Below are 275,966 nucleotides of genomic sequence, written 5' to 3'. Positions count from 1 at the left end.
CTGAGCCCGTGGCTACCGACTAGCACCCACAGGTCCAGCAGGCTCTGGGGCCACCTCCCCTGTCCTGGCATTGGGCTCAGTGAACAGTCTGATTTTTAATGTATTTTTTTTGTCAGGCGTGGGGCTTGAACTGTGGGCCTGGGTGCTGTCCCTGCGCTCTTCATCTCAAAGTCCTACCATGTTGAGCCACGACACCACTTTCAGTTTTCTAATTTTCCGGACTGGCTTTGAACCACAATCCTCAGATCTCAGGCCCCTGGGTAGCTAAATTACAGGTGGGAGCCATCGGGATAACGTATAGAGGGGTTACAGTTAAATTCATGAGGCAATGGGTACATTCTCAAACATTGATGCCCCTTCTCATGTTTCCCTTTCCCTCCCCCCACTCCTTCTCAATCATCTTGTTCTCCCCCTTCCCTTCCCTGTTTCAAATCCAGCTGATTTTTATTTTAAAAATTATTGTAGGGTGGGGAGTCTGGCCCAATGGTAGAGTGTTTGCCTGGCACGCATCAAGACCTCGGTTCGATTCCTTGGTACCATATATATAGAAAAGGCCAGAAGCGGTGCTATGGTTCAAGTGGCAGAGCTCTAGCTTTGAGAAAGCCCAAAGAGAGTGCTCAGGCCCTGAGTTCAGTCTCCAAGACACACAAAACAAAACGACAAAAAAACATTCTTCTTATTGTAAGGTACAGCACAGTTAGTTATAGAAGCCAGATAATGGTTGCGCTTCTGTTTGGACACCTTGATCCTGTCTTCTCCTGTCTCCACCCATACCTGCACCCTTGACGCTGGGGGCTGAGAAGCCTGTCCTGGCCAAGGGCCCTGGCTCCTCCCGGAGGGGATGAGGGAGAGAGCCACCATCTCCCTCGGTCCTGCTGCTTGGATCAGGGTGGCTCTGCTCTGTGACCACCATCCTTGGAGAGGCCTAGGATCTTGGAAGGGAAGAAGTGGCCCCATGAAAATGGAGGATGGACTCAAGTGACAGAGCACCGTGACTAGATACCCCAGGGAGCCCAGGACCACCAGAGGCTGCAGGAGGCAGAGTGGAGGCCTCTTGACAGAGGCTCCAGCAGGCGCCTGGCCTGCCGCACTGGGCGTCACGGTTGTGAAGCCTAGCGTGGGGCGTAGGCAGTGCTCGGCATGCGTGCAGGAGGGGACCCATGACCCTGGTGGCGCCAAACTTCACGTGCCCGGCATCACATCACACACAGCCATCGCCCGGGGACCCCACGCTCCGGAGCCCCGCAGCACAGAGGACAGGTGCCTGGCGCCACCCTGTGCAGGGGAGAGCAGCAAGAATACCACCGCACATGTCCACGAGGGGTGGGAGGTTTTTTCCATGCGCGGCTGAATTGTGGATGAGAAATCCAGGATGGTGCAGGCGCCCTGAGCGTTTAGTTCACCCCAGGGAGAGCACCCGAAGCCTCTCCACAACCCACGCCGTAGGCCCTAATAATCCTGCCACCTTCTGCGCTTCAGGACCAGTAACTGACCACAGGGCCCTGGGGGGGGGGTCTCTGGGAGGGATCGAGGGGCCCCATCTCCACTGGCCACTCCGGCCCTGATACCCATGCTCACGGCAGATCCTTCCCTCTCTAGCAACCCCTGAAGTGGCACAGGACACCCTGAGCTGGGGTCTGCAAGGGGCGGCTCTGGCCCTCCATTGAAGCCAGCAGGCTGCACGCTCTGGGCCAGAACCCAGGGCTGGCACACGGGGCAGCTTGGTGCCCCAGTGGTGACTTCTGGAACTCCAGGGGCCCCCGGGGAGTCCTCCCAGTCCGTGAGGAGCAGGGAATGACTTGGGACTTTAAAGTGGTGAGTGGATGTCTGAGCTCAGGGCGCCTCTAGCCCACTAACCCCGCGGCCAGCGGGCATGACACGCCCAGCCACCTGCCACGGCCATGGCCACCTCCTCCCCTTCAGGTCAGCACTGCCATGCTAACAACGTAGCCTCTCCTCAGCGCCCCCAAGCCACCTCTTGCCTCCATCCTGGCCACTGAGTAACCACACCCACATCACGTGGGGTCAATGTCAGACACATGAGCTGGCCCAACGCCGCACATGGGGTGGGGCGCAGGATTGTGGGACCCCACACAGAGGGGCTGTGAGGCCATCTCCTGCGAGGAGGGACAGTGGTCTATGCTGACCCCACCACAGCCTGCTGCAGGGTCTGAATCACTCCACTTGGGAGAAGCCAATATGGTGCTGTTGTATGAGCAGCCCGGCTCTGCAAGCTTTGCACACCGCAGGCTCTGCACGCTATGGGCTGTATACAGCACAGGCTCTGTATACTGCCAGCTCTGTATACTGCCAGCTCTGTATACTGCCAGGCTCTGTAGGCCGAGAGCTTTGCACACCACAACACAGTGGGAGACAACTGGAGCCCTGGAAGTTAGGGTTTTCTGCAGAGCCTGCTCAGGGTAGGGTCCCTCTGCAGGGGACGGGCCAAGCCTGGGGACTGAAGCTCTCGAAGGTTTCAAAGGCTCCCTGGAGAGTGGCTATGTGACTACAGGCTGAGGACAGAGCCAACTGCCTGTACACTGAGCCGCTGGGCCCCGGGCTGAGGCTCTCAGGTGCCTCAAGGATGTGTGTGCGGAGGTTGGGGACACAAAGGAGGCCATTTCCCTGCTCCAGAGCCTGCAGGGCCTGGAGAGGGACCTACATCCCACCATCCTGCCTGGAATCCCTTGCTCTTAGGCCTTAGGTCAGACGTTCCTGCACCTCTGACCTCGGTTTCCTTATGAAATCTGGTGAAGGACGGCCTTTGGGCATTGGGGAGACATCCCCCACTGTGAGGATCACAGCCCACCCCTCCGCCTGCACGGGCTCAGGCTGGGCACCTGCCAGGCCCTCCTCGGGCCACCTGTCCCAGCTGTGTGGGACACAGCCCTGAGGGTGAGGAGGGGCATGTTGATATTTGAGGTGAGTCAACACGCCACGCTGTCAACAAAGCTGCCCAGGCAGCAGCTTAGAGATGGCATCCCCCCTCCTGCCACCTGCTCCGGCCACCCCCACCCCGGCCTCTTACCTGTGCCACTCTTCCTGGGACCCCGAGGTCCTGACATAGGGGCCTGGCTCTGCAGCAAAGAGGGTGCCTGGGACAGGGCTGGAGGCCGATCTGACGCCTTCTTTGATCCTGGGGTGGGAGCAGGAGGTGGCTGCCCGCGGGGCAGGCTGTGGCCAGCCTTTCCCAGGGAGCCTTTCCTGACCCCTTGGGGCCTACAAGGAAGAGGAGGTGCGGGCCAGCTGGGGTGTCTCAGAGCCCAGAAAGCGCCGGGCCTTTCTCACTTGCTCCTGCAAGCCTGTGCTGTGGCCCGGGGTGAGGGGGGGGGTGGGGGCCTCATGTGACGCGGGCTGCGGTGGGGCGATGCGGCCAGCTGTGTCGCCGTGATAGTGTGGTGGGGCCGGGGGCCTGCAGCTGTGCCCACTGCTTCCTCAGCAGGAACCATCTGCCTGGCCCTCTCTCGGGCCATTCCGGTTTGACTTTCCAATAACTTCCTCTGCCCAGCCTGCAGCCTGTGGCCTCCCACAGGCCTCTTGGCTGGGTTTCCTCAACATGGGAGAGGAACCATTCCGTCCAGGACAGGATCCCTGGCCTCCCTGCCCTCCGGCCTGCCCACTGCAAGTGGCCCTTCCTTCAGCCTGGGTGGTCAGGGGCTCTCTTGCTCAGCAACCCGGGTCCCATCCCCCGCCAGCCACGGCTGATGTCCCACCATTCTGCTTCTCTCCCAACCTGCAGCCAGCAAACCAGGGGCAGGCCTCAGGGTGAGGCCTGCAGGCCTCTTGTCAGCCCCCCGGCCCCCTGGCTCAGCTGGAGCCTCGCCACCATGCAGGATCCCTGCCCCCCCCTCTGTCCCCAGAGAACTCCCCACCAGGCTGGCCAAGAAAGCTGTTCCTCCTACCTCACGCCAGGGCCTCAGGAGACTCCCATGCCGGCTCCCCCACGGCAGCTGCAGTGGAATGAGCCACACACAGGTGGGCGGCTGCACACCACCGCCCAGGCCCTGGCATGGGGGGGGGCTGGAGATCCCACCTTCTCCTCAGCCCACTGTTACCACTCAGACAGGGGACAGGAGGAAGGGGGTCTGCCCCCCCCCCGGTGGGTGTCCAGGGCAGGGGTCGTGTCGAGGGTGCGGTAGGGATAGGTGGTCTCATGGGAGGAGCAGCTCACCCCAGCTTGGCCGGGGGCTTCCTGGGTACTCCCTGAGGATGTGACCATGGCCACCGGCCAAGGGGTCTGGGAGGGACAGTCTGCAGGGCAAGGCTGGGTCCTGGCTGTGTCTGCTGCCTGGATCTGGTTGGAGTTGTTGATGGTGCATGTGCTTGGTTGATCCCTCATCCCCTCAATCCCTTCTTCTCAGTCTGCTTCTGTCATGGAGTCTGGGTTCCCTACCATGGGTGGTGAGTGAGTTTCCTGCCCAGGAGAGTGGCTTGGCCTTGAGCTGGTTGTGTCTCTCCTGGGAGGGGACGTCACCCGGCCAGCACCTGCTCTGCCCAGGCGTGGCTGTCCCCTCGAGTTAGAGCTATCACCAGCTCTTGCCTCTCCCTCGTCTGGCCTTCGTGGGGTATGGGGTTGGGCCTGGGGTCCTGGGCTCATTCTTCTCCCAGCCTGAGGCTGTTCCTGATGGTCTTCAACCCTGAGCTTCCCAGTAGCAGAGGCTGGGAGGTGTGAGCCATTGCCACTGCCCACACCATGGGCCACGCAGCTGCCCACATAGCCAGCCACGCAGCCGGCCCCACAGCAGGCCGGGCTGCCCCTGGGCCTGTCGCCTGGGTGACTGGGGAGGGGGTGCCTGCCGCGGCGTCAGGGAAGGAGTGCAGGCAGAACAGCCCTTCCTTGGGAGACAGGAGGGCAGTGCGGTGCTGCCCTGGTTGTGGAGCAGGCGGATCTTGGGTCCCAGGCAGGACCGTCCCTTCCGAGCAGGGGCTGGGGTGCCTGCCCACTTTGTTCTGTCTAGTTTTCTAATGGACAGAGCCGGAGAGAGCGGAGCTCTACCCACATGGGGCGGCCTGAGTGCCAGCCACCCCCTCCTCCACGAGCCCCAGGATGGGCAGTTGGTGCTTGTGAGGAAGCAGACGTTGGCTGTGGCTTTTTGAGCTGGGCGGCCCAGCAGATAAGAAGCTGGAGAGGAAGCGGCTATGGGGGTGGGGCCAGCGGGGGCCAGAGCGCCCTCAGAGACCACTTCTGTGTGCACCTAGCACCCGCTTTATGGTGGGGGAGTGAGGTCTTCCCGCCCCTCCCGGGCCCTCCTCCTCCCTCCCCTCCCCCCTCCTCCCCTTCTCTACTTCCTAGCTGCCCTCTGCCCTTCTTACAAAGACCTCCTGGTGCCCAGGTGGGGTGGGGTGCAGGGGCCCAGGACAGCCTCTGCCACTGTCCTCTGGCGACTAGGAAGACAAGTCTCCAGGAGAGGTGGCTGTGGAGGGATTGAGCCGAGCTCTGGGGTCATGGGGGGATTTCAGGCCTGGCTTGGAGGCCACTGGCCTCCAGGATGGACAGAAAACAGGGGCAGGAGCACGGAGGGCAGCGGGAAAGAGGCTGCTGGGGATCAAGGAAGCACCAGGCGGGGAAGACCCCCCCCCGACTCCTGGGTGGGTGGGTGGACAGCTGGGTGCTGGAGGCTGGCTGCATGAAAGGGGTTCTGTGAGTCTCACAGGGGAGGAAGGAAGGCGGGGATGTGCAGGCCTTCCCTTCACAAGACCCCCAGACAGTCGCAGCGGGCGGGGGGGGGGCTGGGGCGGCTGGACGGGAGGTGTGCAGCTGCTCGGGGGCCAAGCCGCTGCTGCCCGGGGCTTCCTGGTCCCAGGGACGCACAGGACGCACCTGAGCAGGTGGGGACAGGGTGGGCCGCCCGGCTGTGCAAACACGACTCTCCCTAGCTGGGCCAGGGCGGAGCAAAGTAGGAAGGGCAGCAGGTGCTCGGCGGGGTCCCCTTCCGAAGGCTCCCGGGGGAGGCCAGCAGGCCTCACCCGCCCCAGGGCAAGCTGAGCTGCCTTCGGCCTGCGGTTCACCACGCTTCTCCAAGGGCTGCCTTTTGAGAGCACAGATGAATGGATACAATTCTGTCGAAGCCCACTGAGGAAAATTCAGTTATCATGGGGCCTCACGTGCAGGAAGCCCTGGGTTCCATTCCTCGGTACCACACACACAGACAAAGCCAGAAGTGGTGCTGTGACTCAAGTGGTAGAGTGCTAGCCTTGAGAAAGCCCAAGGACAGCGCCAGGCCCCGAGTTCAAAAAAGCATGAGAACTGGGGTGGGGTGGGAGGTGTTGTCCAGCATGCTGTGTCCACAGGCAGGGGGTTGGCAGGAGAACTGGGTGGGGGGGGGCGGAATCCAGCATTGCTGTGTCCTCAGGCAGGGAGGAGTGGTGAGGACAGGCAGGAGAACTGGGTGGAGGGAGAGCCAGCATTGCTGTGTCCTCAGGCAGGGAGTTGGCAGGAGAACTGGGTGGGGGGGGGGGGAAATCCAGCATTGCTGTGTCCTCAGGCAGGGAGGTCCAGCCCTGGGCAGGCACAGCTGGGGGAGCTGGGAGCTGTGTGTTCTCCACCCCAGGTGGTGAGCAGACAGAGGTGCTGAGGATCAGGGCCACGGGGTGGAGTCGGTCAGGACCGGGGTGGGTGAGCCGGCTCCCACCTGCTCAGCACCTGTGTCTGTGCGGGACACCCATGGCCCTGTGACCTCAGGAACCTGCTTAGCCCCTGATGAGACAGCAGCCACCACGCCATCAGGGGCGTGGAGCGTGAGCACTGGCCACTCGGCCTGTGGCAGGGTGCTGGGGTTTGGGTCCTGAGCTGGACCTGGATGCAGCCTGCGGCCATGGCCCCTGACCCCCCCCCCCAGGTCTGCTTCCGCAGAACAGGAAACCGAGGCTCCCAGAGGGAGGGTCTGGCCCCCGGGCCTGTGCTGCCTCCCCCCTGTGCTGCCCCTCCCGTGCTGCTCTCCCCCCGCCCCGTGCTGCCCCTCCCGTGCTGCTCCCCCCCCACCGTGCTGCCCCTCCCGTGCTGCCCCCCCCCCGTGCTGCCCCTCCCCTGCTGCCCCTCCCCTGCTGCTCCCCCCCCATGCTGCCCCCCCTGTGCTGCCCCTCCCGTGCTGCCCCCCGCCGTGCTGCTCCCCCCCCCCCGTGCTGCCCCTCCCGTGCTGCCCCTCCCGTGCTGCCCCCCCCCGTGCTGCCCCCCCCCCGTGCTGCCCCTCCCGTGCTGCCCCTCCCGTGCTGCCCCCCCCCGTGCTGCTCCCCCCCCATGCTGCCCCCCCCTGTGCTGCCCCTCCCGTGCTGCCCCCCCCCCCGTGCTGCTCCCCCCCCTCGTGCTGCCCCTCCTGTGCGGCCCCTCAACTGGCCTCGCCTTTCAGAGCACACTCTCCCTCTGAGGAGAGCAGAGGCCGTAGCAGCTGGTTTCTCTCTGACTCAGGCAGGATGCTGGCAGCTCACTAGCCAGCCAGCTGCCTTATTTATCTTTTTACTTTTTTCTCTCTACTCATCTTGCCTAGCACAAGCTCTGATCCATGCATTTACATTCTAGAACATTCTGGAAAGTTCTGTTCGCCCAGTCTAAAGCCTGGTCACTGAACCCAGGCCATCCTGCATCATCCACGTGGGGAGATGCTGAGCATGTGGGGCTCCTGGAGTCAGATGCCCCCCCCACCCCGGGCATCCGGCCTCTCACCGCCACACTCAAGTGTGCCTTCTCAGTCGTGGGCTCTCTCTGGGTGGGGTCCAGGGCTGTGGAGAGGCCAAGCAGGCTTGGCTGTGGTAGACAGAGGATCCGGGTCCAAGAAAGAATGCCGGGGTCTCTCAGAATTAAATCTGTACTGCCACAAGTGCCACCATTGCCAGCCAGCTTTTCACCCTGGAGGGACTGCCCCTTGCAGACCACCCGGTGCCCATGGCTCCAGCTCTGTCATCCACCACACGCAGCTGTCCCAGAGCCAAATCAGAATTGGACTGAAGGGAAAGGGACTTGTCTCCAACATGAAATTAGTTTTGGGGTTTTGTTTGCACTGCTTTTTTGTGTGTGTAGTCATGGGTCTTGACCTCGGCCTGGGCGCTGTCCCTGAGCTCTTCAGCTCAAGGCTACCACCCTATCCTTGAGCCCAGCCCCACTTCCCATTTTCTAGAGATTAATTAGAGATAAAATCTCACGTCCTTTTGTGCCCAGGCTGGCTTTGAACCTTGATCCTCAGATCTCAGCCTCCTGAGAAGCCAGGAGTACAGGCCTGAGCCACAGTGCCTGGCTTGCACTGCTTTGTAATGATTGTTAGTACTTGTTCAGGCACGTGCACAGGTTTAGAGAATGTAATGGCTTGTGTCATCTGTCTCAGTCGAACACCAGATATTGATTTTTTCTTAACTGGGGGAAAGGTTGGGAGGTGGACCCCTCAGGGCGCCTCCTGGGCTGCAGGCTGCATCCAGGCTCGGTGTGCTGCGAGCCAGCCTGCGGCGTGTTGGCATCACCGGTCCAGGGTTTCCTGCTTGGTCTCAACTTTGTGGCTCATCCATGTGGCCCTCCTTGCAGTTCAAGCTTTCCTCGATAAACCCCACCTCTCCTGGCAGAGTCCCCTTCCTCCTCAGTGGTTCTTAGCCCAGCGGGACCCCTAGGCAGGCCAGCTCTGGACCTGGTCTGGGCCACCACCTGTCACTCTGCTGTTTTAAGCCCCCATCCTGTGGCCCTGTGACAATGTGGACAGGCGGCAGAGGCTGGCAATTTGGATAATGCTCCTTCCACATGGCTGGCAGGAGCACAGGCTTCTGAGTCTTCCTGGCATACAGCCCTCAGTGCCTCTCTGTCTCTGTCTCTCTGTCTCTCTCTCTAACATACACACACACACACACACACACACACACACACAAACACGAGTCATCCCAATCCCCTCCCAGGGCCGGGAGTCCCACCTCAGGGTGTATGAAGACAACAGAGCAAGTAGGAAAGAGATGGCATCCCTCCTGTCATGTAGAGGAGGGTTCTGAGGAGCGCGTGGGACACAGGTTGGGAGCGCATCAGGAGACTGGCCTGGAGCAGAGGCGACGGCGGCTGCCCAGGTCCCAGGCCAGGAGGCCTGCACGGTGCAGGCTGGCTAGCCAGGGATGGGCCTCTGGGAGCTGCTGCCACTTGCGTTCCAAGATGGCAGTTGGCTCCCAGAAGGCAGAGCCTTCCAGCACCGCATGCCGTGTCTCCCAGGTGGCGAGGACAGAAATATGGCACACTGGGACATATTTGGATGTAAATGTTTTCAGCCATGAGAGCAGCTGGGAGAGGAGGCCTCCTCCCTGAGTCCCTCTGTGACGCCGGGCGTCTGGGCCAGATGGCTCCGTGCGGCCGGCCGTGCTAGCGTCCCCGGGAGCCTGGAGGAGGCTGTCGGGGGCCAGGCCTCAGGCCGCAGAGGGGCCTGGCCTGCCCTTCCACTGCTGCCTTCCCCGCTGCCCTGGCCGCAAGGACTGGTGAGGAAATGGAGCTGGCAGGGGCCAGACTCGTGGCCCTCCATGGTGGCCTGGTTAGTTTTCTCTTCCTCATCCTTAGCTCCAACCTGGCAGGGCTGGGGCTGAGGGAGAGGAGGAGGCGGCACCTGTGGCGCCAGGGTAAGTGGATGGCTGCGGCTCCTCCGCCCCCGGGCAGGGCCTGCCTGGCCAGCTGAGGCCCTGGCTCCACATCCAGCAAGGCGGGAAAACAAAACGACACAAGCCGCTTCCCACCTCCCACCTAAGCAAGCTAGCTGAAGACCCACGCAAGATCTGCGCCCCTGTTTACCCCCCGCCCCACACGCACACTCCAGCCTCCCTCAGCCACGCCTCTGCTCTCCTGCAGTCCTGGGGTCGGAAGACTCCCCGAGGGGACGTGCACCTGTGTGTGGGGGGGGTGAACTCGGGGTCTGAGCACTGTCCTTCACTTTCTCAAGGCGAGAGCTCTCCCACTTGAGCCACAGAACCACGTCTGGCTTTTTTCTACATAGGTGGTGTGGAGGAATCGAACCCGGGTCTTTGTGCACGCCAGGCAAGCACTCTACCCCTAGGCCAAACTCAAGGCCCACACGTGTGTTTGATGCTCATACGCTGGTTAAGCTGGGCCTCACCTCCACCCTGAGATGAGGTGGGTGTTAGAAGGGGAAGCAAGCTGTCTTTGGCAGACCTGGGTCAGGCAGCTGCGGGCCAGGTTGGAGCAGCCAGGGCTGGTGATGTGACATCGCCACCGAGGCTGGCTGCCTTCCTGCTCTGGCTCCATGGCCAGGGGTCCTCTGGGGCTTGTCCCCCCCCAAACTCGGGCAGGCCATTGTCTGCAGGATCTGGTTGGAGCTCTGGTGTGCACACACCCATATCCGCGTGTTATCTCACTTCCTGGGAACTTCTCAGGCTGGCCCCCAGGTGGCTGGAGAGATAGCGGGCGTGGGACCGGCCAGGCACAGCCTGTGCCATTTGGTCCAGCGCTGCCGTTCTCTGAGTTTATCTCCCGGGGCCCAGTCTAGGGGCCGACCAGCTGGGGTCACGGCATGGAAGCCCTTCTGAGAGGGCCCAACACAGTCCCCAGCCAGCTTCAGCGAGGCCCTCCACGGGGTGTGTGGCAGCATCTTCTAGGGCACAGCGCTGTCCCAGGAGAGCAGCGTCCCACCCTGGCCCCACCACCTGCGCGCACCCCCGCCCGCCTCCACCTGCGCTGTGTATCGGTTCACGTCAGCCCCCATGCCTAACCGATTCCAAAAATACTCAGCCAGGGCCCATCTGTCGGCCAACTGATGAGCACAGATGTGCAGTGGCTTTCAGAGGCGACTGGCACACACTCAAGGCTGTTAGAAGCAGCACCTGCTGCCTGGGCTCCCGCTCCCCCATCCCTGGCTCCTCTGTCCCCAATAGAATCCAGAAGGGGCGAGGAAGCACCCTGAGGCCACCTCACAAACAGCCTCATCCACCAGCTGGGAGGTGAAAAACAAGGACACCTCCCACTCCCACCAGTCCAGCTGGACTTTGAGCCTGGCCTGTGGAGGCAGCTTTGAATGATGACAACGGCCTGGAATCTTGTGAACAATCACCCCAGGACCTTTGCACTTACCACCCTCTGACTACAACATTCTCCCCAGGGCCTGTGTGGCTGGATCTCCACTCTCCTTGAGTGCTTTGCTTAGATGAGTTGCTAGAACGAAAGCACAACTGCCCGTATCTTGCTTTGCTTGGTTTTCACATAGAAGGCAGTCTATTTCCTGTGAGAAGGGCCTCACCAACAGATGAAGGGAAAGGAAAGGAGGCAGATCTCCCCACCCCAGTGCCCAGCCAGGAATCTGGGCAGGCTTGGAAGATGTGGATGGCTCTTGGAGTGAGCTGAGGCCAGGGGAGCTGGATGCTGGCCATGGCAGGAGACAGCAGGACAGCGCTGTCCAGGAGAGGACCCAGAAGCCCGGGAGGGTGGGCTTCCCCAGGGCTTTCCAGCCCCTGTCCTTGGCCAGGCTTCTCACGTGGCTTCTCTCTTGTCCCTGCAGTCTGTCCCGGGGACAAGTGAGGCCTCTGAGGTGGACTCAGGAGACGGGGCCCTGTGCAGAGCAGGGCAGGCCCCAGAGGCTGCACCATCCCCTCCCTCCCCTGCCTGGGCAAGCCTATGACTGTGACTCTTCTCTCTTGCCTCCTTTCCCTGAACAGTGAGGACCTGGGGCCCAGATGCCTGCGTCCGTACGTCCATCAGGGCCCAGACCTGGAGCTGGCCAGCCTGCAGCAGCTGCTCTCCACTGCAGCCTCCCAGCCAGAGCCAGGCTTCCACACGGGTGCCAGCGGGCCTGCACTGGGGGCTCAGGGGTGGGCTCTCACCCCATTCCCAGCTGTGGGACCCCCGCTCTTTACAGCCTGTGGACACCTCACTCGGCCTATCTGTCCAGGGGGTATCAGGAGAAACAGATGGGATTAGGGATCAATACCCTTTTGTGTGCAGTCCATGGTAAGAATCAACCTCTAGTGCAGCCAGCACCCCCGTGTTGTATAACTAGAGCATGGTAAGAATCAACCTCTAGTCTAGCCAGCACCCCCGTGTTGTATAACTAGAGCATGGTTGCTGTCTACCCGGCATCCACACAGCCCGCTGGCTTACGTGATGCCAGAACTCGCTTACTCTGGCGCTCTTCCTCTTCTCATCTCCCATTTCTTTGACCTTGATGCTCTTGGGGAGGCTGTTGAGTCCTCCGCCCGCTGCCCACGCCCACCCCCTGTGCTGACCACTTCTGCACCTCCGCTCTGGTCTCCCGCCTCCTCTGAGCGTATCCTGACAGCACTGCATCCATGCGCATCTCCCTTCCACCTCCTGCCCTGCTCTACCTGATGATGAAATCTGTCCACAGAGAAACCGCCTTGCTGGGCGTCACTGGCCTCCAGGTCATCCAAGCCACTCAGGGAGCTGAGATCCAGAGAATCGACGTTCAAAGCCAGCCCAGGTAGAGACGTCCTCGAGACTATCCCTACAATAAACCACAAAATGCCTGGCTGGAAGCATGGCTCCAGCCAGGCTGTGCAAACAAGCAGCCTGAGCACAACACCACAAATGCAAACTCCAGTACCAGCAAAACAAAACAAAACAGAAGAAAAAACACGCTGCCCTATTTCTCGGTTCCACTCGGGCGGTCTGGGCTCTTTGCGTGTAGAAACAGCGTGTAACAGGAATCCGGTATGGCCTGACGTCCTTTGGGAATTCGGGAACGGAGCCTCTCTGTTCAGATGGGGCCACTCTGGGGTGCCAGGGTTGGTCCCTGGAAGAAGGGGTGCGCCAAGGGCTAGGAGCTCCGAACCTATTCCATCACAAGGGAACCAGGGAGGCTCTGGGACCGGTGAGAGGCCACTAGATCTCAGCATGGCTCACCCAGCTTCTCCCAGACCCCTGCAGGCCACCACAGCGTCTCCACACGATGCCCACATACCGGGTGGCTGGGATGTATCTTAGTACCTCCAGGATGAGGAGCAGGTGCCCCTGTTCACAGGCAAGGGCCCGAAGGGAGTTGGGGCTGGCCCTGGGGTTCCGGTCCTCGTAAGCTTAGCCTCTGCTCAGTGGCCTCCAGTGCTCTGGTGGAGGCCTTCCTGCGGGCTGTTCTTTCAGCAAAGGCCCTGGGCGGGGTGCCATGCTGCTGTCTGCACTGAGCGGGGCTCACAGCCAGTTCATGAAGCCATGGGAGCATCTGGACACTGGGACAGACCACCGCACTCTGGGGGCTTAGGGTAGCAGGTGTCTCTCTCCCAGCGCGGCCAAGGCCTGGGGCCGGGCTCCCCCCAGAGCTCTCCCTGCCTCCCCTAGCCCAGAGGCCGTGGCCAGTCATGCGGCCTGGAGCTTGCATGGCTGTCGCCTAGTGGTGCACCTGACTCTCTCTGCCCTGCTCTTCTATAGATGTGGCCGTGGCCCACCGACCTGACTGACCTCGTCTCTCAAGATGCTTCCCACCAATTCACCTGCAGAGAGGCGCACACTGATGGCCGGTGGGAATGGGCTCCTATCTTTCGGGCTCTGCTGGGGTCTGGAGGAGGCGGAGCCACCTGGTGTGGGGTGACCGTGCAGGTCCTCTGTTCGTCTTACAAGTGCTCCCTGAAGGCTGGCAGTCGGGGTACCCCAGCCCCTGACAGGGGAGGAAAGGGGCAGAGGGGTGGGCAGCGGGGGCTAGGGTGCCTGCTTAGCTCCTCCAGATGCAAGAAGCCACGCACACCCCTCGGGCCGGCCGCCCGCTCTCCCTCCCCTCTCTCTGTCACAAGCGGCCAGCCAGGAGCAAGTGCATGCTGAGAACCTCGTGGAAGGCCGGGAACGAGCGGCCATGCTGAAAACCTCCCGGAACCTCGGCTCGCTGGCTGTGAAAGGGCGATAACTGAAATCAGAAACCCTCCGAGGAGACGGGGCAGAGGCTAGAGCTGCCCCTTGCACAGTGGACCGTGGGGGGGTAGAGGCGAGCGCCGCCTCGCACGCAGCCCACCCTGCTGGAGTCAGGCGGGCTACTGTGGGGCCGGAGGTCAGGAGAGTCCTGAGCGGCGTGGGTCCTGCAGAGGGAGGTGGCCCCGAACAGCCGCTCCCCGAGTGAGAGGTGAGGAGAGGCCAGTGGGAGGCGAAGAGCTAGGTCAGGAGTCTGCGGGTCAGCGGCTGAAGGAGGGGGTGTCCACCCACGACCCCCTTCCCTCCAGGAGGCGGGAATGGCAGAAAGGAGTAAGCCACCATCAGCTCTGCCTTGTGGCAAAGAAAATATCCCTGAAAGACATGAAATGAAGTAAATACAAGAGATAAAAATGGAACTATCAAGGCAGCAGCTTCTGATTACAAAGCAGGCAGTGGGGGCGGGGTGGGGCAGGCGGTGGCCTGGAAGCCGCAGCTGCAGCTGCCGCAGCCGGCAAGGCTGATAAGGCTCGGCAGCCGGCCTGGGTGAGATAAAGCCAGGGACGCTGGCCTGGATCCTGGCTGCCATCAACATTCAGATGGCCTGACCAACTGGCATCGCAGATAGAATAAATATGGATTGCCGCTGCTATTACCAAGACCCTATTAATCCGTTCACAGGCGTTTAAATGCCACGGAAAACCCGGGGTTTCTGAGCAGAGCCATCACTAGCATGACACTTCCTCAAATTCCTCCCTCAGCCCCTCTCCTCCTGCATTGTCTTCAGGTCTCCAGTTTCACTCAGAAGAGAAGTTTTTGGATCTGGGGAAGGGACCAGGGGGAGATGTGCTGCGGAGGGATGCCAGGGGGGACCGAGGGCTGGCGACCGTGCCCAGAGATGGGGTGCCGGGGTGCAGAGGTGGGCCCATGCCCTCAGCCTGCCAGCCGCAGGGGCAGGCCTTCCCCTCGCCAAGCCTCGGGGTCCCCCTGGGCCGACCGCAGTCTGCAGACGGACTGGTCCGGTGCACCAGCACGCACCCCATTAGCACCGGGCTGTGGGGAGCAGGAGGACCAGCGCCGAGGCCTGGCCAGAAGCCGGCGCCTCCTGCCTTCGTCTTGGCTTCCCAGTGGGCCTGGGCCAGCTCTGTACGGGGCCTCACGGGAGCCCGGGCAGCATTAGGTGGCCCACGCTCATCTCCTCCCAGTCCAGCTCCAGGCCGGCACCCGGCCCGCCTGTGCTCGGGAAGCCTGCAGAAGGAACCCACATTTGTATCCAGCTAGCTGGTGGCCCCAGCCGCAGAGCCTGGTGAATGGCCAGGCAGAGGAGGAGCTGCGAGGCCCTCGGGGGGGACGCACCCTGTCCACGACTACAGCGCCAGCGCAGCCCAGCGCCTGGCTCCTCCACCGAGCACAGCACCCACAACGAGGGCCCCGGGACGGTCATGTTGGCCTCCGGCTGCCACCCACGCCACCTCCCTGCTGGGGCGGGAGTCCCGCTGGCTGTCTGGCTGCGGGGCCTGCAAGCCACCAGGGGATGAGAGAAGACGCCACATGCTCTGGCCTGGCGCAGTGCCAGCAGAGTGGTGTTCAGATGCGGCCTTCCTCCACCCCCGGCACCCCTGCCGCATCCACAGGCCCAGGGCTGTGGACCTGTCCGTGGTGCTGACCCTCCGGTCCTGGGAGGCACAGCACTAGCCCAGGGATAGAGCGGTGGAAGGAAGGGCAGAGATCTCAGTGTCTGATAGGGGGGTGGAGAGCTCCTGAGAAGACGGGAAGGGGGGAGGGCAGAGAGGGAGGGAGGACAGAGAGAGGGAGGAAGGGCAGAGAGAGGGAGGAAGGGCAGAGAGGGAGGGAGGGCAGGGGAAGGAGGGCAGAGTGGGAGGGAGGGTAGAGAGGTGGGGACAAAGGAGTGACAGAAAGGGAAGGAACGAGATGGGAGAGGGATAAAGAAACAAAGAAGTAGAGGAAAACAGAGGAAGAGGGAGAGAGAGACAGAGAGAAGCACACACACGCGCACACACACAGAGAACAAGGGGGGACAGAGGGGGAGCCTGGTTTTGGCACCCCTTTGCGGCAGCTTTGCTGTAAAGGATGTATTTTCTGTGATTCAGTTCTACTCTTCTCCTGGGTGCTCCTCTGGGTCCCTGGACATGTCTGTGTGAGGGTCTCCAGTACTGGGGCACACGCGTACACGTGCGTGACGCATGCCATGCACACGAGGAGACTCGGGGTCTATGATCGGGAGTGTGTGCACTCACACAACGGGGATATGGAGGCACAAAACAGGACATTGGCTCTGTGACTGAGATACGTCTCGAGAGGCAGCATTCCCCTGGGCTGAGGGCTGGAGGTGGAGCGTGAGAAGAGCTGGCTCTGCGGCCTGGAGTGGGCAGACATCATGGCAGCCGCATGTGGGAGGGAAGCAAGTCACCGATGATGGACAGGAAGCAAGGGGACAGCCAGGAGGAGGGGCAGGGACAGTGGCATCCGTCCCAGGTGGGCACCAGTGTGCCTTTCCTCCAACCAGAGGGCATCTCCTCATGTTCTGAACAACCACTCACCTCCACCACCACCACCACCCTCCATCACCACCACCCTCTATCATCACCACCCTCCATCACTACCACCCTCCATCACCACCACCCTCCATCATCACCACCCTCCATCATCACCACCACCCTCCATCATCACCACCCTCCATCACCACCACCCTCCATCATCACCACCCTCCATCATCATCACCACCACCCTCCATCATCACCACCCTCCATCATCACCACTACCCTCCATCATCATCACCACCCTCCATCATCATCACCACCCTCCATCACCACCACCCTCCATCATCACCACCCTCCATCATCATCACCACCCTCCATCATCATCACCACCCTCCATCATCATCATCACCCTCCATCATCATCACCACCCTCCATCACCACCACCCTCCATCATCACCACCACCCTCCATCACCACCACCCTCCATCATCATCACCCTCCATCATCATCACCACCCTCCATCATCATCACCACCCTCCATCACCACCACCCTCCATCATCACCACCCTCCATCATCATCACCACCCTCCATCATGATCACCACCCTCCATCATCATCATCACCCTCCATCACCACCACCCTCCATCATCACCACCCTCCATCATCATCACCACCCTCCATCATCACCACCCTCCATCATCACCACCCTCCATCACCACCACTCTCCATCATCACCACCCTCCATCATCATCACCACCCTCCATCATCACCACCCTCCATCATCACCACCACCCTCCATCACCACCACCCTCCATCATCACCACCACCCTCCATCACCACCACCCTCCATCATCATCACCCTCCATCATCATCACCACCCTCCATCATCATCACCACCCTCCATCACCACCACCCTCCATCATCACCACCCTCCATCATCATCACCACCCTCCATCATGATCACCACCCTCCATCATCATCATCACCCTCCATCACCACCACCCTCCATCATCACCACCCTCCATCATCATCACCACCCTCCATCATCACCACCCTCCATCATCACCACCCTCCATCACCACCACTCTCCATCATCACCACCCTCCATCATCATCACCACCCTCCATCATCACCACCCTCCATCATCACCACCACCCTCCATCACCACCACCCTCCATCATCATCACCCTCCATCATCATCACCACCCTCCATCATCATCACCACCCTCCATCATCATCACCACCCTCCATCACCACCACCCTCCATCATCATCACCACCCTCCATTACCACCACCCTCCATCATCATCACCACCCTCCATCATCACCACCCTCCATCATCACCACCCTCCATCATCACCACCACCCTCCATCATCATCACCACCCTCCATCATCACCACCCTCCATCATCACCACCCTCCATCATCACCACCACCCTCCATCACCACCACCCTCCATCATCATCACCCTCCATCATCATCACCACCACCCTCCATCATCATCATCACCCTCCATCACCACCACCCTCCATCATCACCACCCTCCATCATCATCACCACCCTCCATCATCATCACCACCCTCCATCACCACCACCCTCCATCATCACCACCCTCCATCATCACCACCCTCCATCATCATCACCACCCTCCATCATCATCACCACCCTCCATCACCACCACCCTCCATCATCATCACCACCCTCCATTACCACCACCCTCCATCATCATCACCACCCTCCATCATCATCATCACCCTCCATCACCACCACCCTCCATCATCATCATCACCCTCCATCACCACCACCCTCCATCATCACCACCCTCCATCATCATCACCACCCTCCATCATCATCACCACCCTCCATCACCACCACCCTCCATCATCACCACCCTCCATCATCACCACCCTCCATCATCATCACCACCCTCCATCATCATCACCACCCTCCATCACCACCACCCTCCATCATCATCACCCTCGATCATCATCACCACCCTCCATCATCACCACCCTCCATCATCACCACCACCCTCCATCACCACCACCCTCCATCATCATCACCCTCCATCATCATCACCACCACCCTCCATCATCATCATCACCCTCCATCACCACCACCCTCCATCATCACCACCCTCCATCATCATCACCACCCTCCATCACCACCACCCTCCATCATCACCAACCTCCATCATCATCACCACCACCCTCCATCATCACCACCCTCCATCATCATCACCACCCTCCATCATCATCACCACCCTCCATCATCATCACCACCCTCCATCACCACCACCCTCCATCATCATCACCACCCTCCATCATCATCACCACCCTCCATCATCATCATCACCCTCCATCATCACCACCACCCTCCATCATCATCACCACCCTCCATCATCATCACCACTCTCCATCATCATCACCACCCTCCATCATCATCACCACCCTCCATCATCACCACCCTCCATTACCACCACCCTCCATCATCACCACCCTCCATCACCACCACCCTCCATCATCATCACCACCCTCCATCATCACCACCCTCCATCATCATCACCACCCTCCATCATCACCACCCTCCATCATCACCACCACCCTCCATCACCACCACCCTCCATCATCATCACCCTCCATCATCATCACCACCCTCCATCATCATCACCACCCTCCATCATCATCACCACCCTCCATCACCACCACCCTCCATCATCATCACCACCCTCCATCATCATCACCACCCTCCATCACCACCACCCTCCATCATCATCACCACCCTCCATTACCACCACCCTCCATCATCATCACCACCCTCCATCATCACCACCCTCCATCATCACCACCACCCTCCATCATCATCACCACCCTCCATCATCATCATCACCCTCCATCATCACCACCACCCTCCATCATCATCACCACCCTCCATCATCATCACCACCCTCCATCATCATCACCACCCTCCATCATCACCACCATCCTCCATCACCACCACCCTCCATCATCATCACCACCCTCCATCATCATCACCACCCTCTATCATCATCACCCTCCATCATCACCACCCTCCATCATCACCACCCTCCATCATCATCACCACCCTCCATCATCACCACCACCCTCCATCATCACCACCCTCCATCATCACCACCCTCCATCATCATCACCACCCTCCATCATCATCACCACCCTCCATCACCACCACCCTCCATCATCATCATCACCCTCCATCATCACCACCCTCCATCATCACCACCCTCCATCATCATCATCACCCTCCATCATCACCACCCTCCATCATCACCACCACCCTCCATCATCACCACCCTCCATCACCACCACCCTCCATCATCACCACCACCCTCCATCATCATCATCACCCTCCATCATCACCACCCTCCATCATCACCACCCTCCATCATCACCACCACCCTCCATCATCATCACCACCCTCCATCATCACCACCCTCCATCATCACCACCCTCCATCATCACCACCCTCCATCATCATCATCACCCTCCATCATCACCACCCTCCATCATCACCACCCTCCATCATCATCATCACCCTCCATCATCACCACCCTCCATCATCACCACCCTCCATCATCATCACCACCCTCCATCATCATCATCACCCTCCATCATCACCACCCTCCATCACCACCACCCTCCATCATCACCACCACCCTCCATCATCATCACCACCCTCCATCATCACCACCCTCCATCATCATCACCACCCTCCATCATCACCACCCTCCATCATCATCACCACCCTCCATCATCACCACCCTCCATCACCACCACCCTCCATCATCATCATCACCCTCCATCATCACCACCCTCCATCATCACCACCCTCCATCATCATCATCACCCTCTATCATCACCACCCTCCATCATCACCACCCTCCATCATCATCACCACCCTCCATCATCATCATCACCCTCCATCATCACCACCCTCCATCACCACCACCCTCCATCATCACCACCACCCTCCATCATCATCACCACCCTCCATCATCACCACCCTCCATCATCATCACCACCCTCCATCATCACCACCCTCCATCATCATCACCACCCTCCATCATCACCACCCTCCATCACCACCACCCTCCATCATCATCATCACCCTCCATCATCACCACCCTCCATCATCACCACCCTCCATCATCATCATCACCCTCTATCATCACCACCCTCCATCATCACCACCCTCCATCATCATCACCACCCTCCATCATCATCATCACCCTCCATCATCACCACCCTCCATCACCACCACCCTCCATCATCACCACCACCCTCCATCATCATCACCACCCTCCATCATCACCACCCTCCATCATCACCACCAGCCTTCATCATCACCACCCTCCATCATCACCACCCTCCATCATCATCACCCTCCATCATCACCACCCTCCATCATCACCACCCTCCATCATCACCACCCTCCATCATCATCACCCTCCATCATCACCACCCTCCATCATCATCATCACCCTCCATCATCACCACCCTCCATCATCACCACCCTCCATCATCATCACCACCCTCCATCATCATCATCACCCTCCATCATCACCACCCTCCATCACCACCACCCTCCATCATCACCACCACCCTCCATCATCATCACCACCCTCCATCATCACCACCAGCCTTCATCATCACCACCCTCCATCATCACCACCCTCCATCATCATCACCCTCCATCATCACCACCCTCCATCATCACCACCCTCCATCATCATCACCACCCTCCATCATCACCACCCTCCATCATCATCACACCCTCCATCATCACCACCCTCCATCATCACCACCCTCCATCATCACCACCCTCCATCATCATCACCACCCTCCATCATCACCACCCTCCATCATCATCATCACCCTCCATCATCACCACCCTCCATCATCACCACCCTCCATCATCATCATCACCCTCCATCATCACCACCCTCCATCACCACCACCCTCCATCATCACCACCACCCTCCATCATCATCACCACCCTCCATCATCACCACCCTCCATCATCACCACCAGCCTTCATCATCACCACCCTCCATCATCACCACCCTCCATCATCATCACCCTCCATCATCACCACCCTCCATCATCACCACCCTCCATCATCATCACCACCCTCCATCATCACCACCCTCCATCATCATCATCACCCTCCATCACCACCACCCTCCATCATCACCACCACCCTCCATCATCATCACCACCCTCCATCATCATCACCACCCTCCATCATCATCATCACCCTCCATCACCACCACCCTCCATCATCATCACCACCCTCCATCATCACCACCACCCTCCATCATCACCACCCTCCATCATCACCACCCTCCATCATCACCACCCTCCATCATCATCACCACCCTCCATCATCACCACCCTCCATCATCACCACCACCCTCCATCATCATCACCACCCTCCATCATCATCATCACCCTCCATCACCACCACCCTCCATCATCACCACCCTCCATCATCACCACCACCCTCCATCATCATCACCACCCTCCATCATCATCACCACCCTCCATCATCATCATCACCCTCCATCACCACCACCCTCCATCATCACCACCCTCCATCATCATCACCACCCTCCATCATCACCACCACCCTCCATCACCACCACCCTCCATCATCATCACCACCCTCCATCATCACCACCACCCTCCATCATCACCACCCTCCATCATCACCACCCTCCATCATCATCACCACCCTCCATCACCACCACCCTCCATCATCACCACCACCCTCCATCATCATCACCACCCTCCATCATCACCACCCTCCATCATCACCACCAGCCTTCATCATCACCACCCTCCATCATCACCACCCTCCATCATCATCACCCTCCATCATCACCACCCTCCATCATCACCACCCTCCATCATCATCACCACCCTCCATCATCACCACCCTCCATCATCATCATCACCCTCCATCACCACCACCCTCCATCATCACCACCACCCTCCATCATCATCACCACCCTCCATCATCATCACCACCCTCCATCATCATCATCACCCTCCATCACCACCACCCTCCATCATCACCACCCTCCATCATCATCACCACCCTCCATCATCACCACCACCCTCCATCACCACCACCCTCCATCATCATCACCACCCTCCATCATCACCACCACCCTCCATCACCACCACCCTCCATCACCACCACCCTCCATCATCATCACCACCCTCCATCATCACCACCACCCTCCATCATCACCACCCTCCATCATCACCACCACCCTCCATCATCACCACCCTCCATCATCACCACCCTCCATCATCACCACCCTCCATCATCATCACCACCCTCCATCATCACCACCCTCCATCATCATCACCACCCTCCATCATCATCACCACCCTCCATCATCATCATCACCCTCCATCACCACCACCCTCCATCATCACCACCCTCCATCATCACCACCCTCCATCATCACCACCCTCCATCATCATCACCACCCTCCATCATCACCACCCTCCATCATCACCACCACCCTCCATCATCACCACCCTCCATCATCATCACCACCCTCCATCATCATCATCACCCTCCATCATCACCACCCTCCATCATCATCACCACCCTCCATCATCACCACCACCCTCCATCACCACCACCCTCCATCATCATCATCACCCTCCATCATCACCACCCTCCATCATCATCACCAGCCTTCATCATCACCACCCTCCATCATCACCCTTCATCATCACCCCCGGCCAGGCCTCTCCCCCAGGCTCCACCAGGACAAAGGCAGAGACCAAGCAGCCTCCTGGGCCCTGCATGCTCAATTTCTGCCATGTTCTCCTGGGCAGAGCCAGTCAGGGCAGCGGGAGCCGGCTCGGCCGGGGTGTGTGCCGTGTGCCAGGACAGGGCTCAGGGAGGCCAGGGCAGAGGGCAGGAGTCGGGTCGGGCTGGTCCTCCTCCTCTGCCAGGTGAGGGCCAACGGGTCTGTGAGGGTTCTGGGCAGCACGACAGAACGGGTGTGGGGTTTCAGGAAAGGGGGGAGGCAGGGGTGATGGGGGCACCTGAGACGCCAGTGGAAAGGTGAAAGAGCGGTGTCAGCTGCAGGAAGTTCTGTTGCAGATTCAGCCTGGGGCTGGTGAGTGAGCAGGGCCTGCGTGTCCTCTCCCCTGTGTGTGTCCAGGGAGGGACGGGGCAGCGAAGCCCCACTCACCACCCGGGCTCCCACAGGGCGTGGTGTAGTCCTGTCGTGGCTACAGCCAAGCCTCCCGCTGAAAGAGGAGAGATCCCAGATCAAGAAACCCACTGGGAGAGCTTAGAAATGCAATTAAATGGAAAATAATTAAATCCAATTAAAAATGAGCCGTGGGGGAGTTCTGGAGACACCCCGCCATGCGTCTGAGGGAAAGCTGCCGCTGGCCCCGTCTTGACAGCCCTCCCGAAGCTCCGGCAGGCAGCAAGCTCAAGGTGGGGCTGATAGGGCCAGGCGGGGCCCAGGCCAGAGCAGGGTCCTCCCAGGAGCTGCCCTGAGGAAGAGAATGGAGAGGCCGACCCATTGATCCGTCCTCCTCCCCACTCTCCTGAGCCCCAGGAAGTTCTCATTTTCCCTTGGAAATCCGACCCCTGTGTGTCCTGCTTTCCCCAGTGGAGAGTCCCCTGGAGGGCATGCGGGGACTCCAGGCCCTGCAGCTGGGCTGCTCCCTGGGAGCCCTGGGTGGGGCTGAGTGAATCTGGATGGCGGGTGGGGAATCGGGCTGAGGGAATGAGTGCAGGCAGGGAAGGCGCAGCACAGCCTCAGATGGAGTTGCTCAGGGACACCCCGGGGCTGGCTTTGCGGGTGAGGCTCACATAGGTTGTCCTGCCACCGTCTGTCCGTCCCACCCTGGGGACACGTCTCACCCTGTTCAGGGTGGACTCCTGGTCTCCTGCAAAGCCCCATGGCACTGTCATCCAGAAAGCCCACCCTTGGGGTATGGTACAGAAGTCCTAGAGAAGACTTTCTTTTTATTAAAATACTTTAAGATATTCAGAGGGGTGACAAATGCCTCTAACGTCAACCACAAGACCAAAATGAGCTGACTGTCCATCAGAGGCCTTCTGGAATCCTCCAAAGATGGCCGCACACCTGTGCTGTGTGCATACGTGTGTGCAGGCAGGCGTGTGCATTCTTGTTGTCAGTCACGGGGCTTGAACTCTGGACCTGGGTGTTGTCCCTGAGCCCTTTAGCTCTAGGCTAGCGCTCTACCCCTTGAGCCACAGCACCACTTCTGGTTTTCTGGTGAATTGGCGATCAGATCCTCAGTTTTTAGTGCCCGGGCTGGCTTTGAACTGCGATCCTCAGACCTCAGGCTCCTGAGTAGCTAGGATGACAGGCGTGAGCCACTGGCGTCTGGCAACTTGCAACTTTTATACCCGGCTTCTCGCAAGCTGGCCTGTCTTCTGAGGATGGGGTGCCTGCGTTAGGCTAAGCCAGCTTCCCCCTCTGCTCTGCGGGGGCATCTCTTCACCAAGGCTGTTACTACAATGAAGACCCTTGAAATGGTAGCAAGGAACAAAACCTGTCAGGGCCCCTGCTGGCAGGATGGGCTGGCATGCAGCCTGGAGAAGAGCCTGGGCCCTGGATGGCACCCAGGGTCCTCCTTCTGGAAAGCTCACATTTCCTCGTGATGCCCTCCAGTCCACTGGCAGCCCGGCGTCTGAGTCCTTGCTCCTGGCTACGTCACGTGGAGTGGGTCTCGTCAGCCCTGAGTGTGATCTGAGGCCAGTCACCTGTGTGTCTCACAGCTGTGGATGCTGGTGATGGAGTATGGCAGAGGCGGTGCCATTTTTATTCTTCCACTTCCTCCCTGGCTGTCAAGACTTGAATTCACCTCCTGGTGCTTTTGTAATACGCAGAGGGGGATGAGAGAAGACGTCAGCGACCTCCCCTCTGGAAAGCTTTTCCCAGGGGGAGACGGGAGCAGGCAGGCAGAGGGAGGGGGCTGTCACGTGTCCCTGACCCCCGGCCTACAAGAGAGCAGGCCAGCCGCTCCACACTCGTACCACCCCTTGTTTCCAGCAGTGCTTTTGATGGTGGATGAGTGCTGATACCGCAACCATGCCCCCAGCCTGATTTTTGCTTTAGCTACTTTTGGATGGGCCTGTGTGGCCCTCCTCCGTGGGTCGCCTGCCTCCCTCTCCAGTAGCCGGGATTACAAGGCCCGCCTGGGGCAGTTTGATCTAGGGACTTGGCAATGAGGTGTGGGTGGGTCCCTGCCCCTCCCCGGAGGGCCACGCACCCCACACCGCCGCTGGCTCCCAGCTGGACTCATGTTCACAGTTCTAGGCTCCTTCTACCTTCCGAGCCCCACGCCTCGCCAAGGCCTGGGGCATGAGTTCACTTACAGACACCGCGGGTAGAAGGCGTCTCTCGTGTCACCAGCGCCTCAGCACACCCCTAACCAGCCACAGATTTCTGGAAAGGCCTTTGGTCCTACAGAAGTCATACACGCACGCGCATAAGTGCACACACACACACACACATTTATATACACCCCCACGGGGCTGGGAAGGTCATCTCTATGGCAATCTGTGGCCCAGACCCCCGTGTGGTGTCCCCCTGGTACTGTAGGGCCCCTCCTCAGAGCTGAGGTCTCAGAATGGATGCAGGCAGCAGCTGGGCCTTCTGGAACTGCCCTGAGAGTAGCCCCACAGACTCGGCTTCCAAGTCCCCCACCTCTGACGCCATCCATGAGGACCTGGGGTTCTGAGTGGCCGGCGCCTCCCTCTCCTCCCCACCCCCACCACCGACTCCACCATGCTTCATGGCGCCGGCGTGTTCGGCAACAGCTGGCTGAGTTTAATTAAGCCCCACAGTGCTGCTTCCACCTGGCGAGGAATTAACAACAATAACAAAATAGCAAACTCGGGAGAGGGGTGTGAAGAGGGGCAGAGGGGAGGGGACCCCGGTCCCCCACCCCCAGGTGGGAGCCAGGAGCTTCTGGCCTCTCCTCCCTCATGTGATGGCCCCACGATGAGGAGCTGTCCCAGCCGCCTGTCCTCCCCTGTGCAGGCTCCCTGCGGCCCCAGCAGCCCCCCGCCCAGCTGTCCAGGGAGCCCAGCGGTGGGGCCCTGCGGCTGCCCGGCGCATAGGCGAGAGCATGGCTGGTCCCCAGGGTCTGGGCAGGTGGCTTGTGTGCCTGAGGCCCACACGCTGGGCTGGTAAGGTGGAGCCCGGTCTGCCTGGCAGGGCGTGAGGACACCCCACAGCCACAGCTCCCCCCGACACAGGTGTGAGCAGAGCTGGTGCTCGGCTAGGACCTGAGCAGGGCTGGCAGGGGCGGCAGAGGTGACCCTGGGGTCCTGTGGCTCCTACAGTCCACTCTGCAGCAGCGGCTCCACGCGGGGTCTCTCGTCTCCACCCAGGGGAAGCCTCGTCCACAGCGGTACCAAGGCAGGGTTCGTTTAGCTGCAGGCAGAGCAAGATGGGGCTTCTGAGCCAGCATGGCGAGGGCAGGGCGAGGGCAGGTGAGGGCAGGGTGAGGGCAGGGCGAGGCTTCTGGGGCAAGACTGGCGGTGAGGAGAGAGGAAGCCAAAGGCGTGGACACGCCAGGCGGGGGCTCTCCAGGGCACCCCGCCTGGAAGGGCCGGGGTGGGTAGACACAGACTGCCTCTGCTGGAGTGTTATTTATAATTGGTACCCATCTGTTTCCGAAAGGGGGCTGGGAAATGCGAGGAAATAATAGAAGTGTGGAACAGGAAACGCAGGCCCACTGCCTCTGCCTGGCGCACACGAGCCGTCCTCCCACTCAGCGCGGCTCTGTGCTGAGCATCCCGGCACCCGGCCGTGGGGGAAGCAACGGCCCGTTCACTCCAGCCCTGCATCCCACCGGCAAGTCTAAGAAACGAAACCAAACACAGCGGGCACTTTGCATGCCATGAAGGCCTGGGAAGCTCCTGAGGAAAACAGCCCCCTGCTGCCTGGGCCAGGAGCCTCGAGGAGGGGTTGTTCTGGAGACAGTCCTACCCCCTCTGCCCCTGCTCCGTCCCCTCCAGCCTCCGCCTCCCAGCCTCTCAAGCTCAGTTCCAGGCCTGCTGAGCCCCCAGCCTGCTCTTGGCTTGGAGAATCCATTCTCCTGTGCACCTCCAGATCTGGTCTTGAGGCGAGAGCGCCGCGCTCTTAGCGGGTCTTAGTTTACCCCCCGATCTTTTGGAAGTCTATTGCTTAACTTTCAGATGTTTACAGGGGTTCCACAGATTCCTTTGTTCCTAACTTGATTGTTAGAAAATGGGGGTTGGATGGCGCCATTGCTCATAAGAGGCACGGTCTTGTGTGACGGTGAATGGTCTGCGTGCCTGGAAGGATCTGCTCTGCTGTGGCACGGCAGCTCCAGCCAGCCACCCCACTGTGGCCTTTCCACCCTCTGGTTCATCCCTATTATTTGTTCAGTTAGGGAGAGGAGGTGGTCAGAGGTGGCATTGGGGGCCATCTTGGATTGGCCGTCGACCTTCGGATCCGCCCGTCTCCGCTGAAGCTCTTACTGGGGTGGGAAGTTCAGCTTGTTGGTCCTGGTGACTCCACATCCTTAGCCTTGAGAAGACTTATTGTCTGAACTGCACTTTGTTCCCTGCCTGCCCATCCGTCCACCCTGGGCTAAACACGAAGGCAGGCCCTGCAGGTGGCAGGTCCTGTCACTCTCAGAGGTGCCCACATACGCGTGCAGGTGCTCCCGCCGTACAGGGACTCTCTTGGGCCATGCCTGCCCATCTTGTCGCCCAGTTCTCAGGCCAGGAGGGAGGCCATCCCTTAGGACTGACCCCTGGCACCTTTGGGTAGGCCCGCCTTAGCGTGGACTGGGAGTTGGACGCTAGGGGCCACATGGGGCAGGGGCACCCTCAGAAAGGAGGGCATCCTCCCCTGCCAATTGTAGGCATCATGCGCTGGCCTGGCCTCCCTTCAGGGAGCCGGGCGGGACAGCACTCTACAAGGTACGGGAGCACCCCCGGCAGGTGGCCTGGTCTGGGAAAATGGGGTGCTATCTGGTGGGGGAGGGAAATGGGACAGGAACACAAGAAGGGGTATCAGTGTGCCAGAGTACCTGACGAGTGTAACTGTGACCCCTCTATGCATTATCCCAGCAACGAAATATTTTAAAAAAGAAAATGGAGTGCTGTGAGATGGGGATGAAGGCCAGGCTGCTTGCAGGAGGCAGAAAACTAGACCTCGCGCATGCGTGCCTCCTCCTCCCGCAGGCCTCAGGAAAGAGCCCTGTTCCTATCAATAAGAGAGGCCAGGAGGCCACGACAAACCTAGCCCCAGCTGCCCTCCCGCCCTCCGCTTGCTTGCACACTGTCCTTTGTTCCACAAAGATGCCCGCCACCCCATCCACGGCCCATCTGCCAGGCATTCCTCCACACCCTCTCCTGGGCTCCCTCCCTCTTCTCTGCCCCGCACCCCTCCCCCATCCTTTCTCCCACTCCTGAAAGGCAAGAGAAATGGAAGTCGAGATCTTCTCTTGTGATAATTATTGAAAAGTTCAGTGCAGAGACAAGCAGCACTGCTGTGGGGCGGAGTGCCGGAGACATTAAAATGCATGTGCACAGCTTGGCTTTGCAGCAGATGTTGGCATAATTAGAGAGGAAAAAATTATGAAATTAATTTGTGGTTCAATGTAAATTTCAGTCATGGGGGAAAGCTGGGCTCCAGTCCCCACGTGGGCACAGACACATGCCACATGTATGCACAGACATGGCATGTCTGCTCACAGGCATACATGCACACACGTACACACCCACGGCTACAGAAGAGTGGTTTAGTCCAGTCTGTCAGGGAGAAAGAGTGAAGAGGGTGGGAGTAAGTCCAGGCTCTGGGGGGTGGGGGTCTGGGGTGGTTAGGGGGGTGGGGGTCTGGGGTGGTTGGGGAGGGCGGGGGTCTGGGGTGGTTGGGGGGGCAGGGGTCTGGGGTGGTAGCGTGTATGCAGGAGCTGGGGGTGGGGACAGGGCAGCCGGGGGGGGGGGCTCTGGGCTCAGGACCTGGGGAGAAGAGAGAGAGGGGCCTTCTTGGACACACAGAGCTGGGGCTGGCACCCCCCGCTAGCACCCCGGGTCTCAGCTCGGCCCTGCTGAAGTCCGCAGGATGAGGCGCGGCAGGCTGGAGGAGAGGAGCCCTGCAGTAAGTGGGCATGCGCTCAGGTGGTTTGAGAGCCGGCAGCTTGTGGGCCTGGCGCCAGCCAGGGGTCAGCGTGGCTGGTCAGGGGAGGCCTAGATGGAGGGGACAGCAGGGAGCCCCCACAAGCACTTACCCAGGAGAGGCATCACCCCAGAACAGTGTCCCCTTCACCCCATGGGAGGTAGGCAAAGGGCTCCCCTCTGGTGGTAGTGGAGGTGGGGGAGGCGGCCCTGGCCGACGCTGCCTCTCTAGCCTCCACACGGCACCTTCCTGGGCAGAGGTGGTGGCAGTCTCCTGCGGATGTAAGCCACGACTGTGCCCTCTCCACCCGGACTGAGGCCTCGGGGTGTCCTCATCCGCTGAGGAACTGACCCTGGACTCCAGCCAGCCTCTGCCCGCCTGTCCCTCCCTCTCTCCTTCCATCTCTTCGGGGTTGACCCTGCCAGGTGTTCCAGCATCTTCCCTAGTCACAGCTGTGAGAACCATGGCTGCACGGCCAAGCCTGAGCTGGGAGCCCTGGGGACTGCAGCCACAGGAGCCCTGGGGCTTCTGTCCCACACTCCCTCAGAGCTCCTCACTTCAATGTCACTTCATGGTCAGGGTCTCACACCCCCTCCTCCATGCAGCCCTCCTGGACCTCTCTGTAACGCAGGGTGCCCACAGCTGCCCCAGTCCATTTCCCAGTCTGTTTCCATGACAGCTCAGCCTGTTTTGAGCCATTGTGGACACAGCAGGCTCCTGTGGGCCTGTTCAGGCCTGAGGAGTTGCTAGGGGCCAGGACAGGGAGGTCAGGGGAGGGGTGGCAGCTGCCTTGGGCCGTGGGGAGTGGTGGTGAGGGAGGTCCTTCTGCTGCCAGTACGTCCGCCTCTGCTGACCGCGGCCCTGCGTCACGGCCAGCTCCGTGATACACAGACCTGGCCATGGCCTCAGCATGTGGGATGGGGCAAAGGTAGCCTCGAGGAGCCCCCAGGACAGGCAGACTCCCCTGCACGGGGGGGGGGAGGGGAGTGCAAGGGGTGGAGACAAGGAGTCCCAACTGGTCCCTGTGATCTCTCTAGGGCCCAGCCCCACCCCCATGGGTGTGTGGCCCCAGTGCCACCTAGGGGAGGCCCCGTGGTGGAGGTCTCGTGGTGGGCTGGTGTGGGGACTCTGCCCCTGGGTTCTGGCTCTGTCACTCTCCAAGGTGCTGATGCGAGTGAGTGGGGAATCTCGCCAAGGGCCCCAGGCAGCGCTGGTGTGGGCGTGGCTCTGGCTCCCCTCACTGTGCCCTGCTCGGTGCTCCAAGGCTGGACACAGCCCTCCCAGCCTCCGAAATGCGCTGACAGAGGCTGAGGACAGAGTGGAGCCGGGTCAGGCAGACCTTGTGCCACCCTCTGTGCCGTGGCCAGTGAACAGTGCCCCCCCAGAGCCTCGGTGTCCCCCTCTGTCCAGTGGGAGAGCTGCGGCCACCACCAGGTGTTAGGGACAGGGCCTATGGTGGGAGGGCGTGGGGCTTCCTTCCTTCTTGCTCCTGGGTTCTGCTTCTTTGTTTCAGTCTCTTGAAACTTGTATCCTGTTTACAGCCTCGCTGCGGGGGAGCAGGAGGGAGGCTGAGGCTGAGCGCGTTGGGGTCCCTCAGGTAGGACCCCGTGCGTGTGTGTCAGACATCTGAGACGCTCACACAGGGGGCTGTCGTTGCACGAGGCCGCCAGCCAGGTTGGGGTGCGCTCCAGAGCTCCAGGCAGGCGTGGCGGGGCCGTGCGTGTGCAGCCTGCCCTGGGCTGTGTGTGCGGCGTCAGGCATGGACACACGTGTTCCCGGGTGGCTCCCAGAAGCCCCCACCAGACCCACTCCCCTCCTCATTAAGGCTCTCCCATTATTCTGACATTTGTGCACATCACGTACCGGCAAGAAGTAATTTACTTAGAAGAAATTAAAAGTTCATTTTAATTGAGCGCACGCTGCAGTATGCAAATGTGGAGCACATTATGTACACTGATGCAGAGACAAAGCTACAATCAGCGCTTAACCCTCGGTGTGCTGGCTCCTCAGCTCCCATGGGGGGTCCAGGCCCTGCGGGGCTCCCGTCCTGGAGCAGGAGACCCGGCCATGCATGCAGCCCCCGGAGCTCTGCAGATGTCAACGCTGCATCTCAGCCTAGGGGAGAGATGGCAACCTCGGCCCCCAGCCCGGCCCCAGGCTCGAGAGGGGCGGCACAGCCCCTCCAGGGAGGCCAGAGCTGTGGCGTGCCCCGGCAGACATTGCCGGGAGGCTGACCAGGGGTGAGGAAGCAGATGTCCTTGATGAAACCCAGCCCTGCCACGTGGGCCCCCCGCTGTCCCCCACCCCACCATGCAGCCACGCTCGGGTCTGGAGTCTGGCACACTCTGCGGCCCTGTGAGGGAAATGGACCCCAGCACTCTGTGCTCACAGTACGGGAGCGCTCGCGGTGATGGGCACGCCGTGAGACGGGCCCTTCTGGAGGTGAGAGCCCCCGGCCTGCGCCCGTGCTACAGCTCTGGAGGCTCAGAGGGTCCTCAGACTAATCCACATCATGGAGGAGTTTTCAGAATGGAACAGAAATCTAGACCAGCTCCTGGTGGCCAGGCTCCAGGAGCTCCCTGGAGGGCCCACGGCCTGGCCACCCCACCAGGAAGGCAGGAGGGGCACGCTGGGCCTTTCCTAGGCCCGCCTGGATGGAGGGAGGGGAAGGGAAGACTCAGCTCCCTCTCCTCCATCTTTCAGCTTCTCTCTCCCTTCCGGCCTTGCTGTGTTGGGTGGCATCAGTTCACCTCTGCCCAGCCTGGCCCAGCGTAGGGGGGAGGGCAGCCCCCTCCAGCCTCCCAGGGCGAGACCTGAGCCAGCAGTGTCCGCCGCTGGAGCCGGAGCTGGAGCTGGAGCTGGAGCTGGAGCCGGAGCTGGAGCTGGCCCCTCCCTGTTGATTTTGCCTTGTATTTTCCCTACCTGTCAGACCTGGAATTTTTAATGACAGTGAAATGAAGCTGGTTCACAGATGTGAGCTGACAGCCAGCTGCAGGAGGCAGACAAATTACCTTCAGACCCAGCCTGAGACACGGCAGACCCAAACCAAGATTCTGCCTGCCTCACTGGGGTGTGCAGGGGCCAGCGGGGCCAGAGAAAGCTAATCCTACCTCCGCCAGCCACTGCCTCCTGGAACCACAGCCACGGCCTCCCAGAGCCACCACCTCGCACCGTCACCACCTCCGACAGCCACCCGCTTTCATGACCACCCCCCCCACGGCCACTGCCTCCCAGAGCCACAGCCCTGCCATTGGAGGAGAGCTTCATTGGCACTGGACGCCATGCACACCAGGGCAGCTTGACCTCAGCCCTCAGCATTGTCCACAGGCCCTTCCCTGCCTGCGGCCCCCTCCCCTGCCCTGCCCTGAGAGCAGCTTCTAATGCATCCCCGCCTCACCCCACAGGCCAGAACGGGGCAGGATCAGGAAGGCACAGGCTGGTCCCACTAGAGACACGGGCTGAGGCCCAGGGAGGGGCAGAGCCCAGACAGGGCCAGGCACATGCAGCAACTCCCAGCAGGGTCTGAAAGGTGGTGCAGTGTGCAGAAGAGGGGCTGACATCTCTTCTGGGGCTCTGGGGTCCTGGATGACAAGAACCTCAGGGAGGGAGGCCCTGGAGGGGGTGCAGGGCCTCTGGTCTGTGCTGGCCCAGAAGCTTACACATAAGAAGGGCTAAGGCTGGGAGTTTGGCCTAGTGGTAGAGTGCTTGCCTAGCATGCACGAAGACCCAGGTTCAATTCCTCAGTACCACATACATAGAAAAAGCTGGAAGTGGTGCTGAGGCTCAAGTGGTAGAGCTCTGGCCTTGAGAAAAGCCTAAATAAGGACAGTGCTCAGGCCCTGAGCTCAAGCCCCAAGACAGGCAAAAAAAAAAAAAAAAAGTGCTAAAGCGAACCGTGCTGTCCTCAGGTCTCTGACGCCCTCCCTTGTAGATAGCCAGAATGGTGGTCTGGGAGGCAGCGGGGCAGGATGGATGCAGGGTAGGGTAGGCCCACCACATGCACGGAGAAGTTACTTCCATCTCTCCAGGCCCCTGGAGGGCCGTCCCCTCGCCATGTGGGAGGGCTGCTGCCTCTGTGCCTTCGGCTCAAAGCCATCCCTAACCTCCTTCACTGGGTGAGGCTTTGGAGAATGCTTGAGCTTCTCTGTGCCTCCCCACTCCTGTGCCACTGCCCACACTGCACTCTCTCCTCTTCATCTTTAGCCATGTCCTTGTTCACCAGACTGACCTTCCATCTTGGTCAGTGGAGGCCCTGGCTCTGCAGGGCCATCTCTGCAGAAGGATTATTCGGTCATCAGCCTCATCCACAGAGCATGTGCCCTGGAGTGGCACTGCCTCCAGCGAGTGGCCCGTGGTGTGGCCTAGCCATCAGGATGACCAGCACAGGTGAACAGACGCCCCTGGCCCTGAATCAGGAGTGCCTGGCACTTAGGTGGTAGTCCCAAAGTGTCTCATTGCAGACACCTCCTCCTGCAGCTACCATTTCCTGGATATGAGTTTCAGGGTGCCCTCCTGTCTTGCCGCCTCTACCCAGTTTCATCTGAACTCCAGCCATGTCCCTCTTATCACCAGACCTTGGGTCCTGGCAGCAGAGGCCTTGGCTCTGAAGCTTCTAGAATAAGAATGCCCTCGGCTATCAGTCTCGTCCCTGAGTCTGTGTACCAGTGCCTGTGGTCATGGCTTGACGGGGCCCTGCACTGAATGGTCATCCTGCCTGTGTTGGTGGGTGCTAGATTGGGATAGAGCAAAGGCATGTCACATAATCTGAGTGGCCCTGGCCCAGCCAGAGCTCCAGAGCTCAAGTCTCTATGAGTTCAGTGACACTGTGCTGCTGAGATGGTAGTAGGGTGGAGGGGGGCGGAGAGGAGAGTTGTGATCCAGCCGATCTCAGGAGCAGACAAGAGTGTGTGTGATCCAGCAGATCTCAGGAGCAGAGGAGAGTGTGTGTGATCCAGCTGATCTCAGGAGCAGACAAGAGTGTGTGTGATCCAGCCGATCTCAGGAGCAGAGGAGAGTGTGTGTGATCCAGCCGATCTCAGGAGCAGACAAGAGTGTGTGTGTGTGTGTGTGTATGTGTGTGTGTGTGATCCAGCCGATCTCAGGAGCAGACAAGAGTGTGTGTGTGATCCAGCAGATCTCAGGAGCAGAGGAGGTGTGTGTGATCCAGCAGATCTCAGGAACAGAGGAGGTGTGTGTGATCCAGCAGATCTCAGGAACAGGAGGTGTGTGTGATCCAGCAGATCTCAGGAGCAGACAAGAGTGTGCGTGTGTGGTCCAGCAGATCTCAGGAACAGAGGAGGTGTGTGTGGTCCAGCAGATCTCAGGAACTGAGGAGGTGTGTGTGATCTAGCAGATCTTAGAAGCAGAGGAGGTGTGTGATCCAGCAGATCTCAGGAGCAGAGGAGGTGTGTGTGATCCAACAGATCTCAGGAACAGAAGAGGTGTGTGTGATCTAGCAGATCTTAGAAGCAGAGGAGGTGTGTGATCCAGCAGATCTCAGGAGCAGAGGAGGTGTGTGTCATCTAGCAGATCTTAGAAGCAGAGGAGGTGTGTGATCCAGCAGATCTCAGGAGCAGAGGAGGTGTGTGATCCAGCAGATCTCAGGAGCAGAGGAGGTGTGTGATCCAGCAGATCTCAGGAACAGAGGAGATGTGTGATCTAGCAGATCTCAGGAGCAGAGAAGGTGTGTGATCTAGCAGATCTCAGGAACAGAAGAGGTGTGTGATCCAGCAGATCTCAGGAGCAGAGAAGGTGTGTGATCTAGCAGATCTCAGGAACAGAGGAGGTGTGTGTGATCCAACAGATCTCAGGAACAGAAGAGGTGTGTGATCCAGCAGATCTCAGGAACAGAGGAGGTGTGTGATCTAGCAGATCTCAGGAGCAGAGGAGGTGTGTGATCCAGCAGATCTCAGGAGCAGAGGAGGTGTGTGTGATCCAACAGATCTCAGGAACTGAGGAGGTATGTGTGATCCAACAGATCTCAGGAGCAGAGGAGGTGTGTGATCCAGCAGGAGCAGAGGAGGTGTGTGATCCAGCAGGAGCAGAGGAGGTGTGTGATCCAGCAGATCTCAGGAACAGAGGAGGTGTGTGTGATCCAGCAGATCTTAGGAGCAGAGGAGGTGTGTGATCCAGCAGGAGCAGAGGAGGTGTGTGCTGTCCAGCAGATCTCAGGAACAGAGGAGGTGTGTGTGATCCAGCAGATCTTAGGAGCAGAGGAGGTGTGTGATCCAGCAGGAGCAGAGGAGGTGTGTGCCGTCCAGCAGATCTCAGGAACAGAGGAGGTGTGTGTGATCCAGCAGATCTCAGGAACAGAGGAGGTGTGTGTGATCCAGCAGATCTCAGGAGCAGAGGAGGTGTGTGTGATCCAGCAGATCTCAGGAGCAGAGGAGGTGTGTGTGATCCAGCAGATCTCAGGAGCAGAGGAGGTGTGTGTGGTCCAGCAGATCTTGAAATGGAAGGGGTCTGTGTGATTCAGCAGATCCCAGCAGAGGTGAGCAGAGGAGGTGTGTGGGATCTGGTAGGTCTCTAGAGTGGAAGAGATCTGTGTGACACACAGGTTGGCTGCAGCCAGACTGACAGACACACACACACTTGTTCACACACACATATATACACTCATACATGCACACACGCATACGTCCACACACTCCTTCACACACACACACCCTTTCAAGACTTGACAGGGAGCAGAAAGAGTTAAGCCCCCTGTGAGAAGAAAGTGGTAAACAATTTTCTCTCCCTTGGCTAAATTAATATGCAAATTCCTAAGCCCCCTCCACTCCCATCCCCTGCCTTGAAATTATCGAGGTAGAATGCTCAGGCTAATTATGCATTCAAACGAGCAGGCAGTGTTCACGCGGCGCTAAGAGGGTGCGGGAAATGATTTGAGAAGATGGGATTGACATTCGAGCGGGTCCTTCTGGGACATCTGGGATTGCTCTCCCGCGCACAGCAGATGTAGCCAGGCTTTGACCGCCAGCCACCCCGGGCTGGGGCCAGGAGGGCCGGGGAGGGCTGACAGGGGGGCTGGCTCTGCTCTGCTCCTTCCTCAGTGCCCCTCTGCCTCTCCCCACCCCACACACCTGCCCTGCAGAAGCCCCCTGGCTGCTGCAGCGGGGACCACACAGAAGCAGGCGGGGCAGAAGGGGAGGGGTGGCTCCCCAGCCCTGTTGGGCACCACCAGGGGCTCCCTGCCCATTGGGATGGCAGGGTCAGGCAGGACCCCCTCCCCAGACTCCCTCTGCCCCATTGTGGTACAATTTCTTTCGTTAGCGTGTGCATGTATGTGCGTGCGTGTATGTGCGCGCATGTATGTACGTGCATGTGTGTGCATGTGTGTGCGTGCATGCATGTGCGCGTGTGTGTGTGCGTGTATGTGCGTGCGTGTATGTGTGCGTATCTGTGCGTGTGTGCATGTGTGTGCATGTATGTGCGTGTGTGTATGTGCGTGCGTGTATGTGTGTGCGTGTATGTGCGTGTGTGTATGTGCGTGTATGTGTGCGTGTGTGTGCGTGCGTGCGTGCATGTGCGTGCGTGCATGTATGTGCATGTGTGTATGTGTGTGCGTGTCTGTGCGTGCGTGTATGTGCGTGCGTGCATGTATGTGCATGCGTGTATGTGTGTGCACGTGCTGGTGCTGGGTTTGAACTCTGGGCCTTGGTTCTTGCTCAGCTTTTCCTCTCGAGGCTGGCATTCTCCCACTTGAACCTCACCTCTACTCCTGGCTTTTTTGCTGGTTAATTGGAGGAATTCGTCTGCCTGGGCTGGCGCTGGTTCTCAGCTCTCTTTTGAGTAGCTGGGATTACAAGTGTGGGCCACGGCTTCCTCCCTCCATGACCCGAAACCCAATGAAAACGTCGTCTTGAAAGAGTTTCAAAGGAGGAGTTTGGGCAGCAGGAAGGAACAGAAAATACCTGGTGGTAATGGAGGATGTGGCCAGCTGGGGGGGCAGCTCAGGCGCCTGGGCCAGAAAGCAGAAGTCCAGCCCCAGCCCCCGCCTCCCAGGGCCCAGCCCCCGCCTCCCGGGGTCCTGTCCCCCTCCTCCCGGGGCCCTGTCCCCCTCCTCCCGGGGCCCTGTCCCCCTCCTGGTGTACACCCAGCCTCCTTCAGCCCGCCCCTCCCCACGCACAGCCTCAGACACACTGTCCTGCTTTGTTTCTCACCCGGGGCCCTCTCCAGGCATGGCTCTCCTCACCTCCATCTCAACTTCCCAACTCCCAGACTCAGTCCACGAGAGCTGCACACATGGCATCCTGGTAGCTGCCTTTCTTGTGGTGGCCGTGGCAGCTGTCAGCAGGTGGAACACAGAGGTGGGATGTTCCCAGAGGTGGGATTGCCTCTGACGCTCCTGCAGGCCAGGGCTGTCCTGGACTTCCAACAGCACCCACGGCCCCCGGCCTTGACCCTTCAAGGTCGGTGAGCCTCGCCTGTCCATCCGTCCACATGGGAGTGAGAGGACCGGTGAGTCCCCGGCTCTGCTGGACGCTGTGGGCAGCCACAGAGCCCCTTCCTGGCTTGCTGCTGTTGGGCGGCACTAGGTCTGAAGCCAGGGCCTCGTGCAGCACCCGAGCCATGGCCCAGCCCCCTTCTTGAGATCTCGAGAGGATTCATACCCAGATCCCACGCCGGCAGGAGCAAGGCTGTGATCCTCCCCACCACCGTCAGCCTCTTCGCCCTCCTTCCACAGCCTCCACACCCACATCAACCGCCACCCTCCCCACCGTCACATCACAGCGCCCGTTTCGGAGCAGACCTGGTGGAAACGGCTTGCACACATGGCCATCTTGGATTCTTGCTGGACCTGGACGTTTGTACTGCTTTCTTGGGTTTGAGGACGAAGGAGCTGGACTCCTTAGTGATGGAGACTAAGCCTGAATCTTTCTGGCACCAACATCCCAAGTTCATCGCCTTACACTTTCCTTCTCTCTATCCCCAGGCCACGTTTTCCACGTTTTCCAACGAGGGGAGAGACGGCAGACGTCCTCGTGAGAGCAGCGAGTGAGCCGTTGCTGTCTGCCTGAGGTCACAGCAGCTGAGGGAACTTGAGGCACAGCTTCAGAGAAAGCCCAAGACTTCCAAATAAAGTGCTTTCAGTCGTCAGGATGGCCAAGGAGCACCGTAGCCACGTCAGAGACTCAAATCTCTCCCACAGTGCTTGAAGAAGACCAGGGGCACATGGGTTCTTTGGCAAGAGCTTGACAGTTGAGCCTGGAATGGTGCTGGGCTAATCCCCCAACTGTGGAGCTGCAGGCCACCAAAGAGCTTAGTTGGAGAGGAATCCAGAGACCCTTCCCCCGTTCTCCCATCTGAAAGCCACGCAGGACTGGAGTGCGAAGGGCAGAGGTGTGGAGAGTGGGCAGAGCCTAGGGCTATTTTGTTGGTCAAATTTCAACCTCTCCAGTGGCCTGCTTTCCATTTATACTGCTGGAGTGTTGGACTGGATTATTCCAGAAGACCCCGAGCTGAAGTGCTGTGATTTGAACCCTGTCAGTTCATCTGCCTAGCTGTCCATCCATCCATCCATCCATCCATTCATCCATCTATCCATCTGTCTGTTGCCCCAGAAATATTCATGAACAGCCGCTGGGGCTTGGCACATGGCACCAGACCCCAGAAGACACATATTGTAGAATGACCCTCCCACCACAGAGGAGACGGGAAAAGGGGCTCAGTCAAACCAAGACACACACTGCGGGGAGCTGGGCGAGCCCAGAGCTGTGCGGGGCATGGGCTCCCCGGGTCCCCGAGACCGCCCCGACCTGTCCAGAGAGAAGAGCTCGTAGTGACTAGGTCAGAGGGATGGAAGCCACAAGTGTAAGTGAGACTGCTCCACCGTGGCCAGCAATGGCACGGATGGATGGGCGGGCGACGTTAAATATTCATCAGAAGCAATGAAGTTACCGGAATTGCCCGTTAAGATGTACCGGGTGATTCGCAGCTTTCCCTAACCCTTGGCACTGACACTCACCAGCGGCTGGGGGCTGGCCCGCTGGGAGGAGGCGGGAAGACGAGTCACCAGGGAGATGGTGTGTCTCACAGCTGATCAATCGACACGGGTGGCTGGAGCAGGCGGATAGCAAAGAGACAGCAGGTGAACTAGGCCCGCAGTGGGGAGGGTTTGGAGAAAAGGCCTGGACGGTGAGTGAGGAAAGAGGAGGAGGTCCTCGAGGTTGCCAGGATGGGGGCAGTGCCAGCTTGGGCTCCAGACCGGGCCGGTGTTGAGGGCCAGCTGAACAAGCACACCGAAGGCCAGCCATGCACTGACCACTCTGGGCAGCTGCCCCAGGAGGGGAGAAGAGACCACAAGACCGCACACACACCACCTCCCCGGGCCTGGAGCCGCTCGAAGCCAGGGTTTGGGGCGCTTTGTGCCTCTGACGGTGATGCATGGCCCTGCTAATTCACTGTGCGAGGCTGTTAATTCTGGCACAGCTGTGCAGCGCCCTCCAGGCGTGCGGTAATGCCGGGCTGCGGAGCTCACCACAAATTAACACCATTTGTTCTGCAGAACATGTTTCATTTCTACACAACACGCATTACTTATTACCGCCCTGGCGGCCTGGGGGGGGCTGGGCCGGGCCCCGCCTGCACCCCTCCTCGTAGGTCCACAAAACCACCGTCTAGGGGGAAGGGCTTCTGCCCATGAACTTGGAAGAGCTGCAAGTCTTTGCCGGAAAAAAATGGTCCTAGATGGCGCTCATGGCCTCGCTGCTGTTTCCCAGGGGGACGCCTAGGCCCAGGGCCACCTCTCACAGCTCTGAGTCCCCAGAGAGGCTGGCCATTCTCCATCACGGACAAGCAGCCAAGTCAGCAGCTGTGAAGAGACAAGGACTCAGCCTGGAGGCCAGAGGGAGGCAGGCGGGCGTCCCTGCGGGCTGGGCCCGGCCCCAGCGGTGGCGCTGGCCCCGGGTGTGCGAGACACCCATTCTCCTTATGGCCGCTGCTCAGGCTAAGACGCAGCCAGGCCCAGGATGCCCTGCGCCACTGAACTCCACGGAGCGGGGAGGGGGAGATGGATGAATGAAAAGGGAGCGAGGGACGCAGCCAGGCCCAGGATGCCCTGCGCCACCGAACTCCACGGAGCGGGGAGGGGGAGATGGATGAATGAAAAGGGAGCGAGGGACGCAGCCAGCTCTGGTACCAAATGTATGGGTGTGAAAGAGGAAGTGCGGAGAAAGGTTAAAGACTAAGAGAGGGAGGGGAGGGGAAAGAAAGGGGGGGAGAGGGGGAGGGGGGAGCAAAGACAGACAGACAGAGAGAGAGAGAGGGAGGGAGGGAGGGAGAGAGAGAGAGAGAGGAGAGAGAGAGAGAGAGCGAGAGAGAGAGAGAGAGAGAGCGAGAGAGAGAGAGAGAGAGAGAGAGAGAGAGAGAGAGAGAGAGAGAGAGAGAGAGAGAGAGAGAGAGAGGATGCATCCAGGCCGTACGTTGAGCTGTCTGGCCAGGGCTTCCACCCCAGCCTGTACACAGGAGCTCATAGGCTGAAGCACGTTAGAGACCTGGTCTGTCGGCTCTGGGCCTCTCTGCTGACCAGAGAGTCCTGGGGGGCAGTGCAGGGGCTTTGAGACTGGTTTCCCTCTCTTTTGACTGGGGAGCCCTGGATTTCCCCCGGGACCTGGTCCTTCCCCTCTCCACCCGGACTGCCCTGGCCTCCTGCTGCCGCCTCTCCTAGGCACGTCTTGCCTTCCTCTTGGCTTCAGCCGCCCTGTCCCCGTACTTACCCATGTGGCAGGCCGAAGTGTGGCTGCGCCCTGAGCACCCCACAGCTGCCCCCTCCAGTGGACTCCACCCCTTAGGGGGGCCACACAGTCCAGCAGGATTGGTGTCCAGGAAAAGACTGAGCAGAGCCCGTTGGGAGGGGTGGGCCATCAAGTGTGGGCCACATTCTTCAGGGAAGGGCCATCGGGCCGGGCCTGAATGCTCCTGCTTTGCATCCTCTTCGCTGCCAATGGCACAGGCCACTCTCCAGGCCCTTCTTCCTGGAGACACCTGCACTGGTTGCTTCAGCCGCTGCAGGCGCCCCTGCTCCTCCACCAGGGTGGCCTAAGGCAGAGGTGGTGGAAGAGCCTGTCTAGGCCCTGGGCATCTAGACAAACTGTCCTTCCTGCTGGTGAGTTTTGGCCAGGGATCAAGGCAAGTGCTGTCACACGGTGTGTGGCTGAAGCCCTCACATGGATGAGAAGACACAGACCAGAGACGAAGTCACCCAGCAAGTAGCAGAGTTAGCTGAGCACAAGCCGCCCCTGTGGTCTGCTCTGCCCCACAGCCTCTTCCTAGACCCAACTCGGCAGCCGGTTTTCACACCAGCGAGGTGGATGGGCACTGTCTCACCTGCATGGGGGGGTGGCTGCGTCTCTTATCCCCAGCCCTCATGGGGAAGCCTGAGACCACCGATCTGGAGCTCCTTCCGCTGCAGACAGCGGCTGGGGTCCTCTGAGGGTGGCCCCCAGTGTGACTTCCAAGAGCAGGGCTGGGCTTTTTCTCCACCCTATCCAGAGCCTGGCGTCAGGGGGTGGACAGATGGAAGGTGGTCAGGCTGGCCCCACATAGCAAGAAGGACCCAGCAGAGTCAGGCTGTGTTGGCATGGGGGCAATGGAGGAGGACTTAGCTCCCCCCGCCCCGCCACATTCCCCAGGCTCACAGAGTAGGATGCAGAACCTCCAGGGCTGACTCAGGCCAGTGGGGCGGCCAGACCACCCTCCCGTGCTTCAGATGGGGGGGAGCACGGCAGCCCTGCGATGGGGAGGCCGGGGGTAAGGCCTCGGCAGATCCTGGTCCTTTGCGGGCCATGGGCAGAACAGGCCTGGTCTGGAGCTGGGGGAGCGAGGGTGGACGCTGTCCACTCCCCGGCCTGTGCCAGGGCTTAGGCTCTTCATGCTGTGGAAGCTGCAGACGGTTTTCGGGTCCAGACGCAGAATGGCTCCGTGATACTTCATCAGCACCTGCCAGGAGCCCGCCTGGAAGCCTGGAAGCTGGCACTGTGCAGTGTGGAGGAGCTGCCAGGGAAGGAAGGAAGGTGGGAGGCCCGCCTCCCTGCCCACCTCCCTGCCCCTCCTGGGCACGCTGGGCACAGGGCCGAGGGACATGGAAGGGCAGCTCTTGGTCCACCTGGCCTCAGAAAAGCCTGCCCCGCCTGGCAGCTGGGAACAAGATGGTGGGGCTCAACGTCCCCTGCTGGGACAGGCAGCCTGGACTGATCTAGCTGCACCTGGAGGCACTGTGGCAGGCAGGGCAGTAGCACCCACAGGGAGCTGGGTGGGGAGGAAAGTGGGTAGGGGGGCTCTGCTCACACGTGGCTGTGGAAGGAGACAGTACTGAGGGCCAGGGTTACCGTAGCCAGGCCGGCACTGCGGCCTCCGGGCCCTCAGACCAGGGCTCCTTGCCACGATGAGCCAGAAGAATCCAGACCCCCAGGGCCCAGCGTGGGAGGCAGGCGTGCTCCACGGGGGTTCACCTGGGTCCTGCCCACACTCCATCCACACACCACCCATCTGGTCCCGGTGCCCACCCTGGCCACCATCAACGAAACAGAGCTCAGACCTGGGTCAGCTTCCGGCCAGCACCGGGCCTAGAGAAGGGTCTGGGGACACTGCTGGCTTCTGGGCCCGAGGGGAGGGAAGGCTGTTCCTATCAGTGTAAAGGCCCTTAGGCCTGGACTTGCTGTGGGCCACCACCACAGGGCCCTGGCCCCTCACCGTTGAGTTAGTGGTATGCAGGCACCCCCAATCCAGAACACCTGGGCTCAGGACCTCCAGGGATTTTGTGTCTGCCACGAGGCTCCAACCAGATCCTGGGGACTAAAGCCAGCATGGCAGACACGAAAGCCTGCCTGGTGAGATGGGCAGTTTGCACACAGGCTCCCAGGCAGTGGCCTGGTCAGCTGGAGGTGGCTCATCCCTGGAGGACCTTCCTGGCCTGGCAAGGTGCCTCTAGCGGGCCCACTACCAGGCATCAGAGGCTCGTGTGGAGGCCTCTTCCCCCTGGACTGGCCCGGCACAAGATCTAGTGTCCCCCACGACTGTCCTGCCTCCCAGACCCTTGACCTCCATCCCAAGACTCCTCTGTGCCTCTCCTGGGGCTCAACACCCTGGGTTTCACCACACAATCCTGAGACCTCTAGCTCTCCTGGACTCCACAGAGGCATCATCACCCCAAATCTGCCTGGCCGCCCCTCCCTGAATGACATCCTCCTTCTGTGACTAAGCAGGGACAGAGGCCAGCCCACCGCAGCACAGCCACAGCGTTCCGCTGTGCCCCAGCCCAAAGCCTGTCCCCGCCCCTGGGCCAGCCCTGCTGGCTGGCATGGGGGAAGAGGAAGGGAGGGAGGCCTCGCTCGCTGGCCCAGCACGGCAGCCACAGCTCTCACCGAGAGAGGGGCAGCCAGGCCCCAGACGGCACCACAGCCCTGCCACTCCGTGCTAGCTCGCACGGGGCCGCCACAGGTGACGGTGTCTCTCTAGGCCCCATGTGCTGCCCAGCCGATGGCCCTGGGGAGTGGACAAGGCCGCATCCTGGGATCCACCAGGAAAGCGCCAGCCAAGGATCTTACCCTTCAGGCACAGCCTGCCGCTGCCCTCGGCAGCTGGCCCCGGAGCTGCCTTTGACAGCCCATTTGGCTCTAGTCCCACCAATCTGCATGCACTTGTGAAGGTGCCAAGCCAGGCTGCTCTGGGAAGACAGCAGGGGGCGGGGGTGTCTTCCGAAGTCCCAGGACCCTCTGGTGTAGCCCAGTCCTTGCCCCACCCAGCCTATAAGAGCATGCAGACCACATCTTGGGGACCTTAAAAAGCAAACAAAGCAGAGGAGACCCGTCCCTGGGAGCCGGCAGGGCGTGTGGCTGAGGCAATGCAGGCGTGAGACCCCCACAGGCCCAGCTGCCGTCCCTACCAATCCCCAGGCCATCCTGCCCCTGCGGTCAGAGGACCACGAAGCACACTTGTGCAGACAGCAGGCCTCCCGTGCCAGAGCCAGCCAGCAACCTTCCACAGAAATGGCCTGGACTGGATCCGAGGGAGCCCAGACCCCGTCCAGACACAGCTCTTCCACGAGCTGCTCTGCCACGCCCCCAGCCCCACCCGGCCCCCACTGGCACCCTAATGTGGACAGCAGGCGTCCACATGCCCGCGTTACCTGCGCCGTGCCCGCCTCTCCTCCGTCCGCCCGCTCTGAGCCAGTCCTCGGACAGCATTGCCAACTGCCTGCCGCCTCCCAACATAAGCTGCCAGCGATTTTCTGCGGGTTTTGTTTGTGAGTTTGGGCCCCACGCAGCCGTTGGCAAATACTGGTGGCAAGCGTCCATCTTTCTCCACACCCGTCCTCACCTCAGCCGCCTTCCCGAGCCTCCAGAGTCCCTGCGGTGCCCGCGCAGAGACTTGGCACGGACGGCGCCCGCCTCTGCAGCTGAGGACAGCCATGCTTCTTTTTTCTGTATCTTAAACATACACACTCACTCTCTCGTGCACACACGCCGAGCCCCCCCACCCCAGCAACACTCTCCCCTTCTGTCGAGAGTAGACCCAGCCAAGAAAGCGCCGCGCGGGTGGGGCAGAGCCAGGGGCTTCGCCAAGCAGGGAAGCTCGGCCGTGGCGCTGTCCCTTCCTGTGCCAGTCGCACTCCCTCTGACGTAAACTCACGAGTGGGGGAGTGAACGCAAATTCATGTCACATTTTGGAGCCTCCTGATTGGATGTACCTTTTCGCTGGCCTGGCTCTCCTGAGTGTGCCCTGGCCAGGGCCCCGCCCAGTGCCTGCCTCCCCACCGTCGGCCCCTCCCCCCGGCCGGCACGTCCAGCTGCTGCAGTGACCACCCTCAGCACCCGGGGCTGGAGGACCGTTGTGTGTGGGGATATGTGACCAGGGCCACCAGGGCCTGCCCGCAGTGCTGTCAGGCTGGGAGCTGCAGGACCCCGCTCATAGGTGGCCTCTGGCACAACCCAGGCCCTCAACTAAGGAGGCCAAGGAGGTCAAGGGTCATGCAGGAGAAGACCAAGCTCATCGCCCAGGACGGCACCGCGCCCGCTGCCTGCTCCGTCGCTTTTGTCTTCTCCCCTTCTGGGTAGAACTCCAATTTGCTCACCCTCCAGAATCTTCCCAACAGAATGGATCTCAGGGACCGGTGGCTTTGACGATGGGAACAGGCCTAGTGGTCACAAGGTGTCCCACCCTGGCTCTGCCCCTCTCCCTTCCCGAGGATCTGGAGTCTGAGCTTGGCCCCCACCACGGCCACATGAGGCCCTAACCATGGTTGCATTCACCCCTCCCCGACCACTCCTTGGCTCCCCCAGAGCTCTAACTATCACCCAAATGGCATAAGCAAGGTTGGGGGAGCCCTGGCTTGGTAAGCGTCTTCCTGGGTAGTGTGTGTGCGTTACATGTGTCTATGTGTGTATGTGTGTGTTTGTGTATGTACATGCTCAAAGTGTAATTCCAGGGCCCGGAGTGCAGCCTAGTGGTGGAGTGCTTGCCTAGCAAGCACAAAGACCCGGGTTCAATTCCTTGGTACCACATACATAGAAAAAAGCCAAAAGTGATGCTGAGACTCAAGTGGTAGAGCTCTAGCCTTGAGAAAGTCCAAGGACAGTGCTCAGGCCCTGAGCTCAAGCCCAGGACTGGCAAAAAAAAAAAAATCAGTGTAATTCCATGCGACCCAGAAGTTCAGTCAAAGTCCCTGGCCACTGTCCACCCCCCCCCCCCCATTTAACATTCCTACCACCGCTCTGCTCTCCACAAAGAGCCTCACTCTGCGCAGGGGTGGGGAGTGTGAAGTCCCATTTACCAGCCCCTCCCCTGCTCAGCAGGGCTGGGTCACCCCACTGAGGACTGGGGCCACTCCCTACACTGCCAGAAATAGGAGTGTCACATGCCGACCACTCCCCCTAGTGGGACCTGGAGCCACTAAAAGTCCCCAAAAGACTCCAGCAATAGTCCTAGTTACTCAGGAGGCTGAGACTTGAGGATCACGGTTCAAAGCCAGCCCAGGCACTAAAGACCATGAGACTCTTATCTCCAGTTAACCACTAGAAAACTGGAAGTGGGGCTATGGCTCAGGGGTAGGGTGGTAGCCTTGAGTTGAAGAGCTCAGGAACAGTGCCCAGGCCCAGAGAGAAAGCCTATGATCAGAGAGAGAGAGAAAGAGAGAGAGAGAGAGAGAGAGACAGAGAGAGAGAGACAGAGAGAGAGAGAGAGAGAGAGAGAGAGAGGGAGGGAGGGAGGGAGGGAGAGGGAGGGAGGGAGAAGGAGAGGGAGAGGGAGAGGGAGAGGGAGAGGGAGAGGGAGAGGGAGAGGGAGAGAGTCTCCAGCAAGAAGACAGTAATGCAGGCCACAGGACCACAGGTCCTGTCTGGGTGTGGTCCAGCCAGGCCAGAGGAAAGAGGAAGGGGGCTGGGCTCGGAGCAGGAATTTCCCAGCCACCCTGGTCCACACCCCAGGGGACCTGAAACATGGGCCGAGTTCCTTCCCCACCCACCCACCCCAGACCACAGGACAGCGGGACAGCTGCCTCCCAGGGGCCTCCTGCTGGAAGTGGGGGTGCCCCAAAGCCCTGACGCTGCCCAGGGGCTCATCGGCCTGGCAGGAGGGTGGTCGGGAGGGGTGGATGGAGGCCTTCTATAGGCCTCAGCTGGGCAGGGCCCAGGCTCTTTCTGTTGTGCTGAGCCAGAGATCTCTAGCTACCATGCCACTGCATCCTGGGCCCAAGCCCTGTAAGCCCCCAGAAGCCCTGGCCCCTGCAGGGCTGGCGCCACCCCCAGCCACCAGGGGCTGAGCTGGCCTCATCATGGGGCACTGAGCTCTGGGCCCAGGGCTGTGGCCAGGGCGCCCAGGCACCCCTCTGAGCCCCAGCCTCCTGCCCCCTCCCCTGCCAGGGTGAGCGCCCACCTTTCTCCTATCACAGGCTCCCCTTGGCGAGGGCCCGTGGTGGCTGCGGGAGAAGGTGCCTTCCACTGTGAACAAGCAGAGCCCCGACTGTCCTCCTCTGTGCCCTCTCCTGGGCCCATCACCCCGCCCAGGCCCAGCCTGGCTGCAGGAGAGGTTGCCTGCCTGACATCCCAGGGAGACACGTGGGCCTCTGCATGGCTGGGGCCACAACCACAGGAGGCCTCGCCGCAGCCAGGCCCTGCTGGTCCTGGGGTGGGCGCATTCTGTCCCATCTGAGAGGGGGTCATGGAGCTCCCCAGGCCCGAGCAGTGGCCACAGGCCTGGGAGTTCTGTGGCTTGTCCTCTGGACCTGGGCTGTGGCCGGGCCCAGGAATGCAGAGGTGTGGGTCCCGGCCAGTCCACGTGCAGGAGGTTGACCCTCTTGTGGCCTGGGACGGGCCCAGCTCCCCAGAGCGGAAGCACACACTGTGTGGGTGTCGGGATGTTCCACGCTAAGGGAAGGCCACCACGTGCCCAGGCAGCCGGGAAGTGAAATCTCTGGTCTCTGCTGGGTGTGGCGGGGCAGAGGCTCGAAAGTGGTGTGCGAGCTGGCTTTTCTGAGGCTGCCTGCAGCTAGGGGTAGAGAATGGACAGGGCTCAAGACCTCCCACCTAGCCACCCTGCTGAGACATGCTGCTGCCACACCGCCATCCGTGGGAGGAAGGGCCGCTTGGGGCACAGCGGCCCTTCAGAGGGGCACCGAGCCTGCTGGGCGGTGCACTGCCCGGGACTGCGGGCTTCCAGCTGGCTCCCAGGGCTGGCTTCCAGGGCCATGTCAGAACGGGGTCCGAGTTTTTCTTATCTCACTGAGGTGGATTCTGCAGTCAGTGTTGACCTGGACTGGAGACCTGCGCCCATGCACCTTGCACCTCCTCCTCCCCTCCCAGCCCCACAGGCCATGGCCCCTGGGCCTCAGCCTGGGGTCTTTGACTGGAAAGGTGCCAGGGTTGGTGGCTTCCTGCTCTCTGCCAAGGGCACACAGGGCCAGCGGTTCTGTCCAAGGCTGATGGGGGCTGGGAGGCAGGTAGGAAGGGTCTTGAGAGGGTCAGGGAGGGATACTGAGGCACAGAGGAACAGGATCTGGGGCAGAACAAGGACAGTGCAGTCCACACTGAAGACAGACTGGGCAATCTGAAGCAGAGACCGCTGGCTCTCGTGCCCATTACACCGAGATGCCACGCTGCGCATGGCGAGGGCATTCTGGGGAGTGTTTAAAAACACAAGGATGAGAGGTGTTCCCAGGAATGAGCTTCCCACATGCAGGAGGGAGGAGCAGGCCCCGTCTCCTCTGCAGTGCAGGAGGGAGGAGCAGGCCCCGTCTCCTCTGCAGTGCAGGAGGGAGGAGCAGGCCCCGTCTCCTCTGCAGTGCAGGAGGGAGGAGCAGGCCCCGTCTCCTCTGCAGTGCAGGAGGGAGGAGCAGGCCCCGTCTCCTCTGCAGTGCAGGAGGGAGGAGCAGGCCCCGTCTCCTCTGCAGTGCAGGAGGGAGGAGCAGGCCCCGTCTCCTCTGCAGTGCAGGAGGGAGGAGCAGGCCCTGTCTCCTCTGCAACTTAGGCGGCTCAAGCAAGCCCGGCAGAGCCCACTCAGGCCAGGGAGTTACAAATGGCTGGGCCTGGGACCCAATAACCCAGGCTCAGAGACAACTGCCATTTGGGGAGTTCTGCTGAGCGCAAACAACTTGGCTGTGAGCCCTGGCGCTGAGCCCCGCCCCCTCGAGGACGGGGGGCAGCAGAGGACGGCACACGGGGCTGGCAGGACAGCAAGGGAGGAGTTGGTGAAGCCCAGAGCCAGGGCGGGGGGAGCATGACCCCTCAGGACTTCATGGAGTCTGTCAGGGGGTCCGCGGGGGGCTGACCCCTGTGAGTCCAGGAGAAGCGGTCCTCTAGGACATGCAGCGACATCAGTCAGCACAGGAACGTTGGTGGGGGCATTGATATGTAGGCTTCATCTCAGCTGTTGGGGGGGAGAAGGATGGAGGGAGGGAAGGAGAGAGAGGGGGGAGGGAGGGAGGGAGGGAGGGAGAGGGAAAGGGAGGGGGAGGAAGGATGGGGGAAGGATGGGTAGAGCCACCTCTGGCAGCTGCCTCGCCGCCAAGGGCTGGCAGCTGTGTTGCTGTGCCATTTGTGAGAGCACAAGCTGGCATCAGCTGCTGAGACCCACACAGTTGGCAATTGGACAGTTTCACCCTGCAAGGCTTCCAAGCTTGGCTCCAAGGAGGGAGCCTCCCTGGGGCTTCGCCTGAGGCTGTGAGCTCCAGGGACTGGCAAGCCTAGCAGTCTCACCCCCTTACCCCAGCTTCAGGCAGTAAAGGGAGAGATGGGGGTGGGGGCAGACTGGAGCAGGGCTAGGGGAGATGCTCCTCAGGCTGCTGTGGGCAGAAGTCTCATGTTCTTGCCACTCAGACCCTCCCTGAGGCCATCCGCATGCCAGCGGGCTCCCCACAGCCTGGGATGGGAGAGCAAGAGGCAGGAAGCTCTCGGGCTCTCCAATGCCGTTCTACTCTGGGCAGAGAGTGGGAGGGAAACCTCAGGCACAACCGGAATCCCAGCTCAGCTGTGCGTCATGGTCTGGCATCCTCTCCCCAAGCCTCAGCAGAGAGCAGACTATCAGGGACTCCCTTGGGGCTGGGCTTCGCCTGGTGGCCTTCCCCACAGAGCAGCCGTTCCAGAGCTGCTGCACAGAAACGTGTGCAATGTTCGCAGCTCGCAATGCAAATGTTCACCTAGGTTGGTGCAGCTCGGTCTGCTCACTGGCAGGTGCTCTGTGCCTTTGGCTCTGCTAATTCTCTTAAATTCTAAGGACTTTTTGTTCCGTCTCCTCTGCTCTCCCTCTCTGAGATGCACATTCTGCCCCTGGAGCCCTCCAACAGGTCTGGTTTTCTTGTTTCCACTCCTGCACCCCGTCTGTCTCTTTTGTTCTGTTTTGGGAGATTTCTAGCCCTCCTACTGAGGACTGCACCTGGCCACCATGCTTTTAATCCCTGAGATCCCTTAGGTTCTCTAAAAACAAAACAAACAAAGCAAGCCCAGCATCTCTTCATGGCTTGTGGGGCAGTGGAGCCGTGGCTTTGCAAGCTTGGGGAGTGTTTTGAGAGTTGTTGTCTCTCAGCTGTCCCTGCTCACCGTTGCTTTCGCTGACTTTACATTTTGCATCTCCCGTGTCAGGGACCGTCCTCAGTGCTCTGGTCATTCCTGGCTGCTGGTGCTTAGGACCAGACACCTCACTGCCAACTGGAATATGGGCACACGAGGGACCTATTCTGTGAGGCTTCCTTGCAGGGTGACTGGCCTGGCCCACCCCCAGCGCCTCCATTTTATCCATATATGCAGGCTCTTGTCACCCCAAGACCCAACTCGCAGGAGCTGACCCTCACCATCTTCAGGTGGCCAAGAAGCTTTTGGGTGAGAACTCTGGGTGGCAAGCTGGAGCTCTTCCAGAACTAGCACAGCCCATCTCTTAGGTCTCTAAGGCTTAGCAGTTGACCTGGCTACTCAGAGGCCTGACAGCTTCAAGGCCTGCCAGTGAGGGCAGGCTTTCAAAGGTAGATTTCTGGCCATGGACCCTCGGTTGACTTAGCCACCAGTAGCCAAGTCCCTTGGCAGTTTTTGTGATCCATGGCTTCCAGAAGCAATGATGACAGAAGATAGCAGCAAGAAGCAACAGGCTGTACCTTCCAGTGCCACTGCTCTTGTGAGACTCCCATGCTGGGGCCCACAGCGGGACATGGTCACAGCTCTGGAGACGAGGGTGTCTGAAATCCCCCAGACTTTCAGTGGCCAGGACCCACAGTCTCCCTCCCATAGGTTCTTACACTTGGGTCTTTCTTCGACCTCAGCTTTTAGTCTCCTCCCACTTTCTCTCTGCTGTGTCATTACCCATCTCAGCTGTCCCATCGTCTCTGCCCTGCCCCTTGCCTGGAACTCTTCAGCTGTTGCTGACAGTACTACCACTGACAGCACTGGCACCAGCTTCATCCCTGACACTGCCAGGCAGCAGCTGCCAAGCACCTCCAGCACGGATGTTCTTCCTATATCACTCTTTCCACTGTCGCCAGCTTTGTCTGTACTCCTAATGTAAGGATCAAATGTAGTTAAGAAAAGCCTATTCAAGGCAAGTCTTATATTGAACCTAATGTACTAGAGGGCAATGTAGGAGGAGGTCTGCCTTGCTAACCCACAAGGTAAACCAAATAACCAGCTTTCGCAGCAGAAATGGGGCATGGAGGGGTGTCTGCACTGGTCACTGCAGTCCCTCATGCAAATGCAGGACTGCATTTGCACAGTCACAGCCTTCTGTTGGACATCTGGAGAGTGCTCCTCCTCTGGCCTGAGTAGAAATGGCAGTGGGATCATCTAGAGTTTATCCAGGCTGTGATGGCAGAAAATCCCACTCAAATGATCCGAAACAGTGGGGCTGTGCTCGTGCCTTCAGGAGCAGGAGCTGTGCTTCCCAGCAAGCAGCTGTAGTTGCCAAATAGCTTCCTCGAGTGCTCAAAGCTGCCGGTGCACCGGGAGTGTGGCCTAGTGGTAGAGCACTTGCCTCGCATGCCCGAAGACCCAGATTCGATTCCTCAGTACCACATACACAGAAAAAAAAGCCAGAAGTGGTGCTGAGGCTCAAGTGGTAGAGCTCTAGCCTTGAGAAAGTCCAAGGACAGTGCTCAGGCCCTGAGCCCAAGCCCAGGACTGCAAAAAAAAAAAAAAAAAAAATGCTGCTGGTGAAGCCTGAGGTCTGCCTGACTGCTTGGCTGGGGCCATTTGCCTGGACTCTAGCCTTTCCTGGATGACACTGATCAAGGGGACAAACGGCCCCAGAGGTTTGGGAGTCGCCTGTGCCAGGGCCACAGCTTCCTGCAGACGACCCAGAGCTGTTTCTCCCGAGGCTCTTGGGCGTCTTCCTGAGCTGCAGCCGCTCCTCACCGCCAGGACATGTGAGCAGCAGCAGAGCATGCTCACTCCAGTGGACACGCGTGTTCTTTATGACCTATTTCAGAAAATCACACGTTTTAACAAACTGGAGGGAGGAGAACGCCCAGCCGTCCAATCTAGGGCCCTGGGCGGACGCCCTCGGTTCGGGTCTGTGCAAAGTCTCCCGGGAGCGGGTGCAAGCTGGGGCGCCTGGTCCGGGGAGGCCGGGGGCCCGCGCTGACCTCCACCCAGGCACCTCCACGTGCCAGTGGCCACGTGGCCACGAAAATGGACACCGGCTTGAAGTCCGCACTGATCAGAGGAGCCCGGAGGGAGCGTCGGAGCCCGCCGTGGGGAGCCCAACGTGGGGAGCCCAACGTGGGGAGCCCAACGTGGGGAGCCCAACGTGGAGAGCCCGCCGTGGAGACCCCGCCGTGGGGACCCCGCCGTGGGGAGCCCAACGTGGAGAGCCCAACGTGGGGAGCCCAACGTGGGGAGCCCGCCGTGGGGAGCCCAACGTGGAGAGCCCAACGTGGGGAGCCCGCCGTGGGGAGCCCGCCGTGGAGACCCCGCCGTGGGGAGCCCGCCGTGGGGAGCCCAACGTGGAGAGCCCAACGTGGGGAGCCCAACGTGGGGAGCCCGCCGTGGGGAGCCCAACGTGGAGAGCCCAACGTGGGGAGCCCGCCGTGGGGAGCCCGCCGTGGAGACCCCGCCGTGGGGAGCCCGCCGTGGGGAGCCCAACGTGGAGAGCCCAACGTGGGGAGCCCAACGTGGGGACCCCGCCGTGGGGAGCCCAACGTGGAGAGCCCGCCGTGGGGACCCCGCCGTGGGGACCCCGCCGTGGAGAGCCCGCCGTGGAGAGCCCGCCGTGGGGAGCCCGCCGTGGAGACCCCGCCGTGGAGAGCCCGCCGTGGAGAGCCCGCCGTGGGGACCCCGCCGTGGAGACCCCGCCGTGGGGACCCCGCCGTGGAGAGCCCGCCGTGGGGACCCCGCCGTGGAGACCCCGCCGAGGGAGGCCAGGCCCGGCCCGGCGGCCCAGCGCCTGCAGGACCGGCCGGAACGTTCGCGCCCGGAACCCGCGGCCACGGCCTCGCCGCGGGGGGACGCGTTGGGGGACGGACGCCCGCGTCGGGGACGCCCGCGTCGGGGACGCTCCGAGCGGCGGACCCGCTTCCGGCCTTTCCTGCCCCTCCGCCCGGCTCGGCCCGCGCCTGACCCCGTGACCCCACCTGACCCCAGCCGACCCGGAGGCCGCAGGTGAGCGCGCGCGGCCGGGCCCGAGGGGCGCCGCGCGACGCGGGGCGGCGGCGGGAGGGAGCTGGGCCGGCGGGGCGGCGCGGGGCGGCGGCGGGAGGGAGCTGGGCCGGGCGGGGCGGGCGGGGCCCTCGGAGCCCCCGGAGCCCCGGAGCCCCCGCGGCCCTCGGAGCCCCGCGCGGGGCAGCGTCCCCGCAGCGCTGCCGCGCGGCCTGGGCCTCCCCGGCGCTCGCCCCGGCTTCGACCTCGGCTCCGCAAACAAGACTTGGAAGTAGGCATGAGCTGATCCAAGCATCTGCGCAAGAGCTGTGAGGCGCGCGTTCTTCTGTTGTGACTGGAGCTAGAGAGGTTTCCCTGCTGAGGTCCTGGCAGCAAGGCACACAGGGAGGCCGGCAAGTACCAGCCAGACCCCTGAGCAAGGGCCTCAGCACAGAGCGTGACCTGGTTCTGGCGGGTTTCACTGCTGAAGTTTGTACTTGGTTAGATGATTTAAAGGGCTGTGTATAATGTGGGATTTTTTTTATTAAGAGAAGAAAAATATCACATGTGGAGCATGTAGTGTTGTCATTTTCCCTTGGCGCGTTCACATAGAGAAATGGGTTAGTGGAGTGTGGCCAGCCTGGAGAAGCAGCCCCTGCCGGGGTCTGAGGTAAAGAGAGCACTGGTGAGGAGTTCTGACTGCTGATGCTTGCTTGTCCTTATCATCCTCCTAGGCCTGCCAGGCAGGGACAAGGCTCGCGGCCTCCACCCTGGGACTGTTATGGGAAGTGTTAGGCCTGGGGCCCGGGGCTATGGCACAAGTGTGCACCCCTCAGCAGGGGCTTTGTCAGCCTCTCTGGAACTCAGTACTAGTTAGGGGCCCAGTACCCTGCCTGGAGCCCCAGGAGGAGAAGCCCACAGAATGAAGTCTGCATTGAGTCCTTTCTCTAGTCTTCGTTATGTTTACTAGAGCAGATGCGGGCCTCTGGCCTCGAGGACTGTGGTCAGAGTCTCCCCTGGTGTTGCTGCATGGAGCTGGCTGATGATCTGGCAGGAAGGGGCCAGGAAGGTCATAAACCACTGGAGGGCCTGTTGTTGGCGCTGGCAGGAGGCGTGGTCAGCTCATAGAAGCCAAGTCCAGGGTAGCGTATGTGGACCAGGCCCTGCGGGATCCCAAGGAGCCCTCTGGTGGAAGCAGGTGCCAAGGGGCGGGGTGTTCTGATCTTAGTAACAATGTATGTGGAGAGGGAGGAAGAGTTCCCTTTCACCATAAAGAAACAAACTAATGCTTACAGACAGGTGAGCACTCACCTTTAGGGGTGACTGGGAGAAGGAGCCTGGTCTGTGCCATCTTCCATACCTGAGTGGCTCCTCCTACCTGGTATTTTTCCAGGCCTAGAGTTCCAAAATCCATTATCAAGATTTACCTTAAGGGGCAGGGAGTTTGGCCTAGTGGTGGAGTGCTTGCCTAGCATGCACAAAGACCTGGGTTCGATTCCTTGGTACCACATACATAGAAAAAAGCCAGAAGTGGTGCTGTGGCTCAAGTGGTGGAGCTCTAGCCTTGAGAAAATCCAGGGACCGTGCTCAGGCCCTGAGCTCAAGCCCAGCACTGGGAAAAAAAAAAAAAAAAAGATTTACCATAAGTGTATTGAGTGTTGCCTCTCTTTGATTTTACCTAATTTATCTCATTGTTTTAGAATCGTGTGTGTGTGTGTGTGTTTAAATCTGTAAGCCAACAAGATTAAAATACTCAGGAGGCAGAGATCTATGGATTGTGGTTCACAGACAGCTGGGACAGGAAAGTCTATGTAACCTGTTTTGTTGTTGTTTTTTATTTTGTTTTTTTTATTTGTTTTTTGCCAGTCCTGGGGCTTGAACTCAGGGCTTGGGCACTATCCTTGAACACTTTTTGTTCAAGACTGGAGCTCTGCCACTTGAGCCACAGCACCACTTCTGGCTTTTTCTGTGTATGTGGTATCAGAGAATGGAACCCAGGGCTTTGTGCATGATGGGTAAGCTCTCTACCACTAGGCTGTGCTCCCAGCCCAAGTCCATGAAACTCCAATTAACCACCAGAAAGACAGAAGTAGGGCTGTGGCTCAAGTGGTAGAGTGCTAGCTTTGAGAGAGAAAGAAATGTTCAGGGACAGTGCCCAGGCCCTGAGTTCAAGCCTCAGGAGAAGTACAAAAAATAAAGGCAGGCAGGCAGGCAGGCTGTGACCCGACGTTGAATGCTGGAGTCATTAGCTTCTCAGGTTAGAGGGAGTTTCTTTAGGACCAGAGGTTCTCAGGGCCTTCTGACCAAGGCTCAGGCAAGGGGTGTTCACTCTGGCTGTACTAACGCGCTGCGTTCTCTCCTCTGCAGAGGAGCCCAGCCACGCCCGGGCAGCTCGGGCAGCTGTGATGCAACCCCATGTGGCCCTGCCCTTCCGACACCTGGTCTGGCGTCTGGTCTCCTGCCGACAGGCCCCGTGGAAACAGAGAGGATGTGGCCTCCTGCACACAGCCCCCGCCACCCCCCTGGATGGGGCTGCCCCAGTGTTTGTGCGGGCCCTGGCGTTTGGGGACAAAATCGCCCTCATTGACCAGCATGGCCGCCACACCTACAGGGACCTCTATGCCCGCAGCCTCCGCCTGTCCCAGGAGATCTGCAAGCTCCGGGGCTGTGTGGATGGCGACCTCCGGGAGGAGAGGGTCTCCTTCCTGTGCTCCAATGACTCCTCCTACGTCGTTGCGCAGTGGGCTGCGTGGATGAGTGGTGGAATTGCCGTCCCCCTGTACCGGAAGCACCCCAAGGCCCAGCTGGAGTACTTCATCCGGGACTCGAGGAGCTCCTTGGTGGTGGCGGGCCAGGAGTATGAGGAGCTGCTAGGCCCAGTCGCGTGGAGCCTGGGGGTGCCGCTTCTGCCCCTCACTCCTGCCGTCTACCACGAGACTGCGGAAGGGACCCTGGAAGCACGGGTGCCGGACCGGGAGTGGCGAGACCGTGGAGCCATGATCTTCTACACCAGTGGGACCACAGGGGCCCCCAAAGGGGCCCTGAGCACCCACCGCAGCCTGGCAGCCGTGGTGAGTGTCGGGGCCTTCCGGGGCCAGCTTGTCCTTCTGTGTCCTTCCCTCACCATCGTCGCCTTGGTGACAGTGTGAACCACAGCCCTGGCACTGTTGGTTCACACCTCCATAGGGCCATCCACGGCTGTTTCTCTCTCTTACACTCTCACATTCTCACACACTCACACTCACACTCCCCCCCATCCCAATGAAGTTCTTGGTAACAAAGGGTGAGAGGGACATGTAACTCCCTGCCAGGGGAGGGCAGCCGTGTTCCCCGGTGTGGAGGGGTCCAGGCTCTCCGGGGTGACCCTCCAGGACTGTGGACACAGAGGACAGAAGAGACCACGGCATGCCGTGCCCTGTGAGCCAGACTGTGACGAGGACCGGAGGGGGAGATTGACCTGGGCAGCCTGGAAGCAGGAACCGCCTGTCTTGTACATTATTCTTACATTCTGTGACAAAACTCTCCAACCACTTTGCTAATCTGGGATAAATACTTCCAGAAAGTATTTGTTTGTATTCACAATGAATGAAGTCTCTTCTATGATAGAAGAAATGAAATTAAAACTCAAAACTGAAGCTTGAAGCACGAGAGGAAGGCAGGAGGTAAACACAGATTCTGAGCCCATAGCGTGGCTGTGAGTGAGTAGTGAGCTCGGCCAGGTGTGTACGAGCCACCCCCCCCCCCAAGGTCACCTGTGGAGTCCTCTCTGGGCCTCTCCATTCCTGTGACGAGGCAGAGAGGTCCTGCAGCGTGCAGGACATGGCCCCCTCGCCAGGGCCTCACGGGGCACTCCGCAGCCTTGTCCCCGAGGCCCCTCACTACCGGCTGAGGACACGCCCTAAACCTCACTATTGGAGGGGTGGCGATAGTGCAGGGATGACAGACTGCTTCGCAGAGATGCTGCAGTTGGACTGATAGAGTTAAGTGCAGAATGCTGCCATGCCCTCATCCTGTGCCTGGGCTGGGAGCCAGCCTGCGGGGGGCAGGGCCACATCCACGCCTCTGCAGCGCCCGTCTGCTGCAGCCAGGGCTGCTGGTTATCTGTGCCCCCTCGCCTGAGCAAGCAGTGATCCTTGCCCATCTTACCCTCATCTCTGTCAGGAATCACCGAAGGAGAGTGGACTTTTCTCTGCTCCCTCTGCCTCGGGTCCCTCTGAAGCCCCAGGGCTCCGGGTCTGACCAGTGCTTTGTCTCCCGCAGGTGACGGGGCTGGTCCGCGCCTGGGCCTGGACGAAAGATGACGTGATCCTCCACGTCCTCCCACTGCATCACGTCCACGGGGCGGTCAACAAGCTGCTCTGCCCACTCTGGGTGGGAGCCACCTGCGTGATGCTGCCGGACTTCAACGCCCAGCAGGTCAGTTGGGACTCCGGTCTCCGCCCCGGCTGTGTGCCAGCTTTGCAGATGTGTGAGTCCCGGGAGCCACTGTGATACAAGGCTGTGGTTGGGGATAAGACTCCACAGGTTTGTTCTCGCCTTTCTGGAGATGAAGAGTGTGAAGTGAAGCCAAGTGTCCGTGGCTCACACTTGTACCCTAGCTGCTCAGGAGGCATAGATCTGAGGATCGCAGTTCAAAGCCCAGCCTGGGCATGACAGTCTGTGAGACTCTTATCTCCAGTGAGCCACCAGAAAAAAATGGAAGTGGTGCTGTGGCTCAAGTGGTAGAGCAGCAGCTTTGAGCTGAAGAGCTCAAGGACAGCACCCAAGCCCAGCGTTCAAGACCCGTGATTGACCAAACAAACAAAGTATGAGGTGAGCTGAATGGAGCTAAAGTCATGTGAGGACAAGCTTTCCACCTGGAGGCCCAGGGGTCAGAGACTGGCCCGTGCTCCTGGCAGGCCTCTGCTCTCTGCTGGAATCTCATAGCTGTCCGCTCTCCCTCTGCCTCCTCTTGTACAGATATCCAAGATGGTCTCCCACCTCTAGACTACAACTGAATCCCACCTGCAGTGTCCCTTCCTCCACTGGGTGTTCAGAGCCCAGGGAGGAGCACGTGGACACCACAAGCCATTGCTGGGGTGAAGGACCCAGCGGAGGACTTCTGGGGACTCCCGTCACTCCTCCTTACAGAGTTCTCTTCTTTACATGCACTACTCTACACAGAAGTACTGGTGTCATTGAGCCACCTGTGAATTGTCACCCGTGCGTGGTGGCAGATCAGAGTCACTGCTGTGGAGGGCAGAGAGCCATGTCTAAACACGGGTGCCAGCCGTGGTGACCTGGCCGATGGTGTCATCTCACGGGTCTTGATTCCCTGACAGCCATTGACTGGGCCTGGTAGTATTTTCCTGCCGGAGGCCAACCTGGTCCTCACCTTTCTCCATTATCACACTCCAGCCCTGGCCTTTGGCCACCCTGCCCTGAGCTTACCCTTGTTGGGCTCATCTTCCCTTCTGGCTGCCTGGGCCTTGTCCTCCCTCGTCTGCAGCCCGACCTCCCCATGGATGCCTGATGTAGACACGTGGTGGGCAGTCCCTAACTGGACTGTAGAGCAGATGTGGTCCTTGGGTGTCACACCCATGCATTCCCAGGCAAGCTCCTCCACAGTACTGTGTAGGCAACTCCACATGCATCTCCCTGGGCCCAGAGGCCACCTGGGGTCTCCTCTGAGGTGCTGTCCTGAGGTACTGTCTTGTCTATCTGTGTGGACAGTCCACTGACTGCTGGCCCCTGTCTGTCTGTCTGTCTGTGTGGACACTCCACTGACTACCGGCCTCTGTCTGTGTGGTCAGTCCATTGACTGCTGGCCCCGTTGGTCTGTGCGGCCAGTCCTCTCTGGACTGCCGCTCACCTTGGGTCTCCTCCTACACGCTGCTCCCAGTCTTTAGAGAAGGATTCTCTTCTAAAGGCAGGGGCTCTGGACAGTGTGGCTTGGTTGCCGTTTATCCCAGTTTCCAGTGCCTAGGGCTGAGACCCACTGTGAGGGCTGTGAGGAGCCTGAAGGCCAGGACCACCATGTCACAGAGCCTGTCCTGCCTACCACCGGCCTCAAGGCCACAATACAAACAACATTCCACCATGCCAGCTTTTCTTTAAGAACTGGGGCAAACATGAAACACTGGTTACCCATTTATATTAAAGCTCATTATAAAATTACTGTGTAGTAAAACACAAAGTTCACGTGCACTTGTTTGAACACAAGGGACCTGCCCTCTGTCTGTGTCACCACGGGGCTAACGTCTGCTGGGGTCCACCTGGGGCTTCTGCCAGCTTCCCCAAGGCACAGGCCACCCTTCCTGAAGTAACTGGAGAGAGCCGACTCCGCTGCAGGCCACAGCTATGAACCCGGGTCCAGCTCCTGTCAAGGTTCCCCCTGCTGGAGGCCAGGCCGAAGTGTCTGCACAGGCTGTGCTCTGTGGAGATGGGTCAGGGCTCGAGGCCCCACCCTGGGAGCTGTGGATAAGGCCCTGCACCCCCTGGCTGGAAGCACCAGCTAGAACTGGAACCCTGTAGGGTGTAGCTGTGAGTGCTCTTTCCTGATGTTTCTACTGGCGGCTTCTTTTTCTCTGTAGGTCTGGGAAAAGTTCTTAAGTTCCGAGACTCCACGGATTAATATGTTTATGGCGGTGCCTACGATATACAGCAAACTGATGGAGTACTACGACACACATTTTACCCAGCCTCATGTCCAGGACTTTGTGCGTGCAGTTTGTGAAGAAAAAATTAGGTAAATGGAAAAAGCTCCCTTTCCCATTCAGGGAGGCTCGGTGATTGTCAGGTAGAAGTCAGCCTGCCTTTTCAGGGGTAGCATTTCCCTTCCCTTGACGTGAAGCATCTGCACACCTCTGGCTTTGCCCATTCATATGCCGTTGCCTCTCTGGCCTCACACAGCCTCCTGCACTGTCTCCTGCCCCTCACTGTGGCAGTGAACAGATCTTCTCACCTGGGCCCAGTGACCACCCAGTCTGTTTCTGCCCAGTCTTGGGTCTCCCAGCCTCCCGCTGCCGCCTCCTCATCTCCCTGGTTCTGCCTGGCTCCCTGGATGAGTGGCTTTCCTTCCAATGAGGAGCTGAGCCCTTTGAGAACTTTGTTCTGTGTTCTCTTGTGAACCTGTAGACACAGTTTATTTACCAACTTTATGTTATGATGTGACACTGCTCAGCATCAGGGGGCGGAGAATGGAAGATCACAGAGCAAGACCAGCTGGAAATTCCATCTCAACACATTAGCCTGTTACCCCAGCTAATTGGAGGCCATGAGAATTGTGGTTCAGGCCAGCCTCAGGCAAAAACACAAGACCCTACCTGAAAACTAAAGTGAAAAAGGCTGGTGTGTGTTCAAGTGACGGTGCACCTGCCAGACAACAAGAGGCCCTAAATCTAAACACCAGTACCACCAGAAAAAGAATTTGACTTATAAACTAGAAGTCAGCACTGCATGGCTTAGTGAATCTGTGGACTGGGCATTTCCCTGTCCCAGCAGGCGTGATGGGAGGTGTTCGTTTCACTGTCCGGGGGAGAGGGGACAGTGCACACAGGAAGTAGACTCAGGCTGGCCCCTGGAGTGGTCCGGTCAGCTGGGTGCCCATCTTGAACCGCTCAGGAAGCAGCGCCTTATCTCCACAAGGGAGCATGAGGGAGTGACTGTTTGACAGCATGCTTGGTCTTACGCTTGCCACACCTCAGCCCCACTACAGTGTTCTGAGGCATGGGATCCCTGTGCCACACCCGCAGTGCTGCAGCACAGGGCCTGCGTCCTGCACCAAGCCGTCACCACCACTCAGTCCTGTAGTGATGACTGCTCATATGGTCACATATGCAGAGTGCCACCCACAGCCCTGGACATACCCTTTCATTCTCATTCCTTTGGAAGAGCTCTGCACACCCTAAATATCCAACAAGTTATTTTCAAGAAACACGCGTTAGCCCAAGCGCATTTTATTGCAAATTTCACCCGGCGATGTGGAGCGAGGGCGTTTTGCTGTCGGGCGTTTTGCCGTCGGTCTGTGCCTGGGTTCAGGTGTGTGTCAGGCGTGAGGCCCCTTCAGAGCTGAGCCTTGTGCTGGTGCCCTAGGCTGATGGTGTCAGGCTCGGCGGCTCTGCCCGTGCCCCTGCTGGAGAGGTGGAAGAGCGCCACGGGCCACCTGCTGCTAGAGCGCTACGGCATGACGGAGATCGGCATGGCCCTGTCCAGCCCGCTGGCCGCGGCTCGCCTGCCAGGTACCTGCAGCCCACCCCTCTGATCTTCACGGGGCGGGGGGGGGGTCCCTGGTCAACCCGCTGTCCAGCCCGCCTCCTCTGATCTTCATGGGGGGGTCCCTGGTCAACCCGTTGTCCAGCCCCCTCTGATCTTCATGGGGGGGGTCCCTAGTCAACCCGCTGTCCAGCACGCCTCCTCTGATCTTCGTGGGGGGGTCCCTGGTCAATCCGCTGTCCAGCCCGCCTCCTCTGATCTTCATGGGGGAGGTTCCTGGTCAACCCGCTGTCCAGCCCGCCTCCTCTGATCTTCATGGGGGGGGGTCCCTGGTCAACCCGCTGTCCAGTCCGCCTCCTCTGATCTTCATGGGGGGGTCCCTGGTCAACCCGCTGTCCAGTCCGCCTCCTCTGATCTTCATGGGGGGGTCCCTGGTCAACCCGCTGTCCAGCCCGCCTCCTCTGATCTTCATGGGGGGGGTCCCTGGTCAACCCGCTGTCCAGCCCGCCTCCTCTGATCTTCATGGGGGAGGTTCCTGGTCAACCCGCTGTCCAGCCCGCCTCCTCTGATCTTCATGGGGGGGGGTCCCTGGTCAACCCGCTGTCCAGTCCGCCTCCTCTGATCTTCATGGGGGGGGTCCCTGGTCAACCCGCTGTCCAGCCCATCCCTCTGATCTTCATGGGGGGGTCCCTGGTCAACCCACTGTCCAGCCCACCCCCTCTGATCTTCATAGGGGGGGGCCCTGGTCAACCTGCTATCCAGCCCGCCCCCTCTGATCTTCATGGGGGGGTCCCTGGTCAACCCGCTGTCCAGCCCACTCCCTCTGATCTTCATGGGGGGGGTCCCTGGTCAACCCGCTGTCCAGCCCGCCCCCTCTGATCTTCATGGGGGGGTCCCTGGTCAACCCGCTGTCCAGCCCGCCCCCTCTGATCTTCATGGGGGGGGGGTCCCTGGTCAACCCGCTGTCCAGCCCGCCCCCTCTGATCTTCATGGGGGGGGGTCCCTGGTCAACCCGCTGTCCAGCCCGCCTCCTCTGATCTTCATGGGGGGGTCCCTGGTCAACCCGCTGTCCAGCTCGCCTCCTCTGATCTTCATGGGGGGGGGTCCCTGGTCAACCCGCTGTCCAGCTCGCCTCCTCTGATCTTCATGGGGGGGGTCCCTGGTCAACCCGCTGTCCAGCCCACCCCCTCTGATCTTCATGTGGGGGGGTCCCTGGTCAACCCGCTGTCCAGCCCGCCTCCTCTGATCTTCACAGGGCGGGGGGGGATGTCCCTGGTCAACCCGCTGTCCAGCCCGCCTCCTCTGATCTTCATGGGGGATGTTCCTGGTCAACCCGCTGTCCAGCCTGCCTCCTCTAATCTTCATGGGGGGGTCCCTGGCCACCAACATGCAGGGAAAGGCGTGGTGTGTGCTCCCCTTGGAGACAGGCCAGGAAGGACCACCTTCTCGGGCTGGCCACCTACCCCTTTCCTCCCGAGTGACCGTGGAACAGGACAGGAAGACCTTCCACTCCTGCTCTGCCCGGCCAGCCGGGGGAGAGCTCCAGTGGGCGGCAGGAACCCCTTGGGTGCCAACTACCTGGGGACCATCCCCTTGCCGTGAAGCCTCCTCCCATGGGGCAGACCCATGGCCCCTTCAGTGCCTCTGCTTTCCACAGTGTGGCACCGGCCACTCATGCCATGTGCCGTCAGTCTGCTGGTGGCTGTCTGGGGTCATAGTTCTCTCCTAGCACCAACCATCTATGGTGTCTCTGTGCCTCTCTTGGCCACTACCCAATGGGCATCCAGCTTCCTCCTGGCCAGCGGGAGTTCTGTGACGGCTCTCTGTCCACTACACCACCTGGCACCAGAGGCCCCACGTCACTCTGCTCCCCTCTCCAGAGGAGACAGCCTCTGTGGTGGCCTTCAGAGCCCTGGATGCTGCCAGCTACCTTCCCTCCTGCTGGGCCGTCATCTCGCCTGATTGATTCTCGTTTCTCTAATAATGACTAGGGACATTAGTTTTATTCCTGGTTGTTCCAGGGGTCTGCACTCCCTTCCTTCCTACAGCTGAGGGAGGGAAGGGTTGGGGTGGACGTGGAGGAATTCAGAGCCTCTCAGTGCCACAGGCTAACAGGTCTGTGTGCAACCAGGCCTGTGTGGGCCTCTACCCAGGGACAGCCCTGAGGACTGCTGTTCATCTCCTGGTCACTCTCAAGAGGGCAGCACTGCCTTCTGAGAAGGCTCAGGGCCAAGGTATCACAGCGCTGCTAGTCCAAGCTCAGATGGTAAAGAGCCAGAACTCGAGCTCACACGGCAAGGGACGAGCAGAGAGCAGAGAACAGGCCCCTTCTGAGAGGAGGCTGAGGCTGGTGGGGTTCTGGGGTGCCGTGAGCTTGTCCTGACTGCTGGCCTCGCCTGTGCAGGGCTGCCTGACCATTTCCGAGGCTCATCAGGTGGGCTTTGGCCGTTGGCCTTCTAGCTTCACACCCACTCCTATTCCAGTGCCCTGTGGATGCAGACGAAGGGGCCCCTGCCCTCCTCGGTGGCCTCCCTTGCTGTGCTGTCTGCTCACTGACTCCCTTGCACCTTCGGTTCTGCAGCTTTACCCACACATGTACACGCATGCATGCATCACACCATCAGCGGGCAGGGAGTGCAGGCTGAGGGAGCTGGAGCTTCCAGGAACCACCTCAGCACTCAAGGACCCCTCGAGTGCTGGCATTGTTTTAGCTAGGGCGGCTTTGAGGCCTGGCTGGGAGCTGAATGGTGCTGTTCTTCAGCCTGCTGAGCTTTGCATTGAGAGCACATGTTCAGAGCTGGCGTCGTCCCGCCCGAGGACATGAGCACATCTGCACAGCAGAGGTCAGTGTCCCTTGCTGCGCTGTGTTGATGCTCGGCGCCAGGGAGAGATGAGGTGACAGATTGCACGGTTCTCTCCCCTGTGAAGCGCAGGATAGAAAGCCCTGCGATGACAGCGGCCAGGCGTCAGGAGCCAGCCGGGCCTGGCATGCTGCCTGAGTTTCCCGGGCATGCAGGCGAGGCCGCGGGCGTGTGGTGGAGTCATGGTGACCGCCAGGCCCCCCACCCAGCTCTTTTTTGTGTGGTTGTTTGGGTTGTTTGGTCCATTGTGGACCTTGAATTCAGGGCCTGGGTGCTGTTCCTGAGCTGCTTTGTGTTCAAGGCCAGCGCTCTACCACTTGAGCCTCAGCACCGCTTCTGGTTGTTGAGTGGCTCATTGGAGTAAGAGTCTCACAGGGACGTGGGCTTCAAACCATGATCCTCAGATCTCAGCCTCCTGAGGAGGTAGGATTACAGGCGTGAGCCGCCAGCGCCCGCGTTCAGCTATACTCGAGAACAATTACTGTGCTGCACGAGTTCAGGAGTTAGCATTGGGAAGCCACAGAGAAGGGGTTGCTGCTCCGCTCCGAATGCCCTTGGGCTGGGGACCCTGGTTTCTGGCTGAGGTGAGGTTCAATGGGGCCTGGACCACGAAAGGTTTGTGCTTCTCCTAAAACAAAGCCACACCTCCCCAACAGCCGGGCCCAGGCCACCGAGTGGCCGTGGAGTTGGATAAGTTGTCTTCCGGAGATGTTTATCCTGCAGCAGGTCTTCTATAAAGGTAGTGGAGGAGGAAATGACAACCATGAAGAGAAACCTTGGAGTTGACTGTGGCCCTGCTCCTGTGACATCCCTCCATTCTGCCCTTGCTGCATCTTGGCACTGAGCCGTGCTGACCTTCCAGGGCCCTGCCAGTGGCAGAGCTGTGATCCAGCACGCGGTGTGTAGAGGTCCCTGTGTGAACCACGGTCGGATGCCACATGACGAAAACCAAAGGTGCCTCGTGTGAACCACGGTCGGATGCCACGTGGTGAAAACCAAAGGTGCCTCATGCGAGAACCATGGTCAGGATGCCACGGGGTGAAAACCAAAGGTGCCTCGTGTGAACCACGGTCGGATGCCACGTGGTGAAAACCAAAGGTGCCTCGTGTGAACCACGGTCGGATGCCACGTGGTGAAAACCAAAGGTGCCTCGTGTGAACCACGGTCGGATGCCACATGACGAAAACCAAAGGTGCCTCATGTGTGAACCACGGTCGGATGCCACATGACGAAAACCAAAGGTGCCTCATGTGTGAACCACGGTCGGATGCCACGTGGTGAAAACCAAAGGTGCCTCATGCGTGAACCACGGTCGGATGCCACATGACGAAAAACAAAGGTGCCTCATGCGTGAACCACGGTCGGATGCCACGTGGTGAAAACCAAAGGTGCCTCATGCGTGAACCACGGTCAGGATGCCTCATGACAAAAACCAAAGGTGCCTCATGCGAGAACCATGGTCAGGATGCCACATGATGAAAACCAAAGGTGCCTCATGCGTGAACCACAGTCGGATGCCACGTGGTGAAAACCAAAGGTGCCTCGTGTGAACCACGGTCAGGATGCCTCATGACAAAAACCAAAGGTGCCTCATGCGAGAACCATGGTCAGGATGCCACATGATGAAAACCAAAGGTGCCTCATGCGTGAACCACGGTCGGATGCCACGGGGTGAAAACCAAAGGTGCCTCATGCGTGAACCACGGTCGGATGCCACGGGGTGAAAACCAAAGGTGCCTCATGTGTGAACCACGGTCGGATGCCACGTGGTGAAAACCAAAGGTGCCTCATGCGTGAACCACGGTCAGGATGCCTCATGACAAAAACCAAAGGTGCCTCATGCGAGAACCATGGTCAGGATGCCACATGATGAAAACCAAAGGTGCCTCATGCGTGAACCACAGTCGGATGCCACATGATGAAAACCAAAGGTGCCTCATGCGTGAACCACGGTCGGATGCCACAGGATGAAAACCAAAGGTGCCTCATGCGTGAACCACAGTCGGATGCCACGTGGTGAAAACCAAAGGTGCCTCGTGTGAACCACGGTCAGGATGCCTCATGACAAAAACCAAAGGTGCCTCATGCGAGAACCATGGTCAGGATGCCACATGATGAAAACCAAAGGTGCCTCATGCGTGAACCACGGTCGGATGCCACGGGGTGAAAACCAAAGGTGCCTCATGCGTGAACCACGGTCGGATGCCACGTGGTGAAAACCAAAGGTGCCTCATGCGTGAACCACGGTCGGATGCCACGGGGTGAAAACCAAAGGTGCCTCGTGTGAACCACGGTCAGGATGCCTCATGACAAAAACCAAAGGTGCCTCATGCGTGAACCACGGTCGGATGCCACGGGGTGAAAACCAAAGGTGCCTCATGCGTGAACCACGGTCGGATGCCACGTGGTGAAAACCAAAGGTGCCTCATGCGTGAACCACGGTCGGATGCCACGGGGTGAAAACCAAAGGTGCCTCATGCGTGAACCACGGTTGGATGCCACGGGGTGAAAACCAAAGCTGCCTCATGCGTGAAGCACGGTCGGATGCCACGGGGTGAAAACCAAAGGTGCCTCATGCGTGAACCACGGTCGGATGCCACATGATGAAAACCAAAGGTGCCTCATGCGTGAACCACGGTCGGATGCCACGGGGTGAAAACCAAAGGTGCCTCATGCGTGAACCACGGTCGGATGCCACGTGGTGAAAACCAAAGGTGCCTCATGCGTGAACCACGGTCGGATGCCACGGGGTGAAAACCAAAGCTACCTCATGCGTGAACCACAGGACGGTGCTCCACACTTGAAGCCCTGGCGGGCACCTGCCAACAGACCCTGCCGTGCCATCACCTCTTGCTCGTGGCTGGTGCACCCGGTGTGGACCCCAGCTCCTGGGTTGTGTTCACGTGTGCGGGCTTACGCACAGGAAAGCCCACGAGCGCTCTCTCTTTCACAGCCTTCCAACTCCTGCCTCTTTTTCTCCTCCAGGCTCTGTGGGGACGCCATTGCCAGGAGTTCAAGTGCGCATCGTCTCAGAGACTCCACAGAAGGAGGGCTGCCCCTACACCATCCACGCAGAGGGAGACGAGAGGGGGACGAAGGTGCGTCCATGGGGTGGCCGTCTGGTCCTCGTGTGATAGGGCTGGCTTTGGACAGACGGGGTGAGGTGTATACTGGAGTCCCCAGGGTGGGGACAGGGGCCCACTGAGGCTGTCTGGGTGCTCTGAGCTCCTCAGGGCTCTGGAAGAAGCCTCTGCTCGACACCTCCCCATTTTCCCTACCAGTAGAGAACCCAGGACAGTACTTTGACTCATCCCTTCTGATCCTCACATGGTCCTGTCAGGTCCTCAAGTGATCCTGTCACAGTCCTCAGATGATCCTGTCAGGTCCTCAGGTGATCCTGTCACAGTCCTCAGATGATCCTCTCAGGTCCTCAGGTGATCCTGTCACAGTCCTCAGGTGATCCTCTCCCAGTCTTCAGGTGGTCCTGTCACAGTCCTCAGGTGGTCCTCTCACAGTCCTCAGGTGATCCTGTCAGGTCCTCAGGTGATCCTCTCACAGTCCTCAGGTGATCCTCTCCCAGTCCTCAGGTGGTCCTGTCACAGTCCTCAGGTGATCCTCTCACAGTCCTCAGGTGATCCTGTCAGGTCCTCAGGTGATCCTCTCACAGTCCTCAGGTGATCCTGTCACAGTCCTCAGATGATCCTGTCAGGTCCTCAGGTGATCCTGTCACGGTCCTCAGATGATCCTGTCAGGTCCTCAGGTGATCCTCTCACAGTCCTCAGGTGATCCTGTCACAGTCCTCAGGTGATCCTCTCACAGTCCTCAGGTGATCCTGTCACAGTCCTCAGGTGATCCTGACACAGTCCTCAGGTGATCCTGTCACAGTCCTCAGGTGATCCTGTCACAGTCCTCAGGTGATCCTCACACAGTCCTCAGGTGATCCTCACACAGTCCTCAGGTGGTCCTCTCACAGTCCTCAGGTGATCCTCTCACAGTCCTCAGGTGGTCCTGTCACAGTCCTCAGGTGATCCTGTCACAGTCCTCAGGTGGTCCTCTCACAGTCCTCAGGTGGTCCTGTCACAGTCCTCAGGTGATCCTCTCACAGTCCTCAGGCGATTCTCTCACAGTCCTCAGGCGATCCTCTCACAGTCCTCAGGTGATCCTGTCACAGTCCTCAGGTGATCCTCACACAGTCCTCAGGTGGTCCTCTCACAGTCCTCAGGTGGTCCTGTCACAGTCCTCAGGTGATCCTGTCACAGTCCTCAGGTGATCCTCTCTCAGTCCTCAGGTGATCCTGTCACAGTCCTCAGATGAACCTCTCACAGTCCTCAGGTGATCCTCTCACAGTCCTCAGGTGATCCTGTCACAGTCCTCAGGTGGTCCTCTCACAGTCCTCAGGTGGTCCTCTCACAGTGCTCAGGCGATCCTCTCACAGTCCTCAGGCGATCCTGTCACAGTCCTCAGGTGATCCTCTCACAGTCCTCAGGTGATCCTCTCACAGTCCTCAGGTGGTCCTCTCACAGTCCTCAGGTGATCCTCTCACAGTCCTCAGGTGGTCCTCTCACAGTCAACAGGTGATCCTGTCACAGTCTTCAGGTGATCCTGTCACAGTCTTCAGGTGATCCTGACACAGTCCTCAGGTGATCCTCACACAGTCCTCAGGTGATCCTCACACAGTCCTCAGGTGATCCTCTCACAGTCCTCAGGTGATCCTGTCACTGACCTCCGGTGATCCTCTCACAGTCCTCAGGTGATCCTCACACAGTCCTCAGGTGATCCTCTCCCAGTCCTCAGGTGATCTTCTCACAGTCCTCAGGTGGTCCTCTCACAGTCCTCAGGTGATCCTCTCACAGTCAACAGGTGATCCTCTCACAGTCCTCAGGTGATCCGCACACAGTCCTCAGGTGATCCGCACACAGTCCTCAGGTGATCCGCACACAGTCCACAGGTGATCCTGTCACAGTCCTCAGGTGATCCTCTCACAGTCCTCAGGTGATCCTCTCACAGTCCTCAGGTGATCCTCTCACAGTCCTCCGGTGATCCTCTCACAGTCCTCCGGTGATCCTCTCACAGTGCTCAGGTGATCCTGTCACAGTCCTCAGGTGATCCTCTCACAGTCCTCCGGTGATCCTCTCACAGTCCTCCGGTGATCCTCACACAGTCCTCAGGTGATCCTCACACAGTCCTCAGGTGATCCTGTCAGTCCTCAGGTGGTCCTCTCACAGTCCTCTGGTGATCCTCTCACAGTCCTCAGGTGGTCCTCTCACAGTCCTCAGGTGGTCCTCTCACAGTCCTCAGGTGATCCTCTCACAGTGCTCAGGTGATCCTCACACAGTGCTCATGTGATCCTCTCACAGTCCTCAGGTGATCCTCTCACAGTCCTCAGGTGGTCCTCTCACAGTCCTCAGGTGATCCTCTCACAGTGCTCAGGTGATCCTCACACAGTCCTCATGTGATCCTCTCACAGTCCTCAGGTGATCCTGTCACAGTCCTCAGGTGATCCTCTCACAGTCCTCACGTGGTCCTCTCACAGTCCTCAGGTGATCCTGTCACAGTCCTCAGGCGATCCTCTCACAGTCCTCAGGCGATCCTCTCACAGTCCTCAGGTGATCCTGTCACAGTCCTCAGGTGATCGTCACACAGTCCTCAGGTGATCGTCACACAGTCCTCAGGTGATCCTCACACAGTCCTCAGGTGATCCTCTCACAGTCCTCAGGTGATCCTGTCACAGTCCTCAGGTGATCCTCACACAGTCCTCAGGTGATCCTCTCACAGTCCTCAGGTGATCCTCTCACAGTCCTCAGGTGATCCTGTCACTGTCCTCCGGTGATCGTCTCACAGTCCTCAGGTGATCCTCTCACAGTCCTCAGGTGATCCTCTCACAGTGCTCAGGTGATCCTCTCACAGTCCTCAGGTGATCCTCTCACAGTCAACAGATGATCCTGTCACAGTCCTCAGGTGATCCTCTCACAGTCCTCAGGTCATCCTCACACAGTCCTCAGGTGATCCTCTCACAGTCCTCAGGTGATCCTCTCACAGTCCTCAGGTGATCCTCTCACAGTCCTCTGGTGATCCTCTCACAATCCTCAGGTGATCCTCTCACAGTCCTCAGGTGATCCTCTCACAGTCCTCAGGTGGTCCTGTCACAGTCCTCAGGTGATCCTCTCACAGTCCTCAGGTGATCCTCTCACAGTCAACAGGTGATCCTGTCACAGTCCTCAGGTGATCCTCTCACAGTCCTCAGGTGATCCTCACACAGTCCTCAGGTGATCCCCACACAGTCCTCAGGTGATCCTCTCACAGTCCTCAGGTGATCCTCTCACAGTCCTCACGTGGCCCTGTCACAGTCCTCTGGTGATCTTCTCACAGTCCTCAGGTGATCCTGTCACAGTCCTCAGGTGATCCTCTCACAGTCCTCACGTGGTCCTCTCACAGTCCTCACGTTGTCCTGTGACAGTCCTCAGGTGGTCCTCTCACAGTTATCCCATGGCCCTGTCACAGTCTTCTGGTGATCTTTTCACAGTCCTCACGTGGTCCTGTCAGAAGTATTCCTACCACAGCCTGTAGTGTTTGTCACTACCGTTCCTCTGGACAGCTCCCTCTGCTTCTGGGTAGGATGTGCTCCTGATGGGCGTCCCACCCTGGTAGTCCTCTCCAGGAAAGGGCTGTGTTTACAACCTCGTGCCCTGTGAGAGGATGCGCTCCTTGGTCTTCTCGAGAGGCAGCGTGGGGTGGATAGAGGCATCACCCTCAGGGTCTTACCCACGAGACCCCTGCCCTCATCCTGAGCTGTGGCCCAGGTGTACCAGCTCTGGCTGCCGTGCATCTGTCACAGCGCCCTCGTGCCCACAGGTCTGTTGCCGGGGACACGACTCCCTCTGAAGCCACTCCCCCTTGTGGTCTGCGCAGGCCAGGCTCCCAGGGTCCCCTCTCCACCACCCGAGGAGTGAATCCCCTGTCTGTGCATGGCGCCAAGCATGGTTCAAGTACATAGCTGTAGCTGTGTCCCCCTGTCATCCGCAAGCACATCGTCCATAGTCTCTTTACTTATGTATTTTTTACTCATTTAGATTGCTTGCTTACATGAGAACTAAACAGCAGCCAGTGACAATAGGGGTCTATCCACAGATAGATGCTGCACCGCCCTGCCACCCTTGCCGAGCCCATGCTGGTGGCCATGGCCACACGGCCTCCTTTCTCTTGTTCCCTCTTTTTTCTAAATACAAGGTGCCTCGTGTTTCTCCATATGTGAATTGTCACTCTGGGCAGTGGACTGCCTGGCCCCACTGCCAGCAATGTCTGCCTGCGGTAGAGGGCCAAGCTTCGTGTCCCTTCCTGACACTGCAGGCCCCATGTCCTCCTGCCATGGCAGGGTCACGTCCCCTTTCAAAAGAGGGCCAGTGCGGAGATGACGTGACCCCGGGTGGGGACCCCCCCAACACCCTGGCTTTGGGAATGACTGCGGGCAGCTTGGCATCTCTAGGCCTGTGCAGTGCACAGGGCCTTTCTCCTCAGACGCCCTTCAGAGGAGGGTACAGAAAGCACGGCTGTGCAGACGGCCACGCCCAGCACTTTCCTGTCGTCCTCACCCTCTGCCTTGGTCCTGAGTAGCTGCTCTCAGCCCTGGCTGTCCCTGCAGATGAGGGTGCTTCCTGCCCAAGAAACTGAACTATGTGGTTCATTACTGGCTCTGGGTCTTTAAGAGCTCTATTAAGATATAATTCCACGTAGCTCACATGTTGAGTATATGATCCAGTGGCTTTTAGTGCATTTGCAAAATTGTGCCTCTGTCATCACAGCCCATTTTAAACTGCATCCTCCTGGCCACCCCCATCTCCCTCCCCAGCTCTCCACCCCGCCCCTCCCTGGCCTTGGGCAGTCATCTACCTACTTCCTGACTTTACATTTTGCTTCATCTTCTAGAACCATTTCAGTGCATGCAGGAGAAGAATTTGACAGATTTCAACAGCCTGTTAATTGATTGTTTTTTTTTCTTTTGCCAGTCCTGGGGCTTGAACTCGGGGCCTGGGCACTGTCCTTGGACAGTTTTTGCTCAAGGCTAGAGCTGCCACTTGAGCGACAACACCACTTCCAGCTTTTTCTGTGTATCTGGCTCTGGGGAATTGAACCCAGTGCTTTGTGCATGCTAGGCGACCACTCTACCACTAGGCCACGGCCCTGGTCCCCTTTTTTGTGATAAAAGCAATCTCATACCAACTTAGGTAGAGAAGGAATAGACCACACAGTAATGAAGACCTTACCTAGAGGTGATCCTGTGGCTTAAGTGGGTAGACCATCAGCCTTGGGAACACAGGCCCTGAGTTCAAGCCCAGCACCAACACACATACACTACACATATACACACACACATATACACACACGCATACACACATATACACATACCACACATATACACACCAACACACACACACAATACACACACCACACACATACACACACTACATATATACACATATATACATGCATATACACACGCATACACACACATACACACACCACACACATACACACATACACTACACATACCACACACATACACATATACACACATATGCACATACATACACACATATATACACGCATACACACATATACACGTGCACACATATATACACATACACACATACACATTACACATGCACACACATATACACACACATACACACGAATTAAAAACACATCTGACAAGCCCATAGTTTCCTGCCATATTGAATGAGGAAAAGGTACAGCAAAACAAGAATGACTACTTTTGTCCCTTGAATTCAGCATAGTAGTGGGAGATCTACCAAGAGCAGTCAGTCAAGAGGAAGAAAAGTTGAAGCTGAGTGCCAGTGGCTCACACCTGTAATCCTAGCTTCTCATGAGACAAAGATCTGAGGATCACAGTTCAGAGCCAGTCTAGCCAGGAAAATACGTGAGACTTGTGGGGCCGGGGAGGGGGGAATCATGGGACTTGAACTCTGGCCTGGGCCATAGCTCCACTTCCCATTTTTTGGTGGTTAATTGGACTTCATGCCTGGGCTGGCTTTGACCCTCAATCCTCACGTCTCAGCCTCCTTAGTAGCTAGGATTAGTAGTAGGTGGTGTGAGCCACCCCCCCAGCTATGTGAGACCCTTATCTCCAATTAACCCGCAAAACACCAGACGTAGAGACGCAACTCAAGTGGTAGAGCACCTGCCTCGCAAGCCTGAGGCCTTGAGTTCAGACCCCCATACAGTGGGAAAAATAAGACCCCAGCACATCTCCACAGCCTCTGAGGGTCAGCGTCCTCTGCCTTCTGCAGTGGTCTCATGGCAGCCACATCCTCTCAGCATTTTCTGAGGTCTGCCTGAGGCTTTGATTTTAAGGGAAGGCCTGTGTTCTAAAGTAATGACTTAAAGGGTGTCTTCCAGGGATTTGGCTCAGGCAGTGGAGTACCTGCTTAGCACATGTAAGGGCCTGGGTTAAAACTTAGTACTGAAAAAAGAAAAACCAAACCAAGGAAGCAGATAAATGGAGGTCTTGGGGTGTTGAGAGGGGCTCCCTTCTGACCTACGTGTCTCTCACCTTCTGCAGGTGACCCCAGGGTTCGAGGAAAAGGAAGGGGAGCTGCTGGTCAGGGGTCCCTCCGTGTTTCGAGAATACTGGGATAAACCGGAAGAAACCAAGAACGCCTTCACCTCTGACGGCTGGTTTAGAACAGGTAGGACGGGGCTTCGGGCCGCTGCGCCGGAGGTCATCCGTTCCGTCCCCAGGCATGCCCACAGGACGGAGCACAGGAGGGGAGGGGGGAGGGGGAGGGGGCTTGTGTGCTCCACCCAGCCCACCCCAGGGTCTGTGTGCCCAGTGGACTTTTGGGATAAAGGCGCAGACAGCGGGTCCCAGAGGGTGGTCAGGATGGTCTGGCGGCTCCATTCTGCTTCCCCTTGCGGCACCAGGGGCTAGGTACGTGTGTCCAGCCGGCCCTCACTGTCCTTCTCCCCACGCTCCTCCCGGCAGTGCTGACCAGGAGTATCCGGCCACCAGGCAGCTCCTGGTGGGCCAGGCTGAGCGGCCTGGCACGTGGGGGGCCTGGGGCACATGGCACAGGGCCAGCCCGCCAGGTCACGGGCTCGGGTCCCCAAGTGTGCAGGTGATGTGCTTCTGTCCCCGTGGCCTGTGAAGGATCCCTCTGCACACACCCTGCATGCCAGTCTGGGAGGCACAAATGCCGGGCTACTGCCCCGCCTGTGCCACACAATAAGCTGCTTTTGCACATTCCATGCTGAGCAGGTCCCCTCAGCCACCTGCACCAGACCCAGCTTGCTCTGGGATCGCCGTCTTCCACTTCTAAGTTCAGAGGCACAGGAGCCTGACCCTGGGCTTTGCCCGTGCCGGCTCACAGAGCCTGCACAGCACGGGCTGGGCAGGGCCGCCCCATGGTTCCCACAGCAGCACCGAGGGCCGCGCATTAATTATCCTAAAGAGATGTCTTCAGGAGAGAATGATTTTGAAATTCAGTTTAATTTCATTGTAATGTGCTGCAAACAGGAAGGGAGTGTGTGTTTAATTGGCTCTCGGGGGTAAGGCCTGGAAGCCGGCGAGCCTTTGTCACAGGCCATTAGTGCTACAGACTGCATAATGAGGGTGTGCAATCAGCTCGCAGCTGCTGCTCCTACGGGGAGAGCATGATATTAAGTAGAAATCAGGATACATTAAACTTAACCCTTCCTTGGCCAGTCCCTCCTGCCACACAGTTTCTGGCATAAGCTGACACATAAGCTCTGTTCTGGTACCTGGGAGAGCCCAGTGGGCCATCCCCTCCTCCCCCGCCCCAGCTCTGGGAGAGGTCACCCTGTCCACCAGCCCCCCCCAGAGCCTGACAAATTTCCCGTGGTTTCATTAGGGTTAGATCTGCAGCGTTCCTTAAAAGGTTATCTGTGTTGTACTGGGAGACCATTGGATTCTTTCATCAATATGATAGAAGTCTGGTTGACATTTCCTTTAAGTTCTGATAGTTTTTCCAGCACCAGAGCCTCAGAACGGGGCGGTATGGGCCTCACCCTGAGTGTTCATTTGTGCTGTGCTTTGCTGTGCCCCCTGCACCTGTGGTGGAGAGTGAGCGTGAGGATGGTAGATGGAGCCTGGACATGCTGACCAGGCCAGCCCCCCTGCCAGTGGCCCCCCAGTCCTTCCTCCTGAGGAAGATGCCCTGAGTGTCACAAGCCTTCGCTTCTTGTCACATCTCCTGTTCCACACGGGGCAACCTTCCTGGCTGTCTGGCTCCCAGCTGCTGGTCATCTGCTTTTCAGTCTCCAGGGTTTTTTGTTTGTTTATGTTGCCAGTCCTGGGCTTGGGCTCAGGGCCTGAGCACTGTCCCTGGATTTTCTCAAGGCTAGAGCTCCACCACTTGAGCCTCAGCACCACTTCTGTACATTTGGTACCAAGGAATCTTCGTGCATGCTAGACAGGCACTCTGCCACTAGGCCCCACTCCCGGCCCCCGTCTCCAGTTTAACATCATCTCCTGTCCTATTCTCCCAGTTTCAAGCACTGGACCTTTATTTAAAGGAGAAAGGAAAGGCTACACATTGATTCTTGTCTCGGTCTGGGCAGGATTCGGTGAAGTTGACTGTTGTTGCCATGTCTCTGTTCTACTTTTTTTTTTCCTCTTTAGTTGTAGGGTATGAACGTAGGCCTGGATGCTGTTTCTGAGCTCTTTTGCTCAGGACTAACACCCTACTACTTGAGCCACAGCGCCACTGACGGTTGTTGAGTGGTTAATTGGAGATGAGTCTTTTCTACTCAGCCCCCTGAGTAGTAGGGTTACAGGTGTGAGCCACCACGCCCAGCTGTCTTACTTCTCTCTTCTGCTCCTGACGGCGTTCCTAACCCCCTCGTCCCACAGGAGGGCCCCTGGGCTCTGGTGTTGTGGTAGCTGGCTGCTCTCTCCTGTTCGCTAGCCCTCCAGGCAGCTTCCAGCAAGGTGGCCATTGGTGGCCCCCCAGGAACCTGAGATTTCTGAGGGGTGGCAGTGCTTCCCCACCCAGCTCCCAGCTCTCCCCTGCAAACCAGGGGGCTCAGGGGCAGTCTTGGAGACCCCGAGCTTCAGAACCTAGTGTGTTGTGGGTGCCTGCAGGCTCCTGGCACTGTGCCAGAGCCTGTCTGCATGGAGCTCTCCCCGGCCGGTGGTGCAGCGCCCATGTGGGCGGCCGTCATCTCCCCACTCACACATCCAGACAGTCAGAATCCCAGCACTGGAGAGATTTGTTTTCAATTATGGCCTAAGACACAGACATGAAGTAGCCCTGTATTTGAAAGCAGTGCGTAAGTCCATGGAATAAGATTTCATTGATCGCTGCCCAGGATCTGCATGCCCTGATGCATGCCATACCTGTGGAGGTATGTTGGCAAGAGACTCTGAAACCAGAATCAATGCGCGTTGAGAAATACGTCGTTATAAAAAGTAAATGTTATTTAACTTGTTTGAAATACATGTCAAAGCAAAGATTTGTCTTTAACTCTGCACTTGACAGCTCAACACCCTGGATGAGCTTCTCTGCAGAGCCTCCCCTCAGTCCTCCCCTGGGCCTCCTCCCCCTCCCCCTCAGTCCTTCCCTGGGCCTCCTCCCCCTCCCCCTCAGTCCTTCCCTGGGCCTCTTCCCCTTCCCCCCCCACCCTGGACTTTCTATTGAGACTTTGTGTAAACCTCATTGCAGCCAAAAGGACCAGACTGTTGCTCTGTCCTGGTACATGGACTGGGGTGGGGGTGGAGAAGGCAACTTTCACAGTGGGGATAGGGGGATAGGGGAGGGGATCCCGGGAGGGGCCCCCTGCCCCTGGATCTGGGTAGGGAGGGAGGAAGCGGGAAGACGTTTGCGTACTGTCCACTGAGAAGTTGAGGGTCACAAGTTAGGTGGCATTGTGTGACTGGCTGGGGGAGGGGTGACCCCCGACGGGAGCCCAGTGTGAAGAACCCAGACCAGGGCTGCGCTGGGGGCGGGAGGTGGCGTCCAGGGCAAGGCCATGGTGAGCAGAGGCCACCAAAGAAGCATCAGAGTCCCCAAGGTCACGCACCCCTTACTCCAGGAAGCAGACCCCCCCTGCGCCGGCAGGAGGGGCTGCACAGCTATGGGTACATTAGCAGGGGTTATGGTTAGGGGTTTAGAAGCCCAGGGGCTCACTGGAGCCAGGGCTGTGTTGAGAATGGCAGGTCTGTCCCATGATTCACACCTGTGCCCTCCCCCCCAGTGCCCTCCCCCCACCAGCACCTGTCCAGCTGAGCCCCACCCCTCTATCCCATAGTTCACACCTGTGCCCTCCCCTCCAGCCAGCGCCTGTCCAGCTGAGCCCCACTCCTCTATCCCATAGTTCACAGCTGTGCCCTCCCCTCCAGCCAGCGCCTGTCCAGCTGAGCCCCACTCCTCTATCCCATAGTTCACAGCTGTGCCCTCCCCTCCAGCCAGCGCCTGTCCAGCTGAGCCCCACTCCTCTATCCCATAGTTCACAGCTGTGCCCTCCCCTCCAGCCAGCGCCTGTCCAGCTGAGCCCCACCCCTCTATCCCATAGTTCACAGCTGTGCCCTCCCCTCCAGCCAGCGCCTGTCCAACTGAGCCCCACCCCTCTATCCCATAGTTCACAGCTGTGCCCTCCCCTCCAGCCAGCGCCTGTCCAGCTGAGCCCCACCCCTCTATCCCATAGTTCACAGCTGTGCCCTCCCCTCCAGCCAGCACCTGTCCAGCTGAGCCCCACCCCTCTATCCCATAGTTCACAGCTGTGCCCTCCCCTCCAGCCAGCGCCTGTCCAGCTGAGCCCCACCCCTCTATCCCATAGTTCACAGCTGTGCCCTCCCCTCCAGCCAGCTCCTGTCCAGCTGAGCCCCACCCCTCTATCCCATAGTTCACAGCTGTGCCCTCCCCTCCAGCCAGCTCCTGTCCAGCTGAGCCCCACCCCTCTATCCCATAGTTCACACCTGTGCCCTCCCCTCCAGCCAGCGCCTGTCCAGCTGAGCCCCACCCCTCTATCCCATAGTTCACAGCTGTGCCCTCCCCTCCAACCAGCGCCTGTCCAGCTGAGCCCCACCCCTCTATCCCATAGTTCACAGCTGTGCCCTCCCCTCCAGCCAGCTCCAGTCCAGCTGAGCCCCACTGCTCTATCCCATAGTTCACGGCTGTGCCCTCCCCTCCAGCCAGCTCCAGTCCAGCTGAGCCCCACTCCTCTATCCCATAGTTCACAGCTGTGCCCTCCCCTCCAGCCAGCGCCTGTCCAGCTGGGGCCCACCCAGCTCCCTTCAGGGCAGAGTTGCTGGGCCAACTGCAGCCATTCTTCCACAGCAGAAGAATCCACTTTGCTTAGTGGGCTAGAGCCTATTAAGGTCCCCAGGAGAAGCAGCCTGAGAGATGGCGCCGTCCCACGTGGGGAGCACAGCGTATGATCCTTGTATTATTGCTTGTTTTGCCAGTCCTGGGGCTTGAACTCTGCACCTACCACTGTCCCTGAGCCGTTTTGTTCAAGGCTAGTGCTCTACCACTTGAGCTACAGCTCCACCTCTGGCTTTCGGTGGCTAATTGAAGAATCTCAGGCTTTCCTGCCCGGGCTGGCTTTGAACCTCGATCCTCAGTTCTCAGCCTCCTGAGCAGCTAGGGTTACAGGCGCAAGCCACGGGCGCCTGGTGGTTCCCGTGTTTTACCCAGTACTGGGTAGGGGCCTTTGGGGGCAGGAAGGGCACCCGGATGTGACTGGCCCTGCCAGCCAGAGGCTCCCTGCAGCCCTTGTCTGGGGGAAGCCGTGCGGTCTTGAGAGCTCATCCTTAGTCCACGTCCGTTGCACCTTGCACTTGCCACCATGTGTTGAGAATGTCACACCGTGCTGACCCTGGTGACCTCGACGGCTTTGACAGAAACAACCCACTTGGTTTGAGTCCAAGATGTTTAAGACCCCAGGGATCCGGCCAACAGCTACCATGCCATGGCCCTGATGGACCTGGCGGGAGAGGTGTGGAGAAGAGACGGGGAATTGGAGTGGGCCCGTGAGAGTGGGGCATGGACGCGAAGGGGTGATGGGTCCTCTGTGTGCACACGCACGCACGTGTGCACACAGCCCTCCCAGACTCCCACAGTTATGCCAAGACCCCAGAGTTTGCCCTCTCGTGGCCAGATGTGCCCAGGGTGTTTCAGAAGCCCATTTTTCAGGGGACACCGCTGTGTTCAAGGACGGCAAGTACTGGATTCGAGGCCGGACATCCGTGGATATCATCAAGACGGGAGGCTATAAAGTCAGTGCCCTGGAGATCGAGCGTCACCTGCTGGCCCATCCCAGCATCACTGGTAAGGGGCAGGGCCGGCCAGCCCTGAGTGCCCAGAGGACCAGCTACCTGCTGCCCCCACACCCTGGAGGCCTCTAGGCCTGGCCAGGTTTCTTGCCTGCCACACAGCTCAGAGCTTCCTGAAGGCTGAGCCCATGAGAGATACTGCGGAACCTGCCCTGTGCCCAGGAGACACTGAGGACTGTGGCTGGACCACGGCCCTCACCTCCTGCATGTGTCCTGGCATGTAGTGGACCCCAGAGACTTCCCAGATACCTCTCGTCTATCCTCAGATGTGGCCGTGATTGGAGTTCCAGATTTGACCTGGGGCCAGCGAGTCACAGCTGTGGTGTCCCTTCAAGAAGGACACTCATTGTCCTACAGAGACCTCAAGGAATGGGCCAGGTAGGGCTGGGGAGGGGGTGGACAGTCCTGGGCCTCGGGCCAGGCAGGGCTGGATACCATGGGGAGGGTCCAGATAATCCAGATCTGGCCACAGGACTGAGCTCCTGCCAGACTCACTCTACCTGCAGCAGAGCCCTGGCTTTTCCACTTCCTGCTTCATCCTTCCCCACAGCCCATGGAGCCTGGCAGATCCCTTGGCCCCTTTCTGTTCCTTAGTGGCCCAGGCTCCTTCCTCGGGCAGGTCCTTTCTTGCCATCCTGTCACCAGTGGCCGCTGTCCTAGCTCTTCCGCCACCTGCCTTCATCTTCCCAGGCTTTCCTCCCGTTTGGAAGGCCCCCGAGTTTCCCGGGTCCAGGTCCTGCGTGGTCCCTGTGGTCCTGTGTAAGGACAAACGGGCCGAAGGGGGCCCCGCTGGGAGGCTTGCGGCAGAGCTGTCTCCAGCTGCCCCTGAGCCAGTGGTAATGCCCCCAGGTTCTCTCTCTTGAGGCTAAGACGTTCTCTCCACTCCCATCTCCCCCTCTTCCCTTCCACCCACTTGCTCCTCTCCCAACGTGGAGATATTTTTGGCTCGTCCAAACAGTTTCACAAACAGTAGGAAGCCTTGTTTCATCAGGGCAGCACAGCTGGGCGATTAAAGATTCCCCTGGATTTGCAAAATCACAGTTGGTGCTCTGTGGTTTAGCCGAGGAACAAAAAGAGTACAATTGGCCAGATGCTGCTTTGATTAAACAATTGCTTTCTTAAAAGGGGAAAAAACTAAAAACAGACTGGAGGCATGGCTCATTGGTAAGAGACCTTAGCAAGCAGAAGGCCTTGAGTTCAAACCACAGACATTCTTCAAGCTGCAGTAGAACTAGGGACAAAGGTGACAGGCCTCAGGCCTTCCCTGCACCCATGGTACCAGGCCCTCTGTTCTTGCTTCTGTCGCCCACTGGCCTCCCATCTGAGGCTGTGCTAAGTGCAGATGGGCAGATGGTACGGGGGGCATGGGGGCGTCTGGGAGCCCCCACAGTGAGGGGGGCTGGGCCTGCAGGGCTAGCCACACCGCATCCTTCCAGAACTGCCAGAGAGGATAAATACCAGCACTACCACTGACTCATGGGATTTCCAGACAGAAGTCACAGTGAAAAGCCTGGGTTTTCAGGTGGGAAGGGAGTCGAGGAAAGAGGAGAGAACTAAGTGTGATTGCCAGACACAAAGCCCACCATAAGGCCCGGGGGCCCGCACATCGCGCCCCCCCACATTGTCACGGCCTGGGACCCCCCTCTCCACACACACACACGCACGCACACACACACATGCCACATCACCTCCATCCTGGGGCTCTCATGCTCCCTGTTCCACCAGCAGTGTGAGGGACAGGAATAAATTGCCACAACCAACTGGAAGGCCAGAGGCAGGAGTTTGGTGTTCTCTTAAGTTGGAGTCAGAGTTTGAAACTTTACCATAAAGCAAACACCAGACCCAGAAGGCTCCATTAAGAGACTGTGTGGCTCATTGAAGGGAAAGGTCAGCAGACACAGCCTGGAGGACTTAGCGTCCTGATGCCAGAACCAGTGCTGGTGACCAGGTTCCATTAATGGACAGAAAAGCCAGCTCATAATCAAGTATATTTATATCAGGATTCCAAGTCAGTCCACTGAACTCACTGAGCGAAAGCCAGGTGGCCATTTCAGCCCCACCCTCAGCACAGTCCTCTGGGCCAGGGCTGGGCGTCTTGTCTGGGGAAGGGTCTCTGTGGGGATGCAAGGCCTCGTCTCAACATCTAGTAGTCCTGCCCGGGGTATTCAAGGGGCGGGGGCGGGGCGGCAGGGGCCCCTGGGTTCTGCCGTCAGCTGTTCTGCAGCCCTGGGCCGTCCCCCACCTCAGGCTGTGCTTGCCCTGCAGAGGCCTGCTGGCCCCCTATGCTGTGCCTTCTGAGCTCCTGCTGGTGGAGGACATCCCGAGGAACCAGATGGGCAAGGTCAACAAGAAGGAGCTGGTCAGGCAATTCTACTCCCCACAGTGACCGGAGGGCTCGGCGGGCCTGGCCTGGCCAGCGCATCCCCCTGCGCGCCCCCCCCCCCCCCCCGCAGGACCCACTCCAGCCGTGCCAGGCGGAGCCTTCGATGGAAACCCAGATCAAGGGACGGTGGAGAACTTCCCTGATGAGAGTCGCCGGGATGGCGATCTGTTCTGGAGAACCAGGCGGAGGCCTCCCTGGCCCAGGCCAGGGCCCAGCCCCGTGCCCCCCACCCCAGCTCCTCCTCTGGCCTCCGCCCTTGCAGCCTTCCAGGCACCGTGTCCAGGCACTGCCCTCACCCAAGGCTGCTGGCTTTTACCAGGTCTGGTCCCAGAGGTGTCACGAGAACAGATGAGTAAAGAGAAGAGAAGGCAGTGTCTGTGCTGCAGTCTCAAGTTCCTGCTGCATGAGTGCACTTCCGGGAAGCACCATGTCCCCCATCCTCGCGGTGACCAGCCCTGGAGTGGGAGCAGGTCCTGGAAGCCCCGACTCTGGGCTCCCTCGTGAGTGGCTGGATGGCCTCCACAGCCATCCGGACAGGAGCAGCTCCCGTCCCCTGGAAACAGAGTGGCTGTGTGTCTGCCACCCCAGGCTGTGCCCAGATCACCCCACAGCTGCTCTTCTTTGACCTTTGACCTCACCTCAGTTTCCCCCGTCCCTCCTCCTTCCATAGCCTGCAGTGCAGACACCTCAGGCGCTGCTGCAGTGTCCATTCCCCCCTCCAGCATGAGGTCAGGACCCCTCCTCTGCTCACGGGCTCTGTGGAAAAGTTGTTCCTGCCCTTAGCAGGATGGTGTGCCACTCACGGTGACCTCTGTGGGGACAGCCATGCCCAGGAGGACAGCTGGGCTCCTCTGTGGTGGGGACAGACAGATGAGGCTCCTCCCCGCCACGGAGGCCTGCAGGCTGCACTCAATCCTACCCTCCAGGTAGGGACCCCAGCCACCCAGCATGCTCCTGCCGGGAGGAGGGCCTTCGTAAAGGAGCACTTCTCCAATGAGTCTGGGTCTCTTCAGTAACTAAGGAAATGCCTTCTCCTGGGAGAAAGCTGAATGCCACACTGCAGCACTGTTGCCTAGGCCCACTGAGTTTAGGCCTGCATCTGTGTGTCAAAGACCGTGAACATAACCCCGGTGCCCTCTGTGGACTGAGAGCTCTGCTGAGCAGGGGCAGCTGGACGCTGCCAGGTGGCCTGGGCCCGTGCTGTCTCCCGTGGCGAGGCTCGGCCTGGGGGGAGGGCGTGGGCAAGTCTGTCGTCAAGGGTAGCCCAGGGGTTGCACACGTCAGCCACCCTGTGGCTTCCAGGAAATTCCCATTGGGTTGGCAGTGCTGGCCTGTCACCTGCTCCCCGGCTTCCCTGGGCCATCAGCAGGTGCATCCTTTGAGCCCTGCGCCTCCTCCCCAGTCTGGCCACCGAGGTAAGGCCAGGAACAGGTGAGCCGAGGATCTGCCACTACTGGACAGAATGTCCCTCAGGCCTGGAGAGTATTTTGTAGAAAAGAAGCTTCTCTGGCTCCAGCCAGAACACTCAGGAGCCCAGCGTGGCCGGGGGGACTGCCCCACGTCCCCCAGCCACAGTGCTCACTTACTCAACATGGAGACTGGCTCAGTAGCCTGACCCCCTGGGGCCAGGGACAGGTGCAAAACTGTCACCTCTCCCCATTGTCCTCTGGGAGCGGCCCTCAAGTGCCACCCACCATGTGCCCAGCTGCAGACAGCCATGCCCCGGGGTAGGGGGCCTTGTAGACTGGGAGCTGCCAGGTGCTCCAGCAGGGAACAGCGAAAGTGGCCCAGAGCCTGGAGGGCAGAGGTGGGCAGAAGCCTGAGAGGAACAGAGCCTGTGCATATGAACCCAGCGATCTGGTCCACACAGATGGGGATGAGAGTTCACACCACACCTGTAACCTCGCCAGGGACGGCGGGAGCCTGATAGAGAGCAGACAGCCAGGCCTCCTGAGCCGGGGGCTGCACAGTCTCTGAGGAAGCTCCCAGCAGCTGGAAGGCTTCCTCAGCCTGGCCCCCCACACCTGCCTGAACCCCAGCCACCTGCAGGAGGCAGCAGCAGCTCTCAAGTTCCGAGCACTCGGCACACCTGTGCCCGCCGCCGCGGCCACGGCCTGGGAGAGCCAGGGTGAGGGTGAGACCCATGCTGCTCGGTCCGCAGTCTTCGGCCTCAGTCAAGTCAGACCATGAGCAGCCAGACACCAGGCTGGACCCGGCTGCCCTGAGAGTAGGGGCACACGGGTCAGAGCTCGTGCTGACTCCACTGAAGAGTGTACTGTCTCGGGGCGCGTGGGGGTGGGCGGTGGCTGCAAGCTGAGCCCTGGCCAGCGGCCTCCAGAGTCGGGCTGCCTTAGCCATGGCTGCCCTGTCCAGGACCCCTTCCCTCCCACGGGCCCCTTCCCTCCCACGGGCCCCTTCCTGTGGGAACTCAGCCCTCCAGGGGACACACCCTGCATCTGCCAGCGCCATCCCTGAGCCAGGCCTCGTCTCTGAAGGTCTAATCCAGGGCCCACCAACTGGCACGTTTGGCAGGCTGGCCCTTTCTTGGCTCTATCTGTAGTGGGTGAGTTGTCCAGAGCTAAGGGCATGGTTTTCTGGACGGTGTGCAAGAAGGCGGAGCCCAGGCCAGAGAGAGTCCATACCCGGGGGGACCGTCTCAACCTCAGCAGAGCGGCGGGGACGGTCACAGGACCTGCAGACCAACCCAGGAGGTCTTACACAAAGGACCGGGGATCCGAAGCTGTGCTTTCAATGCAAGAGTGGAGAGGCAAAAGCAGCCAGCAGTGCCCCGAGGAAGGAAGAAAACGGTCTGGTATCTTGTCCTACCAAGTCCCAGGACGGGCAGGGGAGCCATCTGAGGAAGGGGAGGAGGGGAGGGGATGTGTTGGCAGCGGCCAGAAAGGGACTGCAGAGCTGAGGCAGGCCAGAGGTGGATGGCAGCCTGGAGACCGCCTCAGGCAGGTGTCAGAAAGAGGGAAAGAGGAGGTCCGGTTTCTGCCCTGGCAGCTTGGATAAAGAACCTAGAGGAATCCCAGCAGAATGGGGTGGGGAAGTGGCACAGCCACGTTTGCGCGGCTGGCCGGTGTGGGCAGCTAGTGCTCGGAGCCGAGGGCAGGCTGCCCAGTGGGAGAGGCTGGAGCCAGGCCGGCTGGAGCCAGGCCAGCTGGAGCCGAGGACTCCCCAGCTGAGTCTGCTGGCCTGCGTCTGGCTCACAGCCTTGCCCTGCCCCCCTGCCTGGAACCCTGCACTGCACAAGCGGCTTCAGTGCCATCTGCTGACCCAGGGTTGCCCTGAAGGGTGGCCTCTTGCTGGGCTCTGTCCACAGGGAGAAGGTGGGGACAGGCGGCAGCGTGGTGGATGCTGTGACGGTGGCTGACTTACCAGAGCAGCCACCCATGTGATTTATATGGCTGTCTGGGGTGCTCTGCTCCCATATTTGTCACCAGCCCATTGGATGTTGATAGAAGGACGGTGACGCCAGCCACGGCCTGGCTCTTGTCCGGGAGCCCCACAGGCACCCCAGCCTTTACGGGGGGGCTATGAAGCCTTCCCCTCTCCTGAGTCCCTGGCCTGCACCGCCTTCCCATGGCCCTGTCCCCGTGCTCTTGCCCTGCTCCACCCCTCGCTGTGTACCCACCCCTGTGTAATCCTCCCTGCCCCTCCCGTGCCCCTGCCCTGTACCTCTCTGGCCCTCTGTAGCACTGGAAGAGGCTGCCAAGGGGCCTGGAATATTCAGGCCACAAGATGCCCCTTCCCTCCCTCTCCCCCACCCCTCTTCCCCAGCAGCCATGTGGAGCTGAGAGGATGAATGACAGAGGAGATGGCACAGAGGGAGGGCACTGTGAGAGACCGGAGACCCCTGGGTGGGGATGTGGGCAGACACACTCCCTGGGCCCCACACTGGGCATTCCTGGCTCAGGGAGATGATCTGCTGGACAGGGGAAGACTGGTGTGCACTGTGAGGAGACCACCTGCTGTCATGGGCTTACCCAAGCCCGCCTGGCACCCGTGACTGAGGCGCGGGGGGCTGAGGTCCGCGTGGGCCGGCCTGGCCCAGCTCCAGAAGCTCCAGCTGCCAGGGGTGGCCCCAGCCCATCCCAGTGAGGGGTTTGATTGTTCCTGGGTAGTTTTTGGTTTTTTCTTTTGTCAGTCGTGGGGCTTGAACTCAGGCCTTAAGCCCTGTCCCTGAGCGCTTCACTCAAGGCTAGTACTCTACCACTTGGAGCTGCAGCGTCCAGGTTTCTGGTGGTTAACTGGAGATAAGAGTCTCACAGACTTTCCTGCCCTGCCTTTCCTGGACAAGGGACCTGCAGCCACAGGGAGGAAGAGTGGATGTGGAGGCTCCCTCCCTCCCTGCTGGCCTGGGAGATGAGGCGGCAGGAGGGTGGGGGCACAAGCCTGGGCACAGAGCAGGTGTAGGGTGTCTGTGTACCTAAGGTAGGGAAGGAGTGAGCAGAGCCCACCTTCCTGCCCAGGCTGGTCCCCTCCCCCGCCTGCTGCTCTGCATCCCTGGAGCCACACTGCCCCCTGCCGCTCCTGGCTGGTGTGGCAGGAGCCACTGGGCAAGTGTGCCCCGTCAGATCCAAGGCTGGCTTACTGTGGGTGGCAGGCGGAGGGGTGGGGTGCTACCTCAGCGGCGTGTTCTGGCTGGGCTCACTAGGACACACGTGGGCTGGGCTGGGGTCCAGCAGGAGCCTCCATTCCTACAGGGTCATGTCAGGGCCTCCAGGCAGGACAAACCCACCACCAGCTGCTTGGGACTCTGGGACAGCCTGAGGATCCCTCCCCCAGACCTCGTAGAACCATCCCAGGCTCTGGGCCAGCTGGCTCAGCGTCCCCACACCCCTCGGCCCCCGAGAGGCCGTCAGCACCTCACCAGGACCCTATCTTCCCTGTTCTCGGCACTTACTGCCCCTGTTGTCTGCTTTGTGGCAGGGAGGATTGAGCCCACAGCTTCTGCCACGCTAGGCATGCACTCTCCCACTGCTCTAGTGCTTCCAAGCACACACACACACGCACGCACGCACACACGCACACGCATGCACACACATGCACACACGCACGCACACAGGCACGCACTCTCCCACTGCTCTAATGCTTCCAAGCACACACACACACACACACACACACACGCACACGCACGCACACACACACGCACCTTTATTTTTAAAGGCTAGGCTAGCGCTCTATCATTTTGAGCCGCTGAGCCACCTCCAGTGTTCTGGTGGTAACTGAGCCACCTCCAGTGTTCTGGTGGTAACTGGAGACAAGAGGCACTCATTTTCCTCCCAAGATGGCTGTGACCTGGGATCCTCAGATCCCAGCATCCTGAGTAGCACAAGCCGCTAGGGCCTGGGTTCCAGACCCTTTTTATACTTCCTTTTGGTCTAAGTTGGGCTGGCCAGCCTTGAACTCGTGATTCACCTGCCTTGGCCCCCCCAAGTTGCACATGGAATAGTTACAGGCATTCCAGCCCCAATCCTGGGGCTTGAACTCAGCCTGGGCGCTGTCCCTGAGCTCTTCAGCTCAAGGCTCCCACCCTACCCTTGAAAGGCCCAGCCCCACTTCCCGTTTTCCTGACGTTCGTTGGAGTTAAGAGTCTCAGGTCCTTTTGTGCCTGGGCTGGCTTTGAACCTCAATCCTCAGAACTCAGCCTCCTGAGTAGCCAGGATGACAGGTGTGAGCCACTGCGCCCGGCCAGTGCCAATAATTTTTAAATAGACTTAACAAATGACTTCCTTTGCCTGTGTTTGTGGACTGTCTTGGGTTTCCAGACAACTGGACCCCCCTCCAATTCTGACCAGCTCCACTCAACCTCCTGCACTGCAGCTCCAAGGCCACCAGGGGGCAGGCGGTGTTGGATACCAGACGCTCCATCCACAGCTCCCAGCCCACATTCTCTGTCCCCAGGAAGCCCTTCTGCAGGATCATTGGTCACCATGAGTGCTGAGGCTTCCCTCCGCCCGGGTGTTACGTTCCCACACCTTGCATGGACCTGAGCACGGGGTGTCCCTGGACCTCTCCAGGGCCATGCTGTCCAGCAAGCCTTTGCTTTGTAAGATTGCTTCGTAAGATTGACCAAACGCCGGCCCCCATGACTGCATGCATGCAGTGCATAAGTGGTGTGCATGCAATGGGAACACGAACTCCCAGGGGTCTGTGCCGTCCACGCTCCTCTAAATCAGGTGACCTCAGTACTCTGCCAAAAGCTGTCACCAGCCTTTATCTGATCAAGGAGAAAGTTAAAAACTCCTCAACAGCTATGAACAATGGCTGGACCCAGCACACACACCCCTCTCCCCTCAGCCAAGGTGGCTCACTGCTCTGCCAGGCAACCCAAGGGACCCAGACCCAGGGCTCGGGACCTGCTCCTCCATCCCTCAGACTCCCAGCAGGGCCCTCCCTCCCTGCTCCTCCATCCCCCAGACCCCCAGCAGGGCCCTCCCTCCCTGCCCCTCCATCCCCCAGGCCCCCCGCGGGGCCCTCCCTCCCTGCCCCTCCATCCCCCAGGCCCCCCGCGGGGCTCTCCCTCCCTGCCCCAATGTGACTGACACCCATGTCAGAGGGACCCTGGACACACCTCCTGGCCTCCCCCTCTCGCCTGCCCAGCCCTGAGTGTGGTGATGCTAGTCTGTTCACACTGCCCGGTGTGGGAGTCAGAAGTCAGAGATGGACACTTGCCATGTGGACGGACGGCTGGTGTCCCCATGTCTGTGGAAAAGAAAACTTCTGAAGGTGACCGTGCACTGCCCGGGTGGATCCGCTGCACAGGCCCCATGCCGGCGCCCCACATTCCCTTCCTGCGTCTGCGTCCAGCTGGAGGAAGCGGCCTTGGGAAGAACGCGCTGCCAGGGGCTCACTTCCCTGAGTCCAGCCCCTGGACTGGGAGACCGCTCCAAGGAAGGGCTTGGCCTGCTTCTGTCCCGTGGGTCTAAGGGAAGTCTAAGGGAGGTGGGAGGGGAGAGAGGACCCCAAGCATCTTTGTGGGTAGATCAGGGAGGGCGTTGCTTATCCTGAGTCTGGTTTTTTTGTTGTTGTTTTTCATTTTCTTTGAGGCAGAAACCCTCCGAGAGCCTTACCCTAATTCCCTGGGTCTGTACCTCAGGGGCCGGAGTCTCCCAGGGGCAGGGCTCCCCACCAGCCACGCCTGAGAGCACCTTGTCTCCCTCCTGCCTGTGTGTGGGAGGGAAGATGTCCTGCCGACAAGCAGGCTGGCCTTCCTTCTCGCAGGCCAGGCACAGATGGTGCCTGCGCTTGCCCATCCGGCCATCTGACAGGAGCGCAGAGAGCCCCACACAGGGGAGGGGCCGCGAGGAGCCCTGGCCCACACTCTCCACTCAGAGAGCCCGTCTTTGGGGCCCGAGTACCACAGCACAGTGTTGAGGGGACATACGCCCGCGGATCCGGAGGGCAGCAGACACAGAGCGTAGCTGCCATGCCCAGCAGGGGTCTTCTGAGGGGGGGGGTGGGGGGCTTCCACGTTGGGCAGCACTGGGGTGGGGTTTCAGAGGAGGAGTAGATCTGTGGGTAACAGTGGGATGACAGTACTGCAAATCAAAGGAAAGGCCCCGGGAAGGGTGAACGAGGGGTCATTTGGAGAGACTGATGGGCAGGACAGCTGCATTACTAAGGCTGAAGGATGGCTGAGGGACAGAGCCTGGAGCCAGCATGGCAGGGACACCACCTGAGACCCAGGAGGCCTGGCTGGGCAGGATTTCTGTAGCCAGAGATCTGGGAGCTTTGGACCCCTCTGGCCGGGCAAACCTTCCATTCTTTTGTCCTCCATGGTCGTCTGGTAGCCAGGACCTGGGTCCTCAAGAATGGCACAGTAAGGGAACCAGGCCTGTCCACTGCAGAGAAGAGGGCGCTTGGCCCTCCTCACTCCACCCACCTCTCCCTGGAGCCTCAGATCCCCGCTGAGCACGGTCCCTCCAGGACACAGGGGAGGGGCCTGGCCGAGCCCTGCCCCTCCAGGACACTGAGGGGGGGCCTGGCCGAGCCCTGCCCCTCCAGGACACAGTGGAGGGGGCCTGGCCGAGCCCTGCCCCTCCAGGACACTGAGGGGGGGCCTGGCCGAGCCCTGCCCCTCCAGGACACAGTGGAGGGGGCCTGGCCGAGCCCTGTCCCTCCAGGACACTGAGGGGGGGCCTGGCCGAGCCCTGTCCCTCCAGGACACTGAGGGGGGGCCTGGCCGAGCCCTGTCCCTCCAGGACACGTGCTGTCACTTAGACCCCAGTACGGGCTCGTCCCGCCGCTAGCGTGCTGTCACTCAGCCTCGGCCCCGCCCCTCCGCACACGTGCCGTCACCCGGGCCCCAATCACCGCTCCGCCCGGCCGCTGGCGAGCTGTCACTCATCCTCGGCCCCGCCCTGCTCCGCCCCTCCGCACACGTGCTGTCACTCAGCCCCCAGTACCGGATCTGTCCGGTCGCTAGTGTGCTGTCACTCAGCCTCGGCCCCGCCCCCGCCCCGCCCCGCCCCTCCGCACACGTGCCGTCACCCGGGCCCCAATCCCCGCTCCGCCCGGCCGCTGGCGAGCTGTCACTCAGCCTCGGCCCCGCCCGCCCCGCCCCTCCTCACACGTGCCGTCACTCAGACCCCAGTACGGGCTCTGTCCCGTCGCTAGTGTGCGGTCACTCAGCCTCGGCCCCGCCCCGCCCCGCCCCTCCTCACACGTGCCGTCACTCAGACCCCAGTACGGGCTCTGTCCCGTCGCTAGTGTGCGGTCACTCAGCCTCGGCCCCGCCCCGCCCCGCCCCGCCCCGCCCCTCCGCACACGTGCCGTCACCCGGGCCCCAATCCCCGCTCCGCCCGGTCGCTGGCGAGCTGTCGCTCAGCCGCGGCCCCGCCCCGCCCCGCCCCTCCGCACACGTGCCGTCACCCGGGCCCCAATCCCCGCTCCGCCCGGCCGCTGGCGAGCTGTCACTCAGCCTCGGCCCCGCCCCTGCCCCGCCCGCCCCGCCCCTCCGCACACGTGCAGCCCCGGGCCGGCCGCCCGCGCACTTGCGCTGTCAGTCAGTCAGCTCCGCGGGGCCCGCCGGCCTCCACGCCCGCCGCGCCCGCCGCTCCCGCCGCCCGCCGCCGGGATGGAAGCCCCTCTGCTCCTCGCCCTCGGGCTGCTCACCCAGGTAAGGCGCCCCGACGCCCCGGCCTCGCACACCACCTGCCGGCGGGGCGCCCCGCCCCACGCCGCGTCCACACCGCCGCCCGAGCCCCGCGGCAGCTGTGGGGCCCTGGCACCCAGGCCTCTGCAGGGCCAAGATGGGGAGGCAGGGCTCCCACCGAGTCCCGCCCCGGGGCTCCCAGGAAGGCCCGCCGCTGAGCCCCAGACTGCAGGCGGCTGGGGCTGGGCCGGAGGGCGGAGGGGCCCCCCAGGGACGGAGGGGCCCCCAGGGACGGAGGGGCGGCTGGGCCCAGGCCAGGGTGGTGTGCCATCCCGTCCCTGTGTGCCCTGGGGGGCAGTGGGGTGCCCCTCGGGCGGTCAGGCCGTCCTGGAGCTGTCAGTTCCTTCCCAGCCCTCACCCAGCATTTTCCTGGTCCCCTTGAATTCCCACAGATCTCCTGCAGCTCCGGCTGGTGGACTCAGGTTTCAGTCCTGGCAGCTGACCAGGCATTGGCCAGTCAGACCCTAGAGCAGCTGCCCCTGCTCCACCCCTGGCCTGGGGCCCTCATCCCCTCCCCATGTGGGACAGTGGTGCCACACAGTCAGGATGCCCAGCGCCCCACACCCAGCCGGGATTCGAAGTGACCTCGCCAGGCGAGCGGCACTCCTCCTCAGCACCCTGAGGCCGAGTGCTTGCCGGACATTCCCGGACAGCCCACGCTGGCTGTGGGGTGTCTGCAGGGGGCCCTGCTGTGGAGTGTGTGGACCAGATCGGACTCTTCTTCCCCCTCCGGGCAGGCAGCTGGATGCCTAGGGGTCAGACTGGGGCGGCAACCACCAGAGGTGCCTGGCCGCCAGAGCTAGCAGTGTGGCTCCCATGAGCCTTGGTGTGGAGTGTCTCATGGACCCACCAGAATGCGCATATCAGTACCCTTCCCATCTTCCTTCAGTCATCTCGAGGACTGCCCATTCTTGTCCTGCTCTATAGGTCCTGAGGTGGCCCTCTGGCCATTCCTTCCTGCACCTTCCTGGGCTCTCGAGTGGGCCGTCCGCCCTGGTGGGTGGAGGGGGGCTCTGCATGGACTCTCCCCTTGGCCCTTTGCCCTGCCTGAGGCCCCTTGAATCTCCAAGTAGCATCAGTGAATTAGACAGCCCTATGTCTGCCTGCCCCTGCTTGCTGGTCTTACACCCAGCTCCCAGCCCCACGGGAGGCAGGCTGGGGAATGGGCGAATGGGAATTCCCTGTGTCTGAGAGGCCACATGGCCTCTGAAGGAGAGGGGGGGCCTTGGCAGCACCTCCTGGTGCTCGGTGGGTGAGGTCCATCCAGCCAGGGAGAAGCCTCCCCGCAGCAGGCCTCCATCCTGTGAGCCTGTAACAATGACCAAGACAGAGGCGCCTGTGGCTCTGGGCACAGGAGAGCCGTGCTGTCTGGGGACAGGGCGGGACAGATGGGTGGGAACAGCTGCCTGTCCACCCCCTGATCTCCCCTCCTCTGACGGCGGCAGCAACTGGAAAGGGTGGTGCTGAGGGGAATGTGGGGCCCACCCTGGGCCCAGCCAACAGCTGGACCATTCCAGGCATTCTGGCCATCCAGGAACGAGTGGCTCTGAGTTCCAGCCTGGGGGAGGGGCTCCGGCCTGCAGAACTGGCAGTGAGTCAGGGCAGGGGGCCCTCCCCAAGCAGATCCCACCCCCCGGGGGCTCTCGCTGGGCACAGGCCCAGAACCTAGGATGGCTCTAGGATCTCGGTGGGGATCGCCGAGTCTTCCCCACACCCACACTGTGTGGTTAGGCTCGGCTGTGCCTGGGGAAGGAGTGCTCCTCAGCTCTTTGTCCGGCACGCCTCCCCCACTCTCCAGCACAGCTGTGGCTCTCACCATGTTACCTGTGGCTCCACTGGGTCCCAGCAGCGGACTATAGGACCCCAGCAGGCCTCCTGCTCTGCCCACTGTGCAGAGGGAAGGGCATCTGGCGCCCCCAGATGGGATCCCTGGTCTCTGAGCCCTGCTGGCTGTACCGGCAGGGGCTGTGGATTCCCTGGGGAAGGTCAGGAGTGTTCCCACTCAGCGTGTAGACAAAGGGCCTCCTTGCCCGGTGCTCTTGGTGCAGGACAGGAGCTCTGACTCCTGTAGTTCCTCAGCGTTGGGTGTCATGGTCGGCAGATCTCAGGAGTGAGGGTCTAGAATGGGGGTCCTGAGTGTCTCAGGCTTCCAGACTCTGCTTAGTCAGGGTAGGATCAGGACTCACCGAGCCGGGGCACTGAGGACTGGACAAAACCTTCCGCCCAATGCTCCGTCCTTGTCCTGGGTCCTGGGCATGACGTTTCTAGGAGCCATCTGTGTCCCTGTGGCATTGTCCCAGGCACCAGATGTCCGAGCTGCCTGGTGAGGCTGCAGGCCTTCCCCCCAGCGTGCCACACTTTCTGGGAAGGGTGTGGGGCAGGAGAACGATGGGTCAGCTGGACAAATGCCCCCACAGCCGGAAGCTGGCTGGGGCCTGCCTGCCAGGCACCCACCCACACCCACTGTGGCCTCAAATCCAGGCCAGGGGCCCTGCCGAGGCTCTGAGGTTCCACTGACCCCATGAACCTGGGCTGTGGACAGGCTGTGGACACAAGATTCCCAGGCTCTGCCTTCACCACACCCAGCTGGTGCCAAGGCTGTGGGTGTGCAGCTGCAGCAGCTGGCAGGGGGGTGTGGGCTGTGCTGGCTCGGGGCATCTGGACAGAGTAGAAGCATTGCGCTGGCAGGGCTGTGCCCTGTCTCCTTTAGCCACATTCCACCATACAGCCAGGAAGCTCCGCTCCTCGCCTGCTCCATCAGGTCTGGCCTGAGACGACTAAAATGTGGGGATTCTACAGAGCACCATTTCCCTCCTGTGAGCTGTGGTTAGGATTCAGGCCTGTGTGGTTTTGGGCAGACATTCAGCCTCTGGGTCTCATTCTCAGAACTAACTCTAGCCCCCAGAGCTCTGGGACCCGGTGGTGGAGGAAGAGGAGGGTGTGTACCAGGGACCCGCTCTCTGCTGCCCAGGACTTGAAAAGCAGCTCCTGGGGTCCCTGAGGTTGTGCCCAACGCCCCCGGAGGGCAGGCAGGTTTGTGTTGGCAGGAGACTGCCTGCCCTGGAAGTGTTGGTGCTTGGCAGTGTTGACAGCTGCCATCTGTGAGGACAGGCCTGTCGGGCTAGGCTCTGAGCCCTCTCCTGGGCCACCCCAGGCCTCCCTCTGTGGAAAGGGTCTGCTTCTGTCTGGTCTCCAGGGATGTCACCACTCACGGGGGAGGTAGGCGGGGGTCTTGCCCAGGCCCAGCATCGCAGAGGCAGCTGCTTCAGTTTGACCGCCCACCTGGTCTCAAGCGTCCCCTCCTGGCTCCCGGGAGCTTTTGGAATGGAGGCCTCAGGCCTGGTTGGCAGAGGGGACATTTGGATGCTCAGCTGGTTAAGTGTGGATGGTGAAAGACTGGGTGCAGACGCCTGGGTGCAGAGGATACTGGGGTCTCGTCTCCCAGAGCAGGCATTGCTCTGATCAGCCTTGAACCACCCGTAAAATTGCAAGCTTTGAGGAGGCCGAGAGGCCACACGCCGTCTCCTACCTTCTAGCCCACGGTCTTGCCTTGGACAGCTGGACTTGTGGAGGGGCCTCCAGCCCGGGCCACTGTGCCCTCTGCCCACAGGCTTGCTGTGAGGGCTGCACTTCACTGGGTTGGGTTCCCTGCCCCGCCCCGCCCAGGCAGCCTTCTACTTTCTTGGGGTCCTGAGCATCCCGGGCAGGCGTATCTCTGGCACCTCAGGGATGTCAGGGGGGACCCAGAATCCTCACATCCCCTCCCTCAGCCAGTCAATAAACACTCCCAAGAGCTTGGGGACCCTGTGGCTGTAGTCAGATTCTGGGGCTCCTAGGCAAGGGAGGAGGATGCAGGCGTGGGCTTTGAGGGTACATACCCTAGAGGTGGAGCCACACAACCCCCCCAATCTGTGTGCCTTGTGCATGCGCCCGGGACCTGCCGCCCTGCTGTGGGCCTTCCCAATGTGCGGCCCCCACGCTGTGTACCTGTCTTTGTTGCAGAGCCTCAGTCTGTCCGCAGGGGTCCCCTCGCTGCAGCCCAGCACCCTGTACCCCTGGCGCCATGCATCAGGCCTGGGTCGCGTGCGGAGAGCCTGGGTCATCCCACCCATCAGCGTGTCTGAGAACCACAAGCGCCTTCCCTACCCCTTGGTGCAGGTGAGGACGGAGGGCGGAGGGTGGAGGGCAGAGGGCAGAGGGCAGAGGGCAGGGTGGAGTAGAGGAAGGCCAGGTTGTCCTGGTGGGTTCTGAGCACCCCCTACAAGTTGTGGAGGGAGCAAGGCCTGGGGGCAGAGCTGCCCGCCTGGGGGTCTAGATGTCTCCTCTGGAGGAAGACAGAACCTGCCTACCTCGTGCTGTGTGTGACGTGCAGGAGCTCGGCCACCCCTGCCCAGCAGCAGACACCACAGCCCCAGACTCCAGGCTGGCGCCCCGTGTGGCGTCCGGTCTGTCCCTCACAGGGCCCCATGGGCCTGCGCTGAGGCCCTCAGCTTTCTGCACACTCCGTCCATATCCTGGGCCCAGGTGCAGGGGAGGGGGGGTGCTGGGCTGAGACCTGATGGAGGATGGGGATGGATGGGGTCGCCCTGGGGCTCAGCACCTTACCTCCATTCTGAGGGGTGAGGGTAGGGGGGACAGGGGAAGGGAGGCACCACCCAGCCTCCTTCCCTCCTTGCAGATCAAGTCAGACAAGCAGCAGCCAGGCAGTGTCATCTACAGCATCCAGGGGCCTGGCGTGGACGAGGAGCCCCGCGGCCTCTTCTCCATAGACAAGTTCACGGGAAAGGTGTTCCTCAATGCCATGCTGGACCGGGAGACCACGGATCGCTTCCGGGTGGGCCCCCCTGCCCCCAGAAGTGGGGGGAGAGCCCGCCACCTGCCTAGGGTCCAGCCCCTGCAGGGCTCCAGGCCACAGGAGCTCCGTCTTGTCGGGGCGCTGTCCCTGAGCTCTTCCACCCAAGGTTCGCACGCTGCCACTTGAGCCACAGCACCATTTCCTTTTCCTGGTGATTAATTAGAGATAAGACTCTCACACTTTTCAGCCTGGACTGGTTTGGAACCAGGATCCTCAGACCTCAGCCTCCTGAGTAGGGTTACAGGCAGAGCCGCTACACCAGCTTCAGTGGAGATTTTTTTCTCCCTAGGATAGTAGGGATCAAACCTAGGCCTGAGGCAGGCTAATTACACAGTCAGACTCTTGAACCATACCATCGGCCCTTTGTGGTTTGTTTTTAAGAAAAGGTCTCAGTAACGTTGCCTGTGCTGGCCTCTGACTCAAAATCTTCCTGCTCCTGCCTCCCAGAGTAGTTCTGGGGACTACAGGCATTGCATGATCTCATGCTGCTCATTAAATGCTCTTGTTGTTTTAGGCAGCGCTGGGGTTTGAATTGAGGATTTCGCACTGCTGGGCAGGCCTCACTGCCATTTGGGACATGCCTCCAGCCTGTCATCAGAGCATTCTTGACTTGAAAGAAAAGGAAGTGTGGTGGCACTCTCCGAGAATCTTAGCATTGTGGAGGCCAGGGCAGGGAGAGCTGCTGTTGGAGGCTACACAAAGACCAGATAATATAAATAACTTCATCTGCTGCAATAACATAAAATGTAATGGGTACCAGAAAACTACATTCCCTCAGCGAAGCCACAGCCATCTAGGGTAAGGGAAGGAGAGGCTGAGAGCCCAGGTGCAGCCCCATCCATCCTCCAGGAGAGGCCAGGCTCCCCGGAGAGCCCCCCTCTTGAGGCACCTGTGCTCCTTTGGACTTTGCTGCTCTCAGCTGAAGCCAGTCTGCTTCTTCTGCCCCTTCTGCCTAGCACCAAGTGCTATGGTGAGCCTTGTCCTTCTGTTCCCATAGCTGAGGGCCTTTGCCCTGGACCTGGGTGGGTCCACTCTGGAGGACCCCACAGACCTGGAGATTGTGGTGGTGGATCAGAATGACAACCGGCCGGCTTTCCTGCAGGAGGTGTTCCTAGGCCGAGTGCTGGAGGGGGCGGCCCCAGGTGAGGCCCTGTCCTGAGGAGGGGGCGGCTGAGGGGAGGCCCCACCCAAGGGCAGGGCTTCAGGAGCTCAGCAGTCCGATTCCTTTGTGCAAGAATTTCTGGCTGGGGCGGGGAGTTTGGCCTAGTGGTTAAAGTGCTTGCCTAGCATGCACAAATACCAGGGTTCGATTCCTTGGTACCACATACATAGAAAAAAGCCGGAAGTGGTGCTGAGGCTCAAGTGGTAGAGCTCTAGCCTTGAGAAAGTCCAAGGACAGTGCTCAGGCCCTGAGCTCAAGCCCAGGACTGGCAAAAAAAAAAAAAAAAAAAGAATTTCTGGCTGGGCTATAGCCTAGTGGAGAGGCACTTGTCCAGCATGGGTGATTCAGGCCTGGCCCTGCTGATCCCCCTTCACCAAGGTGTCTATCTAGGCAGGGCAGAAAGCCCAGTCCTTCCTCCCTCTCCACATCCCATGGTGTGTTAAACCCAGATCTCAGAATTCAGAGACTGTCACAGCTTGCCTTGTTTTTTTAACCCCATTCTGGTGTGTCTATTTTTTTATTTCTTTTTTTTTATTGTTGGGCTAATTTATAGAGGGGTTACAGATACATTTGTCAGGTAGTAGGTGCATTATTTCTCACACATTGGTAACACTTCTCATGTTTTTGTCCCCATTTCCCTCCCCTCACCCCTGGAGGGTCTAGTTTCATCCTTTTTTCATTCTTCAAGATTCAAAACAGCAGGGGGGCTCATATCACCAGAGTCTTAGCCTACCTAGCAAGATGCACTAAGGCCCTGAGTTCAGACCCCAATCTAGGAGGGGGAGGGGAGGTAAAGGCAGCGTTCCTTTTGGCTGTGTGTGTGCATGTGGGTACCAGTCCTGGGACTTGAACCACAGGCACCTGGTACCGACAGGAAAATCTAGCCAGCTTCTGTAGGACATGGAAACCTGCAGAATGTGCTGATATCATGCCACAGGTCACCAGGCCATTAGCTCTGTGTACACAGATGCTGAACCTTTCAGGGCTGGACTGGGGATTGATGCTCACGCGCTGTGGGCATTACATGGCATCAGAGATAAGTAAGTCAGACCCTTGAGGTCAAGGACCTTTGCTGTGACACCTCAGTCACACCCACCGCTCCATCACACCCCATTCCTCTGCAGATGGGGCCTTGGTGGGGCCTTGGAGGGCATGCGTGTGCCAAATCTGCTGGACCCTGGTGCACCTGGGCTCCCTTGGCTGGCCGAGCACCTGGTGGAGGGCAGCTGACAGCTCTTCACCTCTTGAAAGCCCATGTGATGTCCCTGTGAGGTTGACCTTGCACAAAGCAGACAGTCAGCAGGACTGGCAAGAGGTGTGCTGAATGGGGCCAGGCTGGAGCAGACAGCAGCAAGTCACCTGTCCCCTCCGTGGTCACCGCCTGTGAGACCCGGGCCTGGGCCTGGATGAGCCCTCCCCCACAGTGCCCCGAGGGCTTCAGCACACCCCACCCTCTACCGCAGGCACCTTTGTGACCCGGGCGGAGGCCACAGACGCCGACGACCCAGAGACGGACAACGCAGCCCTGCGGTTTTCCATCCTACAGCAGGGCAGCGCAGAGCTCTTCAGCATCCACGAGCAGACGGGCGAGATCCGCACTGTGCAAGTGGGGCTGGACCGGGAGGTGAGAACGCCACTGTGCCCCCTACCACCTGCTCGCCCACCCCTCCACCCATTCCCCCGCCTCTGCAGCCCGCCTCCTGTGGCCTCTCCCCCCGACTCCCTCGGCCTCTGCACCTGGGGCCTGGGACTCACCCCCACAGGTCAGAACAACCGCCCTACGTGCTTCCAAACAGCTTCATCCCTGGCCTCAGGTAGATCTGTGGCTGCTGCGCAGGCAGGATGAAGGCCTCGTGTCTGTCCTATTGTCACTGCTGTGCTGTGAGAGACCCCCACCCCCAGCCCATTTCCTCAGGAATACCAGGGCCCACCTCCCCCTTCACCTGCTTCCCTGCTCTTGCTCTCACTCCCGTCCTTCCCCTTGCCGGGGCCACTTCCCGCATGGCCAGAGCTCCGTGCTGGCTGACGATGCCTGGGAAGCCTCCCAGCACGGGCTCCGCCTGCCATCTCTGTCCTTGCTACTAAACAAGTTCTGTAGGGCAGGGCCCAGGCTGACTGCTTGTCCATCCACGGGCTGGGGGAGAGGCTGGGGTACCCAAGTCACCAAACTCCTGTGCTTGGGAAGGACTGGTCTCCTGACTCCATACCACCTCCCTGCCAGGTGGTCGCTGTGTACAACCTGACCCTGCAGGTGGCAGACATGTCTGGAGAAGGCCTCACGGCCACGGCCTCAGCCATCATCTCCCTGGACGACGTCAATGACAATGCCCCGGAGTTCACCAGGGACGAGGTACCCCCTCCTCAGCCTTTCCCCTAAAGGGAAGCATCCTGGGGGTCTCCAGGAGCACGCAGAGTGCACACAGCCCAAGACTCAGGGGACAGACAGACAAACCAGGAGATGCCCAGTAGCAGGCAGCAGAGTCAGGGAGGAAGGAGTGGGAGAGGTGGGAAAGAGCCCGGGCCCCCGGGCCCTGAGAAGCCCCCCCATGGCCCCCACCCCTGGATAACTGCGGTGGGGCTCCCCCAGTTCTTCATGGAGGCCACCGAGGCTGTCAGCGGAATGGATGTGGGACGGCTCCAGGTGGAAGACAGGGACCTGCCTGGCTCTCCCAACTGGAGGGCCAGGTTCACCATCCTGGAAGGTGACCCTGACCGGCAGTTCACAATCCGCACGGACCCCAAGACCAATGAGGGTGTGTTGTCTGTGGCAAAGGTGAGCAGATCCTGGTCCTCATGCTGCTCGGGGCTCCTCCCTGCAGGATGGTGACCTCTGCCCTCCTGTGCCCTTGGGCCTCATTCTGCGCACCCCTGGGTGAGGGGGGGGAAGGTGGGGTGCTGGGCAGAAGCCCAGAGCAGAGGTACATGGGATTTTGTGATCAGCGTCCACCGGGGAAGCACCCAGCCTCTCGGAAGGCTGGGGCAGGAGGAGAACAAATGTGTGACCAGCGTGAGCTACAGAGCCAGGTCCTCCTTCAGAAAGAACAGTAAAGAGCACAGCTGCACCCCTGGCAGTCTCAGCTGCGCTTCAGAACAAGTTCAGAGGAACACACACACACACACACACACGCAAATATACGTGTGGAGATAGAGATGGAGAGACGTGTGGATACTTCTGGCTGGTGGAGTGGCCGTGATACACTTCCAAACACTCAGGAGGCCTAGAATGGGAGCATTATGGTTTGAGGCCAGCCCAGACAAAAAGTCAGGGAGAGCCGGGCAGCGGGGGCTCATGTCTGCAACCCTAACTACTCAGGAGGCTGAGACCTGAGGATCACAGAAACCAGTCTGGGCACGGGATGTTTACCTCCAATTAACCACCAGAAAAATGGAAGCAGCACGATGGCCCCAAGTGTTAGAGCACGAGCCTGAGCAAACAGCACAGGGACAGTGCTCAAGCCCTGAGTTCAAGCCCCAAGACTGGGGGAAGAAAAGTAGGGCAACCTCAGCTCAAATAAGTTGAGTGTGAAAGTTCAGCACTGCTGTCTCCCAGGCACATAGAAGAGGCTCTGGGACATGGCTCACGTGGAGTGACTGCTGGGCAAGCATAAGGCCTTGAGTTTGAATTCCTGTACAGAGAGAGAGGGAGGGAGAGAAAGAGAATGGGGAGAAAGGTTAATTGCAAGAAATGGGCTCATGCAATTTTGGACTAAGCTGGAAGCCCACTCTTGAGGTAGACTCCCCTGCACGCGGCTCTGGAAGCCCACCATCTGAGGTGAGCCTCCGCGCCAAGTGACATCACCGTCACACCAGAGGTGAGCGTGACTGCAGGACACCGTGGCTCTGGAAGCACACCTGACAGACTCATTTTGGAAATGGGTATTTATTTTGTTAACTTCACGTTGTTGGGCCTTTTACTCCAGTGGTTTATTGTATCAAGGTCAAGCAGGCGCTGAAGGAGCCAGGATCTGGGGGTCATGTCTCTACCCTGGCTACTCAGGAGACGTGAGACCCGAGAATCACGATTCAAAGCCAGCTTGGGCAGACAAACCCATGAGCCTCTTGTCTAATTAACCAGTGAAAAGCTGGAACTGGTGTGCATCAGGTGGTAGAGCCTTGAGTGAAAAAGCCCCATGTGTCAGCTTCCTAGAGCTGCCACAAAACAAGGAAAGGCAGGAGGAAAAGTAAGCCCTCGTGACAGAACGGGGGTGGGTGGGGACCTGGGATCTGAGCTCTGAGCCGGTGGCCTGCTCTGCCCTCCTCCCCTCACAGCCCCTGGACTACGAGAGCTGCGAGCGTTACGAGCTCACAGTGTCTGTGCAGAATGAGGCCCCACTGCAGGCCGCTGTCCCCCGGGCCCAGCGGGGCCAGGCCAGGGTCAGTGTGTGGGTTCAGGATGCGAACGAGGCCCCAGTGTTCCTGGAGAACCCACTTCGGACCAGCCTGGCTGAGGGGGCCCCACCAGGAACCTTCGTGACCACCTTTTCTGCCCAAGACCCCGACACACAACAGCTGCAGAGAGTCAGGTGGGGCTCCCTGGATCCTGGGGTGAGGCGGAGGGCAGTCACGACACCTATGTGCCCCTAGCCTCTGAGGGTAAAGGGAAGCCATTTGTCTGCATCCCCAGGACCTCAGAGCCTTCAGTCACAAGAACTGTGAGGTTGAGGCCGAGGGAACAGGAATTTGGCCTATTTAGAGTGCTCGTCGAGCATGCATGAAGACCCGGGTTCGATTCCTTGGTAGCACATACACAGAAAAAGCCGGAAGTGGTGCTGTGGCTCAAGTGGTAGAGCTCTAGCCTAGACAAAGCCCAAGGGCAGTGCCCAGGCCCCACGTTTAAGCCCCAGGACTGGTAAAAAAAAAAAAAAAGTGAGGCTGGGCCCCAGGAGGACACAGTTGGCCAGCATGTGTTCTGGTGACCTCTGAGTGCAGACGTGTGAGTCTGGTGGGCTGCTGCTTCTGCAGGGAGGCCATAGGGCCTCGCCTTCCCCACCAGCCCTGAGCCCAGCCCCGGCACCCATGTCTGGCTCTGTGACGTCCTGCCCAGGCCCAGCGCCGGGCGGAGTGGAATCCAGGCCGTCCTTCTATTGCTGCAAGAGCCGCACCCACGCATGTGCAGTGTGACATGGTGCACACAGAATGGATGGTACACGCATGTAGTGTGTGTACTGGGATGTCTCCGTGTGACCCCATTTCTAAGTCTGGGGGGGGCTCAAGTTCCTCCTCTCCGCTCCCCACCCACAGCTACTCCAAGGACTATGACCCCGAGGACTGGCTGCACGTGGATGGAACCACGGGCCGCATCCAGACCCGGCGTGTGCTCAGCCCGGCCTCGCCCTTCCTCAAGGATGGCTGGTACAGGGCCATTATCCTGGCTGTGGACGATGGTGAGTGAGAAGCTGCGCAGGCTCCTGGGCTCTGATCTTGAGGCGCCCTCGCTGGACTTCTCTGTCCCCGCCCCGGCCCCCCTCTGAGTGTGGGCTGGTGGGCAGGGGGCCAAGGCCAGGTCCTGACTGGGGCCCACAGCGCCTCCTCTGCCTGCAGTTCTGCCCCCCCGCACCGCCACAGGAACGCTGTCCATCGAGATCTTGGAGGTCAACGACCACGCGCCGGCGCTGGCCTTCCTGCTCGCCAGCAGCCTGTGCAGTGAGCCAGACCGGGGCCCCGGCCTGCTGCTGGGGGCCTCGGACGAGGACCTGCCCCCGCACGGAGCCCCCTTCCACTTCCAGCTGAGCCCCGGGGTCCCCGAGCTAGGCCGGAACTGGAGCCTCAGCCAGATCAATGGTGCGCCCACCCTCGGCTCCGGGCCGGGCGGGGGTCATCCCGAGCGGGGGGGGGGGGGGGGGGAGGTAGGGGCGGCCCCTCACCCTGCGGCACCGTCCTCCCCAGCCAGCCACGCGCGCCTGCGGCCCCTGCACCCGGTCCCCGAGGGCCAGTACCGCCTCCGCCTGCTGCTCCGGGACTCGGGGCAGCCGCCGCAGCAGCGGGAGCAGCCGCTGAACGTGACCGCGTGCCGCTGCGGACCCGACGGCACCTGCCTGCCCGGAGCCTCCGCCCTGCGGGTGGGGGGCACGGGCGTCAGCCTGGAAGCCCTGCTGGTGGTGCTGGCCTGCGCCTTCCTGACGCTGAGTGAGTGCCGGCCCCGGCCCCGCCTCCTCCTCCTCCCCCCGGCCCCGCCCCGGCCCCCGCCCACGCCCCGGCCCCCGCCCACGCCCCGGCCCCCGCCCCGGCCCCAGCCCCGCCCCGCCCCGCCCCCGCCTCGACCCCTCCTCCTGAGGCTCCCGCACCCCCATCTGTCTCCAGTGCTGGCTCTGCTGGCTGTGCTCCGCGCCCGGTGCCACCGGCCAGCCCAGAACAAGGGCCTGCTGCCTGCGCCCCAGGACGACCTCCGGGACAACATCCTCCACTACGACGAGCAGGGGGGAGGAGAGGAGGACCAGGTGCGGGGCGGGGCGCGGGTGGGCGCGGAGGGCTGCGCGAAGGGCAGGCCTGGGGCCCCTTGCGGGGCAGGGGCGCTCCAGCCAGACGCGGCTGTCCCCGCAGGACGCCTACGACCTCAGCCAGCTGCGCCACCCAACCGAGCTGGCCACGCGGGGCCTGGCCCCGGGAAGGGCGCCCCTCCGCCGCCGGGACGCCCCGCTCAGCCACGCGCGCCCCGCTCACCGCGCCCTGCCTCACAGCCCTGCGGACATGGCCAGCTTCATCAGTGGGGTGAGCACCCTGGGGAGCGCGCTCTGGGGAGGGCGCTCTGGGGAGTGGGCGCTCTGGGGAGGGCGCTCTGGGGAGTGGGCGCTCTGGGGAGGGTGCTCTGGGGTGTGGGCGCTCTGGGATGAGGGCGCTCTGGGGAGTGGGCGCTCTGGGATGAGGGTGCTCTGGGGAGTGGGCGCTCTGGGGTGTGGGCGCTCTGGGGAGTGGGCGCTCTGGGATGAGGGCGCTCTGGGGTGTGGGCGCTCTGGGATGAGGGCGCTCTGGGATGAGGGCGCTCTGGGGTGTGGGCGCTCTGGGATGAGGGCGCTCTGGGATGAGGGCGCTCTGGGATGAGGGCGCTCTGGGGTGTGGGCGCTCTGGGGAGTGGGCGCTCTGGGGAGTGGGCGCTCTGGGATGAGGGCGCTCTGGGGTGTGGGCGCTCTGGGATGAGGGCGCTCTGGGATGAGGGCGCTCTGGGATGAGGGCGCTCTGGGGTGTGGGCGCTCTGGGGTGTGGGCGCTCTGGGGAGTGGGCGCTCTGGGATGAGGGCGCTCTGGGGTGTGGGCGCTCTGGGATGAGGGCGCTCTGGGATGAGGGCGCTCTGGGGTGTGGGCGCTCTGGGGAGTGGGCGCTCTGGGATGAGGGCGCTCTGGGGTGTGGGCGCTCTGGGATGAGGGCGCTCTGGGATGAGGGCGCTCTGGGGTGTGGGCGCTCTGGGGTGTGGGCGCTCTGGGGAGTGGGCGCTCTGGGATGAGGGCGCTCTGGGGTGTGGGCGCTCTGGGATGAGGGCGCTCTGGGGTGTGGGCGCTCTGGGGTGTGGGCGCTCTGGGGTGTGGGCGCTCTGGGGAGTGGGCGCTCTGGGATGAGGGTGCTCTGGGATGAGGGCGCTCTGGGGTGTGGGCGCTCTGGGGTGTGGGCGCTCTGGGGAGTGGGCGCTCTGGGATGAGGGCGCTCTGGGGAGTGGGCGCTCTGGGATGAGGGCGCTCTGGGATGAGGGTGCTCTGGGATGAGGGCGCTCTGGGGTGTGGGCGCTCTGGGATAGGGCGCTCTGGGGAGTGGGCGCTCTGGGATGAGGGCGCTCTGGGATGAGGGCGCTCTGGGGAGTGGGCGCTCTGGGATGAGGGCGCTCTGGGGAGTGGGCGCTCTGGGATGAGGGTGCTCTGGGATGAGGGCGCTCTGGGGTGTGGGCGCTCTGGGGTGTGGGCGCTCTGGGGAGTGGGCGCTCTGGGATGAGGGCGCTCTGGGGTGTGGGCGCTCTGGGGTGTGGGCGCTCTGGGGAGTGGGCGCTCTGGGATGAGGGCGCTCTGGGGTGTGGGCGCTCTGGGATGAGGGCGCTCTGGGATGAGGGCGCTCTGGGGTGTGGGCGCTCTGGGGAGTGGGCGCTCTGGGATGAGGGCGCTCTGGGGTGTGGGCGCTCTGGGATGAGGGCGCTCTGGGATGAGGGCGCTCTGGGGTGTGGGCGCTCTGGGGTGTGGGCGCTCTGGGGAGTGGGCGCTCTGGGATGAGGGCGCTCTGGGGTGTGGGCGCTCTGGGATGAGGGCGCTCTGGGGTGTGGGCGCTCTGGGGTGTGGGCGCTCTGGGGAGTGGGCGCTCTGGGATGAGGGCGCTCTGGGGTGTGGGCGCTCTGGGATGAGGGCGCTCTGGGGAGTGGGCGCTCTGGGATGAGGGCGCTCTGGGATGAGGGCGCTCTGGGGAGTGGGCGCTCTGGGATGAGGGTGCTCTGGGATGAGGGCGCTCTGGGGTGTGGGCGCTCTGGGGTGTGGGCGCTCTGGGGAGTGGGCGCTCTGGGATGAGGGCGCTCTGGGGTGTGGGCGCTCTGGGATGAGGGCGCTCTGGGATGAGGGCGCTCTGGGGTGTGGGCGCTCTGGGGTGTGGGCGCTCTGGGGAGTGGGCGCTCTGGGATGAGGGCGCTCTGGGGTGTGGGCGCTCTGGGGTGTGGGCGCTCTGGGATGAGGGTGCTCTGGGGTGTGGGCGTTCTGGGATGAGGGCGCTCTGGGGTGTGGGCGCTCTGGGGTGTGGGCGCTCTGGGGAGTGGGCGCTCTGGGATGAGGGCGCTCTGGGGTGTGGGCGCTCTGGGATGAGGGCGCTCTGGGATGAGGGCGCTCTGGGGTGTGGGCGCTCTGGGGTGTGGGCGCTCTGGGGAGTGGGCGCTCTGGGATGAGGGCGCTCTGGGGTGTGGGCGCTCTGGGATGAGGGCGCTCTGGGATGAGGGCGCTCTGGGGTGTGGGCGCTCTGGGGTGTGGGCGCTCTGGGGAGTGGGCGCTCTGGGATGAGGGCGCTCTGGGGTGTGGGCGCTCTGGGGTGTGGGCGCTCTGGGATGAGGGCGCTCTGGGGTGTGGGCGTTCTGGGATGAGGGCGCTCTGGGGTGTGGGCGCTCTGGGATGAGGGCGCTCTGGGGTGTGGGCGCTCTGGGGTGTGGGCGCTCTGGGATGAGGGCGCTCTGGGGTGTGGGCGCTCTGGGATGAGGGTGCTCTGGGATGAGGGCGCTCTGGGGTGTGGGCGCTCTGGGATGAGGGCGCTCTGGGATGAGGGTGCTCTGGGGTGTGGGCGCTCTGGGGTGTGGGCGCTCTGGGATGAGGGCGCTCTGGGATGAGGGCGCTCTGGGGTGTGGGCGTTCTGGGATGAGGGCGCTCTGGGGTGTGGGCGCTCTGGGATGAGGGCGCTCTGGGGTGTGGGCGCTCTGGGGTGTGGGCGCTCTGGGATGAGGGCGCTCTGGGGTGTGGGCGCTCTGGGATGAGGGTGCTCTGGGATGAGGGTGCTCTGGGGTGTGGGCGCTCTGGGGTGTGGGCGCTCTGGGATGAGGGCGCTCTGGGGAGTGGGCGCTCTGGGATGAGGGCGCTCTGGGATGAGGGTGCTCTGGGGTGTGGGCGCTCTGGGATGAGGGCGCTCTGGGATGAGGGCGCTCTGGGGTGTGGGCGCTCTGGGATGAGGGCGCTCTGGGATGAGGGCGCTCTGGGGTGTGGGCGCTCTGGGGTGTGGGCGCTCTGGGATGAGGGCGCTCTGGGATGAGGGCGCTCTGGGGTGTGGGCGTTCTGGGATGAGGGCGCTCTGGGGTGTGGGCGCTCTGGGATGAGGGCGCTCTGGGGTGTGGGCGCTCTGGGGTGTGGGCGTTCTGGGATGAGGGCGCTCTGGGGTGTGGGCGCTCTGGGATGAGGGTGCTCTGGGGTGTGGGCGCTCTGGGGTGTGGGCGTTCTGGGGTGTGGGCGCTCTGGGATGAGGGCGCTCTGGGGTGTGGGCGCTCTGGGATGAGGGTGCTCTGGGATGAGGGTGCTCTGGGGTGTGGGCGCTCTGGGGTGTGGGCGCTCTGGGGAGTGGGCGCTCTGGGGAGTGGGCGCTCTGGGATGAGGGCGCTCTGGGATGAGGGTGCTCTGGGGTGTGGGCGCTCTGGGGTGTGGGCGCTCTGGGATGAGGGCGCTCTGGGGAGTGGGCGCTCTGGGATGAGGGCGCTCTGGGATGAGGGTGCTCTGGGGTGTGGGCGCTCTGGGGTGTGGGCGCTCTGGGGTGTGGGCGCTCTGGGATGAGGGCGCTCTGGGGTGTGGGCGCTCTGGGATGAGGGTGCTCTGGGATGAGGGTGCTCTGGGGTGTGGGCGCTCTGGGGTGTGGGCGCTCTGGGATGAGGGCGCTCTGGGGAGTGGGCGCTCTGGGATGAGGGCGCTCTGGGATGAGGGTGCTCTGGGGTGTGGGCGCTCTGGGGTGTGGGCGCTCTGGGATGAGGGCGCTCTGGGGTGTGGGCGCTCTGGGATGAGGGTGCTCTGGGGTGTGGGCGTTCTGGGATGAGGGCACTCTGGGATGAGGGCGCTCTGGGGAGTGGGCGCTCTGGGATGAGGGCGCTCTGGGATGAGGGCGCTCTGGGATGAGGGCGCTCTGGGATGAGGATGCTCTGCGGAGTGGGCGCTCTGGGGTGTGGGTGCTCTGGGGTGTGGGCGCTCTGAGGAGTGGGTGCAGCCCTAAGCCTTTCTCACATGGCTGCCAGCCACCAAGCAGGCCCTAGGGAACAGAAGCAGTTCTAGCACTGAGTAGCGGGTAGTGGGGAACCCAGTGGGGAGGGCTCCTCCCCTCCTGCCCATTCTACTGGGGAAGAAAATCTGCTGCTGCTGTCGCCTCCCCCCCCTTCCTTTCCTTGTGCTGGAGCCCGGCAGACGGTGGGTGTCCAGACCGTGGTTGGATCCAAGCCCTGCTTTCCCCAGGGCCTGGAGGCTGCAGACAGCGACCCCAGCGTGCCCCCCTATGACACGGCCTTAATCTACGACTATGAGGGTGGTGGCTCCGTGGCCGGAACACTGAGCTCCATCCTGTCCAGCACGGGCGACGAGGATCAGGACTACAACTACCTCCTGGACTGGGGCCCCCGCTTTGCCAGGCTGGCGGACATGTATGGGCACCCGTAAGGCCAGCCTCGGAAGCTAAGTATGCCACCCGGATGTGCCTGCCCAGAGAAAGGGCTCCTGCAAGACAGCTGATACCCCGTCCTGGCCTGGGGACAGAGATGGACCTCGGCGGGTCTACTGCTCGGGCCTCTGGGCCCTAGTCCCCCAGGGAGGACCGAGTGAGTGGACAGCCAGCGAGGTCCCCTCCACGGGCACTAGGCATCATCACCAGTGGCTGCTCCTCTCCTCTGTACGAGTTGGACCCTCAAGGGTGAGAATTAAAAACTCGGTGGTCAATTTTGTGGACTGTACCCCGTGCCTCACCTTCGCCCCGCGGCCAAGCAGAGCTCAGGCGGTGCTGTAAGACAGAAAGACTAAGTGCCCTTTACCTGGCACAGCTCTCCTCCCTGGGAAGGCCCTGAGGCCTCCAGGGCCAGAGCCCCATTGCCCCCGTGACCAGTGCCTTCTGGGGGTGATGGGTCTGCCCTTTCCTGGGCTGTCTTGGTGTGGTTGCTGGGACACCAGGTGAGCGTGGTGGTGTGTGAGAGGGTGAGTGGTGCAGGCAGCGAGCGGGACCTGGAGCAGTGAGGGTGGCTGGGTAGCCTGGGCGACCCTGACGATCCCCCGCTGAGGCTCTCAGGTGGCAGGAGGCGGCGGGCCGGGAGGAAGGCCCACCTGGCTCAAAGGCCCGGCCCCCTGCAGGAGAAAAGGCGGTGATGCAGTCTGAGTGCCAGGGTGGCAGGGGCCTGGGTAAAGCCCAAGGCGTGGCCTGAGGGAAACTGACCTGGAAAGTTTCTGTCCAGCTGTGCTGGGCAGAGTGGAATCCAAGCCCCACCAGGCCACGGTGCTGCGTGGCCTCTCCCAGCCTGGAATCCTAGGACACAAGGGACCAAGTGGTTTCGTAGAAGGCCTGGGACTCTCCACCACGCCACCGCCTGTCCATTCGGAGACACCATCTTCATCCCAGACCTCTGGGAGGCCAGGTGGCTCCAAGTCTAGTGGGCGTCTTCATGACAGGGCCCATAGCAGTGGCATGCATCTGCCCCGTGAGTTTGCTTTGCTGCCCTCTCCTTTTACAATGCTTCTGAGCAAGGGCCCGCGCTCCATCCCTACCAAGTCCACTCAGTGCAGCCAGCACTGTGGAGAGGGAACTCTCATCCTAAACTGAGCTGGCCTACAAGCTGGGTGGGCCCTGACCTCTCAGCCCTGTGCTGTGCCCTGAGCAGGCAGGTGTTCCAGGCCCACACGGGATGCTCCTCTCCTTTCTTCTTTAGCTTTGGTTTCCTGCAGCGCTCGTGGGGGACAATGAGATGAGCAGGCAGATCCAAGTGCCCTGGCCCTTATTTCCTCCCAGGGCACTGGGGCTCAGGGATGGGCCAGTTTTAGGGTGGATTCTGCCCCAACAGCCACTGCTGTGCCTCTTCCCCAGCTTTCCCTGAGCCTTGAGCTCAGCCCTGGCTCCACAGCAGGACGGCTGTCCTACACGACAGTCATTGGCCAGCAAGGCCAGGATAGTGGACTACAGCTACTAACTCCAGGCTGGCCTTGAGGGCGCGGCTGGCACAGGGCAATAGCCAAACCTAGTGAGTGGCAGGGCCAGGTGTGGACCCAGGGCAGCACCGCCAGCCTGGGAGGGGCTGATGGCCTCTTCCACTGGCTTCATAAGGTCCCACCTAAAGGGAGACAAGCTAGCTATCCAGGACACAGAAATGCAGGGAGTCTCAGAAGGCCTCACTGGAGCCAGGGGGCAAACTGAGCCACCCAAGGGCAGGGGACTTGGAAAGGAGGCTTTTGAAGTTTTGTGGTGACACCCCCCCCCCCCCGATTGCATTTACATAGGATCCACGAGCAGACCTAGGTCAGGCCGGGCCAGTCCAGTCTCTCCAGCCCGTTTATACTTTTTCTATAGCCAGGACCTTAACACCTTCCTTGATCACCGCCCTGCCCCCCCCCCAGCCCCATCGCTCATAGCTGGTCATGTCTGGCCACCAGCAGCACTGAGGACCCCAGGGACAGGCAAGGCTTGGGGTGGGGGCTTTGTAAGTAAGCATGGCCACACAGCTTGCCAAGAGGCTTCCTATTTACTGACAAGCACCCACCATTGTCCTCGTCAAGAGCAGAGGAGGGAACCAAGGAGCCCTGCTCAGGACTGCTTTTCTGGAGGCCAAGCAAGCCCCTGCCCGGCGCCCCACACCTCCACTCCCCAGTTTGTGAAATGGAGCTTGGATGATCAGGGTCACATGGGAGGACAGGTGAAAAACTGGGGTAGAGGAAAGAAACCATGGGGGCTCCCAGGCCCTGGACACGGTGCCCACCACCATCAAGGGCCAGCATCCAGAGGACAGGTGGGCAGGGAAGGTCTTGGCCCAAGGGCGGAGAGGGATGGAGGGAGCCTGGTAGGCCGCCATCTCCCATGCAGACCTCAGGCACTCTCTCCAGCACCTCCTCCTCCGGCCCAGGCCCCCCGTCTCACGGGAGGGCTGCTCCTGCACCGGAGCCGATCGCATTACTCCCCGTTCTAAGCCTCCTGTCTTGGGAAGCTGGTCCAGGCACCCACCCGACCCAATCGCAAGGTGAAAGCGGGACTGAGTGAACCCTGGGCCTTGCTTACCTCACACTGCCCTCCTGCCAGGCCCTCACGGGCCTGTGGGGTCAGGACATCCTCCTCCAGGCCCAGCAGCCATGCTTGCTTCCCATTGTCCCTGGGGAGAGGAAGGGGCTCACTCACAGGAGGGGTGGTGACTTTGAGCTCATTTGAAGATCAAATTTGAACTACTGGAGAAGGAAAGCTTAATACACCCGAGTTTTTAGACAGAACAACTGGTCAGATACATTTGCTCCTCCCTAGGAGGGACAGTGCATGTACAAAGAACACTTTAATTAATTTATTTATTTCTTTACACATAACTGAAAGTGATGTTACAGTACATAAGTTATTTACAACTGTGCAGTAATGTGTTGCAAAATAAATTATCTAGAAGGCAGCAAAAGTACATTGTGAATGTATATAAAACTGTACAGCGTTTGCAGATACACTCTTTATAGGACTATTGGCTCTGTAGTGTTTCAAGTTACGTTCTCAGAAAGAGAAACAAAATGCCCAAGATTAAAGGAAAAAAATATACAAACCACGTGGATTTGACTCCATTAAAAACACCATTGGCGAGTCCTGGCTGTGTCCCTCTGCAGCCGGGCCTGGCTGGCACCAGCGCCCTAGTGTCCCAGCCTGCCCTGAGGACCTCCGCGGGTGGTCCCTCCTGCCGGTGCCAGGCGGACACCTCGGGTCAGTTCACGTCCTGTAGTTGATCAGAATGGGACGAGGAATTTAACAACACACGGGTACACAAACTCCTCAAGTGCCCTGCGGTTGGCTGGAAGGAGACGCAGAGGGCGACGAGCTTCGAGAGCGGCCCCGCCCCTCCTCCCACGGCGAGGCTCTGCGGAGAGCTGGCCTTGTGCTCCCATGGCAGTTGGCAGAGACATGCGGTGTCCCTGGCCCCGGGGCCAGTCTGGAAGGGGAGGCATGCGGCCAGTCAGTCTCTGCACTCCTCCTCCCTCCCAGCAGATGCTGCGTGCTCTCTCCTCCTCCTCCTCCTCCACTGGCAGCAGCGGGACTCCACTGCAGCACAGGCGACGTGTGGCCCTTGTCTACACTCTGCAGCCTTCTGGAGGTGTCATGCCGGCAGCAGCACAAAGTCGTCGTTAACGTCCACCATGGGCACGTAGAAGGAGGGCACCTCGTTCACACACAGGGACTTGTGTCCGGCAGGGTCCAGCTCCTGGGCCTTCAACTGCCACTCCATCCTCTGCACAGCGTTGAGGGCCGCAGCCTCATGCTGCTGCCGCATCAGGAGGCATGTCTGCAGGACACACACAGTGAGGGGGCAGACAAGGGCCCCAGGATGCACTACCGTGCCCCTTTACAGCATGCTGCACCCTAGCCCGGGCTGTAACAAGGAGCCTGTGCCTGCTGTGCGGTCAGAGCTGAGGCTTTCCTGCAGCCAGGTGTGGCACTGCGGGGGCAGGGGGAGGGGGGTGGAGAAGAGTGGACAGATGGGGACCTCGAGGGGCGTGGCACCGCTCGTGGCAGGGAGCAGACAGGGAGGGACTTGTCCCAGGGCATGGCATACGGTAGTCCTGACCACGTTCTTGCTCAGTGACTGAGGGCCACGTATAAGTCAGTCCTAATCCCTTTCCTGCTGTTCAGGCCACACCAACTTGCACCCCAGGGGCACTGCCACCAGCTGTGGGCTCCGCCTCTAGCAGCCATAGCCTCTTATTAGACCCTGGCAATAGCATGACTTCATTGTTTTTGTTTCATGGTTATGTGACAGTGTGCTCTGCCTTCACGTAGAAACTATGCCACTGAAGGTGCATGGAACGGTCCCGTCAGGATGAAGTGACAACCCAGGGAAATCAGAGGTGTGCAGAGAGAAATTTAAGCTACTAGGTTGCAAGCGCTGGATTCTATGCACTCCCATGAATGGTTCTGCCTGTGACCTTAGTTAAGTTTTAAACGACTGAAGTAGAATTGCTAGGCTAGTCATAAAATCATTTTGGAATCTCAAAGAGGCTGTCAACTTATCTGATGTCAATCTACAGCTGACACTGCTGCCAAGCCAGGGGAGATGACCAGGTCATCCACGGCCTCGCCCAGCAGCCTTCTACGAACGACCGTGTCTCCACCCCAGCAGCACCGGGGTGGGTGGGTCCTGTGGTTTGCTAGGCATTCTGCTTCTTCACCATCTTCTCCACGGGACCCATTTACCTTTTGGTTGTAGAAGTGGTGATTACAGTGAACAGCTCTTCCTTAAGGTCTGGTTATTTTACCTCCTTTTTCCTGAATTGCTTCTTTCTCTCGTCAATTTGTAGGAGTTTCACGTTAACAAAGCAGACGTGTTCCCTGGCCTCACTTGACTAGAGGGGGAGCTGTGAGTGTAGACCCCCGGGGAGGGCCACTCGGGCTGGTGATTGTCCTTGTGTCCTCCTTACCAACACCTCCTTGAGACAACTGCTGGGGTTCTGTTGGACAAGATCTACAGTGCTGGGGGCGGGGACTAGGCAGCTGGCTAAGCTGCTGCCCTGATGGTTTCCTGGGTCCTGTACCAGGCTTGCCGAGCAGGTGGGCACTCACGCCTCGCTTTCTGATCGACCCCTCATCTTCCTGTGTGCTGCTCTGGCAAGTGCCTGCTGTGACCTCAAAGCGCTCAAGGCCAGGTCTCTCTCACCGCGGTCAGGCCCCGGGCCTGTTCAGCGAGAGTCAGGCGAGGCGGCAGCAGGGGCGGGACCAGCCACGCCGGGAGCACTGTTGCCTCTGACCCCAGGGGGGCGGGGGGCGAGGCGCTCCTCACTCCTTACCTTCATGCGGTCGTACTTGTCGTCCACGTCCTGCAGCCAGGAGATGAACTGCCGCGCGTTGAAGCGGTCCCGCACAGACTTATTCTCATCGCCCTGGGGAGCAGTGCAGACGTCTGTGAGGGAGGGCACGGGAGGCAGCCGGCCCCACCGACAGAGGCAGGGGAAGAAGCACCGCAGGCAGCAGCCAGGCCAGGGCCGCCTGGCCCCTGGGCATGCAGAGGTGGAGCAGTCTGGATAGCTACCGCCATTTCAAGGACGTGAGCGCATATGAAAATGGCATCATAGCTGGAGGCTGCGAGCGGAGCTGGCCTAGGCAGGAAAGTCCTGCCTGTAATCCTAACTATTCAGGAGGCTGTGGACCGAGGTTCAAAGCCAGCCTGGATACTAAGGTCTGTGAGACTCTTATCTCCAGTTAACCACCAGAAAACTGCAAGGGATGCTGTGGTTCAAAGGGTCGGGGGCAGCCCTGAGCTGAAGAGCTCAGGGACAGCGCCCAGGTAGAGGTCAAGTTCCACTGAGATGCGCACGCGCGCACGCACACGAGAGAAAAGTGCCCCCCCCCCCCAAACAAGGCATCATTTCAAGCTCCTCCTTTCTGTTCTTCTGGGCATGAGAAGGTGGGATGGCAGCCTAGGATCAACCCCTCACTGGCTTCCACTCTGCACAGTCTGACTTAACATCCCTCAGCCGTCATTCCATTTTAATTACACACAACCGAGTTCCATCACGATAGATGAATTTGCCAACACAGCCAGGCCAGAGAAGCCCATGGGAAGGGTAGAAAGTCTGCAATGCTCATTTCCAACCAACTGCCAAAAAAACAAAGCTAGAGCTGGGGCTCTAGTGGTAGACAGAATGTGAGCCTTGAGCAACAAAGCTCAGGGACAGTGTGCACAGGCCCTGACTTCAAGCCCCACTATGACGTGGCCCGTGACTTCCTAGAGCCGAGTGCCCAGATGAGCAAGAAACACACACATGAGTAGAGGCTTTAGCTAGAGACCTGTCTTGGCCAGCACTTGTCACTTGAGCCACAGCACCACTTCTGGCTTTTATTATGTACATGGTACCAAGGAATTGAACCCAGGGCTTCATGCATGCTAGGTGAGTACCGTACCACTAGGCTATGCTCCCCGTCCTTGACTTTCTAAAGCAGTCCAGGAGATTGCTTCAAAACGTTTTCTTGGAAGTGGTGCTGTAGCTCAAGTGGTAGAGCGGTAGTCTTGGGCTGAAGAGCTCAGGGATAGCGCCCAGGCCCAAAATTAAAGCCTCCCCCCCCCCCGCCCAGTTTTGTTTTTAATACAAAGTATAATGTCCAAACATTCAATTTCCCATGACTCATCCCCAACTACTCTTTCTGCTTTGGGACTTGTTTTATAGAAAGTCTATTATGCCTGTGAAATGAAGAAAGTGCACATGTTTCCAGAACGTAAGAGCTTGAATGCGTGATCAATGTTTCTTACTTAAACCCAATGAATTACGTGGCAAGTCCTGGAGTCTCTAGAGCATGTGCTTGAGAGACCACATCACCAAGATCTGATTGGCTCCAAAGACACTTTCCAGTGAATAAATGTTGAGCAGGGAGGTGGGCCCTAGGATGGGCCGGGAGAGGCAGGACCAGCCACAGAAGGCAGAGAGGGTGGTGGGGTAGGTAAGGCAACCTCGGCCTGAACAGTGGGCTCAGAGGGGGTGGAGGAGACAGAACCATCTGTTAGACCTGAGCCTTGAATGTGGTACCCTAGACAGCTGAGACAGTAGGTGTCCTCTGGAGGGACCATGACGCTACCACCACTGCACTAGCCCTGGCTACCCTCAGATTCAGAGGGGGCTGTCCATGCAAACAGTGCCATTCCCCTACAGCGTGTGAGAGGAAGACGGGAGGCCTCTTACCCTAAGTGCATGCACAAGTGCCTGAAAGAACTTAACAGAATTCACGAGAGGCCCAGAAAGAGTGGCCGCTCAGACACCTTTATCCCTGCTTGTCCAGGGCACGTTCCCACCCCTTCTCTTTTCTGAGGCATTTGGGGTCCCACAAAGTGAGGGTGGAGGAACAGGGGAGCTCCAGACTCCAGGAAGGACTGGGCCTCGAGGAGGCCCCTCACCTGGCTTTCCAGAGGCATGTTGTACACCTCCGAGTCCAGCAGCATCGTGCATGCGCTGAAGGGCACAGCTTGGTTGGCAATGGTTCTGGCTGCCCTGCAGTGGACCCGCAGGATCTCCTGCTCACAAGACACAATCAGCTTCTCCTGGGGGAGGACAGGAACAGGTGAGCGTAGGCATGCAGGTGTGCCAGGGCCAGCCTCTCCCCGCCCCCGTGTGGGGCTCCACTCACCCGCTCAATGCTGTGCTGCAGTCGCAGCTTTCCGCGCACAGTCTCCTGCTGCTTGAACAGCTCCTTCAGAGGCTCCGCCAGGGAGGGAGGGGGGGCAATCTGCAGAGGGAGGGGTGGGATCAGCAGGGCCATACCCGGAGCTCTTACATGTGGACAGGTCTTGTTCAGCATCTACCTAAGAAGCAAGACTAGAGCTGCCCTTAAACAGTGAAGGGGAAAGGGCCAGAGCCACCAGGACTGTTGGGCACTCGTGCCAGGGAGCAGACACAGATGTGAGTGCACGCCTCTGCCGCGGAAAGTGGCATGTGGAAGATGGACATGCGCACCCGAGCTCTCTGCAGGCATGGGGGGTGGGGGGAGTGAGCACACACACACTCCTCGGTGGGAGCAAGGAAATAATGTGTCATACCTAATAAGAACAGGTCTTCTATGCCTGAAGGCATGACTCAAAGGGGGCGGGGGGGGGGGGCCCTGCTGGGTAGAATTGGGTCATGCTTTCAGAGCAGGCGCAGGTAATGACGGCACAGCATATAGGACTGAGGTAGGCCCACTGCGTGTGTCCACAGAAGGAGCTCGTGGTGGCGGGGGCTTGAGGGGCACGGGTGGGTAGAGGAAGGCTGGAACTCCGCAGCACACGCAGATGCTGGCACTGGCGGGAAGGCAGCAGACTGAAGGCACCGAGGCCCATGGCCTGAGGAGGGGAGCAGTCACACTCGACTTGACTAGGACACGATGAAAGGCAGAAGTAGCTGGCAGCTCTGACTGGTGCTCCAGGCAGTCACCAAGGAGCACGCCTGACCCCCAAGAACCCCAAGTGACATACCACGACTCAACCCCGACACCGGGAATCTCGCCAGGAGTGCGGACCCTCAGACCTGCCCACAACAGTTGGTGTCACAAGGCAGCGGAATACTAAACATTCAGCTGGACTTGGTTCCTCCCACCCTTCCACAGGCAAAGCCCCTGGTGGGGAATACTGAACATGAAGTTTCTAACAGGAGGTGGGTGTCCTAGGGCCATCTCAAATGTGGTGCCAACAGGAAGCTGAGGTGTGTGAGAGCCTCACTGCTCACGGGGTCAAGACCCAGCGTTAGGGCTAGAGGATTGTGTGTGTCTGTGGCCTTTGGCCTGGCAAGGGACTCAGCAGCATCAGAGGGGGGTAGAACCTACAGGACACCTGACAACCTGACAACCCTGCTCGCCTCATGCATGACCTGGGTGGGAGATGCTTAGGTAAGGGGGAGGGGAAGCGTGCCAACACTATCAGCCACCAGCTAGCTGGGTAGCAACGTTACCCTGGCTTTTCTTTATCTTTAAAATGCTCTATAGGAGCCACCTCATTCTATTTTGATCATAAACATTTAAGAGAGGCTGGACCTAGTATGCACAAAGCCCTGGGTTCAATTCCTTAGCACCACATAAACAGAAGACACCAGAGTGATGTTGTGGCACAAGTAGTATAAAGGCTAGCCTTGAGCAAAAAAAAAGCAGCCCAGGCCTCGAGTTCAAATCCCAGGATTGGCATGCAGGCGCGCGCGCGCGCACGCACACACGCACGCACGCACACACACACACAGAAGACAGAGTTCAAAATAGAATAGAGCTGGCTGCCAAAGTGCATATACTCCTAGCTACTTAGGAGGCTGGGATATGAGGCTCATGGTTTGAAGCCAGTTGGTGAAGAAAAGTCTATGGAACTTTCACCTCTACTTGATCACCAGCCTTAAGGGAGAAAGCCAAGCCACTCAAGGTTTCGTCTTCAAGCTCCAGTACCCACACAAAACAAACTACCAGAAGAAGAACAGAATAGCTAGCCTAGGTCAGGTTTCTCAACACTCCCATCTACGTCCATCTGGTTATGACTTGATTCTCTTCAGGAGACATTCTAAACCCTACACTTCCCAAGAGGAGCCAGCAGCGGGGGCCCCACCTTCACCTCAAGGTGGTGCATGCTGCAAGCCCAGGCTTCTCAAGAGCACAGCCAAAGCAGGCAATGCATAGGTCACAGCACTCGGGCCCCCAAAGTGGGTCAATTACACCAAGCCTTGGCTTGGCCTTTCTAGGAAGCCTGGTCTTTTCCAGAGAGGGGAGATGGCTGTGCAGTAAGTCAGGGCAGGGAGGTGGGAAGTGCCCCTCTTACCTCTGGTGTGGAAGAAGGAGGGGAGGGGGAGGGAGATTAGGAGGGGTGGGTTCCCCTCCCCCCACAAGCCTGTATGGCTGCACAGGCTGGTGTGATGCTGGTACACCTGTGGCAAAAAGCCAGGCGAGGAGGAGGAGGAGGAGGAGGAGGAGGAGGAGGAGGAGGAGGAGGAGGAGGAGGAGCTGCCACCGCCACAGGAGGCAGGAGGCAGGCCTGGAGGCCCTGCTGGAGAGATGAGGTGGGAGACTGAGGACTGCAGACTTGGACGAGCCTTGTCCACGGAGCGGGGCTGGGACTCACCACGGGGATGTGCAGCTTGCTGAGAGGCTTGCCGTCCAGGAGGTAGGAGCCAGTGTAGGTGACGTACTCGGCGTAGCACTGGGGCGCCTGTGGGGTGATACAGCACAGGATCTTTCGCTTCTCTTCGATCTTCTTTCTGATCTGAAGGTACTCAAAGTAAGGGTTGGACCTGTCGCTGTGGTAAGGCTCGATGGCGTCGAGCTTAATGGCGTCCACGATGGCGGCCAGCGTCTGCTGGATCACCTCCCTCGTCTGCTGGGTGGACGTGTTCAGCTGCTGCTGGAGCTGCTGGCTGGAGCGCTGGAATCGGCGCTTGCGGGGGTGCTGGGCCTGGGCGTCCTCCTCCTCCGAGGTGCGGCCCTTGGCTCGGGAGGCCGGGGTGGGGGCCGCCTCCTTCTCTGCGGGGGGCGTGCCCTGCTTGCTCTGGCTGGCCAGCATCTGGGCACGGTTCCGGGTCATGCGCTGAGGGACTTCTTCCACCTTGGGGGCCTTCGGGGTTTCGGCCAAGGGCTTGGGCTCTGGGTCTGTGGCTTCTGGTGGGCCGCCGCCGCCGCCTCCGAGGGTCCCTTCCGCAGGGGGAGTCACGGGTGCGACTTCAGCACTCTCATGTGCCTGTGTGGCGTCGTCCAGGGTTGGGCCATCAGGTACACAGTGGGGAGTGGCACCGGGGTCTTCAGCCTTGAGTTCGTTTCCACCCCCGAGGGGACACTGTTCTGGGGGTCCAGACACGGGCACAGCGCTGGGCTCCACGTCCTCAGGGGCCCTCTTACCTGCCAGGATTTCTGCTTCGGGTGTGGCTTCCAGAGCCACATCTGGCTTTGGGCCCTCTGAAGGCTCGGGCTCGGCAGGGGGCTGAGGGGCCGCCTGCTCAGGAGGGGGCGGGGGCTGCTCCTCAGCTGCTAAGGCAGAGACCCCACCACTGAGGACCCCAGGGGCCCCCGGAGGGCTCTCTTCTGGAGGAACAGGACTGCCCTCCACGGCTTCCGCCTCCATGTCTGAAGCGTCTTTGGCTTGGAGAGGGAGCTCTGGCAGTGAGAAGGGCCCCAGGTCCAGCTCGTCCTCAGGGTTGGTGAAAGCATCGGGCCAGGACACGGGCTCCACCTGGCCAAGTGTGGACAGGCTGTGACCACTGTCCAGGAAGGTGCTCTCCAGGGGCCCCAGAGCCTCCACCTGAGCCACGGTGGGGACGCATGTGGACTCCGTGGCCGTGTCGAGGGGCGCATCGGGAGCAGACTTGCAGCTGCTGAAGAAGGAGTCCAGCCTGGCAGGAGCAGCGTAGGGGGCAGTTCCTTCCGAGGCTGACATGGCAGCAGGCACTGCTCCCTCCCCGTCGTCTTTGACTTCCTCCAGGCCAGGCTCAGGGGCAGGTAAAGGGTAGGGGACTGGAGAGACAGGGTACTGGGGCTCTGCAGCACTAAAGGGCCCTGGGGTGGTGGCATGGAGGGACTCTGGGGGGCAGAAATGTTTTGGGGATTCTGGGAACCTCTGTGGAGACTTCAGCAGAAGGTCGGGGCCCACAGGCCAGCTGACAGGGTTTTCGGAGGCACTGGCCACCAGCGTGGAAGAAAGGGCCTGCTCGGTGGCAGGGTGGGTCCACTCGACAGGCTCCTCAGTGATGACGGCGCTGAAGGGGCCCTCGTCCAGAGGCTCCAAGTAGCTGGGCTCAGGGGGGATGATGGCAGCCGTGGCCTGCTGGTCCTCCGTGGCATCCACAGGGAGGCCCAGGTCCGGGGCCAGGGCGCCTTCGATGGCGGGGGCTAGCAGCTCGCCCCTGGGGGAAGCAGAGGGCTTTGCTGGCAGGCTGGGGAAGACGCCCTCGGGAGATGGAGTGGCACTGCCTGCGGCAGCTGGCGGGCAGTGCAGGGTGTCGGTCTTGGGGGAGGGGACGCCGTAGTCTGGTGAGTAGTACCCTGGAGAGAGACAGGCGAACTTCTCCGCAGGAACAGCTGGCAGAGAAGCTTTGTCTTCCAGCAAGTGTTGCACTGGGGAGTCGAAACTGGAGGCGGCAGGGACACTCTGCTGCCTGAACAGCTTGTCCCCCACACTGAACTCCTCCTCAGGGGTTCTACGGATGTCCACAGACACCGAGCGGTACAGATTGGTGGAGACCGGCCTTGTGGGTGTCTGGCCTGGGTTTTCCGAAACCCCACTCGAGGCCACGGAGAATCTGTCAAAAAATGGCGGGGAGCAGGCGCTGGTGGAGGCGGTGGAGACGGGCATCGAGTGCTGGGAGTCGGCACAGTCAAACACCAGGTCGGGGTAGTCGTCCGCACTGCAGGACGGGGTCCTCGGCGTGTGCATCACCTCCTCATAGCTGGGGCAGGACACCACCGAGGTGGGTGTGGGCACCCCGGTGGGCCGGCCCTGCTCGGGCCGGGGGGAGGCCGGGAGGCCCTCCTTCAGGGAGGGCCCCGCCAGCCAGTCCTTGGGCTCTGCTCCTGGCCCCGGGGGCGGCTTGCTTTCGGCGGTGGGTGGCACGGGAGCCGATTCCTTCAACTTTTTGTCCTTCGAGGGAGGGTCCAGCCCCAGAGGTTTTTTGGAAGCGATGTCCAGGCCCTTCTTCCGCCCGTCGTCCGAGGGCCTGGCCTTCTCCCTGAGCTTGGGGTCTCCGGACCGGTGCCTCATCTTCTCCATCTGCTTCATCCGCTCCTTGTGCCGCTTGTGCCGCTCCTCCACCTCCAGGTCCTTCTGAGACAGCATTCGCTCAAAGCTGGTCATCATCAGGTCTCCATCGCCCAGCAGCTTTTCTCGGGGCCGGGGCTCCTTCTTGCCGGGATCTCTGGATGACGGGAGCTTGTCATTCCCATTGCTCATCTTTGCGGGCTCGCCCTTCTCTCGCTCCGCGTTCTCCCTGAGCTTCTCCCTGAGCCTGGGCTCGCTGAGCTTCAGGCCCTCATCCCTGCACTTGTCCTTGAAGGCGCTGAGAGGGCTGTCCTTGTCCTTGGCCGTGGGCTTTGGCTCGTCCCTGTGGTGCCGCAGAAACCCATCCGCATGCTTCTCCCTGTGCTTCTCCTTCTCGTCCCGCCACTTCTCCCGGTGCTTCTCCCTCCTCTTCCTGTCTTTCAGGATGCTGAGAGCACCAGATCCATAAGGCTTCAGCTCCTTCTCTATTTTCTTGGAAGCGTCTCTCTCCGAATCATTTCTTTCTTTCTTTTCAACGGCAAAGAGTTCCGTGGTTTTGTCCAGCTCCTCTTCCGTGTCAGCTTTTGTGGAGTAAGTGATCCCATAGGTGTCTGACTCCACGAAGTCCTTTTCATACTGGCTGGAGTCCTTCCTGCTGCCACCCTCCTTGTAGTCTTCCCCCTTTTCCTTCTTCTCAGCCTTCTCCTTCTTGGCTTTCTCTCGCTCATGGCTCTTCTTGGAGGAGGAGGAGGAGTGTCTGTGCCTTTCTTTCTCCCTGAGCTTCTCCACAAGACAGGAGCTGTCCCTAGCCTTGTCTTCGGGTGGCGGTTCTGAGAAGGACACCTCCAGGAGGGTGCTCAGGCCTGACTCCTGGCTCCGATCTGCAAAGCTGTCGGAGGAGACCTCGCTGATTTTGTCATTTGAGTCTTCTCGGTACTCATGCAGAGCCTCTTCCTCTAGCTTCTCCAGCAGGCTCTTCTCCATCTCGGCACTCCTCGAGGCCTTTCTTTCTCGAGAGTGCTCTTTCTCTGGCTTCTCTCTGTGCCTGTTCTTGGCCTTGTCTTCGGCAGAGTGCTTCTTCTCCCCCTTTTCAGGGAGCTTCGGTTTGCTCTTCTTCTCTTGGGCAGAGTCGGTTGAAGACCTGTCTTTCCTGTCCTTGTATTTTTCCACACACTCTTTGTCTCTCTTCTCCTTGTGCTTCTCAAAAACCTTCTCCTTTTTGTCCTTGCCCACTTCAGCAGCTCCCCTGTCCCTTTTCTTCTCCTTGGGCTCTTTGTCTCGTGGCTTCTCCACATGCTGCCTGTCGGAAGACGACTTCCGGTGCCTATCAGAGGGGTGGGGCTCTCTCCCATCCTCCTTGTCCTGGAGGCTGTCCAGCCTCTGCAGGTCACTGGCCTCTCCAACCTTGAAGGCACCAGCCAGGTAGTCATCTTTGTCATCTTCACTCTCATCTGTGAATATGTCTGCAATATACCAGCTCTTCTCCTTCCCCTTCTTGTCATCCTTTTTTTCAGAGAAGTCTTCTGAGATGCTTCCAGGGAATGCCTTCTCCTTCTTCTCTCGTGCTTGTTCAAGGGACAGTTTTCTGTCTTTGTCTTTGCTGTGTAAGTCCTTATGCTTCTCCTTGCCATCTTTCTTCTCTTTAAAACACCTATCAAATTCCTTGTCCTTTTGACATTTCTCAAGGACAGCTCTCTCGTTTCTCTCTCTCTCACTAGACTTATCTTTGTATTTTTCTGTCCTCATCTTCTCCTTCCTTTCCTTTTCCAAGCCGTCCCTCTTCTCCTTCTCCCGCATTGTGTGGGGACGTTCCCAGGGCTCTAGGTTCTTGGCAAAATCACAGTCCGGCTTGTCTTTGAAGCTCTCACAGCCACACTCCTTCAGGTCTTCCCTGTGCCCCTCCTCGGGCCGGGTGCGCCCGTCCCTGCGCTCCCGAGACCCTTCCAGGGTGTCCCTCCTGTCTCGTCCGCTTTCAGCAGACTCCCTTCTCTTCTTGTCTTTTTCAGAGAGATAGCTGGAGAGGCTTTTATGCTTTTCTGTCTCTCGCCTCTTCTCAGAATTCTTGTCCAAATACTCCCTATCTTTCTTTCGGAAAAATGTCTCTCTGAAGTCTCGCTTTTCCCGGGCTTTGTTATCCCGTTTCTTCTCCTTACTGTCCAGGATAAGTTTGGCTACAGAGTCACTCTTGATGTCCCTGTAGTCTGTCACTGGAGAGTCCCAGCTATCTTCCCCTTTAAAATCAAAGGAAGAGTCAGACAGGTCAGAGAACCACCTTTCCTGCTGATCATCGGAAAGACTGAATTTGGTGTCTTCACTCTCTAGAAACTGACTTTTATTACAATAGTCATCAAAAGCAGAATCTTCCCTGTACACTTTTTCCTTTTTCAGTTTTTCTTTTTCCTCCTTGAAAACTTTCTCCTTGGATGACACCCTGTCCTCTTTCGTGTCATTCTTCTTCTCTAACTTGGAAGGTCGGTCTTTGGACCTTTTCTTCCTCAGTTTTTCCTCCTTGGGAGACTTCTCCTTGGCGCACTTCTCCCTTTCTGCTTTACTGGACCGGTCCTTCTCTTCCCGGAAGGCTCTGCTCATGTCTTTGTTCATGTCTTTGAGCCTCTTCAGCGCTTTCTCGTCCTTAAAGAGCCATTCTTTCTCCTCTGACTTCATCTTGCCAAGTTTCTCCTCTTTCTTAAAATGCTCTCTGTCATGCTTTAGCACTTTCAGCTTATTTTCAGTAGCAATGTCATTGTCTAAAAGGATGGCCTTATCTGACTTTTGCTTCGAGTCTTCGTATTCATAGGTGAAGCTTTTCAGTTTCAGTTCTTGGCTGACTGAGCACGGTCCCTTCTCCTTGCTTTTGTGTTTGTGTTTCGTCTTGTGTTTCTTGACAACCTTGCCCTCCTTGTCCAACTTGGGAACAGCGCCGTCTGTGCTGGGGTGGAAGGTGCTCCTCTTGGACTCCGTCTGTGTGCTCTGCAGACTGCTCCTCTTGCGGTGCTCCTGCTTCCTCCTTGTGGGCTTCAGGGACTCCACGCTGGAGCCCTCAGAGGAGCAGTCAGACTCGCTTGTTAGTCCCGTCCCTGAGGAGTCAGACAAAGAGCTGACCTCAGACCACACTGGGGAAGAGATGGCTTTCCAATTGTCCGTACGCCAGTGTTTGGTGTGCTGGTCTGTGTGGCCTGGGTTATGCTTCTGGGCTGCAGTGCTGCCATGAGATGAGGTGGAGGAGGCGGAGAGTGAGCTGAACAGAGAGGGGTCCTTCAGCACCAGCGGGGACCCCTTGAGGCAGCCCGAGCTCCCCACAGAGTCCCCATCATCCTCATCACTCTCAGAGGACTCGCTCTCAGACCCAGAGGAACAAAACTTGTCAGTTCTCTTTCCAAAACGGACGTCTTTGCCTTTCGCCTCTTTCTTTCGCTTCTTTTTCACTTTGCCCTTCTCCTTCTGCTGCCGGGAACTGGAAGACTCCCGAGCCTTGCTGTTGGGCAGCAGGGTGTGAGCGGACAGCCTCAGTTTCTCTCCGGCCCCCACGGGCATGCGCACGCCCTCCTCGTCCGACGTGTCTGACAAGATGCGATGGGCTGCCTTCTTTGGTGCAAGCGTGTTATTTTTTGTGTAACTTTTCACTTCCATTTTGGGTATGGAAATGAAACTGTTCGCCTTGGCTTCCTTCCTGTAGTCCTTCTTCAGCAGGTGCTTGTCATCCACTGGGGGAATCCTGTCCTGCTCATCGTCCTCGTCAAACTCATACTCGTCCTTCACAGGGGTCACGGTTTTCTGAGGCTCGGGATTCTTAGCTTTGAGCTTCAGGCCTTTCTCAAACTCCGAGTCTGTGTTATTGCCATCAACGGAGCTGGAAGGTGCAAATGAAGGGGCATCCTCCTCTTCTGAGCTCTCTGTTAGGAACAGGAAGGCAGTGTCAGAATCACTCTGCTAGCATGGTCCAGGGATGTTCTGCCTCTCTGGCAAGAGGCCCCAAGGCATGGCTATTGATGAGGGGAGGCACTTTGCTTAACTTTGTGTCACCTCGAGGCCAACCACGGGCAAAAGGGACCCAATGGAGGTTTGTGAAAGGCAGCAGGGCTGGCATCTCACACCCACTGCAGGCATCTTGGCAGCGGCCCTCTGGAGACCTGCATGGCATCATCAGGGAGGTATCATGTGCAAACATGGTAGGGTACCTGCCACCTGAGGAACAGCACTCTATCCCTTGAGCCCGCTGACTCACCAGTGGAACTCTCCTCACTGGAGGTATAGGTGCCTTTGCCCAGCAGGAGATTCACCATGGTTGGGGAGTTGGCAACTTTCAGAGGTGTCTCGCCTTTCCTGTTGCTTTGTTGAGGGTTTCCTCCATAGCGTAGCAACAACTTCACCACCTGTAAGATATAAAAATCACATTAAAAGACCAGCTCAAAAACACTCTCTCATTCCAATGTGACTGAGGATAAAAGGGATAACCCTAAGGCTCCAGGCGGTGTTCTAAGCAGCCACGGCCACGGGGTGTCTAGGTGTCGGGTAAGATGGTACTCTTCTGTGACACCCTCACAAAATGCAGCTACTTCCCCATAATCTTCTTACAAGGGTCGGCCCCCACCAACAGTAAGCTCTGGCCAACAGCGGGGTCTCCTGTGAGTGGTAGGCAGGGCTCTGACAGTTTGCTCAGGTTTGCTTTGAGGGTCAGGGGTATACAGAATAGAGGAAACAAAGACCATTTTTTTTGCAAGTTGATTTATTTATTTTCATTTACATTTTAAAATATGAAAACTTCTCCCTTGATTGATTTTACATGCACAAGGATGGTTACATTGACAGAAACATTCAAGGTGACATTTTGACAGCTTTGTTCAATCATTTATAATTAGCAACCTGTACTTCAAATGCCCAGGATAGCAACTCACTGAACTCAAGTGCAAGCATTAAATTTAGCTCCTATTTCAATCCAGTGTGAGGTCAAGTTTAGTGCACATCTGGGGACTCACAGTCTGTTTCTACTTTGAGCACTGTTTGGCCTCATGTCACCAGTATGGAGCTTTTATGTATTCGTTTTCTACTGCTGTAACAATCACCGCAGATTAGCCTTTCTGGAGCAATCAGCGTCACCTACAGGGCTGACTGGGGCTTAGGCAATGCTGGCTCCTTCCTTGTGAGTTGTGGGCAGAAAACCGTGCCTTGCACTTAGGACCGAGGATCCTGAACACTGGACCTGATTCTTTGCCCCGTGGCCTTCCAAACGCTAGCGACATAGGGCTGAGTCTTGGGCCTTTTTTCTCCTGGACCCAGAGGAAAGCCTACACCAACCTGCCCACCAAACCAATCTAGCTGTCCTCCCAGGAGAGCTGTTGTCTTCTTCACCCCACTTCATTCTCACAATCCACACTGCTCCATAATAAAGCTTTCAGGTGGTCACAAGGTGTGGCAATTCCCTGCCATCCCTGTCATCAAAAGCACGAAGCCAGACGCACTTCACGCTAACTGCACTCCCCGGAGGGTCATCTAGCAAATCTCACGCTTTTTTCAATACCAGGCTTGTAAAACTGCAAGCAAGCCAGGAACTGATGGCTCATGCTATAATCCCAGCTATACTCCAGGAGACTGAGATCTGAGTGAGGCTAGCAGTTCAAAGCCAGACTGGGCAGAAAAGTGTGAGACTCACAAAAGTATGCAAAACAAACCGTAATGCTATTACATCATCCCTATAAAAACAAAAACATAATTCCTTAACATGAAATGTTATTATTCAAGTAAGAGTTGTGTGGCCATCTTTGTGTAGTACTGGGCTTGAATTGAGAGCTGGGGGCTTATTGAGCAGGCATTCTTCTCCAGAGCCTACCTCTAGCCCCTTTTTGCATCAGTTATTTTTTGAGATAAGTTTTTCCCCATTGCCTGGGTATGGTTTCAATCCTATTTTTCAGTTCCTGTCTTAGCTAGAATGACAATGAGCTGGAACTGTGATCATCTTGATCTTAGCCTCATAAGTAGCTACCACAGGAGCCACTCGGTTTCAGAAATCTCAGTTGAGAGTACTGTCCCCCAAATGATTCATGGTGTTCTGTGGATCCAAGACGCTGTACACTCCTGGATCTTCCGAGAACAGCCTGAGAGGGCTGCTGACGGGTGATATGAACGTGGACAGATGTGGTTTGCGTGGTAAGGTACAATCCCGCACTAGGCATACTGTCCAGGTGGCTCTGGCTGTGATGTCACCTCTGAACCTGTATTTCCAGCAGGATGGGGTGCGCCTGATATATCCTACGTGTCTTTTGCTCCAGTTCTGCAAGTAATCCTTCCTTCCTGCAGGAGGTGGAGCTCCTTACCTGTCACAATGGTCTAATCTAGACTATTGCCGGGGACTTCTAGATTTGCAGAACAGAACTGCAGTGATGATAAAATCAATGTGTGCTGCTGTAGTTTCACCATTTAGCTGCCAAGCCCAGCCAGATCCATATGGCTAAGGGGTGACCCTACATGCTCTAGCAGTGTCTGTCAAGGCTATGAGAGGCTGTCCAAGTGCTGGCCCCGGGCAGGAGATTTGGGGACCGGCAGAGGGGATGGTTAGGCCTTCATAGCAAGAGAGACAAAACCTCACTTCACAGTACTACAAAAGTTGAAGGCTAGCTAAGATACACAATGTGAAGCTGCAGAATGGTACACAAGTCGAGCGGACAAAGTAACTATGTAAGGACAGGGGGAGATGCCAACCTTGTAGTGCCCATTGTTGGCGGCATCATGCAGAGGCGTGTCATCGTCCAGGCCCTTGGTGTTCACCTCTGCGCCTGCGGCCAGCAGCTGCTTGGCGATGTCATAGTAGCCCCGGTTACATGCTTCGTGTAGCGCCGTCCAGCCTGGAAACAGACACTTAGGACACTTGTTACGTAATTCTTGTGCAGCCCACTATGCCTCTGAGATGCATTCAATAACCAGGGACAAAGGCCTTGCGGTGCAGGGCAGCACCTAGAGAAGCAGGTCATGGTGTGGACAAGGTCTAACATTTCCATACTGTGGTGCTTTGTTTACACAACGAACACATTATTTCTTAGCCTCACAGACTGTCTGTAGCAATAACATTACAAAGGCAGACAATCTGTGAACACATACAGTAATAACAGTAACCTCATCTTTGTCATCAGTCCACATACAGAACCACTCTGGAGAGCTCTGGGAGACTGCAGGGCTGCTACTGCAGTTGCCCCTTTTTGGATTTTGGGGGAAGTGGCTCTGGCAGGCAGCTCCCCTAGGAAGCTGCAAGGCCACCACTAGACAGTGTGGCCACATATCAATGACAGAAAGTTCAGACTCTGCCTAAGAAAAGTCCCACAGGGAAGACTGCTTTCCTACCGCAAAAAAAATTAAGCAGTGGGAGAAATCTGGAGTTCTGCATGAAGCCTATTTCCCCTGCCTCCTGCTCTCAGTCAACAAGGAGCACACACTGCTGGACGGGATGGCAGTGCATCAAAGTGTGCCTGTGTTTCATGAAAAAATGCAGCCCTGGACTTGTAATTGTAGAGCAATACACTCAACAAGGCCTTGCCCTGCATCTTCTGTTCTGAGGCGGTGCCTTCCCCTTTGTCTTAGTCCAACTTTTGCCCCAAATGGTGTGAGTGAGGACTATCTTCAGGTCTGTAAGTGGGCTAAGGCCTGAGTGTGGGGCTAACATAGCACAGAGTGCCCTCTGCTGGGGTGATGCTGTTACTTCCTAAACAATGCAGTTGGTTAGGAACCTCCTAGGGTTCTAGACTGTCCATGCCTGCACAACCTAGCACAGCAAACACTCAAAACTCAAGTCCCACTCCCCCGACTTCCTCTCACTGATCATGGGACTTGAACTCTGAGCCTGAGCACTGTCCCTTGAGCTTTTCACCTCAAGGCTATCGCTCTATCCCTTGGGCCACAGCATCACTTTTGGTTTTCTGGCGGTTGACTGGAGATGAGAGTCTCATGAACTGTAGTGACCGGGCTGGCTTTGAACCACAGTCCTGTCAGACCTTGCCTCCTGAGTAGCATGAGCCACTGCACCAGCTTCAGTGCTCTTAAACAACTGTGAAATAATTCCCCAGAGATAACGACTTGTTCTTTCTCAGAAACACAAAATGGTGTTATGATGGGTTGGCCATGTCATCACCCAGTCCTCTCCACTGGGCCTGGAAGGAGCGCAAAGCAAACTGCCCAGAAGCAGTGCGCGCTCACCTGCAAAGTCCTTGACGTTGACATCAGCACCCTCACTGATGAGCTCCTTGATGCGCCGAGCATCCCCCCGGATGGCAGCTCGGTGCAGGCGGGTCTCTCCCCGTTCGTTTCTCTTGTTCACTTTATCTTTGGTTTTTGAGGCAGAGTTGGGTGTCCCCTTCTGACACACGGTAGACTGGGAGGGGTGCTTTGGTGTTGTGTCTACTGCAAGCCAAGGAGAAGACAGGCAGGACATAACTGCATGCAGCACTGCTTTAGGTACCCTCAAGAACCTGGGCACTAGCCCACCAGCAGACACAGCTACAACTTCCAGACCCAGCCTCAGGACCCCCCCCCCACACCTGGGATACACCTGGACCCCCCCTCCCACTTGGAGCATACTTGGTCTAACCCTCCCGACCCAGCCTCAGGACCCCCCCTCCCACTTGGAGCATACTTGGTCTAACCCTCCCGACCCAGCCTCAGGACCCCCCCTCCCACTTGGAGCATACTTGGTCTAACCCTCCCGACCCAGCCTCAGGACCCCCCCTCCCACTTGGAGCATACTTGGTCTAACCCTCCCGACCCAGCCTCAGGACCGCCCCCGACCTGGGGCATACCTGGGCTGTTTGCAGACTCCTCAGCTGTCATCTGCATGAGGAGAGCCACCTGCTGTCGCTCAGAGAGGGGGTAACCAGCTCGGATCCCGGACAGCCCCATGCCAAACAGCAGCCCAGACTTGCGGGCAACAGGCTCCTTCTTGATCCTCTTCCGTTCTGGACCCTGCTTCTCTGTGCAGCAGGCGAGGGAGAAAGGGAGGGGAGACTTCATGCCAATTCCTCAAATCCAGGTCCTTACCTAACGTTATGGAGACCCTGCACTCCACCCGATAGCTTAGAGAGCAACAGGAAGGCCTGTGAGAGGGAAAAGGGACAGTGCTGGGAGCATTGACGCCACCCCACCTCTGTGAGCAGTAGCTGTGAGAGACACAGTTTTCAATGCCCTGTTGTCAGCCCATCGGGTCTAAGTATCAGCCTCCACCAACCATCTGCTCCCTGAAGGTGCCTCTCCTGAGCTCCCAGCCTCGTGCCACACACAGAAGGCAGCAGGATGGTTTAGCCCTGCCGACCTGGCCCACACTGGAAAGGTCTCTATTATACACGTGTCTGCAATTAAACTTCTTCCCAGCCCGCCTCCAAACAAACAGTGCAGATATAAAATGGCAGACACAGTTTAAAATACATAAATAAATCAAGGCCAACTTGTCAGTACTGTACCTTTCTTCTTGCTTCTAGGAACCTCCATTTCATGCCATGGTGCTTCGAGGAGCGTACCAGCCTTGCAGTACCACAACATGGACTGAGCTGGAGGCATCTAAAGGCATCAACACAGAGCACTAACAAGATACGATGTAACAGCTCGGCTGTTCCATCTTAGCCGCCTCCTAACAAGCGAGTCCTGGGTGCCTCGGACACAGAACACCCTACCTATCTCCATCAGAAAAGACTAAGCTGCTTCTCCGAGCAGAGGTGGGGTGGGGACGAGACACCCCCAAATCCCTTACTCATAGTCCATGGCTTTCATTCCTCCTTGCCCAGCAGGGGCTCTCCTTTGATGGAGACCAGGGCAAGGCCTCTGGGTACTCAATGTGCCACGGTTTGGGGGAAGACCCTGGGTAGGAGGGCCAAGGCGGTCTCAAAGTGTCCTCTCAGTGTTTCCCCATGTCCTTTGCACTCTGAAAATCCCTCTCTCGAGACTCAACTGGCTCCTTCAGCGAGCGGTCAGCGCCTGGCCCTACAGAGACGGGCAACAGCAGTGAGATGGCCTCAGGACATCAGGTGACGTCTGAAGACATCACCATCACGGAAGACTGGTCTTCAGTTTACTCACTGCTCCCCTGGGTTCAGAACCATCAGGCCCCACAACCATTCTGCCATTCTACTAAGTTTTTGTCTGTTAAGTAACTCCTACCTCTTTAAAAAGTACTTTACAATGCCTCTTCCCACCCCCACCCCCACCCCGCTCTGGCCAGTCCTAAGGCTTGAACTCATGGCCTGGGCACTTTCATTGTTTTGGTTTTGTTTTGTTGGCTCAAGGCTTATACACTTTCACCTGAGCCACAGCACTACTTTGGCTTCTTGATGGTTAATTTGAGATAAGAGTCTCATGAACTTTCCTACCCAGGCTTGGTCCAAACCGCAATCCTCAGATCTCAGCCTCCTTCCTGGGTAGCTGGGATTACAGGTTGAGCCACTGGCTACAACACCTTCTTAAAATCCAAACTTGTGATATGCTGTAATGCATGCTGACTTAGGTGTCTTGTGAGACAAACTTGGAATGGAAATCAGTGATATGCATTCATTTACAACTCAGGCAAAAACGCTCTAACTTCTGCAGGCCACCACCAATTAGTGTTCAGAGCAATGACAGAGCATGGGTGACCTCTGTGCCCATGCCAGTCTCCTTCCCTGTAACCTTGCATAAGGACCTGCCAGCAAAACAAAGCCACATACTCCTGTGGCAATGTCCACAGAGTGAAAAGAACCAGCCAGGTTCTCTTCTACTTCACTCCAGGGAAAGCAAGCTCATTCGGATTGCATCCTTCTGCTCCAAGGCCTCAGATCCTCACCCCTCTCCCCTCCTCCCTCCAGTACCCAACAAGTCTGGTCTCGGACCCAGCACGCTCAGCACACTCACAGCCACAGGACTGCTCAGAATAACCTGGGTGGAAATGTTGACTTCTGCATGACTCGTGCACTTGACCGCAATGAACAAATTTAGAGACCTGGACCACCCCTCCTACTCTTACCCCTAGACCAGTGGAGTGAATATGGGATATGTGAAATCTGCTGAAAGCAAAATTTCACTCTCATAAGATTTCAAGAGTCAAGGGAGCAATCCAGCCTGCTCTCAAGCAGTGTGTGATAGTGCTGTCCAAAGGTATTTTCAGGCCCCAAAGCATACATTATACATATCCAGAGATGTTCTATGTGTGTGGACTATGCTGGCTTGGGTTGGACTCAGGTGATTTCCCAGCTTCAGACTCCTGGGTAACATGTTATATTTAGGATATCAAAGACACAGAATGGAAATGTACCAGGTAGACGGTTTAGGGTAAACGCACTCTCTTAGAAGGCTGCACTTCCTTTTGCTAGACGGCTAAGAACAGCCAATCTGGCCCATTCCTCCAGAGCAGCTGTTGCCAAGTGCGTTGGCCATGTGCCAACAGTGGGACAGCAGGGACAGCAGTGGTTCCTCCCTGCATCTACTCAGTGCCTGTCTTTGCTCAACCAAGAGGGCTCCCAGTTGCTCCCATGGAACCTTTCCCTGCACCTTTTGAGGCACCACCAGAGCTCTGTCCTGTCCCTTGAGGAGACACACCTGTGGCCAGTCCTTCACATCCAAGAAGACAAAGTATGGCCACAGTCTGGAGACTGTGCCTGGGCCAGGAACGTCCCAAGTGCAGCTGCATGGCCCAACATGGACACCAGCTGTGCCCTGGACACCTGCTGCCCGCACTCTCCCTCTTGGTGTAATACAGCCTTCCTGGCTGCAGGGCCGAACCAGAGCCATGTCTCACAAAGCTACCCTATTGGCAGTGTTACCTACGTTGGAAGAGGTGAGGGGCAGCAAGAACCACCCCTGGTTCTATGGACAACCAAGAGAGCTTGCTAACTTTTGGTTCTGTTATTGAAATAAAAACAAAGTAGAACTGATGTGAATTCCAAATGATATTTTCTAGATTGCAGAGCAGCACACTGGCAGGTCCAAGAAGTAAGTCAATCTGTGTTTCCGCAGAGTGAGTGACAAATAAGGCCACTGGTATGCTTCAGAGGGAGGGTTGGGCAGTCCGCAGGATCAAAAAGCTCCCTCCAAACTATTCTGCAAACTCTTGAGCGTCTGGGATGGATTCCCAACACAGAGCAAAGGATGCAAAAAGGAAGAGGATGAGGATGAGGAGGAGGAGGAGGAAGAAGAAGAAGAAGAGGAAGAGGAAGAAGAAAAGGTCCATGGCTGGCCAGCATCTGGGTCTATCCACACTGATATTTACCTTGGGTTGACATAAGCTCAGACCGTCCACCCACCTCCTCTTAATAGCACTCTGGGTTCCCGCAACATGTTTTTGCCCATACACGCATCCCCGGGGGCTTTTTGTAAGGTGGACAGCCACACCTTACAAACACCTAATTCTATGGAGTGTTTCTTCTTTGGCCCATGCCAGGCTTTTCATTGGTAAAGGGGCTACAAGAGTGACCTGTTCTCAGGAACTCATTTCCCAAAAGTGGGGTGACAGGCCTAACAGGGAGTGCAGCGACTTCCCCCAGGAAGCATGTCCAGCTCCATGTTCCCTGTGCTGCCTCCTGGCGGTGACCTGCTTGCCAGCAGCATAGCTTGTACCTGCCTGCTTCTGAAACCCCCACTGCCATGCTAACAAACACGGCAGTGGTACTCACTAGGTACTGAATGGAAAATGAACTATACAACTTGTGGGTGCAGATGGGAAGGAAAATCTAGGAGAGAGTGAGAGAAGGGGTGACACTGTCCAAAAAGAAATGTACTCTTCGCCTAACTTATGTAACTGCAATGACTTTTTTTTTTTTAAAGGAAAAGAAAGTCTATGACAAATTTGTGGTTGTTCTTTCCCTGCTTATAGTACCTTACACTTCAGGAACTTGAGGACCTTTGCTTCCAAACTTTGGAAAGTTCTCTGTCATTCTCCTTTAGAATATACTTTCCTGTCCTCTGATCTGGTGTGCTGAGCAGATCTAATGATAGACCTCATTCTCTCCTCCATACCTCTCACTACTCAAGCATCTCGTCTTTCTCTATGCCTCAGCCTAGGCAATAATTTTCATTTCCAGGTATTTCATCCTCCACACTGACTCTAAGGAGGAGAAATCTGTACAAAGGCAGGCACCAGTGGATCACATCTGTACTCCTAGCTACTGAGGAGGCCAGGATCCACAAACTGTGGTTCCAAAGCAGTCCAGGCAGGAAAGTCTGTGGACTCCCAATTAACCAGCCAAAAGCCAGAGGTGGAGCTACGGCTCTCATGGAAGAGTATAAGGCTTGCACAAAAACAAAGCTCAAACAAAGTGCTTAAGCCTTGAACTCGAGCCCCAGGACTGCTGGGCGTGCAGGCACGTGCATACACTCACACTTGCGCTTCTGAGAGCCTCTTACTTTGTGTTCTTGTTTTGATCCTCTCTCAGGTTACATTCCCCTGCTCTGCATCTCAATTCAGGCTGGGCCACATACGGCCCCCGGCCCCCTACAACAGCTTTCTTCACGGCAACCATCTGAGTTCTGGCACCAAGGAAGCCTGGGTAAGCACCTACCTCAGGGAGGGTCTGTTCTTTTTCTGGTTAGGGTACATATGACATTTTCAAGGGTGTAAGGAAGCACAAGCATGAACATTAGCCCTCCTAGAGTAGGGGCAGATGGGGTGGAAGCCTCTTACTGCTCTTCAGCAGCTACCAGCAGAGACATAGGACCTTAACTAGGGACAGCATTTGCCCTGAAAGTCCAGTGTATCCCACAGATGTGGAGCTCTCAGGGGACAAGACTCCAAAGCCTCAGGTCAGAAACATTACTTGGTCCCGGGATTGTTGAGCTATGGCTACCATCTTTTTTTGTTGTTGTTGTTGGTTTTTTTGTTTGTTTGTTTGTTTGGTTTTTGCCAGTCCCAGGCTTGAGCTCAAGGCCTGAGCACTGTCCTTGGACTTTCCCAAGGCTAGAGTTCGACTACTTGAGCCTCAGCACCACTTCCAGCTTTTTTCTATGCATGTGGTACCGAGGAATTGAACCTGGGTCTTTGTGCATGCTAGGCAAGCACTCTACCACTAGGCCACACTGCTGGTCCATATGTGCACCATCCTTTAACAGTTGGCCTTTCTAGCAAGGTAATTATTTGGATACAGAATCGACATTTTTCCAAAATAGGAAGACCTGTAACTTTTGTGTCATCATAGATTTTACCATAGATTGCACCAGTATATTCTTGATTCCTTTTTATACAGGAAGGAACATTTTTAGTATTTTCAAAAAACTGTCCTAGCACATGTCAGTGACACTGGTCAAGAAACAGTTTTCTTACTATTCTCCAAGTGGTGGGGAGCACGGACACTGCTACTCTAACATCTCGCCTTAAAAACTCACTCCCCACACCAAGTACTGGGCCTAGTATTAAGGTTTGCAGTCATGAAATACAGTCCTTCCGTCCTCCCCCACTCCTCCTTCTTGTCTTTCTGTCCCAGTTCTCAATATGTCTTTCCTCCCCTCTCTCCTTACAATGAGCGTAACTGGCCATTACAGACAGCGAGGAGCTATTGCCTCCTGTGGGGAGCTCAGAACAGCCTTGCCCTTTGAGTGACCAGGATTTCAGGAATGTATTCCTACCACTGAATCCCTGTACAAGCATTTACATGTTGGCATGTTGAGCAAAATCTCACAGATGCCAGAGACAACAGAATTGTTCAAAGGCAAGTAAAACAAGAAAAATTTGATTTTCCTCCTTGTTCCAAAGAAGCACTCTATGAAACTGATCCCAAAACTTCTCAGATACAGCAGCTTTCTAAAGCTATCAGATGTAGCCTGAAAAGCAGGTAGGAAGAAGTTAGACTAGTGACATGTGTGAGGGTGCAGCAAGTTTCTGTAGGAACATGACATATTTACATTCATTATAAGCTTCAAAATTTGGGGGGAACTATACAAAATATAAACAAGAGAGGTATGGCTTAAGTGGCAGAGTGCTACTCTTGCCACCAAAAAATGAACGAACAAACAAACAAAGTGAGTGTGTGAAGTCCTGAGTTCAACCCCTAGTACCAACATCAACAGATACAGAATAGCATCATTTGAAGCCAATCTAAGACACCATATAATCTCACTGTGAATATTTTCGGCAATAAAGCTCTTCAAACAGATCAGACCAAGTCAGACCAGGCCGACTCCAGCCCTCCTGCAGGTGAAGAGGACAGAAGGTCGTCAGCTCCCAGAGATCTGATCCAGGAAAGGGCCCTAAACATGGCATTCTCTGGGGCTGAAGCGCAGCCTTCTTTGGAGGCAGAAGTCACTGGTTCTGTGCCACCTATTTTCTTATACAGACAGTCAGACCTGCCTCCAGCCTGGCCAGAATTTCACGAGGGCTTGTCAGCCTGCTACTGCTGACAGATGTACCCTCTCTTTAGCTTCCTTTTCACCACAAGCCCGAACAGCAGCCTGGCTCTGGCCATGCTATTGTGGAGAATTTCTGGATAGCGTAAAGGAAAAGTGTGCTGTGCGACCCCATATTTACCTGGACAACCACTGTGTCTAGCTGCTATTCAGGTACCACACTGATGTGTAACCTCAGAGAGGCCTGGCTTTTGATCAGGCTCTGACTCACAACAGACAGAACTGTATTGTTCTTGGCAGGCTGCCCCCAGCACTGACTAAGCATTGAGGCGGCCGCACCTCCCATGGGCTGGGCGGGCTGTCCACAGCAGGGTCCAGGAAACAGGAAACCATTCCTGGGACCACTTGGTAGCTGAGAAGAGGCTAGGCAGACTCTTGCCACGTGGGGGCACAGCTATGGAAACTTTGCTACTAGGAGTCCTGAAGCTGGCTCCTGGTAATTCATACATTCCTGGCCTCCCCTGCTTCCCCCTCAGCAGTGAACACCACGCAGTATGTTCTCAGCAGAGGGCGCTGGGGAGACACGACAGAAGAGTGAGTGCCATGCCCGGGATGCTCTGCTGGGCCTAGAGTCCATGCAGAGCCAGGACCTGCTCTGGGTGGCTATACCACCCTCCAGGGAGGTCTGATCCTCTTTACTGCCCCCCCAACCCCAAGACGATCAGGTCATGCTCTCCATCAACATTAAAAATCATGTTGGAAGGGGTGACATTCAACAAGATGAACTGAAACCCCTCTGTACATGGGTAACTTTAAAAATCATGCAGATGTCATCACTTTCCCAGCCTCCAGAGCTACCAGCTAAATAATGCTTTTCGAAATAAATGCATCAGACAAATCTCCTTGCTCACATAGGTAGCAGAAGCGCCAGAGCTGTCCTCATTCACTCTTAGAGCAAGATTCCCAGGTTTGGCAGGGCCACCTCAGGTCTCACTCCACCCCCCCCCCCCCCCGAGTCACTAAAAAGTGAATAACCAACTGGGAACACTACAGGATGCCATAACCCAATCAGGAGGACACTGAAAGTAGGAAATCAAATTGGGTCTAGTCTGATTTTTATTTAGATACAGAAACATCCCCAGGAGCCTTCAGGGAGCAGCCGCTGCCTCTCCATTCTTGCAGAACAGCTTTCTGCAGCTTTCCCCAGTGTCTGCCATCCAAAAGCACGCATGTCCACCACACACTCCCACACTTCCTTAAAGGCAACCGTGCTGCAAGTTGAAATACCCACTCCTGCCCACTGCCTCATGACAGGAGCCATGTGAACCAGCCCACACCTCCTCCTCATCCCACCCAGCCAAGAGGCCCCTTTGCTGGCCTCGAACCACAATCTCCGATCCACTTCTGTGGGCATATTCAGGGCAGCATCATTTGGAAGAGAGGTGGGTGAAGGACCTTTGACAACTACAAAAACATGTTTCTTGGGCTTTGCCAATGAAAGCTATGACATGGGACTCAGCTCTAGTGGCTCTCCTCTATCTAACTCAGGTGTGCCTCTCATCTCAAGAGTCTGCCCCACCCCCAGTCCCAGTCTCTGTCCAGGGGAACAGCCTCTGCTTTCTGCATGGCTTCCTTCCTAAAGTCTCAGATGCCAAAGGCAGAGCCCAGTGCCCTCAGGGCACTCACCCCAAGCCTTAGAGTTGTCTTAGGTGTTCTGCTGCCCCTAACCTCACCCCACCCCTCCCTGTTCAAGGCTACAAAGATCTCAGCTGAAGACAGGGTGGGAGGCCTTTGAATAAGAGGACCATCAAATGGAGAAAGCAGGCACAGGCTAGCAGCAAAGGCCATGGCTCACTTCAAAACAGAACCAACCTGGGAGTGGACACAATGAGGTATGCTGAGCCCCATACCTGCTTCTCAGTACCCCAAGACCACTCTTCCCACACCTACTCAAGCCTCTCACTTGCAGGATTTCCTTCAGGTTCTATGATCAGCAATGGAACACTTTATCTACCGGTCCTGGCACCCTCGGGAAAATCCATGTCTTAGCTCTTTGTGATCTTCCTGGGGAATACACAGCACAGGGCACCTGCAGGCTTACAGCCAAGGAGCCTGAGGGGTTAGGTTTTCCTATGAGCTCTGCACAGACCCGACACAGTGCAGACAAAGTAGAACCTCAAGGCAGGTTTCCTGTCCTTGCTGAGCCTCACTCATGGCTGCTCTGGACGGGGCAGGCCAGTGGTCACATGGGACTTCTCATCAGGTGCAACACGAGCTGGGATGGGCAGGGCTGGGAGGACTGTCTGAGGTCCGGTACCTGTGTCCGAGTCTTTCTGCTCTCCATTGGCCCCCACAGTGAAGGGCAGCTTCCGCTTGGTGGCTCGCTCTCTCACCTCCTTCCCTCCATCACTGCGGTCCAGCTTTGGGGTCTTGGTTAGAGAAACTTTATCTTTATCCTAGAAAACAAAGTTCCACTTTCAGACTTTAGTCCTACATTACATATATATATATTTTTTCCTCAAATGAGCTATGATTTTACTTCATGTGTCAGGAAAAGCAAAACACTTACTAGGCCATTTTGGTCCCTCATGTCACATGTGTAGAGTAAAGCAGGCTCCGGTGGTGCCAAGGACTGGAACTTTGAGTATGACTGTGATATGGCCCTGGTGATGGGCTCAGGGCACACCTCTGCTGAGGGCAACATGCTACCCATCCCATACCTCAAGTGACTGTACCAACCTTGTGCCCCCCACTACCTCCTACCTCATCTTGGACCTGAGACTCTCCTCCTGGGGGAGGAGAGTAATGGAAACAAGTAAGAGAGACCCAGGGCTACAAACCTGATCACAGCACCACTCAAGAGACTAGCAAGGGTTTCTCTCATAAGCTCAGACTCCCAAGAACTGGTCCCCAGCCCTTTCACTGGTTGGCCAACCTTGGGTAAGCCCTAAACCTCTTTCTGCCTTAGTGGCACTATTGTAGAGTGGGTACAGTGGCCACTCAGCGGGAGTGGGCACATTGAACACATCTGCTCAGGATGCACTGTATCCTGTGACTTCTGAACTCCCCTCAAATACGCCAGGCAAGGACAAGGCGTGGTGGTCACAAGATGCACAAAGGCAGGATAGACTGTAAAGCCCTGGGAGGAGAAAGACAAACTAGCTTATGAACTTGGGTGGTACTAGAGCCTCATGGTGAAGGAACCAGCGATTGCAGAAGCAGCACATATAAGGGACACACGCCTTGTAGAGCAAAGGTGAGTTTTGTGGCTGTGGCAGCCACAGACTTAGGAAGATCCCACCAGATCTGGGCTGGTCCAAGAGGAGCTACTCAGTGGAGGGTCACAGAATCTGACCACGATCTGTCTGGACAGCTGTGGCAAGCTCTGACTTCTCTGGTTTCACAGCCTGCACTGAGGTAGAGGGGAGGGCCCTGACTTCCCTTACCACAACAGCTGCCAAGCACACAGCCCCTACAGCAGGCCATGCACAGGCCCCAGGGGAGGGGAACAGCTGGACACACAGTACACAGATGCAGCTGCTGTCTCAGACAGGAAGGCACCACCACTACCAAGTCCAGTGTGCCTGCCCCAAGCAGCTTTCTCTCTGAAAAAATTCCCCAGGTAAACTGCTGGCAAGCGCTGCGTAATAAGTTAGGAGAGTGGCCCTCAGAGCACCAGGCAGGCACTGGTCTGTTCCTGGTAGATACTCAATTACTGCCTCAGAACCACCTTCTGTGTCCCTGCATTTCTTTCAATTTGAACTAATCAACCTCTCTACTGACTGAACCTGGTAGTCAAGAAGACAGTTGTGTAGCCAGTACTCTCTCCCCAACCTCCAAGCAGGCAAATGTAGGCGAGCCTACCACCTCAGGCTATGTCCAAGGGGGAAGACCCCTCCCCCCAGGAGTGAAAGAGACATTCCTGCAAACTCCGGTTTGCAGTTAAACACTTTTTTTTTTTTGTAACACAGGGATGGAAGAGGAAATACTACATTCATATATGAGTTCTTGTGGATAACAAATACAGAAGAAATGTTTTCAGCTCATTTGATGATCCTAATTCCAGAACTTTACAAAGGTATTCATTGGAAGTAAAAATTATGAACCAGTATTCCCCAAGAATATACAAAGGAACTCTCCTAGCCCCATCTATCCAGATATATGAGAAGACAACTCAAACGATCCAGGTGCTGGGAGCTCACACCTGTAATTCTGGCTTCTTGGGAGGCAAAGAATGGAAGAATCATAGTTGGAAGCGAGCTTGTACAGAAAACTCACAAGACTGTTTCTCAACCCAAAGCTGGGTGGGTACAGTGGCACATGCCACTGTCATCCTAAATGACATCTCTGGGAAGACTGTGGATCTAAACCAGCCCAGGTTAGAAAAGTTCCTGAGAGTTCATCTCAACAGAAGGAGCTGGATGGGACAGCATGTGCCCGCCAACCTAGCAGCAGGAAGCCTGACATAGGCCAATTGAAGTCCTGGCATGTGCCTGGGGAGGAAGCAAGACTCAAAGCTATCAGCAAAAACAGGGTTGGAGGAGGAATGGCTCAGTGGTAGAGTACCTGCCTAGCAAACATAAGGCCTTGAGTTCCAACTTAAATACGGGGTGGGGGGGGAAGGGGAAGAGAAACTAAATACAAAATTAAATAAAAATAATATACATGTCAACAGCTACCCCCCCCAAAAAAAGCCTGTGACAATGGGAGTGAAAAACTGACAGATGACGGAAGGGTTAACATTGTCCAAAAAGAAATATATTCTACGCCAGGCACGGTTGCTCACACCTGTAATCCTAGCTACTCAGGAGGCTGAGATCTAAGGACCAAGGTTCAAAGTCAGCCTGGGTACTGAAGTCCCAAGACTCAATCTCCAATTAACCTGTAAAAACCAGGAAGTGGGGCTTGGATCAAGGGTAGGGTGGTAACCTTGAGGTGAAGAGTTCAGGGACAGTGCCCAGGTGGAGGTCAAACCCCATAACCCCCAAGAGAGAGGGGGGGGAGGGGGGGAGGGAGAGAGGGAGAGAGACAGAGGGAGAGAGACAGAGAATTTTAAGTCAGGCACTAGCAGCTCATGCCTGTAATCCTAGCTACTCAAGGAGGCTGAGATCTAAGGATCATGGTTCAAAGCCAGCCTGGATACCATCAGAAATCTGAAAGTTGAACTGTGGCTCAGAGTGGTGAGGGCTGCCTTAGAAAAAAAGCTCAGGGACAGCACCAGGGCCCAGAGTTCAAGCCTCATGACAGAAGACAGCATTGCTCAGGGACCCACCCTAGCATGCTCAGAGCTACCCCTAATCCTGAGGGCCAGGAAGCCCTATGTACCCCAATAGGGACAAATGCTCTTCCCCCAAGATCAGGGTTCCTTCCAGCTCCTTGATGGCACTGGCAAAGTCAAATTCTTGCAAGAAGACTTATCCTTGGGGAGTGGGCCACGGGCCCTACAAAGTGTGACATGGAACTGTAACAGCTTGTAGCATATATGTGTAAGGTTTAAATTAAGTGGATGAAAGGAGAACACCACGCAGCATTCAGGCACAAAGGAAGTGTATTTTCCTGAACTTTGTCCCCGCTGTACATGGTGGAGATGCACGCATTAGCCGCCCCTTGGCCTGTGCTTATTTGGGAAAGGAGCGGGGAGGTGTGGCCAGGTGGGGGAGAGGTGTGGACGGGGTGGTCCAGGATGTAACCTCAAAGAGGGAGGTAACTGCCTCCAGGTGTGCCAGGTACCTAGGTACTGGGCAGAGACTTAATGAGGGAGAGTACATCGAGAGGGACTTTATAATATGGTACAAGGACAGTTCTCAAACAGAAGCCATCTTCAGTGCAGGCTGCATACAATGGTGTGGAGCAATGGCTTGTGGAGGGAGGGCAACTAATGTCATGTAAGGGAGGTCGTTTTTGGCGGCACTGGACACTCTTGGTTCTGGAAACAGTCAAGTTGTTTGCTGTTTCCTACTGAGCTACATTTCCCATTTGGATATTCTATAGGTATTTCTTGGAAGACCCAAGAAACTACCCTCTTGCTAACGTACCAGCCTGAGGCACGAGATGCTACAGTGCCATATGCCCTGTTCCCTGCCATTCACAATACTTCACTGAGATGACTAAAATAGATTGCTTTTGATAACACGTAACTGTATCTGAGGAAACGGTACATGGTGGAACCAGACTGGGGCTCTGCCTTAGCAGGCACTTCTTAATGGGATCCTCTGCACTCCCCAAAGAAAAAGTGCTACATCGGGCACTGCCCCTTCCTTACTCCATCCCAGCTCAGCAGGACAGCTGGGGAAGCTCCACTAGTGCTGAGTGCCACTGCACATAACCCTTAGTGCTACATCCGACAGTCTTCATGAACAGTTTAAGAAATGGTATCCACAACAACAGAAACTGTAAGATACCTAATGACAGAGAGCGGGGGAACAGTAAGTCTAATCCTCGCACTTCTCGCAGCCGATATAAGACATCAGCTTATTCGGTCTCAGGGTGTACTTAGCTCAACCAAGACGACTCACACCAACCTGGGTTTTCCTGATGCTTGAGCATCTGTGACAGTGGCACTGCAGAGTCAACATAGCCCGCCCCTCCCTCCTTCCCTCTCTCTCTTTTTCTTTCTTTCCAGTCCTGGGGCTTGAACTTGGGGCCTGGATGCTGCCCGAGCTCTTCAGCTCAAGGCTATAGCTCTACCACTCCAGCCACCACGCTACTTCCAATTTTCTGGTGGTTAACTGGACATAGGAGTTTCACAGACTTTAGTGCCGGACTGGCTTTGAACCGTGGTCCTCAGCCTCCTGAGGAGCTAGGATTACAGGTGTGAGCCTCCGGCACCTGGTTCGGTTACCTATTTTCTGTACCTCGGTCTTTTCCCAGAGTCCCTTGCCTAGATGGCCTTACCCCATCCCATAACAAGCCCACCATATGCCAAACCCTTCACACACTGCCTCCTGCACAACTTCTGAGAGCGATGCTGGGAGCACTAGTTATTTCTCCGCCATCCGTTCAACTTTGTCAGTTAGACTGGTTATTAAAACAAGAGCAATACAGATAATCTCTTGTCAATGTGGGGCTAGGGTTTCCTCTTCCTGGGTAGCTACTGAACCCAACCTTTGATCTTCCTGCCCCACCCTAACATTGATCAAGTCTGTGAAACCCAGTTACAAAAATGATCTCATTCTCTTACAAGGTATGCAGGGTTCTGGCACTTCTATTTCTATTGGCCATTGGACAGAGGGATTTTGATTCTCAATAGGTAAGCAAACACTACCCAGGGCCAACTCAACCCTCTACAGTGAAAACTAGACCACACCTATTTCTCTAGGAGGCAGGTCCAATAATCTTGGGGGAATACTAATGGCTTTTTGAGGGGCAGCTGTTAGGCAAGCAAGCTACCATGTGAGCCACACCCCCAGACCTTTTTGCTCTTGTTTTTCAAAGTGCCCTCGTGCTTATGCCGAGGACAACTTGGACTGCAATCTTCCTATTAAATCTGGATTCTTCAGATCTCCGCGCCTTACTTAGGAAGCAGGGATTATAGGTAGAAACCATGACACCTGGCTCTCTGGGAAATTCCTCAACAGACAAAAACAGTAGTCAGCCAAGATGTGGAACATGCTAGACTAAAGTCTCAAGAGGCAGTGACAGGTGCTGGAAGAGAAAAGGAAGTACCCTGGCTGCCATGAAACTAGGTGGCTAAGTACATGCAGGGCACCTATGCCAAGGTGCTCGCGAGGAGATAGCACACACAGCAAGACAACACTGGCTTGAGTGACTGCAGGTGCTGAGCTCAGGGTGCTCTTTCTGGGGCCAGCTTCAGTGTGGAGGCAGAGAGGACAACAGAGCCATTTCCTTCATCTTATGCCTACAGCTGTGTGATACTGTTGTATAGAAATTTTTACCTTTACTTGAAAACTATGATTCAATCAGGAGTGGCTTGATCTGTTTGGTGTGAAATAACCCCTAAGCTCTAGGTTCTCAGCTAGGATTTACTAGCATAAGCAACCCTGGTACTCTGGCCATCCCACTGGCCCAAGATGCCACTTCAGGCCGCACATTTGCCCCTCAACCAGCTCCATCTTACGCGCAGGACCCGCGCAGGCCCCCAATCATTGTAAACTCAGCAGCCCACGATGTTCACCTAGCACAAGCACAAGCACAAGCCTGTATTTGCCTGTGTGGTGGTGTCAAGCCACAGCACCCCCTGCTCTGTGCATAGTACAAGATACTCCAAAAGGAGCAGTGGACGTGCTGCTGCCCAGACATCCAAGGGTCTGGATGCTACACTACTTCCCTGCAATTCAGTGAATGATGACGACAAACCATTTCAAAATCAAGCAAAACTAAATGACATTCCATGCAGAATATATCAGATAACCCACGCGACTCTAATCAGAATATTGTCAGATTAAGGTGCAGCAAAGCAGAAGCATGTAGCAACAGACATATGAGACAGTACTCCTGGCAGCCTCTTTCACAAGTGAAGTGCCAGGATGGTGATGGAAGGCAGTGCAGGAGCAGCAGCTCAAAATGACTGCCACCTAGTAAGTGCATCAAGGCGATGTGACTAGCCAGCAGGGAAGGAGGACCAAAAGGTTACAACATAGCTCTGAGAAGGCGCAAAGACCGTCTGGAGGAACGGACCCCTCCCCCTCCTGAGGTTGGTTTCTTCCCCGCTGCACATCACTTCTCACCAGCCCAGAGGTGTTTCTGCACCACTTGCCCCCACAGAAAAGATGAAAGTGGGTCTCAGGGCAACTCCTGGACTTGGTAATAGAGCAGCTACCAAAATAACACACAGCAAAGCACGAACCTAAGCTTTGTTGTGTCCCGGTCCAAGCTCATGCAGAGTCTACCCCAGCGCTGATGACAGGATGTGCCCAGCCCTAAATCTGATGTTTCTACACCAGTGATTAAAATATGATTTACATTTAGATTTTGTTTCCTATTACTTCTAGAAAAAACATAACTCAGGCATAAAATCCATTACTTATTATATTAGTTAACTGATGAGCCTCACTGAAACCATGACAGAGATCCCAGAATATTGAGGACAAAAATGGACAGCCAATCAAATCCGCTTCATAGAGCAACTACTAAAATCAACTAAAACCTGAGTTTAGTAGATACAACCAAGATGCTTTAGGGAGGTGGCTTCCTGCACACCCACAAACAACACTATACCTATACCTGCCATGTGAGAGAATGCTTCTACAAGCAAAGTCAGCTAAGAGCACATCGCTGAGCTACAGTTTCATGCACCGTGAATACAAATGGTTTCCTAGACCCAGTCCCAGCTCTTGGTGGTCTAGAAGAGGCCAGGCTAGGCAAGAGAAAAAGAGTGAACCAAGTTTTACCTTTTTCCCAGTTTGTTTCTCCACCATGTCGTTGCTGAGGGGAAAGTCGTCTTGCTGTGGTGTTTTAGAACACACACCCTTGGGCATCGTTTTGTTCCACTCGTTTGATCTTCATTTATGCTACTATCGCTTCACCATCAACTCTCTGCTTCAAAAGAGAAAACATGGGATTAGAGGGTGGTAAGAAGTGGAGCTGTGTGGCTCAAGTGGTAGAGCACTAGCCTTGAGTGGAAGACCCAGGACTGGCACAAAACCAAAGTTGGTCAAAGTAATGAGGCAGTACAAAGCCTCAGAACACAAACCAACGCGCTTTCCTGGAACGACTTAGGCCAGGGTTCTTCCACCTCGTGAGGCAATGCCTGGGGTCACTAGAAGCAGAAACCCTGGCAATGCAGCATGATGGGAACAAGGGAAATCAAGGAGACAGAACCCCACTAGGGGCACCTTTCACATAGACAACACTAATGGCTGTCCATGTAAAGGGTCCTTGGGGCTCTGCCCCTGCTGTTCCTTCTCCTCAAGGTCCCATGAACACTCAGATCAGCACCTTCACCCTCAAGGGTCAGACAGATAATGAGTTTAAGGCTCAGGACATCACACAGAATCTGTTCCTGCCCTTCACCAAGTAGAAGGTAGAAGGAAAAAAAAAATCTTATTTTTCATAAAGCCTCAAGCACACCTAATAAACTCTACAACTTCTTTCAAGTAAAATGTCCAGATGGTAAGCACAAGCCTATGATGCATTAAGGAAGGCTTAGAGGATGTGTAGGAGGCCTCCAGGTCTCATCCTATGCCCATCGAGCCAGACTCTTCCTGGGCTAGAAGCTCTAGCTTCCTATTTCCCAGGAAATCCTTAAATATGAGCTGCACTGAACATTCTGGCAACTAAATGCTTGCTGGTCAGGGACTATTTCTTAGAGTTAAGAGAGGGTTCATTTACAAAAGAACTCCCTTTGTCCATACTTCATAAACAAGCCAACTACTCTCTGTTACAAAGCCTGTGCCATCTGTCTGCCTTGCCTCCTGACCACTAGAGTACAGGCTTTTACTGTATCTACCATCCTTCTGTCCAGCCTCTTTCTGGTCCCTTCTCTTTCAGAGGACCAAGGAAAAACATCTCTGATACAACTTTTCAATGGCCAATACCTCTAGGCTCAAAAAAGTTTATGTGTGTATACATACACACACACAGTCCCCTGTGCAACACTCCCTGCTGGATGGATCTCCAGGTCATGGTAACCTTACTTCTCTGCTTCGGTCTTCAAGGTCACACTGAGTGTCAACACCCCCAGGCTCTGCTGTGAGATTTAAGAGAAATGCTTGGAAGCTGGTGCAAACCAAGCAGAAAAAGCCACACTCTGTGGAAGTTCCCACAAGGTCCTGGGCACAGTGTCCATGACACGTGAGGGAAAGCTCCATCCAGCCTTAGTACAGCATAGGGAGAAAATCCAGGTGGAGGTGGCTTAAAGGGTGGCCCTAGGGATCAACAGCTGGGATCTAATCATGTCTATCTGTGCACACTGCCAGCAAAGGAAGCCATGGGGCACCTATCACAATATAAATGCAGCCAGGGGGAGAACAGAGCCATCGGGACAAGAAGTCTAATATTAACAAAGCACACAAAAGTCAGAATTGAGAATTCAGAACTTCAGAAACTTGGGGAAAACTATGGGACCACAAAGAAGATGGAGGCAACAAAATAGTATGAATCAGCCTTGAAAAATCCAATTAGAAGCACTGGCTCACGCCTGTAATCCTGACTACTCGGGAGGCTGAGATCTGAGGATCAAGGTTCAAAGCCAGCTCAGCACAAAAGAACCTGAGACCCTTATCTCTAATTATTCCCTAGAAAATGGGAAGTAGGGCTTGGCTCAAGGATACAGCAGTAGCCTTGAGCTGAAGAGCTCAGTGCCCAGGCGAGTTCAAGCCCCATGACCCACAAAAAAAAAAAAAAAAAAAAAAAAAAAATCCAATTAGAAGAAAAGATTCAGAAACTGGCAAATGAGAGAAAACACAAGAACCAGAGCCAACCTCCAAGAGGCCCAGTATTCACAGAGGCAAAGATCCATGAAGAAGCTACTATTACAGGACATGATTCTCAACAGGACAGGCAGGAGAGCAGTTCATATGGGAAATCCCATGGAAGCAAGGATTAGTTCAGAAAAATCACTTGACAAAATACAACACTCATGAGAAAAGCACTCAGCAAAACAGGAGTAGATGGAACAACTCTAGGCATACACAACAGTGCATCTGCAGAGATATCACTGTCTGAAATGGTGACAAGTACCACTGGGCTGGTGAGATGGCCAGGATGTCTGTTCCTTGTTTCTGGCCACTACTGCTACTAAAGCTGTACTGGAAATCCTGGATAGCACAGTAAAGAAGAGGAAACCAAAAGCATACAGATCAGAAAGGAAGACATACAACCATTTCTATCTAAAGATGACATGGCTGTTTATGTAGAAAATTATAAGGATACATCGCAACTCCCTTAAACAAAGGTTCCGCAAGGCTGTCGAACACACAACCAATACAAAAATTCTATTTTGTCTCTATATATTTACTTGCATCAAACATAAGGAAACAAACAACGGCACCAAATGCTGCTGAGAACAGAGAAACTGGGTCTCTTATACCTGGCTGGGAGGAACATACAATGGCTTTCAGCCTGGGTTCCATCAGTACCTTGGGGATCTCCTCAGCTATTTAAAATAAAAATTATTAATACACTCAGAATACATAGGGTATCTTCAGATAATTTTACTGTGTGAAAAAGCCAAACTCCTGCAGATACATCCTAGATGACCCATTTACCATCATCCTGCAGTAACAGCATTATCCAGCTGGGAAACCAATCAGTGATGGCAAGATGACAAAGACAGGGTGAGAAAGGGTTGCAAGAACATCTCACGACAGTGGCATATTAACATGCAGATGCATTGTGTGGGGTGGTTGCAGAACATGCACACAATATCAAACTCAGGTCTACTATACAATCTTCTAGTGGACTTCTGGCTGGGAGCTATAGTATCACAGTTGCTTCTGGGATATGCAGAGGGAGCTCACAGAACACTATTATTTTTTTAATCACTTCTGGAAGTTTACTTCAAAATATACAGTGTTTTATTTTTTGGTTGGTTGTGGGGCTTGAATTCTGGGTCTGGGCTCTTCAGCTTAAGGCTGGTGCTACCTCTTGAGTGACAGTGCCATCTCTAGTTTTCTGATGATTAACCGAAGATGACTCACTGGCTTTCATAGTCAAGCTGGCTTTGAACAGCGACCCTCAGATCTCAGCCTCCTGAGTAGTTAAGATTACAGGTGTGAGCCACTGCGCCTTGCTGTTTTTTGTTCTTTAAAGAGCACCAGAGTTGAGGAGAGCAAGTACTGGTATCTGAACTCAGGGCCTAAGTGATGCCCCTGACCTTTTTCGATCAAGGCACTCTACCATTTGACCCATACTTCTACTCTGGGGTTTTTTGGTGGGCATGGGAGGCGGTAAGGGGGAAGTTAATTGGAGATAAGTTTCATGGACTTTCCTGCCTGAGCTGGATTTGAACCGTAATCCTCAGCTCTCAGCCTCCTGCACAGCTAGGATTACATGAGCCACTTGGCAATGCTTACTTACAAATGAATCTTATTAGTACCAGTTGTAATTTAGTAAAACTGTTTTAAAGTTATTGGCAACGCATAAAGACTGAATCTATATATACAGACAGAAGGAGCAAGGTAAAGGGGATGGAATAATAGATAAAAACCTTATGTATTTACACAATTTAAAATAACTAACAGAACTCAGCAGAAAAGGAAAGAGAATAGGAAGTTTCAGGTCAGCCTGGACTGCAGACAGGGCCTTAGCTTAAAAACAAGCAAACAAACCCTTTCAACAAGTGGAGAGGAGGAAGGTATCGATCAGTGGCAGGGTGCAGGAGCGCGCTCACTGTCAACACCACATCAAATGGCCCGCAGCATCTTGCCGTTCCTAGGGATAGACATGGGTTTGATGGCAGGTCAACTTGGGATCTCAGCACCTGCAATTGGATACTAGGAGTCAGCCACTGGGTGGTGGCAAGAGATTGTTCTAGATTTTGGGCGTAATTCTGCCCTCTAGAGATCTGAAATGTCCATGGAGCTATACCAGGAAATGTTCTACTCCATCCTATCCTTTAGACATGAATTATAAAGGCCAGTCCACAGTCCAGAGGAGAAATGAGGTTCCACTTTTTGCAGGAAGCCATAGGTACTATGACACTGATGACTTCTTTGTAAATGTGGTCAAAGGGCTCTGTGGTGAGCACCTCCTATACCCTTAAGACAAAAACAGGTTTAAACAAAGACTCCATTTTCTTTTCAAAAAGAAACTGAGTATATAGAGTGACAGGCCAAATAAAAGCTTTTTAGTGCCTTAAATAAGCTGAGTTTTGAGAAGTAGGAAAGAACTGGCAGGCATAAAACAGAAGACAGCAGGTAGGAGTTAGCATGTTTCAGCTGGAGTTATCAGTCTTCTATTTTTTTTGGGGGGGGGGAGAAGGGGGTGGTCATGGGCCTTAAACTCTGGGCCTGGGCCTTGTCTCTAAGCTCTTCAGCTCAAGGCTAGAGCTCTACCATTTGAGCCTTAGCACCACACTTCCTGTTTTCTGGTGGCTAAGTGGAGATAAGAGACTCCCAGACCTTTGTGCCCAGGCTATCTTTTCTTCCTTCTTCCTTTGTTTTGCTTTTGGTGATATTAGAGATTTGAACTCAGGTCCTTATTCTTGAGTCATACCTTCAGTTGTTTTTGCTTCAGTTATTTTTCTGAATAGACTTTCATGTTTACACATGGGATAGCCTGGACCAGAATCTAATTTAAGCTTTTGCAGCTGAGATGACAGGCGTGCACTCCACATCCACCCAGATTCTTATTGGTTGGGATGGGGCTGTAAGAACTCTTCCTGGCCTGAAACCATGGACCATGCCAATCTCCGCCTTCCAAGTGACTATTTGCTTTCTTCATATTTGAGCAATCTTCTAGGCAAATAAATAATTTTCCTTTTCATCAGTGAGGTTTGACAAGTAGATGCCTGAAGTAAACAAGCCTCATTAGTAACAAATAAACCATCCAGAAACTGACTTATGATGAAGCAGAAATGAGCACCTCTTTCCACTGGCACCCTGGCCTATAGGCCCCATTGTCTTATCTGACCAGAACTTAGGGGAGACGATGTGCCTAACTGTTCCTGATGCTGGTGCTTAAACTAGACCAGAAAGACATACTGGATAAACTACTCTGAACACGCCTTACACTACTGCAATAGTCTAATAACTACAGATTCTAAAACACGTCAGGGTTGGCTAATCAAAATACCCTGGCCTTGCCAGGCTCACTCCTATAATCCTGGCTACTCAGGAGGCTGAGATCTGAGGATCAAGATTCAAAGCCAACCCTGGGCACAAAAGGACCTGAGACTCTTATCTCCAATTAACCTCTAGAAAATGGGAAGCGGCACTGTCAATCAAGGGTAGGGTGGGAGCCTTGAGCTGAAGAGCTCAGGGACAGCACCCAGGCTGAGTTCAAGCCTCATGACCCACACACACAAAAAATTCCTGGCCTGAAGACTTTCTGACTTTGAATGAGTAGACTCAGAGGCGGCCTGGGTGGTATGGCTAACAACGCTGTTTAAAGGTGGTTGAGGTAGCAGAGTGTGCACACACTTTACATCTAATCCATATACAGGAAATGTGGCTTAGGGTTAGTGGTAGAGTGCTCGCCTAGCATTTATGAAGCCCTGATTCAATTCCTCTGTATCACATAAGAGAAAAAAGATGGAAGTGGTGCTGTGGCTCAAGTGGTAGAATGCTGGCCTTGAGCAAAAGAAGCTCAGAGACAGTGTCCAGCCCTGAGTTCAATTCCCCAGGTTGGCAAAAAGTAGCAGCAGCAATTGTAGTAGTAGTAGCAGTCACCATAGTAACAGTAATAACAGCAGTCACAGTACTAGTAGTAGGAGGAGTAGCAGCAGCAGCAGTGGTAGTAGTAGCAGCAGCAGTGGTGGTAGTGGTAGTGGTAGTAGCAGCGGTAGCAGCAGCAGCAGCAGCAGCAGCAGCAGCCGCCACCTCCACACGGCAGAGGTTGTGGGGACTCAGACTTCCACAATAACCCACAAGTATAACACAGGCCCGCCTACTTTTGCAGATCAAACCAAACCTCCCAAAGGAGAGAGCAAGGTTCTGAAGAAACGGGAAGGTATGTTTTCCTTATGTAAGTTAAGATATCCCAGGTGGACAGGCCTAGCATGTCCAATATCACCACTGTGCAAGAGAATGCAGTGTCTCTCATGACTGTAGGGTGGCGGGCAGGCAACTCACCGCCACTGACAAACTAAACTGCCTTGAAGAAAGATCAAAATCTGAAACGTGTACCATCTTCATACCAAGACCAAGTTTAAAGAATAATCGTGTGTCATGGACCATCTGTATATTTAAACCATTTATTCATATACTCTAGTTTCTTGTGGAGGGGAACAAATAAGCTTTATTCAATAGCTTTACACCGCAAATAACCCACAATGTCACTGACAAATGGATGGAGCACCATGGGAGACGCTCAAGAGATGAAGCCCGAGAACGACTCACCAGAAACTTGTGCTCATGCACCGTTCAATTCTGCTCACATTTAGAATTACAATACGCAACACTGCAGTACAGGGAGAAAATTGAAGTATTTGGAGGAGTTTTGCATCTTTTTTTTTTTGGCCAGCCCTGGGCCTGAGCACTGTCCTTGGACTTTCTCAAGGCTACAGCTCTACCCCTAGATCCACAGCACCATTTCCAGTTTTTTCTATGTATGTGGTACCAAGGAATTGAACCTGGGGCTTCATGCATGCTAGGCAAGCACTCTACCACTAGGCCAAACTCCTGGCCTGGAGCTTTGTATCTTAAGGCAGTATTATGGTCTGAATAGCAGTATGCCCCCAAATTCTTATGTTGTAACTTTACCCCGGACAGAATGGGTCACTGGAAGATGATGAGGTCGTGAATGGAAGGAGTACCCTTAGAGCACTACCTCATCTAAATCCAAAAGAGAGCCCTTGTCAGACACCAGATTTTCTTTGACTTTGGACCTACCAGTCTCCAAAAGTAGGACATAAACTGTTGTTTATAAGCACCTAGTTTATGGTACTTCGTTATAGAAACCTGAACAGACTTAAGATGGGAGTTACAAGGGGAATATAACTAAGCATTTAAAACCTCTGTACTCTAGTCAACTCTGAATCTGCTTCCAACCTAAAAAAAATTAAGTAAAAATGAAGCTGACTGTGGCGGCTCACTCCTGTAATCCTAGCTATGTAGGAGGCTGAGATCTGAGGATCAAGGTTCAAAGCCAGCCCAGGCACTCCTATCTCCAGTCAGCCACCAGAACAATGAAAGTGGCGCTAGCTCAAGGGGTAGGGTGGTAAACTTGAGCTGAAGAGCTCAGGGACAGCGCCCAGGCCAAATTCAAGCCTCATGACCCATTTAAAAAAAAAAAAAAAAGGATTTAAGTAAAAATGAAGATATATATTTACCTGGTGAAAAACGTGTTTATGGTATCCCCTCTCAAATACTGATTGTGATAATACTAAGTTAGAGGGCTTAGCTCTTCCTCACATTAGCTGAACAAACTTTTTTTTTTTAAAAAAAAGAAAGAGTTAGATTTCTAACAAGAAAGAAGACCTGAGATGCACTGTCAGAGGACTCCACTCAAAGCCATCACCTTTCCTTCAGACTTATGGCCTCCAAATCCATGAGGACAGATTTCTGTTGTTAAAGAAGCCTCTCCCATCCCACCACTGCAGCAGATCATTCGACAGCTTGGTATCTACCTACTGCTGGTGTCACTCACAGAGAGGCCCAGGTCAGGAACATTCACACCAAGCCCGGCCACTGCTCTCAAATACTTTGATCTCCGCAACCTGGTATGTGACATGGAATACCCTGTTCAAATTTGTTATTGAAAAGAAAAAATAAAGCACATGTAACTGGCCGGGGAGGGGGGGGGTGGCGCACCAAGGTGGTAGCAGTTGCCATAGGAATACATCTAAACAAAATTTATTTGGCCTAGTGGCAGGTTTGATTCCTTGCTGTGGCTTAAGAAAGCCCAAGGACAGGTCTCAGGTCCTGTCCCAGGACTCCCCCTCTCCCCACCCCCACAAAAACCCCAAACCAAAGGTTATCCATCCACTATAGCTTCTGCTCTCTGTCCTCAGCCTCCGCGATATCTACTATCCGTCTGACTCCTGGAAAACTGGAGTAAGGCAGCCCCAGGTTTCAGGTCTAGCTCCAGGAAAGAAAGCATGTACTTGTTGGAAGGGCCTTAATCTGGCTCATTATCTTACATGATGTCAGGGAAATTTTACCACAGAAACTAGATGTGCTTATAATAAACGGAAATGAGTCTTGCTTTTGCTCTACTCAAAGTGAAAGGGTGGCGTGGAAAACACTTGGGAGGTGACAGGATACCTACTGCCCTCACATGTGGTCAAATCAGCTGACCAGCTGTGTCTAAGATATATTCACATGTCAGTCCAGGCTCAGCTTTCATACCAGAGGCTAGCAACTCTGGAGCTAAGAACATTTTCCATCCTTGAAAGTAGCTGTAAGTACCACTGCAACAATTTTGCCAGTATTCTACAGAGATACACTAAAATACAGGTGTAATGAGTTGCAGTAGATGAAATGTTTTAACACATGGGTCCACAATCTTCTGAAATGGAAAGGGAAACTCAAGGGGCTGGGATATGAAGATCCTCCCTCGTCTGAAGCTAGTCTGGGAAGGACAGCCTGTAGCATTATCTTCCATTAGCCACCAGAAAAGCCAGCAACAGAGCTGCCGCTCAAGCAGCAGTTGTGAGCCTTCATCAGAAAAGCTCAGGAACAGCACCCAGGACCTGAGTTAAAGCCTCAGGACTGGCTGGCATGCATACATGAAAAGGTAGTATGGAACCTTAAAGCATAGTTTTCACAAGACAAAGTCCAGATGCTAAAAATCCCAAGTCTTCCACACCTGGACTATTCCCCCTAGTAGAAGGGGAATCTATTGCTTATTAGAGAGGTTTAGGTTCTTCCTTGCTATTACCAAAGGAGTAGAAATTGACCGGGTATGCCTCAGAGCATATACCATCAATTGAAGAAAAAGAAAAACAGAAAGTGGAAATCTGAGCTGGGCACGGGATGGCTCAAGCCTGCCATCTGAGCTATGCAGGAGGCTGAGATCTGAGGATCAAGGTTCAAAGCCAGCCCAGGCACTCCATGAGACTGGAAATGGCACTGGCTCCAGGGGAAGGAAGGCAGCCCTGAGTTGAAGAGCTCAGGACAGTGCCCAGACCCAAAGTTCAAGGCCCTTTCTCCCCTCTCAAAAACAGCAGAGACCTGGCAGAATCAACCAACAGACGTCAGAGTTAGGTCAAAAGCCAAAGCACCAACATCTCCCCCCTCCCCCTCCCCTCTCCTTCCCCCCCTCCCTCTCCTTCCCCCCCTCCCCCTATTTCTTTCTCTTCTTCTTCTCTGGGCTTGAACTCAGGGCCTGGGCACCATTCTTGGGCTTTCTCAAGGCTAGAGTTCTACCACTTGAGTCACAGCACCACTTCTGGCTTCTGTATGTATGTATGTATGTATGTATGTATGTATGTATGTATGTATGTATGATCAAGGAATCAAACCTAGGGCTTTGTGCATGCTAGGCAAACACTCTACCACTAGGCCATGCTAATCTTGGCCCTGCAATCCATTCTTTTATAACTACAGTGTAGTATTCATTGTCTAGAAAGCATCCCTCTCTATTCCACTGATACTTAGGAGAGTCCCCCAACTTCATGCTTCTGCAATATTATAATTAAGATAGCTTCTCAGCCTAAGCACAATTTACAATGGAACTGCAGTAAACTACCTGTAAATGTTTTCAGCTGTCTGATGAAGCTTTACACTGTAGGCCACAAACATGTCCTCTTCAATTTCAGATTAGGCAGACACCTTTTACTATAAATTATCAAGAGATTTTTGGCTATGTAGGAAATGTGACTTCACAGGTAACACTCCCATCTAGTTCAACAACAACAAACAAAATAAACCCAAAGAAGACAATAACGTACCTTTCAAAAAATTTATAAGCTCAGCCACAGACCAGTGGTCAACCCCTGTAATCCTACCTACTTTTACTTAGGAGGCTGAGATCTGAGGATTATAGCTCAAAGACAACTAAGACGGAAAAGTCTGTCAGATTCTTATCTCGAATTAATCAGCAAAAAGCTGAAAGTAGTGCTGTGGCTCAAGTGGTAGAGTTCTCGTCTTGAGCATAGAATCTTAAGGACAGCAACCAAGCCCTGAGTTCAAGCCCCACAACTGACACACAAAGACTCAAGAGACAGCACTCAATCTCTAAGTTCAAGCCCTAGGACACATACAGACACAGGTAGGCGGAGACAGAGGGAGACAGACAGACACAGACACGCGCGCGCACACACACACACACACACACATGCACACGCACGCACGCACACACACACACACACACACACCCATAGTCAAGTAATAATATGAAACTTCCTATAATAAAATGAAGGGTTCCTTAGGATCAAGATTTCTAAAGCCCAGAAAACCAGATAGGATACATACAGACACATGCATGTTTCTTAGAAAGATATCCATAGCTTTTACACAATTCTCAGGGAGCAAACAACCAAAAAGGTTTAGTAAGTCATATAATCTTTTTGAATGTGGTGTAGTAAATGATGAATATTAGTTGACTGCCTCATGAAGCAGTAACAGAATGCTTTACTTTCCACATCAACTTCCAAATAGAGTAAAATTTTGTCAACACGCAGAAGGAACATATTTATAATATAAATCCTTTTCTTTCTTTTTTTTTTTTTTTGGTCATGGGACTTGAATTCTGGGCCTGGGTGCTGTCTCTGATCTCTTCAGCTCAAGGCTAGTGCTCTACCACTTGAGCTACAGCACCACTTCCATGATTTTTTTTTGCCAGTCCTGGGCTTGAGCTCAGGGCCTGAGCACTGTCCTTGGATTTTCTCAAGGTTAGAGCTCTACCACTTGAGCCTCAGCACCATTTCTGGCTTTTTTCTATGTATGTGGTACCGAGGAATCGAACCCAGGTCTTCATGCATGCTTGGCAAGCATTCTACCACTAGGCCAAACTCCCAGCCCTGATTTTGTTTTTTAACATATGCCCAGGAAAAAGACGTATTTCATAACCCAAGTCTTCTGAAGAAATTGTCTATATGTATATTACAAAAGAGAATGTTAAGACTGCTAGTGAGAAAAGGCCAAAGTCAATAGTTCTTTCTCTAGAAAGGATGAGACAGGTTGAAGAAACCAAATGAAATGGCAGGGAGCGTGGCCTACTAGTAGAATGCTTGCCTAGCATGCACGAAGCCCTGGGTTTGATTCCTCATTACCAAATACACAGAAAAAACTAGAAGTGGTGCTGTGGCCAAAGTGGTAGATCTCTGGTCTTGAAAAAGCCCAAGGACAGTGCCCAGCCCTGAATCCAAGCCCCAGAACTAGAAAGAAAGGAAGGCAGGGAGGGAGGGAAACCAAATGAAGACACTGGTGTTCTGCTCCACCATGGGAAGAAGACAAGATGTGAAACAATTCTATGTCTCCAATTGTCTTGGTGTAAAATGAATTGTAAGAGATCTTTCTTTTATTTGAGTGAAGTAATTGAGCAATCAACTCAAAAGAGAACAGACCATTTAAGCTGGTGCAGGGTGATGTTCAGATTCCCAGAGCCAAAGGGCTGGTGCCCTCCTGTGAACAGATGCAACTGAACACCATCCGGCTTTCCAGAGGGCTGTGTGGGCTGCCAGGCTTGTCACCTTAGCAACGGCTCTAAACATATGTGCAGTGACACCAGCTGATTTCTTAGAAGCTGTAAATAGAGAATAATGGCATCAAAAATTCCAGAGTAAACTAAAGACTGCCTCCTCCCTTCTTCTGGGGTCAGCCAATATACTGATCCCCAGACCCCAGTGATCAGCTTCCAGCAATGGCATATACAACACAAACATGGTTTGTTGAATCTTCTCATTTTCCAAACCACTTGCATAAGTATAAACATACAATAAAGAACAAAACATATCCTTGAGACTCATCTCCAATTAACTACCAGAAATGGCGCTGTGGCCCAAGTAGTAGAATGCTAGCCTTGAGCTGAAGCGCCCCGGCCCAGAGTTCAAGCCCCTGATTCAAAAAAAGAATTACCAAATCTTTGCATTTAAAAAACAGAATCCAAATGCCACTAGAAATGATTAAAGGGCATGCTGATAGTGGTGGATACTTCCAACCACCAATACTTTTCACACACACGGTATGTGTGGGTGGGGGGGAGGCGTCGGGCTTGAACTCGGCCTGGACGCTGTCCCTGAGCTCTTCAGCTCAAAGCTACCACCCTACCCTTGAGCCACAGTGCCACTTCCCATTTTCTGGAGGTTAATTGGCAATAAGAGTTTCAGGTCCTTTTGTGCCCGGGCTGGCTTTGAATCTTGATCCTCAGATCTCAGCCTCTTGAGTAGCTAGAATTACAGGCATGAGCCACTACGCTTGGCTTTTTTTTAATATATTTTTTCTTGGAGTTGTATTTCTGGTGAGTCTTACAATATGAAAATCAGTTTAGATGAATGGTTTTATGAGTTACTATAGAATGTGCATGTATGTGTTGAGAAATGTGGAAGAGATATAGAAAAAAAATTAGGACTGACTAGAGGCAAGAAAAGGGCATTCACAAAAATACAAGGTCTTTGCCTAGGATTACAATTTGCTAGATAACTGGATGGGTTCACGTCAGTCAAAATACAGAGCAGCAGAGTCTGAACTCACTGGTCAGTACATGCCAGAGGAAAAGCCTTCGTAGCCTACTGAGTTCAAAGGTCAAAGCCCATTATGAAGGATCCAGAGTTCATGTTATTCTAAGAAGCACTTTAAACTTTGAAAAAGAAATTAGCATCTAGTAAAATGCTTCTGGTATCCTCTGTATTTGGCCTGATTGAATCTCTGCTTATCTGGTCATAGAAGAATCCCTGTCTTGTTCCAACAGAATATATGAAGCTAATGGAATGAAGACAGCTTAGGAACAAGACTATAGATCTGCCCCCAGGTGAAGCCATGCTGCAAGTACAACGTGTGGTCCAAGGAGTGTTTGCACATAAACTCTCAGAGCCTGGCTCCACTACTCACTGGCTGAAATAAGGAGTTTACAAATTTGTGTTCGTTTCTTCATCCATAAACTGGGGAGAGAAAACCCACCATGCTTAGGGGAATCAGATGACTTGTGCTCTGTGGAAAACAGACCGTACATAACAGTGCTCAGTACACATGGGCCACCCTAATTACTGGCAGCCTCACCACCCTTTAGGCAATGACTAAGGTTTAACCATCTCATTTGTATGGCGCTTTAAGCTTATGTTATTTTACTTAGAGCCTCGCCTCGTCTTGGCCAAACAAATGACATGAATTCTTCACCCTTTTTCCAGTAAAAGAATCTGGAGCTAAGATAATCCAAAGGTGCCCTCGCTACCGGTGAAGATCACTACAGGCCCCTGGTGTATGTCAGCACATTCTCTAGATAGGTCTACTGCCTGTGTGTCTTTCTGAACTGACTGAAACAGGTTTCGATTCCCCTTGAGAATAAAACCCATGCATGAAGTCTTGCTCTTCTCTAGCTAAAGGGTGCCTCAGCATCTTGAAAATTAGCTCTCATTCCTGGTGACAGAATCTGTCCAGACCCATGGTGAGGGCTGCTCAACAGTGTCTCAGTTGGCCCAGGAGCTGCAGGGTGAAAGGGACAGAAAAGATATCAGAGACTCAAATAGGACATCAGGAGAGATGTGAAAGCAACAATCTTCATCAGCAAATGGGGAAGGAAAGCACATTCTGAAGGAGCAAACTTGGAGAAAACACCAAACCACATTTTCTTTGGTTCTATGTAAGGCTTCTTGTGAAAACACCAATGGAAGCAACCAGTTGCAAGAACTGAAAACCATAGGAAAAAAGAAATCAACACAGGACATAATACAGCAAGAACAGACAGGGCAGGAAAGGGCTGAGAGGTATGCAAGGAAAACTCTAAAGAGTGACTAGATCATATTTCTACCAACTGCCTCCCAGGCTTTAACAGGTGTGAAAATCTGAGTATACCCATCACACAGGAGGCTAACTACCAAGGTAACAACATAAAGTGTACAATTTCCAAATGCAAAGAGTCCACAGAGAAAAAAAAAAGGGGGTGTGGGGGGAGACAAGTCTTAACATGGATACTATGACATGTGTGAACTAAACACCAATGTGTAAAGGAGTTCCAGGAAACAGAGGGAGTTCTTATAATGTGGTACCAGATTCTTCATGAAAGATAGTTCCAAGCATATATGCATCTGTGTTCTTAGTAGATCCTCAAAGAACAAAAACCAGAGAAGCCTCAATCATGGGAGAAGACATTAAAATACTTAAGGATGGATCAAAGGGGCAATCACCACCCAAAAATTTCCACCAAGATTCAGAAACAGCAGCAATCATCTAATGAGGCAAAGATATAAATCACACAGTGACCATTACATTACTTTAATACTTCCATGAACACCCAATCATATACAGAACTACAGACTAACGCTGAACACCCAGCTTCTTTATCCACAAACCAAGCTTTTTTTTCCCTGATCCTTTTCTTAAACATTTATAAGTTGAAAACAATAGTTTATGGTAGAAGAATTTTGAAACTTGTTACCAATTCTCAATAAATCCAAGAAACATCTCCTGCCAAGGAAGTGGAAGGTCCCAAAAGCGGGCATAGTTCTCTGGCAACAGGATTTTTGGACTAAATTGTCCACTGAACTTTGAAAAACAAAGAGGGGGTTACAAGAAAAATTATAAAAGAAGCAGAATGTAGTGGGTAAAGTATTTCCAACCAGACACTACTGTTCAAATACTGACTTAGAATCCCCAGAAGGACAGTGCAAATAATAAACAACAAAAGCCCATATCACCTCCCAAGGCAGCCATTAGAAGCCTTGAGGATAGTGCAGATCATCAGGCCTGCTCTAGTTATCTTGAGGGGCTGAGGAGCTATTTTGTCAGCCAGTTTACGGCATGAATAGTTCAGTACTCAGGCCTGTGTTTTTCTTGTCTTTTCTTTTTTTTTTGCTTGCCAGTTCTAAGGCTTGAATTCAGGATCTCAGCACTGTCCTTAGGCTTTTCCTCAAGGCTAGAGCTCTATCACTTGAGTCACAGCACCACTCCCGGCTTTTTCTATGTATGTGGTACCAAGGAATCAAACCCAGGTCTTCATGTATGCTAGGCAAGCACTATACCACCAGGCCAAACTCCCAACCCCTCCCATTCTTAAATAACCAACGGACAGAGCTGGGGATATGGAGAAGAAAGAAGGGCTAAATGGCAGGTACTGGAGAGAGACTCTGCCAGACCAGGAGTATATCTCCAGAAGAAAGGTGGGCATAAATAGACTTTCTTTAATGACATTGAGTATTCATCTTAGATTTGTTACACCTAGACATCTCCAAAGAAGATAAGCTGAGGAGTGTGCTATGTTCCAACCTGCTGCAAAACATGTTCTTGCCAGGAGCTGGTAGCTCATGAGTGTAATCCTAGCTACTCAGGAGGCTGAGATCTGAGGATTGCAGTTCCAGTACAGCCCAGACAGACAAAAAAATTATCTCCAATTAACCAGCAAAAGAGGTAGAAGTGAAGGAGTGGCTCAAGTGGTAAAGCCTTAACCTTCAGCCAAAAAAAAAAAGCTAACCAAGAACTCTAAGTCACAAGTTTAAGCCTAAAATGAGCACACACGCACACACATATACACGCACGCACGTGCAAGGAAAAGAAAACACTTTACAGGGCAGGTTTGGTGGAACACACCTACCTACCTGGGAATTTGAGATGAGAGGATCACTCAATTCCAGTTCAAGATCAATCTGGGCAACATATGAGGCCCTGTAAATAAATACATAAACACATAAACAGGAAAATGCATGTTATTAGCTATGTTTGGCTGTTTCTCACAAATTGCTTTTTTAACATCCTAAAGAGAATCAAATACAACTGACCAGGAAATACTTTATGTTAGCACATCTTTAGAAGGAAATGAGATATCTTTTTTAGTGCTAAAGCGTTTCTACCCAAGCTTGAGACAGTCTAATTTGACAGGCAAACCTTTCATTTGGTAAAGCAGTGCTAATGATTACCTATGAGCTCACAGTAAAGAAAGAGTGGGCCATCAAGTCCTTTTCTTAGAGAAAATTTCATGTGAGTTTAAACTGATGATTATAATAATACTGTTTATGTGAAACCTTTCTCTTAATTCTCAAGGAATTACGCACTACTGATAACACTCTCAGCTCTGAGACGGTCAGAACCAGTGTAGATCATCTGCCCTCCATACTGTGAACATGGACACCACCGCCACAACACAAGAGCTGGAGACGGCTGCTCCAGCATCCGTGTTCATCTCCAGTAAGACCAGGTAAAATTCACACACTGCCGTTTTCTATATAGAGCCAAAGCACATGAACAACAGACAATGAAAAGCAGACTTCCAGTGAAATGAGAGCTGACTTCTGAGGACCTAGCGCCTGCATATCAAATAAACTTAATTTTTTAAAAAGACTGAAAAAAAAACCTCTTCTAAATACAGGAATCTGTGAAATTAATGACATAATGCAAATAAAGCTTTGCCTCTAGCTTCAGAAATAACAGAAGAATGTACAAGCCTCTCTAACTGCAGAGCACAGATGACAAGACTGCGACCTTGCATTTCTTGGCTCCTTGTGTACATGTCAGTCTTGACTCCTTGGGCTGATGATGCAAGTGTCTTAGCTGCGACAGCCAGTCAGAAGAGTTACTAGTGACAGAGTCCACCTCCACCTCTCCACACTGAGCCTACAGCTGTACGGTATCACCACGGCTAGCTTCACAGTAGAGTTTCAAAGTCAATAATATGAGACATGCACATTCTAGTCTAAACTACATTCTAAGTGATACAGGAAGAAAGATAAGAAATATGACATCTTCATTACTCTTCTGTAAAGGCTACATGCAACCCCAACTGTCAGAGATACCAAACAGGATCACATATTGAAGTATAAATGATGACATTATGCTATGAATTACAAACCATAAGCCTTTCATGCTTAAAATTTGCCCTCCCACTGAGCACAGCATACTGTAGCAAAAGCTATATACTACAGTCCAAGGCAGGGTCAACAAATCTCCAGAAAGAGCTAGATAACAAACATCTGGCTCTCCAAGTCACATCATTGCAACTGCTTCAGTGAACAATTGTTGAAGGATGTGAACACCCTCTCAGCAATCTGGTTATACAAAACAATTCCATTTGTATTTGGCCCACAAGCCATCGTGTGTTGACCACTGGCCTGTGCCTAACCCAGTTCCTTGGCAGCAGGCCTCCTCTGTGACAATATCAAGACACTTTACCAGAGACTTACTAGATGTTCCCACCTCTCCTGCTTCCCTCAGTGAGACACATGCAATCTGTGTCTACAAACCCCAGTATCTCACTTCGAAACCTAGCAAGAGGGTGGGTATGTATAAGTTAGATATTTTTAAATTGTGTACCAATGCCAGCCCTTTCACTGGCTCCAGTCTGGCACTTTGCTGGTTGATTGGGAAGAGTTTTACAGGTTTGTTGTTGTGGTGGTGGTTTGTTTGTTTTTTAACCTAGAATGGCTTCAAGCCCCAATCCTCAAGGTCTCAAGTCTCCTGAGTAGCTAGTGTGAGCCACTGGTGCCAGGTTTGAGTTACACATCCTTGACAGGATGGAGTCCCCAGCAGCTCCAGGTCTCTGCTGGCATCTGGGCCAGTGATGGCAGTGCCTAGAACTTCCTCTGTAGAAGAAGGTAGTGGTGCCTAGAACTATCAAGTCTTGCTGGTGCCTACTCAGGGAAGAGCAGCTAGCAACTCAATGAATTCAGAAAGCTTCCAATGGTCTCTACACCCCTCAATATCATTTTCAGCTCAGCCCCTCCTCAGCTTGACAAGTTTGCCTTGATTCTCTATGGCACTAAACCTTTCTCCGACAACATAGACTCTAACTGGCAAGGACTGTGATTTCCTCAAATAGCTGTGTCAAGCCTTGTACATCAATGACAATGTGTATACAGCTGCCACACCAAAACTATAGGTGTGTCTGTAACTATAGGTGTGTGTGTGACAGACAACTGCATTTATTCAGTTCTAGTCTTATTGCAATGCTGATACCGTTCAATGGTTTGGACACAAAGTCCTAAATCAAACCAGAATCCATTCTGCCAAAATAAAGCATCTCCTCAAAAAATGTTTCTATATTTTTCTATTGCTCAACTTAATTTCTTATTTATTCTTTAAAAATCTTTTTGGTGCCAGTACTGGAGCTTGAACGCTGGGCCTGGGTGCTCTTCCTTAGCTTCCCCTCAAGGCTAGTAATCTACCACCTGAGCCACATGTCTACATTCAGCTTTTGCTTTAGCATGTTTACAGTGTAGTCCAATCATCTCCCTTCCTCTGGTCCACCCTTCCCACAACTCAAAGCAATTTCAATATGTTTCAGTGTTCTGTTTTAACAGTTGCAAACCATCTATTTGCATACTATCCGGCCTCCTCTGTCATCCTCTTACTAACTCAATATCCTCCCGCTAGTAACCACTGGACAGAGCCAGTCCATCAAAATATTTAAGGCCAGGACAGATGCTGATACAAGAAAAGTCAAAAGAAGTAAGAAACTGCTTCAACCTCTACTGCAGGGGCACCTAGACTGCCAGGGCACTCAAGGTCTAGAAATAACATTTCACCTACTGAAGAAACAAAACAAAAACATGGGCTGGGAGTATAGCCTAATGGGAAGAGTCTTGGCTAGCATGCACAAAGCCCTGAGTTCCATTCCTCGGTACCACATACTAAGAAAAAGCCAGAAGTGGTGCTGTGGCTCAAGTGGCAGAGCGCTAGCCTTGAGCAAAAAGTGTCCAAGGACAGTGCAACCCCTGAGTTCAAGCTCCAGGGCTGGCAAAAACAAACAAACAAACAAAAAACCTTAATAACAAAGACATTCAATTATATGTGAATTCTTTCTTGTCCCAACTGTGAACTACACTAAATTATTAAGAAATCAGCATTCATCCCTGTAAATTGTTGAGAAGGGATTCAAACTTGCTTGCCGCACCATCTAGACCCAAGGTTCAAAGGGTCTGGAAAAAGCCTTTTCTATTTAATGTAAAAACGAAAACATATTTTTATTGTGCAATTCTAAGATGAAGGCTATGGGTGCAGCCTAATGACAGGATGCTTAACCATCTCGCACAAGGCCTTGCGCTCAATCCCTAGCCTCACAATGTAACACATGAATCCACACACGTGGGGACTGGGGACATACTGACAAGCTAAGAGAAGACCAAAAAACAAGTCCCTGTGATCTATAAATCTCCAGTAAGACACTATCGTATATTTTTAGCTAAAATGAGGTCATATTGAATCTAGTTTTGTAACTTGTTTTTTCAGTCAACATTCTCCACTTCTCCAGCTATAATTAATAATGAAAAAAAGTTCCTCTCTTTTAACACCAAAACACGGGACTATCTAAGTCCACCGTGTATAGTTCTCGGTCAACTCATAAAACTGCAACGACTGATAACCCTAACCTACTTTTTCCTCAATACTCAAGGGACCGTAGAAGGGGTGGTGGGGATCACTCTTTTCTTCAGTACGATGCAGCACATGGTGGAGGGTAGTTACAGTCCCTATCATGGGTACAACCAACAACAGAAAACAGTGGTCTCAATGCTCTGGCCTCAGACATGCTGGCAAACTCTCACAAGACAGATAGGGCGCATGAATTCCGTCCGGCTGGCTGTGTGCCTCCCTGACTCTACTGGCTCTCTTCTTGTTGGCAGCTTGTAAAGGAGATCTGTTGGGCTTATAAGTCCTCAAATGTAGCTCGTATATAAGGCCAAAATGATGCCTATTTCTGGTTAGGTAAGAGACAGGTGGAGGGAAAAGTCCATCTAAGATAGATACAGAGAGGAACCAGGAAAGGAAAGTGACTGATTTGGGAATAGAAGTTGTAGGGTAATAGAAAAACATACCAAAAGGGCTGGGAGTTTGGCTTAGTGGTTAAAGTGCTGGCCTAGCATGCACAAAGACCCGGGTTTGATTTCTTGGTACCACATACATACAAAAAAGCCAGAAGTGGTGCTGAGGCTCAAGTGGTGGAGCTCTAGCCTTGAGAAAGTCCAAGGACAGTGCTCAGACCCTGAGCTCAAGTCCAGGACTGGCAAAAAGAAAAGAAAAGAAAAGAAAAGAAAAGAAAAGAAAAGAAAAGAAAAAACATATCAAAAGCCAGGGGATTTAAGATTCCTAGGCAAGCTGGGAGCGGTGGCTCATGCCTGTGATCTCAGCTACTCAGGAGGCTGAGATCTGAGTATAGAGGTTCAAAGCCAGCCCAGACACTAAAGTCTTAAAGTCTGTGAGCCTCTTTTATCTCTAACTGACCACCAGAAAACTGGAAGTGGTGCTGTGGCTCAAGGCCACGGCCCTGAGCTAAAGAGCTCAGGGACAGTGCCCAGGCCCAAATCTCATGATCGACCACTCCCTTAACCCCCCCCCCCCCAAAAAAAAAAGATTCCTAGGCAAACTTGCATGTTGTCTCCTAGCCATGACTTCTAGTAGCTCTGGGAGGAAAAGTAAGTCTAGAGCTCCTACTCTGAAGGGAATGAGAGGTGACTGCTAAATTTGTACAACTACAGTCAAACTTTAGAATGGGGCAGGAGACATGCCCTGCATGCGTCCTTCAAGTGCTGGAAGATGAGATCAAGCACAAAGAAATGTAGTGCCCATCCTTACGAGAGACAGATGGGCTTTCACTGAGTCAGTCCCAATGGCTCTCTCAGTTGTCCACTGTGCATTTGCAGAGCAGGAGACTAAGGTGGCCTGGGCAGGCACAGCTGGGAAGACACTGTAGTCAGGACTAACAGAGAAGTGGACCTCTCTGGCTGGTGTCACTTTACAGTGTGGATTCTGGGTGCACCAGACTGAAAGCCAAAAAAGGACAATAGCCAAGAACTTGAGGCAAATTAGGACAGCACCAAAGGACAGAAGTATGGGACCTAAAGAGCTGCTGATATGCTTCTTTTACTTTCACTGACCAGCCAATGCAGACACCCTCCTCCCTCCAACCAACAAAGACCCTCAAGAGCTCCTCACATCTGCCTACTTAGCCCCCATGAAAAGTCAGCTCATCAACAAAACAAACGACAAGAAACTAAAATATAATTTCCCCAGGCCTCCACGCCCCACCTTTATCTTCAACACTCCTGAGAAAAGTGAATATCCAAGGCTTGCCTGATTTTGCACACTCAAATCCTTATGACAGTGGAAGGGTCTAACTACTCCTGTAAGAGGATTCCAGAAACACGTTCCCAAGTAACATCAAACATTGCCTGATTCTGGGGCTCAGGGTATCGCCTACCACAGCCTTCTAGCGCTCAAGCTGTCTGCTTATGAGGAACTCAAACACACCTTGGAAAGAAGCTAAACTTGTCTGGGAACTATTTCCCCCTTCTGAGCAGGCAGGCACTTGCTCTGAGGTTATTCTAAGCCATTAAGATGAAGATATGAGTCCAACAGTCACCTAGGTATCAAAATAGAAATGAAAGCCAGAACAACGCCTCCCTCCACACCCTACTCATAGAAAATACAGAAAAATTAAACTCCAGAAGTCAGCACTTCCACAGTGAAAAGAGAGCCTTTTTCATTGGGAATGGGGAGAACTCAACCCAGGGCCTTGCACAAGACAGGCACACGCTCTACAACACAACCACATGTGTAGCCTAGGAGAGTGCCTGCAAATGAATAAAATATTAGGAGCTTGTGTGGATGACAAAATGGATTGAAGGGAGGAAAGGCAAAGATACTACTAAATAGAAAAGGATAGGAAAAAAAAATATATCCATGCTCTCTTTTACCTCAATCTAATCCTATTGCATTTTCAAGACATCCTGTATTTAATGCCTGAGAAATATGAAGCTATCAATGGGAGATCCCTGAGAGGCTCATGCCAATCAGACCTGGACAGCATGGTTTACACACAGTTTGTTCATTCCAGGGATCACACAGCCAGGAGTCTTTTCCCTTCTTTTCTTCACCAGACTATTTTTAACGTTATGAAATTAAATGATACATTTTAAATCTGTAGGAAGCAGAGTAGAACAGTTTTGTCCTGACTTACAGCTCTGTCTAACTCAGTATGAGTGCTTCCAGATGACTTAGAAAGTCAGCATGCTGTGTTTGTCACTAGAGAATGAGGACCAATGGGAACTACCTGCCCAGAGGACAGTGTCGGAAAGGCGTCCCCTGAAGAGGAACCCTTGTAGGAAACCATTCACACCATCTTCTGGGGCTCAGAGCCCACAATAGTTAGCTGATCTTTAACTTGAGTCTATGAGCCCAGAATGCCACACTGCAGCAAGGGAGCATTATAAGCATTATAAACAAGAGGCCCCGATCTATCCTACAAATCTTAAAACAGATGAGCATAGCAAAGGGTTTCTAAGGAACTTTACAGATCCCAGAATAAAGCTGAATAAATCTTGAGGAATACAATGTCTAGCTTCGGATCATGTATTACCAGGCATAGAAACTGGAACAAGTGTGTGTGGGGGGGAGCAAAATAGTAAGGCACTGGATTTACAAGGAAAGTATAAAAAGCCACATGAGTCAGCACTGACATAACTGTAAAAGAAAGAGACCAACCTCACACTAGAGGCCTCCTTCCCTGCAAAGCAGGTTGCACCTGGGTGCAGCCGCTTAGGAGAACCGAATGGGGAAGGGGAAACAGTGACCTCAGTGCACGGGAGCCTCTCGGGCACTCCTCACCAGCTGAGCGAGGATGGCATCTCCAGGCTAGGGCCTGGAGAGTCACACTTCAAAGGCAGCCTGGACAGAGGAGATGATCTTCAATTAACCAGAAAATGCTGAACTAGAGATGCAAAAGCCCAGCCAAGGGAGAATTTGAGGACCTGATTTCAAGCACCAGAATAGGCAGGCAGGCACACATGCATGCAGATGTGTGTGTCACATGTGTGCATGGCCACAAATTCTCGCTTTCTCCCTGCTCCATCCCAACCCTCACCAATGTTCCTCTCCCCAGAAAAGTAAACTTTTATCATTTTATTAACCTTTCCAAAAGTTTGTGTGTGTGTGTGTGTGTTTTTTTATTTGTGTTTGAAATTTAACCCAGGGTCTTGAGCATTCAAGGCAAGTGCTCACGCACTGAGATATACCTTCAGGACCTTCAGAACAGCAACAGACAAAATATTCAGGAAAATAATCAAATGACATTATACAGCCAGAAGCCAGCGGTTCATACCTGTAATCATAACTATTCAGGAGACTGAGATCTGAGGATCAAAGTTCAAAGCTAGTCCAGGCAAGAAAATCTATGAAACTCTTATATTTCCAGTTAACCACCAAAAAGCCAGAAGTAGAGCTGTGGCTCAAGTGAAAGACTACGACTAGCTTTAAGCAAAAAAATAAATAATGAAATAAAATCTCAGAGACAGCAGCACTTAAGCCCAAGTTCAAGCCATAGGACCAGTATGTACATGTGCATGCACATTCTCACACATGCAATTACACTATACGGGTGTGGAATTCATGGCAAAATATATTAAAATATTCAAAAATAAGTTTAAAACAGGTATTCAGAGGGGGAAAAAAAGGAAACTACTCTTAATCACCCCCACTCTTGTGATCCATCTGTATCTGTGAAACAAGCTTAAGCCAGGCCCTTCCTGATCAGTCCATGCCAAATTCCTTTCTAGACAAGTGGCTACTTCTTCAAACTTGACTTGTTATTCAAAGTTTACCAATATACTACTCATGAGTCTTAAGCAAGTCCAGGAACCAAGGTGCCCCTCATTCCACACTGAACATTTTTTGCTACAGGAGCCTTGGCAATGATCAGAGGACAGAGCCTTCTTGCTACATCTATATGCCTTGAGGGCAGTATGACTGCCTCTTTCACCTGTCTTCTCAAGTTACACCAAGGTCTCAGAGACAAGCACTCCTACAGTAGAGGGAAGTTCCCTATACCACTGTAATTTAGTTTACCTTTTGTGGAATACTAACATCTACCTTAAAGGCTCACCACAGAATTCAGAGGGGAGAAAAGATGCCGAGAAGCTGATGGGTAGGAAACAATTCAGACAGGCCTAGTACCTGTTGCTCTACAAACCTAGCAGAGCTCTATGTGCCTGGAAGCTTATACACAAGAGATGGTACATACTCACAAAATAGAAGAAACTGTGTCACAGAGAAAAGTCTCATTTTTATTTTCATAAGTGAATTTCAAGGTGGATGCAAAACAAAAATCACAAAATTGTGGTAACAAGACAGCTTAAGACAGTGTGCTTGGCACACTGGTTTCCCCCAAAACTGGCATTCTCCTACTCCTTGGTATCCTGATACTGCTCTTTAATATAAAACTACCTCATTCAGAACAAAAAAGTGTTTTTTTCCCCTCATCTCATTAAGCATGAAGAATTTATGTGCCAGTGACTGCATATTCTTGAATATTTGACATTTGAAATATGTAAAAAGTGTTAATAAAATTTTTTTAATAAAAAAATCAAATAAAAAAAGAAACCAAAATCATGAGTTACAGTTTATGATAAAGAGAAGTAACACGATTATACATATTTTTACACACACAGCCTAAACAGTTAAACACAATAACTTCTTGAGTCTTTAAAACAATAACAACAACAAAAAATGCTCAAGAGTCCTTCTTCTAAGTTAAAGCCAACAGTCTTCAGCACTGTTGGAAAGCTTCTTGGCCAGTCACAGCCAAGGCAGAATGTAATTTTTCCAAGCTCCTCTACTGATATTAGAGAATGCCCTAGTTGTTAAAAAAAAAAATTAAAATTAAAATCTTCAACTAGCAAAGGTATAACATTCTGTGTTAAGTCACTACACTCTAGAAAGCAGACACATTGCTAAAGCAACTCTCCAGGCTGAACTACGAAAAAAAGGCTAAAGTGAACCAAGAATAGGCACCGCCATCATGGTGCCAGGAGCTCACGTCCGTAATCCCAGCTACTCAGGAGGCTGAGATCTGAGGATTGTGGTTCAAAACTAACCTGGGCACAAAAGTCTGGAAATGGCACAACTGACCTCCCCCACAAAAAAAAAGCATCAACATAAAATAACTGCAAGATCCTTTCCCCATCTAAAAGATTAGACAGGGGGCCGGGAGTGTAGCTGAGTGGTAGAGTGCTTGCCTAGCATGCACAAAGACCCAGGTTCAATTCTCAGTACCACATACATAGAAAAAAAGCCGGAGGTGGTGCTGAGGCTCAAGTGGTAGAGCTCTAGCCTTGAGAAAGTCCAAGGACAGTGTTGAGACCCTGAGCTAAAGCCAGGACTGGCAAAAAAAAAAAAAAAAAGATTAGACAGGTAGTCATTTTAAAACAGCTTTTGTTGTTTTGTTTTGCTGGTCCTAAGGTTTGAACTCAGGGCCTAGGCTCTGTCCCTGAACCTCTCTCTGTGTGCTCAATGCTAGAGCTCTACTACTTGAGTCACAGCACCACTTCTGGCTTTTCCTGAATAGTTTATTAGAGATGAGAGTATCAAAAGACCTTCCTGCCTGAGCTGGCTTCAAACTATGATACCAAGATCTCAGCCTCCTGAATAGCTTAGATGACAGGCATGAGCCACTGGGACCTGGATGAAGCAGCTTCTTAAAAGGAATAATTATACAAGCAAAGTAAACTAGATGAGCCCCAGGGAAGGGCTGTGGGCTGCCAGAGGAATGGGCTGGGACACTGCCAGATCCAAAGTCCTGGGAGCAGAGTCCATGTAAAATGATCTTAACAGCAGGTCATTACGTAAGATTTTCATCCTGGAGTGCAGAAACATGGTCTGTTTGCTACTGACATGCAACAAAACAAGATTAAAGGAGAAAGAGCTCTGTTACCAACACATAGTTGAGGATATGTGCAGTCTGTAATCAACAGACAGAGCCACTCTAGCAAAGGACTAGGAGCGGACTGTATACAAAGTAAGAGAAGCCCTCTGAAACGACACACAAACTTAGGAGTTTATGGACAAAGGTAAGTGAACAGAGTCATCAATTCATTTAAGAATGTGATGAATCCAAGACTTAAAATGCCATAAATCCAAAGAGCTTAGTTCTAGGCTTTGTATGCCCTGCTGATAAAACAAGAATGTACACAGACGACTTCTGCATACTAGCACCACCTCCTTTTCCCAGTTGGCAGGAAGTCATCAGCTTTGGGCCACATACACTTAGGACTGGCATTCAAGGTAGTAAGGGACAGCTTCATACCTTCTAGCTCCTTCTGTGTGCATAAATGGAAAGCTGGAGACCTGGACAGTGGTGGTGGTCCAGGGAGGAGAGGCCTGCTCCAATCCTTCACAAGCTTACCAAAAGACTGATCTGTACACAGCAGATCAAAGCAGTAGCCCCTGACAGAAACCTTAGGCTCCAAGCTTCAGTCACTTTCTGTTGTGTGCATGCACATGTAAGTGTTGTGTATGTGTATATGGCTGGGTACCTGTAACCTAGCTGCTGAAAATGCTGAGATCGTCTGGTATATGTGTATGTGTGTGTGGCTGAGTACCAATAACCTGTAACCCTAGCTACTGAGAATGCTGAGATCTGGAGGATCATGGTTGGAGGCCAGTTTGGGCAAAAGTTCACTGAACTCCACTTCCAAAACAACCAGCATGGCTCAGTGACAGCACCAACGTAGCCAGGGCAAAAATCTAGCACTGAAAAGGAAAATAAAGAAGGGAAGTGGAAAAAAGAAAGGTGAGGGGAAACAAAGGGAGCAGAGGAGAGCTGGTCCTGAAATCTCAGAACTTGGAAGTTTAAGGAAGAAGAATTATGAGTTCAAGCCCATACTGGGCTAAATAGAAAGACTAAAAAAAAAATTTTTTTTTTAATTAAAAATACGAAGGTGCAGCCAGGCATGGTAGCTCACACCTGTAATTCTAGCTAATGAGGAGGCTGAGATCTGAGGATCTAGGTTTAAAGCCAGCCCCAGCACAAAAAGGATCTGAGACTCTTATCTCCAATTAACCTCTAGAAAATGGAAAGTGGGGCTTGGCTCAAGGGTAAGGTGGTAGCCTAGAGCTGAAGCGCTCAGGGACAGTGCCCAGGCCAAGATCAAGCCCCATGACCCACAAAAATAAATAAATAAATAAATATAAGTTGCAGACTGGAAACATGGTTCAAGTGGTAGAGCATTTAGCCTAACAAGCCCTGAATCTGAACTCCAGTTCTGCAACACAGACACAGACAGACAGACAGACACAGACACAGACATTGGGAGGGTTTTGTGGTGCTGCCAACACTACTGGTGTTCAATCCCAAGTTAGGAGCTACTAGTTTAGCATCTGATAGAGAAATTTAGAGGTGGGCTGAAAGTTTGGTCTACTGGTAGAGTGCTCGCCTAGCATGCACAAAGACCCTCATTTGATTCCTCAGCACCACATACATAGAAAAAAAGCCAGAATTGGTGCTATGGCTCAATTGGTAGAGCTCTAGCCTTGAGGAAATGGGCCAGTGCTCAGGCCCCTAGTTCAAGCCCCAGGACTGGCCACACAAAAAAGCAAAAACACAAAACAAAAAAAAACCGGGGTGGGGGAGGAGGGGAAGGAAAATGTAGAGGTAAAAGCAAGACATGCTGGCCTAAGAAGGTTGTGTGCAGGACATACACAGCTCAGCTGACCGTGTGCCACCATTTAGAAAGGAACCTGAAGCCAGGAGGCTTTCCACCACCTCCAAAACTCTAGGACCCCAGAGAGAATACCTCTACCTTACTCTCACCAAAAAGCTCTGTGTGTTATATTCTCAAATCAGCTCAAAAGAATCAGAATGGAGTTCAGAAACATGACTGGTTTTGTTTACCTGTGTCACTGATGACCAGAAAGAATTGACAGTCCAGCATTAAGTTTATAGTACACTCAGATAGTGAAAGATGTTAAGATCTTCAGACACTAAAGAAAACCAGTTCTGGAACCAGGAGTGTGGCCTAGTGGTAGAGTGCTTGCCTAGCATGCACAAAGACCCTGGTTTGATTCCTCGGTACCACATACATAGAAAAGCTGGCAGTGGTGCTGTGGGTCAAGTGGTAGAGCACTAGCCTTGAGGAAAGCCCAAGGACAGTGCTCAGGCCCCTAGTTCAAGCCCCAGGACTAGAAAAAAAAAAAAAAAAAAAAAAGGAAAAGAAAAGAAAGAAAGAGAAAAAGAAAACCATCTCAGGCCATGAAAAGACAACAGAAGAACCTTACATGCATATGCTAAGAAACAAAAGGCCATCTGAAAAAAACCCACATAACTCCATAGCATTCTGATAAAGACAAAACCACAAACAATCAAAAGACCTTGGGTTGCTGGGGATTAGGGAGAAGAAAGGGATGAACAGGCAGACCACAGATATTCAGAGCAGTAAAACTGTTCTGTATGATGCTATAGATATAAGCAGATTTTAAAATGTAAGTCATTATCATTGGTCAAACACCCCGAATACAACACCCAGCATGAACTTCAACGTGAGCTGTGTTCTCCATTGATAACTGTGTCAATGTGGGTCCATGGATGCTAACAGATGAACTACTCCAGTGTAGAATGTTAATATGGAGAAGATGTATATATGAAAGGGAGCTCTATATGCTCAACTTTCATGTTAACTAAAAACTATAAAAGATCCAAAGAAAAAACAAACTTTTTTCCCCAGTGATGCAGCTGAAACCTAGGTACACACTAGAAAGTTGTCTTTTTCTTTGGCTGGGTCATGGGGCTTGAACTCGGCCTGTGCGCTGTTCCTGAGCTCTTCAGCTCAAGGCTACCACCCTACCTTGAGCCAAGCCTCACTCCCCATTTTCTAGAGGTTAAGTGGAGATAAGAGTCTCAGGTTCTTTTGTGCCTGGGCTGGCACAAAATAAATCTCTATAGATTATGCAATCACTGAAAATCTTATGGCCCAAGTAGCTTGCTTGCATATATGAAAATAGAGCAATGAAATCTGATGAAATTGTTTTAAGATGGGGAGAGGGGAGTGCAGGAGAGTGATAGAGGGGGTGGGTTGATTGGGATACACACACACACACACACACACAGAAATGTCAGAATGGAGCCATCCATGTATGACTAATTTAAAAATAAATGCAAATTGAAAAAAAAATTCCATTCAGGAACCAGGTATGGTAGTACACCCACAATCCCAACACTTGGAGTCAGCTGAGGAAGGAGGATCACAACTGTAGGCCAGTGGGGGGTTGTGTGGTAAGATACTGTCTCAATCAAAAAGTGCTCTATTTGAACCTGGCTATCTTATTGATAGCAGTGCTTGAATAGCACATGTCACCACGTCCTAATTCTATCCTGGGGCGGGGGGCGGAGTGCTCCACTGTCAAAAGTCCCAACTAAATGCAAGATATAAAACTCTTCAGTAGGGATGTGGCTCAGTGGTAGAGCTCAAGCCCCAGTATACCCAAGAGGGGAGGAGGGGGACGATAAGCCTATAAAATTTAGCTACTCAGGTTGAGATCTACGGATGGCAGGTTAGAGGCCTTCCTGGGCAGAAAAGCCCACGGGACTTTAACTTCAATTAACCAGCCGAAGGGTTAGACTGGCCATGTGGTTCAAAGTGCTGTGAAGGCCTGGCTGTGAGTAAAGAAGTTGAGTATGAGGTCCTGAATTCAATTCTGGTACGAGCTCTAAGGAAAAGAAAGGATTTGTTGGGTGGCAGTCACTCATGCCTGTAATCCTACCTACTTGAGAGTGTCTGTTCAAAGCCAGCTTGGACAGACAAGTACCCCTGAGACTCTAACCTCCAACTGACTACCCAAAAAACTGGAAGTGTAGCTAGAGGCTCAAAATGGTAGAACACTAGCCTTGAGAAAAAGAGCGCAGGGACAGCATGCAAGCCCCGAGTTCAAGCCCCATTACTGACAAGAAAGGGGGCAGTGGGAGAGGAGATCAGTTCCTTAGTTTGTAAAAAGTAAACAGCATCCTCAAAATTTTTAATTTAAATGTTTGATCATTAAATGGTAGGATTCCACAGTCCTTACTCTATTCTCTGTACGTAATTTACTAGTGTTCCAAGTTAAATTGTATAAACGCTAAGACATGTGCAAATCCAGCAAGAAATGATCTGGAAACAGGTCTCTGAGGTAGGACCATGAGAATGGGCCCCGTGGCCTCCAAAACTGAGGGAGGATAAAAGGTCAAGCCCCTGGTCTAAACAAACTGATACGCTGTTTTGTTCAAGGTCAATGAACCACTTCAATAGGAAAGCCTCAATTTTTCTAAGACATTGAATCAGAATGGTTCTTATAATAAAGATAAGATCTGTACAGTTCACTGAACAAAAGGTCTATCCTTTCAACACAAAGAAAGTTATGTTTGCATACTTACTTTATTTTTAACTAACTCTTTGTATAAAGAATAAGGGTTATCTTAGAAACATCAATTTATATTTAACTATGAACTCTTAACCTAAACAGCTACAATAAGGTACCTCTGAGTTACTGCTTCTTTTTAAGTTACTGGATAAATGTTTTAACTGACTCTGGTACAAATTCTAGTTACAAGTAATCTCAAACCCTGGTGACTTCAGATATCTATCCTCAGCCTCCCAATAACAGCAAAAAAAAAAAAAAAAAAAAAAAAAACTGGGACCAGGAGTTTGCCATAGTGGTAGAGTGCTTGCCTAGCATGCACAAAGACCGGGATTCGATTCCTTGTTACCACATACATAGAAAAAGGCCAGAAGTGGTGCTGTGGCTCAGTGGTAGAGCTGTATTTGGCCTCGAGGAAGCCCAAGGACAGTGGTCAGGCCCTGAGCCCAAGCCCCGGACAGGCCAAAAAAAAAGAAAAAAAAGAAGGCCAATCCCAAGGCTTGAGCTCAGGGCCTGAGCATTAATTACTACCTCGAGCTTTCTCAAGACTAGCACTGCACCTCCTGCATCACAGCACCACCTCGGCCTTTTCTGTGTGTGTGGTACCAGGGAATTGAACCCAGTGCTTCATGCATGCTAGGTGAGCACTCTTAACACTAGGCCACATTCCTGGCCCCCAAAGTTACTTTTTTAATTTAACACGAATAAATAATAGAATCCAAGCAAGTAGCATGGACTTTTCGGTTACTTGGAACTCTGAAACAGGAAGGGTCAAATTTGAGGCCAGCCTACATAATAACAAAACTGTCTCAAAGACCACCCACCAACGAATCACAAAGGGACATGGTGATTCCAGGCTCTTGACAATGGAAAGCACAGTTAAGTTCCAGCAGATTCTTCATCTCAGTTTTCAGCTGTGTTCCAGGATAAGCTTTATGGCCTCAATCCCACTCTCCGGAAGAACCCTCCATGGAAGAGCCCAACACTGCTTGAATGGCTAAGGAACCTCTAGCACTACTTTTATATTACTATCCACAGATACAATCCACACAACATGGAAGGTACTTGAACTCTCTGGGTAAAATGCTTCACGAGCCAGGCCTCGTGTCTCACGCATGTAATCCTGGCTACTCTGAGAAGCATGGTTCAAAGCTAGCCCAGGCACTAAAAAAGGTGAGACTCTTATCTCTAATCACCAGAAAACTGGAAGTGGGGGCTATGGGCCCAAGGGGTGGGGCGGTAGCCTAGAGCAAAAGAGCTCAGTGCCTAGGCCCTATGTTCAAGTCCCACTACCAACCAAAAATAAATATAAATATTTTTTAAAAAAGAACTTTTGGCATATACCACAAAATTAAGAAAAGGAAAGGTATGGGGGGGAGTGGTAAAAGGAGGGGTGACACTGGTCAAAATACAATGTATTCACAACTGCTTTGTTAAATGGCACTTCCTTAGTACAACTACTTAAAAAAAAAATTTAGCCGGGTGTGGTGCTCACACCTGTAATCCTAGCTACTCAGGAGGCTGAGATCTGAGGATTAAGGTTCAAAGCCAGCCCAGGCACAAAAGGACCTGAGACTCTTAACTCCAACTAACCTCTAGAAAACTGGCCATGGGGCTTGGATCAAGGGTAGAGTGGTAACCTGGAGCTGAAGAACTCAGGGACAATGCCCAGGCCGAGAACAAGCCCCATGATCCACCCAAAAACAAATAAATAAATTAAACAAATGGTCATTTTTCTGGTAGTTATGGAATTTGAACTCAGGACCTTGACCCTACTTAGCTACCACTTGAGCCAGGGCTCCTGTACAGCTCTGATAGAGACTTGTTTTGCTCAAGCTGGTTTCAAACCACAATCCCCCAGCAATTAGCCTCCTGAGCAGCTCAGGTTACAAGTGTGAGCCACCAGTTACTTCTGTTTTAGGAACAACGATGTGGAACACCTTGTGTTGCCAATCAGACCAATCACCAGTTGTCCTCTGATACACTCCCTGGCTGCTCTCAAAAGAAGGTAACCTGAACACAAAGACCCTACATGCCCTGGTGGTCTTGCAGCAGAGAGGCTGCGGGCCATATTTCTTAGAGAAGCCTGTAGCTTTAAGGACAGCAGGATTCAATGTGTGGCAGACATGGCCCTCTCCCACACGCTATTTTACAGGCAAACTAAGGCCAGAGCTTTATGACAGCAATCCCTGGACAATTACCAAGTGACTCACCAGTCAAACAGAGTTGGGCCATGGCAGCAGCTTAAAAGAGAAGTGTATCCTAGCAGGGAAAAGACTGGGTGGCTCTGCTGCCCCCCAGGAAGGAGTCTCAGAATGTTCTTCATATCACATGGCACAAAGAGCAGAAAGACCACCTAGCAGAACCAGCCCCCAAACCTGAAGATCCAAACCATGGCACACCTAATCCACCACCCTGTCATTTCCCCCCTTTTCCCCGTCTATCAGCTATTCTGTTTCGTGTGTGTGCGTGTGTGTGTGTGCGTGCGTGCGTGCGTGTGTGTGTGTGTGTGTGTTTTTCCTGGGCCTTAGCATGGGTGCTATCTGAGCTTTTCTGTTTAAGGCTAGGACTCTACCATTTGAACCACAGCTCCATTTCCAGCTTTGCTGTTAACTACAGCTCTGAAATGCAGTATCAGATTTCAGCCTCCTAAGCTATGTCCAAAACACTTTTTTGTTGTTATTGTTGTTCACAGGGCTTGAACTCTGGGCCTGGGCGCTGTCCCTGAGCTCTTAACCTGAGACTCTTATCTCCAATTAACCTCTAGAAAATGGGAAGTGGGGTTCAAGGGTAGAGTGGTAGCCTTGAGCTGAAGAGCCCTGGGACAGTGCCCAGGCCAAGTTCAAGCCCCATGACCCACAAAGAAAAAGAAGGAGGAGGAGGAGGAGGAGGAGGAGGAGGAGAAGAAGAGGAGGAGGAGAAGAGGAGGAGGAGAAGGAAGGAAGGAGGAGGAAGAGGAGGAGGAAGAAGGAGGAAGGAAGGAAGAAGGAGGAAGAGGAGGAGGAGGAAGGAAGAGGAGGAGGAAGAGGAAGGAGGAGGAAGGAGGAGGAAGAAGGAGGAAGGAGGAGGAAGAAGGAGGAAGAAGGAGGAAGGAGGAGGAAAAAGTAGTAAGATCTGTGAGACTGTTATTTCCAATAAACTACTCAGAAAACACTGCAAGTGGTTCAAATGATATAGTGCTAGCCTTGAGTATAAAGAGGCTCAGGGACTGTTATCCAGGCCCTGAGTTCAGCCCCAGAATGGAGGACACACACACAAGCACACACACACTGGCATACACATACATGCACACTGACAGAGAGGTGATACTGATCAGGATGCAGTACACTTACGATTTACATGAATAAGTAAGTGAAGAAAAAGAATAAACCAGGGCCAAGAGTTTGGCCTAGTGGTAGAGTGCTTGCATAGAATACATAAAGACCAGAGTTCGATTCCTTGGTACCACATACACAGAAAAAACCTGAACGTGATGTTGTGGCTGACGTGGCAGAATCCTACCCTTGAGAAAGCCATGGACAGTGCTCAGGCCCTGAGTTTAAGCCTCAGGATTGGAATGAATGAATGAATGAATAAATAAACAAACCAACCAACCATGAGGAGCTGGGAGCTATCTACCACTCAGGTTGTAGAGTACCCGTCTTATATAATAAGTACCAATCCTGAACTCTGCCCCCAGTACCCAAAAATTTTAAAAACAAACATGCAATCAAAGCTTCCTTTCATACAAATAATTCTATCTTTACTAGCGTGGCATATAACCTTTAAAAATTAAAATGTCTTGGGCCAGGAGATTGGCCTAGTGGTAGAGTGCTTGCCTAGCATGCACGAAGCTCTGGGTTTGATTCCTCAGTATCACATACACAGGAAAAAAAAAAAAAAGCGGGAAGTGGTGCTGTGGCTCAAGTGGTAGAGTATTAGCCTTGAGAAAGCCCAAGAACAGTGCTCAGGCACTGAGTTTTTCAAGCCCAAGGAATGTCAATAAAATAAAATATTTTTACAAACATAATTCATATGGACCAGGAGTTTGGCCTAGTGGTAGAGTGCTCGTCTAGCATGCACAAAGACTGGGATAGGGTTCGATTCCTTGCTACCACAAGCATAGAAAAGCCAGAGGTGGTGCTGTGGCAGAGCACTAGCCTTGAAGACAAAGCCCAAGGACAGTGCTCAGGCCCTGAGTTCAAACACCAGGACTGGCAAAAACAAAACAAAACAAAAAACCAAAACAACAACAACAAACCTAATTCATACTCCCATTTCACAGTAGACATAAATTTACTATCCATGCACACTGCTCACTGCAATCTAGCTACTTAGCAGGCTGAGATCTGAAGACTGTGATTCAAAGCTAGATCTGGCAGAAAATTGCAAGAGCTGCCATCTCCAATTAATCAGCAAAAACACTGGACTGGAGGCTTGGCTCAAATGCTCACTCAAGGTCATGAGTTCAAGCCTCTGGTGGGAAGGAGCATTCCCCAAGAGGCTCAAGTGTTACTCAGTGGCAGAATGCTCACCTAGAATGCACAGGCACTGGGTTCCATCCCCAACAATACAAAACAAAGGTGGAGGGTGGCTGGTGGAAGGTGTTACACATGTATGCACATGCAGGCACTAATCATTAATATTTCTATTTTCACATGGTCATAAGCAGAAATCTGGAAGAAGAGTGTTAGCATTTTCAGGAATTGAGATGGGGAATGCACCCAAGATCACAGGCAGCATAGGCTGTCTTGCACCAGGATCAACAGAGCTGCACCTAGCCACCCACACCTCAGGACAGGGCAGCCCAGAGGCTCTGCCATGACATCTCAGCAACAGCCAGGAACGAGGAAAGGGCAAGCAGTATACTCTGTATTGGCCCACCCAACAGAAGGCAATGCCTCACAACTCATTCATATTCTACCGTAAGTAATCAAAACATATATAATAAAAAAGTGATAATAACAATAGTAAAAGAGTCATCTCCAATTAACCCCCAGAAAACTGGAAGTGGTTTTGTGGCTCAAGGGGTAGAATAGTAGCTTTGAGTTGAAGAGGGCAGGGACAATGCACCCACGCCCAGAGTTCAAGTCCCACAACTGACCAAAAAAAAAAAAGATTATTAGAGAACCCACAAAACTGTTCTGTTTTAAACCCTAGTATTTTAAGGCTAGTTAAAATCATGAAAGGCAGACCTAAGCAAAGCCTTCACACACACTGCATGCATGCCAGTCCTACTAACCCATTACAAACTACTCCATTCCAACCATGTGCCCAAGAGAACTTCTTGCTGCAACACAGACTTCCCTCCCCGGCACGTAGGACACTTCATGCTCAATTATCCACATGAGCGAAACATTTACAGTCACAAAACTAACAAATAGAGGGAGGTAAAGCAGATTATTACTTTGGTATGGCCAAAAGCCTAACATTTTCAACAACTGCCATGTTACATTTAAAAACACCAAACCTGCGGCATATCAATATAATCTATCGCTCTCAAACTGCCCGAGTTCCCGAGTGCAGAGACGAATCCTACACTGCCAAAAACTCTGATGATGCTTCTCTAACCAGACAAACTTTGGTCTTGAGTTACTAAAGGCTTATTAACAGTCAAATTTCTCACACTAACATAAGCAGTCTTCTGCTTTTCCACAATGTGCTTTGCAAACAGAGGTGCAGCTCAGACCCCAGGTGTGGGTGGCTGGTGTGCTTTCCTGCTATCACTCACTGCCTCTCTGTCCTCCTGTGACAATAACAAAGATGGAGCCTTTATGGTCAGGCAACACTTCAGTCAAATGAGTCTGTTTATTTTATTTTTCCTAGTCCAGCTGTCTTTCACCTTTTATATCTTATTCCCCAAAGACTCACGGGGAATAGGTTCCAGTAACGCAGGTTCCTTTCCACTGGCCCTCACAAAGTGCACTTCTCTGGGTGCAGCAGGCCAGCGCTTCACTTGAACCCAGGCTCCTTTCTCTTTGGCTTCCTTCTTTTTCTGGTCACTTTCCTTCACTTATTTCAGGAAGCTGTCTAGGCTCTTAGAATGCTTAATATGCTCAATATGCACATTAATACTCTTGGCAAGGATCTTGCCCAACATTTGTTCACAACAACGCCAACAGCACACTGGGTAACATTATAGACCCTTCCAGTTTTGTCATGATAACATCTGTGGGGCATTCCTTTCTGAACAGCACCCTTCAAGTTTACAATATCATCCCTTCTTATAGATTCAAATGTGTGTGGCCAAAGGAACAACTCCATGTAAGGGGTACCTCTCCTTTTTCCCCTTGCGTTCAGCATTTTGGCAAATTACTACAAGACAGTGAAACTGGCCAAAAGGCCAGACAGGTCCATTTATATCAAAGTGGTCTGGCTCAATGACAGCTGAGATAAAGAATGAATCCCTAGATTCAGCAAATCCACTGAGGAAGGATGAAAGGGTTTTTTCATGCCTGATAGCACAAAAATAGATAATACGGTTCTGAACTGCTTACTTTCCAATACTGACTACTACCCAAGCAAGATATGGAAAACTGAAATAAGTCATAAGCTTTTTTTCCAGTAGCAGTTCATTGGAAAACTTAAACAATCGGCCATCCACAATGCCTCAGGAAGGATTCTGACCTATGGTCACACTCAAGACCAAAGTGGTATTCATGCAGATGCCTCTCTCTCTCTACTTAAAAAAAAAAGGGGGGGGGAGAGGGCGCTTGGGAATGTGGCTTAGTGGTAGAGTGCTTGCCTAACACGCATGAAGCCCTGGGTTCAATTCCTCAGTACCACATACACAGAAAAGGCCAGAAGCAGCACTGTGGCTCAAATGGCAGAGTGATGATAGCCTTGAGCAAAGAGCTCACAAACAGTGCCCAGGCCCTGAGTTCAAACCCCTGGACTGGCCAAAAAAAAAAAAAAAAGAAAAGAAAGAAAAAAGAAAAAAGTGCCAGTCATTTCCAGGAGGAAAAACGAACTAGGTCAACGAGTAAAGCTCCTCTATTTCCCACACCCTAGTTCTAAGCTTCTAAGAACAACATAAATAATCCTAACCTGTGACAGCTCCCTATCCAACAACATGAACCAGAAGAGCCTTCAGGATTGCCCTACTCACTCTCAAGGCTAAGCTTCAGCATTTAATGCAATATGCACAGAGTGCTAAACAAACATAGCAATCTTAACATCTCCAGATTATTGAGGAAGAGTAACCATCAAATGAAGGAAGTTAAAAGTATGGCTACCAGCCTAATTTCTTCAGCTACATTCCGGTTATTATGATACTGATGAAAACTCACTGGAGCATCAGCTGATGAAATCTAAAATAAAAGTCATAACACTGAACAGCCTGGTGCCAGTGGCTCACGCCTGAAATCCTAGCTGCTCAACAGGCTGAGATCTGAGGACTCGGGTTTAAAGCCAGCCCAGGCACAAAAGTCTGTGAGACTCTTATCTCCAATTAATCAGCAGGAAGACAGAAATAGAGCTGTGGATCAAGTAGTAACAGCGCCAAAGTTGGACAAAAAGCTCAGGGACATCATTCCAGCTGAGTTCAGGTACCAGGACTGGTGCACACATGCACAAAACAACACTGGGTAAACCTCCATTAAGCATAAAACAGCCACTTGGATCCTTTGAACTGCTCTGGCACTTTTAGAAACCACCGTGGGGGGGGGGGGGTGAGGCAGAAGGGAGAAGGGAGAGGGAGAGGGGGAAGAGCCACTGACCAAGAACAACCAATGAAACAAAAAGATCTATGATGACAATGCAGTGAAACACCACTTACCAATTCCAATTCCATGGTGGAAGTCAGCACTCCTGAAGACTGTGTTAATTCCAGCTGGGCTCTTTGCTCTGAAAAGAGAAAGGAAAGGCAGAACTAGTCAACATTAATCTCAACTTCTGATTTTAGTGTCCCTCCACTGGGCTAACCACCTTGGAACAAGCACAACACTGTCTTCAGCTGACCTGGATTTAAAGAGCTCATATCCGGTGACTTGTTTTAGGGCACTGTCAACTCTAAACACTCTCCCTAGAAAAAAAGACCCCAAAGACTAGGCTGAGGGAAGGTTCCACCCTGGTTTTCTGATAGCCAGGAATGCTCTGTCCTCATCTACACAGAACCTCAGGCCTAGGGTCACCATTCCTTCTGCTCAAGGACAGCACAGTCTTCCATCCATAAACTTAAATGGGATTTGACTGAACCTCACAATACAATTATCAGAGCTTTGTCAAAGTTATGCATCCTGCATACTCGGTAGACTTCCTTGATTTTTGCCAGTCTGGGCTGGGCACTGATCCCAAGCTTTTTTGCTCAAGGCCAGTACTCTACCACTTGAAACCACAGCGCCACTTCTGGCTTTTCTGAGTATTTTATTGGAGACAAGTGTCATGGGCTCTCCTACTGAGGATGGCTTTGAACCATGATCCTTAGATCTCAGCTTCCTAAGTAGCTAGGATTACAGGTGTGAGCTACTGATGCCCCTGCTCTATAGAATTCTTGCCACATGCCTATCCAGTCTCCCTTCTACCTTGACACCATCTGAGCACCATTTCTATATTACAGGTGCTCAAGATCTCTGACAGGACATTCCTGGCTACCCAATGCCACACCATTCTGTCTACTACAATCTGCCTAGGGGTGTATTAGCAGAGACAATAATTCAGACCAATATGCTTCACCTAATTTCAACTCCGTGTGACTTTAGCATCCTTTCACTGAGTTTAAGTTCTTTCCAACATGACTCAAGAGAATGAAGAAGATGAGTCTACCTAGCTTATGTGGGATGAAAATATTTGGTTGAGATGCGGGGTAAACAGGAACTGTGTAACCCAGATGTCGCTGTGCAAGCCACAATAACATTTCAGAAAGCAGCTGGATGCCAGCAGCTCATATACCAAAGCCAACTGGGGAAAGCTGTAGGGAAGAACCTGTTTTGCAGGCAGGAAGGGCTCCTTTCCAGTTCATTTCACACAGCACGTAGGGCCCCTGCAAGACCCCTCTACAGTGACAGCGTAATTTCCGTGCCTGTGTCTGTCCTAGCGCCGGTACCTGGATGCTCACATGTGCGCTTTACTGGTAAGGGCTTGAATCCAGGGACTGGACACCGTCCCCGAGCTCTTTTGCTCAAGGCTAGCACATTCTACTACTTGAACCATGGATGCACTTCTGGCTTTTTGATGGTTAACTGAAGATAACAGTCTCATGGACTTTCCTGCCTGGGCTAGCTTCAGATTCCAGCCTCCTGAGCAGGATTACAAGAATGAGCCAATGATGATTGGCTATAATCTCTTTATTAGCTATTAAGCTACAGATACATGCGTCAATATTGCCAAGCTTAAAGGACAACACAGCAAAAGAAAGAAAGTCTTTGAGAAATGTGCTGAATATAATTCTTAGGTATCTGGGGAAAGACTGGTTCTAGCACCCCACAGAAAAACACACCTGTAATCCTAGACTCAAGAGAGGGTGAGATGTGAGGATCATGGTTCAAAGCCAGCCTGGGCACTACAAAGCTGTGCGACTCTAATTAATCTCTAATTAATCAACAGAAAACTTGAAGTAGGACTATGGCTCAAGGGTAGGGTGGTAGCCTTGAGCTGAAAAACTCAGGGACAGTGCCCAGGCCCAGAGTTCAAGCTCCACAATCGCCCTTCCCCCCTCAAAAAACAAAACAAAGAAGAGGTATATCCTTCCTCTGTATATCCTATATAACTTCTGGAAACTTATAACAGGAATGAAAGTTAAACATTTATTACATTGTTTAAAGTATCATGAGAAGCCTGGTATAGCCGCTCATGCTGTAATCCTACCTACTTTGGAGGCTGAAATCTGAGGATTGCCAGTCAAACCCAGCCCGGAAACTAGAAAACCAAAAGTGGCTCTATGGCTTAAGGGGTAGGGTGGTAGCATTGAGCTGAAGAGCTCAACACCCAGGTCCAGAGTTCAAGCCCCACTACCCACCCAAAAAAAAAAAAAAGTATCATGAGAAAAAAGGATATAGGTGCAATTTTTTTAGTAGTTCAAATTTTATTAATTCCACAGATGCTAAACCTAAGTATTAGAAGGCCAGTTATACTTCTGTCTTTTAAAGTAAGTGGAATATTAGACTTATTCTACAAGCAACAAGGTTTCATTAAGACGCAAAACACTGTTAAAATTCAACACAAGGGTTTCTGCCTCCCATGGGAAGTATGCTGAAAGGCCCACGGCACTGGCAAAGTGCAAGCATGGCCCAGTGCACACACTAGCATCTTTGTAGTCCCTGAAACCACAAAGCACTACAATAGCCACGGGTCAGTGTCCTCTGGTTTCTCCTGTTAATCACAGAGTGAGAACAATGGAAAACAAGAGCAGCATACTGTCCTTGGTCCCTTATTCTATAAGTAATCATACTTCAACTTTCTAACTAAAATAATTCTCATAATTCACCACTAGGAATTGTATTAAAGCTAAAAAGAGAACTAAAGTTATTTTTAGTGAGCAAATATTTTTATACCAAAATGTATAAATTTAAGAGTAAGCTCTGGGCCAGCTGACCTAGTGGTAGATAGAGTGCTTGCCTAGCATGCATGAAGACCCAGGTTTGATTCCTAGGTATCATACACAGGAAAGCTAGAAGTGGTGCTGTGGGGTCAAGCGGCAGAGTATTAGCCTTGAGGAAAAAGCCCAGGGACATTGCTCAGGCCCCGAGTACAAGCCCCAGGATTGACTACATACATACATACATACATACATACATACATACTAAATATAAGATCTAAGTCTACTAATAAAAAACTAAATGAAATTATACTTAATTTTGCAACCACGATATAAAATCGGATTACAAATTACAGATCTCAAATTTTCTATACATAAAAACATTAAATGCATCAAGTAATCCCTGTAGTGTGTTATATCAACACAACTATATTATTAAGATAATTTTGGCACTGGGCATGTGGCTTAGTGGTAGAGTGTTTGCCTTAGCATGCATGAAGCCCTGGGTTCAATTCCTTAGCACCACATACACAGAGCTGGAAGTGGTGCTGTGGCTCAAGTGGTAGAATGCTAGCCTTGAGCAAAAGCAGCTCAGGGACAGTGTTCGGGCTCTGAGTTCAAGCTCCAAGACTGGCAAAATAACAAGAACAACAATAATAATAAGTACAGCAAAATAATGAGATGAATCCTATTTCCGCCGAGTGTCTAAAAAGAGGAATATTATATACTGAAGCACTTTGAAAACTCATCTCCCTAGAAAGCCTTGAGATCTTCAAGAATAAAACCAACTAGCATAAACCCACACCCATTTAACTATAATCTCATCCAACCAGACAGGCTCTGCTCTCACACACATCCCAAGCGCAGAATTGGTAGAGGGAAGAAACTCAAGGCAGGAAGAGCAGATGACTGCCAGGGCAAGTGTGCTGCCTGAACAACCCATTCTGCCTTGGCACACAGAAGAGGCCTTATGGTTACCTGACCCACACCCATACAACGTGTGTACTGTACAACAAAAAAGTATGGTTCTGGGCTTTGGGCGGCTGCAGTGAGTTTTTAAACCGCCATAGTAGCCTCAAGGACTATTATGAACAAGGGTGAACTTGTCACCCTAACTACTCCAGAGGCCCACAACTGGAGATCTGGTAGCAGCTCAGGCAGAAAAGGCTTTTACTGGGACTTGTCTCCAAAATAAAAAGTGAAAAGCTGGTCTGGAGTAGTGGCTCAAGTGACAGCATTGTGGAGCAATTAAGCCCAAGGCCCAAAGTTCCTCAGAACCATACAAGAGGGTAGGGGAGGTGAAAAGAGGATTAGAGGGATGAGAGGAATGGGGAGGTGGGGGGTGGGGAGGAGGTTCCAAGCTCTTCTAAGTCCTAAAGTCCGTCCTCTCTAAATAACAGGAATACCTTTAACTGCTAGCTGTTTCTGAAAGACAGTGTATGTCAAGAGCCTCTAGATATTTCTAAAAACACTGGAAGAAATATTTTAAGATGGGGGCATGCTTCATTCAGCATATATGTTCTCATTAAAACCAACATAAGGCCGGGAGTTTGGCCTAGTGGTAGAGTGCTTGCATAGCATGCACGACGACCTGGGTTCAATTCCTCGGTACCACACACATAGAAAAAGCCAGAAATAGTGCTATGGCTCTAGGGGCAGAGTGCTAGCCTTGAGGAAAAATCCCAAGGACAGTGCTCAGGCCCTGAGTACAAGGCCCAGGACTAGCAAAAATAACTGAATGAAGGAATAAATAAATAAATAAACCAACATAACTCTGGAGGCTGCGTCTTGGAGAACTGTAGCTTGAGTCCTAAAATAGGAGACACACCCACGCAGGAAACAAGTTGCTACCTTAAAAATATACAGCATGGGGCCAGGAGTTTAGCCTAGTGGTAGAGTGCTTACCTAGCATGTTCAAAGACCCTGGTTTGATTCCTTGGTACCACATAAATAGAAAAAAGCCAGAAATGATGCTGTGGCTCAAGTGGTAGAGTTCTAGCATTGAGAAATGCCCAAGGGCAGTGGTCAGGTCCTGAGTTCAAGGCCCAGGACTAGCACAGCCCAGTGAGGTGGCTCACACCTGTAATCCTAGCCACTCAGGAGCCTGAGATCTCAGGATCGAGGTTTTAGCCAGTTTGGGCATAAAAGGACTGGAGACTCTTATCTCCAGTTAACCTCTAGAAAATGGGAAGTGGGGCTTGGCTCAAAGGGTAGGGTGGTAGTCTTGATCTGAAGAGCTCAGAGACAACGCCCAGACCAAGTTTAAGCCCCATGACCCACAAAAAAGAAAAAAGTTAATCATAGAGTGCTTGCCCAGCATGCATGAAGCCCTGGGTTCAAATCCTCAATATCATATAAGCAGAAAAAGCCACAAGTGTTGCTATGGCTCAAGTGGTAGAGTGCTAGCTAGCCTTGAGCAAAAAGCAGCTCAGGACCAGTGCCCAGGTCTGCCCCCCCACCCCCCCACACACAAAAAAACCTTTATGATTTTAAATACTGCCTAAAATGAGCCCTGGAGACCTTGTAGAGGCCACAAATCTAGCCTCACAGCATTGTGAACATCTCAGAAAAAATTCCCCAGACAGGCAAGCTACAAGGCATTCCCTTCTGATGACATTTGAGCCTGAAGTGCTACAGAGTGCTCACTGATGCTCTGTCAGGCCTCAGTCTGACCCTAGCCTCCTTCCAGAAAAACAAGACTCCTTTTTTTCTTTTTACTTTTGGAGGGTTAGAGAGGGGGACAACAGTTATTTGTTGTTGTTTTTAGGATAGGGTGTTATTTGGTTTCATCTGATTTAAAGAGACCCCTCAGGGAAAAAAAGCCTAGAATGAGATCAGGGGGTCTGGCCAAACACAACTGCCTTCCACATCCAAGAATCTGTGCTTGACAGCAGACATCATATAAAGGAACAACCAAGCAAGACCCCAGTCCTGACTACAACCCTTCTATCCTTACCAGACCACAGTGATGACAAAGATGTTTCAGAGGGGGGGGGGGGGGGGAGTACGGTGCTCGCGCCCACATGTGCAGATACTGAGGAGGTTTGAAGCCAGCCTAAGAAAGGGAAGATCTATGTAAAGCCAGACGTGGATCTGTGGCTCAAGTGGTAGAGTGCTAGTCTTGAGCAAAATAACTCAGGGACAATGCTAGGCTTTGAGTCCACGGCCGAGGACCAGCACAGACACGCATACAGACACGCATACAGACGTGTATGCATGCATACATTACACACACACTGAACACATGTATTGGTATAATTAAAAAAAAACAAACAAGGAAACTGAGAAATACTTAAAAATAAACTCAAGCTAGAGAAGATAATTCTGTACAGATTGAGAACAGACCCAACACCACATTGAAAGGAACCACAGCAGTGTCAGCCACGAAGGCAAAACTCACCTTCAATAAGATCTGGGTCAGTGCTGAGTTTCAATCAGGAAATCCATTGCAACTAATTCCTGACTCCATACTGACCCTCAGAGACAGGCCTGAACGAGGTGAGGAACAAGGAAACCTAACCACTACACCACTCAAATCCCTGAGACAAAGAGAGTCTAGATCTTGTTATCAGTTAGCTCCAACTCTTATCAACACACAGAATTACACGCCAGCATCCTGGCTGCAATTTCACAATGTTCCACCAAAACTCATATTAGGATTTAGTTCCTCTAGGCAGCAGTGCTGAGAAGTGCCAGCTAATGTTTGAGAAATAAGGGCTTTGCCATCATACATGGATTTGAGCAATTTAACTTTCTCCAGGGAGCTAGGACTTTACCAGAGGCCAGACAGATGCTGATGCTCTTGGACTGTGAGTTAAAACAGACTTGGCTTCTTTATTAATTTTCCCACCTTTAGGTTGTCGCCCCCCCCCACCACCAAAGACCCAGGGGGCAGACCTGGGACTTGAACTCAGGGTCTGGACACTGACCGTGAGGTGAGGTTCTCTTGCTAGCAACTCTACTACTTGAACCACAGCAACCACTTCTGGCCTTTTCTGGGTATTTTACTACAAGTAAGAGTTGCACTGACTTTTCCTCCCCAGGCTGGATTCCAATGGTGATCCTCAGATCTCAGCCTCTTGAGTAGCTAGGGGTTTCAGGCACAAATCCAGGCACCTGGATTTCGGGTATTCTTTTATAGCAACAGAAACAGACTACAATACTCTATAATCAATAAACTGAAAAGAATACATGCATACGCACACACTGGCATGTATTATCCTATGTTATACACTGACAATCTCAATATTTTATTATCAGGACGGAAATAACAAGATGTCAAAATCATTGGTGTGCCTGTTTCACTTCACTATTGGCAGCTACTACAGAACAATTGCTTATTTATTCCTCAACCTCTTACAACACCCATCTGTTTTATTTCTACAAAATGAACAATTCAAGTGGAATAGACTACAGGATACTGGATACTGCCTTGTCTTTTGTTAAAGCCAAAAACCTCAGAATCAGATGCAACTCCTTACAATACTGTTCTCATGCTACAAATCTGGATCACGAAATGCAAACACTCCTTATTCTCTCCTTGGAAGCTATGTCAACTCATACTAAGACATGCAGCCAATATACAACCCATGGTAGGGAATACCCACATTAAACCAAACACTACTATCAGTGAAACAGGACCAGTCCTTGAACTAAAGTGAGATGGTTACCTGAAACTCGCTTTAATGAAAGAAATGCAACCATTAGCTAAAGTTGACTCACATCGATAATTTCAGTTCCTTTAAAAGGCTCATAGGATAAAGGTTCAAGGCCAGCCCAGGCAGAAAAGTTCAGGAAACCCTTTATCAGCTCATAACTGGGTACAGTGGTGAGCTCTCATCCTAAATTATGTGGGAGGCCAGCCCAGAAGTCCATGAGACTCCAAGTACTGGGAGAAAACTGATGTGGCAGAGTACCTAGAGTCCCAGTTACAACAGAAAGCCCGAGGTAGATAGGCAGATTGTGACTAAGGCACAACCTGGACATTAGCAAGACCCTATCCCAAATAACCAGTAAAATTAGGGCTGGAGGCATGACTCAACAGTGTTATGCCAGCACAAGGCCCTGGGTTCAAACTCTAGACAGACAGACACAGACACAGACACATACATACAGTCGAGGGAGAAGCAATGCAAAATCCACAGAACTGGAGGGGGAGGGGGAAAGGGAAAGAACAAAATAAGCACAACTACTGGAGTTCACAAACTCAGCAAAGCTGCATGACACAAGCTCACTACACAAAACCCAATTGTATTATTGTACACAATCTGAAAGGGAAATGAACGATTCTATATCAGAATCATAAAGAATAAAATATCTAAATCAAATCAAATCTAAAAAGTACAGTATTTATACTAAACATGACAAAACATTGCTGAAAGAAATTAAGATCCGAACAAATTGGAGATAGGGAGAAGTGGTTCTTACCTCCTGCAGCAATTTGTTGGATCCCAAACACTAGGACCTGGCCCCAAAATGTCACCACTCAATGATTGACATACTTAATCCCTTAACTTCCCAGCCAATACACCAAATATATTATCAGAAAGTTTAGGGTACCTAAAAATCTTGGTCCTTATGTCTGGCAAAACCAATTCAGGCAAGGTGAGAAAGGTTGATTAGAAGAGATATATGACAGAAAGAGCACACAACATAAATATGCCATAGGAAAGTAGCACTTTGACCCACCTCTTCCTCAGTACAAAGCGTGGCTTTGGGTTTAAATAGTGAGAATTAAGAGTTCTTGAAGATGTCTTTCTGATTAATCCCCACTCTAGTTCCTCTAAGGTTTGTCCTTACTTGTTTCATTTTCGTAGCCTAATGCCCCTATTTCATCATCAAGTAGGTTTAGTTTATTAGCTTATCCTGCCATGTGCAAATTGTGTAGGATAAAATTCCAACTGGTTTCCATGGGAAGTAGAAATAAAGAAGACTGTGATTGGAGGCTATCAAGAAAAAAGCAACATTCCCCCATACTAAACAACAAGCAAAGTATGCCCCCCCCAAAAAAGGGGGCAGAAAACAGTTCAAGTGATAGAGAGCTTGCCTACCCTAACAAGCTTAAGGCCCTGCATTAAAACTATACTATCCTCAAATTAACTTTATCTCTAAAAATATCACAACAGGGACTGGGAAAGTGGCTTACTGGCAGAGTTCTTGCCTAGCATCCATGAAGCCCTGGGTTTGATTCCTCAGTACCACATAAACAGAAAAGGCTGGAAGTGGCACTGTGGCTCAAGTGGTAAGAGTGCTAGCCTTGACCAAAAAGAAGCTCAGTGACAGTGCCCAATCCCTGAGTTCAAGCCCCAGGGCTGATCCCAAAATACGTCAGAATCAAAACTCAATTTAGAAGCATATACCCACATGGGGGGGGGAGGGTAATGGGTACCAAGACATGTGAAAGGGTATCAATGTATGTGAATTAATGCACCTTCTATCTGGCAAATATCATGTAATCCTTTTACTAATCACAATAAAAAATTAAAAAAAAAAAAGAAGCATATACCCACACATATCACCTTCCATCCACTCTTCTGTACTGGGGCTTCTGGAAGCAATTTAAGTCTGTAATTCACAAGTTCTCCCAGACTCAAATATCAACACAATGCTTACAATTTCAAAAAGATAATTCATTCATGCCTTGAAAATCCAGGCCACGCTTAATTAACCCTCTATTTGAACCAAAAACAAAACAGGTGCTCTACAAACCTGAAATTCCTGTTGTATTTATCCTATAAAATACGCCTGCAATTTGAGCTACTTAGGAGGCTGAGACTTCCCGGCAACCCCAATTAATCAGTAAAATGCCAGACTGGAGGCAAAACTCAAGTGGTAGAGCTCCATCCATGAGCAGAACAAACCAAACAAGAGCACAAGGTTCTGAGTTTAAGCCCCAATAATGGCACAGAGGGATAGAAAGATCTCAACCCTTCCCGATGTCCCTTTCTACCACACAACTCCCAGCTTTTTTCTATTCCTGACTCCTCTCACTTGCTAAATCTTCCTCAGTCTGCCTTTTAAAAATCTTGTATTCTGGGGGTGATGTATAGAGAGGTTACCTCCACATTCATCCCTTAGTGAGTATATTACTTCTTGAACATTGTTGCCACTTCCCATGTTTTTCTGCCCCTCTCTTCCCCTCCACCATCTGCTTCTTAAATGTTACCTTTTCCCCACTTACTATTAGCAATTTCATCTACTGTTTAATCCTAAACCTCCAATTCAGAGCTCATTCTTGAACTCATGATGTTACTAACCACTCAACTCAACCTCCTTAGGTACAAAGTAAACAAAGAACTTTCAACTCTATTATTCTCCCCAAACTCCTGTCCTACTTTAGAATGCCTCTGTTTAGGCAACCCTCCAAGCCAGAAACCAGCTGTCCCTTCTCCCTTGTTCTATCAAAAGCAAGCTCCCAAATCCTGTCCACGCCCACTCCTAAATGTTACCATGTCCATTCCCCTACTGTCAGTACCCTATTCTGTCAACAGAATCTCAATATTTCTTCACTTTCATTACCGTAACAACCTAATGTGAGCCGCGCGCGCGTGAGCGCACACACACGCATGCGCACACTTCCCCCACACTGCTGAGAAGTGAGTAAGTCATATCTGATGCACTTGGGGGCGGGGGGGGGGGGGGGATAAGGAGGCCTAGTTTTCCTGTTCACAGCATTTTGCTGGTTAAGTGGAAGTAAGAGTTACTCAGGCTTTCCTTCCAGGGCTGACTTTGAACCAATACCCTCAGATCAGAGCCTTCTAAGCAGCTAGGGTTACAGATGGCTCCCGTCAGTGCCTGGAGCACCTCTCTCATTTCCATCTTATACTGGCTGGTAGAGGCCACTGGAAACACCAGGAATATACCCCTATTTTTCAAGCTCACAGTGAAAAACATACTTCACATTTATGGTAGAACATGGGCATTCATGCAAACATTCACATATACATACACATACAAACGTAAAAAAAAAAACAAACACCTTCGTGACAGAAACCTGACCTAGTGGTAGAGTAGCTGCCTCGCATGTATGAAGCCCTGGGTTTGATTCCTCAGTACCACATAAACAGAAAAGGCCAGAACTGGTACTGTGGCAATATGATGTGACACGACACAGCAGCCAGGAATTCCAAGACAACACTTTATTAACAAATAGGTTGATTAAAAAGCACAGAAACGGGGCTGAGAGTGTGGCTTAGCATGTAGAAAGCCCTGGGTTCGATTCCTTGGTACGACATACACAGAAAAGCTGGAAATGAGCCAGGCGGGTGGCTCACGCCTGTAATCCTAGCTACTCAGGAGGCTGATATCTGAGTTCAGTTCAAAGCCACCCCAAGCACTAAAGAATGAGAGAATCTTTTTATTTTCGAGGGGGGGGGGGAGATGGAGGGACTGAACTCAGGGCCTGAGCACTGTCCTTGTGCTTTCCTCAAGACTGGAGCTCTACCACTTAAGCCACAGCACTATTTCCAGCTTTTTCTATGTATGTGGTACCAAGAAATCAAACCTGGGGTCTTCAAGCATACTAGGAGAGCACTCTACCACTAGGACAAACTCCAGGCCCCAGAACATGAAACTTTTATCTCCAATTAACCACTAGAAAATGGGAAGTGGGGCTGTGGCTCAAGAGGTAGGCAGTAGCCTTGAGCTGAAGAGCTCAGGGACAGTGCCCAGGCCAAGGTGTAGGGCAGTGACCTTGAGCTGAAGAGCTGAGGGACAGTGCCCAGACCCAGAGTTCAAGCCCCATGACCATCAAAAAGCAAAAAAGAAAAAAGAAAGCTGGAACTGGTGCTGTGGCTCAAGTGGTAGAATGCTAGCCTTGAGAAAGATCAAGGACAGTACCCAGACCCAGAGTTCAAGCCCAAGACTGGCACCAAAAAAAAAAAAAAAAAAAAAGGCACAGAAAGAAGACAAGCACCTGTGGCTCATGTCTATAATCCTAGCTACTCATGAAACTGAATCTGAGGATCATGGTTCAATGCCAGCCTGGGCAAAAAAGTCTAACAGCTCTCTCTTGACTGAAATCATTTGACTAACATGCCATGACTCAAGACGGAGCAAAGAAAAATGTTGTTTAGGGGCCAGGAGTTAAGTGGTAGAGTGCTTGCCTAGCATGCCCGAAGACCTAGGTTCAAATTCTTGGTACCACATACATAGAAAAAAGCAGGAAATGGTGCTCTGGCTCAAATGGTAGAGCACTAGACTTGGGGAAAGCCCAAGGACAGTGGAAAGAAAGAAAGGAAGAAACAAAGAAAGAACGGGGGGGGGGGGAGGGAGGGAGGGAGGGAGGGAGGGAGGGAGGGAAGGAAGGAAGGAAGGAAGGAAGGAAGGAAGGAAGGAAGGAAGGAAGGAAGGAAGGAAAGGGAGGAAGGGAGGGAGGAGGGAGGGAGGGAGGGAGGGAGGGAAGGGGGGAAGGGAGGAAGGGAGGGAGGGAGGAAGGGAGGGAGGGAGGAAGGGGAGGGAGGGAGGGAGGGAGGAAGGAAAGCAGGGAGGGAAGGGAGGGAGGAAGGGAGGAAGGGAAGGGAGGGAAGGGAGGAAGGGAAGGGAGGGAGGGAGGAAGGGAGGGAGGAAGGAAAGGAGGGAGGGAAGGGAGGGAGGAAGGGAAGGAGGGAGGGAGGGATGGGAGGAAGGGAAGGGAGGGAGGGAGGGAGGAAGGAAAGGAGGGAGGGAAGGGAGGGAGGAAGGGAAGGGGGGAAGGGAGGAAGGGAGGGAGGGAGGGAGGGAGAAAGACACTTATTTCAGGAAAGTGAACCTTTGGGCACAAAAATATTGACTAAGAAAAATACTTAACTCAGAGACAGTCTCCTGTGACAAAATTTATCCTCTGTTTACATACTGAGAAAAGCTCCAACTACATCTGTGGCCCAAGGTTAACAAGCTAAGCTTGAGGTCTCGGGCCCAAACAGCAGTGTAACCGTAAGGGTGATGGACTACACCAAATGTCAGGCCATTTCCTGGAAGATCAACTTGAGCCAAACCCTAGCCTACTTTTTCACCCTAACTGTCCATGATGTTAAGGCACATAACTGCACCTATTGCCAGAGGTGCCCACTGGCAGCCAGGCTGTGTTCCTTACGAAACTTTCTCTCAACCTCCAACTCTCCTCCAACTCTTGCCACATTACCAAGCGCTGGACCACACCCAAGGCCCCTGCAGCAGTCTCTTCCCTCTTGGGAGACTCTAACCCCCCTCCCTCCCCACCAGCATTACTGTCATCAGTCCAATGCTCAGATGACTGTCAGTGATCAACAGTTCCAACAACAAACAAACAAAACAAAGCCAAACCTATCATTCTTCCCTATGACTGACTCACTGTAGTGCTTTCTACTGTTTAGCGGTGGCTGCTGCTTGTTGATCTTAAAATGGTGCACCCCATTAAGCTGATTTCACAACTCATCCAGGCCACTAATGAACACTGCTTCCAGCACTGTATCTAGACTGCATTCTCGAATCCAAGCACCTCCAATGGTTCAGTTTAAAAGTGTTCATTTTCTTGCAATCCACCTGTCAAATTCCTGCTCATTCAAACTTCGACTCTCCCTCTTCCTCTTCCCCATCTCCTTCTCCTTTTTTGGGGGGGGGGGAGGGGCGGGTGGATCATGGGGCTTGAACTCTGGGCCTGGGTACTGTCCCTGAGCTCTTCAGCTCAAGGCTAGCGGGCTAGCACTCTACTACATGAACCTTAGAGCTCTACTTCTGATTTTCTGGTGGTTAACTGGAGATAAGATTCTCATGGACTTCAGTGCTGGGGCTGGCTCTGAACCGCAATCCTCAGATCTCAGCCTCCTGAGTAGCTAGGATGACAGGCGTGAGCCACCATGCCCAGCAGGTTTTGACTTTTTTCATAAGTATTTTCATACTTTTCTGACCTGCTAGTTGAGTATGTGCAGTTCTTAGGCTTTCATCCTACATGACCCACCACAGCTGGCCCTGCCTAGGCAACCCTCAGCCTCACACCATCACCACAATACTCGTCTCCATCTTCACAGCTCACAAACTCCTGAAGGTGGAAATCACCACTGATCACTTGAGCCTCCAAGCCTGGCACTGTAACTTGGTCTTAGGGAATGGTGTATAACCAGGTGATCCATTAATAAGGTTGGATGTCTAGGCCACTTGTATGAACATTGCCAGAATACAAAATGCCTCTTTATCCCTAGCCTCTCAGTACTTCATTCATTTCCCATGCTTTGAAACAAAACTTCACCTCAAAATAAACAGCTTACCCATATTCAGTTCAGAAATTAAGAATAAAGCCACCCCAAATGGCCGTGATCCTGGCTTTACCTAAGAACGGACTAACACGTGGCATGAACAGCTGTACCCTTTATGTCCCCCACAAACTCACCCTCTCCTGAAAACACACAAAACCTTCGAAGCAAAGATCTTTAGAAACTCTCTTTTTGTTCTCTCTTGTGATGACTAACAAAACTTTCAAAATATATTACTATGAAAGGGAAAGGAGCATTGACCAGTCCCAACCCAAGTAAGACGAAGCTTTCAAGTTTTTGTTTGGTTTTGCCAATCCACGGCTTGAACTTGGGGCCTGTTGCTGTCTTTGGGCTTTCTCAAGGCTAGAATTCTACCACTGGAGCTCTACAGCATCATTTCTGGCTTTTTCTATGTATGTGGTACTGAGGAATTGAACCCGGGTCTTCGTGCATGCTGGGCAAGCACTCTACCACTAGGTCAAACTCCTGGTCCTAAGCTCTCAAGTTTTAAAGCCTTCAGTGCAGCCTGTGAGCAGCAACAAAAACCTCCCAATTTGCAACGTGTTCTGGTCAGGCCTCTCATGTGGACAGAACAGCACCCCTAGTTCAACTCTGGTAAGGAAAGAAAACATTCGCCTACTCTTGGCTGGTTGTGAAATTCAGGTACAAGATCTGTAATCACTTTGATTCTTTTCTTTAAATGTAGGCACAGAAAGAAGCTCCCCAAGTTTCACTAGTACTTGCACTAAGACAGCATTACCCATGGATAACTGGAGATCGGCATTATCTACCACTATCAAGCCTGATCCACTCACTAGAAATAAATAATAGGCCCAGAGGAGACAAAGGACATTATTTCTAAGAGTCTACCTTGGCCAGGAGCGTGGCCTACTGGTAGGGTGCATGCCTGGCATGCATGAAACCCTGGGTTTCATTCCTTGATACCACATACATAGAAAAGACCAGAATTGGTACTGTGGCTCAAGCCCAGGCTCTGAGTTCAAGCCCCAGGACTGCTCCCCGCCCCCCAAAAAAGAGGATCTGCCTGTCATAACTTTGCTCTGCCATCATCTAAAGACACTGCATTTGGGGGGAGGGGGCGGGCTGCAAAACCTTTTCTATGCTTCCCAAGTTAATCTAGTAAACATCATTGACGTAGTTCAGCCTTCAATACTCCAACCTCCAACAATAAATGGCAATATCAGCATCGTGCATGTACATCACACACAACAAGTCTTAGCCAGGTATGGTGAAACACATTTACAATCTTAAGTACCTTGAAGCTACAGCAAGTAGATCCAGTATATTCTGGACTGCATAATGAGGCTCTAAATCAAAAAAGCAAGGGCTCCATGTGCCAGTGGCTCATGCCTGAAATCCAGATACAAAGAAGACTGAGATCAGAAGGGCCATAGCTCAGCCAGGCACAGTGGCACACACCTGTAATCTTAGCTACTCAGGAGGCTGAGATCTGAGGATCACAAGCCAGCCCGGGCACTGAAGTCTGTGAGACTTGTATCTCCAATTAACCACCAGAAAATCAGCGGTGGCTCAAAGGGTAGTGCTGAAGAGCTCAGTGACAGCGCCCAGGCCCAGAGTTCAAGCCCGATGACCAATTTTTAAAAAACAAAACAAAAACAGAAGGGCCATAGCTCAGGTCAGTCTAGGCAATGGCAAAAACAACAGCAACAACAAATCTATGAGAATACACCTCAACAAAAGAAGATGGACATAGCACTGAATGCTCATGATCCCAGCTATAGTGGAAAGCAAACAGAGGATCTCAGTGCAGCCTGTGTCTGGGCAGAAAGCCACACCCTATTTCTCTCAAGAATGACTAGCACACAGAAAGGGCTGGAATACTCCTAAGCAGTACAATACCAGACTAGCAAGCATAAGGATTTGTCCACCGCTCCCCACCCCGCAAAAAACCAACACTACAAAGGCAGAGGATACTACAGTTATAGCTCAAATAATAGAGTGTAAACAACAACCTAGCCTCTAATCCAGTGACCTAGTGGTAGAGGAGTAGCTGGAGAAACTGCTGGGGTCCTGGGAGCTGGGGTGCCACCCTGAGAGAGTTCTGCCCTAACTGGTAAGACTGCACAGTTGCACAAGAATGACAGTGTCCTCAAGTGCCCTTACAAAGGAGTAGGTAAAGCATAGTTTGGAGGTGTGGCTACTCAGCAGGTGCAGCAACAGACCTTCCATCAAAGATACACAGGCTGGAGGAGCTCGGCGTCACCTCACACACTCACCACGTCTTCACTCACAATCTGCCAACACAAGGAATGTCTTTGGTTCCTCTAATTCAATTTGATAGTGATGACCTTAACCTCTAAGCAGAAGAACAATGGTATCGGTGTGACTATACTGACTCCCAACCATTAGCCCAATCTGCTGGTGTTGCTATGAGCAGAAGACTTTGTGCACATCTACACATGCCCTTTTGGCAATCTGACAGGATATTCCTATACCCTCAGCAAATGTCAAGGCTCTACATCCTCGAATGTAAAATTTTCTTCTGTTAAAATGTGATGATCTCAACTGGGCACGGTGGCTCATGCCTGTAATCCTAGCTACTCAGGAGGCTGAGATCTGAGGATGAAGGTTCAAAGCCAGCCCGGGCACCAAAGACCAAAGACTCTTCAATTAATCTCTAGAAAATGGCAAGTGGTGCTGTGGCTCAAGGGGAAGGGTGGTAGCCTTTAGCTGAAGAGCTCAGGGGCAGTGCCCAGGCCCAGAGTTCAAGCCGTATAACTGACCCCCCCCCCCAAAAAAAGTGATTTAAGATCTCCAGGGGCCAGTGGTTCATGCCTGTAATACTAACTGGACACTGAGATCTTAGGATCTCAGTTCAAGAAAAGTCCATGAGACTTCCAACCAAAGTGGCACTATTACGATTCAAGACACTGAGTACTATGGCCTTGAGCAAGATAACGCTCAGAGGCAGTTTCTAGAATTAATACCAAAAAAAGTGATGAAAGAAGTCGAAATGGACATTACACAAGGAGCCTTAAGCAAAATGCCACAATAGTAAAAGAGATGTTCATTCGGCAAGAATAAAACTAAAGTGGCTAAAGGAGAAGATGAAAATTTAGATCCAATACCAGTATGCACTTGAGCCATCAATTCCTTCTTTCTGGACTCAACCTCAGATGTCTGTCTCTTTCAGTTGTTCTTTCAGATATATAATAAGAAAACTTTAAAGAAGTAAGTATGTATGAGGCTGGGCATGATGGCTCCAGTGCATAATCCTAGCTTCAAGAGGCTGAGATCTGAGGATCATGGTTCAGAGCCAGTCTGGGCACTGAAGTCTGTGAGATTCTTCTCTCATCTCCAATGAACCACCAGAAAGCTGAAAGTGGTGCTGTGGCTCAAGGGGTAGGGCAGTAGCCGTGAGCTGAGGAGTTCGGGGACAACGTCCAGGCCCCAGAGTTCAAGCCCCAATCAACAGAAAAAGAAGTATATGATATACTTGCATTTGCAACAAAATTTTGCCTTTTTTGGGGGGGGGGGGGAGTCATGGGCTTGAATAAGGCCTGGGCACTGTCCCTGAGCTTAAGGTACCATCCTATCCTTCAGCCACAGCCCCACTTCCTGTTTTCTAGTGATTAACTGGAGTCTCATGGTCTTTTGTGCCCAGGCTGGCTTTGAACCTTGATCCTCAGATCTCAGCCTCCTGAGTAGCCAGGATTATAGGCATGAGCCACCGTGCCCAGCTTCACCATTTTTTATTTATTAAAATTCTGCTTTTGGTTTGAAAGGTATGTGTTTTGGGTGATACAGGGGTTTGAACTAAAGATCTTGCAGTTGTCAAGCAAGTACTCTACCACTTGAGCCATGTCTCTAGTCTTAAATGAAATCATTAATCCAGAAATGGCAGCAGCAGAGCCCACTAGCTGCACTGGACACAGATGAAAGTGAACCAAGCAACTCTTGGGTGGAGATACGGAGAGAGGGAATGGGAGATAAGAGGTAACAGATAATACTATGCAAAAGAAAATGTACTTGTTATTTGTCTACATAAATGTAACCCTTTGTATATCACCTCCAAAACAATTTTTTAAAAAAAAGACATAAGGACCAAAGTATATGACATCCATACAGATCATTAATATTATATGTGTATATGATCATGAAAGACAGCATAGTGAATCCTACTAGATAATATGTGAAAATGGAGGCAGAAAATATGAGCCACTAAAGGTCAGCATAATCATTTGGTACATGACAGGATAGATATGCGCGCGCGTGTGTGTGTGTGTGTGTGTGTGTGCGCGCGCACACGCTTCTCTTTGGCTGCCTATTGTGTTATATTCAAATGGCTCCATACTCTTGAGAACCCACCCAGGTCTCAGAATGCCTAGACTACAATAATGCACATGCAGAAATCCTGACTAGGACTTAACTCCCCAGTGCCAGCCAGGAAGGGTGCAGGCACATTTCCTATGGGGTGTGTGTGCGTGCGTGTGTGTGTGTGTGTGTGTGTGTGTGTGCATGTGTGTGTGAGTGTACTAAAACTCCCTAGAGTAAAGTCTCAAAATGTTTAAATGACTTTCATTTCATTCCTCTTCCCTTTTTTATGCTAGTCCTAGGACTTGAACTCAGGGTCTGAGCACTTTCTCTGATCAAGGCTAAGGGCTCTACCTCGTGAGCCACAACTCCACTTCCAACCTTTTAGTGGTTAAGAGTTTCACAGGCTTTCTTGCATAGGTTGGCTTCAAACCGCAATCCTCAGATCTCAACTTCCTAAATAGCTAGACTTACAGGCATTAGCCACCAGGACCCAGGTGGGATCAGATAGGCCTTAGACAGGCCCTGAACTCCTTATGTAGCCCAGAGTGACACAAACTCTCCACCCTACTGCCTGCACTTTCTGAGAACTGAGAGTGCGAGTGTGCACACTAGTTCACACCGTTTTTTGGGTTTTTTTGTTTGTTTGATCTGTTGTGAGGCTTGAATTCAGCCTGTGTGCTGTCCCTAGGCGCTTCAGTTCAAGTCTAGCGCTCTACTCCATTAGCCTCAGTGCCACTTCTGGTTTTCTGGTGGTTTACTGGAGATTGAGTCTCACAAGACTTTTGTGCAAGTCCCAAGACTGGCTTTGAACTGCGATCCTCAGATCTCAGCTTCCTGAGTAGCTAGAATTCTAGGTGTGAGCCACTGGCGCACAGCTAAGTCACACAGTTTTAAGATCCTGCAAATCCATGTCAAAATATTCTGCCATCCAGTATCAAACACAAAAATATTCAAATTATTCTTTGTAATTTCAAAGGCATACAAACCTTGGATTACTTTTTTCTAAAAAAAAAATATAATAATAATAATGTTTATTTAGCATGCCCTCCTAGCTAATTACTAATCATGTAGCAATCAACTGAACATCTCAAAGTACAAGCCAATCTGTGACCACTCACCAATAAGGAATAATCTCTATTCTGTTTTGGCAAAAGGCTTTCCTAAAAGTTGTCCATGAACTCACCCCGCAAATTTCAAAATAATTTATTCAATTTAAAGCAACTCCAAATTTGGGCCAGACGAATTCTTGCATTAGAAGCAAAACCAAGATGAGGTATGATTAAGATTCTAGAAATAGGTCCAGGAGTGTGGCCTAGTGATAGAGTGCTTGCCTAACATGCATGAAGCCCTGGGTTCCATCCCTCAGTACCACATGCATAGAAAAAGCTGGACATAGTGCTCAAGTGGTAGAATGCTAGCCTTGAGGAAAGCCCAAGTACAGTGCTCAGGCCCCAAGTTCAAGCCCCAGGACTGGCCAAAAAAAAGAAAAGAAAAGAAAAAGGCACATTTCCAGGCCCACTTTTGGGAATGTGGCTTAGTGGTAGACTGCTTGCCTAGTATGCATGAGGCCCTGGGTTCAATTCCTCAATACCACATAAATAAAATGAAAAAATTTAGAGAGAGACAGACAGAGACAGAGAGACAGAGAGAGAGAGAGAGAGAGAGAGAGAGAGAGAGAGAGAGAGAGAGAGAGAGAGAGAGAACCTAGAAATAGCTAAGCAACCATGCTCACACCTGAATCCTAGATACTCAGGAGGCTTAGACCTGAGAATCACGGTTCGAAGCCAGCAAGCCTGTGAGATTTGTATCTCAAATTAACCATCAGAAAACCAGAATTAGCAGTGTGGCTCAAAGTGGTAAAGCATTAGCCTAGAGAAAAACAAAACAAAAAACAAAAACAAAAACAAACAAACAAAAAAACCCTCAGAAACAGCATACAGGCCCCATGACCAGCAAGGAAAAAAAAAAATCCTAAAGATTATACATGTGGGCTGGGGATGTGGCTTAGTATGCAATGATGCCTAGGTTTGATTCTTCTGTTTCCTCAGTAGTACATAAACAGAAAAGGCCAGAAGAGACTCTGTTGTTCAAGTGGTAGAGAACTAGCCTCAAGCAAAAGAAGCTCAGGCACAGCACCCAGGCCCTGAGTTCAAGTCCAAGGGCTGTCAGAAAAAGAAAAACCAGAAAGGGTATCAAACATGAATTCATTGCCATACGAAGGATTAGGCAGACATAACATCTCAGGGTACGCATTGGAAGCCAGTCACAACAAAGGCAAATGAAGGCAAGCTCAAAGTGCTTGTCTCAATCTCCACAGGTGTGGGTACCCTGAGGAAATGTCAGCACCTATGTTTCTACACAAGGGCTCAGTCTCAGTATTTTACATTGTATGTTTTACAAATACAGCTAGAAATTGTTTTCAGATGTAAAGGAGGAGTGGAAAAGTCTAAATATCCTTTCTCCAAACTGTGTTTCTCTTCATCTGCCTATGTGCCTTCTCTTCCCCACCGACCCCTCTTACCTGGTAGTTTCAGGACAAAACAAATTATTTTTCACAAGATGGATTGTGTTGGTGGAAATGATTTTACATATTCAAGGTTCACTTCCCATAATGTTGCACGAGGCTGGCTCATGGGCCTTGGTTCCACGAAAGGCAGATAAGCTGGTTTACCCTTATCCTCCCCAACAGTCCACCAATGTGAGATGTGCAATGTAGTAAAGCTCTGCAACTTCCCAGGCTGCAGCAAGGTCTGCACCCTGCTCCATGCTCTGGCCCTGTGAGCAGTGTCCAGGACCTGACCATTCCTCTGCAAAGAAGGAACACGTCATTACAACACTTTCTCTGCTGCCTTCATATTATAAAGAACAGATGCCTCCTCTATTCAGAAAAAATTTCAAAAATAAAGTACTGCGATTTAAGTGAGTTTGCAGTGAACAAAGACATCTTTATGCACTCCAAGACAGCAGACATGCCCCATCTAGGGTTAAACTGATTCCCACAGAAACAAACCTCCAGCACCATCCTACACTGTCAACAACACACACGTGGAAGCACGCAAGCCACCTGTCTGCTCAGATAGTCACAGAACTTTTCTGTCAGTCATGGGACTTGAACTCTGGGCCCGGGAGCTATCCCTGAGCTCCTCAGCTCAAGGCTACCACCCTACCCCTTGAGCCACAGTGCCACTTCCAGTTTTCTAGTGGTTAACTGGAGATAAGAGTCTCACAGACTTCTTCTTAGTGCCCGACCTGGCTTTGAACTGGCATCCTCAGATCTTAAGTCTGTTGAGTAGCTAGGATTACAGGCATGAGCCACCTTGCCTGGCTGTCACAATATCTTCTCCATCCAAAAGACAACTAGATCTACTTACTACCCACCATGCCAGGGGAATGAACATGTTGAGGACAATGCTCTTACAAACAAGGAACCAGCCAGCTATATTAGCTGGCAAAAGCCCATAATCCATGAGCAACGGACAGGAAGACTGCTAGTTTTAAGACCAGTCTGGGTGACAAAGCAAGACTCTATAGAAAGAGTAAGACAGTAAGAAAGTTGAGAGAGCTAGAAGGGGACAGAAGGGGAAGAGGAGGGTAGGTCCTTTTCCCATTGGAAAGATACACAAATAAGATGCAGTGGGTAAAAGGCAAAGGTACATAAAAAAGTAAGCCCAACTGCTGGATGCTGGTGGCTCACATCTGCATTCCTAGTTACTAAGAAGACTTGAGATCTGAGGATCACAGTTCAAAGCCAGCCTGGGCAGGAAAGTTCATGAGACTCTTATCTCGGATAAATTACTCAGAAATACACCAGAAATAGTGGCTAAATGGTAAAGAGCTAGCCTTAAGCAAAACCCAACAAACAGAAAACTGAGCTCAAAAGCCCCACAACTGATCCCCACCCTTGCCCCAGTAGATCAGACCTGTAATCCAGGTCAAAAGGCTAAAATCTGAGGCCAACTAGTGTAAGCACCTAACTAGTGTAAGCAAGTCTATGACTCATCTCCACTTCACTGCCAGAATGCCAGGAATGGAGCTGTGGCTTAGGTGGTAGGGAGCCAACCTTGAGCAGAAAAGGCTAAAGTACAGCACCCAGGCCCAGAGTTTAAGCCCAGTACAAGTACAAAAAAGTAAGTAAGTAAGTAAGTAAGTAAGTAAATAAATAAATGACAGTAGTAGTCATGTGGCACTTGCTGTAGTCTTAACTACACCAGAAACTTAATAGGAGGATCACAGTTCAGGCTGGCCAGAATATAACCACAATTCCCGATTCAGAAAGTAACCAGGTACCATTGGCATACACTATAATCCTAGCTATGTGACAATATGAGACTGTTGGGAATCAACACTTGTAGGCCTCCCTGGGCAGAAAAAAAATTCAAAAGACCTTGGGCATGGGTGGCACAGTGGCTCACAGCTATAATCCTAACTATTCAGGAGGCTGACCCTGAATAAGATTGAATTAAGATTGTTATCTCCAATTAAGCACCAAAGAACTGAAAGCAAAAAGCTGTAAAAGGCCATGGGGGTAGGGGGGAACGTGCGTGTGGAGGGAGAGAGAGAGAGAGACTGGGAGTTTGGCCAAGTGGTAGAGTGCTTGCCTAGCATGCACAAAGACCTGGGTTCAATTCCTCAATACCACATATACAGAAAAAAGCTAGAAGTGGTTGGTGCTATGGCTCAAGTACTAGAGCCTTGAGAAAACCCAAGGACCGTGCTCAGGCCCTGTGTTCAAACTACGGACCTGCAATAAATTAAGTAAAAGAGTAAATAAAAGACAGGCACCTGTAGCATATGCCTGTAATTCTAGCCACTCAGGATATGGAGAGCCAAGGATCACATAATAAATAAACAAACAAACAAACAAACAAATAGCTAGCACGGGGCCTAGTAGTGCTTGCCTAGCATGCAGGAAGCCCTGGGTTTGGTTCCTCAGTACCACATACACAGAAAAAGCTGGAGATGATGCTATGGCTTAAGTGGTAGAACCCTAGCCTTGAGAAAGCTCAAGGACAGTGCCTAGGCCCTGAGTTCAAGCCCCAGGCCTGGCAAATAATAATAATATAGTAATAATAAACAAGCTGGGTACCAGTAATAGCTATAACCACACCTAATCCTACTTACTCAGGAAGCTGAGACTTGAGGATCGCAGTTTGAATAAACTACTCCAATAAACCACTCAGAAACAGCCACAAGTGGTGACATATGGCTGAAGTGGTAGAGTGTTAGCCATTAGCACAAAAAGGCTCAGCTCAGAGATAGTCCCTCAGGCCCTGAGTTCAAGCCCCAGAACCAGAAAATAAAAATTTGTTTAAAAAAAAAAGGAAGAGGAGGCGGTAGGGTGGGGAAAAAGGAAGAAGGAGGAAGTCAGCTCCTAAACAGCTGCTGCTCTCCTGTCCAGAAGTGGCCAGGATGTTTTCCCACCCGTGGAAGCTAGATCTGGATGATAAAAATCAGCAAAAAGGCAGGGCTTAGGGCTCAGACCAGCTGGGGTTGGTGGTCTTGCCGTGGGCATGGGGTGTGGCTGCACATCAGGACCCTGTATCTGGCCATCTTCTGAGGTGGCTGGTTGCCCGGCTCCAGCAAATGCCATGTGTGGTCAGGTTGGTGCACTCCAGAGCAAGAGCTTGAAGAGATGAAGTGGATTATTCCTGCAGTTAGACATTTGAGCCGGTGAAATCAAGCACAAAATAAATGTCTGTCTGGTTTTTTAAGAGGAGGAGGAGGAAAGAAGGAAGGAAGAGGGAGGGGGAGGGGGAGGGAAAAGATGAGGAAGAAGAGGAGGAAGAGGAGGAGGACAAGGAGGAAGAGCAGCAGCGGTAAAGACCTGGTTCAGCAGTAAGCCTGTCTTTAAGCTCAAGGATTAGAGCTCAAACTCCAGTACATCAAGTAACTAGGCAGCAGAAAGAGAGATGATAAAGCAAAAGGGACTAGAAGTTATGGCTCAAGTGGTAGAGTATTTGCCTACTAAGCAGGAGGCCCTGAGTTTAATCCTCAATAGTGCACACATACACACGAAACATGAGAGCAAACCCCACTACCAGGACCCTCTATGAAAGGCTGGGCAGAGGGGCTGGGAGTTTGGCCTAGTGGTAGAGTGCTCGCCTAGCATGCATGAAGACCCCGGTTCAATTCCTCAGTACCACATGCATAGGAAAAATGCTGGAAGTGGTGCTACGGCTCAAGTGGTAAAGCTCTAGCCTTGAGAAAGCCCAAGAACAGTGCTCAGGCACTGAGTTCAAGGCCCAGGACTGGCACGGAAAGAGAGGGGAGGGAGGGAGGGAGGGAGGGAGGGAGGGAGAGAGGAAGAGAGGGAGGGAGGGAGAGAGGGAGAGGGAGAGGGAGAGGGAGAGAGAGAGAGAGAGAGAGAGAGGAGAAGAGGAGAGGAGAGGGAGAGGGGGGGGAACAAAACTGAAAGACTGGGCAGAGAGACCTCAGCTGCCAATTTCTGCTTCTATATACTTAAGATAGAACTTCTTAATTAAAAAAAAAAATTGAGATTCAGAGAGATGGAATATAAAACACCAGAACACAATTTGAGTGTAAATGACTGGAGAATCACTCACACTGTACCATAGTGGGAAAATGGCTAAGAGTGTCTAATAGTATTTAACTGATCAATATTTAAGAGAATAAAGATTCAATTTAAAGGGGCCAGGAGTTTAGCCTAGTGGTAAAGTGCTTGCCTTAGCATGCACAAAGACCCAAGTTTGATTCCTTGGTACCACATAAATAGAAAAAAAGCCAGAAATGGTGCTGTGGCTCAAGTGGTAGAGCCTTGAGAAAACCCAAGGACAGTGCTCAAGCCCTGAGCTCAAGGCCCAGGACTGGCAAGAAAAAAGAAAAAGGAAAAAAAAAAAAATCAATTTGGGGCGGGAGTTTGGCCTAGTGGTTGAGTGCTTGCCTAGCATGCACGAAGACCCGGGTTAGATTCCTCGGTACCACATACATAGAAAAAGCCAGAAGTGGTGCTGAGGCTGAAGTGGTAGAGCTCTAGCCTTGAGAAAGCCCAAGGACAGTGCTCAGGCCCTGAGTTCAAGGCCCAGGACTGGCACGGAAAAAAATTTTTAATTAAGTAAATTATATGTATTGGCTGGAAGAGTGGCCTAGTGGTAGAGTGCCTGCCTAGCATGCCTAGGCCCTCAGTTCAAGTCCCAGGACTAGCAAATATATAGTTATACATATATTCTTTCTGTAGTTTATGCTAATGATCTTGTCAGCTGGCACAGAGCCTCACACCTGTAATCCTAGCTACTCAAGAGGCTGAGATCTGAGGATCAAGGTTCAAAACCAAAACCAGCCCGGGCACAAAAGGACCTGAGACTCTTCATCGCCAATTAAACTCTAGAAAATGGTAAGTGGGGCTTGGCTCGAGGGTAGTGTGGTAGCCTTGAGCTGAAGAGCTCAGAGACAACGCCCAGGCCGAGTTCAAGCCCCAAGACCCACCAAGAAAGGAAAAGAAAAAAATCAAATTTTGTTTCCATTGTTACCATCAATGTTTGATCCCCAGGAAATAAGGTAACTGGCTTCAACTTGAAACGAATGCAGAGTTCCTTTGGAGAGCCAACTATTTCCCTATTAAAGTTCCCTGAAAAAAATTCTTAGAAAGCTGGATATGGTGTCATATATCTGCAATCCCAGACTTCAGAGGCTGCGACAGGAAGGTGCTGAGTTGTAGGCCTTCCTGGGTTACACACATACCTAGTAAGTTCAAGGCTATCCAAGGCTATCCAAATTACAAAACAAGACCCTGTCTCTACTGAAAGGAATGCATAACTAATTAAGTCTAATGAAGAACTCTCCCCTTGATGAAGGGTACTAATGCAAGTCAAATCACCACCGAATAAACAAGTCTGTCTGTCATGACATCTCCAAAGCACAAGATCACCAGTCATCCTGGAGCTCACAAGAACACATCAGAAAGGATGCACAGGAGATATCACTGAACTGAAAAGCCCACAGCAAATGATCAAGAACCAAAACAAGGGCTGGCAGGTTAAACAAATATAACAGTGGAACTCGCTAAACACTATGTTGAAAATCAACTATACAACTTATGGTTAGCAGCAGGAGGGGAAAACTGGGTGAAGGAAGGGGTGATATTATCAAAAAAATATATATATGCATATACAGATATATGACACCATATCCAGCCTTCTAAGAGTGATATATATATATATTATTTTTATTTTTTGTAGGTTATAAGACTTAAACTCTGCGGTGGGTTCTTCAGCTCAAGGTCACTGCCCTAACCCTGGAGCCACAGTGCCACTTTTGGTTTTCTAGTGGTAAATTGGAGATAACAGTCACATGGATGTTTTAGTGCGCGGGCTGACTTTGAACCACGATCCTCGGATCTCAGTCTCCTGAGCAGACAGGATTATAGGCATGAGCCACTACACCCTGCAAGAAATATATTCTTTATCCTACTTATGTAACTGTAGTCTCAGGTACATTACCTTTAAAATAACAGTAACAATTTTATTTTATTTTACTTATTTTTTTTTTTTTTGCCAGTCCTGGGCTTGGGCTCAGGGCCTGAGCACTGTCCTTGGACTTTCTCAAGGCTAGAGCTCTACCACTTGAGCCTCAGCACCACTTCCGGCTTTTTGCTATGTATGTGGTACCAAGGAATTGAACCCGGGTCTGCGTGCATGCTAGGCAAGCACTCAACCACTAGGCCAAACTCCTGGCCCCAGTAACAATTTTAAATAAAAAATTTTTTAAGAAAAAGGGCTGGGCTTTAGTGGAGCACACATGTAATCCAAGCTACTCAGGAGGCAGAGTTCAGTGAAAGGTGGAGATCCACTTGATACTACCTGCATAAAAAGTTAATTAACAAGCCACACTTGGTGGCTTACACCAAAAATCCATGTATATGGAAGGTCTAAATAAGAGGCCAATGTCTGAGGCCTAACTCAGACAAAAAAGAGAGATCCTACCAGAACATAACTAAAGTAAAATAGTGATGGGGGTGTGGTTCAAATGGTACAACATCTGCCTAGCACGTTTAAGTCCTTGAGTTCAACCCAGTATTGCTTTTTTAAAAAGTGGGAAAACATGAGACAAACACAACACAAAGTGCTGACTTGGTGCTGTGAACACATGTGCAGCTGGGAGAGAAAGGCCCAAGGAAAGGAGACATGTTACAGAGCAGGTGAAAGGTAACAAACAGCATAACCTGTGGGTTAGAGGCCAAACCCTGGAGTCAACCTTGTATTGGCCCTACCACTCAAGAGCTGGGTGGCTCCAGGCAAGTGACCCTCAACCCACTATGCCTCCACTGTCTTATCCCCTAGCAATTATCTACACCACGGAGTTATCAAGACCATATAGAGTAACCTTTGAGAAGCAAAGTTTCAGAAGCGTTTCCTCAATAAAAAGGAAAGAACACTGATCAGACACTCAGTAGGAAAGTGCTCAGCAAAGTCCTGGAGGTCAATGGCTCTTACCCCACCTAAGTAGAATCATACTAGAGTGCTGCCTAAGAGTGACCAAGACTCTCAAGGGCAGGAGACGGTGGCGTGAGGAACAAGACCCAGTGGCTCTTACTTCTTCAGTCGGAAGTGACCAGCTGAAAGGAGTACATTTCATCCCAAATCAAGGCTCAGCCTGCGGACTGTAGGATTCTGCTTACAGAAAGTCTTACACCTTTGACCCAATCAAGTAAGGAATCCCTTAGGAAGAGTCAAGTTCTTAAAAGAATCATACTTCAGTCCTGGAGCACGGTCTAGCGGTAGAATGCCTGCCCAGCACACACAGAACCCTAGGTTCAATTCCCAGTATCACATACACGGCTGAAGTGGCTCAAGTGGTAAAGTGCTAGCCTTGAGCAAAAGATGCTCAGAGACAGTTACCAGGCCCTGAGTTCAAGTCCCAGGCAAATAAAATAAATAAACAAATATCATACTTCAGATAGAGAGAGGGCCTTTTAAAGGGACAGGGGGAGGGAGAGCAGCTACTGAAGGCCTCGTGAGAGCCTTTTCCTACAGAAGCTTTGTTTAAATACTGAGGCAAAAATATTTCCCCCTCAATTAGTCCTGCTAATAAGTTCAGCTTTAGTCAAGTAGATGTGTGTCCCGGGATCCAGGTGTCAAACACCATGACCATGATGGCAGACACCGATGAAGGACATGCAGACAACTCACGCCACCAAGACGTGGAGAGAAACTGATCTAGATCCCTGGGGGAAGACAGGAGCTTTCTATTTGTTGTGGAAGGGAATACTAAATACTAAAAATACTGAAATAGTAAAAAGCAACAACCATCAGAGTACACAACCAAGAGGTAGGAGCTGTATACTGTACCAGGTGAAAGGGCCTCTGGAAACAAAAGAACCTTGATTTGTGGAAAATACACTTGGTACTGGCTGAGGATACAATCCTCCATTCTCTAACAGTAGTTCAGTCACAATGGACCACGTATATGATGCTGGATCTACAAGACACTTTAATTTGATGTTGAAACAGTGACCAAATAGCCTGGTAGCTTACATTTCTCAAAATATGCCCCCATCAGTAACGGATGAATGCTTTTCTGTAGGGTAACAGTTAAGGTATTTTATGGCATTGGAGAAGTAAAATTATAGAAATATGAAAAAAAATAAAGTTCAAGCCAGGCACAGTGGCTCACTCCTGTAATCCTAGCTACTCAAGAGGCTGAGATCTGAGGATCACAGTTCAAAGCTAGCCTGGGCAATAAATACCAAGCCACCAAGCGGCTTCCCTAGAAATCAGGAAGCTGGACTATGGCTCAAGGGTAAGGCAGATGCCTAGAGCTGAAGAGTTCAAACCCAAAAAGAGTTCAGGCCGGGAATTTGACCTAGTAGAGTGCTTGCCTAACATGCATGAAGACCTGAATTCGATTCCTTGTCACCACATACATAGAAAAAGCCAGAAGTGGTGCTGTGGCTCAAGCAGTAGAGCTCTAGCCTTGAGAAAGCCCACAGCGCTCAGATAGTGAGCTCAAACCTGGGACTGCCCCCCCCCCCCGCCAAAAAAGTTTAGAAATAAACAGCAAACTTTCCTCTTTTATGAGGGGGAAGGGGAGAGCGGCGGCGGTATGGGGCTTGAACTCAGCCTGGGCACTGTCCCTGAGCCCTTTAGCTCCAGGCTACTGCCCTATCTTGAGCGAAGCCCCACTTAAGTTCTTTTGTGCCCGGGCTGGCTTTGAACCGAGATCCTCAGATCTCAGCCTCTGAAGGAGAAACAATTTAAACGAAGTACATTTTATATATACTTTATAGTCTTCTGGGTGTGAAGGTGGCTCATGAGGTAGAGCACCAGCCAATGATCTAAGGCATCAGACATAGAGGCCAAGCCCCCTTCACCTTTTTATGCTAGTACTGGAGGCTAAGTGATTATCTAAGCAGCCTAGCTTGGAAGTAGGATTCTAAGATCTCAGCCACCAGAGTAGCTAGAATTCAACTGTAGCGGTGCTTTCTCTTTCAGGGAAAAAAGACAGAGGGCATATATTATAAATGCTACAACATTAAAGAACCTTCAGGGGCCAGGAGTTTGGCCTAGCTTTCAGGAAGACCAGCATTCTATTCCTTGTAGAAAAAGCTGGAAGTGGTGCTGTGGCTCAAGTGGTAGAGCTCTAGCCTTGAGAAAGCCCAAGGACAGTGCTCAGGCCCTGAGTTCAAGCCCCAGGACTGGCCAAATAAAAAGCTACATATTGGCTGGGCACTGGGAACCCACATCTGTAATTCTAGCTACTTAGGAGGCTGAGATAAGATCTAAGGAGCACAAGTTGAAGCTACCCTGGGCTGAAAGTCCAGGAGACTTTTATCTCCAACTAACCACCACAAAACAGGAAGTGGAACTGTGGCTCAAAGAGGAACACTATCCCTGAGCATAAGAGCTTGGGGACAGGACCACACCCTTGGGTTCAACCCTACAACTGGCCAAAAAGTAAAATTAAAAAGGTACATATTTGATATGAGTCCATTTACATTGAGTGTCCATAACAGCAAATCCAGAGGCAGGAAAGTATGTGAGCAATTTGGAGAGGAGATAAAAAGTAAGTTTCCTTTCCTGAAAATAAATAATGGGCTAACAGTATTGGTAGTTATATAATGTAGTAAATGAAAGGAGGGCTACAGAATCACCTACTTTAAATGGCTAAAACCATAGTTTTTATTTTGTTTTTGTTTGTTTGTGCCAGTCCTGGGGCTTGAACTCAGGGTGTGGGCACTGTCACTGAGCTTCTTTTGCTCAAGGCTGGTGCTCTACCACTTGAGCCACAGTATCACTTGCAGCTTGTTTGTATATATGGCACCAAGGAATGGAACTCAGGGCTTTGGTAAATGCTAGGCAAGCATTCCATCACTAAGCTATACTCCCAGCCCTAAAATTTTAAAATGTAAACTTTATATTCATTTTTTAAAATAAAACATCACTCCATGGAACTCACCTCACCCTGTGATTTATGAGAAACCAAAACAGCCAAACTAATCTATAATGACAGAAAGCAGATTGGTGGTTGCCTTGGGGAAAGACATGACAAAAGGACTGTCTGGGGTGAGTGGTCTCTTTACCACTAGTGTTTGTTACATGGTGTAACAGCCCTTCCAAAGCTGCCATCTATTTCAGAAGGAATGCTTTATTATCTCAACCACACCTGCGTGTCACTGAAAACAACAACGGTGACACTCAGCAAACTATGACTAACAGGCTGGATCATGTGAACCAATACACACCACTTACAACAGATCACAGCTGGGGCCAAGGTTCATGTTAAGTTGGTCCCAAGTATTACCAGCTGCTGTGTCCTCCAAAAGATGCCACTTCTGAGGAATGGCTAGGACACGCTCAGGGGAAAGTGACACCCAAAAGAGTTTCCTGAAAGGATTTAGGCTACGTAAGTTTAGGATTTTTTTTTTAAATATTTATTTATTTAGCCAGTCCTGGGCTTGAGCTCAGGACCTGAGCACTGTCCTTGGACTTTCTCAAGGCTAGAGCTCTACCACTTCAGCCTCAGCACCACTTCCAGCTTTTTTCTATGAATGTGGTACTGAGGAATTGAACCTGGGTCTTCATGCATGCTAGGCAAGCTCTTTACCATTAGGCCAAACTCCCGGCCCCATTTTTGTTTTTTAAACTATATTTTTTTGTCTTTTCTTTTTGTTACTGGTGGTAGAATGTTTAATAAGTTTAATCAAAACATATACTCCTATTCTTGATTTTTACATCAACAATTCAAGTAATTCAAGTATGTAAGCTTTGAGAAGTAAATATACATTTGAAGATACTGTGCAGTGCTTTCACTTCTTCATTTCCTTTGAGAGGCAAAATGTTACTGTAGCATGTTTAGACATCTCCCATTAATCATCTCTAAATCTGCTTGGTACAAAGGAATTGTTTAAACAAAATCCAACTTGGCTCACCTATGGTAGCAAAACCTGACCTCGGAAACAAGCCTATACAATATATCTGAAACCAGGTTTTCAAACTCAGGTCCAGAGGCCACAATACTTGCCCCCTCCCACCTCTAACAGGTCAAAGAAAGAGACATGGTAGACACAGAGGAAAGAAATTGTATCACATGGCAGCCATAGGAAGACAGCACTTTAGCATGTGTGTGTTGGGAAGTGAAGGAAGAAAACAGATACTGACTTCAGATTAAATAGGGTGAGAAAGATTCGCATGTTTAAAACAATCCAGGTCAGGCTGGGCACAATGGCTCATGTGTAATCCTAGCTACTCAGGAAGTTCAGACCTGAGGATTGGGGTTCAAAGCCCAGGGACTAAACACCCAGAGACTCTCATCTCTAATCACTAAAAAATGGGAAGTGGGGCTGTGGCTCCGAGGGTAGGGTGGTAACCTAGAGCTGAAGAGCTCAGGGAGAACACCCAAGCCCAGAGTTCAAACCCCATGACTCAACAAAACAATCCTGGTCAGGCTGGGAGAGGTGGCTGGCTCATGCCTGTAATCCCACTCAGGAAGCTGAGATCAGAGGATCGCGGTTCAAAGCCTGCCCCGGCACTAAAATCTATAAGACTCCCATCTCCAATCAACCACCCGAAAACTGGAAGTAGCTCTGTGGTTCAAGGGGCAGGGCAGCAGCCTTGAGTTGAAGAGCTCAGGGACCATGACCAGGCCCAGAGTTCAAGTCCCAGACCAGGGAAAACATTTTTTTTAAATCCAGGTCATGGACCGGAAGTTTGGCCTAGTGGTAGAAGACCTGGTTCAAGTCCTCGGTACCACATACATAGAAAAAAGCCAGAAGTGGTGCTGAGGCTCAAGTGGTAGAGCTCTGGCCTTGAGAAAGTCCAAGGACAGTGCTCAGACCCTGAGCTCAAATCCAGGCCTGGCAAAAAAAAAAATAATAATAATCCAGGTCATAGGTATGCCTAGTTGACCATTAGCTCCATCTCTGTCTGGAGTTCTATAGTATCTGCCTTGTTCACTTCCAGATGTTAAAAAGATGGCACTAACTGTCAGAGGGACAGTTTTCTTTTGTCACAGATGCTTATTGGTAAATCTTGTCTTTCCTGGAGCCTAAGGTGGTTGCAAAGTTATTTCAGCAGAGAAAGGCTCAGTCAAAGAGCACAGATACGCCCTACACTGGTGATTCCTATTGTTATCTAGCTACCCAGGAAGCTGAGATCTGAGGATCATAGTACCAAGCTAGCCTGGGCAGGAAATGTCCAAGGAGATATATTCCAAAGGCAATTGTCCATCCCTGAGTGCAAGCCCCATTTACACACTTACATACACACACCACCACCTCCACACAGAGAAAGAAAGAAAAACTAAGACAGAGCTTCACTACCTTATATGACAGTTTAAGTAACTCATGTAAATATACGTGCGGTCTCTGAAAGGATACAAAAATTATTCGATGAAACAATACTGCCTCAAATGACTTAAATTTTATTGATAACTATAAACCTAAAAGTCCAAAAAGTTCAAACCCCAAGCATAAGAGGCATGAAGAAAACTTCAAGAAAGCACATCATAAACTGATTAAATATCTTAACAGTATCCAGAGAAGGAAGTCACACTATAAACAGAAGAACAGAGGGAGGTGACAACAGCTATCCCCATGGAAACAAAGAGTCCAAACCCAGAGACTCTACAGGAAGGAGCACAGTCTGCCATTTTTTATACAGAGCAAATACCTTCCAAAGGCAAAATAAGCACAATCTGAGGCAAAATAAAGCTGAAAACATTTATTACTAGTTCACAATAAAATATGCTGAATAAGCCGGGCATGGAGGCTCGCACCCCCTAGCTACTCAGGAGGGTGAGATCTGAGAATCGAAGTTCAAAGCCAGCCCAGGTACAAAAGTCAATAAGACTCTTATCTCCAATTATCCTCCAAAAAACACAGAAATGGGGCTGTGTCTCAAAGTGGTAGAGTACTAGCTCAGGGAGAAAGCCCGGGCCCAGAAATCAAGGCCCATGACCGACCAAAAAAAAAATGCTTGCTAGGAGTACAGGTAACCAGTTAAAATATTACATTTTCTGTCCTTCATTTTTGGTAGAATCTTTTTTAATCAAGACTTTTCAGTTAAAAGGAATAAAAAATAAAAATTAAGAAGAAAAATGGGCAGACAGTAAAACCCAAGGATACTCTTAGGAAAGAAACAGAAAGTCATAATGCCTATGTGCATCTGATCATATGAAATAGTATTTATTAAAATGAACTCCAGGAAACTGAAGCACGTTTCTTTTTCTTTTCTTGCTGTTTTTCCCCCTTTTGGTCTGCTTGTTCATGTATATGCCTTTGAGTGGATAAGGGAAGACACAGAAGTGGAGAGACAAAGAGTAAACAAATGCAGTAATGGTACTCACTAAACACTAGGTCGAAAATGAACTATACAAGCCAGAACCGGTGACTCACGCCTGTAATCCTAGCTACTCAGGAAACTGAGATCTGAGAATCAAAATTCAAAGCAAGCCCAGGCACAAAAGGACCTGAGACTCTTATCTCCAATTAACCTCTAGAAAATGGGAAGTGGGGCTGTGGCTCAAGGGTAGGGTGGTAACCTTCCTTGAGTTGAAGAGCTCGGGGACACTGCCCCGGGAGTTCAAGCCCCATGACTCCTGCCCCCTCCAAAAAATGAACTATACGATTTGTAGACAGGAATGGGAGGGAAAAACTGAGGGAACATTGTCCAAAAAGAAATGTACTCTAACCAGGCTCCAGTGGCTTAGACTTGTAATCCTAGCTACTCAGGAAGGTGAGTTGTAAGGATCACAGTTCCAAGCAACCTGTATAGAAATGTCCCTATGAAGCCAGGTGCTATGACTCACGCCTGTTAACCTACCTACTCAGAAGGCTGAGATCTGAGGAACAAGGTTCAAAGCTAGCCCAGGCACAAAAGGACCTGAGACTCTTATCTCCAATTAACCTCCAGAAAATGGGAAGTGGCTCAGTGGCTCAAGGGTAGGGTGGTAGCCTTGAGCTGAAGAGCTCAGGGGCAGTGCCCAGCCCCAGAGTTCAAGCTCCATGACCCACCAAAAAAAGAAAAAAAGAAAGAGACTCTTGGGCCGGGAGTTTGACCTAGTGGTAGAGTGCTTGCCTAGCATGCATGAAGACCCAGGTTCGATTCCTCGGTACCCCACATACATAGCAAAAAGCCGGAAGTGGCACTGAGGCTCAAGTGGTAGAGTGCTAGCCTTGAGAAAGTCCAAGGACAGTGCTCAAGCCCCGAGCCCAAGCCCAGGACTGGCAAAAAAGAAAAAAAAAAAGAAAAAAAAAAGAAAGAGACTCTTACCTCCAAATAACTACTCAAATACCAAAGTAGAGCTGTGGTTCAAAGTGGTAGAGCACCAGCCTTGAGCAAAAAAAGTTATAGACTGGGCCTAGGGCTCAGAGTTCTAGGGCCAGGCCCTATGACCCACCATGCACCCCCATCCCCCACCCAAAAAAATCTAATGCAAGCTGTGAGTTGGGCCTAGTGGTAGAGTGTCTAGCACACACAAAGACCTGGGTTTAATTCCTCGGTACCATGTACATAGAAAAGGCTAGATGGTGCTGTGGCTCAAGTGGTAAGAGCTCTAGCCTTGAGAAAGCCCAAGGACAGTACTCAGACCATGAGTTCAAGCCCCACGACTGGCAAAAAAATAAAATTAAAAAAAAAAAAAAAACTAGGGGCTGGGAGTTTGGCCTAGTGGTTAAAGTGCTTGCCTAGCAAGCATGAAGACCCAGGTTCGATTCCTTGGTACCACATACATAGAAAAAAGCTGGAAGTGGTGCTGAGGTTCAAGTGGTAGAGCTCTAGCCTTGAGAAAGTCCAAGGACAGTGCTCAGGCCCTGAGCTCAAGCCCAGGACTGGCAAAAAAAAAAAAAAAAAAAAACCTAATACAAAAAGGTACTGAAGGGGTGGCTCCAGTGGTAAAGCAGCAAGTGCTTGGTCCTGTGTTCAATGCCCACTACTGTCTCCCCACAACAAAAGCCCAAAGACAAAATGGGGGATTTAAATGAGTCACACACAGCATCCGTCAAAAAAGCAAATTTATGAAAACCAAAGTAAATGTATGATAATCTATTAATAAATGAATTCACAGGTAGCCATGGTAGTTTCTAAACAGTAAACATAGGTAGGAAAACTAATTTCATAATTTCAGAAGGGGAAAAGGAAAACATGAAAGTCTCATGAAAGCACAGAAACCAATGCCCTCATTTCTAAATTCAGCACAATATATATATATATATATGTATAAGTATGTATGCATACATATAAGTACGTTTAAGTCCTATATCACAGAGATGATCTCACACCCCTAAGGAATTCAAGTCTGAAATAGATGAACTGAGTTTCAAGAGACAGTAAGAACTCATCATGTCCTGAAGACAAACAGGAAGTGATTTTGTCAAGGGCATAATTTGACTTGCTGTCCAAATCAGACAGGTTACCAACCCCACATGCAACTACACAAAAAAGAAATAAAGGCGGGGGGAGGGGTCAGATACCACTGGCTCATACCTGTAACCCTAACTACGTTGTGGCTGAGATGTAAGCATTACAGTTCAAGGCCAGGCCAGGCAGGAAAAGCTGGAGGTGGAGTTGAGGCTCGAGTGGTAACACACTGGCCTTAAGCAAAAGGAGCTCAGGGACAGCATCTAGGCCCAGAATTCAAACCCTATGACTGAATAACAGGCAGACAGACGGACGGACGGGAAAAGAAGAAAGAAAACATCCCTCTAGACATGCATGTAATTCCAGACTTATGTCCCTGTCTAGACCCTGTCCCCTGTGAGCACACCAGGCCACACTGCTGCTTATCACAGCTCATGACTGCAGTCTTGCCAACCCCTACCGTACTCATTTTATCTCAATGTTTTAATAAACTACAGTTATTCTCTGCCAAAGGTTACCTGGGCAGCACACATAATTAGTAGTTTCCCACTCACAAAGCATAAAGTATTACTCATACTGAAAAGAAATAAAGTTCTGTAATGTGGGAGCTGGCAAAGCCCAGCTGAGGTCTTCTTCAGCCCCCTTGTTCAAGTACTGCTGTAAAAGTGGTCCCAAAAACACATACATCAGGACAGCACTGCATCTTGGGAGTTCTGAATATAAAAGCAGATTCTCCATCATTTTTCTGAGGCTGAAACTGCTGTAAAGCCAGGGGCTGGTGTCTCTTGCCTATAACCCAAGCTACTTAGGAGGCTGAGATCCGAGGATCACAGTTGAAAGTCAGCCCAGGCACAAAACGTCCCTGAGACTCTTATCTCCAATGAACCCCAGAAACCCAGTAGTGGCACTGTGGCTCAAGTGGTAGAGCACTAGCTTTGAGCTGAAGAGCTCAGAGACAGCACCCAGGCCCAGAGTTCAAGCACCACAACCGCAAAAAAAAAAAAAAAAAAATCTGTTGTTCTGTTGTGGATGATGTTGCCAAGCAAACACTCCCAGGACATAGCAGCATTAACTAAGACAGGAAGCCAGAAGAACAGGAAGGAAGCAAGGACACTGAGCTTGCATTTTCTTCCTCCAAACAAGGAGGAAGAAATAAGATGCTGTCTATGCTCCAGTTCTGCGTGAGAATAGAGTGCACCAATACAATGTCTCTGTATACAGTGCAATATTAAGAGATCCAGGCATTTGCTTTAAGAAAAAAAAAAAAGAAAAAGGTTACAAGTCAGTGGTTCACACCTATAATCCTAGCCACGTAGGAAGATGCACTCTGAGGATTAGGGTTAGAAGCCAGCCAGGGCAAGAGTGCCCATGGGATATCCCAATCCATCATCGAAAGGTTGTGGATCAAGTGATAAGAGAACTGGCCTTGAGCAAAAAGGCTTAGTTAGTGCTGGACCCTCAATTCAAGCTCCAAGCAGCCAAAGGAGGAAAACAATGATCATGACAAGCTGGATCTCCACAGAACCACTGCTGCACTTAGAAACCATGCAGAGACCACTCTGCAGGCTCTGGAAAGATGCATTATTGCTGAGTTGGTCATTATTTCCACAACTTTGGGTATACGAAGCCAAAAATATTCCTTACTTTACAAATGCTCTTAGCTGAACTATATGGAGTATTTTACTTGACCTCATCAATCTAAAGTCTCAGGCCACCTTAACCCTACAGATGGTAATACAATAATCAAAAACCACCTTTTTTTTTTTTTAACAGAAGAAACATTAAGAAAGGAAAAAAGTATTGCACATGCCAAGACCTCCAGACCAGAGACATCTGCTTAATCAACTTCCTGCAAACCACCACTGCTGCCACTAAATGAACCTTGAGAAGACTAGGTTTATAAAGTTGTTTTAATGGAAGGGAGGGACTGGGACAGGAAGGGAGGAGGGAGGAAGGAGGAAGAGGAGGAGGAAAGGGAGGGGGGAGGGGGGAGGAGGGAGGAGGGAGGAAGAGGGGGAGGGCTGTTTTAGGATCATACAATGAACCCAGCTCCTGCCAGATATCAGAGTCTGCGGTCTGGTTGAGGGCTGTGTGGTATAAAACATTGAAGTATTTACCAGAAAGATGACACTGTTTTAGGTGGGATTCACCAGGAGAGTACTGGGCAGGTCAATTTAATCATTTAGAATACACAGCATCTCACAATAGGAAAGATAGTTAAATAAAAGGTTAGAACAAAGAATAGGAAGGGATTATTAGGGGATAAAGTGCTGTGAGGTGGGATGAGAGCTGACCAAGGAGCTGCAGAAATAGCAATACAAAGAGCTAAGCATGAGATCAAGGTGGCTCACTGGGGAGCTGAGGCATGGAGGGCAACAGGTGCAACACAAGGGTAAAGGGAATTTTAAGCAGAATGCAAAGCTCTAGAAGGCTGCAATCATCTATAAGAAGTGAGTGAAATCATCTTAGGCTGGGCACCAGTGCCTCACTACTGTAATCCTAGCTACTTAGAAGGCTGAGTTCTGAGGACTGGGGGATCAAAGCCAGCCAGGACACTAAAGATCATGAAACTCATCTCCAATTAACCTCCAGAAAAATGGAAGTGGAGCTGTGGCTCAAGTGTTAGAGCACAACACCCAGGCCCAGAGCTCAAACCCCATAACCAACACACACACACACACACACACACACACAAAAGAAGAAAAAATTATCTTGATTTTTTAATTGGGTGAATAAGTCAAGTACCAACTAAGATCACAGGAAAAAAGCTGGTTGTGAGAGTTCACACTGTAATTTCAGTACCTGGAAGGTAGCATCAGGAGGGTCAAGAATTTGAGGCTACTCTAGGATACACAGTGAGATTCGATCTCAAAAATTAAGTTAAGGGGCCGGGAGTTTGGCCTAGTGGTAGAGTGCTTGCCTAGCATGCACAAAGAACCAGGTTCAATTCCTCAGTACCACATATATAGAAAAAGCTGGGTGCTGGGCTCAAGTGGTAGAACTCTGGCCTTGAGAAAGTTCAAGGACAGCACTCAGATCCTGAATTCAAGCCCCAGGACTGGGGGGAAAAAAAAGCCAGGTGTGGTAGCTCACACCTGTAATCCTAGCTACTCAGGAGGCTGAGATCTGAGGATCACGGCTCAAAGCCAGCCCAGGCACCAAAATCTCTGAGACTCTTATCTACAATTAACCAGAAGTGGCACTGTGGCTCAAGGGATAGGGCAGTAGCCTTGAGCTGAAGAACTCAGGGCAGTGATCCAGGACCAGAGTCCAAGCCCCAGGACCAAAAACAACCCCTCCAAAAAAAAAAAAAAAGAAGAAAGAAAGAAAAAGAAAGGAGGGCATACCAAGACGGGTGGGGGGTGGGGGGGGGAGGGAAACGGGTACCAAGACATGTGAAAGGGTATCAATGTATGTGAATTAATGCAACTTCTATCTGGCAAATACCATGTAACCCTTTTACTAATTACAATAAAAAAAAAAAAAAGAAAGGAGGGCAGAAGCACTGACTCAGTGAATCAATTGCTGAAGCTGTTGAGGAAGGAAAATGACAAGATTCCAGTGTTATCCAAGAGCAAAGATCCCAGCACTCAAGAGGCCATGGAGGATTCCGGCTTTAAAACCAGCCTATACTACTCAGCAAGTTTCAGTCTAACCTAGGCTACCTAACAAGGACCCGTCTAAAAACAATGAACTACCACTTAGGCTTAGGAAGACCAAAGGAGTTACAGCAAACTAACAATCCAGTCTGCTACACAGAGGTAATCTGCATGGACAAAGGAAGAGGGGGAAAAAAAGGCTTTGGGCTGGACTTCTGCTTCATGGACCACAATGACCACTTCAGCTCATCTTCCACAAACTCTGGGAGGCAAGTGGAACAGTGGAGAGTGGAGGCCTGAATGAGGTAGACATCACAAAAGCGGCAGCATAATTTAAGGGTTCTCTTCACCCATTAGTCATAGTCCTTCCCCCACCTATTAAGTAGACCTGTTAGTATATATGCAAATAGTAGAGCACAGATCCACTTGTCCAAGATCAACACATCAGACTAAAATTCCAGAATGCTGTATCAGTGGACCCCAGGGTGACAGAACAGATGCTAGGTGACCCTGCGATCCCCACCAACCAGTGACCTCACCTCTCCAATACCTCTTTTCCTCTAACCGTGGGCAGCAGAACCAACAGAACTTGGCGAGGTGATCTTTCCTATGATTATGCAGCATGAGGGGGCAGAGTTAGTGCAATCTTGCTCCCATGGCTATATTATAACTTATTTTTAGCAGCTGGAACAAGACTCATTTCAGAAGCCTCAGTGCCACGAGGGCAATAGTTGCAGGATGCGCAAGAGAAATCAAAAGTAACTTCTAGGACGGCCAGCAACAGGGACTTCAGTTTACCCAATAGTAGGTAAACTGTCAGTAACCTGAAAAGGCTTTTGAGTAGTTACATCCCATTTGAGCCTCTAGACTGCCACCTGGCTAGACCTGAGCAAAGCTGAGACCACAACTGTATGAAATTTCACAGTTGATTTGTCACACTAAAATAAAAACACACCCTACAAGCCCCGTCCCAAGGAACATGCTGCCACACCTAAATGACAAAGAGTTTCAGACTTGAAAAGAGCACCAGTCCCCCAGGGGACTGCCACACGTGCTTCACAGCCACACAACCACCCTCAGGTCAACTTCTCATAACTAACCCCAGGACTCCCAGCAATCATCACATGCCAGTGTTTGTTTCCAGTGGCAGCAGAGGTTTGAACTCTTGGTACCATGTCTGCTAGGCCAGGTGTCCTACTACTTGAGTAACACTCCTCATCCCCAAGTGTTTTTACTTTTTCCTTGAAATACAATGTAACAGAAAAGAATGCTACTTTACAGGTTAAATGTACCACCAACTTCAATCTCAGAATAATACATAATAACTCAAAATTCACTGGGCATAATGCAAAAAACGCTCATTTCAAATCTAATATAAACCTTCAGATAACAATGGACCCTGATGAGTGAGCACGACTTCTGTCTGGCTAGTTGGCTCTCTTCTCTTCTGAGCGGCATACCTGAGTATCTCTTATGTTCTTCCTGATATTGCGGCTGCAATATAAGGACCTCAATTACAAGGGTTGTCAGTGGGGACTCACAGTTCAAGACAAAGTTTAACACTTGCTCAAATCTTTCAACAGACTCCTGACAGGATACTCTAGGATACAAAAGGGCTGGAGCTCTTGGACTACCACTATGCAGCTGAAGAGACTAACTCAAGGGTAAGAAGAAGCCAGGCGTGGTGGCTCACACCCCTAATCCTAGCTACCCAGGAGACTGAGATCTGAGGACCTCGGATCAAAGCCAGCCTGGGCACTAAAGTCCCTGAGACTCTTATCTCCAATTAACTACCAGAAAACCAGAAGGGGCACTGTGGCTCAACTGGCAGAGTACTAGCCTTGAACTAAAGGGCTCAGGGACAGAACCCAGGCCCAGAGTTCAAGATCCACAACTGACAAAAAAAGGGGAGGGGAGGGGAAAAGGTAAGTAGAGCTCTAGTTCGAACGAGTTTAAGTTCTAGTATCTGCAGCACTGGCATAAGCGCATACGTGTGTGTGCATGGAAATGTACACACATACTCACAAATTATAAGAGGAGAAGAGGGAGGAGGAGGAGGAAGAGGAGGAGGAGAAAGATGTTGGATTGGCAAAATCAAGTGATAAGTGATCAAGATCAAGTGATACTATGGTGGCTCACACCTGTAATCTATCCACAAGACCAAAATCTAAGCATCAAAGTTCGAAGCATCCTAGGCAAAAATATGGCCCACAAATGGAGCTGTGGCTAAAAGTAGAATACCAGCTTTGATCAAAAAAGTGATGTATGACTGGTACATCTGTGTGCACATGTACACACACGTGTGCACACACACACACACACACAAATTCAGGCCAGACAGTAGTAGCTCACATTTGTAATCCTCAAGAGACTGAGATTTGAGGAAGGCAGTTCCAAGCCAACTCAGGCAGAAGAGTCTAACTCTTACTACAATTAGACCCCAAAAAGCCAGCTGTGAAGTTGTGGCACAACTGTCAAAGCACCAGCATAGACCAGAAAAAGCCAAATGAGAGCTTGAAACCCTGAATTCAAGCCCTACTACCAGGACACCAAAATATAAAAATAAAAAATAAAGCCTGAGAATATGACTTGGTGGTAGAGTACTTGCCTGACATGCATGAAGCCCTGGGTTCAATTCTTTAACATCACATAAACAGGGGGGGAAAAGTGGCACTGTGGCTCAAGTGTTAAGAATGCTAGCTATCGGGCTGGGAGTTTGGCATAGTGTTAGAGTGCTTGACTAGCATGCATGAAGACCCAGGTTCGATTCCTCGGTACCACATACATAGAAAGGAAAAAAAAAGCCGGAAGTGGTGCTGAGGCTCAAGTGGTAGAGCTCTAGCCTTGAGAAAGTCCAAGGACAGTGCTCAGGCCCTGAGCTCCAGCCCAGGACTGGCAAAAAAAAAAAAAAAAAGAATGCTAGCTAGCCTTGGGCAAAAAGAAGCTCAGGGACAGTGCTTAAGACCTGAGTTAAAGGACCCTAGGGCCCCATGGGAATGAATAAACAAAATTAAAATCCAAGCAGGGCAATAGTGGCTCATACATATAATCCTAGCTACTCAGGAGGCTCAGATCTGAGGACTGCAGTTCAAAACCAACCCAGACTGAAGAGTCCATGAGACTCTTTAACCACCAGAAAACCGTAAGTGGCACTGTGGCTCAAAGTGGTAGAAAAAGAGATCAAGGACAGTGCCCAAGTCCCAAGTTCAAGGCCCATGACCAACCAAAAAGAAGTCAAACTCAGCTATTACTTGAAAAAATTGAACCAAATTTAAACGATCCCATTTTTAATATTCCTAAAGCTAAGATAGAAATAGAGAATAACCAAAACCTGGCCACACCAGGAGAGGTGTCTGGACTGGACAGGCAGATCCAACTACCTCATCTGCCTCTGACCAGCTACAGTAAGAGGACAGGCCGCAACACCATCCTGACTCAGCTAGGTGGGGCTTCCCAGAATAGCAGTTACTGGTGCAAGACCTCAAACTACAGAGATTAGCCTCCTAAAAAAAAGTCTTTTCTCCCTGATCTTCCATCTGACCAGCCATTGGCTGGTTCTCCCAGAAAGAGACCTAGCCTCATGAAGTACAGAGGCTAAAAAGCTAACAGAGGAGCATCAATCCAGCCCAAACACAAACCACTACCTTCTCTCCAGACTTCCTCTATCCCTACCCCGCAAAGGTATGCAAACTTCCAGAATTTTCTTTAGCTCAGAAAAGACCATCCAAGATCTACATTCCCTTTCTTCCAGACCTACAAATGACCACAGGCAGAACAAATACACAGGTTTAACACCTGACTGGAGCCAAGAACTCTTCTAGCTGGGTTGCAGTGGCTCACGCCTGTAATCCTAGCTATTCAGAAGGTTGAGAACTGAGGATCATAGTTCAAAGCCAACCTGGGCACTACAAAGTCCAGTGAGACTCCAGAAAACAGACAGTGGCACTGTGGTTCAACGGGTAGGGTGGCACCCTTGAGCTGAAGAGCTCAGGGACAACGCCCAAGCCCAGAGTCCCACCCAAGTCCCACCACCACCACCACCAACAAAAAAGAGCTCTTCTCTCTTCTTTCCCTACCCCCCGCCACACACTTAGTTTGTCCTGTTCTTAGCCAGATGCTGCTCTGTACAGTGGCAAACTAAACATGACAGATGTTAATAACATCAACTGTTCAGCAAAGAACTTCTGTCAGCACTTTCTGGACAGAAGTAAGAGAACCTCTAGAAGGTACAAATATCCAGCAAACAACTTTTCTCACCAAGAAGCCTTTCACTGGCCCTGTGGCTCACACCTGTAATTCTAGCTACTCTGAAGGCTGAGATACGAGGATCAACATTCAAAAACAGATGAGAGAAAAAGACTCACTCTTCAGTTAACCACTAGAAAAGGGAAGTGGGGCTTGGCTCAAGGGTAGGGTGATAGCTTAGAGCAGCAGAGCTCAGGGACAATGCCCAGGGCGAGACCAAGCCCCATGACCCACCAAAAAACAAAACAAAACAAAACAAAAAAACCCGATTGTCACAAATACAACACAGAAGAGATAAAAAAAAATTTTTTTAAGTCTTCAAAATAATGTCTACATACATTGTGAATGTGAGCCAGTATGAACTTGCCAAGGAATCTCATAAGCAAGCAACCTAACAAAACTAAAATCTTACTCATAACTCCTGACCCAGAAATTCTAGGAATGTAACTTACACATAAAACACAGGGTAGACAGTATACTATTAGATCACAGTAAGAGACAAGTTAAGCCAAGCTGTGGCTTATACTCATGCTGTAATAAAGCAACTCCCTATTAGCAAAGAATTCCAAATAATAAGTGAAAGAAAAACAAAGATAGAAGCAGTACACATCTACCATTTATAACACCTTCTTAACATTCATATGCTTCAACATGCAAGGAATATCCTAAAAAGAAGTCGGAAGATCAGGAGCAAAGACTTCCCACACCACCCTGAACAAGGGAAGGAAAAGGGCCAGGAGTGCGGCCGAGTGGCAGGCAGAGTGTTCAGCAAGCATGTGTGAAGCCCTGCGTTCAATTCCTTGGTACCACAAACACAGAAAAGGGCAGAAGTGGTGCTGCGGCCCAAGTCGTGGAGCACAATCCCTGAGCAGAGAGAGGCTCAAGCCCCAGAATTGGCCAAGAAAAACAAAGCGGGGAAGGGAAGGAAAAGAAATAGGACAAGAGCGGGGGAAAAAGTCAAACTGTGTGAGGCTAACAGAATAAAAAAATCTTAACCACAACTGAATCAATCCACTGTATCACCTTGGAACATAAAAGCACTAAGCAGAGAAACTTGTTTTCTTCTTTTGTTTTATCTTGTTTTGTTCGGTCATGGGGCTTGAACTCAGGGCCTGGGCACTATCCCTGAGCTCTTCAGCTCCAGGCTACCACTGAGCCAAGACCCACTTCCCATTTTCTAGAGGTTAATTGGAGATAAGAGTCCCAGGTCCTTTTGTGCCCGAGCTGGCTAAAACCCCGAATCTGAGATCTCAGGCTCCGGAGTAGTGAGGATTGCAGGCGTGAGCCATTGTGCCAGGCAAGAAACTTTTTTTCTTATTTGACCAAAAAATTCTTTTTTTTTGATGGGTCATGGGGCTCTACCACCTGAGCCAGGGCACTGCTTCCAGTTTTCTGATGGTTAGTTGCAGATAAGAGTCTTACAGACTTTCCTGCCAGGGCTAACTTTAAACTATTATCTTCAGATCTCAGCCTACTGCGTAGTTAGGATTTGCAAGGCATGAGCCACTTGAACACACTATAGCCTCTATGTATGAGTGTGTGTTTGTATGTGCACGCTAGGATTACAGGTGTGAGCCAACAGCACCTGGCCTTTGTTTTCTGAGGTGCTAAGGATTGAATCCAGCACCCTGAAATTTGTGCATACTAGGCAAGTGCTCTATTGCTGAGCTACACCCTATGCTACACCAAATTGGTTTAACTCAATTTGGGAGTTCAAAACCTGATTCTCTGAAGCATTAAGAGTCTAGATGCAGAAAAGACACCCTCCTGATTTCAGAATCACTCTGGCAGACTCATCTTCCAATATCCCAAAATACAAAGCACATAATACAGTTGACAGACATGCACAGACTAGAACACAAGATGTAGTGACAAACTGTAATGCACAGGACTCACTAAGCTTGGCAGTAAACATAGACCTGGGTAGAAGCCTATTCCATGAGCACCTAACAAAGAAAACAATGTAAGACAGCATCAAGAAGAAAGAGTTGTCTCTGGCCTCACCTTGGTCTTGGATAAGAGAAAAAAATACTTCTGCTTGCTAAATTTGTGTCCCGGAAAGCAATGGGAAGTACCAAACACTAAGTAGTTCTCCATTTTTTATTTTTTGCCAGTCATGGTGCTTGAACTCAGGGCCTGAGCACTGTCCTTGTTCTCAAGGCTTGATCCACATCACCAGTTCTGGCTTTTTCTATGTATGAAGTACAGAGGAATAGAACCCAGGGTTTTGTGCATGCTAGGAAAAACTAGGCCATACTCCCAGCCCTCTCCAGTATTTTTATTACTAAAACGTCAAGCAAAAATTATACATGTATTCACTGCACTATGTTGAACATGAACTTATACAACTTAGGGGTGGGGATGACAGGGACAAACATCAAGAGAACAAAGGAAGAGGCAACTGTCCAAAAACAAATGTACTCAAGCCCGGAGTGGTGACTCTTACCTGTAATCCCAGCTACTCAGGAGGCTGAGATCTGAAGATCACCGTTCATAGGCAGCCCAAGCACTGAAGACCCTGAGACCCTCATCTCCAATTAACTACTAGAAAATGGAAGTGGGGTTTTGGCTCAAGGGGTAGGGCGGAAGCCTTGAGCTGAAGAGCTTAGGGACAGCACCCAAGCCCAGAGTTCAAGCCCCATGACCAAAAAAAAAAAAAAAAAAAAAAAAGTACTCTTTACCAGACTTTTGTAACTGTAAGTCCTTTGTATGTCATCTTTATAATAACTACATTATAGCTGGGCGTCAATGGCTCAGGCTTGTAATCCCAGCTACTCAGGAAGCTGAGATCTGAGGCTAGAGGTTCAAAGCCAACCTGGGCACAAAACTCCAATTAACCACCAAAAAACCTGAAATGGCGCTATGGCTCAAGTGGCCAAGTGCCAGATGAGCTGAAGAGCTCAGGGACAGCAGCTAAGCCCAGAGTTCAGGCCCCACAACCAATGACAACCAGAAAAACTATATTACACTTACATACACACACACACACATCAAACCACTACCTAGACTCAAGTATTTGCATTATATATCATTGTCTGTTTTGCTGGAGCATTTTAAATATGTGACTGTCAAAACTATGCCTTGACAAATATTTTCTAAAAACAGAACAATTGGCCATTACATGCCCAGGTGAATTAACAATAACCTACAAATATCACCTAATAGTTCATATGCAAATGTCTAAGTGTCTCCAAATATTCTTCTCTCAACCAGGACCCAATCAGCTCTTCTTCCTGCATGTATTTACATATATTTGAGTTAGACACCTGGTGAGAATATTTCATAGATGCTCTGAATCAGTGCTAGCAGGCTGAACATTAGCACGTCGTTAAAGGGAGGACACTGACACACTGACTACAACATGGATGAAACTTGAGAACACCCTTATGGGCCAGGGAGTGTGGCCTAGTTGTAGAGTGCCTGCTTAGCATGCACAAAGACCTGGGTTTGAGTCCTCAGTACCATATACATAGAAAAAGCCACAAGTGGTGCTGCGGCTCAAATGGTAGAGCTCTAGCCTTGAGAAAGCCCAAGGATAGTGCTCAGGCCCTTAGCTCAAGCCCCAGGACTGGCAAAAAAAAAAAAGAAAAAGAAAGCAGCCTTAGAAAAAGAACATTGTATGATACTATTTATATGAGGCACAGAGGGTGTAAATTTCACAAATAAAGTAGTCACCTGGGAATGGGAAAATAGGGTGAGGAGCCATAATTTAATAAGTACAGAGTTTCTGGTAGATCAAAAGCTTCTGGAGATAGTGATGGTCACAGAACATTGTGAATATACTGAATGACTCTGAATCAAACACTTAAAAAGTGGCAAAAGATAGCCAGCGAGCTAATCCTAACTACTCAGGAGACTAAAAGCAAAGGATGGTGGTTTGAAGCCAGCCTGGGCAGAAAAGTCCATGAGACTCTTAACTCCAATAAATTACTCAGAAAAAGCCAGAAGTGGTACTGTGGTTCAAGTGGTAGAGTGGTAGCCTTGAGCACAAAGAGGCTCAAGGACAGCAACCAGGCCAAAAGTTCAAGCACCAGGACTAGCCAAAAAAAGAACAAAAAGAAAAAGAAAAAAGTGGCAAAGGAAGCCAAGCATGGCAATATGGCATCAATCCAGTACTAGAAAGTCTGAAGCTAAAGAGTCCTGAGTTTATGGCTGGCCTGGTCCAGGCAGAGAGGGAAAGAGCGCTAACTAGGCCAGGTGTGGTCAATCTGAATCTGAAGCCAGCCTAAGCTACAAAACAACAACCTACTTTAAATCCCACCCACTCAAAAACACAGAAAGGCCAAAAAGCAAGGATGTAGCTTAGTGGCAGACTAGGTAACTAGTATAAATCCGTGTGCTCAGTCCCTTGCACTAACCAAAAAAGAAAAAAGAAAAGTGGTTATGGTGATAATTTATGGCCACTGGTGGCTGAGGTCTAGAAGACTGAGGTTTGAAGCCAGCACAGGCTGCAAGATTCCATATTCAATTAACCAACAAAAAGTCAGACTAGAGGTGCCTCAAGTGGCAGAGAACTAGCTATGAGCAAGAGAGCGGAGGCACAAGCTCAAGGCCCTGAGCTCAAGTCCTGGTAGCAAACACCAAAAGGGAAGAAAAAAAAAAAGGGGGTGGGGGTGGGAGCTAGGTGCCAGTGGCTCCTGCCCATAATCCTAGCTACTCAAGAGGCTAAGATCTGAGGATTGCAGTTTAAAGCCAGCCCAGGCAAGAAAGTCAATGAGATTTTTTTTTTTTTTTGCCAGTCCCGGGGCTTGAACTCAAGGTCTAGACACTGTCCTTGGGTTTTCTCAAGGCTAGAGCTCTACCACTTGAGTTATAGCACCACTTCCAGCCTTTTCTGTGTATATGGTACCAGGGAATTGAACCCAGGTCTTTGTGCATGCTAGGCAAGCACTCTACCACTAGGCCAAGCTCCTAACCCTATAAAGGTATTAACCGGGGAAGATCAAGATCACAACTGCCAACTCTAGGGGGCCCTAGTTTTATACTGTCTCAAAAGATTATTTTTATCTAGTTTCTTCCTGCTTTTGCCCATACACACACACCTCTTCACTGAGCTATACATCTAATATAAAGTGCTTAGGTGTGAACATGACACATGATGAGACCTGCCTGAAAAGACCATTGCCTTTGTTTTCAGCACACCTTTTTAACTCCACTTTGCTGGGATGTCAGTATTTGAAGAAATTACAGGGTTCTGTAGCTAGGTCATCATCATTCCCTGTCTCCAAACTAAATTAGTGTTGCTTCTCCAAGTTAGACTTGGAATGGGAAGATAGAGCAGGAGGGAAGGGGGAGGAAGGACTGAGTCTGCTTTTAACTCAGGGCTATGTGCCTGTTAGGCATGTCCTCTACCAACATGGGCCACACCCCCAAGTCCTTTCTGCTTTATTTCTCAGGTAATGTCTCTTTGCCTGGGACTGATTTCAGAGCAGTTCTCCGACCTATAGCCACTGGCAGAGCTGGGACCACAGGCACACATCACTACACCAGCTCATTGAGATGGGGGTCCCAATTTTTGCCCAGGCCTGCATCAAATCAAAATCCTCCTGACCTCTTTCCCCGAGATGCTGGGATTACAGACATGAGCCACTGCACTGAGCACTAGTGATGAAGATCTCTCAATATGACTGGTTTCATAGGAAAATGGCCACAATAAGATAAATACTGGATATATTAAATAAGATTGGCAAATTATTATTACTTTTTTGGCCAGTTATGGAATTCTTCAGCTCAAGGCTAACAATCTACCAAGACTGGCAAACTCTTGAGTTAGAACTAGTATTTTATTTGTTTTGGGATTTTTTTTTGGTATGTTATCCTTCAGTTTATGAGTTAAACCAAAAGCCAGGTGCTAGTGCCTCATGCCTATAATCCTAGCAAAATAAGGATGCTGAGATCTGAGGATAGAAGTTTTGAAGCCAGCCAGGGCAAGAAAGTCCCTGAAATACTTACCTCCAATTAATCATTAAAAAAATCTGAGTAGGGGGAGGGAAAGGGGTACCAAGACATATGAAAGGGTATCAATGTATGTGAATTAATGCACCTTCTATCTGGCAAATATCATGTAACCCTTTTACTAATTATAATAAAAAAAAAGAGAGAAAAAAAAATCTGAGTAGAGCCATAGAGAGGTAGCCTTGAGTGAAAACGCTCAAAGACAGTATCAAGGGCACTAAATTCAAGTAGTATTTCACTACTTAGGGAATGCTTTTAAGAAAACTGAGGGCTATTTAAAGCAGCCTGGCAAAACCACTTCCCTAGATAAATCAGCACTCAATACTAATTTATAAATTATGTTGGTAAACCAGGTGCCAGTGGCTCACATCTATATTCCTCTCTACTCAGAAGACTGAGTTCTGAGGATGAAGGTTTGAAGACAGTCTGGGCAGAAAAGTCTATGAGACACTATCTATCTCCAATTAACGGTTGGGGGGAGGGGGGAGGAGATGATTGGATTAGAAATGTAGCTCAAATGAAAGAGCACCAGACATTAGCAAAAAAGCCAATTGAGAGAAGGCACAGTGGCTCACGAGTCTAATCCTAGCTACTCCGGAGGCTGAGATCTGAGGATCAAAGTTCAAAGCCAAACTAGGCACAAAAAAGGACCTGAGATTTTTATCTCCAATTAACCTCTAGAAAATGGAAAATGAGGTTTGGCTGAAGGGGTAGGGCGGTAGCCTTGAGCTGAAGAGCTCAGGGACAGCACCCAGGCCCAGAGTTCAAGCCATGTACCGACAAGTACAACAACAAATACTGGAGATGTAGTTCAAGTAAAAGAGCACCAGACATGAGCAAAAAAGTCGATTGAGAGTAAGAGGTATTGAGTTCAAGCCCCATCTATCAGCACCCCCCCCCAAAAAAAAAAGGGAGAGGGGAGAGAGAAGTTGGGACTCTGGCCTAGTGGTAGAGTGCTTACGTAGCATATATGAAGACCCGGGTTCTATTCCATTTTACTACATACACAGAAAAGTCAGAAGTAGCACTGTGGCTCAAGTGGTAGAGCTCTAGCCTTGAGAAAACCCAAGGACAGTGCTCAAGCCCTGAGTTCAGTGCCCAGGACTGGCAAAAATAATTATAAAGTCAGGTGCCGGTGGCTCATGCCTGTAATCCTAGCTACTAGGATGTGAGGATCGAGGTTCAAAGCCAGCCCAGACACAAAAAGTCCATACGACTCTTACCTTCTTCAATTAACCACCAGAAAACTGGAAGTAGTTCTGTGGCTCAAGTGCTAGAGCACTAGCCCTGAGCTGAAAAAGCTCAGGACAGCACCCAGACCCAAAGTTCAAATACCAATACAAACAAAAAGGCAAAAACTTACATGTAATCTACCTACAGAAACCAAGTCTAGGCATCTACTCTCTGCTACTTAAGCCATGCCAATGCTTCTAGTCCTTTTTTGGTTTTCAGACGTGGTCTTGCTAATTCTGCCTCAACTAGCCTCAATCTCACAATCTGCCTGCCTCCCAGTGCCAAGCAAGTGAGAGCACAAGGCCCTTGCTTAGTTCAAGTAACAGGGAGAGAGGGCTTGCATTTATCTCATTCCACACCAGAGGCTAGATGCTTAGGTGATCTAGACTTCATGTCTTCACACGAGGGGAAGGGAAGCCTAAGGTTAGACAGTAGAGCCATGTAATCATTACCAATTGTCACTTCCATCTACAAGTTGCCAGACCATTTCTTGAGGATTGTAGCCAGTCTGGGCAGGAAAGTCCATGGGACTTTCATCTCTAATTAACTATCAAAATAAGTGGAGTTTATTTTGCTGGAGCTGGAGTAAAACATCAACCAAAAGAGCTAAGGGACACTGCCCACATCATGAGTTCAAGCCCTAGTAAAGGGACCCAAATAAATAAATAAATAAAAATGAACTTCACTCTAGCTGAAAAAAGACCAATACTCTTACATCATACATCATTTGGAAAAGTAGGCACTTACTTATAAAGTGTATTACAATTGTGCCAAGCATGGTTACAAAGACAGAAAAATATAGGCTGAACCAGGCGCGGTGGCTCACACCTGTAATCCTAGCTACTAAGGAGGCTAAGATTTGAGGATTGCAGTTCAAAGTCAGCTACAGCACTGAAAAGTCCCCGAGACTCTTATCTCCATAAGAGACTCTTATCTCCATAAGCGGTACTGTAGCTCTGGGTAGGGCTAGAGTGTTAGCCTTGGGCTGAAGAGCTCAGGGATAACGCCCAGGCCCAGAGTTCAAGCACCATGGCCCACCAAAAAGAAAAAAAGTTAGCAAGACTCATTTCAACCAACAAATCCTGGGTAACAGTGCACTCCTGTAATGTCATCTACTCAGGAGGGAAAGGCAAGAGGGTTCAAGGCTGAGGCAAAAAGCACAAAACCAAAGCAAAAATAAAAGGGGGGGGGGTGGAGGGCGCTGGAGGTAATGGCTCAAGTGTTAAGAGGAGCCATTCTAGTGGTAGCGGCCCTAAGTTCATTCTCCAGCCCCAGTACAGGAGGGAGGGAACTAACATTACACAGCATTCTTCAAAACTTAGATCGCCAGTGGCTCCTGCTTAATCCTCAGGAGGCTACAATCTGAGGATTGTGGTTTGATACTAGGCCAGCAGGAAAGTCCCTGAGACTCTCACCTCCAATTAACTACTAAAAAGCTTGAAGTGAAGGTACAGCTCACATGACAGAGTCATAGTCTCAAGAACAATGTCCAGGCCTTGAGTTCAAGCCCAGGACCAGTGTACATGTACACGCACACACACATAACCCCTCTTCACCATGAATATCAAAAAAGACAGAAACTGTTACAGATAGGAGGAGGTGGAGAAACCATGAGCACTGAATGCAACCTGAGATCCCGCCTAGAATCCTTAAACAGCAAAAAGGCACTAGTAGCAAGTTAGATAGCTTGCCATTATACAATAGTGCAATAATATTATATCAAGTAATAGTATAGTAGTATATATACATTGTACATAATATAATAGTATAATATTAATGTCTTAGCTTCAGCAATCTCACAACTATAAAGGAACCAGGATGAAAATGGAATTTTTCTTTTCTTTTTTTTTTTTTTTTTGCCAGTCCTGGGACTTGGGGCTATCCTTAGCTATATCTGCTCAAAGTGAGCACTCCACCACTTGAGCTACAGCACCGTTTTTTTTTTTTTTTTTCTTTTGGCTAGTCCGGGGTGTGAGCTTGCTCTGGGCCTGAGCACTGTCCTTGGGCTTTTCTCAAGGCCAGTGCTCTACCACTTGAGCCACAGCACTGCTTGTGGCATTTTTCTATGTATGTGGTACCGAGGAATCAAACCCGGGTCTTTGTGCATGCTAGGCAAGCAAGCACTGTACAACTAGGCCAAACTCCCAGCCCCTATGGCACCATTTTGTGAATAGTTTATAGGAGGTAAGAGTCTTAGAGACTCTCCTACCTAGGCCGGCTTCAATCCAAGATCCTCAGATCAGCTAGGATTATAGGCCTCAGCCACAGGCATTTAGTTTATAATGGACTGCCTGCACTTATAGAATTATTCCCAACTAAGTGTATTTTAAAACAGAATCATTGAAGCATTTTGGTGAGCTGACACAAAGTATCAGAGCCAGGCTACAAAAGACCTACTGTTACCATGAACTCTCAAGAGAGTAAGATTACAGGATCCCTTGACTGAGCATTTCAGGTTACATGGAACGGAGAATTAAGGTTATTTATCAGTAAGTAGGGGAGTGACCTCTATTTTCAATAGTACCAATGTAATTACAAGGGTTTATAAAAATGTAAAGAGATCAAGCAAAATACTGGGGCATACCTCAAGTGGTATTTGCTTAACATATGCAAGGTTCTGAGTTCAATTTCTAGCCTCACCAAAAAAAAAAAAAAAACCCACAAGGTAACTCACACCTGTAACCCTAGCTACTTAGGAGGCTGAGATCTGAGGAACAAGGTTCAAAGCCAGCCAGGGCATAAAGTCTGTGAGACTCATATCTCCAATTACCCACTAGAAAACAGGAAATGAGACTGTGGCTCCAGGGGTAGGGTGGTAGCCTTGAGCTGAAGAGTTCAGGGACAGTGCCCAGCCCAGAGTCAAAGCCCCACAACCTAAAAAAAAAAAAAAATGTAAAGCAAAGCTGAAAGCTGATGATTCTGAGGTAAGTAGTCACTGTCATGTATTTGGGGAAATACTTCCTTTAAGAAAATGATAAGCTAGGCACCTGTGGCTCATGCTTGTAATCCTGGCTATAGGGGAGGCTCAGTTTGAGAGATAACAGTTCAAGGCCAATCAAGACAGAAAAAGTTCTAGACCCCTTTCTCAAGAACACCTGAATACAGTGGTGCCCACCTGCTCTAACTAGATAGAACGGGAAGCTCAAAATACTCAACGCACAGCCCAGCAAGAAAGAAGACCCTATCTCAAAAACAACCAACAGAGCTGGGAGTTTGGCCTAGTGGTAGAGTGCTGGCCTAGCACCCACAAAGACCCAGGTTTGATTCCTCGGTACCACATACATAGGAAAAGCCAGAAGTGGTGCTGTAGCTCGAGTGGCAGAGCTCTATCCTTGAACAGTGTCCAAGGACAGTGCCCAGGCCCTGAGTTCAAGCCCCAGGACTGACAAAAAAAAAAATGAAAAAACAAACAAACAAAAAAAACCCAGCAAGCTAGAGGTAGCCATGAGGTAAGACTACCTGCCTAGGCAAACCTAAGGCTGGGTTCAAACCCCAGTACTACATCAAAAATAAAATCTTCAGTGCTAGCATATTTAATAAATTCCCAACCTAAGAAGTTAAATTTCAGATGATTATTATAGTCAAGGTAACAAAAGTTAAAAGTAATTTAAATAAATTCAACAATTGTAGCAAAGAAACTCACAAAGTCAAGCTTGGTGCCAGTGGCTCACACCTGCAATCCTAGCTACTTAGGAGGCTGAGATCTAAGGATCTTGGTTCAAAGCCAGCCCAGACACATGTCCATGAGATTCTTATCTCCAATTAAGAAACAAAAAACCAGAAGTGGCACTGTGTCCTAAGTGATAGAGCACTAAACTTGAGCTGAAGAGCTCAGGGACAGTGCCCAGGTCCAGTGATGCCCCCTCCCCCAACACAAACACACACAGCTCACAAAGTCTAAAATCTACTTGAAATTAGACTTAACCTTGGTGTTGTAGAATAGTAATGTTAACAATGCACATTTACAGACTCCTCTCTGTTGGAATTTCTTCTTGTAATCATCCAGAAAAGATACATCCTTTCATTATCCAGATATCTTACTAATAATAATTTTTTAAGTTAACTCTTTCAAAAGTGTTGCTTTGAGGGTTTTTGGGCCTTTTATTTTTACTTCCTGTTCTACAGGATGTCAAACCACATTTAGAAACATGGTGAAGGAGGCTGGGGACACAGCTTAATGGTAAGCATATGCTTTCATGCACTAGGCCTCAACTGATTCTCAGTATCAAAAACAAGTAAATAGGGGTAGGGCATTTGGCCTAGTGGTACAGTGCTTGCCTAGCATTCGAGAAGACCTGGGTTCAATTCCTTGGTACCACATACACAGAAAAAGCTAGAAGCAGTGCTGTGGCTCAAGTGGCAGAACACTAGCCTTGAGCAAAAAGTGTCCAAAGATAGTGCCCAGGACCTGAGTTCAAGCCCCATCAATGGCAAACACGCAAATAAGCAAGCAAGCAAACACACACACACACACGTAAATAGTGCAATAGGCCATACAGCTCAATGGAAGAGCACTTGCCTAAAAACACTCGAGGCACCAGGGACAATCTCCAGCACCTCCAAAAGGAATAGTAAAGGTTTACTAACAAGGCTCCATTTTTTTGTGGGGGAGGGGTGCTATATATAGAACAGGATGGCCTCAAACTCAAAATCTTTCTGCTTCAGGCACTCAAGTCGATGAAACCATACAGCTGCACCATCATATCCAGCCTACAGGGCTCACTTGTTTTGTTTTGTTTAGGTTTTAGCAAAGGGTTTATTGTAGTATAATAGGTTAAAGAAGAGAGACAAACAGATATACAGGTAGACCAGAGAGGGGGAGAAATATTTATTTCTTTATTGCTCCCTAAACAGAAAATAGAAGCTAAAAACTCCAAGGCTCAGTTTTGCAAGAGTAGTAAGGCTCCTTAGCTACTTATTTTGAGTTAAGTTTAAAGTCAGAAGAAGTGATAATAAGACTCTCCAAATGATTAAAAAGCTCAGAAGCTGAGTGCGGTGGCTCACACCTGCAATCCTATTCAGGAAGCTGCGATCTAAGGATCAAGGTTCAAAGCCAGCCCCCACACAAAAGGACCTGAGACTCTTATCTCCAATTAACTTTTAGAAAACGGGAAGTGGGGCTTGGCTCAAGGGTAGGGCGGTGGCGGTGAGCTGAAGAGCTCAGGGACAGCACCCAGGCCAAGTTCAAGCCCCCGCCCCCCCAAAAAAAGCTCAGAAAAAGCATCTAGACCCTGAGTTCAAGCCCCAAGACTAGCACGCGCACACATACACACACACACAAATTGCAATTCTATCTTTTGACACCATCATTAGCAGGGGAACAGGACTAGGGATCAACCATAGGATTTTTTTTTTTTTGTCAGTCCTGGGCTTGAACCCAGGGCCTGAGCACTATCCTTGGACTTTCTCTAGAGCTCTACGCTCTACCACTTGAGCCTCAGCACCATCTCCGGCTTTTTTCTATGTATGTGGTACCAAGGAATCGAATCTGGGTCTTTGTGCATGCTAAGCAAGCACTCTACCACTAGGCCCAACTCCTGGCCCCTAACATAGGATATTACACATAGTAGACCAGACCTAACTACCATGATATACCCCCACAAACGGTATTTTTCAGTTAAGCAAGTAATAAGGAGGAAAATTTTGCCAATATTTCTTTTTTATTTTTTTCTAGTCCCGGGCTTGAACTTATTGAGTTTTTTCAATGTTAGCTCTCAAGCCATAGTACCACTTCTGGCTTTTTCTATGTATGTGGTACTGAGAAATTGAATCCAGCACTTCCTGCATGTTAGGCAAGCACTTGACTACTAGAACACACTTGCCAATCTTTCCTACCCCTGACAGGAAAAAATTATCTAAGTACTCAAAATTGTTTTGTGTTGAGGCAAAAGCCAACATTTGCAAATAATGAACAGGTGCACATGTTTGCTTTACACCTGGGAGGGGGAGTGCCTTCAGATTTCCAGGATAATAAATAATTCACTGTACAAATGCCAGGGCAACTAAAACTTCTGCCCTCAGCAAGCAAGTCCAGATACGACCCCCTGAGATAGCACCCTTCCCTCCCCTTCATCAGTCTAGGTCCCAGCCTATGTCTCATAAAAGAGGGGAAGGAACATAGGCACAACAGAGGCCTCTACCACTCACAGGATTATCAGTTCTTAAGAAAAAAAAAGAACCAAAATACCATACTGAAAAGTTTGCCTTCACACTGAAAACTCACTTAGCTCTTTATTCACAGAACCAACTTTATTAATATTTCTTAACAACCTTCTAAGAAGCCATAAACACAGATATAAGCCATTAGGCACTCAACTTCAAAAACAGCTTTAAGCTGGCATTTCTTAGATCTAGACTAGTGTCTAAAAAAATCTATCCTCTAAGTCACCAAAATATGACACACAAACCCAAACTACTGTTATCAAAACCAAAAACAAGTGTACTTTCTGTTTTCTGTGCCAGTATTGGGTCTTGAACTCAGGGCCTTGCACACTCAATAAGCTATTACACTCAAGACTGGCACTATCCCACTTCAGCCATACCTCTACTGCTGGCTTTTTGATGGTTAGTTGGAGATAAAGAGTCTCTAGAACTTGTCTGTTTATGATGACTTCCAACCTCCATTCTCAGATCTCAGCCTCTCATAAGTTGCAAGAATTACAGGGGTGAATCACCAGTTCCCACCAAAATCAATGTTTTAACGGGGCATGGAAGCACATTCTTATAATCCCAAGTTTCAGAAGGCAAAAGTATTGGATCTAAAGTTTAAGTCAGCCTGGGATACCTAGAGAAAAATATATATATATACGCAGCTGAGAGTGGCCAAACTCCCAAGAATTTTTTTTTTTAATTAAGCTAAAAGGAGCTGGAAATGTGGCTTAACTAGCAGAGCGCTTGCCTAGCGTGCATGGAGCCTTGGGTTCCCTTCCTCAGTACCACATACACAGAAAAAGCCACAAGTGGTGCTGTGGCTCCAGTGGTAGAGTGCAAGCCTTGAGCAAAAAATGCTCAGGGACAGTGCCCAGGCCCTAAGTTCAAGCCCCACAACTGGCCAAATTAATAAATAAGCTAAAAAGACAAAGCAGTAATTGTATTTGTCAATCACAAAACAGGTTTTTTGTTTTGTTTTCCCTCTCTTCCCTCCCTCCATGTTTCCCATGCTTGGGATGGAACCTAGAGCCCTGTGTAGAGCAAACAGAAACTCTACCACTCATCTACACACATAGCCACTAGGTCCATGTTATTTATTTAAAAACAAACCTACACAGAAAAGCAAGAACACATAACTCCATTTCTGTGTATTTGCCTTCCAAAAGAGCTCCCCCACACACTAAATTCTAAATCTTTCCAAGGCTCCATTAACATGGGAAGCCACTGTTGAGGCTGCCTTTGAACAGAGACGAAACAAGTCACTCCTCAGGAGCAGCAACAGCACACCACTGGGAAGTACAGCCAAACCCTCTACCAAGCAGCCACCTCCACCCTGGAAGCTCTGCAGGAAGGGGGTGGAAACTGAGTAGAAAAAACTTCTGGCCTTTTCCTTTGGCCTGAAAGCAGCAATTCTACTACAACAGCACAAAGAGCATTTTTTCCCCACCAAAATAACCTTCCCTTACATTGTTCTTCCCTTTCATTATTTCTTTTATCTCCTGTTCTGCTCCAATTTTTGAAAACCAGGTCTTAACACCTTTAGCTAAACTACAAAGGCAAACTCGCAATGAAAATAAATAGAAAAATAGCTAAAATACACATGGTACTAGCCTATTCTAAATTTCCCCTTACAATTACTTAAATACTTCCATATATAGGCTACATAGGCTTTAAGCCATTCAACAAATTGCTGTGTTTTTGTTGTTGTTGTTGTTTTTTGCCAGTCTAGGACCTCAGCACTGTCCTTGGGCATTCTCAAGGCTAGTGCTCTATCACTTGAGCCACAGGACCGCTTCTGGCTTTTTCTGTGTATGTGGTACTGAGGAATGGAACCCAGTGCTTCATAGACGCTAGGCAGGCAGTCTACCACTAGGCCAAACTCACAGCCCAGTTGTTGTGTTTTTTTATTTTGCAGTCTTGAGACTTAAACTCAAGGCCTGAGAACTGTCCAAGAGCTCTTGGGCTAGCACTCTACCACGCTGAGTCATCCAGTTTTTGAGTGGTTAACCAAAGAGCATCATGGGGGACTTTTCTGCCTGGGCTGGCTTCAAAGCATGATCCACAGATCTAGGCCTCCTGGATAGCTAGGATTACAGGTGTGAGCCAGCAGCACTGGGCCAACAAGTTTTTTCTTGAGCCTCTTCTATAAGGTGATCAAGGAGACCACCTCCAACATCATTCAATCTTCAGCCCTTCTACTACTGGGGTGGGTATGAAAGCAGAGCATTAGTACATTAAAGTAACCATGATATATTTGATAAATTTCATTTGTTTTAAGCTTCATATTGCTATATCAAGGCGAGACAAGGGGATACTTTCCTTAGGAGTGGTGACTGAAACTTAGGAAGATGAGGTGTAAAATGAAAAAGTGGTACACATCTACAATTGAAGATATTCAGAAGGCTAAAATCTGAGAATTAAGGTTTGAAGCCAGCGAGGACAGACAAATCTTTGAGATTCTTTATCTCCAATTAACTGGCACCAGCAAAACAAAAACAGAACTAGCCAGGAACTGGTGGCTCACATCTGTCTGTAATCCGAGCTACTCTGGAGGCTGAGATTCAAGATAGTGGTTCAAAACCAGCCAAGACAGAAAAGTCCCATGAGTCTCTTATCGCCAAATAACCACTCAAAAACCAGAAAGTGGGGCAGTGGCTCACAGCGATAGAGTGCCTTGAGCAAAGAGCTCAGGGACAGCACCCAGGCCCTGAATTCAAGCCCCAGAACCGGCAGAGTGGGGAAAACAAAAGTGGAAGTATGGCTCAAGTGGAAAAAAAGCCAAGAGCATGAGGTCCCAAGCTCAAGCCTCAGTACCAGCACAAACTTACACATACACCCAAAAACCAACCTAAAACAGTAAGAAGCTGGGTCATAGTGGCTCACACCTGTAAATCTAGCTACTCAGAAGGCTTTGCGCATGTGCTCAAAGGTCTGAAGCATGCCCAGGAGATTCTTATCTCTAATTAACCACCAAAAAGCCAGAAGTGGAAGTGTGGCTTTTTTTTATTTGGTGGGGGGAGGAGCGGGCTAGACTTGAGAAGAAAAAAAAAGAAAAGCTAAGGACAGCACCAAGGCCCTGAGTCAAGCCCCCTAAAAAAGTAAACAAGTAAGTAAACACATCTTCAATTTGCCATGTACATAAAACACTGTTCCAAAGATGAATTACAAAAGAAAAATTCAAAACATGAAGGGAAAGAATGGGAATTAAAAACATAGATCAGGGACCAGGAATGTGGCCTAGTAGTAGTGTGTTTGCCTCGCATGCACAAAGCCCCCAAGTTTGATTCCTTGGTACCAAATACACAGAAAAAGTCAGAAGAGGCATTGTAAATCAACTAGTAGAGGGCTAGCATTGAGAAAGCACAGGACAGCCCCCACCCAAAAAAAGAATAACAGATACTTAAATACACAGCTGAGTACCACCCTAGATGAAAGAATACAAAGAACAAGACCCCATCAAAACAAAAGCTATTTAGTAATAAAAACATCTATAGAAATTAATGAAGTAAACCAGGCAAGGTGGTTCCCACCTATAATCCTAGCTACTCAGGAGGCTGAGATCTTGAGGATCACAGTTCAAAAAGTCCATGAGACTCTTATCTCCAATTAAATCACCAGAAAACCAGAAGTGGCACTGTAGCTCAATTGGGTAGGCCGGTAGCCTTGGGCTGAAGAGCTGAGAGAAAGCACCTAGGCCAAGAGTTCAAGTCCCACAAGAAGGAAGGAAGGAAGGGAGGGAGGGAGGGAGGGAGGGAGGAAGGAAGGAAGGAAGGGAGGGAGGGAGGGAGGGAGGGAGGAAGGAAGGAAGGAAGGGAGGGAGGGAGGGAGGAAGGAAGGGAGGGAGGGAGAGAGAAAGGGAGGGAGAGAGAAAGGGAGGGAGAGAGGGAGGGAGGGAGGGAATGAAGTAGTCATTAAAGTGGATCACTTCCAAGTCTAAGGTTTCCTACACCAATTAACCAACTGCTGTAGTTCCAGAACTGAGGAATGACACTCTTTCACACAACTTTAAGAGAACTGCAAAAGCTGAACTGCACAGAAATTCCATTTGAATTTCAAATTAGGAAAAAGCATACTAAAAACATCTCAAGACAATAACTTCTAGTTATTTGAGTTCATTCAGCTTTTGCTTAAAGTTGTCACATGAGCCACACTCAATTGCCCTAACACCGAATAAATAGCGATAATAAACTGCCACAGCATGAGGTCAGACAAGTAATGCATCATCATTTTCACCTATTAACTAGTAAATACCTTGCTAATAAGGGAAGTTCATCTTATTACTATTTTGAAGGATGAAGGGACTGATACAGGGTAATGTACAGATCAAAACACTTATTTTGGCAACAAATGCAGATTATTCTTTGAACCAGCATTTACTGATGCTCTCTAATTAGGTTATTTAATTGATGATGGGCTTACTGCCAATATGCAAAATAATTCTTCTCATATCTGATGAACATATCTTCACTATGTCAAATCTACTTTAGTATCCAAGGCGCACTGTCTTACATAGTGTTCTCAAACACTAGTACAGTTTCTTAACTCTCTTTGTAGAAAGTCTGTCACTGTATCAACACTGTAATTATGGCTAACATGACAGTCACTAGTCATCAGCAGACCATCTGGTCCGGTGGGATGAAAGGCTTGCTGGAGCAGAGATTAACATGACTAGTCTGGAGAGAGCAATGCAAGTTCAAAAGCTGAATGCAAGACTAGGTGACACTTTAGAGAACTTTTGGTGGATTGTTTTGTATATTTTACAACAGTTTAAAAATTAAAACTCTTGGCCGGGAGTTTGGCCTAGTGGTTAAAGTACTTGCCTAGCATGCATGAAGACCTGCGTTCGATTCCTTGGTACCACATATATAGAAAAAGCCGGAAGTGGTGCTGAGGCTCAAGTGGTAGAGTTCTAGCCTTGAGAAAGTCCAAGGACAGTGCTCAGGCCCTGAGCTCAAGCCCAGGACTGGCAAAAAAAAAAAAAAAAAAAAAAATTAAACTCTTAAAAAGTCTTAAGTGTGGATCCAATTTATTTCAAAGAACTCAAGAGAAATTGTACGAAGAGAAAAATGCCATAGCTATTTGGCCTTTGTTCCCTCCCATCCCATTCCATTCAGGATATCCAGCCTACCACATGAGAGATCCTGTTCTTCAGAGTGTGAAACTACAGAAAGAAGAACAACAGCTGAATGGGTCATGGAGGAGGAAGCCCCAGCTACGTGGAGAGGCAATTCAAGGGTCACAAAGTTAAGCAAGATATATTTCCCTGTTTTTTTTTTTTGTTTTTTTGCCAGTCCTGGGCTTGAGCTCAGGGCTTGAGCACTGTCCTTGGGCTTTCTCAAGGCTAGAACTCTACCACTTGAGCCTCAGCACCACTTCCAGCTTTTTCTATATATGTGGTACCAAGGAATGGAACCCCGGTCTTCGTGCATGCTAGGCAAGCACTTTAACCACTAGGCCAAGTTCCTGGCCCTTCCCTGTTTTGTTTTAACTACAGTTACAAAGTATTATCAATACCCTTGTGCAGCCACTCTCAAAATGCACAAACAGAACTCTAGGTCTGCATGGCAGCCCAATGCTTAGTAAGAGAAATCAAGGTCCCAAAGGCACCAGTTTCAGGGTCTCTGATGAAGAACTATCCAAGCTATGTCATTGACTGGGTTTACACAAACCAAAAATAGTAACTCTTTCAATAGCACTTTTTCCACACACAATATCACCTTACTAGTTTTGCTGAATAAGTCTCCTCCTCTCAGAGGACCAAAAGATTGTAAGTTCTGAAGTTCAACAATTGTGCACTTTTACTCAACTGAGTGTTGAGGATACTGTACAAACGACTGTGTAAAGTCCCACCAAATAAGGCCTTTATTTCTTTACCCAAAGATTTGTGATGACCCGCATAAAATTTTAAGCATAAGTATGCTGCACTTTAATTGTTGGAAATAAATTTCAAGGCACTCCTCAGGCTTATCCTTCCCGAATGTCTTCCAAACCCCTGAGTAAGCTAGCATGAGAGAAAAGGTTTCCAAAAACGTAACAGAAAGTCCCTCCGGATGGAGCCCCAGGAAAAGACTAGGCCTCAAGAAAAATAAAGACTCCTCCCCCCCCCCAACTAGACACGAAATTGAACCGCACATCTTCCTGAGAGGGAACCGGATCCATGTGCAAGAGCTAGCCGTGCGCACGCGCGCACACACACACGCTCATACACGGGCACACACACACGGTCACACACACGCTCACATACACACTCACACCCTGGCTACCGCCCTGCCAGGGGATGATGAAATGAGGAACGGAAATTAACATTTCAGGCAACGTCTCACATTGTTCCTTGAGGCCCAGGGCTCCGCCGCCGCCGCCGCGGCCGCCACCGCTTTCCTCTCCCTCGCCCCAGGCCCGCCGCCCCTCCCCGAGCAGCGCCCCTGCCGCCCCGCATCCCGGCCCCCGCCGCCCCGGTCGCGGGCCTGCCCGCCCCCTCCGGCTCGGCTCGCGGCCCAAGGGCCGCCTGCTCCCGTTTCAAAACACGATAATAATAGGGACGCTGGGAATAACAACTACCACCAGCGCGGCGGCGGCGGCGGCGGCGGGGCCCCTCCCGAGGGTCAGAGGTCGCCGCCCCGAAGCCCAGACCGGGACCCCCGCGGCGCCCCGGCACCCACCGCGGACACTCCCGCTCGTCCCGGCGCCCAGGTGCCCCTCAGACCCTCCAGGCTGCCCGGGCGGCCAGGCCCGCCCGAACCCATCCTCGCCGCCCAGGTCCTGGAGCCCCCACTGCCCCGCGAGCCCCCCCAGACTCCTGGAGCCCCCCCAGACCCTGGAGCCCCCGCTGCCCCGCGAGACCCCCCAGACTCCTGGAGCCCCCCCAGACCCTGGAGCCCCCGCTGCCCCGCAAGCCCCCCCAGACCCTGGAGCCCCCGCTGCCCCGCGAGCCCCCCCAGACTCCTGGAGCCCCCCCAGACTCCCGGAGCCCCCCCAGACCCTGGAGCCCCCGCTGCCCCGCGAGACCCCCCAGACTCCTGGAGCCCCCCCAGACCCTGGAGCCCCCGCTGCCCCGCAAGCCCCCCCAGACCCTGGAGCCCCCGCTGCCCCGCGAGCCCCCCCAGACTCCTGGAGCCCCCCCAGACTCCTGGAGCCCCCCCAGACCCTGGAGCCCCCGCTGCCCCGCGAGCCCCCCCCCCAGACCCTGGAGCCCCCGCTGCCCCGCGAGACCCCCCAGACTCCTGGAGCCCCCCCAGACCCTGGAGCCCCCGCTGCCCCCCCAGACCCTGGAGCCCCCGCTGCCCCGCGAGCCCCCCAAGACCCTGGAGACCCCCAGACCCTGGAGTCCCCGCTGCCCCGCGAGCCCCCCCAGGCTCCTGGAGCCCCCGCTGCCCCGCGAGCCCCCCAGACCCTGGAGCCCCCGCTGCCCCGCGAGCCCCCCCAGACCCTGGAGCCCTCGCTGCCCCGCGAGCCCCCCAGACCCTGGAGCTCCCGCTGCCCCGCGAGCCCCCCCCAGACCCTGGAGCCCCCGCTGCCCCGCGAGCCCCCCCAGACCCTGGAGCCCCCGCTGCCCCGCGGGCCCCCCCAGACCCTGGAGCTCCCGCTGCCCGCGAGCCCCCCCAGACCCTGGAGCCCCCGCTGCCCCGCGAGCCCCCCCAGACCCTGGAGCCCCCGCTGCCCCGCGAGCCCCCCAGTCTCCTGGAGCCCCCGCTGCCCCGCGAGGACCCCCAAATCCTGGAGCCCCCCGCTGCCCCGCGAGCCCCCCCAGGCTCCTGGAGCCCCCGCTGCCCCGCGAGGATCCCCACCCTAGAGTCCCCGCTGCCCCGCGAGCCCCCCCAGTCTCCTGGAGCCCCGCTGCCCCGCGAGCCCCCCCAGACCCTGGAGCCCCCGCTGCCCCGCGAGGACCCCCAGGCCCTGGAGCCCCCCCAAGCTCCTGGAGCCCCCGCTGCCCCGCCAGGCGAGGCCCCCACAGACCCTAGGTCCCCCCAGAACTCGGAGGCCCCACGCCCCCGCGAGGCCTCCCAAGACCCTGAGCCGCCCACTGCCCCGCGAGGCCCCCTCCTGCCCGTGGGGCCTCCCACTGCCCCGCGAGCCCCCCACTTCGCAGTGAGGCCGCCTCAGACCCGCAGAGCCCCCCACTCCACGGCGCAGCTCCCCAGACCCTTCGAGACCCGCACTTGTCCGTGAGGCCCCCCAGCCCCCTGGAGCCCCCAACTCCCCCGCGAGGCCCACCCAGACGCCGGGAGCCTCGACTCCCTCGCGCGGCCTGCGCAGACCCCCGGAGCCCGCACTCGCCCGCCGGCGCCCCGCCGAGGAGCGCTCGCCGCGGCCGAGCGCCGGCCGGCCCGAGGCCCTCCGCGGACGCCGCCGGGGGCAGCGGCCTACAGGCCCCGAGGCCCCGGGAACGCCCGGCGCCAGCCCCGATACCGCCCCCGGCCCACGGCGCCTCTCACCGGACTCCGAGGAAGGCGCGGCGCGGCGGCGGCTCGGCGGCGGGACGCGGGCGCTGCCCATGCAGCCCGCGGCCGCGTTTCCCGGGCCGCGCGGCCCGGGCGGGAAGGCAGCAGCGGCGGCGCGGGCTCTCTGCGGCGGCGAGTGCGGGGCCGGCGGGAGGCGAGCCCGCCCTCAGCGCACCCAAGCTCGCGCGGGGCCGCGGCGCTCGCGCGGGCTTCACCACGAAGGCGTCTGGCCGCGGGCTCGGCGGCGGCGCCTCCCGGGCTGAGGCCCTCGGTCCATCGCGCTCCGTCGCGGGCGGCCTCTGGTTCCAGGACCCAGCGGCGGCTGCGGCGGGCGCCGGCCGCATGAGACGCTCCCACCCATTGGCTCGCCGTATCCGCCACCGCCATTGGCCCGCCCCGCCGAGTGGCGGGGGCCGATACGTCACGGCGTCGGGGAGGAAGCGCGCCGCCGGGGTGAAGGGGCACGGCGGCCGGCCGGCTTCCGCGGCGGCCGGGGGCGGGACTAGGACGGCGCCCCGGAACGATTGGCCAGGGCTGCGCGTGAGCGTGCGGCGGAGGCACCGAGAGGAAGAGAGCGGATGATTGGCTGTGCGCTCGGCGTCGGCGCGACCATTGGCCGTGCGGAGTGCCGGAAGCGACGAGGACGTGGTCACGAGACCAGGAGCCGGAAGGCCGAGCGTCCGGGCCCGCGCTCCGCTCGTGACGCTCCGCCCCGAGGCCCTCCGCCCCGCTCCCCGCCCCGCGCCCCTCCGCCCCTCCGCCCCGCTCCCCGCCCCGCTCCCCGCCCCGCGCCCCTCCGCCCCGCGCCCCTCCGCCCCGCGCCCCTCCGCCCCGCGCCCCTCCGCCCCGCGGCCCTCCGCCTCCGCCCCGCCCCCCGCCCCGCGCCCCTCCGCCCCGGCGGACGGCGGCCCGAGACGGACGCGAGGCCCCTCGCGTTCCGTGTGCCGCCGGCCGTCGTGAGGCGGCGCCTCCGACCCCGTCGCGCGGCCGTCTGCTCGCCCCGGCGGAGCCTGACCTGGGGTCCGCGCTGCTCGGTGGCGGGAGGAGGGTGAAGAAGCCGGGCGAGCCGGCCAGCAGAGCTGCTCAGGGTGAGGCGGGAGGACGTGGTCTCGGGGTTGGGGCGCCCGGGCCTCCCCTCAGCTAGCTGGTCTCGGGGTTCAGGGGTTCGAGCGCCCGGGCCTGCCCTCAGCTAGCTGGTCTCGGGGTTCAGGGGTTCGGGAGCACCGGCCTGCCCTCAGCTAGCTGGTCTCGGGGTTGGGGCGCCCGGGCCTCCCCTCAGCTAGCTGGTCTCGGGGTTCAGGGGTTTGGGGCGCCTGGCCCTCCTCTCAGCTAGCTGGTCTCAGGGTTCGGGGCGCCCGGGCCTCCCCTCAGCTAGCGCCCCTCGGGGTTCCCTGAGCCGCCAGCCGGCTTTCAGCGTTGGCGATCAGGGTCTCGCAGAACGTCCGATCCTGGCTGGCTTTGAACCTGGTTCTCAGCTCTCACTTGGATTAGGGGTGTGCTACTAAATTCAGTTTTTTAACCAGCACACATTACTTATACAAGGGAGCTTTTCTTTTAGGGGAGGGGTCGGTTGTGGGGCTTGAAATCTGAACCTGGACACTGCTCCTAAGGTCTTCATCCAGCACAAGGCGACCACATAGCCACAGCTCCTCTTCCTGTTGTCTAGTGGTTAACTGAAGATAAGAGTCACAGACTTTAGTGTCCTGGCCGGCTCTGAACCGCGAACCTCAGAGCTCAGCCTCCTGAGAAGCTAGGATTGCAGGTTCTGGTATCTACCTTCTAAAAGTAATTTTTCATTTTTAATTGTGGCTGCTAAGAAAGTTTGCAGCGCACGTGGCTCCAATTCTAAAGTGCTTACTATGTGCCTAGCTCCATCAAATGACTTCTTTTTCTCCCAGTCCTTAGGCTTGAGTGCTATACCTTAGTTATATCACTCAAAGTTAGTGCTCAACCACTAGAGTAACAGGTTTTGGTGGTGGTGGTTTTTTTCGGGGGGGGGGGGGATCATAGGGCCTGAACTTGGTCTGAGTGCTGTCCTGAGCTCTTCACTTCAAGTCTACCACCCTACCCTTGAGTGGAGCCCCCCTTCCCATTTTCTAGAGGTTAATTGGAAATAAGAGTCTCAGGTCCTTTTGTGCCCGGGCTGTCTTTGAACCTTGATTCTCAGATCTCAGCCTCCTGAGTAGCTAGGATTACAGGTGTGAGCCACTGTGTCTAGTTTTACCTTTTTGTTTTTCTTTTTTCCTTTTTTTTTTTTTTTTTTTTTGGTCTCAGTGGTGAGACCTGAACTCTGGGCCTGGGCGTTCAAGGCTACTGCCCTACTGGCCAAAAAAAAAAAAAAAACAGAAACATGAGTGGGGTAAGGAAAGGAGGCATGCAAGTTATTAGGGAAAAGCACACTACAGGAAGTACAGAGCAAACATGAAGTCCATGGAGGGGCAGGAAGGAATTCCAAAATCAAAGACCAAGTACAAGCCAATAATGTTGAGGAAAGTCTGAATGAGAATCTCAGCCAAACTGTTACTTTTGATCAGCATAATGAGTGAGAAGGTAAGGCATTGGCAGGTGATGCAAAGACCCGCCAGCTGACTTGTACCAGGAGATGACATCTGGAGATGATGAGCACAGAGAGGTTGTTGTGGTGACACAGCCACCAAGCCCAATGACTGTTTAGTTTTTAAAGCTGTGGACAGGCTGGTTGTCAGTGGCCCATGCCTCTATCCTAGCTTAATCAGGAGGCTGAGATCTGAGGGTCGCGGTTTGAAACCAGTCCCGTCAGGAAAGGCCATGAGACTCTCATTTCCAGTTAACCACTAAAAAGTCCCAAGTAGAACTGTGGCTCAAGTCGTACAGCACCATCCATAAACAAAAAAGCCAAGAGCCGGGCGCAGTAGCCTGTAATCCTAGCTACCCAGGAGGCTGAGATCTGAGGATCAAGGTTCAAAGCCAGCCCAGGCACAAAAGGACCTGAGACTCTTTATTTCCAACTAACCTCTAGAAAACAGGCTTGGCTCAGGGTTGGGTGGGCTGAGTGCAAGCCCCATGACCCACAAAGAAGAAAAAGGAAAAAAAAGTCCGGTTGGTAGTTTGGTCTAGTGGTAGAATGCTTGCCTAGCATGCACAAAAACCCAGGTTCAATTCCTCAGTCCCACATACATAGAAAAAACCCAGAAGTGGTGCTGTGGCTTCAAATGGTAGATCTCTGGCCTTGAGAAAAACCAAGGACAGTGCTCATGCGCTGAGCCCAAGCCCAGAACTGGCCAAAAAAAATAATAATAAAAATAAAATAAAGCCAAGAGACAGTACTAAAGGCCTGAATTCAAGCCCCAGTACCAGCACATACATCAGACCCTCCCTGCCAAAAAAATTTGTGAGCCAAGAAAAACATGACAGACTTGCACAGTCCCTGTGTCCCTGCACTGGTCTGAGAAGGTGGCTTAGTGGTAGAGTGCTTGCTTAGCATGAAGCTCTGGATTCTATTCCTCAGTACCACATAAACAAAAAAGGCCAGAAGTGGTGCTAAGGCTCAAGTGGTAATATGTTATCCTTGAGTACAGAGGCTCAGGGACAGTATCTAGCCCCTGAGTTCACGCCCTAGATGGCAAAAAAAAAAAAAAGTAGAGAAGTACAGTACTACCTGGATATCTCAGTCCTTTCAAAGGAACATTCAGTACCACCTGGACACTTGTGTTCTATAATGTGACTCTAGGCCCTGCTCCAGAGATACTAAGTCACTACAAGAGGAGGATGCATGGGCCTGTGCCCAAGAGCCATCTTCTATCTCCATACAGTCAGCTTCCTCCTACAGTGATGTCTTGAGACACTTCTGCCACTGCTCTGTACTTACCCCCACCCTAAAGTATCTATTTCTTATTTATTAGATACTAAGGTTGGAGCTGTGCCTTTGTCACTTACCAAATTCCTGCCTGAGACATTTATTGCAATTTGTCTTTTGTCTGTAGATCCAAAGGAAGCAAATTGTTCATTAAATACAAGCCAAGTATGTCAACAGAGATGATGGTGAACAGGAAAAAGAGGTGTGGACTACATACTACCTTCCTTTGTGGACTGGGAAAGCTCTCATATGGCAGGCTCCTCTCTCCCTCTGTCCTGGTAGACTGGTCAGAGATAATTGCTTAAAGAGGGGTTGCCTGAGTTCTGTGTGTCCAATTTGCTCCCTCTTCCACACAAGTTGCAAAGTGGAAAGCGCAGACCATGTCTGGGCACCATTCCTCCTGACTCCTCTGCAGCCTTGTCATAAGAGCATGGGCCAGGATCCATAGTCAGCACCAGTATTAGAATCAGGAACCAAAGCCCATCTCACAACAAATTTGTGTTTGGCTCCCTAGCTCCTGCCGCACTGTGGCACCTGCCCTCCTAAACTACAGTGGGAGAGTTTGAAGTAAAGCAAGATTTAGTCCTGGGACCCCTGACTTTAGTATCCTAAAAAAACATGGGACAGGGATGAGATACAGGGGACACATGGGAGAATAATGGAGATGACTAATCAAGAGGCAGATTGAAACCCCTTTGTACAAATAGTTGAAGATAATAAAAAAAAAAAAAGTTGGGTCTGTGTTCCTATGCATTTTCTATATTCTCTCTTACGGGGATTTTTCCACACTGATGTAGATTTGGAGTTGGGATTTTTCTGATATTTGGCCTTGAACCTGGGCCTCACACTCTTTGGCTCACTTGTTTTGTGATGGTACTGTGACTTGAATTTAGGGCCTTGGCACTTTGTCTCAAGGCTGACTGGCAATCTACCACCGAACCACATCTTTAGTTTCTGTTTTTTGGCAGTTAATTGGATATGTGCTTTATGGACTTCCCTTGGAATGGCTTCAAACTGCAATCTTAAGCTCTGTACTCCTGAGGAGCTACTCCTAGCTAGGATTACACGTCTGAGCCACTGTCACCTGGCCTAATTCTGTTATTCTTTTTTTTTTTTGCCAGTCCTGGGCTTGAGCTCAGGGCCTGAGCACTGTCCTTGGACTTTCTCAAGGCTAGAACTCTACCACTTGAGCCTCAGCACCACTTCCAGCTTTTTTCTATGTATGTGGTGCCGAGGAATCGGGATGTGTGTGTGTGCATGAAGGCCGGGTTCAAGTCCTCGGTACCACATACATAGAAAAAAGCCGGAAGTGCTGCTTATGCTGAAGTGGTAGAGCTCTAGCCTTAAGAAAGTCCAAGGACAGTGCTCAGGCCTTGAGCCAAGCACCAGTGCCTCACACCCGTACCTAGCTACTCAGGTGTCTAAGACTTCGGTCACAGTTTAAAGCCAACCAGGACAGAAAAACCCGTGAAATTTCATCTCAAATTGGCCAACAAAACGCCAGACTAGAAGCCATGGTTCAAGTTGTAACATGACAGATACAAGGCAATAAAGTTGAGGGAAATCATGAGGTCCTGAGTTAAAGTCTTGGTACTGGCACATGGAAAACAGACTTTGGACCCAATGTGTTGGTACACACCTGCTGTTGGGAGTCAAGAGGCAGGAAGATCTTGAGACCGAGTCTCAATACACTAGGCATTCGTGACTCACTGTTGTAATCCTAGCTACTCAGGAGGCAGAGATCTGAGGATCACAGTTCAAAGCTGATTCAGGAAGGAACTTCTATAATACTCTTATCTAATTAACCACCAGGAAATCAGAAGTGGAGCTGTGGCTCAAAGTGGTAGAACACTAGTCTTGTAGCACCTAGGCCCTGAGTTCAAGGTCCACAACCACTTACAAAAATAAACTACTGCCAGCAGTGTATGCCTGTGCTAGCTACTTATAGACTAAGAGCAGGAAGATCATTGTTCTAAATCAGCTCAAGCAATGCAGTTTGCCTGGAAGCTAGGAATGTGGCTTAGAAGTAGAGTGCTTGCCTAACATGCATGAAGCCCTGGGTTCATTGATTCATCAGTACCACGTAAACAGAAAAGTGGTGCTGTGTCTCAAGTGATAGCTAGTCGAGCAAAAGAAGCTCATGGACAGTGCCCAGGCCCTGAGTTCAAGGCCCAGAACTGGGAGGAAAAACTGAGGGGGGGGGAGGAGACACCTTGCCAGGTACAGTGACTCACGCCTGTAATCCTAGCTACTTGGGAGGCTGAGATCTGAGGATCAAGGTTCAAATCCAGTCTGGGCACTAAAGAAGGTGAGACGCTTATCTCCAATTAGTTACCAAAAAATGGGAAGTGGAGCTGTGGCTCAAGGGGTAAGGTGGTAGCCTTGAGCTGAAAGGCTCAGGGAAAACGCCCAGGCCCAGAGTTCAAGCCCCATCACACACACACACAGAATAGGAGCACCTACCTAGTAAATATGATGCCCAGAGTTCAAATACCAATAAAAAGAAATAAGTACAAAGACCTTGAGCTGAGGATGTAGACAGTGGGAGAACTCATGTCTAGTTCAACAGAACCTTGAGCTGAGGATATAGACAGTGGGAGAGCTCGTGTCTAGTATCAACAAAACCTTGGGTTTCATCCCAGCACCAAAAAATCAAAAACAGATCTCAACACTTGAGTCAAAGCTCCTCACAGGTCTCCAGCTGTCTACCTTGTAGACAACGGCAGAGTCATGATTTGGTGACCAAACCCTATACCAACACCCACAGCACCCCCTGGCCTGTCTCCATACTGCTACCCGTGTGCCGCTCCCACCATCCACCTGAACAGTTACACCTTCTTCTGTCGTTAACCCTTCACTCCTATCCCTCAATTTAGGGAAGCATTTCAGTCTTCACTTAAATTGGTAAGTTTTGGGGCGGGGAGTGTGACCTAGTGGTGGAGTGCTTGCCTAGTATGTACAAAGCCCTGGGGACAATTCCTCAGTACCACATACACAGAAAAAGCCAGAAATGGCACCGTGGCTCAAGTGGTAGAGCTCTAGCTTTGAGAAAGACCAAAAAACGATGTCCAGGCCCTGAGTTCATGCACCAGAACTAGCAAAAAAAAAAAAAAAAAAAAAGTTTTGGCTAGGCAGAGGTGGCTCCATCTGTAATCCTAGGTACACACAGAAGACTGAGATTATCCACTTAAAAGCAGGAAGTGGAGCTGTGGCTCAAATAATAGAGCAGAAAAAGCTAAAGGACAATGCCTGGGCCCTGAATTCAAGCCCCAGGACCAGTGCTCACATGTATACACAAGTATGTTTTATATGTATTGTACAACTTCTTTTATTTTCATTTTCATTTTCGCCAGTCCTGGGGCTTTCTCAAGCATAGTACTCTACCACTTGAGCCACAGCACCAGTTCCAGCTTTTCTGTGCATGTGGTACCCAGGGCTTTGTGTATGTTAGGCAAGCACTCTATCACCAGGCCATACTCTAGGCCCTGTATGACATTTTGAACTCAGGGCCAGCCACACTTACTCTAAATGTATGTTGCACCACTAAACTGCACCTACAGCTTCACATTTTTTAAATCTCTTTGAAGTCTCCCAGGGGCTTTGCTTGCTCAGACGTATTGACCTTCAGATATCAGCCTCCTGAAAAGCTAAGAGTGAACCACAGCTTCCAGCTTTTGCTCAAAATACTTTTTTTGTTTTGTTTTTTTGTTGGGCACTGTGCCTAAACTCTTCAGCTCAAGGCTAGTGCTGTACCACGACTTTAGCACCTGGGCTGGCTTTGAACCATGATCCTTAAATCTCAGCCTCTTGAGTAACTGGGATTACAGACATGACACACCAGCACCCAGCTTCAAACTACTTTTCTCTCCCTGTTTAAGAGAACACGAGGCTAGGCCCTTTCTTTTAAAGAAGTCTCTTTTTTTGTTGGTGGTGGTGGGGCTTGAACTTAGGGGGTATTGTCTTTGAGCTTTTTCACAGAAAGCTAGCATTCTACCACTGAGCCTCTGAGCAGTTCCAGCTTTTCCAGTGATTAATTGGAGATAAGGGGCTCTGGAACTTTCCTGCTGGGGCTGGCTCCAAAAGGCAATCCTCAGATCTTAGCCCCCTAAATAGCTAGTATTCCATGTGTGGAATCACTGGTGCTAAGCAAGAAATCTGTATTTGTTCAATGTAAGTGAAAATGGCCAGTGGTCTCTGGGGACAAAGCCATGGAAATTCACAATGGACTGAAGGGACAAAAGTAAATCCTCCTTTAACCTATTGGCAGAGAAAAGAAAAGGGTGGGGCACACTCACTGATGAAGAGTCCCTCTGGGAGACTGGCTGTCCAAAGTTCAGTGTGGCTCATAAGAAACCACAGCAGCAGACCTGCCCTGATATGTTGAAAACTTACACAAAGTTCCAGGACAAGCCACTAGTGTTCTTAACTATAGGCCCAAGGGCAGAGAACCCCAACTTTTAAGGAAAACAACTTATTCCTTAAGCATAGGATGCAGTTCTGTGAGCTATATAGCCAATCCAATCAATGGCCAAATACCAGACACAAACCACACCCATAAAAAAACAACCTTTAAATAGGGACCAGGACTATGGCCTAGTGGTAGAGTGCTTGCCTAGCACGCATAGGCTTCACGTATGGTCTGGATTCCTGGGATTCCAGGGGGACTACATACCCAGAAACGCCGAGTGTGCTGCTATCCTTTTCCTAGGAGCTGACTCAAAGGCAGGACCCAGAGTCTTCTCAGGCCTCTGCCAGTGCTGACTTTCCAGTAGCTAATAGATTTGGACAAGCAAGCTCCAGGTTATATAAACAGTAAATTTAAACTTGAATAATTAAAAAAAAAAAAAAGAGGTCGGCCCAGGAAACAAAGGGCAATGTGCTCCTTCCAGCAAGTTTGCTTGTTTGTAGAGACCATCTTCTACCTTTCTCCTACTCTGGGACCTGGCTCTCTCACAGATAATCTTCATGGGCTGGGAAAGATGCTGATAGCAGGTCTACAGTCCTCACATCCAATTCTACCAGCTGAAAGAATCTCTTCAAATGAAAATGCCAATGAAAGCCCTATGCCAATGGCTCAGACCTGTAATCCTAGCTACTCAGGAGGCTGAGAGCTGAGGATCAAGGTTCAAAGACAGCCCAGGCAGGAGTGCTTGTGAGACTGGTTAACCTCCAGAAAACCAGAAGTAGCACTGTGGCTTAAAGTAATGGAGTGTTAGCCTTAAGCAAAATTGCTCAGTGACAGCATCGAGGCCCCACAACCTGTAGCAACAACAACAACAATGCTGAGAAAGAACTAAATAGAACTGACTTCTGGTCCTGAGTCAGTCAGGAGCCAATTGGTATGGCTGGTACGATCTGCCTAGGAAGGGGTAGGCGTGGTATGCAGGCACATGGTCTACAGGTACAAGAAACTGAAGACATGAGTCTTTCGGTGCAGACTGAATAGGTACCTTCTATCACCAGGGACGAGGCCTCCAGGTGGGCTCTCAGTGCCTCTTAGGGTTCATGCACTTGAGTAGTGATTCCAGGGAGTGTCTAGGTAAGCCACATATGTGACAAAAATAAGGGTATGTCACTCCTGAACTAAGGCACAAAAGGATATAGCTGGAGTCTTGAGCTCTGATTTCCCTGGGCACCGGGGCTTTGAAGAAGCTAACTGCTGGCAGATGAGTGACCCCCAAGAAGAGACTATGGCCAGGAAAGGAGACCTCATGCCAACAGCAATGTGAATTTTACCATGGATGTAGGTCTTCCCAAGCAACTCCCTGGAATTTCATGGGATAGGAGCCTTGAGAGAAGCAGTCTAGTAGAGCTCTGCTGTAATGTGCAGAGAATTTTTTTTTCCATCGTGGGGCTTGAACTCTGGGCCTGGGCACTGTCCCTGAGCACTTCAGCTCAAGACTACCACTCTACCACTTCCAGTTCTCAGGTGGTTAATTCAAGATGAGTTTCATGGACTTTTCTGCCCGTGCTGGCTTTGAACTCTGATCCTCAGATCTCAGCCTCCTGAGTAGCTAGGATTCCAGGCACGAGCCACTGGCACCAGGCTGCACCTACTGTTTTAACTGGCCAAGTCCGTGTACTTGTGCTGTCCAGAGCTGTGGTAGTCCAGTCTGTGGAGAGATCCCTCTTAAGTACCTGTTAAAAATTCCACCTCTAGGGGCCAAAAGTTTGGCCTAGTGGTAGAGTGCTTGCCTAGCATGCACGAATACCCAGGTTCAATTCCTCAGTACTACATACATAAACAAAAAGCCAGAAGTGGTGCTGAGGCTCAAGTGGTATAGTGCTACCCTTGAGAAAGTCCAAGGACAGTGCTCAAGCCCTGAGCCCAAGCCCAGGACTGGCAAAAAAAAAAAAAAAAAAAAAAAAAAAAAAATTCCACATCTACCAGGCACTGGTGGCTCATGCCTGTATTCCTAGATATTAAGAAGGCTGAGATTTGAGGATTAAAATTCTAAGCTAGCCCATAAAACCTCCTGAGTAGCCGGGAGTTTGGCCTAGTGGTTAAAGTGCTTGCCTAGCATGCATGAAGACCCGGGTTCGATTCCTCGGTACCACATACATAGAAAAAAGCCGGAAGTGGTGCTGAGGCTCAAGTGGTAGAGCTCTAGCCTTGAGAAAGTCCAAGGACAGTGCTCAGGCCCTGAGCTCAAGCCCAGGACTGGCAAAAAAAAAAAAACAAAAAAAAAAACCTGCCATCAGTTCACAGCTGAAGCCTGGACCTTTTATACAAAAAAAAGTTCCAAGACAATCTTGCTTTCAGAATATTAAACTCTTACTCTTGTTTTATAGATAAGACAGTGGAAGACTCAAGAGCAGCTTGTTTGAAGTCCCCCAGAAAGCCACGAGTGTAAGGAGCATAGCCCAGTTGTTGTCTGCATCAATGTGGAACAAAGGCCAGAGCCAATAACTCACACCTCTAATCCTTACTCAGGAGCCTAAGACCTAGATCAAGGTTCAAAGGTAGTCAGACTCTATCTCCAATTAAGCAGCAAATGCTGGACTGTAGGTATGGCTCAAGTGGTACATGAGTGAAAGAGCCAAGAGCATGAAGCTCTGAGCTCAAGCCCTAGTGCCAGCACATAGAAAATAAATAAAAGGGACAAAGAGTTCAAGAGCTAGGAGTGGGAAAAGATTTGTTCTGTGGTCATTTCCCCCACTCAAAGCCCAGGCTCCAAGTGCCTGGTTGTGTTTTGCTTTGTTTTGTTTGTTGTTTTGCCAGTCCTGAGACTTGAACTCAGAGCTTGGGCACTGTCCCTGAGCTTCTTTTGCTTAAGGCTAGCACTGTACCACTTGAGCCACAGTACCATTTCTGGCTTTTTCTCTTTATGTGGTACTGAGGACTGGAACCCAGAGCTTCATGAATGCTAGGCAAACACTACCACTAAGACCTAAGACACATTCCCAGCCCTCTCAGATACTTTTTTTTTTTTTTTTTTTACCAGTCCTAGGCTTAAGCTCAGGGTCTGAGCACTGTCCTTGAACTTCCTCAAGGCTAGAGCTCTACACTTGAGCCCCAGCACCACTTCTGGCTTTTTCTGTGTATCTGGTACCAAGGAATTGAACCCAGGACTTCATGCATGCTAGGCAAGCACTCTACCACTAGGCCACACTCCTGCCCCCCCCCCAAATGCTTTTGATGATTCTATGTACTGACTTATGACCACCATCCTGGTATGGGTAGCAGTCCAGAGACTTAGACCTGGAGGTCACCATGACACTGCCTTGCCAAGGTTAAAGAATTTAAACAGTAGGGCCAGGAGTGTGGCTTAGTGGTAGAGAGCCTGCCTAGCATGCATGAAATTCTGGGTTTGATTCCTCAGTACCACATACACAGAAAAAGGCAGAAGTGGTGCTGTGGCTCAGGTGGTAGAACACTAGCCTTGAGAAAGCCCAAGGACAGTGCCCAGGCCAAGTTTAAGCCCTAAGACTGGCAAAAAAAAATAAAAGGATTAAATGGTAAAGGGAAGCCAAACTAAAATGTCCTAGAGTGCATTGAGCGTAGTAAGCTAAGGTAATGAGGAAGTACAAAGGAGTAAACAAGTGACAAAGCATAGAAAGAATAAAGACAGGTAAAGGAAGAAGCCAAGAAGGAAGTACAGCTGACATGTAGGTAGGTAGGGGACTGCTCTGAAGTAGTGTCTAAGGAAGCCCTCTGACCCACAGATCCTCTCTTGGCCTGAGATCGTGGAGCACTGGAATCTTCAAGGGAAACCCCTAGTACCTGAAGTACCGTGAGCCTCTGCCTGCTGCCACTCCAGTGGTAGCACTGATACAGTCATGGGGCACCTCTGCAGGCCCAGGACAGACCTAGTCTACAAAGCAGAGTTGGAATAAATGAGTTTGAAAAAAAAAAGTGTACTTTCTCTTTCCCAGGCATTTCTTTTATACAACATACTAGTAATAAGACTTGGATGTAAATGGCTTTCTGGTTTACAAGTTGCTTTCACATACATTTATTGCATTTTATCTTTACAACAACCTTGTGGGAAACCCGACACTGATATTAGCCTAGCTTTGCAGACAATTATTATCCCAATTTTACAGATGAGAAAATTGAGGCTTGGACAAGTTAATAATGTGCTCCAGGCCACTGGCAGGGAGGGACAGAACAGTTTCCATCCTCCAAAGGTTGCACTTTTGACACCACTTCACATTGCTTCTGTATGGATTGCCAGGCAGAGCTAGGATTTCAACAATAGGATTTCAGCTCTTCTCTCACCAAACATATTCAGAGTCCCCAATTCTCAGCAACAAAGGAAGGGACTGGGAGTTTGGTGTCTTCCAAACTGATGGAATGCAAGAAAGCCGCTGGTGGTGGGGGCTGAGATCTGAGGCTTACAGTCCAAAGCCACCCAAGAGGCTCTTACCTCCTATTAACCTCCAAGAAGGTGAAAGGAGAGCTGTGGCTTGAACAGAAAAGCCCAGCAACAGCACTCAGACCCTGAGTTCAAACCCCAGGACTGGCAACAAAAAAAAGAAGGAAAGAGAGAAGGAAAGGAACCCCTTCAGAAGTTCAGTTATAGTCCTATCACAGGACAGTGAGCTAGAACATAGAATGGGGACAGGACAGACCACTCTGATTTATTTTCATTTGATCTTTTTTTTCTATATATTTTTAATTGTAATTAATAGAAGGGTTACATGATATTTGCCAGATAAAAGGTGCATTAATTCACATACATTGATACCCTTTCACATGTCTTGGTCCCCATTTCCCTCCCCCCCCACATTTGTAACTGAGGAAGAAAAAAAGGATGGATTGGTCTTGAAGGAAGATTGTCATCTAAGACAAGAGAAGCAACAGAAAAAACAATCTATACTGAAAATTAGTGGAAGTCCTGGGCCTCAAGGGGCGGGGAGCCTGGCCCAGTGGTACAGTGCTTGCCTAGCATGCACTAAGAGCCAGGTTTGATTCCTCAGATAGATACATAGGAAAAAAAAAAAAAAGCCAGAAGTGGTGCTGTGGCTAAAGTGGCAGCGCTCTATCTAGCCTTGGGAAAGTCCAAGGACAGGACTGGCAAAAGAAGAACTGCTTGAAATGATGTGGGCTGGGAATGTAGCTTCGTTGGCAGAAGGCTTGTCTAGCATGCATGAAACCCTAGGTTTCATTCCTCCGTAGCACATCAACAGAAAAAGCTGGAGGTGAAGCTGTGGCTCAAGTGGTATAATGCTAGCCTTGAACAAAAGAAGCTCAGGGCCAGTGCCCACACCCTGAGTTCAAGCCCCAAGACTGGCAAAAAACAAAAAAAAACCTGCTTCAAATGAAGAGAACATCTCTATAACCGCAATCAATACACACTAGAGAGCTGAAGGGAAACCAGCAGGACACTAAGCCCTTTCCCAGGCTGAGAGGGAAAGGACATAAAAGTCACACCTGAGACCTTGTAGCCGGCAAGCTCCGGTGGAATGCTGGGTAGGCAGGTATATCTGATTTGGAATCGCGCCATCGTTCTTAACTATGATCTTGGGCAGGGTATTTTTAATTTTTCTGAATCCCATTTTCCTTATCTGTAAAATGGAGATATTAAAAGCACTTACTTCACAGAGTTGTGAATATTAAGTCAGTGTTTGACATGGAGCCAGGCACTAGTCAGCACTCAGAAATGTTATTGTTGTAAACCTGAGAAATACAGAAAAACACAGGGGAGAAGGTTATCTGTCCAGTCTGCATTCCGTGCTCAGCAGGTCGCCAGGCATCCCGCAGTCGGGCGTGAGGCCGGGACCCAGGGGGGAGGCTGTGGGGTAGCCCGCGTCCAGGCACAGTTCACGTCTATCAGCGCCGCACCTGAGCGCAGCTGGCAGCCCGACCCGTCACCAGCGCTGGGCAGGACTCGTTCAAGTGCTGGCCCCGCTTCGGGCGAGAGGCGCCCCCTGCCTTCCTCCACGTCCGCCCTTCCTGATGGCCTCCTCCCGCCCCACGAAGGAAGACGACGGTCCCCTTCCCGAGCCCACAGGCTGCACTGGACCTGGAAGGCCCCTTCCTTCCTCTCTGAGAAAGCACGGCGCCTCTGGTCCTGCGGCCGCTGCCCTGGACTCACAAAGCCCCCACAGCCCCTCCCGTCAAGCAGAAGGGCCGCGGGGCCCAGAGTGGCCCGGCCCCGCCGCCGGAGGGCTCAGATGGCCCCGCGCGGGCTGGGAAGGTGGGCTCGGGGCAGGGGGCTTGCCGAGCGCGCGTGCACCACCGGCGGTGCAGGGAGCAGGGCGGGGCCGGGCCGAGTCCAGGCCCGAGCTCGCCCCGGGACGGCAATCCACCGCATCAGGCCTTACGGGCTACGCTGGAACCCGCCAAGCCGCAACCTCACCGCGCGGCGACCGGCCAGCCCGAGCCCGCCTGGCCCCCGCCCCTCCCTGCTCGAGGCGGCCTTCTACCAGGGCCACCGAGCCAGGCGAGCACTCCGCCACGGGGCCCCATTCCCAGGCCCCGGGCTGGAGGGGACCACACGAGAGGCCAGGCTCGCCGGCCGGGGAGCGCAGGCGGCCGCGAGGCGGGCTGCGCATGCGCCCCAGCACCCGCCCGCCACCCCTCCCACGCCGAGTGCGCAGGCGCGGGAAGAGGCCCCGCCCTCCTTCCCCCGCCCAGCGCCCGCGGAGCCTCACCGCGCAGGCGCCGCCCCGGCAGCATGGCGGCCGCCTTACTGCTGCGGCGCGCCCTCCGCCAGAGCCCGGGATCGGGTTCCCGGCGGTGGAGCCCCGGCCTCTCCGCCGGGGCTGGGAGCGCGCGGCCGTACGCGGTCTGCAGGCCTCCGGCGCTTTTCGCGGAGGCCGGGAGACGAGCCCTGCAGGTAACCCGAGAGCGGCCGCCGGCCCGGCGGGGAGCGCGGGGCGGCTTCCGAGCGGGCGGGGACGGCCTGGCCTTCCCAGCCCCCACACCCCCAACCCCAGCCCTCCCCGCTCACCCCCAACCCGCCCCGCCCCTCCCCACCGCCTGCTACCCCTACCCCCACGCCCCCACGCTCTCCCCCAACCCGCCCCCCCTCCTGCCTACCCCCAATCCCCCACGCCCCCACGCTCACCCCCAACCCGCCCCGCCCCACCCCCCTCCTGCCTACCCCCAACCCCCCCACGCTCACCCCCAACCCGCCCCGCCCCTCCCCCCTCCTGCCTACCCCCAAACCCCCCACGCTCACCCCCAACCCGCCCGCCCCTCCCCCCTCCTGCCTACCCCCAACCCCCCACCCCCCACGCTCACCCCCAACCCGCCCCGCCCCTCCCCCTCCTGCCTACCCCCAACCCCCCCACCCCCCACGCTCACCCCCAACCCGCCCCGCCCCTCCCCCCCTCCTGCCTGCCCCCACGCTCACCCCCAACCCGCCCCTCCCTCCCCCCCTGCCTACCCCCAATTCCCCACCCCCCACGCTCACCCCCCAACCCTCCCCGCCCCTCTCTCCCCTCCTGCTTATCCCCACCCCCCACGCTCACCCCCAACCCCCCTCCGCCTCTCCCTCCCCTCCTACTTACCCTCCCAGCCTCAATCCCCTCCCCGCCCCTCCTTACCCCCCCAGCCTCAGCCTCTCTTCCCTCCTGCTTACCCCCCCTCAGCGTCTATCCCCCCATCTTGGCCTCCCTCTTCCCTCCTGCTTACCCCCCTCAGCCTCCCTCCCTTCCTGTTACCCCCCCAGCCTCCATCCCCCACCCATCTTGATCTCCCTTCTCCCCCTTCCCAATCCTCCTTCCCTCCCCCTTGGCCTCCAGGAGAGGCTGGGTGGGAGTAGAGGGGCTCGCTGGAAGGTGCTCCCAGCCCTCCCCTGGTGTTGACAAGTCCCATCGGCTCCCCCACACTTTGAAGCAAAATCCCACCAGGCTTTGCGAAATATGTTCTTCACAATTGACTCCGACAGGCCACTTCTGCCAGAATGAGTTCCAGTGCTTTCCAAGTCATAGTTGATTGCTCAGAGGGGCTGCTCCAAATTCAGTTCCAAACCAGAGCTCCAGGTCCTGAGTTCAAGCCTCAGGACCAACACACAACCAAGTAGAGACTGGGTGTGGTTGAAACATGGTTGAAATCCTAGTGGTCTGTTAGCTAAGGAAAGAGATTATGAGTTTCAGGTCATCCTGGGCTATACAGTGAGACACTCTGCAAACAACAAACAAAAACCCTTTCAAAGCTGTGCCCGGTGACTCATGCCTGCAACCCTAGCTACTCAAGTGGCCGAGATCTGAGGATCAAAGTTCAAAGCCAGCCTGGGCACAAAAGGACTGAGACTCTTCAATTAACCTCTAGAAAACAGGAAGTGGGGCTTGGCTTCAGGGTAGGGTGGTAGACTCCCTCAGAGACAACGCCCGGGGAGTTCAAGCCCCATGGCCCACAAAAAACAACAACCTTTTAAGTAGTAAAATGTCCACCTGGAGAACGCTGGAAATAAAAACTGTTCAAGCCTCTAGCACCAGGAAGTGAAGGAATTGTTCACCAATGATAAGTCATGAATGTGTGGGCCCTTGCAGGCCTTGGGCCAGAAAAGAGTGTGGCATCACCAGTGCATTGCCATGTTTAACTTTCTCAGTAACTTTGGACATTTTGCAATTAGCTTATAATTTTGAAACAACATGGGCATTCTCATCTCAGGCCAATGTAAGCATTACAATTGAGAATTCTGTATTGTACTGATGTGTTGTAGTCTTAGTATGACCATGTCTTTTTTGTTTTTGGTTTTTTTTCAGAGCTTACAATGTCGAACCCTAACCCCGACTTTTGAAGGGATCAGCGGATTGTTACTGAAACAGCATCTAGTTCAGAATCCAGTCAGACTCTGGAAACTTCTAGGTGTGCATCTGCTGAAACACAGGTGGCATAGGAGAAGTCATGGCATTTGTGAGCATACGCTTATGCTGCGAAAGCATGTCTCCACCACCAATAGACAGCAAACATGGCAGTGACTGGTCCTTTAAGAGTGCGGTTGGCCACACTTATAATCCTAGCTATGCAGGAAGCTGAAATCTGAGGATCAAGATTCAAAGCCAGCCAGAGCACTAAAGGATCTGAAACTCCTATCTCCAGTTAACCTTTAGAAAATGGGAAGTAGAGGGGCCGGGAGTTTGGCCTAGTGGTTAAAGTGCTTGCCTAGTATGCATGAAGACCCAGGTTCGATTCCTCGGTACCACATACATAGAAAAAAGCCGGAAATGGTGCTGAGGCACAAGTGGTAGAGCTCTAACCTTGAGAAAGTCCAAGGACAGTGCTCAGGCCCTGAGCTCAAGCCCAGGACTGGCAAAAAAAAAAAAAAAGGAAAAAAGAAAATGGGAAGTAGAGCTTGGCTCAAGGCTAGGGCATTAGCCTTGAGCTGAAGAGCTTTTGTGCTTAGGCTGGCTTTGAACTGTGATCTTCAGATCTTAGCCTTCTGAGTAACTAGGATTGCAGGTGTAAGCCACCAGTACCTGCCTAACTTAATTTTTTTTTTGGTGAGTCAGTCTGTTGGTCATGGAACTTGAACTCTGGTTCTGGGCACTGTCCCTGAGCTCTCCAGCTCAAGGCTACCATGCTACCTCTGGGCCTGGGCATTGTCCCTGAACTCTTCAGCTCAAGGCTACCGTCCTATCCCTGGAGCCACAGCCCTTCTTCCCCTTTTCTAGTGATTAATTGGAGAGAAGAATCTCTCAGACTTTTTAGTGCCCAGTCTGGCTTTGAACCTTGATCCTCAGATCTCAGCCTCCTGAGTAGCTAGGATTAAGATGGGAGCTCGCAGCCACAGCCCCCAGCTTCACTTGGCTTTGTTGTTGGAGGCTTGTACATCACTACTTGAACCACACCTACACTTTTGGTGGTTAATTGGAGATAAGTCTGAGACTTGTGTGCCTGGGCTGGCTTCACATTGAGATCCTCAGATTTTAGTTTTCTGATTAGCTAGGATTATAGGTGTGAGTCACCAGCTCCCAACTTTTGTGGTTGTTGTTGTTGAGACAAGGTCTTGCTATGCAGCTCAGGCTGGACTGGAACTCAAATTCCTCGTGTCTCTTGAGTGCACTTAGCCTCCTGAACACTAGAATTAGCATGCAATATATCTTCCTATTTACTCAATTTAAATAGCAAATATATTTTAGGTGAAATAATAAGACGTATAGTTCATAATTGGATAACAATGTCAGAAGGAACAATGGAAGGAAGTGCTTTATTCTCTCACACTTGCAGCTCTTAGGACATGGGCTGCAGGTAGTTTTTATTGTGAGTTAGTTATTTGAAAGTAGGTTGTTCTCCCCTGTGTCCTCCCTGAACTTGCAAACATTAATGTTAAGTTCTCTCCCTATCTGTTACTACAGGTGGCACTTACTACTTTAACACTTCAGGGGTGAGGTGGAAGAGTAAGGACAGTGATAAAACCAAGGGGAAAGTACCTGAAGACGATGAAGGTAACCCCGTGTCCTGAGATAGTGGCTACCCCTGCTCGTCATACTTTCCTGCTCTTTTATTTCTTTTTTAAATATATCCTTTGGGCTGGGGTTCGGAAAGGGGGACAGAAACATGAGAAGGGGTATGAAGGTTCAAGAAGAGATGTTCCCACTACCTGATGAATGTAGCTGTAACCCCTCCATACATTATCCCAACAATAAAATACAAGTTTAAAAAAATAGCCTTTGTAGGGCCCGGGAGTTTGGCCTAGTGGTTAAAGTGCTTGCCTAGCATGCACAAAGACCCGGGTTCAATTCCTCAGTACCACACACATAGAAAAAAGCCGGAAGTGGTGCTGAGGCTCAAGTGGTAGAGCTCTAGCCTTGAGAAAGTCCAAGGACAGTGCTCAGGCCCTGAGCTCAAGCCCAGGACTGGCAAAAAAATATATATATATATCCTTTGTAGAAATATACATATCTATTTATGTACTTTTTGCCAGTCTTGGGGCTTGTACTCAGGTCCTCAACCCTGTTCTTGGACACCCTTTGCTCAAGGCTAGAGCTCTGCCACTTGAGCCTCAGCACCACTTCTGGGTTTTTTTTTCTATGTATGTGGTACCAAGGAATCGAACCTGGATCTTCGTGCATGCTAGGCAGGCACTCTACCACTAGGCCAAACTCTTGCCCCCTCCCCATTCTGGGTTTTTCTGAGTATGTGGTACTGAGGAATCAAACCTAGGGCTTCATGCATGCTAGGCAAGCACTCTACCACTAGACTACAATCCCGGCCCTGTCCTTGAGCTTTCTAAAGGCTAGCGTTCTACCAGTTAAGCCACAGCATCATTTCTGGCTTTTCCTGTATATGTGGTACCAAGGAATCAAGCCCAGGGCTTCACACATGCTCGGGGAGCACTCTACCACTAAGTCTCACTTCCTAGCTCTGTGTGCTCTTTTCTTAGCAAAGTGAGGGTAGTCCTAAAGGCAGGGGAGTCAGGCACCTGTTCTCGCTGTCCTTGTACTCATTGTCTCCTAAATGAGGGTTGGGTCCTTGTACTATTCTCCCTGAACTGCTTTGGTTGACATAGGTGACTGAGTAGCATTCTGAAATACTGAAGATAGGCAACCCTTCTGCGTCTGCAGACAAAAGGTGAATCTCAGATAAACCTAGGGCTCCTGGGGTGGGAGCTGCCACTGACCTGGGCATAGGAAGCAGTTCCTCGAGGAGAGTGGCAAGGAAGAAAGGATGGGACATTGACTGTCCTGGGGAAGTGCCACCATTCTAGTTCATTCTACTTCATCTGCCCTGTCCTCACTTCCAAGTTCACTCCCACGTGTGCAATCTAAGAAGGTCCTGCATATCTTAGGTTTCACATCTTCTTCAGAAGCAGGACTCACTGAACAGTGTGAAGGGAGTTAAATTGTGACTTTGAATTGAATTGGTGTTTCTGAGGTCTCTAAGATGAAAGTTAAAAGTTGATTTTTTTGCTGTGTGGAAATGAACTTTTTTTTTCTTTTCGTGGGTTGTGGGGCTTGTACTCTGGGCCTGGGTGCTGTCCCTGAGCTCTTCAGCTCCAGGCTAGCCCTTGAGCCACAACCTCCCTTACTGTTTTCTGGTGGTTAATTGAAGAGTCTCACATGCTTTAGTGCCTGGGCTGGCTTTGAACCATGATCCTCAGATCTCAGCCTCCTGAGTAGCTAGGCATGAGCCACCGAGCCCAGTTTTTTTCCTTTTTCTTTTTTTATCAGTTGTGGGGCTTGAACTCAGGGCCGGGGCACTGTTCCTTAGCCTCTCTGTGCCCAAGGCTTGCACTCTACTCCTTGAGCCACAGGGCCATTTCCTGTTTCTGAGGCGTTAATTGGAAATTAAAGTATCACAGAGAGCCAGGAGACCACAGGTGGCTCACATCTGCAATCCTAACTACCCAAGAGACTAATCTGAGGATCATGGTTCAAAGCCAGCCCAAGCACAAAAGCCCCTCAAGACTCTTATCTCCAATTAACCACTGGAAAACCTGAAATTTTGCTGTGGTTCAAGGGGTAGAGCAATAGCCTTGAACTGAAGAGCTCAGCAACAGTACCCAAGCCCAGAGTTCAAGCCCCACAACTGACCAAAAAAATACTCAAATTTTAGCCTCCAGAGTAACTAGGATTTCAGGTGTGAGCCACTGGTGCCCAGCATACACACAGACTGACTCTCTCTCCCTCCTTCCCTCCCCTCCTCCCCCCTCCCTCTCTCCCTCCCTCCTGCTTCAACTCGGGGCTTGGGAACTGTCTCTGAGCTACTTTTGCTCAAGATCATCACTACTGAGCCACAGCTCCACTTCTAGCTTTTTCTGTTTATGTGGTAATTTTCAAAACAATTGGTGCTCTGACCCTGTTCAGATTTGACTTTATTGTGTTTGTTTATTTACTTGATTTGGTTTGTGCCAGTAGTGAGGCTTGAATTCAAGTCCTGGATACTGTCCTTTAGTGGTTTGTTTTGGTTTTTTAAGGTTTTTTGGTTTGTTTTGGTTTTTAGAGCTGAGGACTGAACTCAGGGCCATGTACTTGGGCAAGCAAGTGCTCTTCCACTGTGCTGAATCTCCAGCTCACCCTTAGCTTCTTTGCTGAAGGCTGGTACTCTACCACTTGAGCCACAGCTCCCTATCCAGCTAATTTCGTGGTAGTTAATTGGAGATAAGGAGCTTGTAGACGTTCCTGCCTGTGCTGACATGGAAGTGTGACCCTCAGAGCTCAGCCCCTCAGTAGCTGGGATGGCAGGCGTAGCCATGCTTCCCCGGAGAAGATGGTCTTTCTTCTTTTTCTTTTTTTGTGGATCATGGGGCTTGAACTTGGCCTGGGTGCTGTCCCTGAGCTCTTCAGCTCCAGGCTACTGCTCTACTCTTGAGCCAAGTGTTCTAGAGGTTAATTGGAGATGAGAGTCTCAGGTCCTTTTGTGCCCAGGCTGGCTTTGAACCTTGATCCTCAGATCTCAGCCTCCTGAGTAGCCAGGATGGCAGGCGTGAGCCACCATGCCCTCTAACGGGGTGTTTCTTGAGGCAGCTCCTGACAGGTTCTTCTGTTTAGATAATGTGCATGTGCTACAGTCATCTTAGTGGTATTTAGCATGCAGTGAATTTTGAGTGTCTATGGACACAGGGTTTTTCAGCCTTCCCTTTACAGTGGAAGGCCTCATATGACTTTGAAACTGGTTTCATAGTCTCTCTTCCTTGATGGCGAGACCTCCGTGCATGAGGAACTGCTGACCTCAGGCAGCTCACAGGCACTCTTTGCCTCAGGTAGCTGTAGAACACGGCCTGCCCTTGGCTGAGCATTCCTCATGAAATCAGTGCTCACTCCACTTACCTGGTTCTCCTGTGCCCCTGTTCAGAGGAGAAGAGGCGGAGGGAGCGGGAAGACCAGATGTACCGGGAGCGTCTGCGCACCCTGTTCATCATCGCCCTGGTGATGAGCCTGCTGAACTCGCTGAGCTCCAGCGGAGGCAGCATCTCCTGGAGCGACTTTGTCAATGAGATGCTGGCCAAGGGCGAGGTGCAGCGTGTGCAGGTGGTGCCCGAGAGTGACGTGGTGGAAGTCTACCTGTACCCTGGAGCTGTTGTTTTTGGGAGGCCTGTAAGTAAGCCGGGGGTGGAGGAGAAGGGAGAAATTGGAGAGACCATAAACTTGGGTTCCCTATTTATCATTTGTTGCCTCAATTCTCAGCTTGCCTGATTGTCTCTCTCTTTTTTTCTTTTTGCCAGTCCTAGGGTTTGAACACAGGGCCTGGGCATTGTCCCTGAGCCTCTTTTTTGCTCGAAGCCAGCATTCTACCAGTTGAGCCTGTGTATGTGGTACTGAGGAATTGAATCCATGGCCTCATGCATGCTCAGCAAACACTCTACCACTAACCAACAATCCCAGCCTGCTTGCCTGGTTGTCTTTAAACAAGATGTATGTCTAGAGGTAGCAGCTGGGGTTATTGTAGACTTTGGAACAGTATTTGCTAAGATTCAGCTTAAAGAGACAATGAGAGAGGGGAGCTTGTCAGGGGAAGAGGGGGCTGATAACTAAGTGAGAGGTAGGTGCTAGAGAGTCTCATAGGAAGATTTGGGAGTAGGTAACATATTAACCCAAACTGTCACGTGCTACCATTAGGAGCTGGGACCACCAGTACACTTGAGTTCCTCTAGGTCAGTCTGGATGGGAATTGCTGGCTGGGAATTAGAAGGGGTGTAGAAGGTTGAGGTGTCAGGGAGTTACTATAAGCAGTTGGAGACACAGTCCTGGATGATGACTGGAGAATAAACATATGAAGTGTTGTCAGTTGGAGATGCCAGTGACCCAACAGGCAAGTTCACACTGAGGGATGGGAAGAAACGGGTGTTTGTGGAGGTCTGGACTTCACAGAGAAAGATGAAGAATCAATCTGTTCACCTCCATTTTCTGCAGCAGAGAGCCAGGTGGGAGGGCAAGATTGGACTCTCATAGATGTCTCAGCACTGAGGGATGATCTTCCGTAGGTTGATAGCAGCCAGTCTGGGTGTGACAGCTGGGGCTGTGGACAGACAGCTCCTTCACTTGAGAATACCTGCCATCTGCTCTCTTCCTCCCTCTCAATCTCATATGTATATGCTGCATGACTCTCAAGGTGCACATAAGTGGACATGTTTAATTGAAACCCTGTGTACAGCTATTTAAAGATAATAGAAATAAATTAAAAATTGGGTCAGGAGTTTGGCCTAGTGGTAGAGTGCTTGCCTAGCATGCACAAAGACCTGGGTTCAATTCTTTGATACCGCATACATAGAAAAAGCTGGAAATGGTGTTATAGCTCAAGTGGTAGAGCTCTAGCCTTGAGAAAGCCCAAGGACAGTGCTCAGGCCCCAGGATATAATCACTCTCTCAATTTTCCTTAAAATTTTCCACTTAATGGAAGTGGATTTGTGGCTCAATTGGTAGAGTGGCAGCCTTCAGCAAAAAAAAAAAAAAAAGTGAGAGTGCAAGTCTGCGTTCAGACCCAAGTATCAGCACTAAATTAAAATAAGTACTGCATAAATTTAGCTCGGTGCTAATGGGTCACATCCATAATCCTAGCTGCTGAGGAAGTTAAGATTTGGGAATCACAGCCTGGACAGGAAAGCCCACAAGATGCCTATCATCAAAAGGCCAGCAGTGGAGCTATGGCTCAAGTGGGAAAGCACTAGCCTTGAGTGAAAAAGGCTCAGAGACAGCACCCAGGCTCTAAGTTCAAGCTCCAGTGTCTGTACCAAAATTAAAAAAAATAAAAAATAAAAATCCCTCTTACTAAACATCACTTTTTTTTTTTTTGACAGTCCTGGGGCTTGAACTCAGGGCCTGCGCACTGTTCTTGGGCTTTCTCAAGGCTACCACTGTACTATTTGGGTCACAGCACAGCACCACTTCTGGCTTTTCTGTGTATGTGGTACCAAGGAATGGAACCCAGGGCTTCATGCATGATAGGCAAGCACTCTACCACTAGGCTATGCTCCTGGCCCTTTATTTTATTCACATTTATCAAAAAAGCATATTATGCAGCCAACTTAGTGGCTAGTTACTCTGGAGGCTGAGATCTGAGGATCAGGGTTCAGAGCCAGCATGGGCACAAAAGACCATGAGATTCTTATCTCCAATTAATCACTAGAAAAGGGGAGGTGGGGCTGTGGCTCCCAGGGTAGGGTGGTAGCCTTGGGCTGAAGAGCTCAGGGACAGCACCCAGGCCCAAGACCCATAACCCACAAAAAAAAAAAAAAAAAAGTACTATGCGTATGAAAACTAGAACGTTTTAGGAATAGAAATGTTTTTTGAATGAAAACTCTTCTTGGCATACTCTTCGGTGCCTTGATGTCTGTATGTTGTTCAGCCAGCCCTGAGCACTGCCCTTACCACTCATTTCTGCTCTTCCCTAGCGTCTGGCTTTGATGTATCGAATGCAAGTTGCAAACATTGACAAATTTGAAGAGAAGCTTCGAGCAGCCGAAGATGAGCTGAAGATTGAGAGCAAGGACAGGATACCTGTTTCCTATAAGCGCACAGGGTTCTTTGGAAAGTATGTCAGTCATCTGTGGCTCTAAACTAAGCCCAGCTGAGCTTTAATGTGGACAATAAGTTAGAGACAAAACTTACTAACTAGGCCGGGCACGGTGGCTCACGCCTGTCATCCTAGCTACTCAGGAGGCTAAGATCTGGTGATCAAGGTTCAAAGCCAGCCCAGGCACAATTAACTTCTAGAAAATGGGAAGTGAGGCTTAGCTGAAGGGGTAGGGCGGTAGCCTTGATATGAAGAGCTCAGGGACAGCGCCCAGGCCAAGTTCAAGCCTCATGACCCACCAAAAAAAAAAAAAAAAACATTTACTAACGAGGCCAGGTGAGGTGCTACATACTTGTGATCTCTCTGTACTCTGGAGGCAGATGTAGCAGGATCTCAAGTTTAAAGCCAGCCTAGGGCCTGGTGCTAGATTACACCTGTCATCTTAGCTATTCAGGAGACTGAGATCTGGGAATCTCAGTTCAAAGCAAGTTCTGGCAAGAAAGAAAGAGTAAGGCTGTGTTAAGTGTGGCCTAGTGGTGGAGTGCTTGCCTCCCTTGCGGGAAATCCCGGGTTCAAGTTATCTGTACCACATACACAGAAAAGCCAGACGTGGTGCTGTGGCTCAAGTAGAAGAGCATTATCCTTGACCAAAAGTCCAGGTCCTGAGTTCAAGCCCCAGAATGGCAAAAAAAAGAAAAAAGAAAAAAAATGAAACTCTTATCTCGAGTAGTTAACCAGTATAATGCCAAAAGTAGAGCTGTGTCTCAAGTGATAGTAGCTTTGAGACTTGAAGCTAAGAGACAGCATCCAGGCCCTGAGTTTAAGCCCCACTACACACACACACACAACACAAAGCCTAGGGCATATAGGGAGATCCAGTCTTTATTTTTTTATTTTTATTTTTTATTTTTGTGTGGGTCATGGGGCTTGAACTCTGGGCCTGGCCGCTGTCCCTGAGCTCTTCAGCTCAAGGCTCCTGGAGCCACTGCCGCACTTTTCTAGTGATTAATTGGAGATAAGAGTCTCATGGTCTTTAGTGCCTGGGCTGGCTTTGAACCTCAATCCTCAGATCTCAGTCTCCAGGCACTAAAGAACATAAGACTCTTATCTCCAGTTAACCAGCAGAAAACCGGAAGTAGGGCTGTGGCTCCAGGGGTAGAATGGTAGCCTTGAGCTGAGGAGCTCAGGACCCAGACCCAGAGTTCAGGTCCCAAACCTACAAAAGAATAGCCCATACAGAATGCTAAATCCTAATACAAGTACACAGGAAATATTTAGTACACTATGGTTTGTTTTGCCTTACTAGTTGGAACCAACAAATTTTATACATTGTTTAACAACTGCTTTTTTTTTTTCCAGTCCTGGACTTGAGCTCAGGGCCTGAGCACTGTCCTTGGGTTTTCTCAAGGCTAGAGCTCTACCACTTGAGACTCAGCACCACTTCTAGCTTTTTCTATGTATGTGGTACTGAGGAATTGAACTGGGTCTTAGTGCATGCTTGGCAAGCACTTTACCACTAGGCCAA

General features: G+C 52.5%; 4 protein-coding genes across 11 annotated transcripts in view; 3 read left to right on the top strand and 1 right to left on the bottom strand.

Moving 5' to 3' along the window:
* Positions 1–53,487: 53,487 nt before the first annotated feature.
* On the top strand, positions 53,488–82,368 carry Acsf3 (acyl-CoA synthetase family member 3). The gene is made up of 10 exons (XM_090357118.1): positions 53,488–53,587; positions 55,931–56,634; positions 57,824–57,979; positions 60,136–60,290; positions 61,637–61,782; positions 67,603–67,715; positions 74,195–74,321; positions 79,788–79,922; positions 80,194–80,305; positions 82,193–82,368. Exons 2-10 carry the CDS (start codon positions 55,969–55,971, stop codon positions 82,311–82,313), a joined length of 1,731 nt encoding a protein of 576 aa, XP_090213244.1. The 5' UTR covers positions 53,488–53,587; positions 55,931–55,968; the 3' UTR covers positions 82,314–82,368.
* An 8,841-nt stretch (positions 82,369–91,209) lies between these two features.
* Cdh15 (cadherin 15) lies at positions 91,210–108,841 on the top strand. 3 transcript variants are annotated; one of them, XM_090357117.1, is made up of 14 exons: positions 91,210–91,437; positions 95,476–95,631; positions 96,152–96,307; positions 97,326–97,470; positions 98,954–99,114; positions 99,712–99,840; positions 100,078–100,263; positions 101,760–102,013; positions 102,732–102,874; positions 103,032–103,271; positions 103,377–103,616; positions 103,791–103,927; positions 104,031–104,198; positions 108,362–108,841. In XM_090357117.1, the coding sequence occupies exons 1-14, from the start codon at positions 91,396–91,398 to the stop codon at positions 108,560–108,562; spliced, it is 2,358 nt and encodes a 785-aa protein (XP_090213243.1). In that variant the 5' UTR covers positions 91,210–91,395; the 3' UTR covers positions 108,563–108,841. The 3 variants fall into 3 exon arrangements, with proteins under 3 accessions (XP_090213243.1, XP_090213241.1, XP_090213240.1); XM_090357115.1 differs by lacking the exon at positions 91,210–91,437 and having other exon boundaries at positions 95,187–95,631; positions 103,056–103,271; XM_090357114.1 differs by lacking the exon at positions 91,210–91,437 and having other exon boundaries at positions 95,187–95,631.
* Positions 108,842–111,404: 2,563 nt separating this feature from the next.
* On the bottom strand, positions 111,405–250,041 carry Ankrd11 (ankyrin repeat domain 11). Of its 6 annotated transcripts, none has more exons than XM_090357109.1 (14): positions 249,750–250,041; positions 184,123–184,190; positions 161,819–161,885; positions 145,917–146,064; positions 138,884–139,022; positions 130,071–130,241; positions 129,472–129,675; positions 127,987–128,129; positions 125,516–125,663; positions 118,669–125,183; positions 116,229–116,327; positions 115,999–116,142; positions 113,900–113,992; positions 111,405–112,401 (listed from the first exon to the last, which is right to left on the bottom strand). In XM_090357109.1, the coding sequence occupies exons 4-14, from the start codon at positions 146,001–146,003 to the stop codon at positions 112,216–112,218; spliced, it is 7,929 nt and encodes a 2,642-aa protein (XP_090213235.1). In that variant the 5' UTR covers positions 146,004–146,064; positions 161,819–161,885; positions 184,123–184,190; positions 249,750–250,041; the 3' UTR covers positions 111,405–112,215. The 6 variants fall into 6 exon arrangements, with proteins under 6 accessions (XP_090213235.1, XP_090213234.1, XP_090213236.1 ...); XM_090357108.1 differs by having other exon boundaries at positions 145,917–146,061; XM_090357110.1 differs by lacking the exon at positions 161,819–161,885.
* Positions 250,042–264,685: 14,644 nt separating this feature from the next.
* Spg7 (SPG7 matrix AAA peptidase subunit, paraplegin) overlaps positions 264,686–275,966 on the top strand; it is a 33,527-nt gene continuing 22,246 nt past the window's right edge. The window contains exons 1-5 of the mRNA XM_090357104.1: positions 264,686–264,875; positions 266,752–266,854; positions 268,345–268,434; positions 271,784–272,025; positions 274,320–274,459. Of these exons, the coding sequence (XP_090213230.1) occupies positions 264,714–264,875; positions 266,752–266,854; positions 268,345–268,434; positions 271,784–272,025; positions 274,320–274,459 (737 nt within the window). The 5' untranslated portion in view covers positions 264,686–264,713. The remainder of the gene's footprint in view (positions 264,876–266,751; positions 266,855–268,344; positions 268,435–271,783; positions 272,026–274,319; positions 274,460–275,966) is intronic.

This window comes from Megascapheus bottae, chromosome 24 (assembly GCF_031878675.1).
Source record: "Megascapheus bottae isolate mThoBot1 chromosome 24, mThoBot2.hap1, whole genome shotgun sequence".
In the NCBI taxonomy this organism is placed as follows: Eukaryota; Metazoa; Chordata; class Mammalia; order Rodentia; family Geomyidae; genus Megascapheus; species Megascapheus bottae.
This window is presented reverse-complemented; position numbering and strand designations above follow the sequence as displayed.

Bases quoted from the DNA above. Each gene is read 5' to 3' on its own strand.
- Acsf3 (XM_090357118.1), top strand. From the start codon at position 55,969: ATGCAACCCCATGTGGCCCTGCCCTTCCGACACCTGGTCTGGCGTCTG. The intron at 57,980-60,135 runs GTCAGTTGGGAC...TTTTCTCTGTAG, and splicing joins CGGACTTCAACGCCCAGCAG to GTCTGGGAAAAGTTCTTAAG. The intron at 74,322-79,787 runs GTAGGACGGGGC...CCCATTTTTCAG, and splicing joins TGACGGCTGGTTTAGAACAG to GGGACACCGCTGTGTTCAAG.
- Cdh15 (XM_090357114.1), top strand. From the start codon at position 95,323: ATGCAGGCGTGGGCTTTGAGGGTACATACCCTAGAGGTGGAGCCACAC. The intron at 95,632-96,151 runs GTGAGGACGGAG...CCCTCCTTGCAG, and splicing joins TTCCCTACCCCTTGGTGCAG to ATCAAGTCAGACAAGCAGCA. The intron at 103,272-103,376 runs GTGCGCCCACCC...CGTCCTCCCCAG, and splicing joins GAGCCTCAGCCAGATCAATG to CCAGCCACGCGCGCCTGCGG.
- Ankrd11 (XM_090357109.1), bottom strand. From the start codon at position 146,003: ATGCCCAAGGGTGTGTGTTCTAAAACACCACAGCAAGACGACTTTCCC. The intron at 130,242-138,883 runs GTACCGGACCTC...CCTGCTGCACAG, and splicing joins GCAGAAAGACTCGGACACAG to AGAAGCAGGGTCCAGAACGG. The intron at 125,664-127,986 runs GTTGGCATCTCC...TATATCTTACAG, and splicing joins CCAACAATGGGCACTACAAG to GTGGTGAAGTTGTTGCTACG.